The sequence below is a fragment of the Pelobates fuscus genome, chromosome 2 (genome assembly GCF_036172605.1).
Source record: "Pelobates fuscus isolate aPelFus1 chromosome 2, aPelFus1.pri, whole genome shotgun sequence".
NCBI lineage: Eukaryota > Metazoa > Chordata > Amphibia > Anura > Pelobatidae > Pelobates > Pelobates fuscus.
Genome location: NC_086318.1, coordinates 71429993 through 71718350, shown reverse-complemented (window position 1 = coordinate 71718350; position 288358 = coordinate 71429993). Strand labels below are relative to the sequence as shown.

The 288358-nt window shown below is 43.0% G+C and overlaps 1 protein-coding gene across 1 annotated transcript; it reads right to left on the bottom strand.

Moving 5' to 3' along the window:
- Positions 1-78056: 78056 nt before the first annotated feature.
- LOC134585486 (alpha-1,4-N-acetylglucosaminyltransferase-like) lies at positions 78057-259636 on the bottom strand. The gene is made up of 2 exons (XM_063440907.1): positions 259292-259636; positions 78057-79050 (listed from the first exon to the last, which is right to left on the bottom strand). The coding sequence occupies exons 1-2, from the start codon at positions 259442-259444 to the stop codon at positions 78430-78432; spliced, it is 774 nt and encodes a 257-aa protein (XP_063296977.1). The 5' UTR covers positions 259445-259636; the 3' UTR covers positions 78057-78429.
- Between the last annotated feature and the right edge of the window lie 28722 nt (positions 259637-288358).

Genomic DNA, 288358 nt, shown 5'->3' with positions numbered 1-288358 from the left:
TGTTCACATATAGCAAGGTTGTGAGTAAATGCTATCTTGGTCTTGTTTCAGGTTCAATGCCTTAACACGCTGCCGTACTGGGCCTTAATTTCATTCCCATTATATGTGGGCAGCCCAATATGATCAATATGGATAACCACATATGAGAAGAATCTGGGAATTGTTATAGACAACAAATTAGGCAGCAATATGCTATGTAAATCTGCAGTTGCTAAGGCCAGTAAGGTTTTGTCATGTATAAATAGGGGCATAAATTATCAGGATGAAAATATAATTTTGTCTCTTTATAAATCGCTGGTAAGACCACACCTTGAATATGCTGTGCACTTTTGTACACCTGTTCTAAAGAAGGATATCATGGCACTAAAAGTGCAGAGACGAGCTAAAAAAAATTGATAAAAGGAATGGAGCATTTCCGTTACGAAGAAAGGTTAAAAAAAAATAAATCTCTTTAGTTTGGAAAAACGGCACCTCAGAGGGGATATGATAACATTATGCAAATATATTCGGGGCCAGTACAAACCATTATCTGGAAAATATATTCATAACATAATATATATAATATATTCATAAAATATTCATAAAACAAGAAAGGAGATTTCATCTAAGGCAAAGAAAAGGTTTTTTACAGTAAGAGCAATAAGGATATGGAATTCTCTGCCTGAAGAGGTGGTTTTATCAGAGTTCATACAGATATTTAAACTGCAATTGGATAAATACTTGCAAAAACATAACATACAGGGATATAATTTCTAATTAGTAGGGGAAATAGCTGCTTTATCCAAAGAGACATCTGACTGCTATTTTGGGGTCAAGAAAAATGTATTTCCTAGTTTGTTGCAAAATTGGAAGCACTTTAGACTAGGTTTTTTGCCTTCTTTTGGATCAACAGCAAAAACATGTGAGGAAGGACGCAAGTCTCTTTTCAGCTATGTAACTATGTAACTATCTCACCTAGGCAAAAAATAATGGGGGTTTAGTTACATTATATGATAATATATTGCATAAGCCTGCCACAACGTCAATGTACCCAAGTCTTAGCAGATCCTACTAACATTAGGCTGCTAGAGTAGGACCTGCCAAGAATGGAGTACATTGACGTTGTGGTAGACTTATGCACTATATGATCATATAATGTAACTAAACCCCCATTATTTTTGCATAGGTGAGGTGTTTTAAAATAAAACTATTAAAATCTGTGAGATTTGAAATAATTGTTTAGTGAATAAGCGAGTGTACTAGAGTGTATATTTTAGGTAGGTAGGTAGATAGATAGATAGATAGATAGATAGTGTTTGGGTTTCCTTTCACACTACCAACACTTTACATGAACACCCCCCCAGCATTATCTTACTGTTCTGTCATATGTATCAACATTTTAAAATGCATTCCAATATGTTTATTCTATCAACATACAAAGTATTATGTATACACCTATGCTTTCCCATACTCTTATGCATGTATGCTTATATATGTGACTTTGTATTTATATTTGTGTATATGAGTTCATCTGCATGTATATGTGTCTGTGTGTGTATATATGCATGTATATGTGTACATATACATTTATATGGGTCTATGTATGTTTAGGCATATTTGTACATAAGTAGATACATGTATTGGTCCTTGTGTGTGGATGTATGTATAGGTGTGCATGTAACATAGTTACATAGCTGAAAAGAGACATGCGTCCTTTTCCTTTTATATGTCCTTAAATATTTTGTTTTTGCAAGTATGCATTTAGTTTCTGTAGGAACATCTGTGCGGACTCTGACAAAACCACTACTTCAGGCAGAGAATTCCACATCCTTATTGTTCTTACAGTAAAAAAATAAATACATTTTGCCTTAGACAATATTTTCTCTTTTCCAGTCTAAACACATGACCTTGTGTCCTATGTAATGTCAGGTTTGTGAATAGATTTCCACAGAATGGTTTGTATTGGCTCAAGATATATTTATATAATGGGATAATATCCCCTCTGAAATGACGTTTTTGTAAACTAAAGAGGTTTAAATCTGTTAACCTTTCTTCATAGCTGAACTGTTCCATTCCTTTTATTCATTTTGTAGTCCGCGTCTGCACTTTTTCTAGTGCCATTATATCCTTCTTTAGAACAGGTGCCCAAAATTGGATAACATATTCAAGATGTGGTCTTACCACTGATTTATAAAGAGGCAAAATTATATTCCCATCCCGAGAATTAATGTTTTTTTTTTTTTCACACATGACAATACCTTACTGGCCTTAGACACTGCTGATTGACATTGTACATTGTTGCATATAAAAATTCCCACCTCTATTTTGTGTGTTGTTATCCCTAATTTTCTTCCATTAATGGTATAAGTTGCTTGTGCATTCTTTTCACTGAAGTGCATAACTTTGCATTTTTCAACATTAAATGTCATCTGTCATTTGAGTGCCCAGTCCCCCAGTGTATCTAAATCCATCTGCAGCAAAGTAATATCTTGCTCACATTGTATTACTTTACAGAGTTTTGTATCATCAGCAAACACTGAAACATGACTTTCAATACTTTTTTCAAGATCATTTATAAATGTGTTAAATAGGAGTCCCAGAACAGAGTACTGAGGAACACCACTTGCCACCTCTGTCCAGCTTGAATTTTTAAGCCACTGTTCTACCCAAGAACAAGAACATTTTCATCTGTAGAACTGTATCAAATGCCTTGGCAAAAATCCAAACGGATCACATCCACTGCAACACCCGGATCTATACTTCCATTTACTTTTTCGTGGAATGCAATCAAGTTACTTTGACATGACCTGTGCGTCATAAAACCATGCTGATGTTTATTCTGATAACCACGTTCTTCTCAAGGAATTCTTGAATATTATCCCTTAATAACCTTTCAAATACTTTTCCAGCCACAGAAGTTAAGCTCACAGGTCTATAATATCCAGGCAAGGATTTTGAGCCCTTTTTGAATATTGGAACCACATCTGCCTTCCTCCAATCCTCCGGAACACTTGCTGAAATAAAATAATTTTGAAAGATTAAAAACAGAGGTTCACTTATTTCTACACCTAGTTCCTTAGGCACTTGTGGATGAATACCGTCAGGCCCTTTAGCTTTGTTTATATTAACTTTCTTTAGTTGCTGCAGCACCTTGTCTTGAGTTAGCTAATTACAATTTTTCTGCAAGTTTTTAGCAAAAATTGTTTGCCATGAGTTATTCCTTAATATATATATGGAGGAGAAATAGCTTATTTTTAAAAAAATGTTTTTGCATTTTCCTGGTTTTAGTGTACCTACACTTACATTTTTTTTTTTTTTTTTTTTTTTAGAATTTAGAAATTATTTGAGGTTGGTTTTGCTCAATTTGGCTATGATTTTTTCATTTTTAAGTTTAGCGAATCTAATCGCATTTTTGCATGCATTATTGGCTTCCTTATATCTTTTAAAGGATGCCTCTGATTTGTCAAATTTAAAGGCTTTGAATTCCCTTTTCTTATTTTTATTTTCTTTATTCATTTTCCCACTAAGCCACATTTGTTTCAAATTGTTTATTTTATATTTATTACTTAATGGTACATACTGAGAAATGTACCTTTCTAATATTTGTTTGAAATGTACCCTCAGTGGGTTTTTTTTGTTCCATTTACCCTCAGTGTTCTTTTCACTGAAGAGTTTATGCCAGTCAATATATTGTAAAGCTGCCCTTAACTAATAGAAATTGTCCTTTTTAAAATTATAGGTTTTAGTATACCCCATGTGCTTTTGTGTGGTTTTTTTTTAGTTTATTTCAAATGACACTATATTGTGATCACTATTTTCCAAGTGCTCAGCTACTTGAATGTTGGTCAAAAGATCAATGCTTGTTAGAACCAGGTCCAGACAAGAATCCTTTTTAGTCGGTGCTTGTACAAGTTGTGGCATGTAGGTGCCATTTAACAAGTTCAAAAACCTAATTTTGTTTGCTGAACTACTGTCACAGTTCTCACCCTCACCCCAGAGGTGCCCAACAGGGGATTTGAACCCTGTGTTCATGCCTCTGAGCCACTTCAGGTCTTGCTTTAGCCTGAAGCTTATCCTTGCCATGTCTCCAGCACTGGGGGCTGGACATAACCTGTGACTGCTGCTGTCCATCATGGTCCACCTGCAGATTATCACCTATTAGCAAGGTATAAGACACTGCCTCTCCCTGAGGGCAGTGTTAGTTCATTGATTCTGGTTCTGCTGTTTGGTTCCTGTTTTCGTATCCTGATCCAGTGTTCTTAAGATTGGTTCTGGCTTTCGACCTTGGCTTGTTTCTTGATTTCTCTGAACTCTGGCTTCCCCTGACTTTGGCTTTTCATGACAACTGTTCTGCGACTTTGAGTATATCCCTGCACAGACTCACAGGCCAGGTAAATTCTTACCTGACCACCTTGGTCTGTGTTTATTTGCAAGGGTGAGCATATACCTCTGCATACCGGACTCTAGATCAGGTAAGACCCTGACAACTACTATTCAAGCCTTATATTTGACACTGTAACTTTAAAAAAGACTATAAAACCTGTACATGAAGGTACATAGGGGGTACTGTTGTACTGTTACACTCGGGAGACTTTGCTGAACACAAATATTAGTGTATCAAAACAGTAAAACATATCAACAATATCATCAGTGAAAGTGGCATTTGTGTGTGAAAATATCAAAAAATTTCACTCTCACTGACGATATCATCTTTATCACCCTCCCATGTACAGGTTTTAGGGTGTCTTGGAAAGTTACAGGATTAAATAAAGTGCTAGCAAATTAAATTATCTGGACTTTCGACCTGGGTTGTCAGGCTGGTTGCCTAAATTGCAATCAATAAAATTACTTAATTATGTAAATATCCTTGGTTTTGCACCCCTCCCTGTCACAGGTGCCTCATTCTGGACCCTATTTAGCCTTGACTTGCAGAGAGTCCCAGTAAGGGAGTATTTCCAAAGTAAGTGGATTCATCTCATAAGAGCAAGCATTAGGCTGCTAGAGTAGGACCTGCCAAGAAGGGGGTGCATTGACATTGTGGCAGGCTTATGCAATATGATCATATAATGTAACTAAACCCCCATTATTTTTTGCCTAGGAGAGGTGTTATTAAATATAACTATTACAATCTCTAAGATTTGAAGTCATTGTTTAGTGAATAAGCGAGTGTGCTGGATTGTGTATTTTGTATATTTTAGCCACAGCAGCACCATATAGTGTGTGTATGTGTATATATATATATATATATATATATATATATATAAAATTATATTCTCTCTCTATATTTCTCAAAATACACTTACATAAAAAAAATTATATATATATATATTTGTGCTCGGAATTTATCTAATACGTAATGGAATGTAGAAGGAGAAGCAAAGTTGGTTGAGGTGTGTCGAAACCAATGTACGAGTAGGCCTGTAAAAGAGGGCCCACAAAGGTGAATTGTTCATATAGATGGGTGTAGGTGGGTGGGGACAAACAGCTTGCACAACAAAGGTAAGTAGGGGGCGTAGGGTTTATATAGGATCATAACTCCTCCCACAAATTCAGGCCAAATGGCCTTCCAACTTGTGCTCGGAATTTATCTAATACGTAATGGAATGTAGAAGGAGAAGCAAAGTTGGTTGAGGTTTGCCGAAACCAACGTACGAGTAGGCCTGTAAAAGAGGGCAAAAAGAGGATTCAAAGAAAACACACTTTATAGCAAGATTATACAGCTTGTGTACTGAAAGCTAGTAAGGAGCTTTTACTCTGATTGAGGTATATATGTAACTAAGCTGAGGATTACCTGTGGCCCCATCACCTAGTGATGTGGACTGGGTTGTAAGAGCTTGGAACCGCTGATGCAGCGCTTCTGCGAAAAAGAGAGACCAGCGAAGGAAGCCATGATCTAGCTTACCTTAATGGAATGTTTAGACATGAAGTAATGGCTTAGTACTGATAGTGTGTGGCTGACCTTGGATACGTAAAACGGAGTGACAGCATAGGAGGTATAAATAAGATGCTTGATATGTAGGTTTAGAGGAAAAGGCAAAAAGTACAATAGTTTTAAAAAGTCTTGAATCAAGCAAACTCTACTTGTGACATGGAACAATATACAAAGCCCTGGCGTGAGTGATAGAGTAGTCGTGAAACTGCATGAAGGGTGCGTATCTGTACAGGGGCGGACTGACCGGTCGGGCACTTTGGACGTGGTCCGAGGGCCCGGCCGGGTGGGGGGCCCGCCGCAGCCGTGCACATAATGTGCACGGCTGCAAAGTTATTTCAGTGTGGAGATCGGAGAGATCGGGGCCCGGGCCCGGTGCTGTAATATCCACTTACTGCTGTATCAGGAGGAGGAGGAGGGGCCCGGTCCTGTGCGCGGAGGCGCGTCGACGTCACTACATGACACGATGACGTCGACGGGCACCGCCTGCACGGGACTGGAATCCACATGGGTCGGCCATCTTCACATCCCAGGCCCAGCAACCAGCCAGGTAAGCCACAGACCCCCAGGCCCCCGGCCAGCCACAGACCCCCAGGCCCCCGTCCAGCCACAGACCCCCAGGCCCCCGTCCAGCCACAGACCCCCAGGCCCCCGGCCAGCCACAGACCCACAGGGCCCCAGGTCCCAGCCACAGGGCCCCAGGCCCCCAGCCACAGGGCCCCAGGCCAGCCAGCCACAGGGCCCCAGGCCAGCCAGCCAGCCACAGGGCCCCAGGCCAGCCAGCAAGCCACAGGCCCCAGGCCAGCCAGCAAGCCACAGGCCCCAGGCCAGCCAGAAAGCCACAGGCCCCAGGCCAGCCAGCAAGCCACAGGCCCCAGGCCAGCCAGCAAGCCACAGGCCCCAGGCCAGCCAGCAAGCCACAGGCCCCAGGCCAGCCAGCAAGCCACAGGCCCCAGGCCAGCCAGCAAGCCACAGGCCCCAGGCCAGCCAGCAAGCCACAGGCCCCAGGCCAGCCAGCAAGCCACAGGCCCAAGGTCAGCCAGCAAGCCCCAGGCCCCAGCCAGCAGACCCCAGGCCCCAGCCAGCAGGCCCCAGCCAGCAGGCCACAGGGCCCCAGGCCCCAGCCACAGGGCCCCAGGCCCCAGCCAGCAAGCCACAGGGCCCCAGGCCCCAGCCAGCAAGCCACAGGGCCCCAGGCCCCAGTCAGCAAGCCACAGGGCCCCAGGCCCCAGTCAGCAAGCCACAGGGCCCCAGTCAGCAAGCCACAGGGCCCCAGTCAGCAAGCCACAGGGCCCCAGTCAGCAAGCCACAGGGCCCCAGGCCCCAGTCAGCAAGCCACAGGGCCCCAGGCCCCAGTCAGCAAGCCACAGGGCCCCAGCCAGCAAGCCACAGGGCCCCAGCCAGCAAGCCACAGGGCCCCAGCCAGCAAGCCACAGGGCCCCAGCCAGCAGGCCCCAGCCAGCAGGCCACAGGGCCCCAGGCCCCAGCCAGCAAGCTACAGGGCCCCAGGCCCCAGCCAGCAAGCCACAGGGTCCCAGGCCCCAGCCAGCAAGCCACAGGGCCCCAGGCCCCAGCCAGCAAGCCACAGGGCCCCAGGCCCCAGCCAGCAAGCCACAGGGCCCCAGGCCCCAGCCAGCAAGCCACAGGGCCCCAGGCCCCAGCCAGCAAGCCACAGGGCCCCAGGCCCCAGCCAGCAAGCCACAGGCCCCAGCCAGCAAGCCACAGGCCCCAGCCAGCAAGCCACAGGCCCCAGGCCAGCCAGCAGGCCCCAGGTCAGCCAGCCCCAGACCCCAGGCCAACTAGCCGGCCAGCCAGCCACAGGCCCCAGGCCAGCCAGCCCCAGGCCAGCCAGCCACAGGCCCCAGGCCAACTACCCAGCCGGCGACAGGCCAGCAGCCGGCGACAGGTCGGCCACAGCAGCCAGCCACAACCCAGCAGCCGGCCATAGGCACCCACAGCCCTGCAGCTGGCCACCACAGGCCACCAGCCGGCCACCACAAGCCAGCTGGCCACCACAAGCCAGCCGGCCACCACAAGCCAGCCGGCAATCACAAGCCAGCCGGCCACAGGCCAGCAGCCGGCCACAGGCCAGCAGCCGGAAACTACAGGCTGCCAGCCAGCCTGCCTATAGCAAGCCCACCACCTGCCAGCAAGCAACAGGCCTACAGCCAGCAACAACACAGCCTGCCAGCCAAAGCCAGTAGGCACACAGCCTGCCAGGTGCAGCCTGCCAGCCGGAGCCAGCAAGCCAACAGCCTGCCAGCCGCAGCCAGCAAGCCCTCAGCCTGCCAGCCGCAGCCAGCAAGCCCTCAGCCTGCTAGCCGCAGCCAGCAAGCCCTCAGCCTGCCGGCAGTAGCCAGCAAGCCCACAGCCTGCCAGCAAGCCCACAGCCTGCCAGTCGCAGCCAGTAAGCCCACAGCCTTCCAGCAAGCCCACAGACTGCCAGCCAGCAACAGTAATTAAGGTAAGAGGAGACAACTTGGCCTAGGTATCAGCGAGCTATGTTGTGTTGCTATATTGTGAATAGGAACCAGAGTGTTGGAGAGACCCCCTCCATTGTAGTCTCTAATGGGACCTGGAGGAAATTCTTTCTAACACACTCTCTAAAGGACACTGAGATAGCCTCTGCTAGAATGCTCCCCCCCCTCCATGGTCCATTAGCCCTCAATTGTAGTCTCTACAGGGGCCTGGAGGCGACTGTTTCCAGCAGGGACACTGAGATGGCCTCTGTTAGAAAGACCCCCTTCCAAGCCTATTAGACTCCATTGTAGTCTCTAATAGGGCCTGGAGGAGATTCTTTCTAACACACTCTCTAAAGGACACTGAGATAGCCTCTGCTAGAAAGACCCCCTCCATGGCCCATTAGCCCTCAATTGTAGTCTCTACTGGGGCCTCGAAGGGATTATTGCACTTTTGTTCCTTGTGTCTAAAGATTGTGTAGGGTGTGGCTGGAGGCGGTGCATGGAGGCGGGACATGGGTGGCGCTTGCTGCGGAGTATGGGTGGGGCCTGTAAGGGGGCCCTTGATTTATTTTGCCCGGGGGCCCTGAGGGTTCTCAGTCCGCCCCTGTATCTGTATGAGGTGTAACTGTGTGCTTAGTCCAAGATTATCTCATGAAAAGGTTGTATCCTGGATGGTATGTAGTAGGTCGTAGGGAGACCTTAAACTGGGCGTGAAAGAGCTTCAGCGGCTGTGTTGTGGACACCAGGAATGTAAAAGCAGACTAATAAGAACTGAGAGGTTGCTGCCAGCCAAGTCAGCCTATTAAAATAGCCACAAAATGGTTAGCGAGGATGGCCGCCCGAACGTAGGCCAGGTGCCATGGTGAAGGGTGAATAGATAGTAGATTAAAGGCGTTGGACAAGTCTTACTACTTGTTAAGTGATAGCTTGTATGGCATGATTGATTTGCGTAGTGCAGTGAGAACTCCATAGCAGGAATGAGGGAGTTTGATGCTGGGAATGGATGTAGAGTGCGGTGCGGAAGAGGTGATCAGACGTATTATAGGGTATAGTGAATTTCTACATCGATGGGAATGGTACACCAAGATGAGAAGTGTGAAGACCGTAAGGAGGCGATCGTGAACCCAGCGTATGACTGCTGTGGACAGAAGGTGGTCCACCGTAAGAGGGTCAATGGGTGCAGATAATAGGTTAGGGCCTACGAGTGTACCTGTGGGAATGGCAATAAGGCCCGTGTGAACCCCTGTGAGAAACCCGGCACCAGAATCTACCAGATGCCTAGCTGGGTGTAAATGCAGATAGTATATTAGGATAACAAAGTTAACCTTAGTTGGGCTTATCTTAGGTGACAGATGGGCTGCGTATGTGGACTAGGTGTAGGTTCTGGAGCAGATGTGCAAATAGCATAGTGAATAGTGAAATAGCATACCCCAGTATTAAAGTCATAGAGCACCCGAGCCTTCCCCAAATATGAAGTGGTCAGCCCAGCTTGTCCCTCTGGCCGCCTCCCTGACTAGTGCGTGGGGTGAAGGGGTGGTGAGAAGTGGAAGTAGCTGTCTCTATGTGAGAGGTAATGATAAACAGAGGAATGGAAAGCTTTGTTAAGTCGTGGGTGTCACTCTTTGGAGTACTGAAATGTCGCCAAGGATATAAACTTTGTACTGTAGGGAGTCTTGTGAAGTTAAGTAGTGATGTTAGTTTAACGTCCTTTCCATCGAGAATTACTTTCTACATGGAAATTGGAACAGGGTGGGTTGGTGAGACGTATGGAGTAGTGATAGTGGTTGGTGGGGGACGGGGAGGGAAATGAGGGGTAAGCCAGACTGTATGACCGAGATTGCCAGGTGAGCGCCTTCCGGGCTTAATGAGACACCTGGTGTGGGTATAGCCGATTCCATTTATCAGCCTGTTAATCATTTGGAGGTTGGCCAGGATAGTGACTAGGGTCTCCTGATTGGAATCTGAGGAGTAAGCTGACGGCCCTTGTGAACTAGAACCGGGCCTGGGAACATTGGGCTGAGCCGTTGTGAGCCAGTGTAGTTCTGCCTTACTGGCAGTGGCTGGGGAGAGGATACCCCTGTGTCAGAGTTCTGCTGATATTTTCTTTTTTTTTTAGAATGTACCAGAATCCCAGGTAACTGAGGGTAGAAGGGGTGAGGGATTCCTATGGAGATCCTGGCCAGACTGGCGTGCTGGGTATTTCGTCCAACAGCAGACCGATTATCGGGATGGGTACTTAGAGGTATGGATGAGACCTTCTGAGAACTGGCCTGCTAGCTAGTGCTGAAGCGAAGAATTTACCTAGTACCAAGTGACAGGTGAGGCCCTGCTAGTGCCAAGTGGCGGAGAGAGGCTCTACCTATGATTTAGGCGGAGGGGATTTTGTGGCCACTTGAACGTGGTGGCAGGATATCGGCCTCTCGGTGACCGTAAGAGATTCAAAACGTGTGGCCGTGACATGGGAAGCTGTAACTGTAGCCCTAAAGAAGGGCGAGCGAGGTGGCTAACTATGATTTGGTCGTGGGGCTGAACCTCCATGTTGAGGTGGGGTGTAGACCTCACGGGACCGTAGTATTACTTAGGATAGCTAAGGCCAGCGCCTAACCCTCAATGCCAGTTCTCTAGTCTAATGGGGCTTGTCTCTTAGAATGGTGTGATATAGCGTATGTAGATACTTAACCTTGAGTGTTTGTCCTCTTTATTTGGGCAATGTGCCAGAAGATTACAATATATTCTTGCTTCTGCAGGGAACAGGCCCGGTCCAGGAAACCTTAGTGGGAAAAAGATGCTAGTGGGCCTGAGGCATGCCACTAATATAATGAGTGTAAAAATGTAGAACGTATGAGAAGGTGTGTATCAGAGATACTGTAACGTACGAACGTGGGTAAGCAGAGGGACCTGAACGTTGGTCCGTAAATTAGAGACAAGCCCCTGGGTTCCCATAAATGTGACATTTTTGAATGATACGAAGGCAAAGTGAGACCTTAAGGAGAAACATAATCGTAGTGAGTAAGATTACCAATACCTGATACTGCAATGCAGGGAACCAGGTAGACTGTAGGTTGTTGATGGCGTAGGACTTGGTGTCTAATTAATGATATGTAGAAATAAATGACAAAACATGTACCGATAAATATAGTAGTAATATGGTGGATTATGATTACGATATTGTTGTTGACATTTTGTGAGAAATCTTAGCCCAGGTACGTTTTGAAGTGCAGAGCCCACTTTGGAAAGGGGGGGTTGTATGAGGCCGTGGGGGCTCAATGAGGCCTCAAGGGAAAACGTAAAATGGTAAACCTTCTTACCTGTTACCGGAATGCAGGATACTGGGTACATCTTCTTGGAGCTCTGTTTGAAGAAAAGTACAAGTAGTAGCAAGGTGGTGTAGGTTTGTGTGATTGATGTTTTTAAACGCTGTGAGGAATCTCAGAACTGGCCTGTTGAATGTTTAGAACCCACTTTGGGAGGTGGGGAGGCTGAATGAGGCCTCGAGGGAAAAAGAGAACTGGTAAACCTACTTACCTGATACAGTAATACAGGGTACTGGGATACCGCTTCTTGAAGACTGATAAATGTAATAATGTCTGAGAAGCCTGTAGTACATCGAATGACCGATAGGGGTCAGTGTGTAGGTGGAAATGCAGTGGTTTGTTAGTTTGTACATGAAATGCAATAATGTCTAAGAAGCCTATAGTACACTGAATGACCGGTAGGGGTCAGTGTGTAGGCAAAAATGCAGTGGTTTGTTCGTTTGTACATGAAATGCAATAACGTCTGAGATGCCTGTAGTACACCGAATGACCGGTAGGGGTCAGTGTGTAGGCGAAAATGCAGTGGTTCGTTGGTTTGTACATGAAATGCAATAATGTCTGAGAAGCCTGTAGTACACCAAAAAAACGGTAGGGGTCAGTGTGTAGGCGAAAAATTGTATTTCGTTTGTAGTTTTAACCGAACAGATTTTTAACCAAAACGGCTTTTAAACAACAGATTTTACATGAACAGCTAGGTGAGTATAAGGTAATGAAATAGCCGTGCAAAACGAAAGTAAACCGTAAAGTGAGGACCCGTGCTGTGCTGAACGCCGTGGGAACTAATCCTGGCGCAACAGGTGGGTCAACTTACGGTTTGAGAGTCCCTGAGACACCAAATGTGATGCTGACCGGAGAGAAGGCCACTGGATTAACGGAAAGCCCTGCTGCAGGATTCCAGGACACAGCTTGGAGTAAGAGACCTCATGGAGCAAAGGTGAAACCAAAATGGTGTCTTGTATGACCTGGAAGTGGATCTCATGCAAATGCTGACCTTGAACAGTCTATTCGTCTGACCAACACACAGCTTGCACAACAAAGGTAAGTAGGCGGCGTAGGGTTTATATAGGATCATAACTCCTCCCACAAATTCAGGCCAAATGGCCTTCCAACTTGTGCTCGGAATTTATCTAATACGTAATGGAATGTAGAAGGAGAAGCAAAGTTGGTTGAGGTGTGCCGAAACCAACGTACGAGTAGGCCTGTAAAAGAGGGCAAAAAGAGGATTCAAAGAAAACACACTTTATTGCAAGATTATACAGCTTGTGTACTGAAAGCTAGTAAGGAGCTTTTACTCTGATTGAGGTATATATGTAACTAAGCTGAGGATTACCTGTGGCCCCATCACCTAGTGATGTGGACTGGGTTGTAAGAGCTTGGAACCGCTGATGCAGCGCTTCTGCGAAAAAGAGAGACCAGCGAAGGAAGCCATGATCTAGCTTACCTTAATGGAATGTTTAGACGTGAAGTAATGGCTTAGTACTGATAGTGTGTGGCTGACCTTGGATACGTAAAACGGAGTGACAGCATAGGAGGTATAAATAAGATGCTTGATATGTAGGTTTAGAGGAAAAGGCAAAAAGTACAATAGTTTTAAAAAGTCTTGAATCAAGCAAACTCTACTTGTGACATGGAACAATATACAAAGCCCTGGCGTGAGTGATAGAGTAGTCGTGAAACTGCATGAAGGGTGCGTATCTGTATGAGGTGAAACTGTGTGCTTAGTCCAAGATTATCTCATGAAAAGGTTGTATCCTGTATGGTATGTAGTCCCTGAGACACCAAATGTGATGCTGACCGGAGAGAAGGCCACTGGATTAACGGAAAGCCCTGCTGCAGGATTCCAGGACACAGCTTGGAGTAACAGACCTCATGGAGCAAAGGTGAAACCAAAATGGTGTCTTGTATGACCTTGAAGTGGATCTCATGCAAATGCTGAACTTGAACAGTCTATTCGTCTTACCAACACACAGCTTGCACAACAAAGGTAAGTAGGCGGCGTAGGGTTTATATAGGATCATAACTCCTCCCACAAATTCAGGCCAAATGGCCTTCCAACATATATATATATATATTATCAAAATACAGTCAGAATAAAATTAGATATAATATATATATATATATATATATATATATATTATTTTTAAAATGTAATTAATGTATGTGTGTGTGTGTCAGACAGTCCCCCCCAGATGGAGAAGAAGACCGATTGCCGGCAGGGGAACGGCAGTTATCGGGTAAGTGAATGGGAATGGACGGAGAAGAAGGGAAGGGGGAGGGCTAATAATATATATTTTATTCATCACGGAGTGCCTCGACCCCTCGAGGCACTCAGCACAGAGGCAGAGCATTGGAAGCCTGCCTGATGGCTTCCGATGCTCTGCCTCACTGCCGGGCACCACATGGAGCAACCCGGAAGTGATCGCTCACTGGAGGATTAATCCAGCACGTAGAATTTATATCACACTTAGGACTAAAAAGTAACATCTTACGGGGCCTTAGAACGGCCTGACTTAACGTACCAAAGAATAGTCAGGATTAGTGATGTCGCGAACACAAAATTTTCGTTTCGCAAACGGCGAACGGGAACTTCCGCAAACGTTCGCGAACCGGCGAACCGGGCGAACCTCCATTGACTTCAATGGGCAGGCGATTTTTAAAACCCACAGGGACTCTTTCTGGCCACAAAAGTGATGGAAAAGTTGTTTCAAGGGGACTAACACCTGGACTGTGGCATGCAGGAGGGGGATCCATGGCAAAACTCCCATGGAAAATTACACAGTTGATGCAGAGTCTGGTTTTAATCCATAAAGGGCAGAAATCACCTAACATTCCTAAATCACAATGGATATGGATTGACACCTGACATATGACATATTGACACCTTGACATATGGATTGACACCTGTCCTCAGAGCCCCTGATACACACTGACACAGAGCAGAATAGAGACTGTTCCCCCTACATAAGGTTACTTGGCAGATATGGATTGACACCTGTCCTCAGAGACCATGATACACACTGAAACAGAGCAGAATAGAGACTGTTCCCCCTACATAGGGTCACTTGGCAGATATGGCGTGGTCGTGTGAGGAGGAGGATGACTTTCACCTCTTCCCCTTTTAGATTCCCGTTGTGCTGTGACATCACCCTTATACGCTGTGTAAAGCATACTTTTTAATTTATTTTGTAAATGCTGCATCCTTTCCGACTTGTAATTCGGTAACATTTCCGCCACTGTCTGCTTATACCGGGGGTCTAGTAGCGTGGACACCTAGTACGGGTTGTTCTCCTTCAGCCTTTTTATACGAGGGTCACTCAACAGGCACGACAGCATGAAAGACGCCATTTGCACAAGGTTGGATGCCAAGCTACTCATTTCCCGTTCCTCCTGCTCACACAGAGCAGAATAGGGAATGTTCCCCCTACATAGGGTCACTTGGCACATATGGAGTGACACCTATCCTAAGGATCCCTGATACACACTGACACAGAGCAGAATAGAGACTGTTCCCCCTACATAGGGTCATTTGGCAGGTATGGATTGACACCTGTCCTCAGAGACCATGATACACACTGACACAGAGCAGAATAGGGACTGTCCCCCCTACATAGGGTCACTTGGCAGGTATGGATTGACACCTATCCTAAGGATCCCTGATACACACTGACACAGAGCAGAATAGAGACTGTTCCCCCTACATAGGGTCATTTGGCAGGTATGGATTGACACCTGTCCTCAGAGACCATGATACACACTAACACAGAGCAGAATAGAGACTGTTCCCCTACATAGGGTCACTTGGCAGATATGGATTGACACCTATCCTAAGGATCCCTGTTACACACTGACACAGAGCAGAATAGGGACTGTTCCCCCTACATAGAGTCACTTGGCAGGTATGGATTGACACCTGTTCTCAGAGACCATGATACACACTGACACAGAGCAGAATAGAGACTGTTCCCCCTACATAGGGTCACTTGGCAGATATGGATTGACACCTATCCTAAGGATCCCTGATACACACTGACACAGAGCAGAATAGAGACTGTTCCCCTACATAGGGTCACTTGGCAGATATGGATTGACACCTATCCTAAGGATCCCTGGTACACACTGATACAGAGCAGAATAGGTTTCCTCCTACATAGAAACATTTAAATACATAAAGGGAATCAACACAGTAAAGGAGGAGACTATATTTAAAAGAAGAAAAAACTACCACAACCAGAGGACATAGTCTTAAATTAGAGGGACAAAGGTTTAAAAATAATATCAGGAAGTATTACTTTACTGAGAGGGTAGTGGATGCATGGAATAGCCTTCCAGCTGAAGTGGTAGAGGTTAACACAGTAAGGGAGTTTAAGCATGCGTGGGATAGGCATAAGGCTATCCTAACTATAAGATAATGCCAGGGACTAATGAAAGTATTTAGAAAACTGGGCAGACTAGATGGGCCGAATGGTTCTTATCTGCCGTCACATTCTATGTTTCTATGTTTCTATGTTTCTACATAGGGTCACTTGGCAGAGGTATCAACCATTTTGATCGCATGCAATTTGGTCGCATGCATTTTGGTCGTGACAAATTGGTCGAATTACACTGTTTGTGCATTTTGATCGCATGCAATTTGATCGCATGCATTTTGGTCGTGACAAATTTGGGTAATATAAGGTGTCACTATCTTAGGGTAAGGGTTAGGGTTAGAGGGTTAGGGTTAGGGTTAGAGGGTTAGGGTTAGAGGGTTAGGGTTAGGGGGTTAGGGTTAGGGGGTTAGGGTTAGGGGGTTAGGGTTAGGGTTAGAGGGTTAGGGTTAGGGTTAGGGTTAGAGGGTTAGGGTTAGAGGGTTAGGGTTAGGGTTAGGGTTAGGGTTAGTGGGTTACGGGTTACGGGTTACAAAACCCGTTACAAAACTACTTCCCTAACTATATTCAACCTTAAAATATGTTCAAAACCAATACAAAAAAATATTTTTTGTTATGGTAAAAATGGCGACAAAAATCCATGCAATCACAATGCCATGCGACCAAAATGCATGGCGACCAGATTGCCTCGACCAAAATGCATGCAACCAAAATGCCCTAAACCCTTGGCAGATATGGATTGACACCTATCCTCAGAGCCCCTGATACACACTGACACAGAGCAGAATAGGGATGTGGAATAGTACCTGGGGAGCTGGGGGGGTACCGTTGATGTGGAGGTGATATACTGTCAGAGTACCTGTTGTCTCTACCTCAGAGGAGGTGAGACACTTAGACGTTCATCCTCTCAGAGGGGTTGACTCACTCGTTCCTCGCAGTTCTCTCGGCCGTTTACACGCCGGCCGCGAGGGACCCGCTTCCTTTTATGACGCGGCGCTCAGTAGCCGACGTCATGACGACAATCCGTTCCGACCTGTCAATCAAGTCCCGAGCACGAATCAGGACTCGTCGGGGGCGTGATTACCTATCTAGAACCAGGGTATAAAGCAGGGCTTTCTGCATTTGTTCATTGCCCTGTCGTGGTTCTAGCTTGTCTAGTCACTCAGTGCTCTTGTTATCTATTTGTCTCTTTGGTTTTGACCCGGCTTGTTTGTTCTACCCTGCTTACCTCTATTACCCTTTGACTCGGCTTGTCTCTCGCTTATCTGCTCTCTCGTTCCCTCGACCTCGGCTTGTCTCTAGACCATTCTTTGCTTACTCCTTACGTTAGTCCTGCCATTCTAAGGTCCGGTATACGTACCTAACCCCTGTTTGTACTTTGCGTGTTGGATCCCTGTCCCGATCCTGACATATACCTGCCCTGACCATGCTTTGCAGACCAGGTATCAGTGGTCAGATTGACCCTTGCCCCAACACTGTGTGCCAGACATGCCATTACTTCCTTTTGCACAATCGAGTACAGGTTGGGGATTGCCTTTTGTGAAAAGAAATTTCGTCCGGGTACCTTCCACTGCGGTGTCCCAATAGCTACAAATTTTTTGAACGCCTCAGACTACACCAGCTTGTATGGTAAAAGCTGGCGTGCTAGGGGGGCGTGTCCTAACTACTGAAGCGAGAAGTCGCCATGCGTACGCCAGGCATACCATACGCAACATGCAGGAGGCAGAGGGAATCCTTGGGCAACTGGGTCTCCCCCCGGACTCGCTACTCACATCGAAGCCTCCAACAAATTCCACGCTCCCTCCATATTGGGGCAACACTGAGGCTCCAACATTTGTCCCCAGAAACCTAGCCGGGACATCATATCCGCAGATATCCCGAGACTGACCCAATATATTACTGACCTAATGATCAGTGGACACCACTACACGTACTCACCCCCACAGAGGTGCAAGCATTGCAAATTCTAACCTCCGCAGACTCCAAAACAGCAGGATATCAGGCTGTCCTTCGAGCGGCATGTGCCACCGGTGTCTCCAAAGATGGAGCCTGCCTCAAGGTACGAGGTTGAAATCTTAGAGGACTCCCAGGAGGACGAGAAACCCCTTACCTCCCCCGGACAAAATGTGACTTCCCAAGAAGCTGACTCAGAGGATGATTTCTCACCCTCCACGAGGGGGGAAATAAAACGACTACTCCTAGATCTGCGTGCAATGTGGAAAGCAGACCTTCAGGAGACAGCAGGAGGTGGGAGTCCTCCAACAGAAACTCAGTGGAGTGGAGGAGAGGAACAGGCACGAGCTGATCAACTAAAACCACTGAAACCAAACTAGAGAGCCTTACCCAACAGGTGCAGAGAATACATTATACGGTGGCCTCGATGGAAGCTCGGCATAGGCGGCACAACATCTGCCTTAGAGGCATACCAGAAGAGGTAACTGCTACCCTATTTCCAAAAGCTGGTAGCCTTACTGGGCCTAAAGGGAAGATGGGACCCATCTATGATACTTACCGCCTTTCGGGTATGCAAAGCTGCCACGGCCCGGACTGACGCCCCCAGAGACACAATTATTGTCACCAAAGACATCACTGTGCACGCAGCAATAATGGGCCACTCCAGACTCCTGGGAGACAAAGTATGAGGGAACCTCAGTGTCACTCTTCAGCGACATCCTACTTGCTACACTGTTTGAGAAACGTAGACTGGCTCCTGTAGCCAAGATGCTGAGGGACCACTCGATCCATTACCGCTGGGGAGCTGACAGTGCCTTGCAAGTCCCACAAGAAGACAAGATTGTCACACTCTCTCTTCGGACGTTCCTGAGACGTTCCTGCAGAGTCTCAAATTGAAAGTCCAACATGCAGAAATGGAAACACCAAGGAGCACCCGAGACGAACTGCACAGAGACCCAAGGGAAGGCACTTTGCTGACCTAAAACAAGCCAGCAAAGAATGCTCTCTAAACGCTGATTCTGCTAGAGGGATACGCTTGTGGACACTACAAGAGACTAACTTTGTCATGAATTAACAAATGTCTTACCTATGTCCATAGACCTCGTCACGGGTTCTTGGAGGGGTCATACTTGCAAGCCTCTTGCCCTGTGACCCCTGTGTTAAACCCTATCTGAAAACACTATTTGTGCCTGTTGGGACTTATAATAGAAACAATTCGAACTTTTGAAGCGGCACTTCAAACTCCCGAAGCCATTTGAAGTGCCATTCGACCACCAGGTGGCGGCCATCTTGTTTGCATGGACGAAAACCGCAAATAGACTTCAGGGGGACTTAGCCGCAAATGCCCTGGAACTATTTTCGGCATGTAAACCTCGCAGTTTCCGGTCGCTCCTCCAGCAGCACTTAGCCGCGATTCTATGGAACTATTTTCGGCTATGGGCCATGCCTGCGGTCGGTAAAAACTATGACTTCAATAAAATTACTGAACTCCTGAACTGATCTGGGTGATTTTTGCAAGATCAGGGCTATAAAGTGATGTAACTTTTATGGAGATTTTATGTGTTTTAATGTATTTGGTTTTTTTTTTGTAAAAATGTGTGTTTTTGTGTTTGGAGATAATTGAGTTTAGTATAGTGCTTGCTCGATTATCTCCCAAGTAAAGGGGAATGCTTATTGTATTGTATGTGGGAGTGTCCTAAAATGTGTTATCATTGGCGTATAAGTCCCTGTACCCAACAAGGTCCATGTGGGCGTACACCTTGCTTGGGGACTTTCATAAAAGGCCAATGTGGCTACCATTAAACCATTTCTGCTTAACCCCCAACACGTAGCCTGGTCTTGCGATTGTAGGAAACCGCTATACCACTAGCTCTTATAAGAGCTAAACAGCTATACTCTCTTGGAGGAGAGGCCTTCACACTGAGTCCCTGGATCCAGGTGTTTGGTCCAGGAAGGGACGGGGAGACCCCACGGTTCATGGGGTCTACGGTGCTTATGGTCCTCAGCGTCAACTAGGAAGCATCGATTGGCGGAGGTACCCAGTCGGTGTGTCAGGTGGTCCATTACATTGGTGGCAGCATCCTGGAGTTTTGGATTATAAATGGAGGAATAAATGGAGGAAATAGAGCTATCTACCATGCAGCGTCCCTGTCTACAGCGATATGGAATCTGCTAGTTCTCAGATGGCGTTCCTATATGAGGAGGAGAATGACCCATACTGGAGGAATGCAACCCGGAAAGAGGTCTGGTATGAGGCCCTGGAGGGTGTACAGCGTCGGTGAGGTGAGTCTCTTCAGTAAAGAGCCACGGCGACAGAAGCAAGTGGCCCTGTGAATGCCTTTCCTGGGAGAGCAGCCCCTGGATGAGTGGGTAATGGAGCTCAAGAACCTGGTAGGGAAGGAGATTTGGCTGGAGAACGCCTACCAGGCCCTATGTTTGTACACGGTGCGACATACCCCCGGGTGGCTGAGCACGACAGGCCCAAGGGTGATGATTACGATGGCCCTGGTCCAATACGGTATGCCCTAGAGGAGGATATTGTTTTCGAGAACATGGAGTCTAGATTTTGGGACCTCTATGATTACAGGGAGGGCATGCATGTTTGGGCTGATGCCAACGAGGTGAGACAAGACCTGACCTTCCTGGTAACAATGGAGTGTGAACTGGAGCAAGACTATCAATGCCTGCTCAGCTCATTTTGGCCCCAATCTGCCACCCTACAGCTGGAGAGACATCATAGACTGATCCTGGGAAGACCCCCAGATGGCAGGTGGAGATGGGACCGAGGTCTTTCCACCGGCCCTACAGGGATGCTGTGCAGCTGGCCCAGATTCCCAGCTATAGCCAGAGTTACCGGAAGTGGGACAGTCATTCCTACTCCCCAGCAGCAGCTTACCTTGCAGGGAGAGGAGGCAACCGGTCTCTCTCCCAAGCAGCAGTGTATCCCACTAGGGGTGGACACAGTCAGTCTCACTCCCCAGCAACAGGGTGCCGTACAGGGAGCATAAGGTGTCATCCTTTCTCCCCAGCAGCAGAGAGATACCAGGTGTGGGGGCAGTTTGTGCTACTCCACAGTGGCAACTTACCTTACAGGGAGAGGAGACAACTGGTCTCACTCCCCAGCAGCAGGGTGCATTACAGGGAGAGGAGCATATCACCCTCCCTCCCCAGCAGAAGTGTACCTTGCAGCAAGAGGAGAAAAACGGTCTCTCACTCCAACAGCAGCCGGAGATAACGGGATCTCCAACCAATCCCGCAGAAATACCAGGAGGAGGTAAGCGATCTCTCCCCTCCACAGCCATTTCCCAACAGTGTCCTGCGGTTAGTGGATGGGACTACAATACCCACTGCCCCCTTCCAGCAGAAGCGCTGGCCACAGGGCAGAGCGCCGCTGGCCTCTGCCCCCCAAGTACCTCCCACTCTATGCCTGGGAACACAAGGGATATCAGCCTGTGACTTACAGGACAAAGCTGGGCAACAGAGATGTACAGGTCAAGTGCTTGGTTGTGGGTGGGCTGCCAGACTAACTTAGGTACCGACCGGCAGCAGGTCAGGTACCTGGTTAGTCTTCCCTTGGGGGGGAAAGATATGTGACGAACTTGGCCTCGTCATGGGTTCTTGGAGGGGCATACTTGTGTCCCCCAGTGTGTGTGTCCCCATGTCTCCCAGTGTCCCTATGTTACTGCGGGACACAGACACCAGGGACACTGACTGGGAGACTTGGGGACATTGTGTTGAGCACCAGGGTTTGTGCGGCCACATACCAGCTTCTACAGATCCCAGGTGCTAGATGATAATATGCAGACCTCCCAAGATCTGGATAGGGAGGCTCTGCAGCAGAAATGTATGCAGTACATTCCAGTAGATGATAATGTCAAAAGAATGGGTGTGGCAACAAAAAACATTTAAAGGAATCCAAGAGACTGGGAATTCCAGGAACGGAATAAAGAAATTAACCCAAAAAACCCAGCATAAAAAAAAACAGACATAGAATAGAAAACCAGAAAAACCAAGAAAAACTAAACAAGAATTGTAAAAAGAGTACTGGATATCAGAAGCCATGACAGAAAAGATGTGACATAACTCCACTCCTAAGGAGCGACCTCTGGGCGTGACTAGCAGCTCTAATGCAGAGACCAGGAAAGGAGTGAGGATCTTGCAACTAAGTCTTCTTGACTTTACTATAGGCAAGGATGCCCCAACTAAGCCTTAGATAAATAGCAGAAGAGAGTTCATGGCTAGCAATGCCTTCTATAACATCTCAAAATACTTTAAAGATGTCTCCTGCAAATGACCCACCAGCCAGGAATGAAGACCCACTTAGGAGCACTGCCACAAAACAGGAACAAGGAACCAGAACCAGCAGGAGCAAAGCATCACAAGGGAACGCCTGTATAGAACACCAAACCGCTTAGCAGATCGACCTCCTCTAAGACATGAACCAGACAGACTGAACAGGAATGAGGAATGAGGAAGTCATCTCCAGCAGACTGGTCCAGATACAGGATCTATAGAATGCAGAATCCCCAGGCAGAACAAGATACAAACAGAGCAGGTCAGGAAAGCTGCAGAGTCCGCTCCACGAACTCCAAGCAAGCCTACAGCCATGTCACGGGTGGAATCCAGAGACAGGGACCCCTGTATGCCTGATGATGAAGCCAGGAGTCAAAGTGTGGAAATGGACCATCAGGGCCTGGTGCAGGGTAACCACACGCTCTCTGGTGTTGAGCACCAGTGTGTTGAGCACACGCTCTCTGGTGTTGAGCACACGCTCTCTGGTGTTGAGCACCAGTGATGCAGCTTCTGCAGATCCCAGGTGCTAGATGATATTCTGCAGAGCCTCCCTATCCAGATCTTGGGAGGTCTGCATATTATCATCTAACACCTGGGATCTGCAGAAGCTGCATCAGGGCTCTGGTACGTGGCCACACAAACGCTGGTGCTCAACACCAGGGGGCATGTGGTTACTCTGCACCAGGCCCTGATAGTCCATTTCCATGCTGTGACTCCTATCTTTATCATCAGGCATACAGGGGTCCCTGTCTCTGGATTCCACCCGTGACATGGCTGTCGGCTTGCTTGGAGTTCGACAAAGGATATCAGTTCCTTGAGATTTTTAGGTAACTATCTGGCTGCAATATCCTCCTTAATAGCATCAGAGAGCCCATGTGAAAAGACAGCCACTAGAGTCTCATTGTTCCAGCCATCCTCTGCTGCTAGGGTACGGAATTCACTGGCATACTCTACAATCGTCCTTGTGCCCTATGCATTAGACAGTTGTTTGGCAGCAGAGGTGGAGCGAGCTGAAATATCAAATACCCTTTTAAAGGACGCAACAAATTCAGGGTAATTAAAAATAATGGGTCTCTCTCAGAGGATTTGCCCAAGCTAGGGCTTTATCAGACAGCAAAGAAATCATGAACCCGAACCATTTCAAGGTTTAAAAATTCTCTGCACGGAGGCTGATTGCCCCCAAAATACTGAGGGAGTGGGACAGACCCAGTCATCCCTTTGGCCGCAACAGGTTCGGAGGTTGCAACCAATGCTAGAACAGGAAGTGAGGCAGAGGCGGCCGTAATCACAGACTGGCTGGGTTCTGGATCCAGATGTGCAGTACGAATCAGGAGGGTCTGTGCACATTGGTCTAAACAGTGGTCCTGCTGGTCCCACCGAGTAAATAGGTGAGGTATATATGTGGATTGCTTGTACTATTTGTATTCATGTCCCTTGCATAATGTTAGGGACCAGGAACCAGAGAGAGACAGAATGTAGATGTAAACCACCTTTATTAATAAATAGCAAAAATGAAATAAACCAAAAGCAAAGTCCAGGAGGCAAGCAGGGGTCAGGCTCTAAAGCGGGTAGTCAAACGAGCCGGAAGAGGAGCGCAGGGGAGTCAGGAACAAAGTCAGGAACAAGGAATTCAAATGAAACAGTAAGTCTTCTTGGAAACAGGAAACCATGCAAGGGCAAGGAGGTACTGGGACTTGTTGTTTAAATATGCTGCACAGATTAGCAGCAGGGCTGGTTACTAACAATCAGATGTAACCATGGCAATATTAATGAAAGAGCTGATCGTTACAATCCGCTGAATAGCTCAGACACATGACAGGTGTATAGTCGCCATTTGGGCAGTCGGAATCCAGGACAAACCACCCCCATAACCTAACCCAATAACACACAGACACTAAGTATTATGGGGAAATTTGTCCACAGCTTTATTAACCAATAATTATAATAATAATAATAATAATAATAATAATAATAATAATAATAATAACAATAATAAATTAACATATTAAACATGGGTCATTGCCCCCCATACTCCGCCCCCTGGCATCCTGTTCCTTCGGCTACCATACAAAAGGCAATGACCCCCATATAATAACACCTATACATATTTATAACATATTTATCACATACACCAACATTCCAAAGTACCAACCAACCATTAACCACGGCAGGGGTATACCCGGATACCCCTGCCCCACCAGGTTCTGAGTCACCTCCAGGACTCGAAACCTCTCAACCACCGATGACCACAATCTGTTATTCCACCTCACGTTCATCCAGGGGAGCCTATTTTCTCTCCTTCGGCTCCCCGTCCCGCCGCTGTGAAAGAAACGGGTTAAATAAACACATAACAAACAAAGGGAGGGTGGGTGGGACAAACTCAACCGGGTAGAAAGTTAGAATGACTCACCTAAGATGGCTGCTCATTTAAATAGCCCATCCTACTTACCCATAATCCAACCCTTGCTTACTTCCTCCTAAGCCCGCCTCCTAACCCCTGTCAAGGCCTTTTTCCGCTTAGCTGCGCTCTGGCTACATGGGGCTACATGACAGGTGTATAGTCGCCATTTGGGCAGTCGGAATCCAGGACAAACCACCCCCATAACCTAACCCAATAACACACAGACACTAAGTATTATGGGGAAATTTGTCCACAGCTTTATTAACCAATAATTATAATAATAATAATAATAATAATAACAATAATAAATTAACATATTAAACATGGGTCATTGCCCCCCATACTCCGCCCCCTGGCATCCTGTTCCTTCGGCTACCATACAAAAGGCAATGACCCCCATATAATAACACCTATACATATTTATAACATATTTATCACATACACCAACATTCCAAAGTACCAACCAACCATTAACCACGGCAGGGGTATACCCGGATACCCCTGCCCCACCAGGTTCTGAGTCACCTCCAGGACTCGAAACCTCTCAACCACCGATGACCACAATCTGTTATTCCACCTCACGTTCATCCAGGGGAGCCTATTTTCTCTCCTTCGGCTCCCCGTCCCGCCACAAGCTCAGACCTTGACCCCTTAAGCTGTCTGAGCTCACCCCGAAGAAACAGAGCCATCCGGATACCATCCTGCCAACCCAAGTTGAGCAGGTCCAAACCAACCTCCGAGAGGTGAACACCATCCGAGCGGTAGTATCCTGGCAACCCTTCCTCCAGCTCAGAGTGCCTTACTACCACGCCCCCAACCTTCCGCACAAAGCTTGCCATCAAGCTATTCACCTTCTTCCTGCACCTATCCATAGCTAACGGATCCCGAGCGTGCCGCCACCGGCGCCTCGGGACAATCTCCGACCAAACCAACATGACCCCCGGAAGCAGGCCCCTCAACTTATTGATGTCCTGCTTCATCCACTTCACCAGCCGCCGTTGCGGCGTAAGACCCAGGTCATTACCCCCAATATGCAAGACCAGTAAGTCTGGCGCGTATCCCGCCGCCAGCATCCCAAACAGTTTACCACAAACATCCCCCCAGCAGAAACCCCGATACCCAAACCAGCGAACTGCCAACTGGCCCCTCGGAAAACCCAGCTGCTGGCCCTGCGCTCGAGCTGCGGCCCTCCTCTCGGCCCAGAAGACAAACGAATGGCCCACGATCCATGCCTCACGCCCTGGGGGGAAAAAACAAATGATGAGGGAAGTCCGACAGAGACCCCCACCCCAGCCCAAATAACACAGAGAACCGTTACAGTACAGCCAGGTACAAATCGCTCAACCCCAACATATATACAGTTTTTTTTTTTTTTTTTTTTTTGCATAAAACGGTCCCCAAATTTATTATTCCAACAGACCCAATCGGACATAGGAACGGAATCTTACTGATTCCCACCTCCCGATCCGTTTCACCACCTCGTCCCCCAATCCCAATCGAGCCGCCTCCGTGGCAGCCCCAATACGGAACGAGTGTGTTCCAAATCTTTCAGCATGAAGCCCTAACTTCCCCAAGCCCAACCGAAAAACTTTCGTGAACTGAAACCGGGAGAGGGAGGATCCGTCGGCATGCACCAACAGGGAACCCCCCATCACTGGCCTCCGCGCCAGGTACTCTGTCGTAGCAGCCAACGGGCACAAAGCCGAGCCCGGCAAGGCCCCCAGTGCCACGTCCCGGCCCACACCGCGGACATCCGTTTTGGACCTGCCAAGGTGCACCACCACCTTCCCATCTAAGACACGAACCCCTGAAAATTGCAAGCCCCCTTGCACCATCTTATTAGTGCTTACCAATTCCCCAATTCGAAATGCCCCAAAAAACGCCAAAATGAACGCCACCTTAAACAGAGAAGCCTCGAACCCATCGAAACAGAGTTCGGGCAACAAACCCACCAAATCCCCCAGTAGTCGGACTGACACCGGGCGCCTGGTATCCGGCGACCTGCGTCCCTTGCGATATCCCTTCAGGGCCTGCCTGATAATGAAGGTCTTAGTAAAGTCCTCCTTCCCATGCCATCTGAACCAAAACGCCATCGCCGCCATGGACCTGTCCACCATGGCAGGCGACGCCCTTTTCGCCAGCAACTGACAAGTATACCACAGGAAAGCATCCCGCAGGGCCTCCCCGCTGTCCATGGCCAGCCCGTCCAGCGACCGCTCCCACAGGCCCCAAACCTTACTGTACGAGGCCCAAGTGGCCGGTGCCAGAGAAGCCTTCACAAGTCCTCCAAGCAGGATGTTCCCAGCTGCCAAATCTCGTCCGGGCAAGCCTGCCCGTCCTTCGAAGCCCCCGGCGCCACCAGCCAGAATCGGGACCACTGAAAGCGAGACAGAGCGTCAGCCACCTCATTCAAATAACCGGGAACATGCCGCGCGCGAAAAACAACATTCCGAGACATACACAGCAACACCAATCGCCTAAGCAGCCTAACCACCGGCCTCGAGGCCGCAGACTGACGATTCACCGCGTGAACCACCGCCATGTTATCTGAGAAAAAGACCACTTTCCGATTACGCAGCTTGTCGCCCCATAGTGCCATCGCAACTACCAACGGGAATAACTCAAGGAAAGCCAAGTTGCGCATAAGAGGGCTCGAACCCCAAGAGTCCGGCCACCTCTCCGCACACCAACAGCCCCCAAAATATGCCCCGAAACCCACACTGCCCGAAGCATCCGTGAAAAGTTCAAGCTCGGCCGATGACTGGCCCTCCTGCCTGAACAACACCGTCCCATTAAAATCCTGCAAGAAGGCATCCCAAATGCCCAAATCCTCCTTCATGGCCGCCGACACCCTGATGAAATGGTGCGGAGACCGAACCCCCGCAGTAGCAGCCGACAGGCTGCGACTGAAAACCCGTCCCATCGGGATTACCCGACACGCAAAATTGAGCAGCCCAATCAAAGACTGGAGCTGCCGCAGAGTAACCTTGCGCGCCCCTGCTACAGCGGCCACCGCCCCTCGAAGCCTGTCCAGCTTATCTCGAGGCAGCCTGCATTCACCCAACCCAGAGTCAATCTCCAGACCCAGGAAACTCAGACACGTGGTCGGGCCTTCAGTTTTTTCCGCCGCCAGCGGAACCCCGAAGTGGCCCGCCACCCACTCAACCGTCCGCAGTAGGCGCAGGCATTCCAAGGAATCAGCCGGCCCCACGCACAGAAAATCATCTAAATAGTGAACAATAAAACGATTCCCTGCTTCCACCCTTACCACCCATTCGAGAAAAGTGCTAAATTTCTCAAAATAGGAGCACGAGATGGAACAACCCATGGGCAGGCACAAGTCCACGAAGTAGTCCCCTTCGAAGAAACACCCCAGCAGGTGATGACAGTCCCGGTGGACCGGCAGCAGTCGAAACGCGGCCTCAATATCCACCTTCGCCATCAGAGCCCCACGCCCGGCCCTCCGGACCAAATCGACCGCCCGGTCGAAAGACGCATAAGACACCGAGCACAAGTCCTTATGAATACCGTCATTCACCGACTCTCCCTTAGGGTACGAGAGATGATGAATGAGCCTAAATTTACCCGGCTCCTTTTTGGGAACCACCCCGAGTGGGGAAATCCGCAGGCCTCCCAGCGGAGGCACTGTGAATGGGCCCGCCATGCGGCCGAGCCCGACTTCCTTGCCCAGCTTCTCCCTAACCACGTCCGGGAAGTCAGCCACAGACTTCAGGTTGCGCAGCCTTCCCGATCCCCCCTCCCGCTCCTGAAACGGAATGAAAAACCCTTTCTCAAAACCCGCCCGGAGCACAGCGGCGTCCGCCCTGTTAACGTAGCGGCTTAGCCATGGCTCCATCGCGCTTAGTCTCACCGGGGTTAAGCCCAGGGGAAGCGGATGCTCCCCCTCCACCGGCCGCGGCCGCCGCACCGGCGCCACCAGACTTCCCTTTCTTGAAGCAGCGGTTGAGCCCATGAGCGCCTCCGCAGCCGGAGCACTCGTGCTTGAAGCGACAGGCGGTCCCCCATTTGCATTGGCCCTCATTATAGAGCCAACATAAGCCCTTTGGTAAGGCGGCCGACGAGGCGGACTGCCCCCTAGCGCCGTCCGAGTTCTGAAAGGGCTGCGCCTTTTGCGCCATCATTAACTTCATCCAGAGCGGCAGGTCCATTTGGTCCCACCGCATACCCGGGTTAGCCGCCAGCCGCTGCCTAAACTGCTCATCGTACCGCCACCACGCCAACCCTCCGTAAGTCCGGTACGCTTCCCAAATGCCATCCAAATAACAAAACAGCGAGGAGCATAACCCCGGCGATTTCTCGCCGAGCACGCTAGCCAGTACGCAAAAGGCCCTCAGCCAATTCCCGAAGGATTTCGGAATCTTGCGATACCGCTTCCTTTTCTCCTCCTCCTCCTTCTTCTCGTCCTTCCTATCCTCCTCCTTGAGGTCTATAAAGTCCTCCAAGGGGAGGAGGGAGAAGATCTCACAAAACTCCCCCTTCCATATTTTATCCTTTACTTCCTGCTTCAAATGGACCCCCAACGGGCCCGCAAATGACACATACGCGTGCTGTCTAGCCGCGTCGGGAATGCCCCCTGTCAACTCAGCCCTCTCGCTCCCAAGCTCCCCTACTTCCTGCGGAAACACCATATCCCCGCCCGAACTAGGCCCTGTGGAGTTCCCACCCCGAGAGCCCGCAGCCCCAACGCCCGGAGCCCACACCTGACCGATGCCGCTAGTGTCACCCCCCGCCCCCAATGAGTGGAGTAGTGCCTGAAGTGTAGTAATTAATGCGGTAGAGTGTAGTGACCCACTGGACTCACCGGCCAAGCCCCCCGAAACCGGGACGGCGGGGGCTGCATTGCAGATCGCCCGACATCCAGGAAGAGGAACTTCCGCCGCTGTCTCGCCGACCGGGGAGCCCACCCGGTGCCCAGCCTGCGAGGAGGCGGAACGGCTCCGAGACCTAGGACAAGGAGAAGAAGTCCTGGGTAGGGTGTAACGGACATCAATACCCCTCCCGTCACGACCCCGGGAGCGCCTGCTCTGCACCGAAGCCTCCCGCTGACCTCTACCACCACGTGGCACCCTGGACCCCCTGGGGCTACGACTCCTCCCGTCTCTACTAGTAGGCCGCCCCTGCCGACCATACCTAGGGGCTGCCGCACATTCCCCTGCCGAGCTGTCCGAGGGGGAGCAGTGCCGACCCGACCTCCCCCGCGCCTCCCGGGACCCCTGCGACCTAACGGGTGAAGGACTAACGCTACCACTCTCAGAATCCGGGCCCCCCCGCCGCCCGACCTCTACCGAGGATCCCGGTCCCCGACCTCCTGCCTTCTTCCGACTGGCCACCTCCGTAACCCCTTTTCCTACGCCTATTCCCCCCGCCCCTTTACCCCTACCCCCTTTCTGACTAGACCCCGACAGCCCGGACCTACCTGCCACCCTTACGGGGGACCCGCTATCTGACCCGGCCACCTCTCGAGACCCCCCCCCGCCCCTGGAACTCACACCTTTTGACCTACGTTTGCGCTTAGGGGCCCCGGGACCCTCCCCCCTTGGGACTAAGGCCTGGGCACCCCCCACTGGCCTACTCCCGCCTCTCTCCGTGGCAGAGCTCCCCTTAACAACCTTCCCGCCAAGAGGGCCCCGGCCGGAGCCCCCTGCACTTGCCTGCTGCCTCCCAGGCCGGTCATGCGGTCTCCCGGCTCCGGCCTCGTCATCCTCGGTACTCTCCGATGGGGGGGAAGCCCGCCCGGACCTCCCCTCCGTGGGTCTTGCAACGCCAGGGGGCCGCCCGGCCACTTCCGACCCGACAGCAGCAGCGCCCCCGTCCACGAAATCCTTCTGCCTCCGAGCGCTCGTCCGAGGCTCCGTCCGCACGCGGGGAGGCAAGGCCTCGACCACGCGGCTCCCGGGCCTGCTGCCGGTCGCAACCGGAACCCCACTGTTACCGGGGACAACTTCACCGGGCCCCATGCCCGGGCTCAGCCTCCTCGGGGGCCTCCGGGCCCTGACCGGTCTCCCGCCATCGCCGTCCCGATCCGCCGCCTCCGCCAGGGCAGGGCCGAGCTGTGCCCGTAGCCAGTCCGCACCCTGATGCCGTGCCGCCGACCTGATCCCCTCCAGCAATCGCTCTACGTCGTCCATTGGTCCTGCAGAGGAGACAAAGAAAATTTCAACCGAGCAAAGTCCGCGCACACCGAGGTGAACACAAACTCAACCGGGTAGAAAGTTAGAATGACTCACCTAAGATGGCTGCTCATTTAAATAGCCCATCCTACTTACCCATAATCCAACCCTTGCTTACTTCCTCCTAAGCCCGCCTCCTAACCCCTGTCAAGGCCTTTTTCCGCTTAGCTGCGCTCTGGCTACATGGGGCTACAGGGAAAGGAAAGGTTGATGTTTAAAACAGCAAAGAAACCCTGACAGTGTGTGTGTGAGTGTGTGTCTATCTATGCTGTATCTAGGCCTTCATGCATATCCTGTAACTCTTGGATGGGAATTCATGCATTCATAATATAAGTACTTATTTTGTATTTACTCTCCCCTTCTAGCACAATCTTTTGCACTGTTTTTTTTTTTTTTGTTTCTCTCTCCCATCACTCTGTGATCTTCACACAAGATATCGATGACCTTTTGAGAGAATGGTGTCTAGTCTTATCTGCACTTATGTCACTTTAACCCCTGTATCATGACTCTACTTTGAATTCTATATATTGCCTTTGCTCAGAAATGCTTTAGACTTGAGAAAGGGAGGTTCTCCTGAAAGCTTGTCATTAAAAAATTATGTTAGTCCAATAAAAAAGGTATTACAAGATACGAATTGTATCTATATTTTACAGATAGACAACAACTTAAATAAGCACAAAAATACCCAAGGGGAAGACTCCTTAACCGATATGAATAGGGTAGCCACAGGCTGCCAAACAAGAAAGGGTAAATTTAACCCCAGCAAGATCACCTGGGTAATAGCATGATAACTCTCTTAATTATTTTGTTTACTTCAGGAACACTTGTAAACATTCACATGTTATAACTATGAACAATATGCAAAAATGGAAAGGGTGCCCCACTGAAACATGTTAAAAGTTAAGTCCATGAGAAATGACAATAATGCAGCCTGCCAATACAGAGGAAGAGCCATCTGGTAACTACTTAAGCACCCCACAAAATGAAAAAAAATATTTAGTAAAATAATAATTGGACTCTGCAGGATCATTATTTGGCTCCAGTCTAAACCAAATAATGCAACCTTAATGTAGGAGAGATACTTAACGTATTGATGAACTATTTTTCTTTTAAAATTAAGAAGCAAAAAGACGGTGTCATTTTTACGCCAAGGTAAATCAGACAGAAACATTTGACAATGCAAAGTAAATATTTGGTGGTTCAAACAGAAGACTGAATGGGCAAAGCTTTTTTAATTCTACTATCTCAAAGGAAATTCTCAGCAAATGGTACCACTGAGGTTTAGAAATGTCCAACAAAGATACCAATTGCTCAACACCTTAATGGGTATGCAATGTGTTTTATAAAATATTCCATGTACTGATGCTCAGTGTTCCCTCAAATTGGTGAAGCCCAAATCTAATGAATTTATTGGACCCTACCCAGACAACACAATCCTTCAGATTGTAATGTTCTCATGGAGATTTAATTTGGATGAATACGTAAATGTGATACTGTCACTTTAAGCAAGTATAATTTATTTAAATAAAGTAATTTAACTTTGGCATTCTTCTGCAGCAATAACTTTTTGAAATAATAATGCATAAATGAAGGTAGTCTTGTTTCAGTTTGCTTCATAAGATTATAGCATGAAATATAAGTAAATGAGAAAAAGCTTAATTAGCAATATAGTCCACAAGACTTCAAATAAAGCAATGACAGAGGTGATTCCTGTTTTATAAAATAAACAGTCCTTTTAGCGTGAATATTGGAATTACAATGATTCTGGTATGAGAAGTGATTATAGTCCTTAGATCCAATAATAAATGATGGATAACATCAATGAACTATTTGCAAATGAGAGTTCTATAGCAGACACATGGAATCCCAGAGAGCAGACTTAGTATCCCTAATTCCAAAATAACTGTACATAAAATCAATTATTAACCCCATTAATCTGAGAATGTATTTTGCTTATTATTAACACCTGTCCTCAAAGCCCCTGATACACAATGACAAAAAGCAGAATAGAGACTGTTCCCCATCCTCAGAGACCCTGATACACACTCACACAGAGCAGAATAGGGACTGTTCCCCCTACATAGGGTCACTTGGCAGATATGGATTGACACCTGTCCTCAAAGCCCATGATACACACTGACACAGAGCAGAATAGAGACTGTTCCCCGTCCTCAGAGACCATAATACACACTGACACAGTGCAGAATAGGGACTCTTCCCCCTACCTAGGGTCACTTGGCAGATATGGATTGACACCTGTCCTCAAAGCCCATGATACACACTGACACAGAGCAGAATAGAGACTGTTCCCCGTTCTCAGAGACCATGATACACACTGACACAGAGCAGAATAGGGACTGTTCCCCCTACATAGGGTCACTTGGCAGATATAGATTGACACCTGTCCTCAGAGCCCCTGATACACACTGACACAGAGCACAATAGAGACTGTTCCCCCTACATAGGGTCACTTGGCAGGTATGGATTAACATCTGTCCTCAAAGCCCCTGATACACACTGACAAAAAGCAGAATAGAGATTGTTCCCCGTCCTCAGAGACCCTGATACACACTGACACAGAGCAGAATAGGGACTGCTCCCCCTACATAGGGTCACTTGGCAGATGTGGATTGACACCTGTCCTCAAAGCCCATGATACACACTGACAAAGAGCAGAATTGAGACTGTTCCCCGTCCACAGAGACCATGATACACACTGACACAGAGCAGAATAGAGACTGTTACCCCTACATAGGGTCACTTGGCAGATATGGATTGACACCTGTCCTCAAAGTCCCTGATACACACTGACAAAAAGCAGAATAGGGACTGTTCCCACTACATAGGGTCACTTGGCAGATATGGATTGACACCTGTCCTCAAAGCCCCTGATACACACTGACACAGAGCAGAATAGGGATTGTTCCCCCTAAATAGTGTCACTTGGCAGATATGGATTGACACCTGTCCTCAAAGCCCATGATAAACACTGACACAGAGCAGAATAGAGACTGTTCCCTGTCCTCAGAGACCATGATACACACTGACACAGAGCAGAATAGAGACTGTTCCCCCTACATAGGGTCACTTGGCAGGTATGGATTGACACCTGTCCTCAAAGCCCCTGATACACACTGACAAAGAGCAGAATAGGGACTGTTCCCCCTACATAGGGTCACTTAGCAGATATGGATTGACACCTGTCCTCAAAGCCCCTGATACACACTGACAAAGAGCAGAATTGAGACTGTTCCCCGTCATCAGAGACCCTGATACTGTCAGGATCGGGACAGGGATCCAACACGCAGAGTACAAACAGTAGAAAGGTACGTATACCGGGCCTTAGAATGGCCGGACTAACGTACATAGAGTAACAGAGAATAGTCAGAGACAAGCCGAGGTCGAGGGAACGAGAAGACAGGTAAGCGAGAGACAAGCCGGGTCAGAGGGAAAACAGAGATAAGCAGAATAGTACAACAAGCCGGGTCAAAACCAAAGAGAATACTAGAATACAAGAGCACTGAGTGACTAGACAAGCTAGAACCACGACAGGGCAACGAGCTGACGAGAGAAGCAAGCTTAAATACCCTGAGTCCGGAGAGTAGACACGCCTCAGCTGGGTGCTGATAGGATAAAGCCAATAGAGTGGCAGGTCGCTCGGGATAGCGTGAAGACGTCACGTATCGAGCGTCGTGTTAGAAAAGGAAGCGGATCCCTTGCGGCCAGCGTTAGAATGACTGGAAGGACCGCGAGGAACGGCAGATATGGCGTGTCTAGAGGGGTAAACAACTAAGTCTCTACCCTTCTCAAAGGTAGAGACCTCAGGTACCCTGACAGTACCCCCCCTCTCAGATACGCCCACCGGGCGGAAGGAACCGGGACGAGATGGGAAGCGGGAGTGAAACGCCCTGCGGAGACGAGGAGCATGAACGTCCTCCTGAGGTACCCAACTCCTCTCCTCGGGACCATATCCCTTCCAGTTGACCAGATACTGTAATCTACCCCGGGAAAATCGGGAATTGATAATGGAGTTGACCTCGTACTCCTCCTGACCGTCCACCTGAACCGAACGAGGTGAGGAAACCGTAGAGGAGAATCTGTTGCAAATCAGTGGTTTAAGCAAAGACACATGAAAGGAGTTGGGAATGCGTAAGGCCGACGGCAGAGCTAGGCGATACGCAACCGGGTTGATACGAGACAAAACCCTGTAAGGACCTATGTACCGAGGTGCAAATTTCATAGATGGAACTTTTAAACGAATGTTCTTAGTACTCAGCCATACTCTATCCCCAGGGACAAAAACTGGAGCCGCCCTTCTGTGTTTATCAGCGTGTTTTTTGAACAACATAGAATTATTCAGGAGAATTTGACGAGTCTGATCCCACAACTTCTTCAGATTGGCGACATGATCATCAACCGACGGTACTCCTTGGGAAGAAGAGACCGAAGGAAAAATGGAGGGATGAAAGCCATAGTTCATGAAGAAGGGGCTGGAACGAGTAGAATCACAAACGAGATTATTGTGTGCGAACTCTGCCCAAGGAATCAAACCGACCCAATCATCCTGGTGTTCGGAAACAAAGCAGCGCAGATATTGTTCAATCTTTTGATTAGTACGCTCAGCGGCTCCGTTAGACTGAGGGTGATATGCAGATGAAAAGTTCAACTTGATACCTAATTGAGAACAGAAGGACCTCCAGAATCGTGAGACAAATTGAGAGCCTCTATCAGAAACGATTTCAGAAGGTATCCCATGTAGGCGAAAAACTTCTCTCGCAAAAATCTCCGCCAATTCAGGAGACGTGGGGAGTTTAGGCAACGGCACAAAATGAGCCATCTTAGTGAATCTATCCACCACCGTGAGAATAACAGTCTGTTTCTTGGAAGCAGGTAAATCCACAATAAAGTCCATGGCCAAACAGGACCATGGTTTCTCAGGAATGTCCAAGGGGAGCAACAAACCACAAGGAGATGCGTGAGGCTGTTTAGTCCTGGTACAAGTCTCGCAAGCTCCGACGAACTCCTTAATATCCTTTCGTAAGGAAGGCCACCAGAAATCCTTGGAGATCAGGGAATAAGTCTTGCGAATGCCAGGATGACCAGCCACCTTGCTTTCGTGGAAACACTGTAAGAGCTCCAGTTGGAGTTCAGGAGGGACAAATTTTCTACCCTCAGGAGTCTGTCCAGGTGCCAGATGCTGTAAGTTCAAGATCTGGGCAAGCAACGGAGAATGGATTTTGAGAGTAGTGTTAGCAATAATATTGCATTGGGGTACTATAGAGGACAGAACCGGTTCAGAAGAAGCCAAAGGTTCATATTGGCGAGATAGAGCATCGGCTTTAGAATTCTTTGAACCAGGCCTATAAGTAAGAACGTAATTGAAATGGGTGAGGAATAACGACCAACGAGCTTGCCTAGAAGACAATCGCTTGGCCTCACCAATATAGGACAAGTTCTTGTGATCCGTTAGAATAGTAACAGGATGTAATGTCCCTTCCAATAAATGTCTCCATTCTTTTAAAGCCTTGATAACAGCTAGTAGTTCTCTGTCACCAATGTCATATCTGCTCTCAGCACCAGACAATTTTTTAGAGAAAAATCCACATGGATGTAATGGTTTATCCACACCTAGCCTTTGGGATAGGATAGCACCTACGCCAGTCTCCGAGGCATCAACCTCAAGTAGGAAAGGGAGAGTGGTATTAGGGTGAACTAAAATTGGGGCGGAAGCAAAAAGCTCCTTGAGAGTTTTGAAAGCAAGGAGAGCTTCCGTAGACCAATTCTTAGTATCAGCCCCCTGTTTGGTCATATTGGTGATGGGCGCAATAATAGAAGAGTAACCCTTAATAAAGCGCCTATAGTAATTGGAGAACCCAATAAATCTCTGAACGGCCTTGAGACCCTTGGGTAGAGGCCAATCCAGAATGGACTGGAGTTTATCCGGGTCCATCTTAAATCCCTCCCCAGAGATCACATAACCGAGGAAATTTACTTGGGATTGATCGAAACTACATTTCTCCAATTTGCAGTACAGACCATGTTGAAGAAGTTTGTGCAAAACCCTTCTGACCTGTTCGTGGTGAGTCTCAATCTCTCTAGAATGTATGAGTATATCGTCCAGGTATACAATAACACACTCCTGCTGAAATTCCCTAAGAACCTCATTTATCAGATCCTGGAATACAGCCGGTGCATTACATAACCCAAAAGGCATAACTGTATATTCATAGTGACCGTAGCGAGTATTGAATGCCGTCATCCACTCGTGTCCCTGCTGGACTCTCACCAAGTTATATGCCCCTCTGAGATCTAACTTGGTGAAAATGGTAGAACCCTTTAAACGATCAAAGAGTTCGGTAATCAAAGGAATGGGATAAGCATTCCTAATGGTTATCTTGTTTAAACCTCGATAATCAATACAAGTCCTAAGTGAACCATCCTTCTTTTTAACAAAAAAAAATCCAGCCCCGGCAGGGGAGGAGGATCTCCTAATGAATCCCTTGTCTAAATTCTCGTGAATATACTCCTCTAGAACTGAATTCTCTTTAGTAGATAACGGGTATACATGTCCCCTGGGAGGCATGGTACCAGGGAGTAGGTTAATCTTGCAATCAAAGGATCTGTGTGGAGGTAAGGTATCGGCTCTCCTTTTATCAAATACTGCCTTTAAATCCAGGTACTGAGGTGGTATTTGAGTCTCTGTAGGATTAGAGGAGTTAGCCGACGTGTTCGCCAGGCAAAGGGGCGAGACCCTCCGCAAACATTTCTCTTGACAATTCTGACCCCATGAAATTATCTCCCCTAACTCCCAATTAATGATAGGGTTGTGTCTCTTTAACCAGGAGTACCCCAGGACTATGGGAATAGAAGGAGAGGAAATGATCAACAGGGATAGGTCTTCCTCATGCAAGATACCAACAGTTAAATTAACAGGTATGGTCTCACGGAAAATAACAGGCTCAAGTAAAGGTCTACCATCTATGGCCTCAACGGCCAGAGGTGTCTCCCTTAACTGGGATGGGATAGTATGCTTGTTAACAAAAACTTGATCGATAAAGCTCTCAGCAGCTCCAGAATCAATCAAAGCCATGGTTTTTACTACTCCCTTCTCCCAAGTCAAAGAAACGGGTAGCAGAAGCCTGTGATCTTTATAATTGTGAACAGAGGACAAAATAGATACACCCAAGGCCTGTCCTCTAGAGAAACTTAGGTGCGAGCGTTTCCCGAACCATTGGGACAATTTAGGCGTAGATGACCTCTGTCTCCACAGTACATACATAAACCCTCCCTTCTCCTGTACTGTCTCTCCTCCTCTGTGAGGTGAGTATTACCTATCTGCATAGGCTCAGGAAAACGTGAGGTTTCGATCTCAGAATTTCGAAATGCAGGAGCTAGTTTAAAGAAGGGTCTACGAGTTCTATCTCGAGTGTTCTGCCTCTCTCTTAAGCGTTCATCAATGCGAGAGATAAAAGAAATTAGATCCTCCAAATTCTCAGGGAGCTCTCTAGTAGCAACCTCGTCAAGGATTACATCTGACAACCCATTTAAAAATACATCTATATAAGCCTGTTCGTTCCACTTAACCTCTGCCGCCAAGGATCTGAACTCTAGTGCATAATCCACAAGTGTTCGATTTTCCTGTCTAAGGCGCAACAGTAACCTAGCTGCATTGACCTTCCTACCAGGGGGGTCAAAAGTTATTTTAAAAGCAGCTACAAAGGCATTATAGTTATAGACTAACGGGTTATCATTCTCCCATAAAGGATTAGCCCATCGCAGAGCCTTCTCAATGAGTAACGTAACAATAAATCCAACCTTCGCTCTATCTGTAGGATAGGAGCGGGGTTGTAATTCGAAATGGATGCTGATCTGGTTCAAAAAGCCACGACACTTCTCAGGAGAACCGCCATAACGTACTGGTGGAGTAATACGAGAAGAAGCACCAACAGTAGCTACTTCTAGACCTGAACTTACAGGAGAGATCGAAGGAGTACGTGTCTCCTCTGGTGGGTTACTAGCACGAGACAATAGCGCCTGTAGTGCTAGGGCCATCTGATCCATCCTGTGTTCCATGGCGTCAAACCTGGGGTCGGAAGAACCAAGCTGACTGTTTGTACCTGCAGGATCCATTGGCCCTGTCGTAATGTCAGGATCGGGACAGGGATCCAACACGCAGAGTACAAACAGTAGAAAGGTACGTATACCGGGCCTTAGAATGGCCGGACTAACGTACATAGAGTAACAGAGAATAGTCAGAGACAAGCCGAGGTCGAGGGAACGAGAAGACAGGTAAGCGAGAGACAAGCCGGGTCAGAGGGAAAACAGAGATAAGCAGAATAGTACAACAAGCCGGGTCAAAACCAAAGAGAATACTAGAATACAAGAGCACTGAGTGACTAGACAAGCTAGAACCACGACAGGGCAATGAGCTGACGAGAGAAGCAAGCTTAAATACCCTGAGTCCGGAGAGTAGACACGCCTCAGCTGGGTGCTGATAGGATAAAGCCAATAGAGTGGCAGGTCGCTCGGGATAGCGTGAAGACGTCACGTATCGAGCGTCGTGTTAGAAAAGGAAGCGGATCCCTTGCGGCCAGCGTTAGAATGACTGGAAGGACCGCGAGGAACGGCAGATATGGCGTGTCTAGAGGGGTAAACAACTAAGTCTCTACCCTTCTCAAAGGTAGAGACCTCAGGTACCCTGACAGATACACACTGACACAGAGCAGAATAGGGACTGTTCCCCCTACATAGGATCACTTGGCAGATATGGATTGACACCTGTCCTCAAAGCCCCTGATACACACTGACAAAGAGCAGAATAGGGACTGTTCCCCCAAAATAGTGTCACTTGGCAGATATGGATTGACACCTGTCCTCAGAGCCCCTGATACACAGTGACACAGAGCAGAATAGAGACTGTTCCCCCTACATAGGGTCACTTGGCAGGTATGGATTAACACCTGTCCTCAAAGCCCCTGATACACACTGACAGAGAGCAGAATAGGGATTGTTCCCCCTAAATAGTGTCACTTGGCAGATATGGATTGACACCTGTCCTCAAAGCCCCTGATACACACTGACAAAGAGCAGAATAGGGACTGTTCCCCCTACATAGGGTCACTTGGCAGATATGGATTGACACCTGTCCTCAAAGCCCCTGATACACACTGACAAAGAGCAGAATTGAGACTGTTCCCCATCCTCAGAGACCCTAATACACACTGACACAGAGCAGAATAGGGATTGTTCCCCCTAAATAGTGTCACTTGGCAGATATGGATTGACACCTGTCCTCAAAGCCCATGATAAACACTGACACAGAGCAGAATATAGACTGTTCCCTGTCCTCAGAGACCATGATACACACTGACACAGAGCAGAATAGAGACTGTTCCCCCTACATAGGGTCACTTGGCAGGTATGGATTGACACCTGTCCTCAAAGCCCCTGATACACACTGACAAAGAGCAGAATAGGGACTGTTCCCCCTACATAGGGTCACTTAGCAGATATGGATTGACACCTGTCCTCAAAGCCCCTGATACACACTGACAAAGAGCAGAATTGAGACTGTTCCCCGTCATCAGAGACCCTGATACACACTGACACAGAGCAGAATAGGGACTGTTCCCCCTACATAGGATCACTTGGCAGATATGGATTGACACCTGTCCTCAAAGCCCCTGATACACACTGACAAAGAGCAGAATAGGGACTGTTCCCCCTACATAGGGTCACTTGGCAGATATGGATTGACACCTGTCCTCAAAGCCCCTGATACACACTGACACAGAGCAGAATAGGGATTGTTCCCCCTAAATAGTGTCACTTGGCAGATATGGATTGACACCTGTCCTCAGAGCCCCTGATACACAGTGACACAGAGCAGAATAGAGACTGTTCCCCCTACATAGGGTCACTTGGCAGGTATGGATTAACACCTGTCCTCAAAGCCCATGATACACACTGACACAGAGCAGAATTGAGACTGTTCCCCGTCATCAGAGACCCTGATACACACTGACACAGAGCAGAATAGGGACTGTTCCCCCTACATAGGATCACTTGGCAGATATGGATTGACACCTGTCCTCAAAGCCCCTGATACACACTGACAAAGAGCAGAATAGGGACTGTTCCCCCTACATAGGGTCACTTGGCAGATATGGATTGACACCTGTCCTCAAAGCCCCTGATACACACTGACACAGAGCAGAATAGGGATTGTTCCCCCAAAATAGTGTCACTTGGCAGATATGGATTGACACCTGTCCTCAGAGCCCCTGATACACAGTGACACAGAGCAGAATAGAGACTGTTACCCCTACATAGGGTCACTTGGCAGGTATGGATTAACACCTGTCCTCAAAGCCCCTGATATACACTGACAGAGAGCAGAATAGGGATTGTTCCCCCTAAATAGTGTCACTTGGCAGATATGGATTGACACCTGTCCTCAAAGCCCCTGATACACACTGACAAAGAGCAGAATAGGGACTGTTCCCCCTACATAGGGTCACTTGGCAGATATGGATTGACACCTGTCCTCAAAGCCCCTGATACACACTGACACAGAGCAGAATAGGGATTGTTCCCCCTAAATAGTGTCACTTGGCAGATATGGATTGACACCTGTCCTCAGAGCCCCTGATACACAGTGACACGGTGCAGAATAGAGACTGTTCCCCCTACATAGGGTCACTTGGCAGGTATGGATTAACACCTGTCCTCAAAGCCCATGATACACACTGACACAGAGCAGAATAGAGACTGTTCCCCGTCCACAGAGACCATGATACACACTGACACAGAGCAGAATAGAGACTGTTACCCCTACATAGGGTCACTTGGCAGATATGGCGTGGTCGTGGGAGGAGGAGGATGACTTTAACCTCTTCCCCTGTTAGATTCCCGTTGTGCTGTGACATCACTCTTATACGCTGTGTAAAGCATACTTTTTAATTTATTTTGCAAATGCTGCATCCTTTCCGACTTGTAATTCAGTAACATTTCCGCCACTGTCTGCTTATACCGGGGGTCTAGTAGCGTGGACACCCAGCACAGGTCGTTCTCCTTCAACCTTTTTATACGAGGGTCCCTCAACAGGCACGACAGTATGAAAGACCCCATTTGCACAAGGTTGGATGCCGAGTTACTCATTTTCCGTTCCTCCTCCTCACACAGAGCAGAATAGGGACTGTTCCCCCTACATAGGGTCACTTGGCAGATATGAATTGACTACTCTCCTCAAAGCCCCTGATACACACTGACAAAGAGCAGAATAGAGACTGTTCCCCCTACATAGGGTCACTTGGCAGGTATGGATTAACACCTGTCCTCAAAGCCCCTGATACACACTGACAAAAATCAGAATAGAGACTGTTCCCTGTCCGCAGAGACCCTGATACACACTGACACAGAGCAGAATAGGGACTCTTTCCCCTATATAGGGTCACTTGGCAGCTATGGATTGACACCTGTCCTCAAAGCCCCTGATACACACTGACAAAGAGCAGAATAGAGACTGTTCCCCGTCCTCAGAGACCCTGATACACGCTGACACAGAGCAGAATAGAGACTGTTACCCCTACATAGGGTCACTTGGCAGATATTGATTCACACCTGTCCTCAGAGCCCATGATAAACACTGACACAGAGCAGAATAGAGACTGTTACCCCTAACTAGGGTCACTTGGCAGATATGGATTGACACCTGTCCTCGGAGACCATGATACACACTGACACACAGCAGAATAGAGACTGTTCCCCAAACATAGGGTCACTTGGCAGGTATGGATTGACACCTGTCCTCAAAGCCCCTGATACACACTGACAAAGAGCAGAATAGGGACTGTTCCCCCTACATAGGGTCACTTGACAGATATGGATTCACACCTGTCCTCAGAGACCATGATACACACTGACACACAGCAGAATATGGATGAGGAATAGCACCTGGGGAGCTAGGGGGGTGCCGTTGATGTGGAGCAAGACGCAGCAGTAGAAGAGGACTCAGCCGAGGAGGTTATGGAAGAGGATGGAGTAGGAGGAGAAGAGGAGGTGGCAGCAGGCCGGCCTGCAAGTCGTGGCGGTGTCACCATCTCCTCTGCAGAGCCACGCATTCCATGCTTGTCAGCCGTCAGCAGGTTTACCCAATGCGCAGTGTAGGTGATATACCTGCCCTGACCATGCTTTGCAGACCAGGTATCAGTGGTCAGATGTACCCTTGCCCCAACACTGTGTGCCAGAGATGCCATTACTTCCTTTTGCACAATCGAGTACAAGTTGGGGATTGCCTTTTTTTAAAAGAAATTTCGGCCGGGTACCTTCCACTGCGGTGTCCCAATAGCTACAAATTTTTTGAACGCCTCAGACTCAACCAGCTTGTATGGTAAAAGCTGGCGGGCTAGGGGGGCGTGTGCTAACTACTGAAGCGAGAAGTCGCCATGCGTACGCCAGGCATACCGTACGCAACATGCAGGAGGCAGAGGGAATCCTGGGGCAACTGGGTCTGCCCCCGGACTCGCTACTCACATCGAAGCCTCCAACAAACTCCACGCTCCATCCATATTGGGGCAACACTGAGGCTCCAACATTTGTCCCTGGAAACCTAGCCGGGACATCATGCACAACTTGAATGGAAAACGGGACTAACAGGTCAACCCTGCTTACCGAGACTCTCAGGTCATTGATCGTGTCAAGAGGAGGGGAACAACTTCAAAAATAGATTCCTGGCAAATTCTTAAAAAAAACATGCAAACATGAATCCGGAAAGTACAGAAAGTACAGTGCTTAATCGTATTGGTGTACTAATTTCCAGTATATCTAAAAATGTTTCACATATTTTCTGATTTTAATTGCCATGTGTACCTTTCGTATGCCCATGTGAAACGTTTTACCATTTAGGGCCCGAGTGGGGTCATTTAAACAGATCATACCTCGAGTGCAGAGTGCGTTTAATCCGACTCGTTAATGTTAGTTATTCACTAAGCTTAGTGAAAACATAGTTGGCTTAAAGATGTTTTCGATTCAAGTTCGTGTGCCCCACAGTTCAAATTAACATTCAAATGACAATTCATGACAGATCACACAAGTGAATAGCCCTGCCAATGTCATCTCAGAATTTTCTTGTTATCTAAGAAGAAATAAAAATGCATATCAACGAAAAATGCTGGCGGGCTAATAGTTCGGACAAGCCAACTGTCACACGCTGGGCAAGGGGGTGACTTTGTGACATTGGCTTCTTACGCTCAAACATGTCCTTGACAGACACCTGACTGTGGGCAGATGGGCGGGAACTGCTCAAGGCGAGAGACGGAGTGGCGGATGGTTGAGAGGGGGCAAGGAAGACAGCAGTGGTTGACGTGGCTGAAGATGCTGGACCAGGAGGAGGATGGCGGCTTTGAGTTTGTGTGCTGCTTGTACTCATGTGTTGATCCCATAGGCGTTTGTGATGTGCAATCATGTGCCTACGCAAAACAGTTGTACCTAGGTGGGTGTTGGACTTCCCACGACTCAGTTTCTTTTGGCACAGGTTGCAAATGGCATCGCTGTTGTCAGAGGCAGACACACAAAAAAAATGCCACACTGCTGAGCTCTTCAATGACGGCATTCTGGTGGTGGACACAGCATGCGTTGATTGGCGTGCTGTCGGGCTGACCCCGGGTGCCGATGCATGCTGTCTGACTATGCCACTAGCTCCTTGCGACAACCTCCCGCTGCTTCCAACTCGTCTCCTCCTCCTCTCTGTCTCCCCATCTGAACTTTCCCCCTGTTCTTCTTCTCTTCTAGTGGGCACCCACGTGACATCCATGGACACATCGTCATCATCAACCGCTTCACTTGTATCTGACAACTCAGCAAAGAAAGCAGCAGCGGGTACAACATCATCATCATCACACCGTACGTCCATGTGTGTAATGCTGCCTGCCTGAGACATAGACCAGATATGAGTGGCACTGTGCAGTGGCAGAGGTTGGCAGAGTACACGCTGTAGGCCTGACACACCCGCTTGAAGACAACTAACTGCTATTCAATCTATAACAGTGAAAAAAGGTTTTTGGTTTTAAATGCACGCTATTGTGACACCAGATATGAGTGGCAATGTGCACTGGCAGAGGTCTGCAGAGCACACGCTGTAGGCCTGACACACCCACTTGAAGACAACTAACTGCTATTCAATCTATGACAGTGAAAAAATATTTTGGGTTTTAAATGCACGCTATTGTGACACCAGATATGAGTGGCAATGTGCACTGGCAGAGGTCTGCAGAGCACACGCTGTAGGCCTGACACACCCGCTTGAAGACAACTAACTGTAGTTCAATCTATAACAGTATAGAGACACCAGATATAAGTGGCAACTGTCAAAGTACACTGGCAGGGGTCTGCAGGGCACACGCTGAAGGCCTGACACACCCGCTTTAAGGACACTGACTGCTATTAGCTTACACTGGAAACTTTTTTTTTCTTTGTAAAAGCACGCTATAGAGACACCAGATATGAGTGGCAACTGTCAAAGTACACTAGCAGGGGTCTGCAGGGCACACGCTGAAGGCCTGACACACCCGCTTTAAGGACACTGACTGCTATTAGCTTACACTGGAAAACTTTTTTTCTTTGTAAAAGCACGCTATAGAGACACCAGATATGAGTGGTGGCACTGACTGGGCAAATGGGCACAGTATCCACTGTGAGTCTGACAGGCAACTAACTGCTATTCAATCTATTACAGTGAAAAAAAAAATTTCTTTTTATTTTTTTTATATATAATCTTTATTGAAAAGTTCCCCCTTCTTTTCTCCCCCCTTTTTTCTTTTTTTTACATGCATTATTACAAACAGATACGAAAACATAAATTAAACATTCAACATTTACACATTAAGAATAAAATGACATAGGGTATGTATAAATATTGTTACAGTTCAGTCATAGTTTGGCAATTTTCATTCCGAAGAGGATGAATTTAAATATATGTAATAAGTTCTAAGGGCCCTTTCCTTTTCTTTTCTCTTTCCTTCCTACTTCCTCTTCTCCCTTTTTCCCTCAATACCCCTTTACTCATTCCTCTAAATTTTAAATCCCTTCCTTATATATTTCTGCATTGCCCTGAAACTCCCATCTACCCTAGTCTTATGTTAACAAAACCTAGACATAGGAAAAAAAAAAAAAAGACACACTCTCGCCGAGGGTTGGTCCCGAGTCAATCTTAAGAACCCGAGAGGCAACACTCATCAGTCATTCTATCTACTAATCAGGTTCCATATAACCACGGATATCCTGAAAGTGAATGCCCAGGGTTCACCCCCCAACCACAGTTCCATAGCATAAACATCCTAGTGTAAATTAAGACTCATTTCTTCTATCTAGTTTTATAATCCATTTCTGCCATTGTTCAATGCGCGGATTAAAGTAGTGTTATTGCCTTAATATCCCTATTTCCATTTTACAATTATTCAAGACCTGCTGTTTTATCGGCTCCCAAATCGGGGAGTCTGGAATTTTCCAGAATCTTGCAAGAGTGGCTTTAGTTTCTATGAGAATATGGATTATTAATTCTTTTTTATCCTTTGGAATTGTAGGCCAGCCCAGATGTAATATCATAGAACTACAGGTATAATCAAGGTCTACCTCTATTGCTTCCCTGCAGAATTTCGCTACCTTTTGCCATAATGGAGATATAATCGGGCATGACCACCATATATGAACATAATCTGCTCTCAATGAGGCACATCGCCAGCAGGAATATTGGGATCCTGGATATATTTTTGTTAATTTAGCTGGGACGTAATGCCATCTATTGATAACTTTATAATGACTTTCCGTTAGATTTAGGCAGTGCGAGGCTTTCATTACTGCTTTATTGGCCTTAAGCCATTCATCTCTCGTAATTGTAATTTGTAAGTCTCTTTCCCATGCTTTTAAGGCTGGGAATTCAGGGATTGACTTATATTTACTAGAAATTTTTAAGCTTTTGGAAACTAAATTTTTGTTATGTCTGGTGTTTATCAAATTTAGGAAAGTTTGTAATTCCTCAGGAATCTCAGTTATTCTATGTCTCATTAGAAAATGTTTTATCCTTAAATACGCAAAACTTTCTCTATAGGAAAGCGAAAAAACTTGTTTAATCTCCTCAAAAGGTCTAATTTGTTGCTGTTGGAATAGCTGGTCTATTCTATTAATACCTTTGCTTAACCATGGATCTAGATTTAAATCCTCAATATTATTGGACAATACATGCAGGGGTAAATCCATAATAATTTTATCTTCAATTTTGAGTCTTTTTTTCCAAATTCTCCATTGACCCAGTAAATTAGCTAAAATTAAACCCATATCATCTCTCTCATACTTAACTATCCTCCAAAATAAAGTCGTCAAATCCGGAACTGCCGCTTTCCTAGCCTCAATTTTTTCCCATGATTCACCCCTAGAGCTCTCTTTCATAGAGGAAATAACATGCGCCAATGAACAAGCTTCATATATGTCCGTAATATCAGGGACTCCCATCCCTCCCAACTTAGGCTTTAAATTCAAATTTTTTTTATTAACCCTGGGTTTTTTCCCCAGCCATATATATTTATCTAAAGCAGATTGAATCATCATAAGCCATGGTTTAGGCATTTTCAATGGTAACATACGGAATATATAACTCCATCTGGGGATCAAATAAGACTTTACAATGTTAATTCTACCTGTCCATGATATCTCTGCTATTCTCAAGTCCTTCAGTTGTTTATTAATTTGCATCATTAGAGGTAAAACATTGTGTTCCAAAATCCTAAAATTTCTTTTTAAATGTCAAGCATAAGCTATTGTGAAAACAGATATGAGTGGTGGCACTGGGCAAATGGGCACAGTATCCACTGAGCCTGACACAGAAGCTGGCAGACAACTAACTGCTATTCAATTTATTATAGTGAAAAAAAAAATGATTTTTAAATGAGGCACAGGGTCAAAGTTTGCTCAATGATGACGAATAGGGGGCGGATCGAACCGCCCATGTGTTCGCCCGCGGCGGCGAACGCGAACACGCTATGTTCGCCGGGAACTATTCACCAGTGAACAGTTCGGTACATCACTATTAACAAGGACTGGGTCAGGAGGCTGTTGTTATCTCTTGGAAAAGGATCCAGAACAAAGGGTTTTAGAAGAGACACATGGAAAACAGTATGAAGTTTTATCGTGGAGGTTAAAGTTGATTTGACAACAACTTCAATAATTATTTCCCAATGAAAGGCCCAATGAATAACTAAGTTTTTTTTTTGAAGGCCTGTTTGTTTCAATATCTTTTGTAGGGAGCCAGACTTTATCTCCAACTTTATATTCAGAAGGAGGACTTTGCTTTTTGTCAGCAAATTTCTTTTGACTTGAGGAGGAAGATTTCAGATTGCTTTTTAGAGTTTTGAATACTTTTGACATTTGGAAATTTACAGAAGGATTGGAACTACAAATGAGATCAGGAGGAAGAAAAGTTGGATGAAACCCATAATTGGAGTAAAAAGGTGTCATCTTTGTGCTTGAATGTAGAGTTAGTATAAGCAAACTCAGCCAAAGATGGATACAGAAAGATCTAAGTTACTGTTCCAGAAATTGATTCACTTTCTGTTTGTTTGCCCATATGTCTGAGGGTGAGGAGTCTGAGGAGAATTTATTTACAAATCCAAGACTCTTACACAATTCTTTCCAGAACTTAGATGTGAACTTTTATCCTCGATCTGAGATAATTTCATCAGGTAACCCATGAAGACTTACAATGTTTGAGATAAACGATTTTGATAATTCGAGTGAAGAAGGAATTTTATAATTTGGAATAAAATTAGACATTTTAGTGTAACAATCCACAACCACAAAAATAGTGGTTTGTTTTTGAGACATGGGTAGATCAACAATGAAATCCATAGAGATGGATGATCAGGAACAGGCAGACTGATTAATAATCCATAAGGATGTTGAAGGACAGGTTTAGATCTTTGACAGGTATGGCATGAGTACACACAGGACGGAACTGTATTGACTAAATCAGGCCACCAAAAATGCCTGGTAGTTAGATTGATGGCTTTCTTTATTCCCATGTGTCCAGCAAGCGGAAGGTCATGGACCATTTCTAATACTTCAGTTCTCAAAGAAGGAGGAATATACAACGTATCACCTTTGAAGTAAACACCTTCTTGTTCAGTTAAACTGGAGTTGATAGGAATTTGAAGTTCGTCCTTATCAATTTGTTTTATCTTGCTTACAAATTGAGACGTTATTCCAATGTATTTAGAAAGTGATATGATTTATTTATTTATTTATAAAATATTTTACCAGGAAAGATACATTGAGATTTCTCTCGTTTTCAAGTATGTCCTGGGTCCACAAATCATTGCATTGTTACAGTTAGAGTACAATAAAATACAAATACAATATTAATATACAATATATACAAAATTTAACATAGAACAGGTAGGAAATATATAATCAACAATGACAGGTACATTCTGTTTTCAAGTATGTAGAGAGGGATCTCTTAAAGGACTTTAAGCTTAGGGAAGATTTTAATTTGTGCGGGAGGTCGTTCCACAAATGCGGTGCTCTGTAGGAGAAGGAGGATCGGGCTGCTTTCTTTTTATATTGAGGTAGACTCAGGACCGGCCTTAGGCATTTTGACGCCCTGTGCGAAAAATCTTCACAGCGCCCCCCCCTTCCCCCCCCCCGTCATCCATGTATGCTGTAATGTTTGTGTTGTCTGTGTATGTGATAGTAGGTGTGATGACTGTGTGTGATATGTATGCTATGTGTGATATTTGTAATGGGTGTATTAACAGTGTGTGATATGCGTGTATTGGTTGTATGTGACACACACACACACACAGAGTCAGACGTCCATACACACACACAGGAAGACATCCACACACACACACAGGCAGACAGTCATACACACACACACAGACACACAAAGGCAGACAGTCTCACACACACACACACAGACACACACAGGCAGACAGTCAGTCATACACACAGACACAGACAGTAATACACACAGACACACACAGAGGCAGACAGTAATACACACAGACACACACAGTCATACACACAGACACACACACACGCAGACAGTCATACACACAGACAAATGCGCAGACAGTCATACACACAGACACACACAGGCAGACAGCCATACACACAGACACACACAGGCAGACAGCCATACACACAGACACACAGAGGCAGACAGCCATACACACAGAGGCAGTCATACACACAATCACACACACAGAGGTAGACAGTCATACACACAGAGGCAGACAGTCATACACACAGAGGCAGACAGTCATACACACAGACACACACACAGAGGCAGACAGTAATACACACAGACACACAGTGGCAGACAGTCATATACACAGGGCTGCCATCAGAAATTTTGGGGCCCCTGACAAAGCACAAGGTCTGGGCCCCCCCCGCCCCCTCCCTCCCGGGCCCGCCCACGCCCTACCTAGTCCGCTGACAATGATGCGGGACTGAATGTGGTGTGTATAGTGGAAGTGAATTAGAATGTGTGTAATGAATGTAGTGTTTGTGTGTATTAGATACTGTTTGTGCAGTGAATGCAGAGTGTGTGTTTGTGTAGCGGATGCAGTGTGTATAGTGAACGCAAAGTGTGTTTGAGTAGTGGATGTAGTGTGTGTACAGTGATGTAGTGTGTGTTTGTGTAGTGGATGTAGTGTTTGTATGTACTAGATGAAATGTGTTTAGTGGATGCAGTGTCTGTAGTGGATGCAGTGTGTGTATTAGACGCAGTGTCTGTGTATAGTGAATGCAGAGTGTTTCAATTTGTGGTGGATGTAGTGTGTGTACTGTGAATACAGGATGTTTGTGTAGTGGATGCTGTGTGTACAGTTAATGCAGAGTGTGTGTCAGTATAGTGAATGCAGAGCGTGTGCATAGTTTAGTGAATGCAGAGTGTGTGCATAGTTTAGTGAATGCAGAGTGTGTGTTAGTGTGTAGTGAATGCAGAGTGTGTCAGTGTAATGCATTTAGTGCGTGTGTGTGTTAGTGCAGTGAATGCAGAGTGTGTGTAAATGTGTAGTGAATGCAGAGTGTGTGTAAATGTGTAGTGAATGCAGAGTGTGTGTTAATGTGTAGTGAATGCAGAGATTGTGTTAGTGTGTAGCGGATGCAGAGTGTGTGTTAGTGTGTAGCGGATGCAGTGTGTTAATGTGTAGTGAATGCAGAGAGTGTGTTAGTGTGTAGCGGATGCAGAGAGTGTGCTAGTGTAGTGAATGCAGAGTGTATTAATATGTAGCGAATGCAGAGTGTGTGTCAGTATAGTGGATGCAGTGAGTGGGTTAGTGTGTAGTGTATGCAGAGTGCATGTTGTATTAGTGAATACAGTGTGTGTATTGTATTATTGTATGCACTGTGTGTGTTAGTGTATGCAGTGTGTGTGTGTGTGTGTGTGTGTGTTGTGTTAGTGTATGCAGTATGTATGTTGTGTTAGTGTATGCAGTGTGTGTGTTAGTGTATGCAGTGTGTGTTGTATTAGTGTATGCAGTATTAGTGTATGCAGAGTGTGTGTTGTGTTAGTGTATGCAGTGTGTGTTGTGTTAGTGTATGCAGAGTGTGTGTTGTGTCAGTGTATGTAGTGTGTGTGTTGTGTCAGTATATGCAGTGTGTGTGTTGTGTCAGTGTATGTAGTGTGTGTGTGTTGTGTCAGTGTATGCAGTGTGTGTGTTGTGTCAGTGTATGCAGTGTGTGTGTGTTGTGTCAGTGTATGTAGTGTGTGTGTTGTGCCAGTGTAAGCAGTGTGTGTGTGTGTGTTGTGCCAGTGTAAGCAGTGTGTGTGTGTGTGTTGTGTTAGTGTATGTAGTGTGTGTGTGTTGTGTTAGTGTATATAGTGTGTGTGTGTGTGTTGTGTCAGTATATGCAGTGTGTGTGTGTTGTGTCAGTGTATGTAGTGTGTGTGTGTGTGTGTTGTCAGTGTATGCATTGTGTGTGTTGTGTCAGTGTATGTAGTGTGTGTGTTGTGTCAGTGTATGTAGTGTGTGTGTGTGTTGTGTCAGTGTGTCAGTGTGTGTGTTGTGTCAGTGTATGTAGTGTGTGTTTTGTCAGTGTATGTAGTGTGTGTGTGTGTTGTGTCAGTGTATGTAGTGTGTGTTGTGTTAGTGTATGTAGTGTGTGTGTTGTGTTAGTGTATATAGTGTGTGTGTGTGTGTGTTTGTGTGTGTGTTGTGTCAGTGTATGCAGTGTGTGTGTTGTGTCAGTGTATGCAGTGTGTGTGTTGTGTCAGTGTATGTAGTGTGTGTGTGTTGTGTTAGTGTATATAGTGTGTGTGTGTGTTTGTGTGTGTGTTGTGTCAGTGTATGCAGTGTGTGTGTGTTGTGTCAGTGTATGCAGTGTGTGTGTTGTGTCAGTGTATGTAGTGTGTGTGTGTTGTGTTAGTGTATATAGTGTGTGTGTTGTGTTAGTGTATGCAGTGTGTGTGTGTTGTGTCAGTGTATGTAGTGTGTGTGTGTGTGTTGTGTCAGTGTATGCAGTGTGTGTGTGTTGTATCAGTGTATGCAGTGTGTGTGTTGTGTCAGTGTATGCAGTGTGTGTGTTGTGTCAGTGTATGTAGTGTGTGTGTGTGTTGTGTCAGTGTATGCAGAGTGTGTTGTGTCAGTGTATGCAGTGTCAGTGTATGCAGTGTGTGTGTTGTGTCAGTGTATGCAGTGTGTGTTGTGTCAGTGTATGTAGTGTGTGTGTGTGTTGTGTCAGTGTATGCAGTGTGTGTGTTGTATCAGTGTATGCAGTGTGTGTGTTGTGTCAGTGTATGCAGTGTGTGTGTTGTGTCAGTGTATGTAGTGTGTGTGTGTGTTGTGTCAGTGTATGCAGAGTGTGTTATGTCAGTGTATGCAGTGTCAGTGTATGCAGTGTGTGTGTTGTGTCAGTGTATGCAGTGTGTGTGTTGTGTCAGTGTATGCAGTGTGTGTGTTGTGTCAGTGTATGCAGTGTGTGTTGTGTCAGTGTATGCAGTGTGTGTGTTGTGTCAGTGTATGCAGTGTGTGTGTTGTGTCAGTGTATGTAGTGTGTGTGTGTGTTGTGTCAGTGTATGCAGTGTGTGTGTTGTGTCAGTGTATGTGTTGTGTCAGTGTATGCAGTGTGTGTGTGTTGTGTCAGTGTATGCAGTGTGTGTGTTGTGTCAGTGTATGCAGTGTGTGTGTTGTGTCAGTGTATGCAGTGTGTGTGTTGTGTCAGTGTATGTGTGTAAATTTGCAATCTGGGGTGAGGGGGAGGAGGGGCATTTTAACATAATAATAAAAAAAATAAATTACATTTATTTAAATTGTTTCTCCCCCCTCCCTGCTTACCTGTGTCTAGGGAGGGGGGAGTTTCCATCCCTGGTGGTCCGGTGGCATGGTGGGGCCCCCCGGCTTCCCTGTTACCACAGAGGGGGCCCAGGCAGCACACAGCTTCTCCTCTTCTCTCTCCTCCAATAACTCTCGCGAGACCCGCGGAGCGTTGCCATGGCAACCGGGTCTCGCGAGAGTTATTAGCAGAAACGAGAGGAGAAGAGTCTGTGTGCTGCCTGGGCCCCCTCTGCGGTAACAGGGAAGCCGGGGGGCCCGCGGCTGCACACATAGATCGCGATATTCGCTATCTATGTGTGCAGGGAGGGAAAGTGGGGCCCAGGACTGCCAGAGCAGTCCGGGCCCCCCAAGGCCGCCGGGCCCGTGACAACCGTCATGGTTGTCACCCCCTGATGGCGGCCCTGCATATACACACACACACACACAGGCAGACAGTCTCACACACACAGACACACACAGGCAGACAGTCAGTCATACACACAGACACAGACAGTAATACACACAGACACACACAGAGGCAGACAGTAATACACACAGACACACACAGAGACAGACAGTCATACACACAGACACACACAGAGGCAGACAGTCATACACACACACAGACACACACAGGCAGACAGTCATACACAGACACACACACACAGGCAGACAGTCATACACACAGACACACACAGGCAGACAGTCATACACACACAGACAGTAATACACACAGGCAGAGAGTCACACTCACCTGACAATCCCACAGTTGCCTGTGAAGTTCATTGTGGAGGCAGTGCAGCTCCTGGTGACTGTTTGGTGGGGAAGCAGGGACTCCTTCCTGCTTCCCCTGCAGCAGTTTTCCGGCGCTTTTAGCTCCGCCCCCGCCGCACGGTAAGCTCCGCCCCCGCTGCAAATTTTTTTTTAAAAAAAATATATATATATATATTTTTTTTTTAATCCACGGCGCCCCCTGCTACATGGCGCCCTGTGCGGCCGCATAGCTCGCACACCCCTAAGGCCGGCCCTGGGTAGACTAAGTAAAGTGTTGGCACTGGATCGGAGGTTATAGGAAGTGGGAACAGCCGGGGAAAGCATTGCGTTCAGGTAGGGTGGGAGTTTCCCCGAAAAGCTCTTAAACACAAGGCTGGAAAGATGAAGGGTGCGTCTGGATTCCAGCGACAGCCAGTTTAGTTCTTTTAGCATGTCACAATGGTGCGTCCTGTAATTACATTGTAGCACAAATCGGCAGAACGAGTTATACAATGTGTTGAGTTTATTAATGTGGGATTGCGATGCAGATGCATATACTACATCCCCATAATCAATGATTGGCATCAGCATTTGCTGTACAATCTTTTCATTTACTGAAGGGCTTAGGCAGGATTTGTTTCTGTACAGGGCACCTAGTTTTGGATAAAGTTTAGATGCAAGCTTTTCTATGTGCAGGCCAAAAGATAGATTGGGGTCTAACATCATACCCAAGTATTTGAAAGAGTGGACTGCGGTCAGTGTGCCATTTGAAATGGTTTTGATGGATAGGTGGGAATTGTGTAATTTGTGTAATTTAGGTACTGTCCCAAAGATCATTGTGACAGTTTTGTCAGTGTTCAGGAAGAGTTTGTTTTTTGCGATCCACTTTTCTACCTGTGTAAACTGGTCTTGGAGCACAGCCTCAAGCTGCGGTAGATCGGAATTGTTTGCATAGATTACCGTGTCATCTGCGTACATGTGTATGTTTGAGGATTTGCAGACATTTGGCAGATCATTTATAAATAATGAAAATAGTAGGGGGCCGAGAATGGAACCTTGGGGAACACCACACGTGACTGGGAGAGGGAGGGAGTCGCTGTCAGAAATGGACACATATTGTGAGCGTTCCGATACATACGATCGAAACCAGTTTAGCGAATGATCACCAATACCTGACTTTTTTAGTTTGTGCAGTAGAATGTCGTGGTCTACTGTGTCAAAGGCCTTTGCAAAATCAAGGAAAATAGCTCCAGTTAGGTCTCCTTGTTCCATGCCAGTTTGGATGTCATTGCAAACTTTTAAGAGGGCAGTTGTAGTGGAGTGATTCTGGCGAAAGCCCGATTGATCAGGGGTCAGATAGTTTGATTGTTGGTAATACTCACATAGTTGCGTATGGACACATTTTTCTAAGATTTTTGACAATACCGGGAGCAATGATATAGGGCGATAGTTAGAAACCAAAGTAGTGTCACCACTTTTATGGATAGGCACTACTCTTGCAGTCTTCCAAAGTTTGGGTAAGTATCCAGACACCAAGGATTCATTAATTAGAGTTGCGACGGGTTTAGCAATTGCCGGTGCACTGAGCTTCAACAGCATTGCTGGGATTTGGTCAGGTCCGGACTGGTTTTTCATTTTTAGATTATTAAGATGTTTTTCAATGACACTAACAGGTACAGGTCTAAAAATGAACTTGTCTATATTGGGCGTTTGCAAATTTAGTGAGACCTGATCCACATTTGTAGTTTCAGGATGCGTGCCATTTATTAGCTTGGCAATCAGGGCAGTAGAGCATCCGACAAAATAATTGTTAAAGGCATTTGCTACATCTAACGGAAGTTGCAGGGTTTGGTTATCCACTTTGACAGTGGAGGGTTGGGAGTGGATTGGGGGAGTTTGTAGTTTATTTATGACTTTCCAAAAGTTTCTAGGGTTTGAGATGTTATTGTTCAGATTGTCATAGAAATATTGGGCCTTGGCCAATTTTGTTTGTTTTGTGCATATATTTCGCCATTGTCTATACACACAGTGATCATTCATAGAGCCAGTACGCTTAAACTTTGACCACAAAGAATCCCGAAACTGGTACATTTGGATGAGGTCAGCAGTGATCCAGTTCATATGTGCTCCTTTTACCCTCAACTTACGCAGCAGGGCATGCAGATTCCAAATTTGTAGGAGTTCAGACTGAAAGAATTCAACAGCACAGTCTAGATCTGGGATAATGTTTAATCTGTGCCATGGGAGGTTTTTGATGTCCTATAGAAAGGATTCAAGATTAAATTTTTTGAAGGACCTAGTTATTTTAACCTTGGGAGAGGATTTAATAGCCTTTATTTTGCGCACACAGTACACTAAACAGTGATCACTGAAAGTGTTTGGGAGAACACCGGCCTCCTGGATTCTATCAGGAGAAGTGGAGAGAATCCAATCTAGCAGAGTATGGTTATGGCTTTTAATGTTTATGCGAGTTGGGGAGGAGATTAATTGCGTTAGCTGCAAAGTCTTAAAAAGCGTGCAAGAACTATTATTTTTAGGATTCAGCCAATCAATATTAAAATCTCCAAAGACCAACAGTTCACTTTTAGGGTTTTGAGCAATGGTTTCACTAAGGAGATGGGCTATGTCAGAAAGGGAATGCACAGGGGAGCTAGGTGGGCGGTAGATTCCTGCAACAATGATTGATTTACTGCACGGGATCTCAATTGTGCCAGAAAGGAAATCAAAGGTGGCAGGAGGACTAAGGTTTTGTAAAGGGGTAAACTTTATGGAATTGTCAACATAAATAACAATGCCTCCTCCTCTCTTTGCTCTGTCATTTCTAAAACATGAATACCCCTGTATTGCAATGGCGGTGTCTGGTATTTTAGTCGTTAACCAAGATTCTGAGAGCACAATGATTTTTGGTTTGTAATGGGAACACCAGGCTTGCAGTGCATCCAGTTTAGGGAGTAAACTACGGATGTTGCAGTGCACAAAAGAGAGGCCTTTTTTAGTGGGGAGATTAGGACTAGAATTAGCTGAGGGACCAGGGTTAGACTCCACATCATTTGCAAGGGCAAGTAACATAAGGAATAGGAATTTGGACATCATTTTTGTTTGGGCATATATTGAATGGGATACTTTATAATTTTGTGAGGTGGGGGTAGGAGGGCTATCTTTTAGAACTCTCCACCAGCACTCAGCAGATAAGTTACAGGAACAAAGCATGCCATGGTGTATGATCATTTGTTTTCCAGTTTGAGGTGTGTGCTTATTCTGGTAGTGGTATGATCAAAGTAGGTTAATTTGTACTATCATCTTGAGGATGTATATGTGATAGAGAATCATCCTTTTTATTCTTTGAACCAAGTCTATATACTATGTGAAAATTTTACCTTTGAAAAAGCAGATTCCATCTGAGTTGACATGCTGACAATGTTTTAGTAGTCTGCAAAAATTCAAGTTTTTTATGATCAGTGTAGACAAGTATTGGATTTTTAGTTCACTCAAGTAAATGATGCCAGTTCTTATTCCTAATAATTCTTTTTCACCAATTGAATAAAAAATTTTTAGCGGGAGATAATGTGCGAGAAAAGGATGTAAAGGATTTTGAGGACTTATTTGTTAAGAAAGCACAGCACCTATTGCATTATCTGAAGCGTCCACTTCCAGGATGAAAGGAAAAGAGTTAGGCATCATGAGTATAGGTGTACAGATGTAAAACGTTGCTTGAGGAAATCAAATGTCTTTTAAGTGTCAGCAGTCCAGTTAAAAGGAATGTTCTTATGGGTAAGTTGCATAAGGGGTTGAATAATTTTGTAGAAGTTTTTTTTTTTTTTTTTTTATAAATTTACAATAGAAATTAGAAAATCCCAAGATACTTTGGACTTCTTTTACAATAGTAGGGATAGTCCAATCTGGGATACACTGAATTTTGGAATCATCCATCTTTATGCCTTGAGGTGAAATAATTTATCCTAAAAATTAGACTTCGGAAACTTCCCCCCAAAAATTCTGGTTTAGCATATAAACTGTTTGTACCTAACCTTGAAAGAACCCATTTTACATGTTTTCTATGATCTTGAAGGTTATTTGAATAAATGAATGTCATCAAGATAGATTATGACACATGTATCCAAGAGATCACAAAATATATAATTTATAAAATGCTGAAAAGTGGCAGGAGCGTTACAAAGTCCAAATTACAGTACTACCTATTCATATAATCCATACCTAGTACAAAAATCAGTTTTCCATTCATGTCCATCTTTTATTCTGAATAAGTTGCATGTTGCAAGGTCAATTTTTGTACAGATGGTTGCGATTTTCAGGCATTCAATCAGTTCAGCAATTAAAGGAAAAGGAAATCTGATGTGTCAGCAATTTCTGCTTTTATTATTTTATACCAAATAAATGTTTATTTTAACACTTCACCTTATCTGATTCCTGAGTTCCTGCTAAGAAAAACTTATTACAAACATCTAAGAGGAGGATCAGATCCAGTGTATCCCCTGGTGGATGAAATACCTTTATATATAGGGTCCACAGTTACTGTCTGTTGCTGAAAATAGGACCTATACAAGATTTTAAAGGTCAAATATTCCACTGTTTGTGCGGTTTCACATTTTTTTTTATTCTTATTTTTTCTGTTCACTATATCTATTTTTTATAGTTATTTTGTTTAACGCTCTGTAATCAATGATGGGACAAATAGTGTCATCCTTGTTTTTAACAAAGAATATAGCAGATGCAGCAGGGGAAGTAGATGGTCTGATGAATCCTTTGCGTAGATTTTCTTCAAGGTATTCTTTAAAAGTCTTTAACTCAGGGTCAGAAAGTGGATATATAGGTCCAAAGGGTATGGCAGCTACAGGAAGAAGATCAATAGGACCATCATATACCCTGTGGGGAGGTAAAGCTTCTGTTTTATTGAAGACATCCCTGAATTCATTACAATGTACAGGTATCTTAGTTTCTTCAGTAATTGTAAATAGAGGTAGGTGTGGATAACAATTTTCTTTACAGAATTTAGAATTGAGCTGGACCGAGATGGGTAGCCAATTCATTCCAAGTATGATGGGAAATAAAGGTAATTTCACAATATGAAATTTCAAGTGTTCCTTGTTATTCATTGCGGTAGTCAACTTTAGTGGAATGGTTTCATTTTTAATAGGACCACAAGGAATAGTAGATCCATCTACCCCTCTGAGGGAGACAAATATAGTCTTGTGAGTAAAAGGAATCTTGTTTTTTGAAACAAGAGTTAAATCAATAAATGTTCCAGCAGCACCTGAATCAATCATAGCTTCTGTTTGAATCAATTCTTGATTTCCACTGTATAATGATAGGGAGATGTATTCAAGATATTGTATTCAAGTTTCTTTTTTTCTCTTTTAGAATCGTTTTGTAGAGGACAAGTGTCCAATAGATGTTCTTTTGAAGCACAATACCTGCAGCGGTTAAGATTCCTTCTTCTGAGTAACTTCCATTGGTTCACTCTTTTGAAGAGGAGTAGGGAAGGTTGTAATGCGAGGGTGGTTGGAAGCAGGAGGTTTGCTGGTATTTGAGACAGAGTTTCTCTCTTTGCGTCTTTCTCGCAATCAGCAGTCCAATCTAATGGTTACATTAACCTCTTAGTGACTAGACCATTTTTTAATTTTCTTACCGTTAAGGACCAGGGCTGTTTTTACATTTTTGCAGTGTTTGTGTTTAGCTGTAATTGTCCTCTTACTCATTTATTGTACCCACACATATTATATACGGTTGTACTCTCCACTAAATGGTCATTCTAAAGACATCATTATTTTTATTATATCATATAATTTACTATAAAAAATTTATAAAATATGATGAAAATTTTTAACATTTAAATTTAAAAAATACACACCTTTTTCTAACTTTGACCCCCAAAATCTGTTACACATCTACAACCACCAAAAAACACCCATGCTAAATAGTTTCTAGATTTTGTCCTGAGTTTAGAAATACCCAATGATATATTTTTAAAATGTATCAATAGTGACATTGTAACACTGTTATCTGTCATAAATATTGGATTTACACCTCTCATGTACATGTTTTTTTAAAGTAGACAACCCAGAGTATTTAATATGAGGTATGTCCAGTCTTTTTTCATAGCCACTTAGTCACAAATACTGACCAAAGTAAGCACTTATATTTGCTTGTGTATTAAAAATAAAAAAAAAATTAAAAATAATGAACGCTAACTTTGGCCAGTGTTTGTGACTAAGTGGCTACTAAAAAGACTGAACATACCCCATTTGCAATACCTTGGGTTGTCTTCTTTTGTAAATGGTATGCCGTCAGGGGGGGTAATTCTCATTCCTGGGCAACCATAGCCTCTCAAAGGCAACATAACCAATCTGGCAAATTTCAATGTGAGAACTGAAAATCAAGCCTTATATTTGACGCTGTAACTTTCAAAAACACTATACAACCTGTACATGGGGGTACTGTTATACTCAGGAGACTTTGCTGAACACAAATATTAGTGTTTTAAAACAGTGAATCATATCACAGTAATTATATCATCTGTGAAAGTGCAGTTTGTGTGTGAAAAATGCCAAAAAGTCACTTTCACTGTGATATGTTTTACTGTTTTGAAACACTAATATTTGTATTCAGCGAAGTCTCCTGTACCCCTCATGTACATGTTTTAGGGTGTCATGGAAAGTTACAGGGTCAAACATAAGATTTGCCAATGTTTTTGTAAATTGCAATTTGTCAGATTAGCTATGTTGCCTTTGAGGCGGTATGGCAGCCCAGAAATGAAAATTAACCCCACTATGACATACCATTTGAAAAAGGAGAAAACCCTGGGTATTAAAAATGGGGTATGTACAGTCTTTTGTAGAAGCCACTTGGCCACAAACCCTTGCCAAATGTAGCGTTCATGTTTGATTTTTGCACACAAAAATTGCACTTTTACTGGGGATATCATTGTCGTGATAAGTTTTACTTTTTACAACACTCATATTTGTGTTTAGCGAAGTCCCCCAAGAATAACAATACCCCCCATGTACAGGTTTTCTGGTGTTTTGGAAAGTTACAGGGTCAATATAAGGCTTGCCCAATTCAATTTGCCAGATTTGTTTGCTGGGTCTATGTTGCCTTTTGAGACCATATGGTAGTCCAGGAATGTTAATTAAAGTCATCATACAATAAATACAGTATGAGAGACTTAAATTATTATTACAAGCTATAGTCACCTGGGTGCTAATTCTCACTGGTATTCCCTCAAATACCAATATAAATAGTAACCAAAAAGAGAGAGAGAATGCACACCAGAAATCCGAAGGAATAATCAACCAGGTTTAATAACCAATCTCAGGTTGAAATACAATGCAGAAAATACAATTAGACAATAATATGTAAAGTGATACAAAAATAGGCATAAAACATAAGAAATAAACAATAATAATATTCTAACTAAAGTCATCATGGCATACCATTTTCAAATGTAGACATCCCAGGGTATTCAAAATGGGTATTTCCAGTCTTTTGTAGTAGCCACTTAGTCACAAACGCTGGCCAAAGTTATAGTTTTTATTAGTTTTTTGCATATTTTTAAACAAAAACTGCACATTTACTGGTCATATCATCGTCATAAGTTTTACTTTTTAAAAAACTCATATTTGTGTTCAGTGAAGTCTCACAAGTATAACAATACCCCCCATGTAAAGGTTTTATTGTGTTTTGGAAAGTTACAGGGTTAAATATAGGGCCTGACCATTGAATTATCTGGACTGTCTACCTGGGTTGTCAGGAAGTTCCCTCAAATTATAATTAATAAAATCAAATAATTATCCAGTTCAAATCCCATTATGGAACGTGTCAGGCAAATCTCCCTCCAAAAACAGCACTATCCAGCTTATCCCCAGGTTAACTCTCTTACTCGAGAGTTATTGTACTTTTTTTTTTGGTTGTCTTTTTATTTATTTATTTTTTATGTTTTTTCTGTTTGTTTCTTTTTGTGGTGTATATATTTAGTATGAAAAGTTCCATGAAAAGGTTAATTATACTTATGAGAATATCTCTTATAATAGAGTAAGATGAGTAACTACTTATTGTGTTTATCGCTAAATGTTAATGGCCTTAATAGTCCAATAAAAAGACAGTTAGTTAAACAAGAACTAATTACATCAAAGGCATCAATAATATGCCTTCAAGAAACTCATTTACGAAGACAGAATCCGCAATATTTTGAGTTGGCTAGATATCCTCAAATTTTTCATGCATATTCACCCCATAAATCTAAAGGTGGGGGGCGGGGCCGGGCCGCCGAGCGAGATGGTCGCATGTCAGACCAGCTCCTGAAACTTCGGAAGAAATAAGCAAGAATATCTGACTTTTCAGCTTTAAAAAAAGTATCCAACGACGGTGAACCTCATCGGGTGAAGAGTACCGGACCCAGGGTGAAGCTGGCCCGACGGGTTGCAGTCCCCTGGTGGAAGCATCCTCACTGGCGCCAACGAGGCCTACTCCGGCGGTGAGTGGAGCAGACGGCCGCTGCTCCGCTATCCTGCCCATCGGTGCTCAGACAAGGGCCAGACCCGTGGGGACTCGGCCCCGCCCCCCCCCATATGGACCGGGGGGTGATCCCGGTCCTCACCCCCTCATGCCCCGACCACCCAGGGAGCAGCAGCAGGGCCGCCCTGATTCCACATCAAGGCGCACTAGTAAAGATGGCGGAGACCATAGGGGATGGCGCCAAAACTGGCAGTGAGGCCCAGAAGCGGCCCACACCGCTCCCCCTGAAAAGTATGTACCTGCGGGCCGATCCGGCAAGACACGACACCTTTACAAGTGAGTCCCACTGGAAACACCCTTGCGGCTGCGGCCTGGAAACACACAGTCGGGAGAGATCCACTCCACAGCTTACTCACCAACACAGACGCCGACCCCCGCTGAGACACCCAGGCCACACACTGCTCGACTGAGGGGACTCCGACTCACATCACGGCAGCACAGACCGGCACAGGGGGCTCCCACTCATCCCCTAAAAGGCATTGGCTGGCACTATGGAGACTGGGACATCGTGGGCTGAATGCTCGCAGCCGCGGAGGTTTTTCTGTTCTACCTGGACTCCCATGACTGTCTGCCGACATTGCTGCTTCCCTCTCGTTTTCCCTAGCCTGTTCACACGGGGGTTTGTGGGGAGAGATGTCACTGGTAGTTATTCTCATGTGTAATTGTAACGGACCGTTTCAGCATAAAAGGGGAAAAATCCGTTTAGGCGATAATCCCCTTTTCTCAGAAAGGCACAGCTACTGCAGAACACCACACTCCCGATCTGGATACGAAATAACACTCCGAACTGGAACAGCTGAACAAGAAAAGCATACAATCGGCTTACACTCTTGGCAGTCAGCTTACAATCCAATCCCCCCCAAGAACGAGACGACACTTCATTTTGAGGGTTAAGCAGGAACTCTAGACTGGGACACCCAGTCTGGCTTTTATTTCCAACTCACACATACAGGCCACACCCAGGGGGAGGCATAAAAGAACCAATGACATAGATGTTACCTCCCACACATCCCCTCCCCTTAGTGTGACACATAATCCCATTATGCATACAGAGTAAAATATACTTTTACACAACTTTCATAACTTTAAAACCATACATCACATTCACATAAAAATACATATTCACAATCAATCCATTCAGGGGAACAACATATTAACAAATGGCATGAATCCGACCAGGGGTTTAAAAGTTACTAAAAGTATCTTTTGGGCCTTGGCTTGCAGCATGGCACAATCTGGCCCAAACAGAAGTAAAACATCGAAGAGAAATGTACAGGCACTCTTCCATCTAACAGGTGCTGGATATCCGGGTAACCCACTCCTGGTACCTCCCAATGATATATGCAACAAAAAAGGATACCGCACTCTGTATAAATACTGTTTAGAAGCTAATTCTTGCAAAAATAGTTTTATTTAAATAATCAAAGCGAATAGAATATCATAAAGGTATACTTAATGACTAACAAAATATATCTACAATCCTACCAATGCACCTAAACAATAATTAATATATACAGAAAGCCCCCAATATAAACCGCAATAGATAATCAAGTAAAGTGCACAGAGGCACTATATGATAGAGAGCCCTCTATCTCTTATATACACTGTACAGAAAAAATTCATCAGTAATATAGAAAAAATTCATCAGTACTATAGAAAAAATATATGTGAAAAAATATATGTGAAAAAACATAGAGAATGTCCAAAAGAATAAAACAGTAAAAAGCAGAAAAAATAAGAAAAAATGAGAAAAAATGAAAAAAGTATTTACAGTCCAAATGTGTATACACTGATGATTATAAGTAGTTATTACTCCAAGTGTTAAATGGTTAGATCTCACCACAGTTGGAGGCCAGAAGATTCCCTGTATCATTTGTTGTTTGTGTCTGCGTCCAAGGGATTATCTCCGGTCTGTGTCAGGATAGAGGAACATGTAGCCAGTCCTCCTATGTGCAATGCGTCCTCCAGGCTCCTTCCTTGCTTGCTCGTTGTTTGTAGAGGGTCTCTTTATCTTTGATGAAATGCTGTAGCAGGCGGTGGGGTGCTGTAACGGGCTGCGCGCTCGGAATCCAATGATCCCTTCAATGGCCCTGTCGGGAATGAGTGTGAGAAGCTGCTTATATCTCTTATAGGTACTCTTTTTCATGGGGGCTTTCTGTATATATTAATTATTGTTTAGGTGCATTGGTAGGATTGTAGATATATTTTGTTAGTCATTAAGTATACCTTTATGATATTCTATTCGCTTTGATTATTTAAATAAAACTATTTTTGCAAGAATTAGCTTCTAAACAGTATTTATACAGAGTGCGGTATCCTTTTTTGTTGCAGAAGTAAAACATCCCCCACAATGCATCCCGGCTTCCTCCCTTCTGCCCTGGAGATAATTGGAGAAGTAATCCAATTATTTAGGACTAGAGTCAGACTCCATTAACCACATGGTTGCAAAAAGACAGTAAAAGACATAAAATTACATACTGATACATTTAACACATAAAACACACATTTCTACATATCCCCAGTTTAACTGAACACATAAATACCTACATAATATTTAAGACAGTATTACTGTGATATGTTACAAAGTCTTAAAGGGACATTAGTCCCAAAAGTCCCAATATGTCCATCGCTGATTTTAAAGGGCCAGTAGCAGCAATATAAATTATTACATGCCCAAATATAGTCTTTAAAGTGCAATATGTCCAGGGGCCATAGTCAGCGGGCAGGAGGCTAGCAGCCAGGCTTCTCCAGCCCACAGTGGCGAAGTTGGTTTCGCCACAATTCTCCCCTTTACCAATTAGACTAACAGGGTATCTGACCTCCTGCCGGTCAGTGCCCTGGTTAGTCCAGCAACCCACCCACAGAACAGAAGTAGTAGAGCAGCCCACCCATAATAAACAGTTACCACACCTGGGTGAGGAAGAATTTTGTCCAAGTTCAGGTGCCTCCCCACGGCTGGGTGAGAGACTGATAGGCTGCCTTGGTGGGTTGCTGAGGGGGCAGAGACCAGCGGTACTCTGTCCTGTTGCCAGCACTACCACGGGAGTAGCCTGGTGGGAGCCTGGCTGCTGGAGACCGACTGTCTCCCCATTAGATATATCGCTCTGTGGCTGGGGGACAGGACCGACTGTCCCTACCCCTGGGGCTGTAAGTGCAGAGACTACGGTCCCATCTGCACAGATGTGGGGCTTAACATCTCCCCTTGGTGGGTTAGGCTGCCGCTGGAGAGAGGGTGTAACAAGCTCCTCTCTCTGGACGGTAAACTGCCGCTGGGGAGGGGGGTTAGCAGGCTCCTCTCCCTGCCACTCTCTCTGCTGGTGGAAAGGGGGACCAGCTGTCTCCCCTTTCATTCTCTTGTCCGGCTGCTGGGGTGCGAGACTGACTGTCTCTGCTCCCTGCAGGACACACTGCCGCTGGAGAGGATGGACGACACCATCAGCTCCCTGGGATACACACTGCCGCTGGGGAGGAAGGGCGACACCTTCTGCTCCCTGGGACACACACTGCCGCTGGGGGGGAAGGACTGCACCTTCTGCTCCCTGGGATAGACACTGCCGCTGGGGAGGATGGACGACACCATCAGCTCCCTGGGGCACACACTGCCGCTGGGGAGGGAGGACGCTGCTCTCCTCTCCCTTCGCTTCACACTGCCTTCTTGGCATCTCACTTTGCTGCTGGGGGGCAGGAACAACAACCTCTGCCCCCTGTAACTCAGCCTGCCGCTGGGGAGGAAGGACTGCACCTTCGGCTCCCTTGGACACACACGGCTGCTGGGGAGGATGGACGACACCATCAGCTCCCTGGGCCACACATTGCCGCTGGGGAGGGAGGTCTGCAAACCCCCTGGCCCGCTCTGATTCCCGCGGCAAGTACTCTCGCACTGCTTTCTTCACCTGCTGTATTAGATCCTCTGAGAGGTTGGGTCCGCATAAAGCCAGCACCGCGGTGACCTCTCTGTCATACGCCTCTTGAGTGTAGCTGGGTGCCATGCTTGCTCTGCTGCAGTTGGTTCCTTGTAGATAGGGGCGCTGTACGGGTACTGGCGTTGCCCTCACTTTGTAATCCAGGAATGGTGTTGTCTGTAGCTGTCCCTCTGGTTGTAGGAACGATCCCACCGCTGCCACCAATTGTAACGGACCGTTTCAGCATAAAAGGGGGAAAATCCGTTTAGGCGATAATCCCCTTTTCTCAGAAAGGCACAGCTACTGCAGAACACCACACTCCCGATCTGGATACGAAATAACACTCCGAACTGGAACAGCTGAACAAGAAAAGCATACAATCGGCTTACACTCTTGGCAGTCAGCTTACAATCCAATCCCCCCCAAGAACGAGACGACACTTCATTTTGAGGGTTAAGCAGGAACTCTAGACTGGGACACCCAGTCTGGCTTTTATTTCCAACTCACACATACAGGCCACACCCAGGGGGAGGCATAAAAGAACCAATGACATAGATGTTACCTCCCACACATCCCCTCCCCTTAGTGTGACACATAATCCCATTATGCATACAGAGTAAAATATACTTTTACACAACTTTCATAACTTTAAAACCATACATCACATTCACATAAAAATACATATTCACAATCAATCCATTCAGGGGAACAACATATTAACAAATGGCATGAATCCGACCAGGGGTTTAAAAGTTACTAAAGGTATCTTTTGGGCCTTGGCTTGCAGCATGGCACAATCTGGCCCAAACAGAAGTAAAACATCCCCCACAATGCATCCCGGCTTCCTCCCTTCTGCCCTGGAGATAATTGGAGAAGTAATCCAATTATCTAGGACTAGAGTCAGACTCCATTAACCACATGGTTGCAAAAAGACAGTAAAAGACATAAAATTACATACTGATACATTTAACACATAAAACACACATTTCTACATATCCCCAGTTTAACTGAACACATAAATACCTACATAATATTTAAGACAGTATTACTGTGATATGTTACAAAGTCTTAAAGGGACATTAGTCCCAAAAGTCCCAATATGTCCATCGCTGATTTTAAAGGGCCAGTAGCAGCAATATAAATTATTACATGCCCAAATATAGTCTTTAAAGTGCAATATGTCCAGGGGCCATAGTCAGCGGGCAGGAGGCTAGCAGCCAGGCTTCTCCAGCCCACAGTGGCGAAGTTGGTTTCGCCACAATAATCTAATAAGCTATGTCCAGACTAGCTCAGGTTCAAGTGAGCTTAAACCTATTTGTGCCTTTGCTGTTTGCAACCTATGCTCCGTAACACACATGTCTATTTTAAGTTTGCATGATTATTTTACGTTAAAGAGTGTTATAATGCAGCTATGCACTCACAGCGCTACTAATTAAAAGAAAGGTACTCTCTTTGTTAGCCTTAGCATTCATCGATACACTGCTATAAGAACGTATTACTACATGCCAGGCAAACTTCAGTGAAACAAATTGTAACCCTGAGCATACCCATGCTCCAATTGTTAAAAACGTCAGTATTAGCAATGAAAATAGCGAGAACACCATACGCTTGAGCTCTTTACTCTACCACTATCGTTATAAAAACTGTGATACTCATTGACCATCATTAATATTATATAAAAATGTGCAGACCCTCTATGTGTCATATGTATAATGCATGTTGAAAATGCGCACGTGACTGCTATTGTGGCACCACGGCATACCTGTGAAACCTTGCACACAAAAAATAAAGAATTAAAAAAAAAAAATAATCTAAAGGTGTTGCAATTTTATTCCATTCAGATTGGCTATTTCAATTAGATAAAATTTATAGGGACGAAATGGGAAGACTTTGGATTGTTGTGGGATTGTTGAATGGGATACAGATTACAATAGCCTCAGTCTATGCTCCAAATAAAGATCAATATGCATTTTTGGAAAAAACTTTTGCATTAATTAATAAGTATCAGAGAGGCCATATAATGGTTTGTGGAGATTATAATTCTACATTAGATACTAAATTAGATATTAATAGGGTGCTTGGCAAAAAAACACTCTCTCAGGCTATTTCTTTAAGCAAAAAGTTTGCTTCATTATTATTTAAATACGACTTATATGATACTTGGCGGAACCTATACCCAACTGGTAAAAATGATACGTACTATTCGCATGCTCATCATACATATTCTCGAATAGATATGTGCTTAGTTGATAAACAAACATTACAAAATATTTATGAGGTAGAGATAGGGAGTAAAATCTGTTAAGATCATGCTAAGATCAATTACTAAGTTTAGGACTTTATATCCTGTAAGAGGCAGGAGTACATGGCGCTTAAATGAAACTCTTTTGGGTGAAGAATATTTGTTAAATTTATTTAGGATAAGGATTCAAGCATTTTATGATAAACATGTTCAGGATAAATCCCATATCACTATTAAGTGGCTGGCGTTTAAGGCAGTAATGAGGGGACTGTTTATACAGGTGGGTTCAAGAAAAAAGAAGCAAGAGTATGGAGATAAAGAACGACTTTTAGAAAAGCTTAAGGGGTTGGAGGAAGAAAATAAACGGAACCCATCAAAAATAATATCTTCTCAACTTAGAAAGGTTGAAATAAAAATTCAGGAATTAAATTTGAAACTTTTGGAAAGCCAAATGAGAAAACTAAAATTGACTCATTATACGCAGAGTAATAAAGTTGGGAAAAAGCTAGCTAGAATATTAAAAAATAAAGTCCAACAATCAAAAATACCATTTTTGTTAGCAGCAAATGAAGCAAAACTGTTTAATCCTCAAGATATTGTGGAAGAACTCTCCGCTTATCATAAAAAGTTATATAATCTAAAAAATGAGCATGATACATACCAGCCCACAAAAGAAGAAATTAGGTCTTTTTTAGCAGACATAGATCTGCCTACCCTATCAGAAATTCAAAGCCAGTCATTATTAAAACCTTTTGAGGAGGAGGAAGTATTGAAAGTGATTAATGATCTTCAGAAAAAAAGGCCCCTGGCCGGATGGGTTTTCAAATCTTTTTTATATAAGTTTTGCAAATTTATTTATTTCTCACCTTACGGATGTATTTAATTTTTTACAAAATTCTGGGACTATGCCGGCTGAAATGCAATTGGCCCATGTAATTACTCTGCCCAAACCAGGGAAGCCACCTACTGAAAGTGTAAATTTAAGACCAATTTCACTTTTAAATGTTGACACAAAAATGTATGCAAAATTATTAGCATTAAGAATAAAACCATTTTTGATTGAGTTGGTTTCTCATGAAAAAAACAGGTTTCGTTCCTTCAAGGCAACTAGGGGATAATACCCGCCATTGTTTGAATATATTGAACTGGGCCGATATTAATAAACAACAATTATTAATTTTAGCTTTAGATGCCGAGAAGGCCTTTGATCGCCTAAATTGGCAATATATGAAAGAAGTTTTGGTAAAGATGGCCTTCCCCTCAGCTTTTTTAGAGAACATTTTTGCCCTGTATACTTATCCATCAGCGAGAATACATAATACGGGTTTTTTATCATCGACGTTTCAGATCACAAATGGTACAAGGCAGGGGTGTCCTCTCTCCCCCTTGTTATTCATTTTAAGTTTAGAACCACTAATACGACACATTAAAAAACAAAACAATATTCGGGGTATTCTCACGCCCGCAGGAGAATTGAAAATAGAGCTGTTTGCGGATGATGTTTTGTTATTTTTAACAGATCCGCTAACATCACTTTCAAACTTGATGCAATTATTGAATAGTTATGGACAAGTGTCCTATTATAAGAATAATAAAAAAAAAACAAGCTATGCCAATTCATCTTCCGAAATATTTAGTAAAAGAATTGCAAGATTTATACCCATTTGACTGGCGCTTATCATCAATAAATTACTTAGGGGTTAAATTATCTAGCAATTCAGCCCAGTTAATAAAAGATAATCACATCCCATTGATTCATAAAATTAATAAACAACTTCAAGTATGGGAGGGGAGAGAAATATCCTGGCTTGGCCGTATTAACACGATAAAAATTATGATCCTGCCCCTTATTTTATTTAGAACTTTACCAATTGTGTTAACAAATGCTCTTCTAAAAAAGTTTCAAACAACTATTAATGCACATATTTGGAAAAGGAAACCACCGCGGATTGCACAGAATTGCCTTTGGAAACCATATATGAAAGGTGGTCTAAACATACCAAATATTGCATTTTATTATAGAGCAGATTTCCTTGCACAGGATATGTCTATTCTTGAGCAGGGCTTAGCCCCAATTTGGTTGGGGTTAGAGAATGCTTGTATTAAGGAGGGCTCAGTGGAACAGTTACTCTGGCTTGGCCCAGGGAAACAAGAAAAATTATGCAATATGTTGCCTGCTACAAAAGCATTGATAAAAATTTGGGGACAAGCTATCTGTAGGTTTAGAATATCTAAGGCGTTGGCATTGGAAGCTCCTATCAAAATGATGTCATTTTTGAGCCCTGATCTATTTTTAGATACATGGTTGGAGCGAGGGGTAAGACACATAGGTGATTTATATAATGCAAGTGGAATAAATCCATTTCCGGAGCTTCAGAAGCAATTTGCTCTGCCGTCACATGAATTATTTACTTTTTTACGTATTAAACATATTTTGAATAAAATAAGTGGTACTTTAACCCCTTAAGGACAAAACTTCTAGAATAAAAGGGAATCATGACGGAATATGTCCGTCATCTGTCCTTAAGGGGTTAAAAGATAGAATGAATAGTTCCCCTTTTTTAGGCAAATGTGTAGGGAAAATGCCAAATAAAAAAGCTCTCTCATTTTGCTATAGCCTTTTAGTTTCTACGGATGTGGATTCTATAGGTTATATGCAAAAATGGGAGAGAGATTTAGATAAGCAAATAACGCAGGAAAGTTGGTATAAGGCCTTAAAAATTACGAAACATGCTTCTAGAAGCTTATCACATTGGGAGGCATTCAGCAAATTAAATATGAGATGGTATATGGTACCCTCCAGAGTAGCTCAACTCTATCCAGGAACATCTACAGCTTGCTGGAGATGCCAAAAGAGCATAGGCAACTTGTTGCATATTTTTTGGGAGTGCCCATTGATAATACCACTTTGGCAAGAAGTGAAAACCTTTTTTAAAAGGGGATTAAAGGTAGATATTAAGTGGCAACCAGAAAGCTATTTGCTTCACATGTTTCAGATAACACCTAAGGAGGAAGCATTAACAATAATGATACACTGTTTATTAGCAACTAAAATAGCTATAGCTTATAGGTGGAAACAAATTCAGCCACCTTTGTTCAAAGAGGTTATGGTATGCTTAGACTCCTCAAGTTGCTATGAGAGAATGGCAAGTCGTTTGGCAGGAAGGGAAGGAAAATTCAAACTTTTGTGGCAAAAATGGTTTAATGTTAGGAATATGTATATATAGGAGCTAGGTTATGGTTAAGAAGGTAGTAGAGAAATTAAATTAATTTAAATAAAATAAGTTATTAGTTAGTGGCGTTATAAAAAGGTCTTAGGCGCGCAAATAAGCTTTATAGATTGGTTTATGCAATTTATAAAAGAATATATTAAAGTAGCAGTGTACTGGATGGGCGTAAGGGAAAGGAAAGGAAAAGGGGGAAAGGAAAGAGGAAAGGAAAGAGAAAGAAAAAGAGAGAAAAAAGAAAAGGGAAAAGAAAAAAAAAGGAGAAAAGAAAAGAAAGGGGAGAGGGGAAAGAAAAGAAGGAAAAAAAGAAAAGAAAGGGGAAAGGAAAGGGAAAAGAAAAAGAAAGGGAAAGGGGAAAGGGAAAAGAAGGGGATATGAAAAAATGTAAAATATGATAGCATTTTCTCCTTTTTTTTTATATATATATACTTATATGCAAGAATGGTTTAAGAATATAATAGAGATTGGAGTTAAACACCATTAAATAATGTTGATTAGTGATGTGATATGTTTTTGTGGTTTTTTTTTATTTTATTTTTATACAGGGAGTGCAGAATTATTAGGCAAGTTGTATTTTTGAGGATTAATTTTATTATTGAACAACAACCATGTTCTCAATGAACCCAAAAAACTCATTAATATCAAAGCTGAATATTTTTGGAAGTAGTTTTTAGTTTGTTTTTAGTTATAGCTATTTTAGGGGGATATCTGTGTGTGCAGGTGACTATTACTGTGCATAATTATTAGGCAACTTAACAAAAAACAAATATATACCCATTTCAATTATTTATTTTTACCAGTGAAACCAATATAACATCTCAACATTCACAAATATACATTTCTGACATTCAAAAACATAACAAAAACAAATCAGTGACCAATATAGCCACCTTTCTTTGCAAGGACACTCAAAAGCCTGCCATTCATGGATTCTGTCAGTGTTTTGATCTGTTCACCATCAACATTGCGTGCAGCAGCAACCACAGCCTCTCAGACACTGTTCAGAGAGGTGTACTGTTTTCCCTCCTTGTAAATCTCACATTTGATGATGGACCACAGGTTCTCAATGGGTTTTAGATCAGGTGAACAAGGAGGCCATGTCATTAGATTTTCTTCTTTTATACCCTTTCTTGCCAGCCACGCTGTGGAGTACTTGGACGCGTGTGATGGAGCATTGTCCTGCATGAAAATCATGTTTTCTTGAAGGATGCAGACTTCTTCCTGTACCACTGCTTGAAGAAGGTGTCTTCCAGAAACTGGCAGTAGGACTGGGAGTTGAGCTTGACTCCATCCTCAACCCGAAAAGGCCCCACAAGCTCATCTTTGATGATACCAGCCCAAACCAGTACTCCACCTCCACCTTGCTGGCGTCTGAGTCGGACTGGAGCTCTCTGCCCTTTACCAATCCATCCATCTGTCCCATCAAGACTCACTCTCATTTCATCAGTCCATAAAACCTTAGAAAAATCAGTCTTCAGATATTTCTTGGCCCAGTCTTGACGTTTCAGTTTGTGTGTCTTGTTCAGTGGTGGTCGTCTTTCAGCCTTTCTTACCTTGGCCATGTCTCTGAGTATTGCACACCTTGTGCTTTTGGGCACTCCAGTGATGTTGCAGCTCCGAAATATGGGCAAACTGGTGGCAAGTGGCATCTTGACAGCTGCACGCTTGACTTTTCTCAGTTCATGGGCAGTTATTTTGCGCCTTGGTTTCTCCACACGCTTCTTGCGACCCTGTTGACTATTTTGAATGAAACGCTTGATTGTTTGATGATCACGCTTCAGAAGCTTTGCAATTTTAAGAGTGCTGCATCCCTCTGCAAGATATCTCACTATTTTTGACTTTTCTGAGCCTGTCAAGTCCTTCTTTTGACCCATTTTGCCAAAGGAAAGGAAGTTGCCTAATAATTATGCACACCTGATATAGGGTGTTGATGTCATTAGACCACACCCCTTCTCATTACAGAGATGCACATCACCTAATATGCTTAATTGGTAGTAGGCTTTCAAGCCTATACAGCTTGGAGTAAGACAACATGCATAAAGAGGATGATGTGGTCAAAATACTAATTTGCCTAATAATTCTGCACTCCCTGTATTATATTGTGTTTTTTTTTTCTTCTTCTTGTGTTTTGTTTTTTGTTTTCTGTTTTTTGTCTATGTAATTATTGTAGTATGTATATATACTGAAATAAAAATAAATTACAAAAAAAAATCAAATAATTATGTAGTTAATAGTTAAATATATATGTATGGTGTTGGTGTCCCCCAAGGTTCAGTCCTTGGTCCCCTACTGTTCTCCATCTATACTGACTTCCTTGGTTAACTAATTAGCTCCTTTTGCTTCCAATATAATTTCTATGCAGATGACACGCAAATCTACCTGTCCTCTCCTGATCTCTCCCCGTCCCCCTTGACTAGTGTCTCTGACTGCCTCTCTGCTGTTTCTAACTGGATAGCTGCCTACTTCCTTAAACTAAACTTGACCAAAACTGAAATTCTGGTCTTTCCTCCCTCAAGTGTTGTTACTCCTGTGTCTGTCTCCCTCCAAGTCAACGGTGCTACCATCAGCTCCACCACGCAGGCTCGCTGCCTAGGTGTTCTCTTTGACTCTGACCTCTCCTTCAAGCCTCATGTTCAATATATCGCCAAATCCTGTCATTTTCACCTCAAAAACATTGCGTGCATCCGCCCCTACTTGGCCAGATGCGACTAAAGTGTTGGTCCATTCCACTGTCCTTTCTCGCCTTGACTACTGTAATCTGCTTCTCAGTGGTCTTATGTGCTCCCAACTTGCGCCGTTACAGTCCATAATGAATGCGGCCGCGAGGCTCATCTTCCTGTCCACCCGCACCTCCCATGCCTCACCCTTCTGTCAGTCCCTACATTGGCTTCCTATAAAATATAGAGCTCGATTTAAAATTCTAGTTCTTGCTTTCAAATCTCTACATAACGCTGCTCCCACCTATCTATCCTCCCTTATACACAAGTATGTCCCGTCTAGGCCCTTACGATCTGCTGAAGACTTACGTCTATCTTCTGTCCGTACTCCCACCTCTGATGCTCGCCTTCAAGATTTCTCGAGGGCTGCCCCGTTCCTGTGGAACTCGCTTCCCTCCTCCGTTAGATGCTCACCCAGTCTCCACTCCTTCAAAAAATCGTTAAAAACCCACTTCTTCATAAAAGAGTATCAATTAAACTGTTAATAGCTCTAAACTGGTTCCTCTTCTGCAACTGTCACTAGTCTAATACTATCCTTACCTTTTCTGTAATTTTACCCCACTCCCGCTAGCATGTAAGCTCATTGAGCAGGGCCCTCAACCCCTCTGTTCCTGTGTGTCTTGTAACTTGTCTGGTTACAACTACATGTCTGTTGTCCACCCATTGTAAAGCGCTGCGGAATTTGACGGTGCTCTATAAATATCATCATAATAATAATAATATAATAAATCAAATGTGTTTTTCTTATTTATATTATCATATATATGCATTATATATCATACAATGCTTTAATTAATTTATAATATATTATACATATATAATATATGTACAATATATTTATTTTATTATTTATTTATTTTTTACACATTTTAGCTGCCTGACAGCGCAGAAAGTCCCCCTGCTGGCAGTTCCATAGACCCCCATTTGCGGCCATGTGATCCTGGAGGGCTGGAGAGGTCTGATAACTTTGGCATTCTTCTGCAGCAATAACGTTTTGAAATAATAATGCATAACATAATGCATAAGTACTTGGCCAGTAGATATGAGAACTAGTCAATAGAGTAATGAATAGCTGTTTGAACACTTGCCATCTTTGAATTTTATTTCCAATATTCGAAATGTATAAAAATTTTTACTTTTTGAAGAAACCCTGAGCTAATTTGATTTAACCAGCCTCTGGGTGAAATTCAATTTCACTCCCAGTTTGTAATTTTTCTCCACTGAATTTATTCTGTACACCCAAGTAATGGAAATCCAGTACAGCTGCAACTCCTCCAAAAGTTATCACCTTCCTAAAATAAATTAAACAAATAGAACATAAGGCCACCTCAACAGTGCATTTACTCAAGGCCTGCAAAAACACATGGAAAAACATTCGTCAAAATATCTCTGCTCTTGGAAAAGCATCCTAGGTTGGGTAAGGCATCAGGAGAGGCACGGTATTAATGAGATCACGGGTGTCCGTGGCTACACAATGGTACCTACCTCATTGGAGTGCAGTACCTATATAATGCATATGTTGTATAACATTGAGTGAGCATTAATGCTCTATTATATTATTATTGTATTTTTTTCTATTCATTTTTATTTTTTTTCTCTTGTTTTAGTATAATTTCTTTGTATAGCACACTGAACTCAATTGTTAATATGCCAACTTGAAATGTATATTGGACCTGTTAAAATAAATACAAATCTAACTGATAACAACCAATAAACAGATTGTTTAAAAAAGGTGCAAAGTGGGCAGGTAACATTAAAGGGACTTTCCAGTGCCAGGAAAACATATGTTTTCTCCTTCCCACCCCCATCCCATGTTACTTATCTGAATCCAGTGCAGATGTCCCTCACAATGTCTGCCCATGCTCCTGACGTCAGCTGGGGAGACCTAATGTGCATGCGTGGCAATGGCTGCGCACGCGCGTTAGACCTCCCCATAGGAAAGCATTATTTAATGCTTTCCTATGCGGATTCCGGCGTTGCTGGAAATCCTCATGCATAGCGGGAGGACGTCCAGCATTGTTTAAATCACTTTTTGTGTTCTAAGAACACAGAAGTCCCTCTAATGGCTGTCTGCTAGACAGCCACTAGAGGAGGACTTAACTTTGAAAATTTAAGTATTGCACTTTATAAAAACTGCAATAATTGCACTTGCAGGGTTAAGGGTGGTGGGAATTGGCACCCAGACTACTCCAATGGGCAGAAGTGGTCTGGGTGCCTGAAGTGTCCCTTTAAACAATAATGTTAAAGCACCACTATAGGCACCCAGACCACTTAAGCTCAATTAAGCGGTCTGGGTGCCAGAACCCTCTAGTTTTAACCCTGCAGCTGAAAACATAGCAGTTTCAGAGAAACTGCTTTGTTTCACTGAGGGTTAATCCAGCCTCTAGTGGCTGTCTCATTGACAGCCGCTTGAGGAGCTTCCACGATTCTCACTGTGAAAATCGCAGTGAGAAGACACTGGATGTCCATAGGAAGGCATTGAGTAATGCTTTCCTATGGGCAGATTGAACATCAGCAGGGGGAGGAGAGGTCACCAGCGCCGAGGAAGCCCAGCACTGGAGAAAGGTAAGTGGCTGAAGGGGTTTTAACCCCTTCAGTTCAGCGGGACGGGGGCCTTGAGGGTGGGGGGGAGCTAATGACCCTATAGTGCCAGGAAAACAAGTTTGTTTTCCATGCACTATAGTGGTCCTTTAAGTATGTCTCCAAGGCATTTATTTTTCCGGCACAAATCAGCACCCATGAATGGTACATTTATATTTAAGATTTAATAATATGAAGTGCAACAATAATGAGCAATATCTCCAAAACCAACTTTAATTTTTGCAGTGCAAATCAGCAAAAACACAGCATTAACAAATGGTGTTTGTTTTTAAATTTAGTTACATAGGGTGTAAAGTGGGCATGTCTTGAGGTCACATAATCTAAAATATAATGTGCAATTTTAAGAGAACCAAACTGGTACAAACGAACATTGTTGTGGCACAATTCAGCACAAACGTAGCACAAATAAATGGTATATTTTTATTCATGTTTTAAAAATATGGGGTGAAAACTTCACCTAGCCATAGGAAAAAAATAAATAAATTATAAAAAAAAAAAATGTAAAACCTCAAATGCACATTTCATTTCATTACTGCACAATTTAGGAAGAAATGTTTTATATTTATACTGACTTTATTACTTTTCCAAGTTCCTTTTACTTGCCATTATTTCCCAAGCTGCTTGCTCACTGTGATATTTTCATTTTGTCGTTTTGTATGGTTATACTTTTTTTTTCATTTATTTCAAGAAAAATTGCAATACTTTGGTATACTTAAGCAAAATATACTTTACATCCAAGAATTGTTTTTAAAATACTTTTCTGGATCCTTGATATGATTTAATATTTTGCAATAATATTTAAAAAATCTAAACTATTTTATTTATTTGGGGCTCACCACCTATGATTAAATCATTGCAGCATTCTAGGAAAAAAAAACATGTTACTTAAAATATGTTGAATAATTATCTTATTGCAATGTACTAGATCAAAGAACACCTAGAGACATTATTTTCAAATTAGAAGCAGATATAAACCAAACTAACTGCATACATTATCCATTATAGCTAAAAGATCATTGCTTGTTTATTTTATTTTCACTTTAACCAACCACAATATTTAATAAACAGATCTCTACATATGAGCAGTAGGCAAGAAAGGGATGGTCCAGGTACTCAAAGTTAGGTAAGAAGCAGATTTATTGGAGAACCGCAGATGATGTGTTTTTATAATAAATCTGCTTGTTACCTAATCTTGAGTGCCTGAACCATCACTTTCTTTTGCCTGTTGCTTGACTGAGGATTTGCCCACTTTAAGACCGTTAAGCACTTGAGATTAAAGGAGAGTGTGGTTTTCTATGAAAAATTACATTATTTAATAGGGATGCATAGGTTGTTGGGCAGTAGCGCTGAAAAAGATGTTCCACAAGTGTGTTGCTTCCAACAACCACCATTTTTTCTTTTTTTCTATTCATATAATTCCAGAGATGCAAAGAATAGGAGTTATTAAAATATGGTAACTCTTCCCAAACCTCATAGTATCTTTCCCATTCTTCCCATGGAATAGGATAGAAACGTTGAGGGTTTAAGTAGGGGATATTACCACAAGTGACATCTTCTGTATTTTTAAATGGAGGCAGTACACACCACTGTTTCATTATACGTGTAAAGAGGGATGGTCCCTGATATCCCCATACTTCTCCCTTGTAGTTTTTTACAAAGTCTTCCATACATTTCCAGGTAAAGTTATGATGGCGATCAAGTCCAAAAACACTACTGCTGCAAACACTTAAAGTTTCTGCTGCAAGAAATTTCTCATGTGGAATGGGTCGCATTGAGATTACATCAGCATCGAGATATAAGCCGCCATATTTCCATATGGATGCAAATCTTAAACCATCGGAGTTTACATGAATCCAATATCTTTCCATCTTGGGATTAACCTAGAAGGGAAATTAAACAGGATATTAAATATTTTATGTTGATTTATAAATTAGAAACTAGAATTTATTTAAACACTAAACAATAAATGATTAGCAGATTCATGTCACAAGTATGTTAAAATTCAGCCATTCTAATCAAATTTAACCCATTCAATCATTAATAAGAAAAGAAAAATGGGCATCTAATCGTCTGCCTTTCTGTGGTTTTTAGAATGTATCAAATCTTTATATAACTTGACTGATTTTTCTTTATATAACTTGACTGATTACAAACACTTCACTCGGTTGAGCTATTTCCATCGATACAGAAAAATGAAACTGTACCTATAACACAAAACCTAGCAAAGTCTAAAGCTACTCATAACCTCATAACTTCACTTAACCATAGAACAATATTCCAACAAAAAGAAAATATTAGCTTTTTATTTATTAATTAATCCTTTGGATAGATATTGTGTTATAAATTATTATACATTAAATACATGTAAAATAGCATTAATAACAGAAAATAACAAAGACAGGTAGATGTTTGAAGATAACAAAACTTCCATTTAACAGTTAACTGCAATAGTACTGCCTGCCACAATGTCAATGTACCCCATTCTTGGCAGGTCCTACTCTAGTTGCCTAACACCTGCTCTCATGAGATTAATCCGCTGATGTTTTGGCAAGCTTATGCAATGCATGATCATTTACTGTAACTAAACCACCATTACTTTTTGCCTAGATGAGGTGTTTTTAAATAAAACTTACAATCTGTGAGACTTGAAATCTCTGTTTAGTGAATGAGCAAGTGCACTGGATTATGTATTTTGTATGGTGTGTGTGTGTGTGAGTGTGCATGTGTGCAGGGGCGGACTGAGAACCCTCAGGGCCCCCGGGCAAAATAAATCAAGGGCCCCCTTACAGGCCCCACCCATACTCCGCAGCAAGCGCCACCCATGTCCCGCCTCCATGCACCGCCTCCAGCCACACCCTACACAAGCTTTAGACACAAGGAACAAAAGTGCAATAATTCCTTCAAGGCCCCAGTAGAGACTACAATTGAGGGCTAATGGGCCATGGAGGGGGGTCTTTCTAGCAGAGGCTATCTCAGTGTCCTTTAGAGAGTGTGTTAGAAAGAATCCCCTCCAGGTCCTATTAGAGACTACAATGGAGTCTAATAGGCTTGGAAAGGGTTCTTTCTAACAGAGGCCATATCAGTGTCCCTGCTGGAAACAGTCGCCTCCAGGCCCCAGTAGAGACTACAATTGAGGGCTAATGGGCCATGGAGGGGGGAGTATTCTAGCAGAGGCTATCTCAGTGTCCTTTAGAGAGTTTGTTAGAAAGAATTTCCTCCAGGTCCCATTAGAGACTACAATGGAGGCTAATGGGGCCTGGAGGGGGGTCTCTCCAACACTCTGGTTCCTATTCACAATATAGCAACACAACATAGCTCGCTGATACCTAGGCCAAGTTGGCTCCTCTTACCTTAATTACTGTTGTTGGCTGGCAGTCTGTGGGCTTGCTGGAAGGCTGTGGGCTTACTGGCTGCGGATGGCAGGCTGTGGGCTTGCTGGCAGGCTGTGGGCTTGCTGGCTACTGCCGGCAGGCTGTGGGCTTGCTGGCTGCGGCTAGCAGGCTGTTGGCTTTCTGGCTGTGGCTTGCTGGCTGGCAGGCTGTGGTTTGCTGGCTGCGGTTGGCAGGCTGTGGGCTTGCTGGCTGTAAGCCTAACTGGTGGCCTGTGGGCTGGCTGGCTGGCTGACCGGCCTGTGGGCTGGCTGACTGGCCGGTGGGCTGGCTGGCTTGCTGGCTACTGGGGCACTTGGAGATTATTTAAATAAATAATCCATGCACAATAACCACTACTGCTCTGTGTAGTCGTTATGGTGCCAGGAGGGCCGGGCCCCCCTCCCAGAGTAAGTAGTCAAACCGTTTGACAACTTACATTTGAACAGTTTGACAACTTACCTGGGGTCTGCTGGGATATGAGGCTGTTGTAGGGTATAGGAGCAGTGGTGCAATGTGTAAGGGGTGCAGTGTGTGTGAAAGGTTCAGTGTGTGTGAGGGGGTGTAGTGTGTGTGAGGGGGTGTAGTGTGTGAATGTGTAGGGTGTGTGGGGCAATGTGTGTATGAGGGGGCTGTGTATGTGTGTGGCAATGTTAGTATGGGGGGCTGTGTGTGTATGGGTGGGCAGTGTATGTGTGTGTGTGTGAGGCAATGTGTGTAAATGTGTATGGTGTGTGTGGGGGCAGTGTGTGTGTATGGGGGCAGTGTGTGAATGTGTATGGTGTGTGGGGGTAGTGTGTTTATGGGGCTAGAGTTCACTCTCACCACTGCAACCACCAGGAATCCCTGGTGGTCACAGTGTTGAGAGTGAACTCTAGCCCGTAGCTCCAGGGCTAGAGTTTACTTTCACCAGAGCCGTAACGTTGGCGTGGTAACTGCGGCAACGATCCCAGAGGAGCTGCAGGCTGAGCTCCCGGGTCCTCTCTTCCTCCCTCCCCTGCCGGCTGCCCGCACGTTGCCTGCGGACAGGGGAGGGGGCAATTGCCCTCCTCTTACTCCCCCCTAGCGCTCTTCTTACCCCCCTCCCCTTCTTCTTACTCCCACCTCTTTTTACTCCTCCCTCTTCTTACTCCCCCCTCTTTTTACTCCCTCCTCCTCTTCTTACTCCCCCCTCCCCCTCTTCCTACCCCCTTCTTACTCCCGCCCCCTCTCTTCTTACCCCCTCCCCCCTCTTCTTACCCCCCTCCCCGCTTCTTACTCTTCCCTCCCCCTCTTCTTACTCCCCCCTTCCCCTCTTCTTACCCCCTTCTTACTCCCCCCTCCCCCTCTTCTTACCCCTTCTTACTCCCCCCTCCTCTCTTCTAACCCCCCTCTCTCTTCTTACTCCCCCTCCCTCTCTTTTTACCCCCCTCCCTTTCTTTTTACCCCCCTCTCTTCTTACCCCCTCTCTCTTCTTACCCCCTCCCTCTTCTTACCCCCCCTCCCCTTCTCTTTTTGCCCCCCCTCGCCTCCACTTTTTGCCCCCCCTCCCCTCCTCTTTTTGCCCCCCCTCCCCTTCTCTTTTTGCCCCCCTCCCCTTTTTGCCCCCCTCCCCTTCTCTTTTTGCCCCCCCCTCCCCTCCCCTTCTCTTTTTGCCCCCCTCCCCCCCTTCTTGCCCCCCCTCCCCTCCCCTTCTTGCCCCCCCCTCCACTCCCCTTCTTGCCCCCCTCCCCTTCTCTTTTTGCCCCCCCACACCCACCTGTAGCGTGGCCGAGCTGCACTCCGGTCCGCGGTGCCGGCCGGAGTGATAGGAAGGTGCACACTGAGTGTGCACCTTCCTGTCAGTCCGGCCGGGTACAGGAAACAGAAACTCCTGTTCCGCGCGGAACAGGAGTTTCTGTTTCCTGTACCCGGCCGGACTGACAGGAAGGTGCACACTCAGTGTGCACCTTCCTATCACTCCGGCCGGGCGCGCGGACCGCACAGCAGCTCGGCCACGCTACAGGGGAGGGGAGGTGAGAAGCTGCAGCCACCTGAGCGCTCTTAAGAGAGCGCTCAGGCGGCTGCAGCATTTAAAGGGGCGGGCGGGCCCCCTGATGGCGGGCCCCCCTCCCGGCCGGGCCCTCTGACCATGTCCGAAGTGCCCGACCGGTCAGTCCGCCCCTGTATGTGTGTGTATATATGTTGTGGATATGAAATATAATCCTAATTTTTAATCAGTAAAATGTCTATTTACTTTATATAATTTTTAATCAGCATTTATTAAACTTTGTGATTTGTCTAAAATGGCCACTAGGGCCAGGGAGTTTCCCTTAGTCATCAAATAACACCCTCACTAACAAGATGGCGCTGGAATCTGGGGGAGACCCGCAAGATGCCAGTGACATCACACCCGGTAGGACGAGCAATGAATCAACCACTTAACCCCTAACCAATTATTGATGTTTAAATACAATGTTATCTCTGACAATGCTTATGATGTAATTTTGCTTTATAAGGGGCATACCACCCCCTTCTAATAAACATTCCTCAAGTTTTTCATTAACCTGAAACTTGTGTCCGGTGTGAACTACTTCAGGGAGCGTGCACGCACTGTTTCTTTAATTTGGCCAGGGGCAGATACACAAAATAATCAATGTATTGATTGATTTCCACTTCATTATACATATATATATATATATATATATATATATATATATATTTGATCCTGATGAAAGTCCTGGGTATGGGACTGAAACGTTGATCGTGATTTTAAAAATTTGAAATTAAGTTTGGACTTTTTAAGACTGTGAGACTGCTGCTCCCTTTTTGGATATATATATATATGTACACATACTGTAAAAGTGAGATTTCTGTGGTAAAAGCAAGAATATAGCTTGCCTGGTGTGTGTATTTGTCTTTAACATTGCATTAACTATCCACTTATTTCGGGTGGAAGGGGTTTTCATCCACACTTTTTTCCCCACCACAACTTATTTGATATCTACTTAACAAGTAACGCCAAGCATGTATAGCAAGCCAGTAACCTGTCTCATGCTGATGACTTGAAATAACAATGAAACAGATGTCCATGAGTGGTTCACGGGCATTGCACCTCTTTCTGAGTTGTGTTTCAAAGCTGTTGTATGCAGCAGGCACATACTCCTAGGAATCCATGTATAACGTGGAATTATGAGGCAAACATGTGGTTCTTTGTTGAGCTAATTTGCATACACCTACCCAGAATCCCTTGCAGTAGTGAGAGCACTGTATATTTTAAAGAAAGGGAGGTCATTTAGTTACTCCAATGCCCATTGGAGGGACTGCCCGCCTGCCAATGTCAAAGCAGACCCCCCTAAGCGGGTCCTACACTGCTTCCTTGAGCTTCTGACAAAGATATTCTCGAATTAGAAAGAGAGGGGTATTTTTTTTCCCATCACTTCTGGGCTTCAGCAACGACCACAGTACGTGAGTGGTGGCACACCAGTGAGTGAGTTGTGGCACTGGGCAGGCCCTGAAACGCACACTAGTGAAGGAAACTGACTGATATTATATTACAGTCGAAAAAAGTTTTGTTTTTGTTAAATGAAAGCTATTGGGACACCAGTGAGTGAGTGGTGGCACTGGGCAAGTGGGCACAGTATACGCTGTGAGCCTGACACACACGCTGGCAGACAACTGACTGCTATTCAATCTATTACAGTCAAAAAAATTTTTTTTTTTAATGTACACTACTGATACACCAGATATGAGTTGCACTGGTGTGACACTGTGCCCTGGCAGGCCCTGAAATGCACACTAGTGAAGGAAACTGACTGCTATTATATTACAGTCCAAAAAGTTTTTTTTTGTTAAGTGCAAGCTATTGTGACACCAGATATGAGTGGTGGCACTGGGCAAGTGGGCACAGTATATGCTGTGAGCCTGACACACACGCTGGCAGACAACTAACTGCTATTCAATCTATTACAGTCAAAATTTAATTTTTTTTTTAAATGTACACTACTGTTACACCAGATATGAGTTGCACTGGTGTGACACTGTGCCCTGGCAGGCCCTGAAATGCACACTAGTGAAGGAAACTGACTGCTATTATATTAAAGTCCAAAAAGTTTTTTTGTTAAATGCATGCTATTGTGACACCAGATATGAGTGGTGGCAATGGGCAAGTGGGCACAGTATACGCTGTGAGCCTGACACACACGCTGGCAGACAACTAACTGCTATTCAATCTATTACAGTCAAAATGTTATTTTTTAAAAAAAAAATGTACACTACTGTTACACCAGATATGAGTTGCACTGGTGTGACACTGTGCCCTGGCAGGCCCTGAAATGCACACTAGTGAAGGAAACTGACTGCTATTATATTAAAGTCCAAAAAGTTTTTTTGTTAAATGCATGCTATTGTGACACCAGATATGAGTGGTGGCACTGGGCAAGTGGGCACAGTATGCACTGCGAGCCTCACACACACACTGGCAGACAACTAACTCCTATTCAATCTATTACAGTCAAAATTTTATTTTTATTTTATTTTTTAAATGTACACTATTGTTACACCAGATATGAGTTGCACTGGTGTGACACTGTGCCCTGGCAGGCCCTGAAACGCACACTCGTGAAGGAAACTGACTGCTATTTTATTACAGTCAAAAAGTTTTTGTTTTTTTTAAATGCAAGCTATTGTGACACCAGTGAGTGAGTGGTGGCACTGGGCACGCCCTGAAACGCACACTAGTGAAGGAAATTGACTGCTATTATACTACATTAAAAAAGTGTTTTTTTGTTTAAATGCAAGCTATTGTGACACCAGTGAGTAAGTGGTGGCACTGGGCAAGTGGGCACAGTATATGATGTGAGCCTGACACACAGGCTGGCTGGCAGACTGATGTTCTAGCCCTAAAAAGGGCTTTTTGGGGGTGCTGACCTTACAGCAGAGATCAGATGAGTCCTTCAGGACTGTAGTGGACACTGAATACACTAGCCTAGCTATCAATTTCCCTATCAAATCAGCAGCAGCTACACTGTCCCTACTCTCACTAAGAATGCAGCTTCACAATGAATGTAAAATGGATGCTGTCCAAGAGGTGGGAGAGTCTGGGAGGGAGGGTCTGCTGCTGAATGGCTGGAAGGTGTCTGCTGACTGTGAGGTACAGGCCAGGGTCAAAGTTTTACTCAATGATGACAAATAGGGGGCGGACCGAAAAGCGCATGTGTTCGCCATCCGTGGCGAACGCGAACAAGCGATGTTCGCCAGGAACTATTCGCCAGCGAACAGTTCGGGACATCACTAATGCTGTTGAATGAAACAAGAAAAACCCAGAAGAGGACAGAAAAGCCACCCATCTCACAGCTGCATGATCAGACAGACATTTACAATTGACATGGAAGAAATGGAAAATGAATCATCATTATCAGAAAAATGGACTGTACATAAATTATGGAATACAGGAAGAAAGAAATGCAAAGATGGAAGCAAATGGATACTGTAAGGGATTTCCTGGCACCCCAACTGGGTACCTCAGTTTGACGGATGCTCCTATTGCTTCCCGAGGGCTCCAAGCACTCCACTAGACACCATAACCACTGCAGACCCCACAAACTGCCACAGCTTGGTTGGGGTCTTGCCGTCTTCCACCCAATTTGGACCCAAGACCAGGACCCAGCTTCAGTAGGTAGACCTCTCCTATAATCCAGAGAGCAGGAACAGGAACAGCTCTTACAAGAGATTAATGATTGTACTCTGGGGAGTATAGTGATTATAGCAATCCCCAGAGTGTAGGTAGTTCTCAAATCCCCCCAAACATGAGCCAAGACTTCATGAAGGGTAGAGCAAGTCTGAGGCTTTATTGGTACAGATTTGCTTATATACAATTCCTCAGGCCAGAGGCACACCCCCTGGACCTGATGGAACACAGGGACACAAACCAATCAGAACAATACAACAATGTCCAACACTCCCACTTACAGCACACAATCCCTCCCCTCTGCCTGTGATATAATTAAAGAAGAAATTGGATTAACTCCCAAAAAGTACCCCAAAATGCAACATATCCCCACACATCCCCTGATAGCCCCGATCTGGGTGAACAACATATCCAAAAATCAGCCAGATCGGTTCAGGGGTTCAGGAATTTCCTGGAAGTCTTATTTTTGCCCCACCGTGCACATGGTCCCATGCCCAAAACAGTTCCATACACTCGACGACAAAACACCACTGGACAATTTAAGATGGCCGCCGCCACATGTTTGAATCTGTTCCAGTTTAAAGTCCAAGGGGCAGAACTTAGGTGCAAGCGTACCTGTTGCTATATGATTACAAATGTCTTTCCTGTATCCTACCTGATTTTCCCATTGTTGAAAAACATCCTTATTCTGCACTAGAATTTCTTTTAATTCTTGTTTATTTGATAATGAGGTGAAATTTAGTTGATGTTCTATTTGTGAATCAACATTAATTGGTACGTAATGTACGTTTTGAAACTGTATCTATAACATGTGAAAAATCTTTATATGCAATTAAGAATGGTACATCCAAACAAGGATGTTCAGCTAGTTGATGGAATGATTTCTGCTTGTGAATCACTTTTGCTAGTGTATCTAACAGTGTGGAAATTGTCACTTTGCCATAAGTCTTTTCATATATACTGACTATTACAATATTCCAGTTTTCAGCTTCTGCTTGTGTAATTGACAGTCCAGAGGGCAGCAATGCATTTACTAATCCCTGTCTCTGTACTGCAGTTGGAATCTGGTAAACTCCATCTAAAGCATGTGTTTTTTCATTAAGCCATAATGCTATTTCCTTAACCCCGTAAGGACCAAACTTCTGGAATAAAAGGGAATCATGACATGTCACACATGTTATGTGTCCTTAAGGGGTTAACAGATGTTGGTACTGTGCCAATAGTAGCTTTAATACTAGTCATAGTAATACCCTGTATTCCTGTCCCCACTGTGTGAACTATAGTACTACTAACAATTGGTCCTATTAACGCTTGTAATAAGTCTCTCATGAAAACAATTTCTAGCTTTAACCTCGCTCTTTCTGCTCATGCAGACTGTGCAGCTGCTGGTAGTTCATGGCTATGTACAGGAACATATAGCAATCCCTTATTAACACCCCACTGTCCTGGGACTAATCAACCATGCCTTGATGGAGTATTAGGTATATTATGGTGTTTACCGAATAGTTGTATGTATGCCTTTCTTGTCATAACAATTAAGGTCTGTGTACTTAAATCTGGTAAAGTATTACTTAGCTCCATAAATGTTGGCTGATCTATTTCCAAACTTTGAAAGCCCAATACTGCTGTAAGATAGTCTGCTACCCGCCCTCCCCTCACCACCCCACCCCATGCTCATTATTACATTTATAGATTGTCTGTCACACCTACATTTTAGATAAGTAAAAACAGGTGTACACACTGCCTCTTATTAGTGATGTACCGAACTGTTCGCTGGCGAATAGTTCCTGGCGAACATAGCGTGTTCGCGTTCGCAACCGCGGGCGAACACATGCGCGGTTCGATCCGCCCCCTATTCATCATCATTGAGCAAACTTTGACCCTGTGCCTCACGGTCAGCAGACACATTCCAGCAATTTAGCAGCAGACCCTCCCTTCCACACCCTCCCACCTCCCTCCCAGCATCCATTTTAGATTCATTCTGAAGCTGCATACTTAGTGAGAGGAAGGAAAGTGTAGCTGCTGCTGATTAGATAGGGAAATTGATAGCTAGGCTAGGGTATTCAGTGTCCACTACAGTCCTGAAGGACTCATCTGATCTCTGCTGTAAGAACAGCACCCCAAAAAGCCCTTTTTAGGGCTAGAACATCAGTATGCTTTTTTTTTTTTTCCTGTGTAATGTAATTGCAGTTGCCTGCCTGCCAGCTTCTGTGTCAGGCTCACAGTGCATACTGTGCCCATTTGCCCAGTGCCACCACTCACTCACTGGTGTCACAATAGCTTAAGCTTGACATTTAAAAAGCAATTTTTTTTTCACTGTAATAGATTCAATAGCAGTTAGTTGCCTGCTGTGACGGAACCATCCGTCTGTCCAGTACTCTTGTGGATTCGGCTATTTTGGGCCATCCGTATAAAGGACTGATTTGGGATGTTATAAAGTATGTTTTACCGTTCCAGCCTGTTTCCAGCCGTTCGCCTCGTTCCGTACGAACTCTCTGTCTAACATATGGGTGGCCGCCATTTCGGGACTGTTGCACGTGTTCGCGGCCATCTTGTGTACGAACAGCGGTGTTTGCCTGTGAGCGCGTGGAACTAAAAACGGATACCCAAACAGGCGAACACCACTGAGACCTCCATACACCCAGAAGTTCGTGTTGGAACAACCGAACGACGAGCCATTCGGTAGTTACGTATAATCAGCTATGGGGAATCCAGCGAACTCGGAGACAGTTGTGGATGATAAAGATTTCGGGTGATTTTAACCGGCGAACGGAGACCGACTGCAGGGCCGAAACTTGTGGAACTCTTTTCGGCTAGAAGATCCGTGCAGTCGGTCAAAACTTCAATCGTCCATAACTCCCGAACCCCTTAACCGAATGGGCTGAGATTTGGACAGAGTGTTCCCCTAACCAAGATCTTTCAAGCGGTGCTGGACTCAAGGGTGTACCCCCTGGTTTTGGGGTACATCCATAACTGGGGTGAATTATTGTACAGTTTAATTGTGTTATGTGATTATCTGAGGGGAGGAGAGGTGGGGGTGTTACCCTGTGTATCATTGGCTATTTTCATCCTCCCCCTGGGAGTGCCTTGTGTGTGCCTTTTTCTAATAAAAAGCAGGCTGGATGTTCCAGTCCTCAGATCTTGTTTTGACCCTCAACACGGAGCTTCAGTCTCGTTATTGGGGGGATTCTTATTTTACGCTCAAGGACTATTATTGGGAACTTATGCCGTTTGGTGGATATCGTTACTCGGGAGATTACTCCTTCCCCTGGTTGTGGTTCGTGGATGGCGTAGAATACGAACAAGGACTTGATACGGTGAGAGGGGAAGATAGACTAACCAGTGACTTACTTACTAAGACAAAAGGTGTCTTAACAATTGGTGGCAAGCGACGGGATGAATCCCACAACACAGAAGGAAAGAAATGCAGTATGAACAGTTAAGACGTGCTACTCTTAAGGACATAATAGAACGCCGAGGTCGATCAGCAAGCAATTTGAAGAAACGAGAAATTATTGCTTTGCTAAGGGAAATGGATGCAACACAGGGAACGGAGAACGCTAATGTGCCCAGCAGTTTGGATTTAACACCCGAGGAGATACAATTTAACCGGGCAGTGCAAATAAGGCTGGCACACTTTGGCCCCAACCCCTCAGCAGACATTGTGGAACGTGTGCAAGCTGCAGTAACAGCACACCAAGCACTCCAAGGAAGGGGAGCTGCAGCAGCAGAGGTACCCAACAACGATTCCGGAAGGAAAAAGGTACCATTTGCTGCATTCAAAAACTTTATTGAGAATGAAGGAGAGATCGATGGGTTTCTGGCCGATTTTGAAAGGCAGTGTGCCCTCCATCAAGTACCCACAGACCAATGGGTCACCATCCTCTCTGGGAAATTATCCGTCCGGGCTAGTGATGCATTTCGGGCCATCCCAGAGGAGGAGATCACCAGCTACCGGGCAGTGAAGGATGCGCTTCTAGCCAGGTATGCGGTGACCCCAGAAGTTTACAGACGGCGCTTCAGGGAAACCAACAAACAAAGTGGCGATTCGTATATGGAATGGGCCTGCAGAGTTCACCGTACTGCAACCCACTGGATGGCTGGATGCCAAGCAGTATCAGGGGAAGAGGTACTACAGGTATTCTTACTGGAACACTGTTTCGAGAAATTGCCTACCGGGGTTCGGGAGTGGGTCAGAGATAGAAAACCCTCGACCCTACCCGAGGCGGCCCGGTTGGCCGACGAATATACTGATGCTCGCAAACTGGACAGTACCGTGGTTAAAGTTCCGACCAGAGTGGAATACCGACCAGCAGCCCCTCCGATTTCAACAACCTACCAACCCCCAGTGCATCGCAGCCCAGTAGTACCACCGTCCAATAACTATGTACAGCCATCTAAATTTAATGCCCGGGATTATTCCCAACCCATCCGGTGCTTTCTGTGCAAACAGTTGGGACACAAACGCCCGGAGTGTCCGCTGAACCAAGCTAACCAAGCTCAGTCCTGGAGGAGAGCAGCCAACCCGAATCAGCGACCACCACAGCCTGCTGCTCACTGTGTAGAACAGGAGGAATTCTGGGGTATCTTGCACGAAGCCGACCCGGTGCAAGCCGCCCATCAGGACAATCGCCAGCAACACCGGCAGACTGTGAAACTAAATGGCCGAGTGGTAAATGGACTTAGAGACACAGGAGCCACCATGACACTGCTCCAAAAGAACTTGGTCTCAGAACACCAGCACACCGGAGACACAGTAGCCGTGAGGGTAGCAGGGGGAGCCGTATTCCGGTTACCTGTTGCCCGTGTTCATCTGGACTGGGGAGTGGGCGCTAGACACGTGGATGTTGGGGTTATGAAAGACTTGCCCGCTGATGTGCTTCTTGGTAATGATTTGGCCCCTTTGGTTTCGGCCTATGCCCCAATGGGTCCCTTGGACGTTAACCTAGTGACTACTTGCTCTCAGACCCGTGCCTCTGGAACCAGCCCACCTGCCGAGGAGACCCAGGTAAGACCCTTTTCCCCGACTGACACCCTAGCTCAGACCCCCTTACGTTGGGATTCCCCAGAGGAGTTTGGGAGGGAGACCCGGGCAGATCCTACCTTACAAAAGTACAGGGACCGAGCAGACGCTGGGGAAGAAGGGATAGACGGAGAGCGGTATAAGTGGGTGGGGGACAGGCTATACAGAATCCCGAAACCTTCCCAGAAAAAGATAGCCCCTCCGCAGAACCACCAGCTGGTAGTACCCGCGAAATACCGGCAGGAGCTTCTACGGATAGGGCACGATGTCCCTTTAGCAGGACATCTAGGGTCACGTCGTACAGCCTATAGGATCTCCCAGAATTTCTTTTGGCCCAACTTCAACCAGGCTGTACGGATCTATTGCAGTACTTGTGACACCTGTCAACGGGTAGGAAAACGGGGGGACCACCCTAAGGCTAAACTATCAGCGATGCCTATTATAGGGGAGCCCTTTTCCCGCATAGCTGTTGACATTGTGGGTCCACTGGCCAGGGCTAGTCCATCAGGCAAGAAGTATATCCTTACTGTAGTGGACTATGCCACTCGCTATCCAGAGGCAGTAGCGCTGTCGAACATAGAGGCAGAGACAGTTGCTGATGCCCTGGTGAGGGTTTTTACCCGGGTTGGGTTCCCTAAAGAGATCCTCTCCGACCAGGGAACCCAATTTACTGCGGTGCTCACCCAGCAGCTGTGGAAAGTATGTGGCATTAAACCCTTGCTTAGCTCGCCTTACCATCCACAGACTAACGGTCTCTGCGAGCGTTTTAACGGTACCCTCAAGCAGATGCTGAGGACCTTTACGGACACTTGCAGGGACTGGGAGAGATTCTTGCCGCACCTTCTGTTTTCATACCGGGAGGTGCCCCAGGAATCTACTGGGTTCTCCCCTTTTGAGTTACTGTATGGGAGACGGGTCCGCGGACCCCTAGATCTCATCCGGGGACACTGGGAAGGGGAGACCGAGCAAGAAGGGACCCCCATAGTGCCATACGTTCTGGAACTTCGGGACCGCATGGAGAAACTGTCCCTGATGGTAAGGGAGAATCTCCAGGCGGCCCAGGGGAAACAGAAGAGGTGGTACGATCAGGGTGCCCGACAGCGAGCCTTCCAGGTGGGGCAAAAAGTATTAGTGCTCAAACCTGTGAAGGCCAACAAAATGCAAGCCTCTTGGCAAGGCCCGTACAGGATAGTAGCGCAGATCTGCGATACTACCTATTTGATAGCCAGCTGTTCCGACGAAAGGGTCCAGAGATCCTTTCATGTAAACATGCTGAAAGAATATCAAGAACGACCTGAGAACGTTGCAGCGGTATGTGCCCCAGCTGCAGATGACCCGGAGAATTTGTCTCTCCCTGATCTATTAGAAAGGGACCCCCAGACTGACCTCACCTCCCTCGTACAGTTAGGAGACAGGTTAAACCCCACAGAAAAGACCCAAGCAAAACAGTTGTTATGGGAAAAACAAGCAACTTTTTCCCAGGAGCCAGGTTACACCCACCTCGCTATACACAAGGTAGAGACCCCCGGACAGACCCCCTTACGACAGCCGCCCTACCGTATTCCTGAAGCAGTCCGAGATGGAATGCGAAAGGAGATACAGGAAATGACCCAGCTTGGGGTCATCGAACCCTCTGACAGCCCTTGGGCTTCGCCTGTAGTCCTAGTACCGAAGAAAGATGGGACCACCCGGTTCTGTGTGGACTACAGGCGACTCAACGAGCGGACTACCACTGACGCCTACCCGATGCCCCGGGTAGACGAATTATTGGATCGTATTGCCAGGGGACGTTATCTGACCACCATAGACCTATGTAAGGGCTACTGGCAGATTCCCCTGGCCGAGGATGCTATCCCCAAGTCGGCCTTCGTCACCCCATTCGGCCTGTACCAATTTAGGGTCATGCCGTTTGGGATGAAGAATGCTCCGGCTACGTTCCAACGGATGGTGGATAGACTCCTGGATGGCTTCCAAGAATTTGCATGTGCATACTTGGATGACATAGCGATCTATAGTGGGTCCTGGGAGGAACACCTGGTACACATAGGGGTAGTGCTGGATAAGATCCGGGCCGCTGGCCTGACATTGAAGCCAGAAAAGTGCCATGTAGGCATGGCAGAGGTACAGTACCTAGGTCACCGAGTGGGATGTGGGAACCAGAGACCAGAGCCCGCCAAAGTAGAAGCGGTGGCTAACTGGCCCACACCCACTACTAAGACCCAGGTATTGGCCTTCTTAGGGACAGCGGGGTACTACCGACGTTTCGTACCTGACTACAGCTCTATTGCTAAGCCCCTGACAGATCTGACGAAAAAGAATTTGCCTAAGCAGGTCCTGTGGTCCCCGGCTTGTGAAGCTGCGTTCCAGGCACTGAAGCAAGCTCTCGTGAATGCCCCTATCTTGGCTGCCCCAGTCCCTAACAAACGCTTTCTCGTTCACACAGATGCTTCCATGTATGGACTGGGGGCTGTGTTAAGCCAAGTTGGGGAAGATGGAGGAGAGCATCCTGTCGCATACCTCAGCCGAAAATTACTACCCCGAGAAGTGAGTTATGCGGCAGTCGAAAAAGAATGTTTAGCCCTAGTCTGGGCATTGAAAAAGTTAAGTCCCTACTTGTATGGGCAAGAATTTTCCCTTGTAACAGACCATAACCCCCTCGTTTGGCTTAACCGGGTCTCAGGCGACAATGGGAGACTGCTGAGATGGAGCTTGGCATTACAACCGTACAATTTCACTATTAGCTACAGACCCGGTAAGCTGAACGGAAATGCGGATGGCTTATCACGACAGACCGACATATCCACCACCTCGTAAGTCCGGACATCCCCAAGTTGACCCGCCACAGGGTCAAGCCGGGTCTGCCGGAGTGTTCCACAAGGGGGGAGCCGTGTGACGGAACCATCCGTCTGTCCAGTACTCTTGTGGATTCGGCTATTTTGGGCCATCCGTATAAAGGACTGATTTGGGATGTTATAAAGTATGTTTTACCGTTCCAGCCTGTTTCCAGCCGTTCGCCTCGTTCCATACGAACTCTCTGTCTAACATATGGGTGGCCGCCATTTCGGGACTGTTGCACGTGTTCGCGGCCATCTTGTGTACGAACAGCGGTGTTTGCCTGTGAGCGCGTGGAACTAAAAACGGATACCCAAACAGGCGAACACCGCTGAGACCTCCATACACCCAGAAGTTCGTGTTGGAACAACCGAACGACGAGCCATTCGGTAGTTACGTATAATCAGCTATGGGGAATCCAGCGAACTCGGAGACAGTTGTGGATGATAAAGATTTCGGGTGATTTTAACCGGCGAATGGAGACCGACTGCAGGGCCGAAACTTGTGGAACTCTTTTCGGCTAGAAGATCCGTGCAGTCGGTCAAAACTTCAATCGTCCATAACTCCCGAACCCCTTAACCGAATGGGCTGAGATTTGGACAGAGTGTTCCCCTAACCAAGATCTTTCAAGCGGTGCTGGACTCAAGGGTGTACCCCCTGGTTTTGGGGTACATCCATAACTGGGGTGAATTATTGTACAGTTTAATTGTGTTATGTGATTATCTGAGGGGAGGAGAGGTGGGGGTGTTACCCTGTGTATCATTGGCTATTTTCATCCTCCCCCTGGGAGTGCCTTGTGTGTGCCTTTTTCTAATAAAAAGCAGGCTGGATGTTCCAGTCCTCAGATCTTGTTTTGACCCTCAACACGGAGCTTCAGTCTCGTTATTGGGGGGATTCTTATTTTACGCTCAAGGACTATTATTGGGAACTTATGCCGTTTGGTGGATATCGTTACTCGGGAGATTACTCCTTCCCCTGGTTGTGGTTCGTGGATGGCGTAGAATACGAACAAGGACTTGATACGGTGAGAGGGGAAGATAGACTAACCAGTGACTTACTTACTAAGACAAAAGGTGTCTTAACACCTGCCATCTTCTGTGTCAGGCTCACAGTGGATACTGTGCCCATTTGACCAGTCAGTGCCACCACTCATATCTGGTGTCTCTATAGTGTGCTTTTACAAAGAAAAAAGTTTTCCAGTGTAAGCTAATAGCAGTCAGTGTCCTTAAAGCGGGTGTGTCAAGCCTTCCTTCAGCGTGTGCCCTTCAGACCCCTGCCAGTGTACCTTGACAGTTGCCACTCATATCTGGTGTCTGTATAGCGTGCTTTTACAAAGAAAAAAAGTTTTCCAGTGAAAGCTAATAGCAGTCAGTGTCCTTAAAGCGGGTGTGTCAGGCCTTCCTTCAGCGTGTGCTCTGCAGACCTCTGCCAATGCACATTGCCACTCATATCTGGTGTCAAAATAGCGTGCGTTTAAAACCAAAAAACTTTCTTCACTGTTATAGATTGAATAGCAGTTAGTTGTCTTCAAGCGGGTGTCAGGCCTACAGCGTGTACTCTGCCAACCTCTGCCAGTGCACATTGCCACTTATTTTTGGTGTCACAATAGCGTGCATGTAAAAACAAAAAACTTTTTTCACTGTTATAGATTCAACAGCAGTTAGTTGTCTTCAAGCGGGTGTGTCAGGCCTATTGCATGTTCTCTGCATACCTCTGCCAATGCACATTGACACTCATATCTGGTCTTACAGTAGCTTGCACGCATAGTACCACTAATCCCCCAAAAAATGACAGGCAGAGGCAGGCCACCCGCAGGGGCCGTCGTGGTCGTGGTGCTAGATTAATGCCCAGTTTTCAGAGGCCACGTACCCTGAACTTGAAAAGTTCTAAGGACATAGTTGACTGGCTAACACAGGACACCCAATCTTCTACAGCTTCCGCTCGGAACCTTGACGCACCATCCTCCTCCAGCTTAGCTTCAGGCACCTCTCAAGATACCACTCACCCGCCTGCCGCCACCACCAAAACTAGCACCACAGCCGCTTTACTTGGTATGTCAGAGGAGTTATTCACACATCCGTTTGAAGAAATGAGTGATGCGCAATCATTATTGCCAGAGGATGTAGATAACAGGGATATGTCTCAGGCAGGCAGCATTACACACATGGACGTATGGTGTGATGATAATGATGTTGTACCCGCTGCTGCTTCCTTTGCTGAGTTGTCAGATACAAGTGATTGATGATGACGGTTGATGATGACGATGCGTCCATGGATGTCAATTGGTGCCCGCTCGGCAAGAAGAAGAACAGGGTGAAAGTTCAGATGGGGAGACAGAGAGGAGGGGGAGGAGACGAGTTGGAAGCATGCATCGGCACCCGGGGTCAGCCCGACAGCACGCCAGTCAACGCATGCTGTGTCCACCACCAGAATGCCGTCTTTGCAGAGCTCAGCAGTGTGGAATCTTTTTTGTGTGTCTGCCTCTGACAACAGCGATGTCATTTGCAACCTGTGCCAAAAGAAACTGAGTCGTGGGAAGTCCAACACCCACCTAGGTACAACTGCTTTGCGTAGGCACATGATCTCACATCACAAACGCCTATGGGATCAACACATGAGTTCAAGCAGCACGCCTACTCTAAGCCGCCATCCTCCTCCTGGTCCAGCATCTTCAGCCACGTCAACCACTGCTGTCCTCCTTGCCCCCTCTTAACCATCCGCTACTCTGTCTCCCGCCTTGAGCAGTTCCCGCTCATCTGCCCACAGTCATGTGTCTGTCAAGGACATGATTGAGCCTAAGAAGCCAATGTCAGAAAGTCACCCCCTTGCCCAGCGTCTGACAGCTGGCTTGTCCGAACTATTAGCCCGCCAGCTTTTACCATACAAGCTGGTGGAGTCTGAGGCGTTCAAAAAATTTGTAGCTATTGGGACACCGCAGTGGAAGGTACCAGGCCGAAATTTCTTTTCACAAAAGGCAATCCCCAACCTGTACTTGATTGTGCAAAAGGAAGTAATGGCATGTCTGGCACACAGTGTTAGGGCAAGGGTCCATCTGACCACTGATACCTGGTCTGCAAAGCATGGTCAGGGCAGGTATATCACCTACACTGCGCATTGGGTAAACCTGCTGACGGCTGCCAAGCATGGAATGCGTGGCTCTGCAGAGGAGTTGGTGACACTGCCACGACTTGCAGGCAGTCCTGCTGCCACCTCCTCTACTCCTTCTACTCCATCCTCTTCCATAACCTCCTCGGCTGAGTCCTCTTCTGCTGCAGCGTCTTGCTCCACATCAATGGCACCCCCCCCAGCTCCCCAGGTACTATTCCACATCCCGGATACGGCAGTGTCACGCCGTCTTGGGTTTGACTTGCTCACACCGGACAAGCACTCCTGTCCGCCCTGAACGCACAGGTGGAAAAGTGGCTGACTCCGCAGCAACTGGATATCGGCAAAGTGGTTTGTGACAACAGAAAAAATTTGTTAGCGGCATTGAAGTTGGGCAAGTTGACACATGTGCCGTGCATGGCACATGTGTGTAATCTGATCATACAACGCTTTGTGCATAAGTACACATGCTTACAGGATTTTCTGAAGCAGGCCAGGAAGGTGTGTGGCCATTTCAGGCGTTCCTACACGGCCATGGCTCACTTTGCCGATATCCAGCGGCAAAACAACATGCCAGTGAGGCGCTTGATTTGCGACAGCCCGACACGTTGGAATTCAACACTCCTATTATTCGACCGCCTGCTCCAACAAGAAAAAGCTGTTAATGAATATTTGTATGACCGGGGTGCTAGGACAGCCTCTGGGGGGCTGGGATTTTTTTTGCCACGTTACTGGACGCTCATGCACAATGCCTGTAGGCTCATGTGTCCTTTTGAGGAGGTGACAAACCTAGTCAGTCGCACCGAAGGCACCATCAGCAACATCATACCATTTGTTTTCTTCCTGGAGCGTGCCCTGCGAAGAGTGCTGGAAGAGGAAGAGGAAGAGTTGTGGTCACCATCACCACCAGAAACAGCTTTATCAGCATCGCTTGCTGGACCTGCGGCAACACTGGAAGAGGATTGTGAGGAAGAGGAGTCAGAAGAGGAATGTGGCTTTGAGGAGGAAGAGGAAGACCAACCACAACAGGCATCCCAGGGTGCTCGTTGTCACCTATCTGGTACCCGTGGTGTTGTACGTGGCTGGGGGGAAGAACCTTTATTGACATCAGTGAGGAGGAGGAATGGGAAATGAGTAGCTCGGCATCCAACCTTGTGCAAATAGGGTCTTTCATGCCTGTTGAGGGACCCTCGTATAAAAAGGCTGAAGGAGAACGACCTGTACTGGGTGTCCACGCTACTAGACCCCCGGTATAAGCAGAAAGTGGTGGAAATGTTACCGAATTACAACAAGTCGGAAAGGATGCAGCATTTGCAAAATAAATTAAAAAGTATGCTTTACACAGCGTATAAGGGTGATGTCACAGCACAACGGGAATCTAACAGGGGGAGAGGTGGAAGTCATCCTCCTCCTCCCACGACCACGCCGGCAAGGACAGGACGCTTTAAAGACGTGTTGTTGATGGAGGACATGCGGAGCTTTTTAAGTCCTATGCATCGCCACAGCCCTTTGGGATCCACCCTCAGAGAACGACTCGACCGACAGGTAGCAGACTACCTCGCCTTAACTGCAGATATCGACACTCTGAGGAGCGATGAACCCCTTGACTACTGGGTGTGCAGGCTTGACCTGTGGCTTGAGCTATCCCAATTTGTGATAGAACTTCTGGCCTGCCCCGCTTCAAGTGTCCTGTCAGAAAGGACCTTCAGTGCAGCAGGAGGTATTGACACTGAGAAGAGAAGTCGCCTAGGTCAAAAAAGTCTAGATTACCTCACCTTTATTAAGATGAATGAGGGATGGATCCCGAAGGGACTGACACTGGGCGATACATTCGATTAAAAAAGGCCTGATGAGATGAGCTGCCTTGGGCTAAAAATGGTCCACACGTTGCTGTATTTTAGCTCTGAATGCCGGTTGACTTGCGTGACTTATCCGCCACCAACTAGGGTTCAAGCTGCCATGTTTTAGGGCACTTTCTGCCTGGGAGACAAACATCAATTTTTCTGGCCGCTGCTACAGCAGCGGCTGCAACAATGCCTAATTTTTAGGCCCTCTGGTGCTGCACTGTGGCTTCAAAAATCAAACCAAAAAAAAAGGCACATAGTGACCCTATGTAGGGGGAACAGTCACTATTCTGCTCTGTGTCAGTGTGTATCAGGGATTTGACTATCTTTATTCAGATTAAAAAATTACAATTCCATGAAAAATTTACAAACATTTACAAGAACTTGTTATGCACATCATAGAAACAACGTGAACCTCAAAAAAGCCACAAACTTAAGACAAAAAATACGTACACACAATGTGTAAGGGTTTGAAAAAAAAATCTGAATCCTTACATGTTTACTTTATCGTTTGTTTGATTTTTGTGAACCATATATAAACTACAAGCAGCGTGAAAACTATAAAAACTCAAGTGGCCATGCTGATCAAATTCAATAGTATGCTTTACACAGCGTATAAGGGTGATGTCACAGCACAACGGGAATCTAACAGGGGAAGAGGTGAAAGTCATCCTCCTCCCACGACCACGCCATATCTGCCAAGTGACCCTATATAGGGGGAACAGTCTCTATTCTGCTCTGTGTCAATGTGTATCATGGGCTCTGAGGACGGGGAACAGTCTCTATTCTGCTCTGTGTCAGTGTGTATCAGGGTCTTTGAGGACAGGTGTCAATCCATATCTGCCAAGTGACCCTATGTAGGAGGAACAGTCTCTATTCTGCTCTGTGTCAGTGTGTATCATGGTCTCTGAGGACGGGGAACAGTTTCTATTCTGCTCTGTGTCAGTGTGTATCATGGGCCTTGAGGACAGGTGTCAATCAATACCTGCCAAGTGACCCTATGTAGGGGGAACAGTCTCTATTCTGCTCTGTGTCAGTGTGTATCATGGGCTCTGAGGACGGGGAACAGTCTCTATTCTGCTCTGTGTCAGTGTGTATCAGGGGCTTTGAGGACAGGTGTCAATCCATACCTGCCAAGTGACCCTATGTAAGGGGAACAGTCCCTATTCTGCTCTGTGTCAGTATGTATCAGGGTCTCTGAGGACAGGTGTCAATCCATATGTTAAGATGTCAATATGTCATATGTCAGGTGTCAATCCATATCCATTGCGATTTAGGAATGTTAGGTGATTTCTGCCCTTTATGGATTAAAACCAGACTGCATCAACTGAGTAATTTTCCATGGGAGTTTTGCCATGGATCCCCCTCCGGCATGCCACAGTCAAGGTGTTAGTCCCCTTGAAACAACTTTTCCATCACTTTTGTGGCCAGAAACAGTCCCTGTGGGTTTTAAAATTCGCCTGCCCATTGAAGTCAATGGCGGTTCGCCCGGTTCGCCGGTTCGCGAACATTTGCGGAAGTTCCCGTTTGCCGTTCGCGAACCGAAAATGTCGTGGTCGCGACATCACTACCTCTTATTAATACACTCCTTCATTTTCTTAACCCATAAACTGTCATATTTATCCTACCTTCACCTGCTCTTGATTTTCCAATTATTTCCAATTTACTTTTTCACAGTTTAGCAATGGTCTGTCTTCTCATCCTCTTTATTTCCTTCTTCTCCCTCAGTATAAAAATCTCTCCTTACACCCGCTTCACTCATCCCCCCAACCACTTTTACATATGCCCCTCTCTGCTACACTCCCCCCTTCTCTCATCTCATGCCTTACACTCATTTTTCTACTCTCTCACTCCGACCCACAATCGATCTCATCCTAGACCCCATGCATACAAAACCCATTCACACCTCCTGTCACTTTCTCTCCTCCTGCTTTTAGCAGCTGGTAATGTCTCTCCCAATCCAGGGCCATTCACCTTCTCTGCACACACTAAGAAAACCAGAAACCCCACAAACCTCATCAGAATACCCTGCCCTTTACCCTCACTTACCAACATTCAGTGTGCACTCTGGAATGCCCGCTCCATCTGCAGTAATTTAAAATCCACAGCCATACACTACTTTTTCATCTCAAACTCACTCACTCTACTTGCATTTACAGAGACCTGGCTGTCCGCCTCTGATAGTGCTACTCCTGCCTCTTTATGTTTTGGTGCGTTACAATTCTCTCACACTCCCAGACTCAACTATAAAGGAGGTGGTGTAGGCATCCTTCTTTTCCCTTAATGTACCTTTCAACCAATCATAACTCCCTGTGCCCTATCCTTTTCTTCTTTTGAAGTTTACACTGTCTGCCTATTTAAACCCACTCCTTTAAGAATTGTTATGATCTACCGCACCCCCGGTTATCCTAGGCTATTCAGTGAGCACTTTTCTTCCTGGCTTACCCACTTCCTCTCATCTAGCACTCCTTCCCTTATACTTGGGGATTTCAATATCCCAATCAGCAACCCCAATTGCACTGATGCCTCTCGTCTGCTCTCTGTAACCTCCTCCTTTGACCTTATGCAATGGTCCAATTTAGCAACCCATACAGCGGAAAACACTCTTGATCTCGCCTTCACCAATCTCTGTACCGCCTCTAATCTTTCCAATATTCCTTTTCCTCTATCTGACCACCATCTCCTGACTTTTGACACTGGCATACCTAAGATCCAATTGACACCACCGTCTGAACATCACTCTCACAGAAACCTCCAATGTCTTGACCTAGAGCATTTCTCCACTAATCTCCAAACTCTCCTTTTACCTATCTCAAACCTCACCTGTCCTAGCTCTGCAACCTCCTTCTACAATTCCACCCTCTCCTCTCAACTAGACATTGTGGCACCTCCTACATTTAAATGCCGCAGGAGCCTGCAACAACAACCTTGGAACACCAAGCTAACTCGATACCTCTCCTGGTGGAGAGCCAGGCCCGTCCGAGGGAGTCTCCAACTATGGGTCCATCAAGCACTCGCTGCTAGCTATCCAAGGACCCCATATTTTTTCAAACTTTTTTGTTGTTCCTCTAACCCAGGCTGTTAAATAATCCATCAGGTAATTATCTTGAATTTTTTGTATCACCGCAGAGAGGTCAGGGGCCTCCCTCTGCAGCCATACCTGTGCCAAAGCTCTCCTAGCAGCCAGATTCACCCTATGTAATAGGGTTTGTTCTGTTTTTGTCCAATTTTCTATATATCTGGCCAGTAGGAATACCCATGGGTCTAGCTTAACCTCTTTCTCAAATACTTCTCGCAGCAGCTGTGCAATTTGTTGCCAATAATCTTGTGTTATTGGGCATTCCCACCACATGTTCCCTTTAGGCCGCAACCCCGCCAGCATAGGTCTGTTGAAATGTTGTTAATTCGGTATCATTTTACCGGTGTAACAAACCATCGAAATAGCGTCTTATATGATTGTTCCTGCAGCGAGACACACATAGAGGACTGTGCGGCCGCCTCCCACACATCCTGCCACTCTATACCCTCCAATGTCTCTCCCAAGTCTGCCTCCCATTGGTCTACGTATGTAATTCCTCCCCATTCTAGTGTGTTGTTGCACAGATTTGTGTACAGATATGAAATCAAACCGCTCGGAACATTTTCCTTTGCGCACATCCTTTCGAAGAATGTCATCTGTGTCCCTGCGGCTTTCTTAACCTGGTGGTCTTGGGCATAGTCTCTAACCTGGACATATCTAAAAAGGTCAAATGGTCTCAGAGGGGTTTTTATCTTGGCAGGTAAACAGTATGTTTGGACAAGATTACCGCAAGGTTTTATTAACTCTCCAGTATTATTTACAGTAGATAAAGTTTCACTGTTAACAGAAAAAAAAAAAAATCACAGCTAGCAATAAATACAGTAAACTATCTAGGGTTTTAAATTTCGAATCAAGGTCGTGGTTTAACTACGTGCTACAAATATAAGATATCTAATATGTTTTACTCCAAAAAGCTTAAAACAGCTGAGGAGTATAGTTGGCCTTCTAAATTATGCAATGTTTTTTTATTCCGAACTTTAAAGAACTGATAGTCTCATTAAACTCACCCATCTCAAGAGAAATTAAGAATAAACGCAATACAATTGCTTTTCAATGGACAACAGAAAAGGATACAGCATTAAAAGCTTTTATTAATCCTGTGAATAACACATCATATCTTGCCCAACAAAACTGTGATACAAAGCTCATAGCTATAATCACATGTTCTCCACATGTAGCATATGAACTTTTATATAATTAAAATGACGTGATTCCTTTATATTTACCATCTTGTGTCTTTACCAAAAATTAAAATATACCCTTCTGGAGAAGGTTTTAACAGCTATTTCAATTACCATATTGAAATCAAGAGACATAGCTTAACCCCTTAACCCCTTAAGGACCAAACTTCTGGAATAAAAGGGAATCATGACATGTCACACATGTCATGTGTCCTTAAGGGGTTAAGGACACATGACATGTGTGACACGTCATGATTCCCTTTTATTCCAGAAGTTTGGTCCTTAAGGGGTTAAGGACAACAGATTGTGTTATGTACACCTATTGCTTCACTAAATGCTTTGCAAAATCAAACAATTACAGAAAGGAAGGCATTAAAAAGGCGTTGGCTCAAACGGTATGCTCTAATAGAGTTTCCACAATAAACTTTTATTCATGATAAAACAATACCAACATTAGATGATGTGCCAACCTCATTAGATTTTGAAAGTAAATGGGAAAAGCAGACACACCCTAATGGTTTCTATAAAGCCATATTTTATACAGATGGGTCGGCTGTTAACTCCTTATCTGAAAACAAAAATAAATCTGCAGGTTGTGGTATAGTAAAATGTGTGCCAGGCAGGGCCGGTGCAAGGATTTTTGCCGCCCTAGGCAAAAGTAAAGTTTGCCGCTCCCCCCCCCCATATGACATCACAATGCCCCATGTTAACTAACGCAAGTGCTGCAGTGCCGCCGTGTTTACATTAAAAGGCCTGCAGGGACAGGCTATAGACACCAGAACCACTACATTAAGCTGCAGTGGTTCTGGGGACTAAAGTGTCCCTTTAATGTGAGGTAAATTAGAGATTAGTGCCACGAATAATATACTAGATTGCCTACTTACAATCAGATGAGGATGGTGATGGGCTCTAGCTGCAGTCTGGCTCCACTCGTCTGGTGTAGAACAGGCTCTCTGGAGGCTGTTTGTGTTCTGGGAGAACAGAAAGCAGCTCCATTTTTTTTAAAGGCCCTTTACACAGCTCATGGTCTGGACCCCAGGGTCCACCTTCATGTTCCACCAAATAGTTTGTTCACAGGAGTAGGGGATGTCCTGATATGTGTGTAAGGAATGCATTGTGTGAATCTGTGTTTGTATGTGTAAGGGCTGCAATGTGTGTTTCTGTGTATGTACGGGATGCAGTGTGTGCGTCTGTAAGGGGTGCATTGAGTGTGTGTAAGGAATGCATTGTGTGTTTCTGTGTGTGTAAGGGATGCATTGTATGTAAGGGTTGAATTGCTTGTGTGTGTGTCTGTGTGTGTAATGCATTGTGTGTTTTTCTGTGTGCAAGGGGTGCATTGTGTGTGTGTGATAGATGTCAATCTCTCCCTCCTCCCTTGTCACTCTCTTCTCCCCCTCTCCCTCCCTCGTCACTCTCTTCTCCCCCCCCTCGTCACTCTCTTCTCTCCCCCCCTCATCACTCTCTTCTCTCCCCCCCTCGTCACTCTCTTCTCTCCCCCCCTTGTCCCTCTCTTATCTCCCCCTTGTCCCTCTCTTATCTCCCCCTTGTCCCTCTCTTCTCCCCCCCCTTGTACCTCTCTTCTCCCCCCCTTGTCCCTCTCTTCTCCCCCCTCTTGTCCCTCTCTTCTCCCCCCTCCCTTGTCACTCTCTTCTCCCCTCCACACTCTCATTCCCCCTCCTAACCCCGTCAATTCCACTCCCTGTCAATTACTTCCCCCCCACCTTGTCAATTTATTTCCCCCCTTTCAATTTATTCCCCCCCTCCCTGTCCATTTATTCCACCCCCCTCCCTGTCCATTTATTTCTCCCCCCCTCCCTGTCCATTTATTTCTCCCCCCCTCCCTCTCCATTTATTTCTCCTCCCCCTCCCTCTCCATTTATTTCTCCTTCCCCTCCCTCTCCATTTATCCCCCCTCCTCCCTCCCTCTCCATTTATTTCTCCTGCCCTCCAATCCCTCCCTCTCCATTTATTTCTGCCCCCCCTCCCTCCCTCTCCATTTATTCCCCCCCCCTCCCTCCCCCTCCATTTATTTCTCCCCCCTCCCTCCCCCTCCATTTATTTCTCCCCCTCCATCTCCATTTATTTCTCCCCCCCTCCCTCCCTCTCCATTTATTTCTCCCCCCTCCCTCCCTCTCCATTTATTTCTCCCCCCCTCCCTCCCTCTCCATTTATTTCTCCCCCCTCCCTCCCTCTCCATTTATTTCTCCCCCCCTCCCTCCCTCTCCATTTATTTCCCCCCCTCCCTCCCTCTCCATTTATTTATCCTGCCCTCCCCTCCCTCTCCATTTATTTCTCCCCCCTCCTCCCTCCCTCTCCATTTATTTCTCCCCCCCTCCCTCCCTCTCCATTTATTTCTCCCCCCCCTCCCTCCCTCTCCATTTATTTCTCCCTCCCCTCCCTCCCTCCCTCTCCATTTATTTCTCCCCCCCTTCCTCCCTCTCCATTTATTTCTCCCCCCCTCCCTTTATTCCCCCCCCCTCCCTTTATTCCCCCCACCCTCCCCTACCTAAGTTGTAGCGTGGCCGAGCTCTGTACTGTCCGCGGGTACAGGGAGCTTGTATTTCCTGTACCCGGCCGGACTAAAAGGAAGTGAACACTCAGTGTTCACTTCCTGTTAGTCCGTCCGGGTACAGGAGACAAATGCTCCCTGTACCGGCGGACAGTACAGAGCTCGGCCACGCTACAGTGAAGGAGTGACAGGAGGGAGCGTTGAGCGCTTTCCTCCTGTCAGCTCCTCTCTTCATGCTGCGCCCGGGCGGTACGCCCTCATGGACGCACCAGCCCGGGCGAAGCTGCAGCCGCCTGAGGCGCTCTACAGAGTGCTCGGGCTGGCTGCAGCATTAGGGGGGCCGGCGCTCCTGGTCTGCCTAGTCCGCCTTAATGGTAGCGCCGGCCCTGGTGCCAGGACAGGCAGATCAGAGTTTGTTAATAACCATTGAGCACAGTATGCCGAAATATGTGCATACACACATGCCTTAAAGGGAAGTTTGTCAATAAAGGGATTCGTTTTGATAGTGACAGACTCAGCACATATCACTGTACAAGATCTCTCAGTCTGGTGCTCAAATGGTTTTCTTAAGGTACAATGTAAACCACTGAAGTATATCTCTTTGTGGAAACAGATTAATGCATATTGCATATTCTATATTTGCAATAGAAACATGACATTGAAATTGTGTATGAACCTGCACATAGGAAGTTAGATTCTTCACCACATACAGTTGGTAATCAGCTAGCAGATGCTTTGGTGTAAAATGTCAGTGTAACGGCTACCCAGATAGAGAGAGGGTTTCTGCCGTTGAGGACGTCCTTTTCCCTGCAAGCTGCTGTGGAGAAGTAGGCTGATGTAATCCCATACACGATATCCAGAGTGAGAGGCAGGTTCAGCTGTAAACAGGAGCAGAATAATATTCCCAAATAATCCCCTTCCAAGAACGAGACGAGGCTACGTTTTGAAGGGTCAAGATGAACTGAGGACTGGAACACCCAGCCTGCTTTTTATTAGAAATAGATACACACAGAACACTCCCAGGGGGAGGATGAAAACAACCAATAATACAGATGGTAACACCCCCACGTCTCCTCCCCTCAGATAACTACATAACCCAATTAAAATGTCCACATTTTTCCACCAGTTCTGGATGTACCCCAAAAACAGGGGGTACAGCTTTAAATCCAGTAGCGCTGGATAGCTCTCCTTCAGGGGGACAATATATCCAAAAATCACCCCATTCGGATGTACCGTTCGGGAGATACAACGTTCCAAAGTTTTGACCGACCGCACAGACCAACTAGCCGAAATTAGTTCCATGAGTTTTGGCCTTGCGGTCGGTCTCCGTTCGCACGGTAAAAAGGTATGATATTCTTGCCATCCATGCGAATCGCGGGGTTCGCTGGAATCCCCATAGATGATTGCATATAACTACCGAACGAGGGGACGTTCGGTTGTTTCCGTACGAACTTGTGGAGGTCTGGAGGATTCAGCGGTGTTCGCCTGTTTGCGTATCCGTTTTCAGTTCCATGCGGTTACAGGCAAACACCGCTGTTCGCACACAAGATGGCCGCGAACACGTGCAAAGTCCCGAAATGGCGGCCACCTCTGTATTACACGTGAAATTCGCACGGAACCAGACGAACAGAGGAATGGAACGAATGGATGTGTAGGTTGTAATTCCCTTGTTTGTTTCACATCCACCAGAGGTTGGTAGGGATCTGTTACACTGCTCCCCTTTTGTGGAACACTCCGGCAGACCCGGATTGATCCTTTTCGGGTCAACTTGGGGCTGTCCGGTCCTTTGTTAGGGCAATAGTTCTGTTTGTCTGGACAGACCGTCCGCGTTCCCATTAAACTTGCCAGGGCGGTATTGGATGGAGAAATTGTATGGCTGTAGTGCGAGACTCCATCTCAGTAAGCGTCCATTATCTCCAGCTACTCTGTTCAGCCATACAAGGGGGTTATGATCAGTAATTAAGGTGAATTCTTGACCATACAGATATGGGGTTAATTTCTTTAGGGCCCAGACCAGGGCTAAGCACTCTTTTTCCACTGCCGCGTAACTCACTTCTCTAGGTAACAGTTTTCTGCTGAGATACGCGACAGGGTGTTCGCCCCCGTCTTCGCCGACCTGGCTTAGCACTGCCCCCAGTCCGTACATGGACGCATCTGTGTGGACGACAAATCTTTTGTTAGGGACGGGGGCAGATAAAACAGGTGCATTGGTCAAGGCTTGTTTCAAGGTTTGGAATGCTGTTTCACAGGCGGGAGACCACAGGACTACTCTAGGTAAATTCTTCTTTGTTAAATCTGTCAAGGGTTTGGCGATGGCGCTGTAGTCAGGGACAAATCTCCTGTAGTACCCTGCTGTCCCTAAAAATGCTAACACTTGTGTCTTAGTGTGGGGTGTGGGCCAATTGGCTACGGCCTCTACTTTAGCGGGTTCTGGTCGTTGTTTCCCACACCCCACCCTGTGTCCCAAATACTGGACTTCCGCCATGCCAAAGTTACACTTCTCCGGCTTCAGAGTTAGGCCGGCGGCCCTAATCTGATCCAACACAGTCTCTATGTGTTGTAGATGTTCCCCCCAAGTCTCGCTATAGATCGCGATGTCATCCAGGTATGCGCAAGCGAAGCCCTGGAAGCCATCAAGGAGGCGGTCCACTAAGCGCTGAAAAGTAGCTGGGGCGTTTTTCATCCCGAAAGGCATGACCTTAAACTGGTACAGGCCAAACGGGGTGACAAACGCCGACTTAGGGATAGCGTCCTTGGCCAGGGGAATCTGCCAGTACCCCTTGCACAAGTCAATGGTGGTCAGATAGCGTCCCCTGGCAATGCGATCCAATAGCTCGTCTACTCGGGGCATGGGGTATGCGTCTGTCACAGTTCGGTCGTTGAGGCGTCGGTAATCGACACAGAACCGGGTCGTCCCGTCCTTTTTGGGGACTAGGACGACGGGAGATGCCCAGGGACTGTCGGATGGCTCTATAACCCCTAGTTTTAACATCTCCTGAATCTCCTTCCTCATCTCTTCTTTTACAGCCTCGGGAATTCTATAGGGAGTTTGTCGTAGCGGGGCTTGTCCTGGGGTTTCTACGTAATGGGTCGCTACAGGTGTGTAACCTGGCTCCTGGGAAAAGGTTAATCTCTTTTCAACTAGTAGTTGCTGGAGTTGTTCTCGTTCTGTGGGAGTTAATCGCTCCCCTAGCTGTACTATATTAAGCAAAGTTTTGGGCTCGGGGTTGGTTAACAGATCAGGGATGGGGAGACTGTCAGGGTCCTCAGTGGCGGGGATGCATATGGCGGCTATGTCTTCGGGCCGTTCTTGGTATTCCTTTAATAGGTTTATATGAAAGGACTTCTGTATCTTTTCGTCCTTGCTACTGGCAATGATATAGGTGGTGTCACAGACCTGTGCTACTACTTTGTAGGGGCCTTGCCAGGAGGTCTGCAATTTATTTCCTCGAACGGGTTTAAGTACTAGAACTTTCTGTCCTACCTGGAATGTTCTCAGCCTAGCGTTCCGGTCGTACCAATGTTTCTGCCGACCCTGGGCCGCATGGAGATGATCCCGGGCCATCCGGGCTAACTGTTCCATACGGTCCCGCATTTCTAGCACATATGGTACGATGGGGACACCTTCGTGTTCCGTCTCTCCCTCCCAGTGCTCTCGGATGAGGTCGAGGGGGCCTCGCACCCTCCGTCCATAGAGCAGTTCAAAGGAAGAGAACCCGGTGGACTCCTGCGGTACCTCCCGGTAAGCAAACAGGAGGTGTGGCAAAAATCGCTCCCAGTCTCTGTATTCCGCCGTAAAGGTCCGTAGCAATTGCTTTAGGGTACCATTAAAGCGTTCACAGAGACCGTTAGTCTGGGGGTGGTACGGTGAACTAAGCAGGGGCTTAATACCACAGACCTTCCACAACTGCTGGGTTAAGTCTGCGGTAAACTGGGTCCCTCTGTCCGACAAGATTTCCTGGGGAAATCCTACTCTGGTGAATATCCCGACTAGAGCACTGGCGACAGTGTCAGCCTGGATATTCGTCAGAGCGACGACTTCTGGGTAGCGGGTGGCATAGTCCACCACGGTAAGAATGTATTTCTTACCAGAGGGACTGGGGTTAGGTAGGGGTCCTACTAGATCGACTGCCACCCTGCTAAATGGTTCCTCGATCACCGGCATAGGGGACAGTCGAGCTTTCGGATGATCCCCTCTCTTCCCCACCCTCTGGCATACATCACAAGTGCTACAGTAACGGCGCACGTCTTTCGAGATTCCTGGCCAAAAGAAGGTCTGAGTGATTCTGTAGGTTGTGCGGTTACCCCCTAGATGTCCTGCTAACGGAATGTCGTGGCCAATTCGGAGAAGCTCCAATCGGTACTTTCTGGGTACCACTAATTGGCGCTTCTGCGAAGGAGCACAGCCTCTCTTCCTGCCTTCGGTTAATCTGTATAATCGGTCCCCCTCCCACATAAAACGTTCCCGCTCATCCCCTCTATTGTCAGCTAGTTCTCGGTACTTTCGGAGGGTGGGGCCCTGTCTAGTTTCCCTCCCAAACTCCTCTGGGGTGTCCCAAGCTAGCGGTCTCTCTGTAGGGTTATTACTAGGTGTCTGTCGGTGGCTTACCTGGGTCTCCCGACCTGTTGGCAGATCGTCCTCGATACGGGTCTGTGAGCGGGTGGTCACGGGGCAAGCCGCAGCAGTAGTGGGTAAAAAGGCTGAGGCTAGAGGACCAATATCATTGCCCAACACGACCTCAGCAGGTAGGTTGTCCATAATGCCCACCGTGGTCTTTCCTGACCCGACTCCCCAATCCAAGTGTACCCGGGCGGTGGGTAAGCGAAAGACAGCCCCCCCTGCGACCCGAACAGCAACAGTACGATTAGATACCAGTTCTGGTTTCACCAGATGCTTTTGTATTAAAGTGATGGTAGCGCCAGTGTCCCTTAGGCCTTGTGCTATCTGTCCATTTACACGCACCTCCTGACGGTGGTGCTGGCGATTATCCGGGGAAGCCGCTTGTATGGGGTTGGCCTCATATAATATTCCCAGGCATTCCTCAGGGCTCCCTTCAATTTCCAGGCAGTGAGCAGCAGCGGGGCGTGAAGATGGGCTTTCGGTGTTAGATGTGCGCCTCCAGTTATTATTGGCTGATCCCAACGGGCAAACACCGGCAATATGTCCCAGGTTGCCGCAGCGATGACACGTCACTTTGTAGGATTCCCGGGGCTGGTTGTTAGACCCCTGAGGACGTGGAGGTCCTGGGGGTACTGGGGCCCGGAATTCTGTGCGTGCAGCGTAGGTTGGGGTGCGGGCCTCTGTTCTAGGTGCTGGTCGTGTAGTACCTTGGCTCACTTTTCTCGTTTCCACATATTCGTCCGCTAGTCGTGCTGCCTCATTTAAGTTGGCTGGGCGGCGATCTCTCACCCAATCCTGTGTATCCGCCGCCAAATCTTGGAAGAAATGTTCCATCAAGAACAACTGTAGCACTTCTTCTCCGGTGTTAGCATTGCACCCTTGCATCCAATGTGATGCCACCCTTTGTAGCTTGTTTGCCCATTCCATGTGGGAGTCCGCTGCCTTCTTTTTGGACTCCCGGAAGCGACGGCGATATGCCTCTGGGGTGACTGCGTATCGGGTGAGTAGTGCGGCTTTCACCCGCTGATATTGTGTGATATCCTCGGCCGTGAGTGCCCGAAAAGCCTCATTTGCTTTTCCTGAAAGTTTTCCAGCCAGAATAGTAACCCATTGGTCTGGGGGTATCTGGTGCAGTGAGCACTGCCGCTCAAAATCTGCCAAATATCCATCAATTTCTTCCTCATTTTCTGCAAACGCTTTAAATGCAGTAAATGGTATTTTCCTCCCTGCAGCAACGGGAGGAGGAGTAGGAACTATATGTGTACTAGCTTGTTGAGCCAATACATGTTCCGTGTCTTGCCTCCTCTTAGTCTCGATCTCCTCTTTTGCGTTCTTGAACAGTCTGTCTATTAGCTCCGTGGTCTTTTCTGGATATAATGCTAATCTTCGCTGTACAATAGCAGTGAGTACATCGTTCTCGCTGACCGGTGCAATAGGTTCAGTTACCTCCATGGATCTATCCATTTCGTCCAGCTCCAGTAGGTCAGCTATCAGCTCTCTCCTTGGTCTGTTACTGGCACTCCTACCACGATTCTCCAATAGATCTTTCAGTGTGGGTCTTTTCAGCTTGGCATACTGAGACTCCATTCAGCACTTGCCCCTTGGGTAAAAGAACCATCCCACCGCTGCCAACCAATGTAACGGCTACCCAGATAGAGAGAGGGTTTCTGCCGTTGAGGACGTCCTTTTCCCTGCAAGCTGCTGTGGAGAAGTAGGCTGATGTAATCCCATACACGATATCCAGAGTGAGAGGCAGGTTCAGCTGTAAACAGGAGCAGAATAATATTCCCAAATAATCCCCTTCCAAGAACGAGACGAGGCTACGTTTTGAAGGGTCAAGATGAACTGAGGACTGGAACACCCAGCCTGCTTTTTATTAGAAATAGATACACACAGAACACTCCCAGGGGGAGGATGAAAACAACCAATAATACAGATGGTAACACCCCCACGTCTCCTCCCCTCAGATAACTACATAACCCAATTAAAATGTCCACATTTTTCCACCAGTTCTGGATGTACCCCAAAAACAGGGGGTACAGCTTTAAATCTGGATAGCTCTCCTTCAGGGGGACAATATATCCAAAAATCACCCCATTCGGATGTACCGTTCGGGAGATACAACGTTCCAAAGTTTTGACCGACCGCACAGACCAACTAGCCGAAATTAGTTCCATGAGTTTTGGCCTTGCGGTCGGTCTCCGTTCGCACGGTAAAAAGGTATGATATTCTTGCCATCCATGCGAATCGCGGGGTTCGCTGGAATCCCCATAGATGATTGCATATAACTACCGAACGAGGGGACGTTCGGTAGTTTCCGTACGAACTTGTGGAGGTCTGGAGGATTCAGCGGTGTTCGCCTGTTTGCGTATCCGTTTTCAGTTCCATGCGGTTACAGGCAAACACCGCTGTTCGCACACAAGATGGCCGCGAACACGTGCAAAGTCCCGAAATGGCGGCCACCTCTGTATTACACGTGAAATTCGCACGGAACCAGACGAACAGAGGAATGGAACGAATGGATGTGTAGGTTGTAATTCCCTTGTTTGTTTCACATCCACCAGAGGTTGGTAGGGATCTGTTACAGTCAGTAACAGCTATTCTGTTAACGTGGTTACTAGATCACAGAAACATACCCTTTCTCTCAAATTTGATGCAGAGTTAAAAGCTTGCCTGGATAAGACCAGACCTAATCCACCTGGCTATGCAAACAATAGTTCTATTAATTAGGAAGGGTTAATTGTATAGTAACCATTGATGGTAATGACTTGATTGTTCTTCCTGTAAAGGAAAGGGAGAGACTTGCCCTAGAAACTTATTCAGGATTGGCAAGCTCATTTGGGTAGAGATAAAGTACTTACTACTCTGAAAAAGAAATACAGGTGGCCCAATATAAGAGAGACTGTTGTTCGTGTTATTGGTAATTGTAAACAATGGTTATTGGTGAATGGACCCATTCAATCAGATCATTTATTGAAACATCCATACCCAATGTACCTTTTGAATTACTATACATTGATCGTATTGGACCATTGCCACGATCTCAAGGTTATAAATATGTTTTAGTATGTGTTGATGCATGTACCAGGTTTACTTGGTTATACCCTGTGCGAAGTGCATCCTCTAATACCACGATTGCTAGTCTCACCTCCTTTGTATGCATTGGTAAACCTAGAACTATCCACTCTGATGGTGGTCCTGCATTTACTGCAAAGGAAATCCAAAACGGGACAACCACATTTGGATTACTTTGGGAAATCAGACCCTAAAGTAGAGTGGTTGTGGAACGGAAAAATGCTGACGTAGATAGATTATTAACTAAGTTGCTCGCCCCACACACATCCACTTATTCCTATAGTACAATTGTGTGTTAACAACATACCGAATAAGACTAATGGTAAAACCCCATATGAAATGTTGTATGGTGTACCTTGTAACACAACTTTCACGAAACATATTTCTGAACAAGGGAGATTAGAACAGCTGGTTCTGTTAGAGGAAATTAGAGAATTGTTTTAGCGACCCACCACCTGCTGCTTGGGTACCTACTGTTGGCCAGTTTGTCCTGGAGAAGGTGCATACAGTATGCCCTCTGCTACCTCACTGGAAAAATCTTGTGAAAATTGTGACAATTTTAAATCCAAGAACTTTTATTACAGAGAACCAACAGGGCCAACAGAGAACAGTAAGCATTGATAATGGAAGAAATGGAAAATGAATCATCATTATCAGAAAAACAGACTGTACATAAATTATGGAATACAGTAAGAAAGAAATGCAAAGATGGAAGCAAATGGATACTGTAACGGATCACCTGGCACCCCAACTGGGTACCTCAGTTTGACGGATGCTCCTAGTGTTTCCCGAGGGCTCCAGGCACTCCACTAGACACCATAACCACTGCAGACCCCCACGAACCGCCGCAGCTTGGTTGGGGTCTTGCCGTCTTCCACCCATTCTGGACCCAAGACCAGGATACAGCTTCCGGTAGGTAGACCTATCTTATTATCCAGAGAGCAGGAACAGGAACAGCTCTTACAAGAGCATAATGATTATACTCTGGGAAGTATAGTGATTATAGCAATCCCCAGAGTGTAGGTAGTTCTCAAATCCCCCCAAACATGAGCCAAGACTTCATGAAGGGTAGAACAAGTCTGAGGCTTTATTGGTACAGGTTTGCTTATATACAATTCCTCAGGCCAGAGGCACACGCCATGGACCTGATGGAACACAGGGACACAAACCAATCAGAACAATACAACAATGACAAAACTCCCACTTACAGCACGCAATCCCTTCCCTCTGCATGTCTATAATTAAAGAAGACAATTGACTAACTCAATTAACTCTAAGCAGAAAAAAAACACACCCATTTTTAAAAAAACAAAAAAACTAAAGTACCCCAAAATACAACATCACCCCCTGATAGACCCGATCTGGGTGAACAACATATCCAAAAATCACCCAGATCGGTTCAGGGGTTCAGGAATTTCCTGGAAGTCTTATTTTTGCTCCAAACAGTTCCATACACTCAACGACAAAGCACCGCTGGACAATTTAAGATGGCCACCGCCACATGTTTTAATCTGTTCCAGTCCAAGGGGCAGAACTTAGGTGCAAGCGTACCTGTTGCTATATGATGACAAATGTCTTTCCTGTATTCTACCTGATTTTCCCATTGTTGAAAAACATCCTTATTCTGCACTAGAATTTATTTTAATCCTTGTTTATTTAATAATGAGGTGTAATTTAGTTGATGTTCAATTTGCGAATCAACATTAATTAATTCATTAGATATGGAAATTGATAGCTAGGCTAGGGTATACAGTGTCCACTACAGTCCTGAAGGACTCATCTGATCTCTGCTGTAAGAACAGCACCCCAAAAAGCCCTTTTTAGGGCTAGAACATCAGTCTGCTTTTTTTTTTGTGTGTAATGTAATTGCAGTTGCCTGCCTGCCAGCTTCTGTGTCAGGCTCACAGTGGATACTGTGCCCATTTGCGCAGTGCCACCACTCATATCTGGTGTCACAATAGCTTAAGCTTTACATTTAAAAAGAAAACATTTTTTTTCACTGTAATAGATTGAAGAGCAGTTAGTTGCTTGCCAGCTTCTGTGTCAGGCTCAGTGGATACTGTGCCCATTTGCCCAGTGCCACCACTCATATCTGGTGTCACAATAGCTTAAGCTTGACATTTAAAAAGAAAACATTTTTTTTTCACTGTAATAGTTGAAGAGCAGTTAGTTGTCTGCCATCTTCTGTGTCAGGCTCAGTGGATACTGTGCCCATTATCCCAGTGCCACCACTCATATCTGGTGTCACAATAGCTTAAGCTTGACATTTAAAAAGAAAACATATTTTTTTCACTGTAATCGATTGAAGAGCATTTAGTTGCCTGCCCGCTTCTGTGTCAGGCTCACAGTGGATACTGTGCCCATTTGCCCAGTGCAACCACTCATATCTGGTGTGACTATAGCGTGCCTTTAAAAACAAAAAAGTGTTTCACTGTAAGCTAATAGTAGTTAGTTGTCTGCAAGCATCTGGGTGTCAGGCCTTCAGCGTTTGCTCTGCCAACCTCAGCTAGTGTAATTTGCCCCTCATATCTGATGTCTGTATAGCGTGCTTTTACAAAGAAAAAAAGTTTTTCACTGTAAGCTAATAGCAGTCAGTGTCCTTAAAGCGGGTGTCAGGCCTTCAGCGTGTGCTCTGCCAACCTCAGCAAGTGTAATTTGCCTCTCATATCTGGTGTCTGTATAGCGTGCCTTTACAAAGAAAAAACTTTTTTCACTGTTATAGATTGAATAGCAGTTAGTTGTCTTCAAGCGGGTGTCAGGCCTACAGCATGTACTCTGCAGACCTCTGCCAGTGCACATTGCCACTCATATCTGGTGTCACAATAGCGTGCATTTAAAACCAAAAAACTGTTTTCACTGTTATAGATTGAATAGCAGTTACTTGTCTTCAAGCGGGTGTGTCAGGCCTACAGCGTGTACTCTGCAGACCTCTGCCAGTGCAAATTGCCACTCATATCTGGTGTCACAATAGCGTGCATTTAAAACCCAAAAACTTTTTTAACTGTTATAGATTGAATAGCAGTTAGTTGTCTTCAATCGGGTGTGTCAGGCCTACAGCGTGTACTCTGCAGACCTCTGCCATTGCACATTGCCACTCATATCTGGTGTCACAATAACATGCATTTAAAACCAGAAAAACTTTTTTTCACTGTTATAGATTGAATAGCAGTTACTTGTCTTCAAGCGGGTGTGTCAGGCCTACAGCGTGTACTCTGCAGACCTCTGCAAGTGCACATTGCCACTCATATCTGGTGTCACAATAGCATGCATTTAAAACCAAAAAACTTTTTTCACTGTTGTAGATTGAATAGCAGTTAGTTGTCTTCAAGCGGGTGTCAGGCCTACAGCATGTACTCTGCAGACCTCTGCCAGTGCACATTGCCACTCATATCTGGTGTCACAATAGCGTGCATTTAAAACCAAAAAACGGTTTTCACTGTTATAGATTGAATAGCAGTTAGTTGTCTTCAAGCGGGTGTGTCAGGCCTACAGCGTGTACTCTGCAGACCTCTGCCATTGAACATTGCCACTCATATCTGGTGTCACAATAGCGTGCATTTAAAACCAAAAAACTTTTTTCACTGTTAATGATTGAATAGCAGTTACTTGTCTTCAAGCGGGTGTGTCAGGCCTACAGCGTGTACTCAGGGCTCCGGGGCGCAAGATTTCAGTGACCGGCAGGAGGGAAGCTCTCCCTCCTGCCGGCCACCATCTCCGCCCCCAGTGCGGCAGTGCTGCGAACAGGCGCGGCGAGGGAGCTCTAACCTCTCTGCTCTGCTCCCTCGCGCGCTGTCTAGTGATACCGCGGGAGCCGGAATATGACGTCATATTCCGGCTCCCGCGGTATCACTAGACAGCGCGCGAGGGAGCAGAGCAGAGAGGTTAGAGCTCCCTCGCCGCGCCTGATCACAGCACTGCTGCCCATCAGCCCCACTGGACCCCAGGGAATGATCCACACCAGCTCTCCAGGTAGGGAGGCTGGGTGGATATTATTTTTTTATTAAAATAATTTGTGAATGTATGTGATGTGTCTGTGTATGAGAGTGTCTGTGTGTGAGTGTCTGTGTGTCTGTGAGTGAGTGTGTGTGAGTGTCTGTGTGAGTGAGTGTGTGAGTGTCTGTGTGTGAGTGTCTGTGTGAGTGTGTGTGTGAGTGAGTGTGTGTGTGTCTGTGAGTGAGTATGTGTCTCTGTGTGAGTGAGTGTCTGTGTGTCTGTGAGTGAGTATGTTTCTCTGTGTGAGTGAGTGTCTGTGTGTCTGTGAGTGACTTGTGTGAGTGTGTGCGTGAGTGTATGTGTGTCTGTGAGTGACTGTGAGTGTGTGCGTGAGTGAGTGTATGTGTGTCTGTGAGTGATTGTATGAGTGTTGCATGTGAGTGTATGAGTGTGTCAGTGTATGTGTGTGTCTGTCAGTGTGTGTTTGTGAGTGTTTGTCAAATCAGAGGGAGTATCTTTGTCATTGAGTCTGTGTGTGACTATCAGTGTGTCTGTCAATGAGTGTCAATCAGTGTGTGTGTCAGATCAGTGAGTCTCTGTGTTTGTCATTGAGTGTGTGTGACTGTCAGAAGAACACTAAGGGACAGGGAAGGGAGGGGACCAATAATGGGCGGGGAGAGGGGCTGGTTAAGAGGCACATAGGTGAAGATGTTATTTTTGAATGGGGGGGGGGGCGGAAAAATACATCTTCGCCTATGTACCCAAAAATACTTGCACCGGCCCTGCGTGTACTCTGCAGACCTCTGCCATTGCACATTGCCACTCATATCTGGTGTCACAATAGCGTGCATTTAAAACCAAAAAACTTTTTTCACTGTTATAGATTGAATAGCAGTTACTTGTCTTCAAGCGGTTGTGTCAGGCCTACAGTGTGTACTCTGCAGACCTCTGCCAGTGCACATTGCCACTCATATCTGGTGTATAGCTTGGTTGCTTCATCTAAGTGTTGCTTCTAAGTGTGTGGTTGGAGATAGTCTGGAGAGTTTTACAGAAGCTTCAACTGTCTAAGAGTTGTGCTAAGAGTTTTCTTTTTTACTGTTACAGGTAAGATTCATCTGTAGGAAAAGGTTACTGATTGCACAAGGTGTGATTTGCTGTTTGTAATTATAAGTCAATTGATTTGATTAGGTAGCTACTTCCTATTGATTGCTGTTGAAATTAGCTATTGTCTGCAAATAAGCAGAGGCCTACCCAGGTGTTAAACATTCCTAGTGGGAGGTGATTTTAGGAGTATATAAGAGTTGTTGTCATTGGCTTGGCTAATATAGCTTGGTTGCTTCATCTAATTGTTGCTTCTAAGTGTGTGTGGTTGGAGATATTCTGGAGAGTTTTACAAAAGCTTCAACTGTATAAGAGTTGTGCTAAGAGTTTTCTTTTTTACTGTTACAGGTAAGATTCATCTGTAGGAAAAGGTTACTGATTGCACAAGGTGTGATTTGCTGTTGGTAATTATAAGGCATTTGATTTGATTAGGTAGCTACTTGCTATTGATTGCTCTTTAACCCCTTAAGGACGGAGGACGGTTCAGGACCGTCATCGGCATTTTTGCGTTGCCGACCGGTGACGGTCCTGAACCGTCCTAACCGTCCAATGTACTTACCCGATCGCCGTCGTTCCCCCCGGCGGCGATCGGCGGTGCTCCCGGTGTGGGGAGACTGCCTGCAGCCCAGACAGTCTCCCCATGGCGGTTTAGGACCCCTGTGGCCATGTGATCGCCCAACAGGGCGACCACATGGTCACAATAGGTGTCCTAGTCTCTGCCTGCAGGGGGACTGTCTGTGCTGACAGGCAGTCTCCCTGCAACTGTAAAATCCAAAAAAAATTTAAAGTGAAAGTAAATAAAAAAAAAATATTATTATATATGTGTATATATATGATATATAGACATATATTATACCTATATAATATATGTCTATATATCATATATATAATGTCATGCTAAGTGTATTTTTATATTAATATGTACATATATTAATATAAAAATACACTTATAATTAATTTACACACGTATATATATAATATATATAATAACTATATATATTGTATATATATATTATTATAAAATACGAATAATAAATAATTTAAATTAAATTAAAAAAATTAAAAATAATAATAAAAATTAAAAAAATTATATATCTATACGAAATTTTATTCTAACTGTATTTTGATATTAATATATATATATATTTATATCAAAATACACTTAGAATGAAATTGTATATATATCTATGTATATATAAATAAATAAAAAGAATGCGAACTATTCATATGTCCATATAAAAAATTACATAAATAATTATATAAATATACACGTAGACTTCAAATATATAAATATGCATATATATTTAAATTCTACGTGCGTATTTATGTAATATTTTTACATAATTAAGTTATTTTATTGATTGCAATTTAAGGGACCTGCCTGACAACCCAGGCCCAAAGTCTAGAGAATTTAATTTGCTATCACTGTATTTTACCCTGTAACGTTCTACGACACCCTAAAACCTGTACATGGGGGGTACTGTTTTACTCGGGAGACTTCGCTGAACACAAATATTAATGATTCAAAACAGTAAAACATATCACAGCGATGATATTGTCAATGAAAGTGATTTTTTTTGCATTTTTCACACACAAACAGCACTTTTACTGATGATATAATTGTTGTGATACATTTTCCAGTTTTGAAACACTAATATTTGTGTTCAGCAAAGTCTCCTGAGTAGAACAGGACCCCCCATGTACAGGTTTTATAGCGTTTTTGAAAGTTACAGGGTCAAATATATGGGTCAAATATTTTTGCATTGAAAATGGCCAGGTTGGTTACGTTGCCTTTGAGAGCGTATGGTAGCCCAGGAATGAGAATTACCCCCATGATGACATACCATTTGCAAAAGAAGACAACCCAAGGTATTGCAAATGGGGTATGTCCAGTCTTTTTTAGTAACCACTTAGTCACAAACACTGGCCAAAATTAGCGTTCAATTTAGTTTTTTACTTCTTTCACACACAAACAAATATGAACGCTAACTTTGGCCAGTGTTTGCGACTAAGTGGCTACTAAAAAAGTCTGGACATACCCCATATTGAATACCCTGGGTTGTCTACTTTTAAAAAAATATGTACATGTCGGGTGTTATTTAGCAATTTATGACCGATAATAGTGTTACAATGTCACTATTGATACATTTTAAAAATGTATGTTTTGAAACCGCAATATCCTACTTGTACTTATAGCCCTATAACATGCAAAAAAATAGCAAAAAGCATGTAAACACTGGGTATTTTTGAACTCAGGACAACATTTTGAATCTATTTAGCAGTTTTTTTCATTCGCTTTTGTAGATGAGTAAAAGATTTTTCACATAAAATTCAAAAAACGTGTATTTTTTTCAATTTTTCATCATATTTTTTCATTTTTTTAAAATTAAATTACATGAGATTATATAAATAATGGTATGTAAAGAAAGCCCCTTTTGTCCTGAAAAAAACAATATATAATTTGTATGGGAACAGTAAATGAGAGAGTGGAAAATTACAGCTAACACAAACACCACAAAAGTGTCAAAAAGATGCCTGGTCGCAAATGTACAACATCGCAAAAAAAGTCCGCTCCTTAAGGGGTTAAATTAGCTATTGTTTGCAAATAAGCAGAGGCCTACCCAGGTGTTAAACATTCCTAGTGGGAGGTGATTTTAGGAGTATATAAGAGTTGTTGTCACTAGGTTGGCTGCTTCATCTAAGTGTTGCTTCTAAGTGTGTGGTTGGAGATATTCTGGAGATAAACTGGAGGTAATTTGAGGTACTCAGGAGGATAAATAAAAAGTTAAAATTCCTTTCATTTAAATTATTTACCTCATTGGAATGGCAGACTTAGTTCAATGTAATAGTTGCTATGCATTTGTTTTGCGTTCCACTTTTTGGAGGTTTGGTTGTTGTCTAATCTGTAGACAGTTTTCTATCTTGCGGCAGGAGATTGTATTTTTGAAGTCTGAGATTTGTAAATTATCTGGTAAACAAACTCAGGCTGGAACTGCTGTAAAGCCACTGCCGCAGAGACATACTAGGAATGGCAGATGGATTACTGTAGGATCTGGTAGACTTAGAGTTGTGGATAAAAGGCATATTGCACAGTCTGTTGCTCTACATAATTCATTTTCTGCACTTTCAGAGTGTAATGGTGTCATGGAGACAGGCACTGAGGGTAGTGGTGTTGTGGAGAGAGGCACTGAGGGTAGTGGTGTTGTGGAGAGAGGCACTGAGGCTAGTGGTGTTGTGCAGAGAGGCACGGAGGCTAGTGGTGTTGTTGAGAGAAGCATTGAGGCTAGTGGTGTTGTGGAGAGAGGCACTGAGGCTAGTGGTGTTGTGCAGAGAGGCACTGAGGCTAGTGGTGTTGTGCAGAGAGGCACTGAGGCTAGTGGTGTTGTTGAGAGAAGCATTGAGGCTAGTGATGTTGTGCAGAGAGGCACTGAGTCTATTGGTGTTGTGCAGAGAGGCACTGAGGCTAGTGGTGTTGTGCAGAGAGGCACTGAGGCTAGTGGTGTTGTGCAGAGAGGCACTCTGGCTAGTGGTGTTGTTGAGAGAAGCATTGAGGCTAGTGGTGTGGTGCAGAGAGGCACTGAGGCTAGTGGTGTTGTGCAGAGAGGCATTGAGGCTAGTGGTGTTGTGCAGAGAGGAATTGAGGCTAGTGGTGTTGTGCAGAGAGGCATTGAGGCTAGTGGTGTTGTGCAGAGAGGCATTGAGGCTAGTGGTGTTGTGCAGAGAGGCATTGAGGCTAATGGTGTTGTGCAGAGAGGCACTGAGGCTAGAGGTGTTGTGGAGAGAGGCACTGAGGCTAGTGGTGTTGTGGAGAGAGGCACTGAGGCTAGTGGTGTTGTGGAGAGAGGCACTGAGGCTAGTGGTGTTGTGCAGAGAGGCTTGAAGACTATGGTGAGGCCTAATAGAAAGCAGTTGTTGTTGGGGGATTCCATCATAAGAGGTGTGGAGGTGGACAATGGTGGTCTTGTGAGGTGTCTTCCTGGAGCTACTGCTCACAGAGACAGGAGACGTAGATGTAATATTGTGAAGCAAGCAAAGCAGGAAGGGGAATTGGATGTACTTTTCCATTTAGGGACAAATGACTTGGCTTGCAATGAGGTTTCAGAGGTTAAGGAAGTTTTTAGTGTTTTTGCAAATGATATACGGCAGGTTGCTTCCACACTGTCATTCTCTGAAGTTCTGCCTGTGCATAACACTCAGAATGACAGGCTGATGCGTATTAGGGACTTTAACTTGTGGCTTGGTGAATGGTGTCGGGAGCAAGGATTTGGCTTTATTGCTCATGGTAGCTCTGTTTGGAATAGAAATAAACTGTACAAAAAAGATGGTTTGCATCTTTCTCAAAAGGGAACAAATGTTCTCAGTGAGCAGTTCAGAGGTTTTGCTAGGATGTATTTAAACTAGGAGGGGGGGTTGGGCAAAAGGGTGATAAAACATCAATCCAATTGTCCCCCAAAACAAGGACAGAAGGTGCCTGTAGCAAGTGTGTTAAAAAATGATAAGCTTAGAGTCATGTCTACAAATGCTCGCAGTTTAGGGAATAAGATCCATGAACTTGTGGCAATAATGGCAACTGTAGATTTAGTCGCTGTTACTGAGACATGGTATAATGAGAAAAATGACTGGGACATAACAATACCAGGGTACTCTTTATATAGAAAAGACAGGGAAGGCAAGAAAGGGGGAGGGGTGGCCCTGTATGTGAAGGATAGCATGAAATCTAGCCTAATAAAGGTTAGTGAGGCGAACATAGAGTCTGTTTGGGTTACGTTAGAATTTGGTCATCACACAGTAACTTGTGTAGGTGTGATTTATAGGCCCCCAGGACAAATTGAAGAGTTAGATAATCTACTAGTTGAGTAAATAGCTAAAATGACAATGAAGGGGGAAGTTATCATCATGGGTGACTTTAATCTTCCTGATGTGAATTGGAAAACAAAAATAGCTACTTGTGCCAGGAGCACACATATTCTAAACTCCCTACTGGGATTGTCTCTAAAACAAGTCGTTGAGGAGCCAACTCGTAAAGAGGCCATACTAGATTTAGTGTTAACAAATGGAGATTTGGTATCAGATATTACTGTAGGTGAAAGTTTAGGATCCAGTGATCATCAGTCAGTGTGGTTTAATATAAGAACAGTGACTGAGTCACACCACACAAAAACAAAAGTTTTAGACTTTAGAAAAACAGACTTTTCTAAAATTAGAATATGTGTAAAGGAGTCATTATCAGACTGGAGCAATTTAAATGGAGTCCAAAAGAAATGGGATTATTTAAAAGTTGCACTACTGAAGGCAACAGAAAATTGCATTAGGCTTGTCAGTAAAAGCAAAAAATTCAAGAAACCACTGTGGTACTCCGCAGATGTGGCCAAAATAGTAAAAAACAAAAAGTTAGCATTTATTAATTATAAAAAAAAACAGTGAGGAAGACAGAATGACCTATAAGATTAGGCAGAAAGAGGCTAAGCAAGTTATAAGAGCTTCCAAATCACACACAGAAGAGAAAATAGCACAGTCAGTAAAAAATTGGGGACACAACTTTTTTTAGATACATAAATGAGAAAAGAAAAGTAAAACAAGGATTATTTAGATTAAAAACAAAAGAAGGAAGGTATGTAGATGAGGATAAAGGTCTAACTGACTGCCTCAATGAATATTTTTGTTCGGTATTTACAGATGAAAATGAAGGAAAGGGACCTCAGTTAAGAAAAAGGATAAATGAGTCATTTATTACACGTGAATTTACAGAGGAAGAGGTTCTATTTCAACTGTCAAAAGTAAAGACAAATAAGTCAATGGGACCTGATGGAATACACCCAAAGCTATTAAAAGAGCTCAGTGGTGTACTAGCAAAACCATTAACAGATTTATTTAACCAATCATTGTTAACAGGAGTAGTCCCAGAAGATTGGAAGTTAGCGAATGTTGTGCCCATTCACAAGAAAGGTAATAGGGAGGAGTCGGGCAACTATAGGCCAGTAAGCCTTACTTCAGTATTGGGGAAAGTGATGGAAACCATGTTAAAGGATAGGATTGTTGAACATCTAAAAACACATGGATTTCAAGATCAGAGACAACATGGGTTTACTTCAGGGAGATCATGCCAAACTAATCTTATTGCCTTTTTTGATTGGGTAACTAAAATTATAGATCAGGGTGGTGCAGTAGACATTGCTTACCTAGATTTCAGTAAGGCTTTTGACACTGTTGCACATAGAAGGCTTATCAATAAACTACAATCTTTGAGTTTGGATTCCAATATTGTTGAATGGGTAAGGCAGTGGCTGAGTGACAGGCAACAGAGGGTTGTAGTCAATGTAGTATATTCGAAGCTTGGGCTTGTCACCAGTGGGGTACCTCAGGGATCTGTACTTGGACCCATTCTCTTTAATATTTTTATTAGTGATATTGCAGAAGGTCTTGATGGTAAGGTGTGTCTTTTTGCAGATGATACTAAGATATGTAACAGGGTTGATGTTCCAGGAGGGATAAGCCAAATGGCAAATGATTTAGGTAAACTAGAAAAATGGTCAGAGTTGTGGCAACTGACATTTAATGTGGAAAGTGCAAGATAATGCATCTTGGACGTAAAACCCAAGGGCAGAGTACAGAATATTTGATAGACTCCTAACCTCAACATCTGAGGAAAGGGATTTAGGGGTGATTATTTCTGATGACTTAAAGGTAGGCAGACAATGTAATAGAGCAGCAGGAAATGCTAGCAGAATGCATGGTTGTATAGGGAGAGGTATTAGCAGTAGAAAGAGGGAAGTGCTCATGCCATTGTACAGAACACTGTTGAGACCTAACTTGGAGTACTGTACACAGTACTGGAGACCATATCTTCAGAATGATATTGATACCTTAGAGAGAGTTCAAAGAAGGGCTACTAAACTGGTTCATGGATTGCAGGATAAAACTTACCAGGAAAGGTTAAAGGATCTTAACATGTATAGCTTAGAGGAAAGACGAGACAGGGGGGATATGATAGAAACATTTAAATACATAAAGGGAATCAACACAGTAAAGGAGAAGACTATATTTAACAGAAGAAAAACTACCGCAACAAGAGGACATAGTCTTAAATTAGAGGGGCAAAGGTTTAAAAATAATACCAGGAAGTATTATTTTACTGAGAGGGTAGTGAATGCATGGAATAGCCTTCCATCTGAAGTGGTAGAGGTTAACACCGTAAAGGAGTTTAAGCATGCGTGGGATAGGCATAAGGCTATCCTAACTATAAGATAAGGCCAGGGACTAATGAAAGTATTTAGAAAACTGGGCAGACTAGATGGTCCGAATGGTTCTTATCTGCCGTCACATTCTATGTTTCTATGTCACAATAGCGTGCATTTAAAACCCAAAATATTTTTTCACTGTTATAGATTGAATAGCAGTTAGTTGTCTTCAAGCGGGTGTGTCAGGCCTACAGCGTGTACTCTGCAGACCTTTGCCAGTGCACATTGCCACTCATATCTGGTGTCACAATAGCGTGCATTTAAAACCAAAAAACGATTTCACTGTTACAGATTGAATAGCAGTTAGTTGTCTTCAAGCGGGTGTGTCAGGCCTACAGCGTGTACTCTGCAGACCTCTGAGATTGAACATTGCCACTCATATCTGGTGTCACAATAGCGTGCATTTAAAACCAAAAAACTTTTTTCACTGTTTTAGATTGAATAGCAGTTACTTGTCTTCAAGCGGGTGTGTCAGGCCTACAGCGTGTACTCTGCAGACCTCTGCCATTGCACATTGCCACTCATGCCTGGTGTCACAATAGCGTGCATTTAAAACCCCAATTTTTTTTTCACTGTTATAGATTGAATAGCAGTTACTTGTCTTCAAGCGGGTGTGTCAGGCCTACAGCGTGTACTCTGCAGACCTCTGCCATTGCACGTTGCCACTCATATCTGGTGTCACAATAGCGTGCATTTAAAACCCAAAAACTTTTTTCACTGTTATAGATTGAATAGCAGTTACTTGTCTTCAAGCGGGTGTGTCAGGCCTACAGCGTGTACTCTGCAGACCTCTGCAGTGCACATTGCCACTCATATCTGGTGTCACAATAGCGTGCCTTTACAAAGAAAAAACTTTTTTCACTGTTATAGATTGAATAGCATTTAGTTGTCTTCAAGCGGGTGTGTCAGGCCTACAGCTTGTACTCTGCAGACCTCTGCCAGTGCACATTGCCACTCATATCTGGTGTCACAATAGCGTGCATTTAAAACCAAAAAACTGTTTTCACTGTTATAGATTGAATAGCAGTTAGTTGTCTTCAAGCGGGTGTGTCAGGCCTACAGCGTGTACTCTGCAGACCTCTGCCATTGCACATTGCCACTCATATCTGGTGTCACAATAGCATGCATTTACAAAGAAAAAACTTCTTTCACTGTTATAGATTGAATAGCAGTTAGTTGTCTTCAAGCGGGTGTCAGGCCTACAGCGTGTACTCTGCAGACCTCTGCCATTGCACATTGCCACTCATATCTGGTGTCACAATAGCGTGCATTTAAAACCCCAAAACTTTTTTCACTGTTATAGATTGAATAGCAGTTACTTGTCTTCAAGCAGGTGTGTCAGGCCTACAGTGTGTACTCTGCAGACCTCTGCCATTGCACATTGCCACTCATATCTGGTGTCACAATAGCGTGCATTTAAAACCCAAAAACTCTTTTCACTGTTATAGATTGAATAGCAGTTACTTGTCTTCAAGCAGGTTTGTCAGGCCTGCAGCGTGTACTCTGCAGACCTCTGCCATTGCACATTGCCACTCATGTCTGGTGTCACAATAGCGTGCATTTAAAACCAAAAAACTTTTTTCACTGTTATAGATTGAATAGCAGTTAATTGTCTTCATGCGGGTGTGTCAGGCCTACAGCGTCTACTCTGCAGACCTCTGCCAGTGCACATTGCCACTCATATCTGGTGTCACAATAGCATGCCTTTACAAAGAAAAAACTTTTTTCACTGTTATAGATTGAATAGCAGTTAGTTGTCTTCAAGCGGGTGTCAGGCCTACAGCGTGTACTCTGCAGACCTCTGCCATTGCACATTGTCACTCATATCTGGTGTCACAATAGCGTGCATTTAAAACCCAAAAACTTTTTTCACTGTTATAGATTGAATAGCAGTTAGTTGTCTTCAAGCGGGTGTCAGGCCTACAGCGTGTACTCTTCAGACCTCTGCCCATTGCCACCACAATAGCGTGCAAAACTTTTTTTCACTGTTATAGATTGGAAAGGAGTTAGTTGTCTGCAAGCTTCAGAAACTCACCCCCTTGCCTGGCGTCTGACACCTGGCTTGTCTGAACTATTAGCCCGCCAGCTTTTACCATACAAGCTGGTGGAGTCTGACGCGTTCAAAAAATTTGTTTCTATTGGGACACCGCAGTGGAAGGTACCCGGCCGAAATTTCTTAGCACAAAAGGCAATCCCCAACCTGTACTCGACTGTGCAAAAGGAAGTAATGGCATGTCTGGCACACAGTGTTGGGGCAAGGGTCCATCTGACCACTGATACCTGGTCTGCAAAGCATGGTCAGGGCAGGTATATCACCTACACTGCGCATTGGGTAAACCTGCTGACGGCTGCCAAGCATGGAATGCGTGGCTCTGCAGAGGAGTTGGTGACACCGCCACGACTTGCAGGCAGGCCTGCTGTCACCTCCTCTATTCCTCCTACTCCATCCTCTTCCATAACCTCCTCGGCTGAGTCCTCTTCTGCTGCTGCGTCTTGCTCCACATCAACGGCACACCCCCAGCTCCCCAGTTGCTATTCCACATCCCTATTCTGCTCTGTGTCAGTGTGTATCATGGTCTCTGAGGCAGGTGTTAATCCATATCTGCCAAGTGACCCTATGTAGCGGGAACAGTCTCTATTCTGCTCTGTGTCAGTGTGTATCAGGGATCCTCAGGACAGATGTCAATCCATATCTGCCAAGTGACCCTATGTAGGGGGAACAGTCCCTATTCTGCTCTGTGTCAGTGTGTATCAGGGATCCTTAGGATAGGTGTCAATCCATATCTGCCAAGTGACCCTATGTAGGAGGAACAGTCCCTATTCTGCTCTGTGTCAGTGTGTATCAGGGTCCCTGAGGACAGGTGTCAATCCATATCTGCCAAGTGACCCTATGTAGGGAGAACAGTCTCTATTCTGCTCTGTGTCAATGTGTATCATGGTCTCTGAGGATAGGTGTTAATCCATATCTGCCAAGTGACGTTATGTAGGGAGAACAGTCTCTATCCTGCTCTGTTTCAGTGTGTATCACGGTCTCTGAGGACAGGTGTCAATCCATAACTGCCAAGTGACCCTATGTTGGGGGGGCAGTCCCTATTCTGCTTTTTGTCAGTGTGTATCAGGGGTCCTTAGGATAGGTGTCAATACATATCTGCCAAGTGACCCTATGTAGGGGGAACAGTCTCTATTCTGCTCTGTGTCAGTGTGTATCAGGGATCCTTAGGATAGGTGTAAATCCATATCTGCCAAGTGACCCTATGTAGGGGTAACAGTCTATATTCTGGTCTGTGTCAGTGTGTATCATGGTCTCTGAGGACAGGTGTCACTCCATATCTGCCAAGTGACCCTATGTAGGGGGAACAGTCTCTATTCTGCTCTGTGTCAGTGTGTATCAGGGTCCCTGAGGACAGGTGTCAATCAATATCTGCCAAGTGACCCTATGTAGGGGTAACAGTCTCTATTCTGCTCTGTGTCAGTGTGTATCATGGTCTCTGAGGACAGGTGTCAATCCATACCTGCCAAGTGACCCTATGTAGGGGGAACAGTCTCTATTCTGCTCTTTGTCAGTGTGTATCAGGGGCTTTGAGGACAGGTGTCAATCCATATCTGCCAAGTGACCCTATGTAGGGGGAACAGTCCCTATTCTGCTCTGTGTGAGGAGGAGGAACGGGAAATGAGTAGTTCGGCATCCAACCTTGTGCAAATGGGGTCTTTCATGCTGTCGTGCCTGTTGAGGGACCCTCGTATAAAAAGGCTGAAGGAGAACGACCTGTGCTGGGTGTCCACGCTTCTAGACTCCCGGTATAAGCAGACAGTGGCAGAAATTTTACCGAATTACAAGTCGGAAAGGATGCAGCATTTGCAAAATAAATTAAAAAGTATGCTTTACCCAGCGTATAAGGGTGATGTCACAGCACAATGGGAATCTAACAGGGGAAGAGGTGAAAGTCATCCTCCTCCTCCCACGACCACGCCATATCTGCCAAGTGACCCTATGTAGGGGGAACAGTCTCTATTCTGCTCTGTGTCAGTGTGTATCATGGTCTCTGAGGACAGGTGTCAATCCATACCTGCCAAGTGACCCTATGTAGGGTGAACAGTCCCTATTCTGTTCTGTGTCAGTGTGTATCAGGGTCTCTGAGGACAGGTGTCAATCCGTATGTCAAGGTGTCAATATGTCATATGTCAGGTGTCAATCCATATCTATTGCGATTTAGGAATGTTAGGTGATTTCTGCCCTTTATGGATTAAAACCAGACTCTGCATCAACTGTGTAATTTCCCATGGCAGTTTTGCCATGGATCCCCCTCCGGCATGCCACAGTCAAGGTGTTAGTCCCCTTGAAACTACTTTTCCATCACTTTTGTGGCCAGAAAGAGTCGCTGTGGGTTTTAAAATTCACCTGCCCATTGAATTCAATGGCGGTTCGCCCGGTTCGCCGGTTCGCGAAAGTTTGCGGAAGTTCCCGTTCGCCATTCGCGAACCGAAAATTTCGTGTTCGCGACATCACTAGCAATTAAGAATGGAACATCCAAACCAGGATGTCCAGCTAGTTGATGGAATGGTTTCTGCTTGTGAATCTAAGTTCAAATTCACTTTTTCTAGTGTATTTAACAGTGTGGAAATTGTCACTTTGCCATAAGTCTTTTCATATATAGTGGCTATTCCAATCTTCCAGTTTTTAGCTTCTGCTTGTGTAATTGACAGTCCAGAGGGCAGCAATGCATTTACTAATCCCTGTCTCTGTACTACAGTTGGAATCTGGTAAACCCCATCTAAAGCATGTGTTTTTTCATTAAGCCATAATGCTATTTCCTTAACAAATGTTGGTACTGTGCCAATAGTAGCTTTAATAATAGTCATAGTAATACCCTGTATTCCTGTCCCCACTGTGTGAACTATAGTACTACTAACAATTGATCATATTAACGGTTGTAATAAGTCTCTCATGAAAACAATGTCTAGCTTTAACCTCGCTCTTTCTGCTTGTGCATACTGCAAAGCTGCTGGTAGTTCATGGCTATGTACAGGAACATATAGCAATCCCTTATTAACACCCCACTGTCCTGGGACTAATCAACCATGCCAAGATGGAGTATTAGGTATATTATGGTGTTTACCGAATAGTTGTATGTATGCCTCTCTTGTCATATTAATTAAGGTCTGTGTACTTGTTACGGTTGCCTCCAGGCTGGCTGGAAGTTGGACCGTAGAAAAGGATGCTCCTAGCGCTCACCAAAGGACCATCAGCACCGTAGACACTATAACTACTGCGTAGCCACCATAAGTACTGCAGACTCCACAAACCAGCGCTGCTGGGCTGGTATCTTGCCATCTGCTCTGCGCCCTGGACCTACGACAAGGTTCCAGGTTCCAGTAGGTGAACCTCTTCCTTCTGTAGAGCGAAGCAGGATCAAAACAAGAGCTCTTACAAGAGCTCAGTAGCTAAGGGAGTATGAAGAGCATAGCAATCCCTGTAGTGATTATAGCTGTCCCCTACAAACATCAAGGCTGCAAGTTAGAGGGTCAAGTCATTCTGTTTTATTGGCACCAAAATAACCTTCTTTTATGCAGGTTTCCCTTAGATAGGACCACCCACAGGGTGTTACAAAACAACCAATCATACACGTACATTACCGAAAACACTCCCAGCAATTACACACAAAATCCTCCCCTCTGCCTGTGATATAATTATGTTACACAAGAGGTTAACGTAATTATCACAGAAAGTAAAAATACAGTTTTTACACATACCCTGTAACTTTAAAACCATACATCCAATCTCCATAAATTACATATTTGAACTCAGCATACTTTAAACATAAACACTCTCAAAAATCATACCAATCCCTCCAGTGGATAAAAAGATAGACGGAAGTCCTTTATGACCGACCGCAAGCACATTTTCCTGCCCAAAACAGTTCCATAGATTTGGGCTGTGCGGTCGGTCAATTTCATGCAGAAAAACGACTAAGTCCCATTCGAATGTGCGTTCGAATCTTCGAACAGGACTTAGTCTCTGCAGCTGAAAGTTTAGTGTAGGAGAAGGTATGGGTCAGCGGTGTTCGCGGAAATGTATAGCTGATTTTAGTTCCATGAATTTGGCTACACACACCGCTGACCACATTCGAATGAACAAAGATGGCTGCCTAGATACATACCCCCCTCCTTCAGCTTTATTGCAAGCCTATCTGACCCTCACATATCTTTATTCAACAGTCTGATTTCCAAACTTTGAAAGCCCAATACTGCTGTAAGATAGTCTGCTACCTCCCCTCCCCTCACCACCCCACCCCACCCCACCCCATGCTCATTATTACATTTATAGATTGTCTGTCACACCCACATTTTAGATAAGTAACACAGGTGTACACACTGCCTCTTATTAATACACTACTTCACTTTCTTAACCCCTAAAACTTAATATTTATCCTACCTTCACCTGCTCTTATTATTCCAATTATTTCCAATTTACTTTTTCACAGTTTAGCAATGATCTGTCTTCTCATCCTCTTTATTTTCTTCTTCTCCCTCAATATAAAAATCTCTCCTTACACCCGCTTCACTCATCCCCCCAACCACTTTTACATATGCCCCTCTCTGCTACACTCCCCCCTTCTCTCATCTCATGCCTTACACTCATTTTTCTACTCTCTCACTCTGACCCACAATCGATCTCATCCTAGACCCCATGCATACAAAACCCATTCACACCTCCTGTCACTTTCTCTCCTCCTGCTTTTTGCAGCTGGTAATGTCTCTCCCAATCCAGGGCCCTTCACCTTCTCTACATACACTAAGAAATCCAGAAACCCCACAAACCTCATCACAATACCCTGCCCTTTACCCTCACTTACCAACATTCAGTGTGCACTCTGGAATGCCCGCTCCATCTGCAGTAATTTAAAATCCACAGCCATACACTACTTTTTCATCTCAAACTCACTCACACTACTTGCACTTACAGAGACCTGGCTGTCCCCCTCTCATAGTGCCACTCCTGCCTCTTTATGTTTTGGTGGGTTACAATTCTCTTACACTCCCAGACTCAACTATAAAGGAGGTGGTGTAGGCATCCTTCTTTCCCCTCAATGTACCTTTCAACCAATCATAACTCCCCGTGCCCTATTCTTTTCTTCTTTTGAAGTTCAAACTGTCCGCCTATTTAAAACCACTCCTTTATGAATTGTTATGATCTACCGCACCCCTGGTTATCCTAGGCTATTCATTGAGCAAGTAATGAAGATACAAAAAAGATATGTTTACTATATAATACACTAGAGAAACACACCCCGAAAAAAGTGTACCTCACACACTATATAAAATACGCACAGAAACGTGTATATGACCCCCAAGGGTAGTATACACAGGGTGGTACAGAAGAATACAACCTGTATATGGCTGATAGTGAACGTAGAATCTACAAAATGACAAAATACATGATATATTACATAATATATTATAATGTGTGTAATAGATAGATACTAACCCTTATCTCTATTTTATAGATGGATATTGAATCAAGTTCATTCTACATTTGTATGTTGTTCAATTATATTTAAATTCTTGTTGTTGTTTTTTTTTTGCATGTTTTGTAATATATACAGGGAGTGCAGAATTATTAGGCAAATTAGTATTTTGACCACATCATCCTCTGTATGCATGTTGTCTTACTCCAAGCTGTATAGGTTCGAAAGCCTACTACCAATTAAGCATATTAGGTGATGTGCATCTCTGTAATGAGAAGGGGTGTGGTCTAATGACATCAACACCCTATATCAGGTGTGCATAATTATTAGGCAACTTCCTTTCCTTTGGCAAAATGGGTCAAAAGAAGGACTTGACAGGCTCAGAAAAGTCAAAAATAGTGAGATATCTTGCAGAGGGATGCAGCACTCTTAAAATTGCAAAGCTTCTGAAGCGTGATCATCGAACAATCAAGTGTTTCATTCAAAATAGTCAACAGGGTCGCAAGAGGAGAAACCAAGGCGCAAAATAACTGCCCATGAACTGAGAAAAGTCAAGCGTGCAGCTGCCAAGATGCCACTTGCCACCAGTTTGGCCATATTTCAGAGCTGCAACATCACTGGAGTGCCCAAAAGCACAAGGTGTGCAATACTCAGAGACATGGCCAAGGTAAGAAAGGCTGAAAGACGACCACCACTGAACAAGACACACAAGCTGAAACGTCAAGACTGGGCCAAGAAATATCTCAAGACTGATTTTTCTAAGGTTTTATGGACTGATGAAATGAGAGTGAGTCTTGATGGGACAGATGGATGGGCCCATGGCTGGATTGGTAAAGGGCAGAGAGCTCCAGTCCGACTCAGACGCCAGCAAGGTGGAGGTGGAGTACTGGTTTGGGCTGGTATCATCAAAGATGAGCTTGTGGGGCCTTTTCGGGTTGAGGATGGAGTCAAGCTCAACTCCCAGTCCTACTGCCAGTTTCTGGAAGACACCTTCTTCAAGCAGTGGTACAGGAAGAAGTCTGCATCCTTCAAGAAAAACATGATTTTCATGCAGGACAATGCTCCATCACACGCGTCCAAGTACTCCACAGCGTGGCTGGCAAGAAAGGGTATAAAAGAAGAAAATCTAATGACATGGCCTCCTTGTTCACCTGATCTGAACCCCATTGAGAACCTGTGGTCCATCATCAAATGTGAGATTTACAAGGAGGGAAAACAGTACACCTCTCTTAACAGTGTCTGGGAGGCTGTGGTTGCTGCTGCACGCAATGTTGATGGTGAACAGATCAAAACACTGACAGAATCCATGGATGGCAGGCTTTTGAGTGTCCTTGCAAAGAAAGGTGGCTATATTGGTCACTGATTTGTTTTTGTTATGTTTTTGAATATCAGAAATGTATATTTGTGAATGTTGAGATGTTATATTGGTTTCACTGGTAAAAATAAATAATTGAAATGGGTATATATTTGTTTTTTGTTAAGTTGCCTAATAATTATGCACAGTAATAGTCACCTGCACACACAGATATCCCCCTAAAATAGCTATAACTAAAAACAAACTAAAAACTACTTCCAAAAATATTCAGAGTTTTTTGGGTTCATTGAGAACATGGTTGTTGTTCAATAATAAAATGAATCCTCAAAAATACAACTTGCCTAATATATCTGCACTCCCTGTATATGTATACCGTATTTTTCGCTCCATAAGACGCACCTCACCATAAGACGCACCTAGTTTTTAGAGGAAGAAACACAGAAAAAAAATATTCTGAACAAACTGTCCCATAGTGTTTCTTACTATGTAACAGTTTGTTCAGAATATTTTTTTCTCCCATATCCCATAGTGTCCCCCCTCCCATAGTCTTCTCCTCTCTCCCATAGTCTTCTCCCCCCCTCCCATAGTCTTCTCCTCTCTCCCATAGTCTTCATCCCCCCTCCCCATAGTCTTCACCCCCCCTCCCCATAGTCTTCACCCCCCCTCCCCATAGTCTTCATCCCCCCCTCCCCATAGTCTTCATCCACCCCCTCCCCATAGTCTTCATCCCCCTCGCTCCCCATAGACTTCATCCTCTCCCCATAGTCTTCTCTTCTATCCCATATTCTCCTCTCCCATACTGCCCCCCTCCCCTTGTCCCATAATTACTTACCTGTCTTGTAGCGTTGGCCGGCAAGCACAGGGCGCAGCGCGGTACTGGAACTTCAATTTCAGGTTCCGGTTTCCGGCGGGACTGAAAGGAAGTGTGCACACTGAGCTGAATGCGCACTTCCTTTCAGTCCCGCCAGAAACCGGAACCTGAAATTGAAGTTCCAGTACCGCGGTGCGCCCTGTGCTGCCGGCCAACGCTACAAGACAGGTAAGTAAAGCTTCATATTCGCTCCATAAGATGCACAGACATTTCCCCTTACTTTTGAGGGGAAAAAAAGTGCGTCTTATGGAGCGAAAAATACGGTAATCCTTTGATATATATCATTATTAAATATTTGTTTGTGCTGTTCCCATTATACATTGTGGGTCAGAATTTGAATCGTATGCTCATTTTTTATTACATTTTTTTTAATTATTAATTTTATTTTTATTATTTTTTGGCTTCATATTTATAAAATCTCTTGAAGCTATGTATTTTGATATTACAGATTATACACTGCACTTGGGAAGAATGCAATAATATAATCATTTTTATTAATTAAAAAATTCCCTATGGTGTTAAGCATGTCAGATATTTGATATGATGTGCATTATATTAGATCATATTCTAGTATATCCAATAAGTCCATTCAGTGGATATTTATTTTCATCTTAACATAGGTCTTTAGTGTTCCATGATTACCATATTTTATGGGCAGATAATTATCTTCTTTTTTTGCCCCATGGATTCATTTTTAAATGATTCTACTTCCCATATTTGTATGGTGGGAACCTATTTTTTATTTTATTTTTTGTTTTAGAGGGGAAGCTTTTTCTGCTACACTACTATTAGTGCTAGCAGAAGAGCGCTCCTCTCAATTAGATTTTCTATACCCGAAACAGGAAGTAATGTCATGCGTTCCAAGGTGGAACGGAGGAAGTTGAACGGACGAAAACCGGAAGTAACACGTGACTGGAGAAATTTCCCCGCAAATTTGAAAATTGGCATGATATATAAACCAGGAAGATTACAACACAATTATATCCCTGAGGAAGTCACTGCAGTGACGAAACGCGTTGGATACTACACCTTGGACTTTTTATACTTATTGCTATTTTAGTCCATTGTTATTATAGTCCATTTTTTATTTTATTTTTGCATCTCTACTCTGGGATCTCTTTCTACTTCCAGCTGGAGACATGGTCATCACTCTATTGTGGAGACATGCTGTTTTACTACTGATTTATTGTAAGTGCAATCTGTTGGAATAGATTCTGTTATTTTATACCATCTGCACTATCTTTCTTTTCCTTTTATCCCTGAGCCTAAGAAAAAGTTACATTGCCATATAAACGAACGAGCTTGGAACTTCCCTTTTCTACATACTGTGGGATATACATCTGCTTCCACTGCCATCCAGTTCCTATTTTATATACCCGATCTCTGATTCGGACAGTACCCCTGACAGGGTGACAGGCGTGATTACTACTTCTCTCTTGTAAGTTCTCTACCACGTGCACAATTTGTCTTTGCCTTATTTACTTCACCATATTTAGTATTTTGTCATTTTGTAGATTCTACGTTCGCTATCAGCCATATACAGGTTGTATTGTTCTGTACCACCCTCTACCTGTGTATACTACCCTTGGGGTCATATACACGTTTTTGTGCGTATTCATTGAGCACTTTTCTTCCTGGCTTACCCACTTCCTCTCATCTAGCACTCCTTCCCTTATACTTGGGGATTTCAATATCCTAATCGACAACCTCAACTGCACTGATGCCTCTCGTCTGCTCTCTGTAACCTCCTCCTTTGACCTTATGCAATGGTCCAATTTAGCAACCCATACAGCGGAAAACACTCTTGATCTCGCCTTCATCAATTTCTGTACCGCCTCAAATCTTTCCAATATTCCTTTTCCTCTATCTGACCACCATCTGCTGACTATTGGCATTGGCATACCTAAGATCCAATTGACACCACTGTCTGAACATCAATCTCACAGAAACCGCCAATCTCTTGACCTAGAGCATTTCTCCACTAATCTCCAAACTCTGCTTTTACCTATCTCAAACCTCACCTGTCCTAGCTCTGCAACCTCCTTCTACAATTCCACCCTCTCCTCTCAACTAGACATCGTGGCACCTCCTACATTTAAACGCCGCAGGCGCCCGCAACAACAACCTTGGAGCACCAAGCTGACTCGATACCTCCAAAAATGCTCCAGAACTGCTGAACGCTGTTGGAGAAAGCCCCACTGTGCTTCTGACTTTCTCCACTATAAACTTATGCTGAGCTCATACAGCTTGTTTCTTTCCTATTCATTTGAGGCGTGGGGGGAGTCAAGCGAACCTACATTTGTCTGATCCAGGCCCGTCCGAGGGAGCATCTAACTATGGGTCCATCAAGCACTCGCTGCTAGCTATCCAAGGACCCCATATTTTTTCAAACTTTTTTGTCGTTCCTCTAACCTGGGTTGTTAGATCATCAATCAGGTAATTATCTTTAATTTTTTGTATCACCGCAGAGAAGTCGGGTGCCTCCCTCTGCAGCCATACCTGTGCCAAAGCTCTCCTAGCGGCCAGATTCACCCTATGTAATAGGGTTTGTTCTGTTTTTGTCCAATTTTCTATAGATCTGGCAAGTAGGAATACCCATGGGTCTAGCTTAACCTCTTTCTCAAACACTTCTCGCAGCAGCTGTGCAATTTGTTGCCAATAATCTTGTGCTATTGGGCATTCCCACCACATGTTCCCTTTAGGCCGCAACCCCGCCAGCATAGGTCTGTTGAAATTGTGTTCATTTGGCATCATTTTACCGGTGTAGCATACCATCGAAATAGCGTCTTATATGATTGTTCCTGCAGCGAGACACACATAGAGGACTGTGCGGCCACCTCCCACATTTCCTGCCACTCTATACCCTCCAATGTCTCTCCCAAGTTTGCCTCCCATTGGTCTATGTATGTAATTCCTCCCCATTCTAGTGTGTTGTTGCACAGATGTGTGTACAGATATGAAATCAAACCGCTCTGAAAATTTTCCTTTGCGCACATCCTTCAATATCCAATATCTTCAGTGAATTTAAGATTGCTGGGCAGGTCACGCTAATGTTTGGCCTGTGTTCCTTAGGAGTCCACATAAAAAACTGAGGCCTATCCATCCCAATAAGGGAGGATTCCAGATCCACCCATCTTTGTTCCTCTGGGGGAGAGTGCCACAGCTCCACCTGGGCTAGTTGGGCTGCCTCATAATAAAAGTATAAGTGCTGAAGGCTCAAGCCCCCTCTGTCCTTAGCGCGATAGAGGATGTTGCGTGAGACTCTGTTTCTTGTTCTGCCATATAAATTTGCCAATAGTTTGTTGGAGTGGTCCCAGATCAGATCTAGTCAGTCTAATCTGGAGTGCCTGAAACAAGAACAGTATTCGAGGTAGCACATTCATTTTCAGCCCTCCATGTCTGTCATCAATGTCCTAATCAACGGGGTGTAATTCTGTTGGTCTACTTTAGATGGGTCTGCAGTCAGTCGTATGCCTAAATATGTAATGTGGTCTCTTGTTATTTGCAATTGATGTGTCTTCCCTATATAAGTTATGTCCGTCTCTGACATGCCTATGGGAAGTACACTGGACTTGTTCATATTTACCCTATATCCGGCCAGTTCCCCAAACCTCATCAAAACATCTGTTAGTGCTGCCATGGATTCCCTCGGGTCCGTCAGAGTCAATAAGACATCGTCTGCGAATCCCGACACTATGTATCGTCGCCCTCCTACTTCTACCCCTTTAATGTCTGGGGCCTTGCGTATCGCCTGTAGGAGTGGCTCTAAAGAAGGAGCAAACAAAAAGGGTGATAAAGGGCATCCCTGTCTAGTGCCATTGCTAAGGCTGAACGGAGTTATCCTTGCTCCTGAGATGAGAATCTGCGCCCTAACGTTAGTATACATGGCGCGAATCGCCGTTGTAAACCGGGATGGGATGCTGCAGTGTTCCAGTACTGTGAATAGGTAAGGCCATTTAACCCTGTCGAACGCCTTCTCGGCGTCCAATGATAGTATCATCGTCAGTATTTTCCTGGTGGCTTGTCTCCATATGAGATCTACATTATGTCTGGTATTTTCGAATAGTTGCCTACCCGGTATGAATCCCACCTGGTCTGGGTGGACCAGCCGAGTCAGCACCGGGTTTATCCTGGCTGGTGTGATGAAACCAATCTCGCCAAATTGTATTGGAGGAGCCTGGTTGCCCGCCTGCTGCCTTTGGATTATGGACCGGCAGCTAAAGGGTTAATTTTACTGTGCAGGAGGATTTATTTCCCCCTTTCTGCACAGCAGTTCGGTAGATTTCATATACCGAACAAACAGCCGTTCACCAACCTCCCCAGAGCCGTGGGAAGCCGGCAGGCGTTGTTAATTGGCCACCCAGAAGCTGGAGTGTGCCTCCTATTTACCTCCCTGAAGCTGCGGTTAACCGCAGCTTAATTGCTTGTTAACTTTGTGCCTGCTGTTACACTTTGAGGCCGCTAGGTGGCGGTGTTCTGGAGCTCCCCGGGCAGCCAGCGCTTTTCTGCCCGGCTTTGATGCACCAAAATCGGACACTTTTACGTGCAGGCACCGCTGAACCTCCAGCCCCTGGTTCTCATTCGTATGGATTTGGTGAATGCAGGGAAATTCGGTATTTTATGTTTTATGTGAATGCTTTAACCCAGATAGCAATGCCATGGAGCCTGTTCGTATAATTAAAGACTTTAGCTCCATGGCACTTAAACTGTATTCGGGTGGTCTGGGTGCCATTCACCTAATAATGTGCACCAAGCCTTGAGCTATCTGGGGATATGTTACATGTCTGTGTTTTATGTATAAAATGTGTCTGTATGTATTTTAAAGTGATATACTGTTTCTGTGTCACCACGTGCATAATGGAGTCTGGCCTTTGTCCTGGGAGATAATTGAATTACTTCATTAACTAGAAAAGCTACAATTTCTGGGGAAATTGTGTGAAGTGTTCTTGCCTCCACCAGTAGTCTACAACTGGAGTGGGCGGAGTAACTGTTATCATTTATATAGCACATTTAATTGCAACGTTGTTGCACAGTTACATTAAAACATACATTTATAAAAACATTAGCAGGTGTGAAAAAGGCTTTGTCTATGACATCACTTGCTACTGCATCCTGGCACAGGTCAGAGTATTTTGGCGGTTGCCATCTTCAAATGGTCGTATTTTAAAAACTATAAATCCTACAGTGAAGAGCTTTATATTGTGAGAATCACAAGACCCATACCTACATTTTGATGCATAGTATGTCTCTGAGATATTACAAATGAAGGCACAGTCGCAGTTTAGAAATTGCCCTTCAAATGTGAGCTTTGCAGAGTGAAGTTTCAATGAATGTCAATGGAAGGCGTGTGTTGCAAACAAATGGTCATATCTTGAAAACTATAAGGACTATGGCTTAGCTGTGGACATTTTTAGTGGCAGCAGGGATAGCTGAACATTTTGATATAAGATTTGTGTAGGTGGGCCTGAAAATGAGGGAGTGGTGGCAGTTTAGAAATCATGTCCTGATTTTTCAGCTTTTGCCAGCTCCCACTCTAGCTTTGCCATTCATTCCTTTGGGACAAATTTCGCCACAAGAACGACGATATTCCGTGAACTATTCAGCGAAACGTTCCACAAAGTAGTAGCAATCCGATCGGGAACAATCTGCACGTTTTGGTATATTTTTGTCTATGTAGTGTCAAAACTGTGCGAGGAGTTAGGGTGGCAAATTTGGCTATAATAATAATAATAACTAGAAAAGCTACAATTTCTGGGTAAATTGTGTGAAGTGTTCTTGCCTCCACCAGTAGTCTACAACTGGAGTGGGCGGAGTAACTGTTATTATTTATTTATATAGCACATTAAATTGCAACGTTGTTGCCCAAAGTGCTTCACAGTAACATTAAAACATACAGTTATAAAAAGATTAGCAGGTGCAAATGGCCCTGTCTATGACATCACTTGCTGCTGCAGCCTTGCACAGGTCAGAGTATTTTTGCAGTTGCCATCTTCAAACGGTCGTATTTTAAAAACTATAAATCCTACAGTGAAGAGCTTTATATTGTGAGAATCACAAGACCCAGACCTACATTTTGATGTATAGTATGTCTCTGAGATATTAACAATGAAGGCACAGTCGCAGTTTAGAAATTGCCCTTCAAATGTGAGCTTTGCAGAGTGGAGTTTCAATGAATGTCAATGGACTGCGTGAGTTGCAAACAAATGGTCATATTGTGAAAACTATCAGGACTATGGCTTAGCCGTGGACATTTTTAGTGGCAGCAGGGATAGCTGAACGTTTTGATATAAGATTTGTGTAGGTGGGCCTGAAAATGAGGGAGTGGTGGCAGTTTAGAAATCACATCCTGATTTTTCAGCTTTTGCCAGCTCCCACTCTAGCTTTGCCATTAATTCCTATGGGACAAATTTCGCCACAAGAACGACGATATTCCGTGAACCATTCGGCGAAACGTTCCACAAAGTAATAGCAATCCGATCGGGAACAATCTGCACGTTTTGGTATATTTTTGTCTATGTAGTGTAAAAACTGTGGGAGGAGTTAGGGTGGCAAATTTGGCTGGCAATATATATGTGAGATAACATTAAGTGGTCTTGCTATGCAAGAACACTTAACTAGAAAAGCTACAATTTCTGGGGAAATTGTGAAGTGTTCTTGCCTCCACCAGTAGTATACAACTGGAGTGGGCGGAGTAACTGTTATTATTTATTTATATAGCACATTTAATTGCAACGTTGTTGCACAGTTACATTAAAACATACAGTTATAAAAACATTAGCAGGTGCAAAAGGCCCTGTCTATGACATCACTTGCTGCTGCAGCCTGGCACAGGTCAGAGTATTTTTGCGGTTGCCATCTTCAAATGGTCGTATTTTAAAAACTATAAATCCTACAGCAAAGAGCTTTATATTGTGAGAATCACAAGACCCAGACCTACATTTTGATGTGTAGTATGTCTCTGAGATATTAACAATGAAGGCACAGTCGCAGTTTAGAAATTGCCCTTCAAATGTGAGCTTTGCAGAGTGGAGTTTCAATGAATGCCAATGGACGGTGTGAGTTGCAAACAAATGGTCATATTGTGAAAACTATCAGGACTATGGCTTAGCCGTGGACATTTCTAGTGGCAGCAGGGATAGCAGAACGTTTTGATATAATATTTGTGTAGGTGGGCCTGAAAATGAGGGAGTGGTGGCAGTTTAGAAATCATGTCCTGATTTTTCAGCTTTTGCCAGCTCCCACTCTAGCATTACCATTCATTCCTATGGGACAAATTTCGCCACAAGAACGACGATATTCCGAGAACCATTCGTTGAAACGTTCCACAAAGTAATAGCAATCCGATCGGGAACAATCTGCACGTTTTGGTATATTTTTGTCTATGTAGTGTAAAAACTGTGGGAGGAGTTAGGGTGGCAAATTTGGCTATAATAAGAATAAGAATAAGAATAATAACTAGAAAAGCTGCAATTTCTGGGGAAATTGTGTGAAGTGTTCTTGCCTCCACCAGTAGTCTACAACTGGAGTGGGCGGAGTAACTGTTATTATTTATTTATATAGCACATTTAATTGCAACGTTGTTGCCCAAAGTGCTTCACAGTTACATTAAAACATACAGTTATAAAAACATTAGCAGGTGCAAATGGCCCTGTCTATGACATCACTTGCTGCTGCAGCCTTGCACAGGTCAGAGTATTTTTGTGGTTGCCATCTTCAAACAGTCGTATTTTAAAAACTATAAATCCTACAGCAAAGAGCTTTATATTGTGAGAATCACAAGACCCAGACCTACATTTTGATGTATAGTATGTCTCTGAAGTATTACAAATGAAGGCACAGTCGCAGTTTAGAAATTGCCCTTCAAATGTGAGCTTTGCAGAGTGGAGTTTCAATGAATGTCAATGGACGGCGTGAGTTGCAAACAAATGGTCATATTGCGAAAACTATCAGGACTATGGCTTAGCTGTGGACATTTTTAGTGGCAGCAGGGATAGCTGAACGTTTTGATATAAGATTTGTGTAGGTGGGCTTGAAAATGAGGGAGTGGTGGCAGTTTAGAAATCATGTCCTGATTTTTTAGCTTTTGCCAGCTCCCACTCTAGCTTTGCCATTCATTCCTATGGGACAAATTTCGCCAAAAGAACGACGATATTCTGAGAACCATTCAGCGAAATGTTCCACAAAGTAATAGCAACGCAATCGGGAACAATCTGCACGTTTTGGTCATTTTTTGTCTATGTAGTGTAAAAACTGTGGGAGGAGTTAGGGTGGCAAATTTGGCTATAATAAGAATAAGAATAATAATAATAACTAGAAAAGCTACAATTTCTGGGGAAATTGTGTGAAGTGTTCTTGCCTCCATCAGTAGTCTACAACTAGAGTGGGCGGAGTAACTGTTAGCATTTATTTATATAGCACATTTAATTGCAATGTTGTTGCCCAAAGTGCTTCACAGTTACATTAAAACATACGGTTATAAAAAATTAGCAGGTGTAAAAGGCTTTGTCTATGACATCACTTGCTGCTGCAGCCTTGCACAGGTCAGAGTATTTTGGCGGTTGCCATCTTCAAACGGTCGTATTTTAAAAACTATAATTCCTACAGTGAAGAGCTTTATATTGTGAGAATCACAAGACCCAGACCTACATTTTGATGTATAGTATGTCTCTGAGATATTAACAATGAAGGCACAGTCGCAGTTTAGAAATTGCCCTTCAAATGTGAGCTTTGCAGAGTGGAGTTTCAATGAATGTCAATGGAAGGCGTGAGTTGCAAACAAATGTTCATATTGTGAAAACTATCAGGACTATGGCTTAGCCGTGGACATTTCTAGTGGCAGCAGGGATAGCTGAACGTTTTGATATAAGATTTGTGTAGGTGGGCCTGAAAATGAGGGAGTGGTGGCAGTTTAGAAATCATGTCCTGATTTTTCAGCTTTTGCCAGCTCCCACTCTAGCTTTGCCATTCATTCCTATGGGACAAATTTCGCCACAAGAACGACGATATTCCGTGAACCATTCGGCAAAACGTTCCACAAAGTAATAGCAATCCGATCGGGAACAATCTGCACGTTTTGGTATATTTTTGTCTATGTAGTGTAAAAACTGTGGGAGGAGTTAGGATGGCAAATTTGGCTATAATAAGAATAATAAGAATAATAATAATAACTAGAAAAACTACAATTTCTGGGGAAATTGTGTGAAGTGTTCTTGCCTCCACCAGTAGTCTACAACTCGAGTGAGCGGAGTAACTGTTATCATTTATATAGCACATTTAATTGCAATGTTGTTGCACAGTTACATTAAAACATACATGTATAAAAATATTAGCAGGTGTAGAAAAGGCTTTGTCTATGACATCACTTGCTGCTGCAGCCTTGCACAGGTCAGAGTATTTTGGCGGTTGCCATCTTCAAACGGTCGTATTTTAAAAACTATAAATCCTACAGTGAATAGCTTTATATTGTGAGAGTCACAAGACCCAGACCTACATTTTGATGTATAGTATGTCTCTGCACTATTAACAATGAAGGCACAGTCGCAGTTTAGAAATTGCCCTTCAAATTTGAGCTTTGCAGAGTGGAGTTTCAATGAATGTCAATGGACTGCGTGAGTTGCAAACAAATGGTCATATTGCGAAAACAATCAGGACTATGGCTTAGCCGTGGACATTTTTAGTGGCAGCAGGGATAGCTGAACGTTTTGATATAAGATTTGTGTAGGTGGGCCTGAAAATGAGGGAGTGGTGGCAGTTTAGAAATCATGTCCTGATTTTTCAGCTTTTGCCAGCTCCCACTCTAGCTTTGCCATTCATTCCTATGGGACAAATTTCGCCACAAGAACGACGATATTCCGTGAACCATTCGGCGAAACGTTCCACAAAGTAATAGCAATCCGATCGGGAACAATCTGCACGTTTTGGTAAATTTTTGTCTATGTAGTGTAAAAACTGTGGGAGGAGTTAGGGTGGCAAATTTGGCTATAATAAGAATAATAATAACTAGAAAAGCTACAATTTCTGGGGAAATTGTGTGAAGTGTTCTTGCCTCCACCTGTAGTCTACAACTGGAGTGGGCGGAGTAACTGTTATTATTTATTTATATAGCACATTTAATTGCAATGTTGTTGCCCAAAGTGCTTCACAGTTACATTAAAACATACAGTTATAAAAACATTAGCAGGTGTAAAAGGCTTTGTCTATGACATCACTTGCTGCTGCAGCCTGGCACAGGTCAGAGTATTTTTGCGGTTGCCATCTTCAAACGGTCATATTTTAAAAACTATAAATACTACAGCGAAGAGCTTTATATTGTGAGAATCACAAGACCCAGACCTACATTTTGATGTATAGTATGTCTCTGAGATATTAACAATGAAGGCACAGTCGCAGTTTAGAAATTGCCCTTCAAATGTGAGCTTTGCAGAGTGGAGTTTCAATGAATGTCAATGGACGGCATGAGTTGCAACAAATGGTCATATTGTGAAAACTATTCGGACTATGGCTTAGCCGTGGACATTTTTAGTGACACCGCGGATAGCTGAACGTTTTGATATAAGATTTGTGTAGATGGGCCTGAAAATGAGGGAGTGGTGGCAGTTTAGAAATCATGTCCTGATTTTTCAGCTTTTGCCAGCTCCCACTCTAGCTTTGCCATTCATTCCTATGGGACAAATTTCGCCACAAGAACGACGATATTCCGTGAACCATTCGGCGAAACGTTCCACAAAGTAATAGCAATCCGATCGGGCACAATCTGCACGTTTTGGTAAATTTTGGTCTATGTAGTGTAAAAACTGTGGGAGGAGTTAGGGTGGCAAATTTGGCTATAATAAGAATAATAAGAATAACTAGAAAAGCTACAATTTCTGGGGAAATTGTGTGAAGTGTTCTTGCCTCCAGCAGTAGTATACAACTGGAGTGGGCGGAGTAACTGTTATTTATTTATATAGCACATTTAATTGCAACGTTGTTGCACAGTTACATTAAAACATACAGTTATAAAAACATTAGCAGGTGCAAATGGCCCTGTCTATGACATCACTTGCTGCTGCAGCCTTGCACAGGTCAGAGTATTTTTGCGGTTGCCATGTTCAAACGGTCGTATTTTAAAAACTATAAATCCTACAGTGAAGAGCTTTATATTGTGAGAATCACAAGACCCAGACCTACATTTTGATGTATAGTATGTCTCTGAGATATTAACAAGGAAGGCACAGTCGCAGTTTAGAAATTGCCCTTCAAATGTGAGCTTTGCAGAGTGGCGTTTCAATGAATGTCAATGGAAGGCGTGAGTTGCAAACAAATGGTTATATTGTGAAAACTATCAGGACTATGGCTTAGCCGTGGACATTTCTAGTGGCAGCAGGGATAGCTGAACGTTTTGATATAAGATTTGTGTAGGTGGGCCTGAAAATGAGGGAGTGGTGGCAGTTTAGAAATCATGTCCTGATTTTTCAGCTTTTGACAGCTCCCACTCTAGCTTTGCCATTCATTCCTATGGGACAAATTTCGCCAGAAGAACGACGATATTCCGTGAACCATTCGGCGAAACGTTCCACAAAGTAATAGCAATCCGATCGGGAACAATCTGCACGTTTTGGTATATTTTTGTCTATGTAGTGTAAAAACTGTGGGAGGAGTTAGGGTGGCAAATTTGGCTATAATAAGAATAATAAGAATAATAATAATAATATATATGTGAGATAACATTAAGTGGTCTTGCTATGCAAGAACACTTAATAATAATAATATATATGTGAGATAACATTAAGTGGTCTTGCTATGCAAGAACACTTAACTAGAAAAGCTACAATTTCTGGGGAAATTGTGTGAAGTGTTCTTGCCTCCATCAGTAGTCTACAACTAGAGTGGGCGGAGTAACTGTTAGTATTTATTTATATAGCACATTTAATTGCAATGTTGTTGCCCAAAGTGCTTCACAGTTACATTAAAACATACAGTTATAAAAAATTAGCAGGTGTAAAAGGCTTTGTCTATGACATCACTTGCTGCTGCAGCCTTGCACAGGTCAGAGTATTTTGGCGGTTGCCATCTTCAAACGGTCGTATTTTAAAAACTATAATTCCTACAGTGAAGAGCTTTATATTGTGAGAATCACAAGACCCAGACCTACATTTTGATGTATAGTATGTCTCTGAGATATTAACAATGAAGGCACAGTCGCAGTTTAGAAATTGCCCTTCAAATGTGAGCTTTGCAGAGTGGAGTTTCAATGAATGTCAATGGAAGGCGTGAGTTGCAAACAAATGGTTATATTGTGAAAACTATCAGGATTATGGCTTAGCTGTGGACATTTCTAGTGGCAGCAGGGATAGCTGAACGTTTTGATATAAGATTTGTGTAGGTGGGCCTGAAAATGAGGGAGTGGTGGCAGTTTAGAAATCATGTCCTGATTTTTCAGCTTTTGCCAGCTCCCACTCTAGCTTTGCCATTCATTCCTATGGGACAAATTTCACCACAAGAACGACGATATTCCGTGAACCATTCGGCGAAACGTTCCACAAAGTAATAGCAATCCGATCGGGAACAATCTGCATGTTTTGGTATATTTTTGTCTATGTAGTGTAAAAACTGTGGGAGGAGTTAGGGTGGCAAATTTGGCTATAATAAGAATAATAAGAATAATAATAATAATATATATGTGAGATAACATTAAGTGGTCTTGCTTTGCAAGAACACTTAATAATATATATGTGAGTTAACATTAAGTGGTCTTGCTATGCAAGAACACTTAACTAGAAAAGCTACAATTTCTGGGGAAATTGTGAAGTGTTCTTGCCTCCACCAGTAGTCTACAACTGGAGTGGGCGGAGTAACTTATTATTTATTTATATAGCACATTTAATTGCAATGTTGTTGCCCAAAGTGCTTCACAGTTCCATTAAAACATACAGTTATAAAAACATTAGCAGGTGTAAAAGGCTTTGTCTATGACATCACTTGCTGCTGCAGCCTGGCACAGGTCAGAGTATTTTTGCGGTTGCCATCTTCAAACGGTCATATTTTTAAAACTATACATCCTACAGCGAAGAGCTTTATATTGTGAGAATCACAAGACCCAGACCTACATTGTGATGTATAGTATGTCTCTGAGATATTAACAATGAAGGCACAGTCGCAGTTTAGAAATTGCCCTTCAAATGTGAGCTTTGCAGAGTGGAGTTTCAATGAATGTCAATGGACTGCGTGAGTTGCAAACAAATGGTCATATTGTGAAAACTATCAGGACTATGGCTTAGCCGTGGACATTTTTAGTGGCAGCAGGGATAGCTGAACGTTTTGATATAAGATTTGTGTAGGTGGGCCTGAAAATGAGGGAGTGGTGGCAGTTTAGAAATCACATCCTGATTTTTCAGCTTTTGCCAGCTCCCACTCTAGCTTTGCCATTAATTCCTATGGGACAAATTTCGCCACAAGAACGACGATATTCCGTGAACCATTCGGCGAAACGTTCCACAAAGTAATAGCAATCCGATCGGGAACAATCTGCACGTTTTGGTATATTTTTGTCTATGTAGTGTAAAAACTGTGGGAGGAGTTAGGGTGGCAAATTTGGCTATAATAAGAATAATAAGAATAATAATAATAATATATATGTGAGATAACATTAAGTGGTCTTGCTATGCAAGAACACTTAACTAGAAAAGCTACAATTTCTGGGGAAATTGTGAAGTGTTCTTGCCTCCACCAGTAGTATACAACTGGAGTGGGCGGAGTAACTGTTATTATTTATTTATATAGCACATTTAATTGCAACGTTGTTGCACAGTTACATTAAAACATACAGTTATAAAAACATTAGCAGGTGCAAAAGGCCCTGTCTATGACATCACTTGCTGCTGCAGCCTGGCACAGGTCAGAGTATTTTTGCGGTTGCCATCTTCAAATGGTCGTATTTTAAAAACTATAAATCCTACAGCAAAGAGCTTTATATTGTGAGAATCACAAGACCCAGACCTACATTTTGATGTGTAGTATGTCTCTGAGATATTAACAATGAAGGCACAGTCGCAGTTTAGAAATTGCCCTTCAAATGTGAGCTTTGCAGAGTGGAGTTTCAATGAATGCCAATGGACGGTGTGAGTTGCAAACAAATGGTCATATTGTGAAAACTATCAGGACTATGGCTTAGCCGTGGACATTTCTAGTGGCAGCAGGGATAGCAGAACGTTTTGATATTAGATTTGTGTAGGTGGGCCTGAAAATGAGGGAGTGGTGGCAGTTTAGAAATCATGTCCTGATTTTTCAGCTTTTGCCAGCTCCCACTCTAGCTTTGCCATTCATTCCTATGGGACAAATTTCGCCACAAGAACGACGATATTCCGTGAACCATTCGGCGAAACGTTCCACAAAGTAATAGCAATCCGATCGGGAACAATCTGCACGTTTTGGTATATTTTTGTCTATGTAGTGTAAAAACTGTGGGAGGAGTTAGGGTGGCAAATTTGGCTATAATAAGAATAATAAGAATAATAATAACTAGAAAAGCTACAATTTCTGGGGAAATTGTGTGAAGTGTTCTTGCCTCCATCAGTAGTCTACAACTAGAGTGGGCGGAGTAACTGTTAGTATTTATTTATATAGCACATTTAATTGCAATGTTGTTGCCCAAAGTGCTTCACAGTTACATTAAAACATACAGTTATAAAAAATTAGCAGGTGTAAAAGGCTTTGTCTATGACATCACTTGCTGCTGCAGCCTTGCACAGGTCAGAGTATTTTGGCGGTTGCCATCTTCAAACGGTCGTATTTTAAAAACTATAAATCCTACAGTGAAGAGCTTTATATTGTGAGAATCACAAGACCCAGACCTACATTTTGATGTATAGTATGTCTCTGAGATATTAACAATGAAGGCACAGTCGCAGTTTAGAAATTGCCCTTCAAATGTGAGCTTTGCAGAGTGGAGTTTCAATGAATGTCAATGGAAGGTGTGAGTTGCAAACAAATGGTCATATTGTGAAAACTATCAGGACTATGGCTTAGCTGTGGACATTTCTAGTGGCAGCAGGGATAGCTGAACGTTTTGATATAAGATTTGTGTAGGTGGGTCTGAAAATGAGGGAGTGGTGGCAGTTTAGAAATCATGTCCTGATTTTTCAGCTTTTGCCAGCTCCCACTCTAGCTTTGCCATTCATTCCTATGGGACAAATTTCGCCACAAGAACGACGATATTCCGTGAACCATTCGGCGAAACGTTCCACAAAGTAATAGCAATCCGATCGGGAACAATCTGCACGTTTTGGTATATTTTTGTCTATGTAGTGTAAAAACTGTGGGAGGAGTTAGGGTGGCAAATTTGGCTATAATAATAATAATAATAACTAGAAAAGCTACAATTTCTGGGGAAATTGTGTTAAGTGTTCTTGCCACCACCAGTAGTCTACAAATGGAGTGGGCGGAGTAACTGTTATTATTTATATAGCACATTTAATTGCAATGTTGTTGCACAGTTACATTAAACCATACATTTATATCAGCAGGAGCAAAAGCCCCTGTCTATGACATCACTTGCTGCTGCAGCCTTGCACAGGTCAGAGTATTTTTGCGGTTGCCATCTTTAAACGGTCGTATTTTAAAAACTATAAATCCTACAGCAAAGAGCTTTATATTGTGAGAATCACAAGGCCCAGACCTACATTTCGATGCATAGTATGTCTCTGAAATATTAACAATGAAGGCACAGTCGCAATTTAGAAATTGCCCTTCAAATGTGAGCTTTGCAGAGTGGAGTTTCAATGAATGTCAATGGACTCCGTGAGTTGCAAACAAATGGTCATATTGTGAAAACTATCAGGACTATGGCTTAGCCGTGGACATTTTTAGTGGCAGCAGGGATAGCTGAACGTTTTGATATAAGATTTGTGTAGGTGGGCCTGAAAATGAGGGAGTGGTGGCAGTTTAGAAATCACATCCTGATTTTTCAGCTTTTGCCAGCTCCCACTCTAGCTTTGCCATTAATTCCTATGGGACAAATTTCACCACAAGAACGACAATATTCCGTGAACCATTCGGCGAAACGTTCCACAAAGTAATAGCAATCCGATCGGGAACAATCTGCACGTTTTGGTAAATTTTTGTCTATGTAGTGTAAAAACTGTGGGAGGAGTTAGGGTGGCAAATTTGGCTATAATAAGAATAAGAATAATAACTAGAAAAGCTGCAATTTCTGGGGAAATTGTGTGAAGTGTTCTTGCCTCCACCAGTAGTCTACAACTGGAGTGGGCGGAGTAACTGTTATTATTTATTTATATAGCACATTTAATTGCAACGTTGTTGCCCAAAGTGCTTCACAGTTACATTAAAACATACAGTTATAAAAACATTAGCAGGTGCAAATGGCCCTGTCTATGACATCACTTGCTGCTGCAGCCTTGCACAGGTCAGAGTATTTTTGTGGTTGCCATCTTCAAACAGTCGTATTTTAAAAACTATAAATCCTACAGCAAAGAGCTTTATATTGTGAGAATCACAAGACCCAGACCTACATTTTGATGTATAGTATGTCTCTGAAGTATTACAAATGAAGGCACAGTCGCAGTTTAGAAATTGCCCTTCAAATGTGAGCTTTGCAGAGTGGAGTTTCAATGAATGTCAATGGACGGCGTGAGTTGCAAACAAATGGTCATATTGCGAAAACTATCAGGACTATGGCTTAGCTGTGGACATTTTTAGTGGCAGCAGGGATAGCTGAACGTTTTGATATAAGATTTGTGTAGGTGGGCTTGAAAATGAGGGAGTGGTGGCAGTTTAGAAATCATGTCCTGATTTTTTAGCTTTTGCCAGCTCCCACTCTAGCTTTGCCATTCATTCCTATGGGACAAATTTCGCCAAAAGAACGACGATATTCTGAGAACCATTCAGCGAAATGTTCCACAAAGTAATAGCAACGCAATCGGGAACAATCTGCACGTTTTGGTCATTTTTTGTCTATGTAGTGTAAAAACTGTGGGAGGAGTTAGGGTGGCAAATTTGGCTATAATAAGAATAAGAATAATAATAATAACTAGAAAAGCTACAATTTCTGGGGAAATTGTGTGAAGTGTTCTTGCCTCCATCAGTAGTCTACAACTAGAGTGGGCGGAGTAACTGTTAGTATTTATTTATATAGCACATTTAATTGCAATGTTGTTGCCCAAAGTGCTTCACAGTTACATTAAAACATACGGTTATAAAAAATTAGCAGGTGTAAAAGGCTTTGTCTATGACATCACTTGCTGCTGCAGCCTTGCACAGGTCAGAGTATTTTGGCGGTTGCCATCTTCAAACGGTCGTATTTTAAAAACTATAATTCCTACAGTGAAGAGCTTTATATTGTGAGAATCACAAGACCCAGACCTACATTTTGATGTATAGTATGTCTCTGAGATATTAACAATGAAGGCACAGTCGCAGTTTAGAAATTGCCCTTCAAATGTGAGCTTTGCAGAGTGGAGTTTCAATGAATGTCAATGGAAGGCGTGAGTTGCAAACAAATGTTCATATTGTGAAAACTATCAGGACTATGGCTTAGCCGTGGACATTTCTAGTGGCAGCAGGGATAGCTGAACGTTTTGATATAAGATTTGTGTAGGTGGGCCTGAAAATGAGGGAGTGGTGGCAGTTTAGAAATCATGTCCTGATTTTTCAGCTTTTGCCAGCTCCCACTCTAGCTTTGCCATTCATTCCTATGGGACAAATTTCGCCACAAGAACGACGATATTCCGTGAACCATTCGGCAAAACGTTCCACAAAGTAATAGCAATCCGATCGGGAACAATCTGCACGTTTTGGTATATTTTTGTCTATGTAGTGTAAAAACTGTGGGAGGAGTTAGGGTGGCAAATTTGGCTATAATAAGAATAATAAGAATAATAATAATAACTAGAAAAACTACAATTTCTGGGGAAATTGTGTGAAGTGTTCTTGCCTCCACCAGTAGTCTACAACTCGAGTGAGCGGAGTAACTGTTATCATTTATATAGCACATTTAATTGCAATGTTGTTGCACAGTTACATTAAAACATACATGTATAAAAATATTAGCAGGTGTAGAAAAGGCTTTGTCTATGACATCACTTGCTGCTGCAGCCTTGCACAGGTCAGAGTATTTTGGCGGTTGCCATCTTCAAACGGTCGTATTTTAAAAACTATAAATCCTACAGTGAATAGCTTTATATTGTGAGAGTCACAAGACCCAGACCTACATTTTGATGTATAGTATGTCTCTGCACTATTAACAATGAAGGCACAGTCGCAGTTTAGAAATTGCCCTTCAAATTTGAGCTTTGCAGAGTGGAGTTTCAATGAATGTCAATGGACTGCGTGAGTTGCAAACAAATGGTCATATTGCGAAAACAATCAGGACTATGGCTTAGCCGTGGACATTTTTAGTGGCAGCAGGGATAGCTGAACGTTTTGATATAAGATTTGTGTAGGTGGGCCTGAAAATGAGGGAGTGGTGGCAGTTTAGAAATCATGTCCTGATTTTTCAGCTTTTGCCAGCTCCCACTCTAGCTTTGCCATTCATTCCTATGGGACAAATTTCGCCACAAGAACGACGATATTCCATGAACCATTCGGCGAAACGTTCCACAAAGTAATAGCAATCCGATCGGGAACAATCTGCATGTTTTGGTATATTTTTGTCTATGTAGTGTAAAAACTGTGGGAGGAGTTAGGGTGGCAAATTTGGCTATAATAAGAATAATAAGAATAATAATAATAATATATATGTGAGATAACATTAAGTGGTCTTGCTTTGCAAGAACACTTAATAATATATATGTGAGATAACATTAAGTGGTCTTGCTATGCAAGAACACTTAACTAGAAAAGCTACAATTTCTGGGGAAATTGTGAAGTGTTCTTGCCTCCACCAGTAGTCTACAACTGGAGTGGGCGGAGTAACTTATTATTTATTTATATAGCACATTTAATTGCAATGTTGTTGCCCAAAGTGCTTCACAGTTCCATTAAAACATACAGTTATAAAAACATTAGCAGGTGTAAAAGGCTTTGTCTATGACATCACTTGCTGCTGCAGCCTGGCACAGGTCAGAGTATTTTTGCGGTTGCCATCTTCAAACGGTCATATTTTTAAAACTATACATCCTACAGCGAAGAGCTTTATATTGTGAGAATCACAAGACCCAGACCTACATTGTGATGTATAGTATGTCTCTGAGATATTAACAATGAAGGCACAGTCGCAGTTTAGAAATTGCCCTTCAAATGTGAGCTTTGCAGAGTGGAGTTTCAATGAATGTCAATGGACTGCGTGAGTTGCAAACAAATGGTCATATTGTGAAAACTATCAGGACTATGGCTTAGCCGTGGACATTTTTAGTGGCAGCAGGGATAGCTGAACGTTTTGATATAAGATTTGTGTAGGTGGGCCTGAAAATGAGGGAGTGGTGGCAGTTTAGAAATCACATCCTGATTTTTCAGCTTTTGCCAGCTCCCACTCTAGCTTTGCCATTAATTCCTATGGGACAAATTTCGCCACAAGAACGACGATATTCCGTGAACCATTCGGCGAAACGTTCCACAAAGTAATAGCAATCCGATCGGGAACAATCTGCACGTTTTGGTATATTTTTGTCTATGTAGTGTAAAAACTGTGGGAGGAGTTAGGGTGGCAAATTTGGCTATAATAAGAATAATAAGAATAATAATAATAATATATATGTGAGATAACATTAAGTGGTCTTGCTATGCAAGAACACTTAACTAGAAAAGCTACAATTTCTGGGGAAATTGTGAAGTGTTCTTGCCTCCACCAGTAGTATACAACTGGAGTGGGCGGAGTAACTGTTATTATTTATTTATATAGCACATTTAATTGCAACGTTGTTGCACAGTTACATTAAAACATACAGTTATAAAAACATTAGCAGGTGCAAAAGGCCCTGTCTATGACATCACTTGCTGCTGCAGCCTGGCACAGGTCAGAGTATTTTTGCGGTTGCCATCTTCAAATGGTCGTATTTTAAAAACTATAAATCCTACAGCAAAGAGCTTTATATTGTGAGAATCACAAGACCCAGACCTACATTTTGATGTGTAGTATGTCTCTGAGATATTAACAATGAAGGCACAGTCGCAGTTTAGAAATTGCCCTTCAAATGTGAGCTTTGCAGAGTGGAGTTTCAATGAATGCCAATGGACGGTGTGAGTTGCAAACAAATGGTCATATTGTGAAAACTATCAGGACTATGGCTTAGCCGTGGACATTTCTAGTGGCAGCAGGGATAGCAGAACGTTTTGATATAATATTTGTGTAGGTGGGCCTGAAAATGAGGGAGTGGTGGCAGTTTAGAAATCATGTCCTGATTTTTCAGCTTTTGCCAGCTCCCACTCTAGCATTACCATTCATTCCTATGGGACAAATTTCGCCACAAGAACGACGATATTCCGAGAACCATTCGTTGAAACGTTCCACAAAGTAATAGCAATCCGATCTGGAACAATCTGCACGTTTTGGTATATTTTTGTCTATGTAGTGTAAAAACTGTGGGAGGAGTTAGGGTGGCAAATTTGGCTATAATAATAATAATAATAACTAGAAAAGCTACAATTTCTGGGGAAATTGTGTTAAGTGTTCTTGCCACCACCAGTAGTCTACAAATGGAGTGGGCGGAGTAACTGTTATTATTTATATAGCACATTTAATTGCAATGTTGTTGCACAGTTACATTAAACCATACATTTATATCAGCAGGAGCAAAAGCCCCTGTCTATGACATCACTTGCTGCTGCAGCCTTGCACAGGTCAGAGTATTTTTGCGGTTGCCATCTTTAAACGGTCGTATTTTAAAAACTATAAATCCTACAGCGAAGAGCTTTATATTGTGAGAATCACAAGGCCCAGACCTACATTTCGATGCATAGTATGTCTCTGAAATATTAACAATGAAGGCACAGTCGCAATTTAGAAATTGCCCTTCAAATGTGAGCTTTGCAGAGTGGAGTTTCAATGAATGTCAATGGACTCCGTGAGTTGCAAACAAATGGTCATATTGTGAAAACTATCAGGACTATGGCTTAGCCGTGGACATTTTTAGTGGCAGCAGGGATAGCTGAACGTTTTGATATAAGATTTGTGTAGGTGGGCCTGAAAATGAGGGAGTGGTGGCAGTTTAGAAATCACATCCTGATTTTTCAGCTTTTGCCAGCTCCCACTCTAGCTTTGCCATTAATTCCTATGGGACAAATTTCACCACAAGAACGACAATATTCCGTGAACCATTCGGCGAAACGTTCCACAAAGTAATAGCAATCCGATCGGGAACAATCTGCACGTTTTGGTAAATTTTTGTCTATGTAGTGTAAAAACTGTGGGAGGAGTTAGGGTGGCAAATTTGGCTATAATAAGAATAAGAATAAGAATAATAACTAGAAAAGCTGCAATTTCTGGGGAAATTGTGTGAAGTGTTCTTGCCTCCACCAGTAGTCTACAACTGGAGTGGGCGGAGTAACTGTTATTATTTATTTATATAGCACATTTAATTGCAACGTTGTTGCCCAAAGTGCTTCACAGTTACATTAAAACATACAGTTATAAAAACATTAGCAGGTGCAAATGGCCCTGTCTATGACATCACTTGCTGCTGCAGCCTTGCACAGGTCAGAGTATTTTTGTGGTTGCCATCTTCAAACAGTCGTATTTTAAAAACTATAAATCCTACAGCAAAGAGCTTTATATTGTGAGAATCACAAGACCCAGACCTACATTTTGATGTATAGTATGTCTCTGAAGTATTACAAATAAAGGCACAGTCGCAGTTTAGAAATTGCCCTTCAAATGTGAGCTTTGCAGAGTGGAGTTTCAATGAATGTCAATGGACGGCGTGAGTTGCAAACAAATGGTCATATTGCGAAAACTATCAGGACTATGGCTTAGCTGTGGACATTTTTAGTGGCAGCAGGGATAGCTGAACGTTTTGATATAAGATTTGTGTAGGTGGGCTTGAAAATGAGGGAGTGGTGGCAGTTTAGAAATCATGTCCTGATTTTTTAGCTTTTGCCAGCTCCCACTCTAGCTTTGCCATTCATTCCTATGGGACAAATTTCGCCAAAAGAACGACGATATTCTGAGAACCATTCAGCGAAATGTTCCACAAAGTAATAGCAACGCAATCGGGAACAATCTGCACGTTTTGGTCATTTTTTGTCTATGTAGTGTAAAAACTGTGGGAGGAGTTAGGGTGGCAAATTTGGCTATAATAAGAATAAGAATAATAATAATAACTAGAAAAGCTACAATTTCTGGGGAAATTGTGTGAAGTGTTCTTGCCTCCATCAGTAGTCTACAACTAGAGTGGGCGGAGTAACTGTTAGTATTTATTTATATAGCACATTTAATTGCAATGTTGTTGCCCAAAGTGCTTCACAGTTACATTAAAACATACGGTTATAAAAAATTAGCAGGTGTAAAAGGCTTTGTCTATGACATCACTTGCTGCTGCAGCCTTGCACAGGTCAGAGTATTTTGGCGGTTGCCATCTTCAAACGGTCGTATTTTAAAAACTATAATTCCTACAGTGAAGAGCTTTATATTGTGAGAATCACAAGACCCAGACCTACATTTTGATGTATAGTATGTCTCTGAGATATTAACAATGAAGGCACAGTCGCAGTTTAGAAATTGCCCTTCAAATGTGAGCTTTGCAGAGTGGAGTTTCAATGAATGTCAATGGAAGGCGTGAGTTGCAAACAAATGTTCATATTGTGAAAACTATCAGGACTATGGCTTAGCCGTGGACATTTCTAGTGGCAGCAGGGATAGCTGAACGTTTTGATATAAGATTTGTGTAGGTGGGCCTGAAAATGAGGGAGTGGTGGCAGTTTAGAAATCATGTCCTGATTTTTCAGCTTTTGCCAGCTCCCACTCTAGCTTTGCCATTCATTCCTATGGGACAAATTTCGCCACAAGAACGACGATATTCCGTGAACCATTCGGCAAAACGTTCCACAAAGTAATAGCAATCCGATCGGGAACAATCTGCACGTTTTGGTATATTTTTGTCTATGTAGTGTAAAAACTGTGGGAGGAGTTAGGGTGGCAAATTTGGCTATAATAAGAATAATAAGAATAATAATAATAACTAGAAAAACTACAATTTCTGGGGAAATTGTGTGAAGTGTTCTTGCCTCCACCAGTAGTCTACAACTCGAGTGAGCGGAGTAACTGTTATCATTTATATAGCACATTTAATTGCAATGTTGTTGCACAGTTACATTAAAACATACATGTATAAAAATATTAGCAGGTGTAGAAAAGGCTTTGTCTATGACATCACTTGCTGCTGCAGCCTTGCACAGGTCAGAGTATTTTGGCGGTTGCCATCTTCAAACGGTCGTATTTTAAAAACTATAAATCCTACAGTGAATAGCTTTATATTGTGAGAGTCACAAGACCCAGACCTACATTTTGATGTATAGTATGTCTCTGCACTATTAACAATGAAGGCACAGTCGCAGTTTAGAAATTGCCCTTCAAATTTGAGCTTTGCAGAGTGGAGTTTCAATGAATGTCAATGGACTGCGTGAGTTGCAAACAAATGGTCATATTGCGAAAACAATCAGGACTATGGCTTAGCCGTGGACATTTTTAGTGGCAGCAGGGATAGCTGAACGTTTTGATATAAGATTTGTGTAGGTGGGCCTGAAAATGAGGGAGTGGTGGCAGTTTAGAAATCATGTCCTGATTTTTCAGCTTTTGCCAGCTCCCACTCTAGCTTTGCCATTCATTCCTATGGGACAAATTTCGCCACAAGAACGACGATATTCCATGAACCATTCGGCGAAACGTTCCACAAAGTAATAGCAATCCGATCGGGAACAATCTGCATGTTTTGGTATATTTTTGTCTATGTAGTGTAAAAACTGTGGGAGGAGTTAGGGTGGCAAATTTGGCTATAATAAGAATAATAAGAATAATAATAATAATATATATGTGAGATAACATTAAGTGGTCTTGCTTTGCAAGAACACTTAATAATATATATGTGAGATAACATTAAGTGGTCTTGCTATGCAAGAACACTTAACTAGAAAAGCTACAATTTCTGGGGAAATTGTGAAGTGTTCTTGCCTCCACCAGTAGTCTACAACTGGAGTGGGCGGAGTAACTTATTATTTATTTATATAGCACATTTAATTGCAATGTTGTTGCCCAAAGTGCTTCACAGTTCCATTAAAACATACAGTTATAAAAACATTAGCAGGTGTAAAAGGCTTTGTCTATGACATCACTTGCTGCTGCAGCCTGGCACAGGTCAGAGTATTTTTGCGGTTGCCATCTTCAAACGGTCATATTTTTAAAACTATACATCCTACAGCGAAGAGCTTTATATTGTGAGAATCACAAGACCCAGACCTACATTGTGATGTATAGTATGTCTCTGAGATATTAACAATGAAGGCACAGTCGCAGTTTAGAAATTGCCCTTCAAATGTGAGCTTTGCAGAGTGGAGTTTCAATGAATGTCAATGGACTGCGTGAGTTGCAAACAAATGGTCATATTGTGAAAACTATCAGGACTATGGCTTAGCCGTGGACATTTTTAGTGGCAGCAGGGATAGCTGAACGTTTTGATATAAGATTTGTGTAGGTGGGCCTGAAAATGAGGGAGTGGTGGCAGTTTAGAAATCACATCCTGATTTTTCAGCTTTTGCCAGCTCCCACTCTAGCTTTGCCATTAATTCCTATGGGACAAATTTCGCCACAAGAACGACGATATTCCGTGAACCATTCGGCGAAACGTTCCACAAAGTAATAGCAATCCGATCGGGAACAATCTGCACGTTTTGGTATATTTTTGTCTATGTAGTGTAAAAACTGTGGGAGGAGTTAGGGTGGCAAATTTGGCTATAATAAGAATAATAAGAATAATAATAATAATATATATGTGAGATAACATTAAGTGGTCTTGCTATGCAAGAACACTTAACTAGAAAAGCTACAATTTCTGGGGAAATTGTGAAGTGTTCTTGCCTCCACCAGTAGTATACAACTGGAGTGGGCGGAGTAACTGTTATTATTTATTTATATAGCACATTTAATTGCAACGTTGTTGCACAGTTACATTAAAACATACAGTTATAAAAACATTAGCAGGTGCAAAAGGCCCTGTCTATGACATCACTTGCTGCTGCAGCCTGGCACAGGTCAGAGTATTTTTGCGGTTGCCATCTTCAAATGGTCGTATTTTAAAAACTATAAATCCTACAGCAAAGAGCTTTATATTGTGAGAATCACAAGACCCAGACCTACATTTTGATGTGTAGTATGTCTCTGAGATATTAACAATGAAGGCACAGTCGCAGTTTAGAAATTGCCCTTCAAATGTGAGCTTTGCAGAGTGGAGTTTCAATGAATGCCAATGGACGGTGTGAGTTGCAAACAAATGGTCATATTGTGAAAACTATCAGGACTATGGCTTAGCCGTGGACATTTCTAGTGGCAGCAGGGATAGCAGAACGTTTTGATATAATATTTGTGTAGGTGGGCCTGAAAATGAGGGAGTGGTGGCAGTTTAGAAATCATGTCCTGATTTTTCAGCTTTTGCCAGCTCCCACTCTAGCATTACCATTCATTCCTATGGGACAAATTTCGCCACAAGAACGACGATATTCCGAGAACCATTCGTTGAAACGTTCCACAAAGTAATAGCAATCCGATCTGGAACAATCTGCACGTTTTGGTATATTTTTGTCTATGTAGTGTAAAAACTGTGGGAGGAGTTAGGGTGGCAAATTTGGCTATAATAATAATAATAATAACTAGAAAAGCTACAATTTCTGGGGAAATTGTGTTAAGTGTTCTTGCCACCACCAGTAGTCTACAAATGGAGTGGGCGGAGTAACTGTTATTATTTATATAGCACATTTAATTGCAATGTTGTTGCACAGTTACATTAAACCATACATTTATATCAGCAGGAGCAAAAGCCCCTGTCTATGACATCACTTGCTGCTGCAGCCTTGCACAGGTCAGAGTATTTTTGCGGTTGCCATCTTTAAACGGTCGTATTTTAAAAACTATAAATCCTACAGCGAAGAGCTTTATATTGTGAGAATCACAAGGCCCAGACCTACATTTCGATGCATAGTATGTCTCTGAAATATTAACAATGAAGGCACAGTCGCAATTTAGAAATTGCCCTTCAAATGTGAGCTTTGCAGAGTGGAGTTTCAATGAATGTCAATGGACTCCGTGAGTTGCAAACAAATGGTCATATTGTGAAAACTATCAGGACTATGGCTTAGCCGTGGACATTTTTAGTGGCAGCAGGGATAGCTGAACGTTTTGATATAAGATTTGTGTAGGTGGGCCTGAAAATGAGGGAGTGGTGGCAGTTTAGAAATCACATCCTGATTTTTCAGCTTTTGCCAGCTCCCACTCTAGCTTTGCCATTAATTCCTATGGGACAAATTTCACCACAAGAACGACAATATTCCGTGAACCATTCGGCGAAACGTTCCACAAAGTAATAGCAATCCGATCGGGAACAATCTGCACGTTTTGGTAAATTTTTGTCTATGTAGTGTAAAAACTGTGGGAGGAGTTAGGGTGGCAAATTTGGCTATAATAAGAATAAGAATAAGAATAATAACTAGAAAAGCTGCAATTTCTGGGGAAATTGTGTGAAGTGTTCTTGCCTCCACCAGTAGTCTACAACTGGAGTGGGCGGAGTAACTGTTATTATTTATTTATATAGCACATTTAATTGCAACGTTGTTGCCCAAAGTGCTTCACAGTTACATTAAAACATACAGTTATAAAAACATTAGCAGGTGCAAATGGCCCTGTCTATGACATCACTTGCTGCTGCAGCCTTGCACAGGTCAGAGTATTTTTGTGGTTGCCATCTTCAAACAGTCGTATTTTAAAAACTATAAATCCTACAGCAAAGAGCTTTATATTGTGAGAATCACAAGACCCAGACCTACATTTTGATGTATAGTATGTCTCTGAAGTATTACAAATGAAGGCACAGTCGCAGTTTAGAAATTGCCCTTCAAATGTGAGCTTTGCAGAGTGGAGTTTCAATGAATGTCAATGGACGGCGTGAGTTGCAAACAAATGGTCATATTGCGAAAACTATCAGGACTATGGCTTAGCTGTGGACATTTTTAGTGGCAGCAGGGATAGCTGAACGTTTTGATATAAGATTTGTGTAGGTGGGCTTGAAAATGAGGGAGTGGTGGCAGTTTAGAAATCATGTCCTGATTTTTTAGCTTTTGCCAGCTCCCACTCTAGCTTTGCCATTCATTCCTATGGGACAAATTTCGCCAAAAGAACGACGATATTCTGAGAACCATTCAGCGAAATGTTCCACAAAGTAATAGCAACGCAATCGGGAACAATCTGCACGTTTTGGTCATTTTTTGTCTATGTAGTGTAAAAACTGTGGGAGGAGTTAGGGTGGCAAATTTGGCTATAATAAGAATAAGAATAATAATAATAACTAGAAAAGCTACAATTTCTGGGGAAATTGTGTGAAGTGTTCTTGCCTCCATCAGTAGTCTACAACTAGAGTGGGCGGAGTAACTGTTAGTATTTATTTATATAGCACATTTAATTGCAATGTTGTTGCCCAAAGTGCTTCACAGTTACATTAAAACATACGGTTATAAAAAATTAGCAGGTGTAAAAGGCTTTGTCTATGACATCACTTGCTGCTGCAGCCTTGCACAGGTCAGAGTATTTTGGCGGTTGCCATCTTCAAACGGTCGTATTTTAAAAACTATAATTCCTACAGTGAAGAGCTTTATATTGTGAGAATCACAAGACCCAGACCTACATTTTGATGTATAGTATGTCTCTGAGATATTAACAATGAAGGCACAGTCGCAGTTTAGAAATTGCCCTTCAAATGTGAGCTTTGCAGAGTGGAGTTTCAATGAATGTCAATGGAAGGCGTGAGTTGCAAACAAATGTTCATATTGTGAAAACTATCAGGACTATGGCTTAGCCGTGGACATTTCTAGTGGCAGCAGGGATAGCTGAACGTTTTGATATAAGATTTGTGTAGGTGGGCCTGAAAATGAGGGAGTGGTGGCAGTTTAGAAATCATGTCCTGATTTTTCAGCTTTTGCCAGCTCCCACTCTAGCTTTGCCATTCATTCCTATGGGACAAATTTCGCCACAAGAACGACGATATTCCGTGAACCATTCGGCAAAACGTTCCACAAAGTAATAGCAATCCGATCGGGAACAATCTGCACGTTTTGGTATATTTTTGTCTATGTAGTGTAAAAACTGTGGGAGGAGTTAGGGTGGCAAATTTGGCTATAATAAGAATAATAAGAATAATAATAATAACTAGAAAAACTACAATTTCTGGGGAAATTGTGTGAAGTGTTCTTGCCTCCACCAGTAGTCTACAACTCGAGTGAGCGGAGTAACTGTTATCATTTATATAGCACATTTAATTGCAATGTTGTTGCACAGTTACATTAAAACATACATGTATAAAAATATTAGCAGGTGTAGAAAAGGCTTTGTCTATGACATCACTTGCAGCTGCAGCCTTGCACAGGTCAGAGTATTTTGGCGGTTGCCATCTTCAAACGGTCGTATTTTAAAAACTATAAATCCTACAGTGAATAGCTTTATATTGTGAGAGTCACAAGACCCAGACCTACATTTTGATGTATAGTATGTCTCTGCACTATTAACAATGAAGGCACAGTCGCAGTTTAGAAATTGCCCTTCAAATTTGAGCTTTGCAGAGTGGAGTTTCAATGAATGTCAATGGACTGCGTGAGTTGCAAACAAATGGTCATATTGCGAAAACAATCAGGACTATGGCTTAGCCGTGGACATTTTTAGTGGCAGCAGGGATAGCTGAACGTTTTGATATAAGATTTGTGTAGGTGGGCCTGAAAATGAGGGAGTGGTGGCAGTTTAGAAATCATGTCCTGATTTTTCAGCTTTTGCCAGCTCCCACTCTAGCTTTGCCATTCATTCCTATGGGACAAATTTCGCCACAAGAACGACGATATTCCGTGAACCATTCGGCGAAACGTTCCACAAAGTAATAGCAATCCGATCGGGAACAATCTGCACGTTTTGGTAAATTTTTGTCTATGTAGTGTAAAAACTGTGGGAGGAGTTAGGGTGGCAAATTTGGCTATAATAAGAATAATAATAACTAGAAAAGCTACAATTTCTGGGGAAATTGTGTGAAGTGTTCTTGCCTCCACCTGTAGTCTACAACTGGAGTGGGCGGAGTAACTGTTATTATTTATTTATATAGCACATTTAATTGCAATGTTGTTGCCCAAAGTGCTTCACAGTTACATTAAAACATACAGTTATAAAAACATTAGCAGGTGTAAAAGGCTTTGTCTATGACATCACTTGCTGCTGCAGCCTGGCACAGGTCAGAGTATTTTTGCGGTTGCCATCTTCAAACGGTCATATTTTAAAAACTATAAATACTACAGCGAAGAGCTTTATATTGTGAGAATCACAAGACCCAGACCTACATTTTGATGTATAGTATGTCTCTGAGATATTAACAATGAAGGCACAGTCGCAGTTTAGAAATTGCCCTTCAAATGTGAGCTTTGCAGAGTGGAGTTTCAATGAATGTCAATGGACGGCATGAGTTGCAACAAATGGTCATATTGTGAAAACTATTCGGACTATGGCTTAGCCGTGGACATTTTTAGTGACACCGCGGATAGCTGAACGTTTTGATATAAGATTTGTGTAGGTGGGCCTGAAAATGAGGGAGTGGTGGCAGTTTAGAAATCATGTCCTGATTTTTCAGCTTTTGCCAGCTCCCACTCTAGCTTTGCCATTCATTCCTATGGGACAAATTTCGCCACAAGAACGACGATATTCCGTGAACCATTCGGCGAAACGTTCCACAAAGTAATAGCAATCCGATCGGGAACAATCTGCACGTTTTGGTAAATTTTTGTCTATGTAGTGTAAAAACTGTGGGAGGAGTTAGGGTGGCAAATTTGGCTATAATAAGAATAATAATAACTAGAAAAGCTACAATTTCTGGGGAAATTGTGTGAAGTGTTCTTGCCTCCACCTGTAGTCTACAACTGGAGTGGGCGGAGTAACTGTTATTATTTATTTATATAGCACATTTAATTGCAATGTTGTTGCCCAAAGTGCTTCACAGTTACATTAAAACATACAGTTATAAAAACATTAGCAGGTGTAAAAGGCTTTGTCTATGACATCACTTGCTGCTGCAGCCTGGCACAGGTCAGAGTATTTTTGCGGTTGCCATCTTCAAACGGTCATATTTTAAAAACTATAAATACTACAGCGAAGAGCTTTATATTGTGAGAATCACAAGACCCAGACCTACATTTTGATGTATAGTATGTCTCTGAGATATTAACAATGAAGGCACAGTCGCAGTTTAGAAATTGCCCTTCAAATGTGAGCTTTGCAGAGTGGAGTTTCAATGAATGTCAATGGACGGCATGAGTTGCAACAAATGGTCATATTGTGAAAACTATTCGGACTATGGCTTAGCCGTGGACATTTTTAGTGACACCGCGGATAGCTGAACGTTTTGATATAAGATTTGTGTAGGTGGGCCTGAAAATGAGGGAGTGGTGGCAGTTTAGAAATCATGTCCTGATTTTTCAGCTTTTGCCAGCTCCCACTCTAGCTTTGCCATTCATTCCTATGGGACAAATTTCGCCACAAGAACGACGATATTCCGTGAACCATTCGGCGAAACGTTCCACAAAGTAATAGCAATCCGATCGGGCACAATCTGCACGTTTTGGTAAATTTTGGTCTATGTAGTGTAAAAACTGTGGGAGGAGTTAGGGTGGCAAATTTGGCTATAATAAGAATAAGAATAAGAACTACAATTTCTGGGGAAATTGTGTGAAGTGTTCTTGCCTCCACCAGTAGTCTACAACTGGAGTGGGCGGAGTAACTGTTAGTATTTATTTATATAGCACATTTAATTGCAATGTTGCCCAAAGTGCTTCACAGTTACTTTAAAACATACAGTTATAAAAAATTAGCAGGTGTAAAAGGCTTTGTCTATGACATCACTTGCTGCTGCAGCCTTGTAACTGTTATTATTTATTTATATAGCACATTTAATTGCAACGTTGTTGCACAGTTACATTAAAACATACAGTTATAAAAACATTAGCAGGTGCAAAAGGCCCTGTCTATGACATCACTTGCTGCTGCAGCCTGGCACAGGTCAGAGTATTTTTGCGGTTGCCATCTTCAAATGGTCGTATTTTAAAAACTATAAATCCTACAGCAAAGAGCTTTATATTGTGAGAATCACAAGACCCAGACCTACATTTTGATGTGTAGTATGTCTCTGAGATATTAACAATGAAGGCACAGTCGCAGTTTAGAAATTGCCCTTCAAATGTGAGCTTTGCAGAGTGGAGTTTCAATGAATGCCAATGGACGGTGTGAGTTGCAAACAAATGGTCATATTGTGAAAACTATCAGGACTATGGCTTAGCCGTGGACATTTCTAGTGGCAGCAGGGATAGCAGAACGTTTTGATATAATATTTGTGTAGGTGGGCCTGAAAATGAGGGAGTGGTGGCAGTTTAGAAATCATGTCCTGATTTTTCAGCTTTTGCCAGCTCCCACTCTAGCATTACCATTCATTCCTATGGGACAAATTTCGCCACAAGAACGACGATATTCCGAGAACCATTCGTTGAAACGTTCCACAAAGTAATAGCAATCCGATCGGGAACAATCTGCACGTTTTGGTATATTTTTGTCTATGTAGTGTAAAAACTGTGGGAGGAGTTAGGGTGGCAAATTTGGCTATAATAATAATAATAATAACTAGAAAAGCTACAATTTCTGGGGAAATTGTGTTAAGTGTTCTTGCCACCACCAGTAGTCTACAAATGGAGTGGGCGGAGTAACTGTTATTATTTATATAGCACATTTAATTGCAATGTTGTTGCACAGTTACATTAAACCATACATTTATATCAGCAGGAGCAAAAGCCCCTGTCTATGACATCACTTGCTGCTGCAGCCTTGCACAGGTCAGAGTATTTTTGCGGTTGCCATCTTTAAACGGTCGTATTTTAAAAACTATAAATCCTACAGCGAAGAGCTTTATATTGTGAGAATCACAAGGCCCAGACCTACATTTCGATGCATAGTATGTCTCTGAAATATTAACAATGAAGGCACAGTCGCAATTTAGAAATTGCCCTTCAAATGTGAGCTTTGCAGAGTGGAGTTTCAATGAATGTCAATGGACTCCGTGAGTTGCAAACAAATGGTCATATTGTGAAAACTATCAGGACTATGGCTTAGCCGTGGACATTTTTAGTGGCAGCAGGGATAGCTGAACGTTTTGATATAAGATTTGTGTAGGTGGGCCTGAAAATGAGGGAGTGGTGGCAGTTTAGAAATCACATCCTGATTTTTCAGCTTTTGCCAGCTCCCACTCTAGCTTTGCCATTAATTCCTATGGGACAAATTTCACCACAAGAACGACAATATTCCGTGAACCATTCGGCGAAACGTTCCACAAAGTAATAGCAATCCGATCGGGAACAATCTGCACGTTTTGGTAAATTTTTGTCTATGTAGTGTAAAAACTGTGGGAGGAGTTAGGGTGGCAAATTTGGCTATAATAAGAATAAGAATAAGAATAATAACTAGAAAAGCTGCAATTTCTGGGGAAATTGTGTGAAGTGTTCTTGCCTGCACCAGTAGTCTACAACTGGAGTGGGCGGAGTAACTGTTATTATTTATTTATATAGCACATTTAATTGCAACGTTGTTGCCCAAAGTGCTTCACAGTTACATTAAAACATACAGTTATAAAAACATTAGCAGGTGCAAATGGCCCTGTCTATGACATCACTTGCTGCTGCAGCCTTGCACAGGTCAGAGTATTTTTGTGGTTGCCATCTTCAAACAGTCGTATTTTAAAAACTATAAATCCTACAGCAAAGAGCTTTATATTGTGAGAATCACAAGACCCAGACCTACATTTTGATGTATAGTATGTCTCTGAAGTATTACAAATGAAGGCACAGTCGCAGTTTAGAAATTGCCCTTCAAATGTGAGCTTTGCAGAGTGGAGTTTCAATGAATGTCAATGGACGGCGTGAGTTGCAAACAAATGGTCATATTGCGAAAACTATCAGGACTATGGCTTAGCTGTGGACATTTTTAGTGGCAGCAGGGATAGCTGAACGTTTTGATATAAGATTTGTGTAGGTGGGCTTGAAAATGAGGGAGTGGTGGCAGTTTAGAAATCATGTCCTGATTTTTTAGCTTTTGCCAGCTCCCACTCTAGCTTTGCCATTCATTCCTATGGGACAAATTTCGCCAAAAGAACGACGATATTCTGAGAACCATTCAGCGAAATGTTCCACAAAGTAATAGCAACGCAATCGGGAACAATCTGCACGTTTTGGTCATTTTTTGTCTATGTAGTGTAAAAACTGTGGGAGGAGTTAGGGTGGCAAATTTGGCTATAATAAGAATAAGAATAATAATAATAACTAGAAAAGCTACAATTTCTGGGGAAATTGTGTGAAGTGTTCTTGCCTCCATCAGTAGTCTACAACTAGAGTGGGCGGAGTAACTGTTAGTATTTATTTATATAGCACATTTAATTGCAATGTTGTTGCCCAAAGTGCTTCACAGTTACATTAAAACATACGGTTATAAAAAATTAGCAGGTGTAAAAGGCTTTGTCTATGACATCACTTGCTGCTGCAGCCTTGCACAGGTCAGAGTATTTTGGCGGTTGCCATCTTCAAACGGTCGTATTTTAAAAACTATAATTCCTACAGTGAAGAGCTTTATATTGTGAGAATCACAAGACCCAGACCTACATTTTGATGTATAGTATGTCTCTGAGATATTAACAATGAAGGCACAGTCGCAGTTTAGAAATTGCCCTTCAAATGTGAGCTTTGCAGAGTGGAGTTTCAATGAATGTCAATGGAAGGCGTGAGTTGCAAACAAATGTTCATATTGTGAAAACTATCAGGACTATGGCTTAGCCGTGGACATTTCTAGTGGCAGCAGGGATAGCTGAACGTTTTGATATAAGATTTGTGTAGGTGGGCCTGAAAATGAGGGAGTGGTGGCAGTTTAGAAATCATGTCCTGATTTTTCAGCTTTTGCCAGCTCCCACTCTAGCTTTGCCATTCATTCCTATGGGACAAATTTCGCCACAAGAACGACGATATTCCGTGAACCATTCGGCAAAACGTTCCACAAAGTAATAGCAATCCGATCGGGAACAATCTGCACGTTTTGGTATATTTTTGTCTATGTAGTGTAAAAACTGTGGGAGGAGTTAGGGTGGCAAATTTGGCTATAATAAGAATAATAAGAATAATAATAATAACTAGAAAAACTACAATTTCTGGGGAAATTGTGTGAAGTGTTCTTGCCTCCACCAGTAGTCTACAACTCGAGTGAGCGGAGTAACTGTTATCATTTATATAGCACATTTAATTGCAATGTTGTTGCACAGTTACATTAAAACATACATGTATAAAAATATTAGCAGGTGTAGAAAAGGCTTTGTCTATGACATCACTTGCTGCTGCAGCCTTGCACAGGTCAGAGTATTTTGGCGGTTGCCATCTTCAAACGGTCGTATTTTAAAAACTATAAATCCTACAGTGAATAGCTTTATATTGTGAGAGTCACAAGACCCAGACCTACATTTTGATGTATAGTATGTCTCTGCACTATTAACAATGAAGGCACAGTCGCAGTTTAGAAATTGCCCTTCAAATTTGAGCTTTGCAGAGTGGAGTTTCAATGAATGTCAATGGACTGCGTGAGTTGCAAACAAATGGTCATATTGCGAAAACAATAAGGACTATGGCTTAGCCGTGGACATTTTTAGTGGCAGCAGGGATAGCTGAACGTTTTGATATAAGATTTGTGTAGGTGGGCCTGAAAATGAGGGAGTGGTGGCAGTTTAGAAATCATGTCCTGATTTTTCAGCTTTTGCCAGCTCCCACTCTAGCTTTGCCATTCATTCCTATGGGACAAATTTCGCCACAAGAACGACGATATTCCGTGAACCATTCGGCGAAATGTTCCACAAAGTAATAGCAATCCGATCGGGAACAATCTGCACGTTTTGGTAAATTTTTGTCTATGTAGTGTAAAAACTGTGGGAGGAGTTAGGGTGGCAAATTTGGCTATAATAAGAATAATAATAACTAGAAAAGCTACAATTTCTGGGGAAATTGTGTGAAGTGTTCTTGCCTCCACCTGTAGTCTACAACTGGAGTGGGCGGAGTAACTGTTATTATTTATTTATATAGCACATTTAATTGCAATGTTGTTGCCCAAAGTGCTTCACAGTTACATTAAAACATACAGTTATAAAAACATTAGCAGGTGTAAAAGGCTTTGTCTATGACATCACTTGCTGCTGCAGCCTGGCACAGGTCAGAGTATTTTTGCGGTTGCCATCTTCAAACGGTCATATTTTAAAAACTATAAATACTACAGCGAAGAGCTTTATATTGTGAGAATCACAAGACCCAGACCTACATTTTGATGTATAGTATGTCTCTGAGATATTAACAATGAAGGCACAGTCGCAGTTTAGAAATTGCCCTTCAAATGTGAGCTTTGCAGAGTGGAGTTTCAATGAATGTCAATGGACGGCATGAGTTGCAACAAATGGTCATATTGTGAAAACTATTCGGACTATGGCTTAGCCGTGGACATTTTTAGTGACACCGCGGATAGCTGAACGTTTTGATATAAGATTTGTGTAGGTGGGCCTGAAAATGAGGGAGTGGTGGCAGTTTAGAAATCATGTCCTGATTTTTCAGCTTTTGCCAGCTCCCACTCTAGCTTTGCCATTCATTCCTATGGGACAAATTTCGCCACAAGAACGACGATATTCCGTGAACCATTCGGCGAAACGTTCCACAAAGTAATAGCAATCCGATCGGGCACAATCTGCACGTTTTGGTAAATTTTGGTCTATGTAGTGTAAAAACTGTGGGAGGAGTTAGGGTGGCAAATTTGGCTATAATAAGAATAAGAATAAGAACTACAATTTCTGGGGAAATTGTGTGAAGTGTTCTTGCCTCCACCAGTAGTCTACAACTGGAGTGGGCGGAGTAACTGTTAGTATTTATTTATATAGCACATTTAATTGCAATGTTGCCCAAAGTGCTTCACAGTTACTTTAAAACATACAGTTATAAAAAATTAGCAGGTGTAAAAGGCTTTGTCTATGACATCACTTGCTGCTGCAGCCTTGCACAGGTCAGAGTATTTTGGCGGTTGCCATCTTCAAACGGTCGTATTTTAAAAACTATAAATCCTACAGTGAAGAGCTTTATATTGTGAGAATCACAAGACCCAGACCTACATTTTGATGTATAGTATGTCTCTGAGATATTAACAATGAAGGCACAGTCGCAGTTTAGAAATTGCCCTTCAAATGTGAGCTTTGCAGAGTGGAGTTTCAATGAATGTCAATGGACGGCGTGAGTTGCAAACAAATGGTCATATTGTGAAAACTATCAGGACTATGGCTTAGCCGTGGACATTTCTAGTGGCAGCAGGGATAGCTGAACGTTTTGATATAAGATTTGTGTAGGTGGGCCTGAAAATGAGCAAGTGGTGGCAGTTTAGAAATCATGTCCTGATTTTTCATCTTTTGCCAGCTCCCACTCTAGCTTTGCCATTCATTCCTATGGGACAAATTTCGCCACAAGAACGACGATATTCCGTGAACCATTCGGCGAAACGTTCCACAAAGTAATAGCAATCCGATCGGGAACAATCTGCACGTTTTGGTATATTTTTGTCTATGTAGTGTAAAAACTGTGGGAGGAGTTAGGGTGGCAAATTTGGCTATAATAAGAATAATAAGAATAATAATAATAATATATATGTGAGATAACATTAAGTGGTCTTGCTATGCAAGAACACTTAACTAGAAAAGCTACAATTTCTGGGGAAATTGTGTGAAGTGTTCTTGCCTCCATCAGTAGTCTACAACTAGAGTGGGCGGAGTAACTGTTAGTATTTATTTATATAGCACATTTAATTGCAATGTTGTTGCCCAAAGTGCTTCACAGTTACATTAAAACATACAGTTATAAAAAATTAGCAGGTGTAAAAGGCTTTGTCTATGACATCACTTGCTGCTGCAGCCTTGCACAGGTCAGAGTATTTTGGCGGTTGCCATCTTCAAACGGTCGTATTTTAAAAACTATAATTCCTACAGTGAAGAGCTTTATATTGTGAGAATCACAAGACCCAGACCTACATTTTGATGTATAGTATGTCTCTGAGATATTAACAATGAAGGCACAGTCGCAGTTTAGAAATTGCCCTTCAAATGTGAGCTTTGCAGAGTGGAGTTTCAATGAATGTCAATGGAAGGCGTGAGTTGCAAACAAATGGTTATATTGTGAAAACTATCAGGATTATGGCTTAGCTGTGGACATTTCTAGTGGCAGCAGGGATAGCTGAACGTTTTGATATAAGATTTGTGTAGGTGGGCCTGAAAATGAGGGAGTGGTGGCAGTTTAGAAATCATGTCCTGATTTTTCAGCTTTTGCCAGCTCCCACTCTAGCTTTGCCATTCATTCCTATGGGACAAATTTCACCACAAGAACGACGATATTCCGTGAACCATTCGGCGAAACGTTCCACAAAGTAATAGCAATCCGATCGGGAACAATCTGCATGTTTTGGTATATTTTTGTCTATGTAGTGTAAAAACTGTGGGAGGAGTTAGGGTGGCAAATTTGGCTATAATAAGAATAATAAGAACTAGAAAAGCTACAATTTCTGGGGAAATTGTGTGAAGTGTTCTTGCCTCCATCAGTAGTCTACAACTAGAGTGGGCGGAGTAACTGTTAGTATTTATTTATATAGCACATTTAATTGCAATGTTGTTGCCCAAAGTGCTTCACAGTTACATTAAAACATACAGTTATAAAAAATTAGCAGTTGTAAAAGGCTTTGTCTATGACATCACTTGCTGCTGCAGCCTTGCACAGGTCAGAGTATTTTGGCGGTTGCCATCTTCAAACGGTCGTATTTTAAAAACTATAATTCCTACAGTGAAGAGCTTTATATTGTGAGAATCACAAGACCCAGACCTACATTTTGATGTATAGTATGTCTCTGAGATATTAACAATGAAGGCACAGTCGCAGTTTAGAAATTGCCCTTCAAATGTGAGCTTTGCAGAGTGGAGTTTCAATGAATGTCAATGGAAGGCGTGAGTTGCAAACAAATGGTCATATTGTGAAAACTATCAGGACTATGGCTTAGCCGTGGACATTTCTAGTGGCAGCAGGGATAGCTGAACGTTTTGATATAAGATTTGTGTAGGTGGGCCTGAAAATGAGGGAGTGGTGGTAGTTTAGAAATCATGTCCTGATTTTTCAGCTTTTGCCAGCTCCCACTCTAGCTTTGCCATTCATTCCTATGGGACAAATTTCGCCACAAGAACGACGATATTCCGTGAACCATTCGGCGAAACGTTCCACAAAGTAATAGCAATCCGATCGGGAACAATCTGCACGTTTTGGTATATTTTTGTCTATGTAGTGTAAAAACTGTGGGAGGAGTTAGGGTGGCAAATTTGGCTATAATAAGAATAATAAGAATAATAATAATAATATATATGTGAGATAACATTAAGTGGTCTTGCTATGCAAGAACACTTAATAATAATAATAATATATATGTGAGATAACATTAAGTGGTCTTGCTTTGCAAGAACACTTAATAATATATATGTGAGATAACATTAAGTGGTCTTGCTATGCAAGAACACTTAACTAGAAAAGCTACAATTTCTGGGGAAATTGTGAAGTGTTCTTGCCTCCACCAGTAGTCTACAACTGGAGTGGGCGGAGTAACTTATTATTTATTTATATAGCACATTTAATTGCAATGTTGTTGCCCAAAGTGCTTCACAGTTCCAATAAAACATACAGTTATAAAAACATTAGCAGGTGTAAAAGGCTTTGTCTATGACATCACTTGCTGCTGCAGCCTGGCACAGGTCAGAGTATTTTTGCGGTTGCCATCTTCAAACGGTCATATTTTTAAAACTATACATCCTACAGCGAAGAGCTTTATATTGTGAGAATCACAAGACCCAGACCTACATTGTGATGTATAGTATGTCTCTGAGATATTAACAATGAAGGCACAGTCGCAGTTTAGAAATTGCCCTTTAAATGTGAGCTTTGCAGAGTGGAGTTTCAATGAATGTCAATGGAAGGCGTGAGTTGCAAACAAATGGTCATATTGTGAAAACTATAAGGACTATGGCTTAGCTGTGGACATTTTTAGTGGCAGCAGGGATAGCTGAACGTTTTGATATAAGATTGTGTAGGTGGGCCTGAAAATGAGGGAGTGGTGGCAGTTTAGAAATCATGTCCTGATTTTTCAGCTTTTGCCAGCTCCCACTCTAGCTTTGCCATTCATTCCTATGGGGCAAATTTCGCCACAAGAACGACAATATTCCGAGAACCATTCGCCGAAACGTTCCACAAAGTAATAGCAATCCGATCGGGAACAATCTGCACGTTTTGATATATTTTTGTCTATGTAGTGTAAAAACTGTGGGAGGAGTTAGGGTGGCAAATTTGGCTATAATAATAATAATAATATATATGTGAGATAACAGTAAGTGGTCTTGCTATGCAAGAACACTTAATACTAGAAAAGCTACAATTTCTGGGGAAATTGCGTGAAGTGTTCTTGCATCCACCAGTAGTCTACAACTGGAGTGGGCGGAGTAACTGTTATTTATTTATATAGCACATTTAATTGCAACGTTGTTGCACAGTTACATTAAAACATACAGTTATAAAAACATTAGCAGGTGCAAATGGCCCTGTCTATGACATCACTTGCTGCTGCAGCCTTGCACAGGTCAGAGTATTTTTGCGGTTGCCATCTTCAAACGGTCGTATTTTAAAAACTATAAATCCTACAGTGAAGAGCTTTATATTGTGAGAATCACAAGACCCAGACCTACATTTTGATGTATAGTATGTCTCTGAGATATTAACAAGGAAGGCACAGTCGCAGTTTAGAAATTGCCCTTCAAATGTGAGCTTTGCAGAGTGGAGTTTCAATGAATGTCAATGGACGGCGTGAGTTGCAAACAAATGGTCATATTGCGAAAACTATCAGGACTATGGCTTAGCTGTGGACATTTTTAGTGGCAGCAGGGATAGCTGAACGTTTTGATATAAGATTTGTGTAGGTGGGCTTGAAAATGAGGGAGTGGTGGCAGTTTAGAAATCATGTCCTGATTTTTTAGCTTTTGCCAGCTCCCACTCTAGCTTTGCCATTCATTCCTATGGGACAAATTTCGCCAAAAGAACGACGATATTCTGAGAACCATTCAGCGAAATGTTCCACAAAGTAATAGCAACGCAATCGGGAACAATCTGCACGTTTTGGTCATTTTTTGTCTATGTAGTGTAAAAACTGTGGGAGGAGTTAGGGTGGCAAATTTGGCTATAATAAGAATAAGAATAATAATAATAACTAGAAAAGCTACAATTTCTGGGGAAATTGTGTGAAGTGTTCTTGCCTCCATCAGTAGTCTACAACTAGAGTGGGCGGAGTAACTGTTAGTATTTATTTATATAGCACATTTAATTGCAATGTTGTTGCCCAAAGTGCTTCACAGTTACATTAAAACATACGGTTATAAAAAATTAGCAGGTGTAAAAGGCTTTGTCTATGACATCACTTGCTGCTGCAGCCTTGCACAGGTCAGAGTATTTTGGCGGTTGCCATCTTCAAACGGTCGTATTTTAAAAACTATAATTCCTACAGTGAAGAGCTTTATATTGTGAGAATCACAAGACCCAGACCTACATTTTGATGTATAGTATGTCTCTGAGATATTAACAATGAAGGCACAGTCGCAGTTTAGAAATTGCCCTTCAAATGTGAGCTTTGCAGAGTGGAGTTTCAATGAATGTCAATGGAAGGCGTGAGTTGCAAACAAATGTTCATATTGTGAAAACTATCAGGACTATGGCTTAGCCGTGGACATTTCTAGTGGCAGCAGGGATAGCTGAACGTTTTGATATAAGATTTGTGTAGGTGGGCCTGAAAATGAGGGAGTGGTGGCAGTTTAGAAATCATGTCCTGATTTTTCAGCTTTTGCCAGCTCCCACTCTAGCTTTGCCATTCATTCCTATGGGACAAATTTCGCCACAAGAACGACGATATTCCGTGAACCATTCGGCAAAACGTTCCACAAAGTAATAGCAATCCGATCGGGAACAATCTGCACGTTTTGGTATATTTTTGTCTATGTAGTGTAAAAACTGTGGGAGGAGTTAGGGTGGCAAATTTGGCTATAATAAGAATAATAAGAATAATAATAATAACTAGAAAAACTACAATTTCTGGGGAAATTGTGTGAAGTGTTCTTGCCTCCACCAGTAGTCTACAACTCGAGTGAGCGGAGTAACTGTTATCATTTATATAGCACATTTAATTGCAATGTTGTTGCACAGTTACATTAAAACATACATGTATAAAAATATTAGCAGGTGTAGAAAAGGCTTTGTCTATGACATCACTTGCTGCTGCAGCCTTGCACAGGTCAGAGTATTTTGGCGGTTGCCATCTTCAAACGGTCGTATTTTAAAAACTATAAATCCTACAGTGAATAGCTTTATATTGTGAGAGTCACAAGACCCAGACCTACATTTTGATGTATAGTATGTCTCTGCACTATTAACAATGAAGGCACAGTCGCAGTTTAGAAATTGCCCTTCAAATTTGAGCTTTGCAGAGTGGAGTTTCAATGAATGTCAATGGACTGCGTGAGTTGCAAACAAATGGTCATATTGCGAAAACAATCAGGACTATGGCTTAGCCGTGGACATTTTTAGTGGCAGCAGGGATAGCTGAACGTTTTGATATAAGATTTGTGTAGGTGGGCCTGAAAATGAGGGAGTGGTGGCAGTTTAGAAATCATGTCCTGATTTTTCAGCTTTTGCCAGCTCCCACTCTAGCTTTGCCATTCATTCCTATGGGACAAATTTCGCCACAAGAACGACGATATTCCGTGAACCATTCGGCGAAACGTTCCACAAAGTAATAGCAATCCGATCGGGAACAATCTGCACGTTTTGGTAAATTTTTGTCTATGTAGTGTAAAAACTGTGGGAGGAGTTAGGGTGGCAAATTTGGCTATAATAAGAATAATAATAACTAGAAAAGCTACAATTTCTGGGGAAATTGTGTGAAGTGTTCTTGCCTCCACCTGTAGTCTACAACTGGAGTGGGCGGAGTAACTGTTATTATTTATTTATATAGCACATTTAATTGCAATGTTGTTGCCCAAAGTGCTTCACAGTTACATTAAAACATACAGTTATAAAAACATTAGCAGGTGTAAAAGGCTTTGTCTATGACATCACTTGCTGCTGCAGCCTGGCACAGGTCAGAGTATTTTTGCGGTTGCCATCTTCAAACGGTCATATTTTAAAAACTATAAATACTACAGCGAAGAGCTTTATATTGTGAGAATCACAAGACCCAGACCTACATTTTGATGTATAGTATGTCTCTGAGATATTAACAATGAAGGCACAGTCGCAGTTTAGAAATTGCCCTTCAAATGTGAGCTTTGCAGAGTGGAGTTTCAATGAATGTCAATGGACGGCATGAGTTGCAACAAATGGTCATATTGTGAAAACTATTCGGACTATGGCTTAGCCGTGGACATTTTTAGTGACACCGCGGATAGCTGAACGTTTTGATATAAGATTTGTGTAGGTGGGCCTGAAAATGAGGGAGTGGTGGCAGTTTAGAAATCATGTCCTGATTTTTCAGCTTTTGCCAGCTCCCACTCTAGCTTTGCCATTCATTCCTATGGGACAAATTTCGCCACAAGAACGACGATATTCCGTGAACCATTCGGCGAAACGTTCCACAAAGTAATAGCAATCCGATCGGGCACAATCTGCACGTTTTGGTAAATTTTGGTCTATGTAGTGTAAAAACTGTGGGAGGAGTTAGGGTGGCAAATTTGGCTATAATAAGAATAAGAATAAGAACTACAATTTCTGGGGAAATTGTGTGAAGTGTTCTTGCCTCCACCAGTAGTCTACAACTGGAGTGGGCGGAGTAACTGTTAGTATTTATTTATATAGCACATTTAATTGCAATGTTGCCCAAAGTGCTTCACAGTTACTTTAAAACATACAGTTATAAAAAATTAGCAGGTGTAAAAGGCTTTGTCTATGACATCACTTGCTGCTGCAGCCTTGCACAGGTCAGAGTATTTTGGCGGTTGCCATCTTCAAACGGTCGTATTTTAAAAACTATAATTCCTACAGTGAAGAGCTTTATATTGTGAGAATCACAAGACCCAGACCTACATTTTGATGTATAGTATGTCTCTGAGATATTAACAATGAAGGCACAGTCGCAGTTTAGAAATTGCCCTTCAAATGTGAGCTTTGCAGAGTGGAGTTTCAATGAATGTCAATGGAAGGCGTGAGTTGCAAACAAATGTTCATATTGTGAAAACTATCAGGACTATGGCTTAGCCGTGGACATTTCTAGTGGCAGCAGGGATAGCTGAACGTTTTGATATAAGATTTGTGTAGGTGGGCCTGAAAATGAGGGAGTGGTGGCAGTTTAGAAATCATGTCCTGATTTTTCAGCTTTTGCCAGCTCCCACTCTAGCTTTGCCATTCATTCCTATGGGACAAATTTCGCCACAAGAACGACGATATTCCGTGAACCATTCGGCGAAACGTTCCACAAAGTAATAGCAATCCGATCGGGAACAATCTGCACGTTTTGGTATATTTTTGTCTATGTAGTGTAAAAACTGTGGGAGGAGTTAGGGTGGCAAATTTGGCTATAATAAGAATAATAAGAATAATAATAATAATATATATGTGAGATAACATTAAGTGGTCTTGCTATGCAAGAACACTTAACTAGAAAAGCTACAATTTCTGGGGAAATTGTGTGAAGTGTTCTTGCCTCCATCAGTAGTCTACAACTAGAGTGGGCGGAGTAACTGTTAGTATTTATTTATATAGCACATTTAATTGCAATGTTGTTGCCCAAAGTGCTTCACAGTTACATTAAAACATACAGTTATAAAAAATTAGCAGGTGTAAAAGGCTTTGTCTATGACATCACTTGCTGCTGCAGCCTTGCACAGGTCAGAGTATTTTGGCGGTTGCCATCTTCAAACGGTCGTATTTTAAAAACTATAATTCCTACAGTGAAGAGCTTTATATTGTGAGAATCACAAGACCCAGACCTACATTTTGATGTATAGTATGTCTCTGAGATATTAACAATGAAGGCACAGTCGCAGTTTAGAAATTGCCCTTCAAATGTGAGCTTTGCAGAGTGGAGTTTCAATGAATGTCAATGGAAGGCGTGAGTTGCAAACAAATGGTTATATTGTGAAAACTATCAGGATTATGGCTTAGCTGTGGACATTTCTAGTGGCAGCAGGGATAGCTGAACGTTTTGATATAAGATTTGTGTAGGTGGGCCTGAAAATGAGGGAGTGGTGGCAGTTTAGAAATCATGTCCTGATTTTTCAGCTTTTGCCAGCTCCCACTCTAGCTTTGCCATTCATTCCTATGGGACAAATTTCACCACAAGAACGACGATATTCCGTGAACCATTCGGCGAAACGTTCCACAAAGTAATAGCAATCCGATCGGGAACAATCTGCATGTTTTGGTATATTTTTGTCTATGTAGTGTAAAAACTGTGGGAGGAGTTAGGGTGGCAAATTTGGCTATAATAAGAATAATAAGAATAATAATAATAATATATATGTGAGATAACATTAAGTGGTCTTGCTTTGCAAGAACACTTAATAATATATATGTGAGATAACATTAAGTGGTCTTGCTATGCAAGAACACTTAACTAGAAAAGCTACAATTTCTGGGGAAATTGTGAAGTGTTCTTGCCTCCACCAGTAGTCTACAACTGGAGTGGGCGGAGTAACTTATTATTTATTTATATAGCACATTTAATTGCAATGTTGTTGCCCAAAGTGCTTCACAGTTCCATTAAAACATACAGTTATAAAAACATTAGCAGGTGTAAAAGGCTTTGTCTATGACATCACTTGCTGCTGCAGCCTGGCACAGGTCAGAGTATTTTTGCGGTTGCCATCTTCAAACGGTCATATTTTTAAAACTATACATCCTACAGCGAAGAGCTTTATATTGTGAGAATCACAAGACCCAGACCTACATTGTGATGTATAGTATGTCTCTGAGATATTAACAATGAAGGCACAGTCGCAGTTTAGAAATTGCCCTTTAAATGTGAGCTTTGCAGAGTGGAGTTTCAATGAATGTCAATGGAAGGCGTGAGTTGCAAACAAATGGTCATATTGTGAAAACTATAAGGACTATGGCTTAGCTGTGGACATTTTTAGTGGCAGCAGGGATAGCTGAACGTTTTGATATAAGATTGTGTAGGTGGGCCTGAAAATGAGGGAGTGGTGGCAGTTTAGAAATCATGTCCTGATTTTTCAGCTTTTGCCAGCTCCCACTCTAGCTTTGCCATTCATTCCTATGGGGCAAATTTCGCCACAAGAACGACAATATTCCGAGAACCATTCGCCGAAACGTTCCACAAAGTAATAGCAATCCGATCGGGAACAATCTGCACGTTTTGATATATTTTTGTCTATGTAGTGTAAAAACTGTGGGAGGAGTTAGGGTGGCAAATTTGGCTATAATAATAATAATAATATATATGTGAGATAACAGTAAGTGGTCTTGCTATGCAAGAACACTTAATACTAGAAAAGCTACAATTTCTGGGGAAATTGCGTGAAGTGTTCTTGCATCCACCAGTAGTCTACAACTGGAGTGGGCGGAGTAACTGTTATTTATTTATATAGCACATTTAATTGCAACGTTGTTGCACAGTTACATTAAAACATACAGTTATAAAAACATTAGCAGGTGCAAATGGCCCTGTCTATGACATCACTTGCTGCTGCAGCCTTGCACAGGTCAGAGTATTTTTGCGGTTGCCATCTTCAAACGGTCGTATTTTAAAAACTATAAATCCTACAGTGAAGAGCTTTATATTGTGAGAATCACAAGACCCAGACCTACATTTTGATGTATAGTATGTCTCTGAGATATTAACAAGGAAGGCACAGTCGCAGTTTAGAAAATGCCCTTCAAATGTGAGCTTTGCAGAGTGGCGTTTCAATGAATGTCAATGGACTGCGTGAGTTGCAAACAAATGGTCATATTGCGAAAACAATCAGGACTATGGCTTAGCCGTGGACATTTTTAGTGGCAGCAGGGATAGCTGAACGTTTTGATATAAGATTTGTGTAGGTGGGCTTGAAAATGAGGGAGTAGTGGCAGTTTAGAAATCATGTCCTGATTTTTCAGCTTTTGCCAGCTCCCACTCTAGCTTTGCCATTCATTCCTATGGGACAAATTTCGCCACAAGAACGACGATATTCCGAGAACCATTCAGCGAAATGTTCCACAAAGTAATAGCAACGCGATCGGGAACAATCTGCACGTTTTGGTAAATTTTTGTCTATGTAGTGTAAAAACTGTGGGAGGAGTTAGGGTGGCAAATTTGGCTATAATAAGAATAAGAATAATAACTAGAAAAGCTACAATTTCTGGGGAAATTGTGTGAAGTGTTCTTGCCTCCATCAGTAGTCTACAACTGGAGTGGGCGGAGTAACTGTTATTATTTATTTATATAGCACATTTAATTGCAATGTTGTTGCCCAAAGTGCTTCACAGTTACATTAAAACATACATTTATAAAAACATTAGCAGGCCCTGTCTATGACATCACTTGCTGCTGCAGCCTTGCACAGGCCAGAAATTTTTCGCGGTTGCCATCTTCAAACGGTTGTATTTTAAAAACTATCAATTCTACAGCGAAGAGCTTTATATTGTGAGAATCACAAGACCCAGACCTACATTTTGATGTATAGTATGTCTCTGAGATATTAACAATGAAGGCACAGTCGCAGTTTAGAAATTGCCCTTCAAATGTGAGCTTTGCAGAGTGGAGTTTCAATGAATGTCAATGGACGGCGTGAGTTGCAAACAAATGGTCATATCTTGAAAACTATAAGGACTATGGCTTAGTCGTGGGTATTTTTAGTGGCAGCAGGGATAGCTGAACGTTTTGATATAAGTTTTGTGTAGGTGGGCCTGAAAATGAGGGAGTGGTGGCAGTTTAGAAATCATGTCCTGATTTTTCAGCTTTTGCCAGCTCCCACTCTAGCATTACCATTCATTCCTATGGGACAAATTTCGCCACAAGAACGACGATATTCCGAGAACCATTCGTTGAAACGTTCCACAAAGTAATAGCAATCCGATCGGGAACAATCTGCACGTTTTGGTATATTTTTGTCTATGTAGTGTAAAAACTGTGGGAGGAGTTAGGGTGGCAAATTTGGCTATAATAATAATAATAATAATAACTAGAAAAGCTACAATTTCTGGGGAAATTGTGTTAAGTGTTCTTGCCTCCACCAGTAGTCTACAAATGGAGTGGGCGGAGTAACTGTTATTATTTATATAGCACATGTAATTGCAATGTTGTTGCACAGTTACATTAAACCATACATTTATATCAGCAGGAGCAAAAGGCCCTGTCTATGACATCACTTGCTGCTGCAGCCTTGCACAGGTCAGAGTATTTTTGCGGTTGCCATCTTCAAACGGTCGTATTTTAAAAACTATAAATCCTACAGCGAAGAGCTTTATATTGTGAGAATCACAAGGCCCAGACCTACATTTCGATGCATAGTATGTCTCTGAAATATTAACAATGAAGGCACAGTCGCAATTTAGAAATTGCCCTTCAAATGTGAGCTTTGCAGAGTGGAGTTTCAATGAATGTCAATGGACTCCGTGAGTTGCAAACAAATGGTCATATTGTGAAAACTATAAGGACTATGGCTTAGCTGTGGACATTTTTAGTGGCAGCAGGGATAGCTGAACGTTTTGATATAAGATTTGTGTAGGTGGGCCTGAAAATGAGGGAGTGGTGGCAGTTTAGAAATTATGTCCTGATTTTTCAGCTTTTGCCAGCTCCCACTCTAGCTTTGCCATTCATTCCTATGGGACAAATTGTAGATTATGCTAGCTTTAGTGTACCTATAATCTTAATTTTATTAATGACAGGAGGCGAGTATTTGCTTAAGTCTCTCTTTACTAGAACTCCACAGCAGCACAGAAAAAACAACCAATCAGAAAGAAGTTAGGTACTATAAAACTCCCCTCCCCATGCATCATTTCCTCTTTCAAGCTGCGACAAAACAGAATAAAAGGCAGAAAACATAATGGGGAAGAAACGAAGTCCTAGATACGATGAATACAACGATGTCCACTACCCGAGAAGAACTGTCAAACCAGATAGTGATGGACTGTAAGCTGAAACGAGAGAAAAAACAGAATCGACAGGTTGATTATCCAATGAAAGGTACTCTGAATAAACATGTGTGCACCCAATGTAGCAACCAAAATTACCTAAAATGAAGATATCCCAACCCTACTTATGAAAGAAAAGACATAAGAGCATGCAACAGGTAGCAGAGACAACAAGCAGAGTTGCATACGTACCTGATTAAACCAAACTATAAACATAGAACAAGGGAGGGATAAAAATGGGTGGGAAATACTCGCCTCCTGTCATTAATAAAATTAAGATTATAGGTACACTAAAGCTAGCATAATCTACAATTTTATAACATGACAGGAGGCTTCGTATTTGCTGTTTCAACGCTCAGATCACCAATCCAACGCTGGTTGTGTCGCTGGTACCTATTCTAGGAAATAGCAGAGTAATCCTAATTGTACTTACCAACTGCGAAAAAGCGACAGTAGACGAATCAATGAAGATGTCAGCCGATGAAGCATCTCAACACACAGAAAAAACACCATCTGCTGATAGATCCAACAAACTTGTGTTGTCACCTGCTTCCTAGCGGTTGGTACCTGAGCTTGCAAACTGACCTATCAGCTATTTTCCTGTAGTTGTAAAATAACGAAGGCCTTTTGCGTATGCAAGGCCGCGAGAAGAAAACTGCCACCAAGACGCAATATAACCGAGTATGATCCTTCATTCTCTCCTGGTCTACCTGGTGAGATGTCTCATCCGAGGATAAATCTGTAGTGCCTGCGGGAGTGTTGTCAACTAGCCGTATCCTAAGTGATTCCGGCATTCCAAATGGACTGTGTAATCCTCGGACTCTGTAGAGAAAAGATTCCAAAAGGACGTCTAGTCATGGTTCCGAACTGAACTCATGTGGAGGAACAGTGGTCGACTATTTTCTGGAATAGTGAATCCCAGAAATATTCAAAGGGATGGAGAGTGCAAACCGGAGTGCCGATTTTCATCCAGGTATGTCCTCGCCTAAGAGTGAAAGGTGTCTGTGTAGGAGTCGGGGTACCCCAGGTACTCTCGCAAGGTCTCGTAGGTCTCCTCGACGGTAGTTGAAGAGTAGGTTAGCGTGAATCAAAAAAGCAGAATGGCTCCCGCGAGGGGTAAATAGCTAATAGACGGAGGACCCACCAACTCCGAATCCTGTTCACCAGGTATGCGTTCCGAGGAGATGGGGCCGTCCTGCCCCCTTCTCCCGAGATCGTAATGAGCAGGGAACTCAAGCCAACCGGGATGTCCGGTCTTACCATGTGAACCATGTGTACGGTTACCCAGAGACCGGATAACTGGCCCTCCTTAATCTTGGTACCCGAGCAAGGCAGTGTCCTTTCGCTCCATGAAGGTTCCCGTAGCTCCTGTCATCTTGATATGGGAGAAACGGTCTGTGCGGTTGGTCCGCAATAGCCTGGATATCCAAAACAGAAAGCAGATTTACGATTTATAAGGTGTAGAGAAAACCAAACACCTGCACTCTCGTAATACCTGAAGCCATCCGTTAGCCGTACTATCTTCAGTAGTGTGTGTACCTAAGTGATCCGGACCCAGTAGAGCCCTCACCGGAGATAGAATAGAGGGATCCAGACTAAAGATTATATCTTGTATGACTAGGCAGTCCTCTATAACGAAATCAGTAGTACGGGCGTCAGATCCAATTGAATGCAGGAGGGACGCCCCTCTATGTAGTCACCGATGTCTTGCGCAGGTACAAGCCTGTGTGGTGAGCGAATGGCCGGCCCTGTAGAGTGACGAGCGTATGAGAGAGCCGCGTTCTCATCTAATGTGATCGACTAACGTGACCGCGTCCGGCCGATAGCCTGAGCGGGCCGCGCCTGTTAACAACCAAACAGTAGGGTTTACATCCGTGATCGGTTCCTTCTATGAGAACGTGTCCTCCAAACATGTACTCTGTATCCAGCCCAGTATTCGGCCGAGGTTGAGGGAGGGCTGTGTCCCTCAATAACAAATCAGTGTCCGTCCTGTATCTGAGAGGGTTCGCTCTCTGTTCCTGAAAATAAAGTATTCTTGAATCGGGATGATGGAGGGCCGCACCCTCCTGTGGTCCAAACTAGAGTCCCTAGAGACTCAGGGTGACCAATTGCAGGGTACACCCAATACCAATATCAGTATCAGGCTGATGGAAATCCACGGAAGAAAACGACAATGGAAAAGAAAAAACTACCAACTGTCCGCCCGGATCCCGTGCGCGCGCGCGGGGTCCAGGACGACCGTTGGTAGCCGGAGGAAAGCTGGAGACGTTCTCCGCAATCCACAAGCGCCCGGGAGGTCGGGGGAGGTCAAGTCAGGCCTCTCGACGACCCGAGCGAAAGGAAAAGGAAGTTACGAAAACGAAAAATTTAATGTAGATAAGAGAAAATACATAAATTCTAGAACAGATAGAAGGGAAAATAGCAGGCCGGAAGGTAAGACCCACTGAACCGAGCCAGGAGCTAACCTAACGTGGGAAGTAACTACCGATACCTCTAAGGATACCGGGGAGCAGATACGGAGGTAGATGTAAAGGCAAGGAAAAAAACACTGCGTTCTCCTTAGGTGTCTGAGCACCGATCCTTGCCTGTGCGAAGTCTTCCTTGGAGATGTATGACCGGGTGCCTTATAAAAAACCTTGCCCTTCAGGCATGAGGTTCAGGGCCTTCACCCTACCCACCATATTCAGATGGCCGTATACTGGTTTCCTCTTGGATAGATTGGCAAAGGTGCCTGTCTGGACACCTGCCTATTTCCATGTCACTGGTGGGCACCGGCATTACCCCAGTGATATTCCCCCAGGTCTGCGGCCTAGCAGGGGTTCGGCACCCAGACATAACAGGCCGTCTTAATAGGTACCGACATTCTTAATAGACACAGACATAGCCGGCCGCACTTGCATAGCAGGTCGTACTTATGGGCACAGACATAGCAGGCCGATCTTATGGGCACAGACATAGCAGGCCGGTCTTAAGGGCCCAGACAAAAGCAGGCCGTTCTTATGGGCACAGACAATAGCAGGCCGTTCTTATGGGCACAGACAATAGCAGGCCGTTCTTATGGGCACAGATAATAGCAGGCCGTTCTTATGGGCACAGACAATAGCAGGCCGATCTTATGGGCACAGACAATAGCAGGCCGTTCTTATGGGCACAGACAATAGCAGGCCGTTCTTATGGGCACAGACAATAGCAGGCCGTTCTTATGGGCACAGACAATAGCAGGCCGTTCTTATGGGCACAGACATAGCAGGCCGTTCTTATGGGCACAGACATAGCAGGCCATTCTTATGGGTACAGACATAGCAGGCCGTTCTTGTGGGCACAGACATAGCAGGCCGTTCTTATGGGCACAGACATAGCAGGCCGGTCTTATGGGCACAGACATAGCAGGCCATTCTTATGGGCACAGACATAGCAGGCCATTCTTATGGGCACAGACATAGCAGGCCGTTCTTATGGGCACAGACATAGCAGGCCGTTCTTATGGGCACAGACATAGCAGGCCGATCCTGGTTGTGTATTATTGTTATATTATGATAACATGTTATTCAAAATAGCGCCCTCCGATTCCGTAGCGCGTTACAATGGGTATTGAATGAGTAATGGGGACCTCCTAGTTCCAGTGGAGGTCCCTAAGAATAGCAGATTCTGAGAGCATCCTGACATAGGAACTCTAGACTCCAACCCATTAGGCAGTGTAATGCCGTGTGAATAAACCTGAACCGGGACTGGCAGTTCCTAGATGCCCAGCAGGCAAATAGTGGTATTCAGTCTGTATAGGGTATAAGTGGAAGTTGTTCCAGAGGCTATCATGTCCATGAATGTAAGATACACTGAGCAATACTCTCCTTAAACTGTGAATTGGTATGCCCGTGTTCACACAGATCTGTTGGAAATTCCTTATCGTATAATAGACTACCCTCATCATACCACCTGAAGGGTATTGTAACCATGGGCACTTCCAGGAGTAGGGCCAACGATAGCCAACCCAATGAATTCCCCCGGGAATCTGATAAAAATGTATGGCATCAGCGTAGACTGGTCTCCCTTACTAGTTTGAGTCAGAGCCAGGTCTGTAAGTGAGAGATATATGCCATGGACAGAGAAATCATACCAGAGTAGTCTCAAGAGACCTCCAGCCGGACAGAAAAAATATATATACTGAGAAGGAGATGAATCCTAGAGCTAACTGGCACTGTAAACACCCTGTACAGAATCTGTGTAACAGAGTTCATATACCTGTAACTCACAATAACCTGCAATATATCCCATCAGGCACTCACAAAACCTGTTAATATACACTGACAGTAAAAAACTCACAGCGATCCGTGACATACACTGCCAGCAAAACTCACATCAACCTGCGATATACACAGTCAACAGAAACACGCAGCAATCTGTGATATACACTGACAACAAAAACCCACAGTAAACCACGATACACACTGTCGGCAAAAACTCACAGAATCTGTGGTATCACAGTCAGCAAGGCAAACCAACATGTCATGTACACTGTCAGTAGAACAAATATGTGATATACACAGTCAGTAAAACTAATGTGTGCTATACACTGTCAGAAGACTAATATGTGTTACACACTGTCAGTAAAACTAATATGAGTTATACACTGTCAGTAAAACTAATGTGCTATACACTGTCAGTAAAATTAATATGTGTTATACACTGTCAGAAAACTAATATGTGTTATACACTGTCAGTAAAACTAATATGTGTTATACACTGTCTATGTGATGTACACTGTGGGAAAACTAATTATGGGATACACATAGTCAGTGAAAAAACCACAGCAAGAACAGAATCTGTGTCAATAAACTTCACAGCAGATATGAAAATTATATATCACTAAAAAGGCTCAGACTACTATATATCCGACATGAAAATGCCCTAAGACACACAGAAGCTGTGGGATACACGCTGGAAATAAATAGCACATAGGAAAAGGGGATAGTACACTGCCTTCCGGCAAAACTGAAGGGGATCCGCCGGGGAAAAGGCAGGGCAACAATAGCCGCGATCCGACCACCGTGGGTGGAGGAGGGGTCGCGAGTAAGAGCGTTCTCCTCCACCCGGTCGGCCGCCTGCGGCTCTGTGAAGAAGTTGAGCGCGGCGGTCGACCACGTGGCGGACGGGGCGGCCACGAGAGTGAGCGGAGCGGCCGCCGGGTACTCGCGTCCGACCGCGAGTACCTCGGTTGCCGGTATGAAACTAGGGGTCGGGAAATCAGGAGGCAGCCAGAGGCTAGTCTCCTGAAACCCCTATACCGCGCAGGCAGCCCGCGGAAAATGGCGGGCAAAGAGAGTGGGCAGCAAGGGGAGGGGGGGGGGGGAAGGCATGGCGAAACAGAGAAAAAAAAACCAAGACTCCCCTAAAACTACCCCCTGAAAGGGAAAGAATCCCTGAGAAGACAGGGGAAGCAAATGCAAGGCAAGTAGTAAAAAGGTATAAGCAAAAGTAACACGAAATATAACCAAAAATATAGGAGTACAGAACACCAGATACTAGATAAAGGTACAAATAACAAATAAGAAAATATACTGAGATATCAAAATAAATCCCAATAAGTCATAAAACAACCCAAAACCACCCACTATAAGCAGGAGGTAGTGGTACTCTGACCTGTACTGGTGCGGAGCAGCAAAGAAAGAGGAAATGATGCATGGGGAGGGGAGTTTTATAGTACCTAACTTCTTTCTGATTGGTTGTTTTTTCTGTGCTGCTGTGGAGTTCTAGTAAAGAGAGACTTAAGCAAATACGAAGCCTCCTGTCATGTTATAAAATTTCGCCACAAGAACGACGATATTCCGAGAACCATTCGCCGAAACGTTCCACAAAGTAATAGCAATCCGATCGGGAACAATCTGCACGTTTTGGTATATTTTTGTCTATGTAGTTTAAAAACTGTGGGAGGAGTTAGGGTGGCAAATTTGGCTATAATAAGAATAAGAATAATAACTAGAAAAGCTACAATTTCTGGGGAAATTGTGTGAAGTGTTCTTGCCTCCATCAGTAGTCTACAACTGGAGTGGGCGGAGTAACTGTTATTATTTATTTATATAGCACATTTAATTGCAATGTTGTTGCCCAAAGTGCTTCACAGTTACATTAAAACATACATTTATAAAAACATTAGCAGGCCCTGTCTATGACATCACTTGCTGCTGCAGCCTTGCACAGGCCAGAGTTTTTTCGCGGTTTCCATCTTCAAACGGTTGTATTTTAAAAACTATCAATTCTACAGCGAAGAGCTTTATATTGTGAGAATCACAAGACCCAGACCTACATTTTGATGCATAGTATGTCTCTGAGATATTAATAATGAAGGCACAGTCGCAGTTTAGAAATTGCCCTTCAAATGTGAGCTTTGCAGAGTGGAGTTTCAATGAATGTCAATGGACGGCGTGAGTTGCAAACAAATGGTCATATCTTGAAAACTATAAGGACTATGGCTTAGTCGTGGGTATTTTTAGTGGCAGCAGGGATAGCTGAACGTTTTGATATAAGATTTGTGTAGGTGGGCCTGAAAATGAGGGAGTGGTGGCAGTTTAGAAATCATGTCCTGATTTTTCAGCTTTTGCCAGCTCCCACTCTAGCTTTGCCATTCATTCCTATGGGACAAATTTCGCCACAAGAACAACGATATTCCGTAAACCATTCGGCGAAACGTTCCACAAAGTAATAGCAACGCGATCGGGAATAATCTGCACGTTTTGGTAAATTTTGGTCTATGTAGTGTAAAAACTGTGGGAGGAGTTAGGGTGGCAAATTTGGCTATAATAAGAATAATAAGAACTAGAAAAGCTACAATTTCTGGGGAAATTGTGTGAAGTGTTCTTGCCTCCATCAGTAGTCTACAACTAGAGTGGGCGGAGTAACTGTTATTATTTATTTATATAGCACATTTAATTGCAATGTTGTTGCCCAAAGTGCTTCACAGTTACATTAAAACATACATTTATAAAAACATTAGCAGGCCCTGTCTATGACATCACTTGCTGCTGCAGCCTTGCACAGGCCAGAGTTTTTTCGCGGTTTCCATCTTCAAACGGTTGTATTTTAAAAACTATCAATTCTACAGCGAAGAGCTTTATATTGTGAGAATCACAAGACCCAGACCTACATTTTGATGCATAGTATGTCTCTGAGATATTAATAATGAAGGCACAGTCGCAGTTTAGAAATTGCCCTTCAAATGTGAGCTTTGCAGAGTGGAGTTTCAATGAATGTCAATGGACGGCGTGAGTTGCAAACAAATGGTCATATCTTGAAAACTATAAGGACTATGGCTTAGTCGTGGGTATTTTTAGTGGCAGCAGGGATAGCTGAACGTTTTGATATAAGATTTGTGTAGGTGGGCCTGAAAATGAGGGAGTGGTGGCAGTTTAGAAATCATGTCCTGATTTTTCAGCTTTTGCCAGCTCCCACTCTAGCTTTGCCATTCATTCCTATGGGACAAATTTCGCCACAAGAACAACGATATTCCGTAAACCATTCGGCGAAACGTTCCACAAAGTAATAGCAACGCGATCGGGAATAATCTGCACGTTTTGGTAAATTTTGGTCTATGTAGTGTAAAAACTGTGGGAGGAGTTAGGGTGGCAAATTTGGCTATAATAAGAATAATAAGAACTAGAAAAGCTACAATTTCTGGGGAAATTGTGTGAAGTGTTCTTGCCTCCATCAGTAGTCTACAACTAGAGTGGGCGGAGTAACTGTTAGTATTTATTTATATAGCACATTTAATTGCAATGTTGTTGCCCAAAGTGCTTCACAGTTACATTAAAACATACATTTATAAAAAATTAGCAGGTGTAAAAGGCTTTGTCTATGACATCACTTGCTGCTGCAGCCTTGCACAGGTCAGAGTATTTTGGCGGTTGCCATCTTCAAACGGTCGTATTTTAAAAACTATAAATCCTACAGTGAAGAGCTTTATATTGTGAGAATCACAAGACCCAGACCTACATTTTGATGTATAGTATGTCTCTGAGATATTAACAATGAAGGCACAGTCGCAGTTTAGAAATTACCCTTCAAATGTGAGCTTTGCATAGTGGAGTTTCAATGAATGTCAATGGAAGGCGTGAGTTGCAAACAAATGGTCATATTGTGAAAACTATCAGGACTATGGCTTAGCCGTGGACATTTCTAGTGGCAGCAGGGATAGCTGAACGTTTTGATATACGATTTGTGTAGGTGGGCCTGAAAATGAGGGAGTGGTGGCAGTTTAGAAATCATGTCCTGATTTTTCAGCTTTTGCCAGCTCCCACTCTAGCTTTGCCATTCATTCCTATGGGACAAATTTCGCCACAAGAACGACGATATTCTGTGAACCATTCGGCGAAACGTTCCACAAAGTAATAGCAATCCGATCGGGAACAATCTGCACGTTTTGGTATATTTTTGTCTATGTAGTGTAAAAACTGTGGGAGGAGTTAGGGTGGCAAATTTGGCTATAATAAGAATAATAATAATAACTAGAAAAGCTACAATTTCTGGGGAAATTGTGTGAAGTGTTCTTGCCTCCACCAGTAGTCTACAACTGGAGTGGGCGGAGTAACTGTTATCATATATATAGCACATTTAATTGCAACGTTGTTGCCCAAAGTGCTTCACAGTTACATTAAAACATACAGTTATACAAACCTTAGCAGGTGCAAATGGCCCTGTCTATGACATCACTTGCTGCAGCAGCCTTGCACAGGTCAGAGTATTTTTGCGGTTGCCATCTTCAAACGGTCGTATTTTAAAAACTATAAATCCTACAGCGAAGAGCTTTATATTGTGAGAATCACAAGACCCAGACCTACATTTTGATGTATAGTATGTCTCTGAGATATTAACAATGAAGGCACAGTCGCAGTTTAGAAATTGCCCTTCAAATGTGAGCTTTGCAGAGTGGAGTTTCAATGAATGTCAATGGACTGCGTGAGTAGCAAACAAATGCTCATATTGCGAAAACAATCAGGACTATGGCTTAGCCGTGGACATTTTTAGTGGCAGCAGGGATAGCTGAACGTTTTGATATAAGATTTGTGTAGGTGGGCCTGAAAATGAGGGAGTGGTGGCAGTTTAGAAATCATGTCCTGATTTTTCAGCTTATGCCAGCTCCCACTCTAGCTTTGCCATTCATTCCTATGGGACAAATTTCGCCACAAGAACAACGATATTCCGTGAACCATTCGGCGAAACGTTCCACAAAGTAATAGCAATCCGATCGGGAACAATCTGCACGTTTTGGTAAATTTTTGTCTATGTAGTGTAAAAACTGTGGGAGGAGTTAGGGTGGCAAATTTGGCTATAATAAGAATAATAATAACTAGAAAAGCTACAATTTCTGGGGAAATTGTGAAGTGTTCTTGCCTCCACCAGTAGTCTACAACTGGAGTGGGCGGAGTAACTGTTATTATTTATTTATATAGCACATTTAATTGCAATGTTGTTGCCCAAAGTGCTTCACAGTTACATTAAAACATACATTTATAAAAACATTAGCAGGCCCTGTCTATGACATCACTTGCTGCTGCAGCCTTGCACAGGCCAGAGTTTTTTCGCGGTTGCCATCTTCAAACGGTTGTATTTTAAAAACTATAAATTCTACAGCGAAGAGCTTTATAGTGTGAGAATCACAAGACCCAGACCTACATTTTGATGCATAGTATGTCTCTGAGATATTAATAATGAAGGCACAGTCGCAGTTTAGAAATTGCCCTTCAAATGTGATCTTTGCAGAGTGGAGTTTCAATGAATGTCAATGGACGGCGTGAGTTGCAAACAAATGGTCATATCTTGAAAACTATAATGACTATGGCTTAGCTGTGGGCATTTTTAGTGGCAGCAGGGATAGCTGAACGTTTTGATATAAGATTTGTGTAGGTGGGCCTGAAAATGAGGGAGTGGTGGCAGTTTAGAAATCATGTCCTGATTTTTCAGCTTATGCCAGCTCCCACTCTAGCTTTGCCATTCATTCCTATGGGACAAATTTCGCCACAAGAACAACGATATTCCGTGAACCATTCGGCGAAACGTTCCACAAAGTAATAGCAATCCGATCGGGAACAATCTGCACGTTTTGGTAAATTTTTGTCTATGTAGTGTAAAAACTGTGGGAGGAGTTAGGGTGGCAAATTTGGCTATAATAAGAATAATAATAACTAGAAAAGCTACAATTTCTGGGGAAATTGTGAAGTGTTCTTGCCTCCACCAGTAGTATACAACTGGAGTGGGCGGAGTAACTGTTATTATTTATTTATATAGCACATTTAATTGCAACGTTGTTGCACAGTTACATTAAAACATACAGTTATAAAAACATTAGCAGGTGCAAATGGCCCTGTCTATGACATCACTTGCTGCTGCAGCCTTGCACAGGTCAGAGTATTTTTGCGGTTGCCATCTTCAAACGGTCGTATTTTAAAAACTATAAATCCTACAGTGAAGAGCTTTATATTGTGAGAATCACAAGACCCAGACCTACATTTTGATGTATAGTATGTCTCTGAGATATTAACAAGGAAGGCACAGTCGCAGTTTAGAAATTGCCCTTCAAATGTGAGCTTTGCAGAGTGGCGTTTCAATGAATGTCAATGGACTGCGTGAGTTGCAAACAAATGGTCATATTGCGAAAACAATCAGGACTATGGCTTAGCCGTGGACATTTTTAGTGGCAGCAGGGATAGCTGAACGTTTTGATATAAGATTTGTGTAGGTGGGCTTGAAAATGAGGGAGTAGTGGCAGTTTAGAAATCATGTCCTGATTTTTCAGCTTTTGCCAGCTCCCACTCTAGCTTTGCCATTCATTCCTATGGGACAAATTTCGCCACAAGAACGACGATATTCCGAGAACCATTCAGCGAAACGTTCCACAAAGTAATAGCAACGCGATCGGGAACAATCTGCACGTTTTGGTAAATTTTTGTCTATGTAGTGTAAAAACTGTGGAAGGAGTTAGGGTGGCAAATTTGGCTATAATAAGAATAATAATAATAATATATATGTGAGATAACATTAAGTGGTCTTGCTATGCAAGAACACTTAACTAGAAAAGCTACAATTTCTGGGGAAATTGTGAAGTGTTCTTGCCTCCACCAGTAGTCTACAACTGGAGTGGGCGGAGTAACTGTTATTATTTATTTATATAGCACATTTAATTGCAACGTTGTTGCCCAAAGTGCTTCACAGTTACATTAAAACATACAGTTATAGAAACCATTAGCAGGTGCATGTCTATGACATCACTTGCTGCTGCAGCCTTGCACAGGTCAGAGTATTTTTGCGGTTGCCATCTTCAAACGGGCGTATTTTAAAAACTATAAATCCTACAGTGAAGAGCTTTATATTGTGAGAATCACAAGACCCAGACCTACATTTTGATGTATAGTATGTCTCTGAGATATTAACAAGGAAGGCACAGTCGCAGTTTAGAAATTGCCCTTCAAATGTGAGCTTTGCAGAGTGGAGTTTCAATGAATGTCAATGGACTGCGTGAGTTGCAAACAAATGGTCATATTGTGAAAACTATAAGGAATACGACTTAGCTGTGGACATTTTTAGTGGCAGCAGGGATAGCTGAACGTTTTGATATAAGATTTGTGTAGGTGGGCCTGAAAATGAGGGAGTGGTGGCAGTTTAGAAATCATGTCCTGATTTTTCAGCTTTTGCCAGCTCCCACTCTAGCTTTGCCATTCATTCCTATGGGACAAATTTCGCCACAAGAACGACGATATTCTGTGAACCATTCGGCGAAACGTTCCACAAAGTAATAGCAATCCGATCGGGAACAATCTGCACGTTTTGGTATATTTTTGTCTATGTAGTGTAAAAACTGTGGGAGGAGTTAGGGTGGCAAATTTGGCTATAATAAGAATAATAATAATAACTAGAAAAGCTACAATTTCTGGGGAAATTGTGTGAAGTGTTCTTGCCTCCACCAGTAGTCTACAACTGGAGTGGGCGGAGTAACTGTTATCATATATATAGCACATTTAATTGCAACGTTGTTGCCCAAAGTGCTTCACAGTTACATTAAAACATACAGTTATACAAACCTTAGCAGGTGCAAATGGCCCTGTCTATGACATCACTTGCTGCAGCAGCCTTGCACAGGTCAGAGTATTTTTGCGGTTGCCATCTTCAAACGGTCGTATTTTAAAAACTATAAATCCTACAGCGAAGAGCTTTATATTGTGAGAATCACAAGACCCAGACCTACATTTTGATGTATAGTATGTCTCTGAGATATTAACAATGAAGGCACAGTCGCAGTTTAGAAATTGCCCTTAAAATGTGAGCTTTGCAGAGTGGAGTTTCAATGAATGTCAATGGACTGCGTGAGTAGCAAACAAATGCTCATATTGCGAAAACAATCAGGACTATGGCTTAGCCGTGGACATTTTTAGTGGCAGCAGGGATAGCTGAACGTTTTGATATAAGATTTGTGTAGGTGGGCCTGAAAATGAGGGAGTGGTGGCAGTTTAGAAATCATGTCCTGATTTTTCAGCTTATGCCAGCTCCCACTCTAGCTTTGCCATTCATTCCTATGGGACAAATTTCGCCACAAGAACAACGATATTCCGTGAACCATTCGGCGAAACGTTCCACAAAGTAATAGCAATCCGATCGGGAACAATCTGCACGTTTTGGTAAATTTTTGTCTATGTAGTGTAAAAACTGTGGGAGGAGTTAGGGTGGCAAATTTGGCTATAATAAGAATAATAATAACTAGAAAAGCTACAATTTCTGGGGAAATTGTGAAGTGTTCTTGCCTCCACCAGTAGTCTACAACTGGAGTGGGCGGAGTAACTGTTATTATTTATTTATATAGCACATTTAATTGCAATGTTGTTGCCCAAAGTGCTTCACAGTTACATTAAAACATACATTTATAAAAACATTAGCAGGCCCTGTCTATGACATCACTTGCTGCTGCAGCCTTGCACAGGCCAGAGTTTTTTCGCGGTTGCCATCTTCAAACGGTTGTATTTTAAAAACTATAAATTCTACAGCGAAGAGCTTTATAGTGTGAGAATCACAAGACCCAGACCTGCATTTTGATGTATAGTATGTCTCTGAGATATTAACAATGAAGGCACAGTCGCAGTTTAGAAATTGCCCTTCAAATGTGATCTTTGCAGAGTGGAGTTTCAATGAATGTCAATGGACGGCGTGAGTTGCAAACAAATGGTCATATCTTGAAAACTATAATGACTATGGCTTAGCTGTGGGCATTTTTAGTGGCAGCAGGGATAGCTGAACGTTTTGATATAAGATTTGTGTAGGTGGGCCTGAAAATGAGGGAGTGGTGGCAGTTTAGAAATCATGTCCTGATTTTTCAGCTTATGCCAGCTCCCACTCTAGCTTTGCCATTCATTCCTATGGGACAAATTTCGCCACAAGAACAACGATATTCCGTGAACCATTCGGCGAAACGTTCCACAAAGTAATAGCAATCCGATCGGGAACAATCTGCACGTTTTGGTAAATTTTTGTCTATGTAGTGTAAAAACTGTGGGAGGAGTTAGGGTGGCAAATTTGGCTATAATAAGAATAATAATAACTAGAAAAGCTACAATTTCTGGGGAAATTGTGAAGTGTTCTTGCCTCCACCAGTAGTATACAACTGGAGTGGGCGGAGTAACTGTTATTATTTATTTATATAGCACATTTAATTGCAACGTTGTTGCACAGTTACATTAAAACATACAGTTATAAAAACATTAGCAGGTGCAAATGGCCCTGTCTATGACATCACTTGCTGCTGCAGCCTTGCACAGGTCAGAGTATTTTTGCGGTTGCCATCTTCAAACGGTCGTATTTTAAAAACTATAAATCCTACAGTGAAGAGCTTTATATTGTGAGAATCACAAGACCCAGACCTACATTTTGATGTATAGTATGTCTCTGAGATATTAACAAGGAAGGCACAGTCGCAGTTTAGAAATTGCCCTTCAAATGTGAGCTTTGCAGAGTGGCGTTTCAATGAATGTCAATGGACTGCGTGAGTTGCAAACAAATGGTCATATTGCGAAAACAATCAGGACTATGGCTTAGCCGTGGACATTTTTAGTGGCAGCAGGGATAGCTGAACGTTTTGATATAAGATTTGTGTAGGTGGGCTTGAAAATGAGGGAGTAGTGGCAGTTTAGAAATCATGTCCTGATTTTTCAGCTTTTGCCAGCTCCCACTCTAGCTTTGCCATTCATTCCTATGGGACAAATTTCGCCACAAGAACGACGATATTCCGAGAACCATTCAGCGAAACGTTCCACAAAGTAATAGCAACGCGATCGGGAACAATCTGCACGTTTTGGTAAATTTTTGTCTATGTAGTGTAAAAACTGTGGAAGGAGTTAGGGTGGCAAATTTGGCTATAATAAGAATAATAATAATAATAATATATATGTGAGATAACATTAAGTGGTCTTGCTATGCAAGAACACTTAACTAGAAAAGCTACAATTTCTGGGGAAATTGTGAAGTGTTCTTGCCTCCACCAGTAGTCTACAACTGGAGTGGGCGGAGTAACTGTTATTATTTATTTATATAGCACATTTAATTGCAACGTTGTTGCCCAAAGTGCTTCACAGTTACATTAAAACATACAGTTATAGAAACCATTAGCAGGTGCATGTCTATGACATCACTTGCTGCTGCAGCCTTGCACAGGTCAGAGTATTTTTGCGGTTGCCATCTTCAAACGGGCGTATTTTAAAAACTATAAATCCTACAGTGAAGAGCTTTATATTGTGAGAATCACAAGACCCAGACCTACATTTTGATGTATAGTATGTCTCTGAGATATTAACAAGGAAGGCACAGTCGCAGTTTAGAAATTGCCCTTCAAATGTGAGCTTTGCAGAGTGGAGTTTCAATGAATGTCAATGGACTGCGTGAGTTGCAAACAAATGGTCATATTGTGAAAACTATAAGGAATACGACTTAGCTGTGGACATTTTTAGTGGCAGCAGGGATAGCTGAACGTTTTGATATAAGATTTGTGTAGGTGGGCCTGAAAATGAGGGAGTGGTGGCAGTTTAGAAATCATGTCCTGATTTTTCAGCTTTTGCCAGCTCCCACTCTAGCTTTGCCATTCATTCCTATGGGACAAATTTCGCCACAAGAACGACGATATTCTGTGAACCATTCGGCGAAACGTTCCACAAAGTAATAGCAATCCGATCGGGAACAATCTGCACGTTTTGGTATATTTTTGTCTATGTAGTGTAAAAACTGTGGGAGGAGTTAGGGTGGCAAATTTGGCTATAATAAGAATAATAATAATAACTAGAAAAGCTACAATTTCTGGGGAAATTGTGTGAAGTGTTCTTGCCTCCACCAGTAGTCTACAACTGGAGTGGGCGGAGTAACTGTTATCATATATATAGCACATTTAATTGCAACGTTGTTGCCCAAAGTGCTTCACAGTTACATTAAAACATACAGTTATACAAACCTTAGCAGGTGCAAATGGCCCTGTCTATGACATCACTTGCTGCAGCAGCCTTGCACAGGTCAGAGTATTTTTGCGGTTGCCATCTTCAAACGGTCGTATTTTAAAAACTATAAATCCTACAGCGAAGAGCTTTATATTGTGAGAATCACAAGACCCAGACCTACATTTTGATGTATAGTATGTCTCTGAGATATTAACAATGAAGGCACAGTCGCAGTTTAGAAATTGCCCTTAAAATGTGAGCTTTGCAGAGTGGAGTTTCAATGAATGTCAATGGACTGCGTGAGTAGCAAACAAATGCTCATATTGCGAAAACAATCAGGACTATGGCTTAGCCGTGGACATTTTTAGTGGCAGCAGGGATAGCTGAACGTTTTGATATAAGATTTGTGTAGGTGGGCCTGAAAATGAGGGAGTGGTGGCAGTTTAGAAATCATGTCCTGATTTTTCAGCTTATGCCAGCTCCCACTCTAGCTTTGCCATTCATTCCTATGGGACAAATTTCGCCACAAGAACAACGATATTCCGTGAACCATTCGGCGAAACGTTCCACAAAGTAATAGCAATCCGATCGGGAACAATCTGCACGTTTTGGTAAATTTTTGTCTATGTAGTGTAAAAACTGTGGGAGGAGTTAGGGTGGCAAATTTGGCTATAATAAGAATAATAATAACTAGAAAAGCTACAATTTCTGGGGAAATTGTGAAGTGTTCTTGCCTCCACCAGTAGTCTACAACTGGAGTGGGCGGAGTAACTGTTATTATTTATTTATATAGCACATTTAATTGCAATGTTGTTGCCCAAAGTGCTTCACAGTTACATTAAAACATACATTTATAAAAACATTAGCAGGCCCTGTCTATGACATCACTTGCTGCTGCAGCCTTGCACAGGCCAGAGTTTTTTCGCGGTTGCCATCTTCAAACGGTTGTATTTTAAAAACTATAAATTCTACAGCGAAGAGCTTTATAGTGTGAGAATCACAAGACCCAGACCTACATTTTGATGTATAGTATGTCTCTGAGATATTAACAATGAAGGCACAGTCGCAGTTTAGAAATTGCCCTTCAAATGTGATCTTTGCAGAGTGGAGTTTCAATGAATGTCAATGGACGGCGTGAGTTGCAAACAAATGGTCATATCTTGAAAACTATAATGACTATGGCTTAGCTGTGGGCATTTTTAGTGGCAGCAGGGATAGCTGAACGTTTTGATATAAGATTTGTGTAGGTGGGCCTGAAAATGAGGGAGTGGTGGCAGTTTAGAAATCATGTCCTGATTTTTCAGCTTATGCCAGCTCCCACTCTAGCTTTGCCATTCATTCCTATGGGACAAATTTCGCCACAAGAACAACGATATTCCGTGAACCATTCGGCGAAACGTTCCACAAAGTAATAGCAATCCGATCGGGAACAATCTGCACGTTTTGGTAAATTTTTGTGTATGTAGTGTAAAAACTGTGGGAGGAGTTAGGGTGGCAAATTTGGCTATAATAAGAATAATAATAACTAGAAAAGCTACAATTTCTGGGGAAATTGTGAAGTGTTCTTGCCTCCACCAGTAGTATACAACTGGAGTGGGCGGAGTAACTGTTATTATTTATTTATATAGCACATTTAATTGCAACGTTGTTGCACAGTTACATTAAAACATACAGTTATAAAAACATTAGCAGGTGCAAATGGCCCTGTCTATGACATCACTTGCTGCTGCAGCCTTGCACAGGTCAGAGTATTTTTGCGGTTGCCATCTTCAAACGGTCGTATTTTAAAAACTATAAATCCTACAGTGAAGAGCTTTATATTGTGAGAATCACAAGACCCAGACCTACATTTTGATGTATAGTATGTCTCTGAGATATTAACAAGGAAGGCACAGTCGCAGTTTAGAAATTGCCCTTCAAATGTGAGCTTTGCAGAGTGGCGTTTCAATGAATGTCAATGGACTGCGTGAGTTGCAAACAAATGGTCATATTGCGAAAACAATCAGGACTATGGCTTAGCCGTGGACATTTTTAGTGGCAGCAGGGATAGCTGAACGTTTTGATATAAGATTTGTGTAGGTGGGCTTGAAAATGAGGGAGTAGTGGCAGTTTAGAAATCATGTCCTGATTTTTCAGCTTTTGCCAGCTCCCACTCTAGCTTTGCCATTCATTCCTATGGGACAAATTTCGCCACAAGAACGACGATATTCCGAGAACCATTCAGCGAAACGTTCCACAAAGTAATAGCAACGCGATCGGGAACAATCTGCACGTTTTGGTAAATTTTTGTCTATGTAGTGTAAAAACTGTGGAAGGAGTTAGGGTGGCAAATTTGGCTATAATAAGAATAATAATAATAATATATATGTGAGATAACATTAAGTGGTCTTGCTATGCAAGAACACTTAACTAGAAAAGCTACAATTTCTGGGGAAATTGTGAAGTGTTCTTGCCTCCACCAGTAGTCTACAACTGGAGTGGGCGGAGTAACTGTTATTATTTATTTATATAGCACATTTAATTGCAACGTTGTTGCCCAAAGTGCTTCACAGTTACATTAAAACATACAGTTATAGAAACCATTAGCAGGTGCATGTCTATGACATCACTTGCTGCTGCAGCCTTGCACAGGTCAGAGTATTTTTGCGGTTGCCATCTTCAAACGGGCGTATTTTAAAAACTATAAATCCTACAGTGAAGAGCTTTATATTGTGAGAATCACAAGACCCAGACCTACATTTTGATGTATAGTATGTCTCTGAGATATTAACAAGGAAGGCACAGTCGCAGTTTAGAAATTGCCCTTCAAATGTGAGCTTTGCAGAGTGGCGTTTCAATGAATGTCAATGGACTGCGTGAGTTGCAAACAAATGGTCATATTGCGAAAACAATCAGGACTATGGCTTAGCCGTGGACATTTTTAGTGGCAGCAGGGATAGCTGAACGTTTTGATATAAGATTTGTGTAGGTGGGCTTGAAAATGAGGGAGTAGTGGCAGTTTAGAAATCATGTCCTGATTTTTCAGCTTTTGCCAGCTCCCACTCTAGCTTTGCCATTCATTCCTATGGGACAAATTTCGCCACAAGAACGACGATATTCCGAGAACCATTCAGCGAAACGTTCCACAAAGTAATAGCAACGCGATCGGGAACAATCTGCACGTTTTGGTAAATTTTTGTCTATGTAGTGTAAAAACTGTGGAAGGAGTTAGGGTGGCAAATTTGGCTATAATAAGAATAATAATAATAATATATATGTGAGATAACATTAAGTGGTCTTGCTATGCAAGAACACTTAACTAGAAAAGCTACAATTTCTGGGGAAATTGTGAAGTGTTCTTGCCTCCACCAGTAGTCTACAACTGGAGTGGGCGGAGTAACTGTTATTATTTATTTATATAGCACATTTAATTGCAACGTTGTTGCCCAAAGTGCTTCACAGTTACATTAAAACATACAGTTATAGAAACCATTAGCAGGTGCATGTCTATGACATCACTTGCTGCTGCAGCCTTGCACAGGTCAGAGTATTTTTGCGGTTGCCATCTTCAAACGGGCGTATTTTAAAAACTATAAATCCTACAGTGAAGAGCTTTATATTGTGAGAATCACAAGACCCAGACCTACATTTTGATGTATAGTATGTCTCTGAGATATTAACAAGGAAGGCACAGTCGCAGTTTAGAAATTGCCCTTCAAATGTGAGCTTTGCAGAGTGGAGTTTCAATGAATGTCAATGGACTGCGTGAGTTGCAAACAAATGGTCATATTGTGAAAACTATAAGGAATACGACTTAGCTGTGGACATTTTTAGTGGCAGCAGGGATAGCTGAACGTTTTGATATAAGATTTGTGTAGGTGGGCCTGAAAATGAGGGAGTGGTGGCAGTTTAGAAATCATGTCCTGATTTTTCAGCTTTTGCCAGCTCCCACTCTAGCTTTGCCATTCATTCCTATGGGACAAATTTCGCCACAAAAACGACGATATTCTGTGAACCATTCGGCGAAACGTTCCACAAAGTAATAGCAATCCGATCGGGAACAATCTGCACGTTTTGGTATATTTTTGTCTATGTAGTGTAAAAACTGTGGGAGGAGTTAGGGTGGCAAATTTGGCTATAATAAGAATAATAATAATAACTAGAAAAGCTACAATTTCTGGGGAAATTGTGTGAAGTGTTCTTGCCTCCACCAGTAGTCTACAACTGGAGTGGGCGGAGTAACTGTTATCATATATATAGCACATTTAATTGCAACGTTGTTGCCCAAAGTGCTTCACAGTTACATTAAAACATACAGTTATACAAACCTTAGCAGGTGCAAATGGCCCTGTCTATGACATCACTTGCTGCAGCAGCCTTGCACAGGTCAGAGTATTTTTGCGGTTGCCATCTTCAAATGGTCGTATTTTAAAAACTATAAATCCTACAGCGAAGAGCTTTATATTGTGAGAATCACAAGACCCAGACCTACATTTTGATGTATAGTATGTCTCTGAGATATTAACAATGAAGGCACAGTCGCAGTTTAGAAATTGCCCTTCAAATGTGAGCTTTGCAGAGTGGAGTTTCAATGAATGTCAATGGACTGCGTGAGTAGCAAACAAATGCTCATATTGCGAAAACAATCAGGACTATGGCTTAGCCGTGGACATTTTTAGTGGCAGCAGGGATAGCTGAACGTTTTGATATAAGATTTGTGTAGGTGGGCCTGAAAATGAGGGAGTGGTGGCAGTTTAGAAATCATGTCCTGATTTTTCAGCTTATGCCAGCTCCCACTCTAGCTTTGCCATTCATTCCTATGGGACAAATTTCGCCACAAGAACAACGATATTCCGTGAACCATTCGGCGAAACGTTCCACAAAGTAATAGCAATCCGATCGGGAACAATCTGCACGTTTTGGTAAATTTTTGTCTATGTAGTGTAAAAACTGTGGGAGGAGTTAGGGTGGCAAATTTGGCTATAATAAGAATAATAATAACTAGAAAAGCTACAATTTCTGGGGAAATTGTGAAGTGTTCTTGCCTCCACCAGTAGTCTACAACTGGAGTGGGCGGAGTAACTGTTATTATTTATTTATATAGCACATTTAATTGCAATGTTGTTGCCCAAAGTGCTTCACAGTTACATTAAAACATACATTTATAAAAACATTAGCAGGCCCTGTCTATGACATCACTTGCTGCTGCAGCCTTGCACAGGCCAGAGTTTTTTCGCGGTTGCCATCTTCAAACGGTTGTATTTTAAAAACTATAAATTCTACAGCGAAGAGCTTTATAGTGTGAGAATCACAAGACCCAGACCTACATTTTGATGTATAGTATGTCTCTGAGATATTAACAATGAAGGCACAGTCGCAGTTTAGAAATTGCCCTTCAAATGTGATCTTTGCAGAGTGGAGTTTCAATGAATGTCAATGGACGGCGTGAGTTGCAAACAAATGGTCATATCTTGAAAACTATAATGACTATGGCTTAGCTGTGGGCATTTTTAGTGGCAGCAGGGATAGCTGAACGTTTTGATATAAGATTTGTGTAGGTGGGCCTGAAAATGAGGGAGTGGTGGCAGTTTAGAAATCATGTCCTGATTTTTCAGCTTATGCCAGCTCCCACTCTAGCTTTGCCATTCATTCCTATGGGACAAATTTCGCCACAAGAACAACGATATTCCGTGAACCATTCGGCGAAACGTTCCACAAAGTAATAGCAATCCGATCGGGAACAATCTGCACGTTTTGGTAAATTTTTGTCTATGTAGTGTAAAAACTGTGGGAGGAGTTAGGGTGGCAAATTTGGCTATAATAAGAATAATAATAACTAGAAAAGCTAAAATTTCTGGGGAAATTGTGAAGTGTTCTTGCCTCCACCAGTAGTATACAACTGGAGTGGGCGGAGTAACTGTTATTATTTATTTATATAGCACATTTAATTGCAACGTTGTTGCACAGTTACATTAAAACATACAGTTATAAAAACATTAGCAGGTGCAAATGGCCCTGTCTATGACATCACTTGCTGCTGCAGCCTTGCACAGGCCAGAGTTTTTTCGCGGTTGCCATCTTCAAACGGTTGTATTTTAAAAACTATAAATTCTACAGCGAAGAGCTTTATAGTGTGAGAATCACAAGACCCAGACCTACATTTTGATGTATAGTATGTCTCTGAGATATTAACAATGAAGGCACAGTCGCAGTTTAGAAATTGCCCTTCAAATGTGATCTTTGCAGAGTGGAGTTTCAATGAATGTCAATGGACTGCCTGAGTAGCAAACAAATGCTCATATTGCGAAAACAATCAGGACTATGGCTTAGCCGTGGACATTTTTAGTGGCAGCAGGGATAGCTGAACGTTTTGATATAAGATTTGTGTAGGTGGGCCTGAAAATGAGGGAGTGGTGGCAGTTTAGAAATCATGTCCTGATTTTTCAGCTTATGCCAGCTCCCACTCTAGCTTTGCCATTCATTCCTATGGGACAAATTTCGCCACAAGAACAACGATATTCCGTGAACCATTCGGCGAAACGTTCCACAAAGTAATAGCAATCCGATCGGGAACAATCTGCACGTTTTGGTAAATTTTTGTCTATGTAGTGTAAAAACTGTGGGAGGAGTTAGGGTGGCAAATTTGGCTATAATAAGAATAATAATAACTAGAAAAGCTAAAATTTCTGGGGAAATTGTGAAGTGTTCTTGCCTCCACCAGTAGTATACAACTGGAGTGGGCGGAGTAACTGTTATTATTTATTTATATAGCACATTTAATTGCAACGTTGTTGCACAGTTACATTAAAACATACAGTTATAAAAACATTAGCAGGTGCAAATGGCCCTGTCTATGACATCACTTGCTGCTGCAGCCTTGCACAGGTCAGAGTATTTTTGCGGTTGCCATCTTCAAACGGTCGTATTTTAAAAACTATAAATCCTACAGTGAAGAGCTTTATATTGTGAGAATCACAAGACCCAGACCTACATTTTGATGTATAGTATGTCTCTGAGATATTAACAATGAAGGCACAGTCGCAGTTTAGAAATTGCCCTTCAAATGTGAGCTTTGCAGAGTGGAGTTTCAATGAATGTCAATGGACTGCCTGAGTAGCAAACAAATGCTCATATTGCGAAAACAATCAGGACTATGGCTTAGCCGTGGACATTTTTAGTGGCAGCAGGGATAGCTGAACGTTTTGATATAAGATTTGTGTAGGTGGGCCTGAAAATGAGGGAGTGGTGGCAGTTTAGAAATCATGTCCTGATTTTTCAGCTTATGCCAGCTCCCACTCTAGCTTTGCCATTCATTCCTATGGGACAAATTTCGCCACAAGAACAACGATATTCCGTGAACCATTCGGCGAAACGTTCCACAAAGTAATAGCAATCCGATCGGGAACAATCTGCACGTTTTGGTAAATTTTTGTCTATGTAGTGTAAAAACTGTGGGAGGAGTTAGGGTGGCAAATTTGGCTATAATAAGAATAATAATAACTAGAAAAGCTAAAATTTCTGGGGAAATTGTGAAGTGTTCTTGCCTCCACCAGTAGTATACAACTGGAGTGGGCGGAGTAACTGTTATTATTTATTTATATAGCACATTTAATTGCAACGTTGTTGCACAGTTACATTAAAACATACAGTTATAAAAACATTAGCAGGTGCAAATGGCCCTGTCTATGACATCACTTGCTGCTGCAGCCTTGCACAGGTCAGAGTATTTTTGCGGTTGCCATCTTCAAACGGTCGTATTTTAAAAACTATAAATCCTACAGTGAAGAGCTTTATATTGTGAGAATCACAAGACCCAGACCTACATTTTGATGTATAGTATGTCTCTGAGATATTAACAATGAAGGCACAGTCGCAGTTTAGAAATTGCCCTTCAAATGTGAGCTTTGCAGAGTGGAGTTTCAATGAATGTCAATGGACTGCGTGAGTAGCAAACAAATGCTCATATTGCGAAAACAATCAGGACTATGGCTTAGCCGTGGACATTTTTAGTGGCAGCAGGGATAGCTGAACGTTTTGATATAAGATTTGTGTAGGTGGGCCTGAAAATGAGGGAGTGGTGGCAGTTTAGAAATCATGTCCTGATTTTTCAGCTTATGCCAGCTCCCACTCTAGCTTTGCCATTCATTCCTATGGGACAAATTTCGCCACAAGAACAACGATATTCCGTGAACCATTCGGCGAAACGTTCCACAAAGTAATAGCAATCCGATCGGGAACAATCTGCACGTTTTGGTAAATTTTTGTCTATGTAGTGTAAAAACTGTGGGAGGAGTTAGGGTGGCAAATTTGGCTATAATAAGAATAATAATAACTAGAAAAGCTACAATTTCTGGGGAAATTGTGAAGTGTTCTTGCCTCCACCAGTAGTCTACAACTGGAGTGGGCGGAGTAACTGTTATTATTTATTTATATAGCACATTTAATTGCAATGTTGTTGCCCAAAGTGCTTCACAGTTACATTAAAACATACATTTATAAAAACATTAGCAGGCCCTGTCTATGACATCACTTGCTGCTGCAGCCTTGCACAGGCCAGAGTTTTTTCGCGGTTGCCATCTTCAAACGGTTGTATTTTAAAAACTATAAATTCTACAGCGAAGAGCTTTATAGTGTGAGAATCACAAGACCCAGACCTACATTTTGATGTATAGTATGTCTCTGAGATATTAACAATGAAGGCACAGTCGCAGTTTAGAAATTGCCCTTCAAATGTGATCTTTGCAGAGTGGAGTTTCAATGAATGTCAATGGACGGCGTGAGTTGCAAACAAATGGTCATATCTTGAAAACTATAATGACTATGGCTTAGCTGTGGGCATTTTTAGTGGCAGCAGGGATAGCTGAACGTTTTGATATAAGATTTGTGTAGGTGGGCCTGAAAATGAGGGAGTGGTGGCAGTTTAGAAATCATGTCCTGATTTTTCAGCTTATGCCAGCTCCCACTCTAGCTTTGCCATTCATTCCTATGGGACAAATTTCGCCACAAGAACAACGATATTCCGTGAACCATTCGGCGAAACGTTCCACAAAGTAATAGCAATCCGATCGGGAACAATCTGCACGTTTTGGTAAATTTTTGTCTATGTAGTGTAAAAACTGTGGGAGGAGTTAGGGTGGCAAATTTGGCTATAATAAGAATAATAATAACTAGAAAAGCTACAATTTCTGGGGAAATTGTGAAGTGTTCTTGCCTCCACCAGTAGTATACAACTGGAGTGGGCGGAGTAACTGTTATTATTTATTTATATAGCACATTTAATTGCAACGTTGTTGCACAGTTACATTAAAACATACAGTTATAAAAACATTAGCAGGTGCAAATGGCCCTGTCTATGACATCACTTGCTGCTGCAGCCTTGCACAGGTCAGAGTATTTTTGCGGTTGCCATCTTCAAACGGTCGTATTTTAAAAACTATAAATCCTACAGTGAAGAGCTTTATATTGTGAGAATCACAAGACCCAGACCTACATTTTGATGTATAGTATGTCTCTGAGATATTAACAAGGAAGGCACAGTCGCAGTTTAGAAATTGCCCTTCAAATGTGAGCTTTGCAGAGTGGCGTTTCAATGAATGTCAATGGACTGCGTGAGTTGCAAACAAATGGTCATATTGCGAAAACAATCAGGACTATGGCTTAGCCGTGGACATTTTTAGTGGCAGCAGGGATAGCTGAACGTTTTGATATAAGATTTGTGTAGGTGGGCTTGAAAATGAGGGAGTAGTGGCAGTTTAGAAATCATGTCCTGATTTTTCAGCTTTTGCCAGCTCCCACTCTAGCTTTGCCATTCATTCCTATGGGACAAATTTCGCCACAAGAACGACGATATTCCGAGAACCATTCAGCGAAACGTTCCACAAAGTAATAGCAACGCGATCGGGAACAATCTGCACGTTTTGGTAAATTTTTGTCTATGTAGTGTAAAAACTGTGGAAGGAGTTAGGGTGGCAAATTTGGCTATAATAAGAATAATAATAATAATATATATGTGAGATAACATTAAGTGGTCTTGCTATGCAAGAACACTTAACTAGAAAAGCTACAATTTCTGGGGAAATTGTGAAGTGTTCTTGCCTCCACCAGTAGTCTACAACTGGAGTGGGCGGAGTAACTGTTATTATTTATTTATATAGCACATTTAATTGCAACGTTGTTGCCCAAAGTGCTTCACAGTTACATTAAAACATACAGTTATAGAAACCATTAGCAGGTGCATGTCTATGACATCACTTGCTGCTGCAGCCTTGCACAGGTCAGAGTATTTTTGCGGTTGCCATCTTCAAACGGGCGTATTTTAAAAACTATAAATCCTACAGTGAAGAGCTTTATATTGTGAGAATCACAAGACCCAGACCTACATTTTGATGTATAGTATGTCTCTGAGATATTAACAAGGAAGGCACAGTCGCAGTTTAGAAATTGCCCTTCAAATGTGAGCTTTGCAGAGTGGAGTTTCAATGAATGTCAATGGACTGCGTGAGTTGCAAACAAATGGTCATATTGTGAAAACTATAAGGAATACGACTTAGCTGTGGACATTTTTAGTGGCAGCAGGGATAGCTGAACGTTTTGATATAAGATTTGTGTAGGTGGGCCTGAAAATGAGGGAGTGGTGGCAGTTTAGAAATCATGTCCTGATTTTTCAGCTTTTGCCAGCTCCCACTCTAGCTTTGCCATTCATTCTTATGGGACAAATTTTGCCACAAGAACGACGATATTCCGAGAACCATTCAGCGAAACGTTCCACAAAGTAATAGCAACGCGATCGGGAACAATCTGCACGTTTTGGTAAATTTTCGGCTATGTAGTGTAAAAACTGTGGGAGGAGTTAGGGTGGCAAATTTGGCTATAATAAGAATAATAATAATAATATATATGTGAGATAACATTAAGTGGTCTTGCTATGCAAGAACACTTAATAACTAGAAAAGCTACAATTTCTGGGGAAATTGTGTGAAGTGTTCTTGCCTCCACCAGTAGTCTACAACTGGAGTGGGCGGAGTAACTGTTATCATTTATATAGCACATTTAATTGCAACGTTGTTTCCCAAAGTGCTTCACAGTTACATTAAAACATACAGTTATACAAACCTTAGCAGGTGCAAATGGCCCGGTCTATGACATCACTTGCTGCAGCAGCCTTGCACAGGTCAGAGTATTTTTGCGGTTGCCATCTTTAAACGGTCGTATTTTAAAAACTATAAATCCTACAGCGAAGAGCTTTATATTGTGAGAATCACAAGACCCAGACCTACATTTTGATGTATAGTATGTCTCTGAGATATTAACAATGAAGGCACAGTCGCAGTTTAGAAATTGCCCTTCAAATGTGAGCTTTGCAGAGTGGAGTTTCAATGAATGTCAATGGACTGCGTGAGTAGCAAACAAATGCTCATATTGCGAAAACAATCAGGACTATGGCTTAGCCGTGGACATTTTTAGTGGCAGCAGGGATAGCTGAACGTTTTGATATAAGATTTGTGTAGGTGGGCCTGAAAATGAGGGAGTGGTGGCAGTTTAGAAATCATGTCCTGATTTTTCAGCTTATGCCAGCTCCCACTCTAGCTTTGCCATTCATTCCTATGGGACAAATTTCGCCACAAGAATGACGATATTCCGTGAACCATTCGGCGAAACGTTCCACAAAGTAATAGCAATCCGATCGGGAACAATCTGCACGTTTTGGTAAATTTTTGTCTATGTAGTGTAAAAACTGTGGGAGGAGTTAGGGTGGCAAATTTGGCTATAATAAGAATAATAATAACTAGAAAAGCTACAATTTCTGGGGAAATTGTGAAGTGTTCTTGCCTCCACCAGTAGTCTACAACTGGAGTGGGCGGAGTAACTGTTATTATTTATTTATATAGCACATTTAATTGCAATGTTGTTGCCCAAAGTGCTTCACAGTTACATTAAAACATACATTTATAAAAACATTAGCAGGCCCTGTCTATGACATCACTTGCTGCTGCAGCCTTGCACAGGCCAGAGTTTTTTCGCGGTTGCCATCTTCAAACGGTTGTATTTTAAAAACTATAAATTCTACAGCGAAGAGCTTTATAGTGTGAGAATCACAAGACCCAGACCTACATTTTGATGCATAGTATGTCTCTGAGATATTAATAATGAAGGCACAGTCGCAGTTTAGAAATTGCCCTTCAAATGTGATCTTTGCAGAGTGGAGTTTCAATGAATGTCAATGGACGGCGTGAGTTGCAAACAAATGGTCATATCTTGAAAACTATAATGACTATGGCTTAGCTGTGGGCATTTTTAGTGGCAGCAGGGATAGCTGAACGTTTTGATATAAGATTTGTGTAGGTGGGCCTGAAAATGAGGGAGTGGTGGCAGTTTAGAAATCATGTCCTGATTTTTCAGCTTTTGCCAGCTCCCACTCTAGCTTTGCCATTCATTCCTATGGGACAAATTTCGCCACAAGAATGACGATATTCCGTGAACCATTCGGCGAAACGTTCCACAAAGTAATAGCAATCCGATCGGGAAAAATCTGCACGTTTTGGTATATTTTTGTCTATGTAGTGTAAAAACTGTGGGAGGAGTTAGGGTGGCAAATTTGGCTATAATAAGAATAATAAGAACTAGAAAAGCTACAATTTCTGGGGAAATTGTGAAGTGTTCTTGCCTCCACCAGTAGTCTACAACTGGAGTGGGCGGAGTAACTGTTATTATTTATTTATATAGCACATTTAATTGCAACGTTGTTGCCCAAAGTGCTTCACAGTTACATTAAAACATACAGTTATAGAAACCATTAGCAGGTGCATGTCTATGACATCACTTGCTGCTGCAGCCTTGCACAGGTCAGAGTATTTTTGCGGTTGCCATCTTCAAACGGGCGTATTTTAAAAACTATAAATCCTACAGTGAAGAGCTTTATATTGTGAGAATCACAAGACCCAGACCTACATTTTAGACCTACAGTTTAGAAATTGCCCTTCAAATGTGAGCTTTGCAGAGTGGAGTTTCAATGAATGTCAATGGACTGCGTGAGTTGCAAACAAATGGTCATATTGTGAAAACTATAAGGAATATGACTTAGCTGTGGACATTTTTAGTGGCAGCAGGGATAGCTGAACGTTTTGATATAAGATTTGTGTAGGTGGGCCTGAAAATGAGGGAGTGGTGGCAGTTTAGAAATCATGTCCTGATTTTTCAGCTTTTGCCAGCTCCCACTCTAGCTTTGCCATTCATTCCTATGGGACAAATTTTGCCACAAGAACGACGATATTCCGTGAACCATTCGGCGAAATGTTCTACAAAGTAATAGCAATCCGATCGGGAACAATCTGCACGTTTTGGTAAATTTTCGGCTATGTAGTGTAAAAACTGTGGGAGGAGTTAGGGTGGCAAATTTGGCTATAATAAGAATAATAATAACTAGAAAAGCTACAATTTCTGGGGAAATTGTGTGAAGTGTTCTTGCCTCCATCAGTAGTCTACAACTAGAGTGGGCGGAGTAACTGTTAGTATTTATTTATATAGCACATTTAATTGCAATGTTGTTGCCCAAAGTGCTTCACAGTTACATTAAAACATACAGTTATAAAAAAATTAGCAGGTGTAAAAGGCTTTGTCTATGACATCACTTGCTGCTGCAGCCTTGCACAGGTCAGAGTATTTTGGCGGTTGCCATCTTCAAACGGTCGTATTTTAAAAACTATAATTCCTACAGTGAAGAGCTTTATATTGTGAGAATCACAAGACCCAGACCTACATTTTGATGTATAGTATGTCTCTGAGATATTAACAATGAAGGCACAGTCGCAGTTTAGAAATTGCCCTTCAAATGTGAGCTTTGCAGAGTGGAGTTTCAATGAATGTCAATGGAAGGCGTGAGTTGCAAACAAATGGTCATATTGTGAAAACTATAAGGACTATGGCTTAGCCGTGGACATTTCTAGTGGCAGCAGGGATAGCTGAACGTTTTGATATAAGATTTGTGTAGGTGGGCCTGAAAATGAGGGAGTGGTGGCAGTTTAGAAATCATGTCCTGATTTTTCAGCTTTTGCCAGCTCCCACTCTAGCTTTGCCATTCATTCCTATGGGACAAATTTCGCCACAAGAACGACGATATTCCGTGAACCATTTGGCGAAACGTTCCACAAAGTAATAGCAATCCGATCGGGAACAATCTGCACGTTTTGGTATATTTTTGTCTATGTAGTGTAAAAACTGTGGGAGGAGTTAGGGTGGCAAATTTGGCTATAATAAGAATAATAAGAATAATAATAATAATATATATGTGAGATAACATTAAGTGGTCTTGCTATGCAAGAACACTTAATAATATATATGTGAGATAACATTAAGTGGTCTTGCTATGCAAGAACACTTAATAACTAGAAAAGCTACAATTTCTGGGGAAATTGTGTGAAGTGTTCTTGCCTCCACCAGTAGTCTACAACTGGAGTGGGCGGAGTAACTGTTATCATTTATATAGCACATTTAATTGCAACGTTGTTGCCCAAAGTGCTTCACAGTTACATTAAAACATACAGTTATACAAACCTTAGCAGGTGCAAATGGCCTGGTCTATGACATCACTTGCTGCAGCAGCCTTGCACAGGTCAGAGTATTTTTGCGGTTGCCATCTTCAAACGGTCGTATTTTAAAAACTATAAATCCTACAGCGAAGAGCTTTATATTGTGAGAATCACAAGACCCAGACCTACATTTTGATGTATAGTATGTCTCTGAGATATTAACAATGAAGGCACAGTCGCAGTTTAGAAATTGCCCTTCAAATGTGAGCTTTGCAGAGTGGAGTTTCAATGAATGTCAATGGACTGCGTGAGTAGCAAACAAATGCTCATATTGCGAAAACAATCAGGACTATGGCTTAGCCGTGGACATTTTTAGTGGCAGCAGGGATAGCTGAACGTTTTGATATAAGATTTGTGTAGGTGGGCCTGAAAATGAGGGAGTGGTGGCAGTTTAGAAATCATGTCCTGATTTTTCAGCTTATGCCAGCTCCCACTCTAGCTTTGCCATTCATTCCTATGGGACAAATTTCGGCACAAGAACAACGATATTCCGTGAACCATTCGGCGAAACGTTCCACAAAGTAATAGCAATCCGATCGGGAACAATCTGCACGTTTTGGTAAATTTTTGTCTATGTAGTGTAAAAACTGTGGGAGGAGTTAGGGTGGCAAATTTGGCTATAATAAGAATAATAATAACTAGAAAAGCTACAATTTCTGGGGAAATTGTGAAGTGTTCTTGCCTCCACCAGTAGTCTACAACTGGAGTGGGCGGAGTAACTGTTATTATTTATTTATATAGCACATTTAATTGCAATGTTGTTGCCCAAAGTGCTTCACAGTTACATTAAAACATACATTTATAAAAACATTAGCAGGCCCTGTCTATGACATCACTTGCTGCTGCAGCCTTGCACAGGCCAGAGTTTTTTCGCGGTTGCCATCTTCAAACGGTTGTATTTTAAAAACTATAAATTCTACAGCGAAGAGCTTTATAGTGTGAGAATCACAAGACCCAGACCTACATTTTGATGCATAGTATGTCTCTGAGATATTAATAATGAAGGCACAGTCGCAGTTTAGAAATTGCCCTTCAAATGTGATCTTTGCAGGGTGGAGTTTCAATGAATGTCAATGGACGGCGTGAGTTGCAAACAAATGGTCATATCTTGAAAACTATAATGCCTATGGCTTAGCTGTGGGCATTTTTAGTGGCAGCAGGGATAGCTGAACGTTTTGATATAAGATTTGTGTAGGTGGGCCTGAAAATGAGGGAGTGGTGGCAGTTTAGAAATCATGTCCTGATTTTTCAGCTTTTGCCAGCTCCCACTCTAGCTTTGCCATTCATTCCTATGGGACAAATTTCGCCACAAGAATGACGATATTCCGTGAACCATTCGGCGAAACGTTCCACAAAGTAATAGCAATCCGATCGGGAACAATCTGCACGTTTTGGTATATTTTTGTCTATGTAGTGTAAAAACTGTGGGAGGAGTTAGGGTGGCAAATTTGGCTATAATAAGAATAATAAGAACTAGAAAAGCTACAATTTCTGGGGAAATTGTGTGAAGTGTTCTTGCCTCCATCAGTAGTCTACAACTAGAGTGGGCGGAGTAACTGTTAGTATTTATTTATATAGCACATTTAATTGCAATGTTGTTGCCCAAAGTGCTTCACAGTTACATTAAAACATACAGTTATAAAAAATTAGCAGGTGTAAAAGGCTTTGTCTATGACATCACTTGCTGCTGCAGCCTTGCACAGGTCAGAGTATTTTGGCGGTTGCCATCTTCAAACGGTCGTATTTTAAAAACTATAATTCCTACAGTGAAGAGCTTTATATTGTGAGAATCACAAGACCCAGACCTACATTTTGATGTATAGTATGTCTCTGAGATATTAACAATGAAGGCACAGTCGCAGTTTAGAAATTGCCCTTCAAATGTGAGCTTTGCAGAGTGGAGTTTCAATGAATGTCAATGGAAGGCGTGAGTTGCAAACAAATGGTTATATTGTGAAAACTATCAGGATTATGGCTTAGCTGTGGACATTTCTAGTGGCAGCAGGGATAGCTGAACGTTTTGATATAAGATTTGTGTAGGTGGGCCTGAAAATGAGGGAGTGGTGGCAGTTTAGAAATCATGTCCTGATTTTTCAGCTTTTGCCAGCTCCCACTCTAGCTTTGCCATTCATTCCTATGGGACAAATTTCGCCACAAGAACGACGATATTCCGTGAACCATTCGGCGAAACGTTCCACAAAGTAATAGCAATCCGATCGGGAACAATCTGCATGTTTTGGTATATTTTTGTCTATGTAGTGTAAAAACTGTGGGAGGAGTTAGGGTGGCAAATTTGGCTATAATAAGAATAATAAGAATAACTAGAAAAGCTACAATTTCTGGGGAAATTGTGTGAAGTGTTCTTGCCTCCATCAGTAGTCTACAACTAGAGTGGGCGGAGTAACAGTATTTATTTATATAGCACATTTAATTGCAATGTTGTTGCCCAAAGTGCTTCACAGTTACATTAAAACATACAGTTATAAAAAATTAGCAGGTGTAAAAGGCTTTGTCTATGACATCACTTGCTGCTGCAGCCTTGCACAGGTCAGAGTATTTTGGCGGTTGCCATATTCAAACGGTCGTATTTTAAAAACTATAAATCCTACAGTGAAGAGCTTTATATTGTGAGAATCACAAGACCCAGACCTACATTTTGATGTATAGTATGTCTCTGAGATATTAACAATGAAGGCACAGTCGCAGTTTCGATATTGCCCTTCAAATGTGAGCTTTGCAGAGTGGAGTTTCAATGAATGTCAATGGAAGGCGTGAGTTGCAAACAAATGGTCATATTGTGAAAACTATAAGGACTATGGCTTAGCCGTGGACATTTCTAGTGGCAGCAGGGATAGCTGAACGTTTTGATATAAGATTTGTGTAGGTGGGCCTGAAAATGAGGGAGTGGTGGCAGTTTAGAAATCATGTCCTGATTTTTCAGCTTTTGCCAGCTCCCACTCTAGCTTTGCCATGCATTCCTATGGGACAAATTTCGCCACAAGAACGACGATATTCCGTGAACCATTCGGCGAAACGTTCCACAAAGTAATAGCAATCCGATCGGGAACAATCTGCACGTTTTGGTATATTTTTGTCTATGTAGTGTAAAAACTGTGGGAGGAGTTAGGGTGGCAAATTTGGCTATAATAAGAATAATAAGAATAATAATAATAATATATATGTGAGATAACATTAAGTGGTCTTGCTATGCAAGAACACTTAACTAGAAAAGCTACAATTTCTGGGGAAATTGTGAAGTGTTCTTGCCTCCACCAGTAGTCTACAACTGGAGTGGGCGGAGTAACTGTTATTATTTATTTATATAGCACATTTAATTGCAACGTTGTTGCCCAAAGTGCTTCACAGTTACATTAAAACATACAGTTATAGAAACCATTAGCAGGTGCATGTCTATGACATCACTTGCTGCTGCAGCCTTGCACAGGTCAGAGTATTTTTGCGGTTGCCATCTTCAAACGGGCGTATTTTAAAAACTATAAATCCTACAGTGAAGAGCTTTATATTGTGAGAATCACAAGACCCAGACCTACATTTTGATGTATAGTATGTCTCTGAGATATTAACAATAAAGGCACAGTCGCAGTTTAGAAATTGCCCTTCAAATGTGAGCTTTGCAGAGTGGAGTTTCAATGAATGTCAATGGACTGCGTGAGTTGCAAACAAATGGTCATATTGTGAAAACTATAAGGAATACGACTTAGCTGTGGACATTTTTAGTGGCAGCAGGGATAGCTGAACGTTTTGATATAAGATTTGTGTAGGTGGGCCTGAAAATGAGGGAGTGGTGGCAGTTTAGAAATCATGTCCTGATTTTTCAGCTTTTGCCAGCTCCCACTCTAGCTTTGCCATTCATTCCTATGGGACAAATTTTGCCACAAGAACGACGATATTCCGTGAACCATTCGGCGAAATGTTCTACAAAGTAATAGCAATCCGATCGGGAACAATCTGCACGTTTTGGTAAATTTTCGGCTATGTAGTGTAAAAACTGTGGGAGGAGTTAGGGTGGCAAATTTGGCTATAATAAGAATAATAATAATAACTAGAAAAGCTACAATTTCTGGGGAAATTGTGAAGTGTTCTTGCCTCCACCAGTAGTCTACAACTGGAGTGGGCGGAGTAACTGTTATTATTTATTTATATAGCACATTTAATTGCAATGTTGTTGCCCAAAGTGCTTCACAGTTACATTAAAACATACATTTATAAAAACATTAGCAGGCCCTGTCTATGACATCACTTGCTGCTGCAGCCTTGCACAGGCCAGAGTTTTTTCGCGGTTGCCATCTTCAGACGGTTGTATTTTAAAAACTATAAATTCTACAGCGAAGAGCTTTATAGTGTGAGAATCACAAGACCCAGACCTACATTTTGATGCATAGTATGTCTCTGAGATATTAATAATGAAGGCACAGTCGCAGTTTAGAAATTGCCCTTCAAATGTGATCTTTGCAGAGTGGAGTTTCAATGAATGTCAATGGACGGCGTGAGTTGCAAACAAATGGTCATATCTTGAAAACTATAATGACTATGGCTTATCTGTGGGCATTTTTAGTGGCAGCAGGGATAGCTGAACGTTTTGATATAAGATTTGTGTAGGTGGGCCTGAAAATGAGGGAGTGGTGGCAGTTTAGAAATCATGTCCTGATTTTTCAGCTTTTGCCAGCTCCCACTCTACCTTTGCCATTCATTCCTATGGGACAAATTTCGCCACAAGAACAACGATATTCCGTGAACCATTCGGCGAAACGTTCCACAAAGTAATAGCAACGCGATCGGGAACAATCTGCACGTTTTGGTAAATTTTGGTCTATGTAGTGTAAAAACTGTGGGAGGAGTTAGGGTGGTAAATTTGGCTATAATAAGAATAATAATAATAATATATATGTGAGATAACATTAAGTGGTCTTGCTTTGCAAGAACACTTAATAATATATATGTGAGATAACATTAAGTGGTCTTGCTATGCAAGAACACTTAATAACTAGAAAAGCTACAATTTCTGGGGAAATTGTGTGAAGTGTTCTTGCCTCCACCAGTAGTCTACAACTGGAGTGGGCGCAGTAACTGTTATCATTTATATAGCACATTTAATTGCAACTTTGTTGCACAGTTACATTAAACCATACATTTATAAAAACTCTAGCAGGTGTACAAAAGGCTTTGTCTATGACATCACTTGCTGCTGCAGCCTTGCACAGGTCAGAGTTTTTTGGCGGTTGCCATCTTCAAACGGACGTATTTTAAAAACTATAAACCCTACAGTGAAGAGCTTTATATTGTGAGAATCACAAGACCCAGACCTACATTTTGATGTATAGTATGTCTCTGAGATATTAACAAGGAAGGCACAGTCGCAGTTTAGAAATTGCCCTTCAAATGTGAGCTTTGCAGAGTGGAGTTTCAATGAATGTCAATGGACGGCGTGAGTTGCAAACAAATGGTCATATTGTGAAAACTATCAGGACTATGGCTTAGCTGTTGACGTTTTTAGTGGCAGCGGGGATAGCTGAACGTTTTGATATAAGATTTGAGAAGTTGGGCCTGAAAATTAGGGAGTGGTGGCAGTTTAGAAATCATGTCCTGATTTTTCAACTTTTGCCAGCTCCCACTCTAGCTTTGCCATTCATTCCTATGGGACAAATTTCGCCACAAGAATGACGATATTCCGAGAACCATTCGGTGAAACATTCCACAAAGTAATAGCAATCCGATCGGGAACAATCTGCACGTTTTGGTAATTTTTTGTCTATGTAGTGTAAAAACTGTGGGAGGAGTTAGGGTGGCAAATTTGGCTATAATAAGAATAAGAATAAGAATAATATATATGTGAGATAACATTAAGTGGTCTTGCTATGCAAGAACACTTAATAATATATATATGTGAGATCACATTAAGTGGTCTTGCTATGCAAGAACACTTAATAATAATAACTAGAAAAGCTACAATTTCTGGGGAAATTGTGTGAAGTGATCTTGCCTCCACCAGTAGTCTACAACTGGAGTGGGCGCAGTAACTGTTATCATTTATATAGCACATTTAATTGCAACTTTGTTGCACAGTTACATTAAACCATACATTTATAAAAACTCTAGCAGGTGTACAAAAGGCTTTGTCTATGACATCACTTGCTGCTGCAGCCTTGCACAGGTCAGAGTTTTTTGGCGGTTGCCATCTTCAAACGGACGTATTTTAAAAACTATAAACCCTACAGTGAAGAGATTTATATTGTGAGAATCACAAGACCCAGACCTACATTTTGATGTATAGTATGTCTCTGAGATATTAACAAGGAAGGCACAGTCGCAGTTTAGAAATTGCCCTTCAAATGTGAGCTTTGCAGAGTGGAGTTTCAATGAATGTCAATGGACGGCGTGAGTTGCAAACAAATGGTCATATTGTGAAAACTATAAGGACTATGGCTTAGCTGTGGACATTTCTAGTGGCAGCAGGGATAGCTGAACATTTTGATATAAGATTTGTGTAGGTGGGCTTGAAAATGAGGGAGTAGTGGCAGTTTAGAAATCATGTCCTGATTTTTCAGCTTTTGCCAGCTCCCACTCTAGCTTTGCCATTCATTCCTATGGGACAAATTTCGCCACAAGAACGACGATATTCCGAGAACCATTCAGCGAAATGTTCCACAAAGTAATAGCAACGCAATCGGGAACAATCTGCACGTTTTGGTAATTTTTTGTCTATGTAGTGTAAAAACTGTGGGAGGAGTTAGGGTGGCAAATTTGGCTAAAATAAGAATAAGAATAACTAGAAAAGCTACAATTTCTGTGGAAAATGTGTGAAGTGTTCTTGCCTCCACCAGTAGTCTACAACTGGAGTGGGTGGAGTAACTGTTATTATTTATTTATATAGCACATTTAATTGCAATGTTGTTGCCCAAAGTGCTTCACAGTTACATTAAAACATACATTTATAAAAACATTAGCAGGCCCTGTCTATGACATCACTTGCTGCTGCAGCCTTGCACAGGCCAGAGTTTTTTCGCGGTTGCCATCTTCAAACGGTTGTATTTTAAAAACTATCAATTCTCCAGCGAAGAGCTTTATATTGTGAGAATCACAAGACCCAGACCTACATTTTGATGTATAGTATGTCTCTGAGATATTAACAATGAAGGCACAGTCGCAGTTTAGAAATTGCCCTTCAAATGTGAGCTTTGCAGAGTGGAGTTTCAATGAATGTCAATGGACGGCGTGAGTTGCAAACAAATGGTCATATCTTGAAAACTATAAGGACTATGGCTTAGTCGTGGGTATTTTTTGTGGCAGCAGGGATAGCTGAACGTTTTGATATAAGATTTGTGTAGGTGGGCCTTAAAATGAGGGAGTGGTGGCAGTTTAGAAATCATGTCCTGATTTTTCAGCTTTTGCCAGCTCCCACTCTAGCTTTGCCATTCATTCCTATGGGACAAATTTCGCCACAAGAACGACGATATTCCGTGAACCATTCGGCGAAACGTTCCACAAAGTAATAGCAATCCGATCGGGAACAATCTGCACGTTTTGGTATATTTTTGTCTATGTAGTGTAAAAACTGTGGGAGGAGTTAGGGTGGCAAATTTGGCTATAATAAGAATAATAAGAATAATAATAACTAGAAAAGCTACAATTTCTGGGGAAATTGTGTGAAGTGTTCTTGCCTCCATCAGTAGTCTACAACTAGAGTGGGCGGAGTAACTGTTAGTATTTATTTATATAGCACATTTAATTGCAATGTTGTTGCCCAAAGTGCTTCACAGTTACATTAAAACATACAGTTATAAAAAATTAGCAGGTGTAAAAGGCTTTGTCTATGACATCACTTGCTGCTGCAGCCTTGCACAGGTCAGAGTATTTTGGCGGTTGCCATCTTCAAACGGTCGTATTTTAAAAACTATAAATCCTACAGTGAAGAGCTTTATATTGTGAGAATCACAAGACCCAGACCTACATTTTGATGTATAGTATGTCTCTGAGATATTAACAATGAAGGCACAATCGCAGTTTAGAAATTGCCCTTCAAATGTGAGCTTTGCAGAGTGGAGTTTCAATGAATGTCAATGGAAGGTGTGAGTTGCAAACAAATGGTCATATTGTGAAAACTATCAGGACTATGGCTTAGCTGTGGACATTTCTAGTGGCAGCAGGGATAGCTGAACGTTTTGATATAAGATTTGTGTAGGTGGGCCTGAAAATGAGGGAGTGGTGGCAGTTTAGAAATCATGTCCTGATTTTTCAGCTTTTGCCAGCTCCCACTCTAGCTTTGCCATGCATTCCTATGGGACAAATTTCGCCACAAGAACGACGATATTCCGTGAACCATTCGGCGAAACGTTCCACAAAGTAATAGCAATCCGATCGGGAACAATCTGCACGTTTTGGTATATTTTTGTCTATGTAGTGTAAAAACTGTGGGAGGAGTTAGGGTGGCAAATTTGGCTATAATAAGAATAATAAGAATAATAATAATAATATATATGTGAGATAACATTAAGTGGTCTTGCTATGCAAGAACACTTAACTAGAAAAGCTACAATTTCTGGGGAAATTGTGAAGTGTTCTTGCCTCCACCAGTAGTCTACAACTGGAGTGGGCGGAGTAACTGTTATTATTTATTTATATAGCACATTTAATTGCAATGTTGTTGCCCAAAGTGCTTCACAGTTACATTAAAACATACATTTATAAAAACATTAGCAGGCCCTGTCTATGACATCACTTGCTGCTGCAGCCTTGCACAGGCCAGAGTTTTTTCGCGGTTGCCATCTTCAGACGGTTGTATTTTAAAAACTATAAATTCTACAGCGAAGAGCTTTATAGTGTGAGAATCACAAGACCCAGACCTACATTTTGATGCATAGTATGTCTCTGAGATATTAATAATGAAGGCACAGTCGCAGTTTAGAAATTGCCCTTCAAATGTGATCTTTGCAGAGTGGAGTTTCAATGAATGTCAATGGACGGCGTGAGTTGCAAACAAATGGTCATATCTTGAAAACTATAATGACTATGGCTTATCTGTGGGCATTTTTAGTGGCAGCAGGGATAGCTGAACGTTTTGATATAAGATTTGTGTAGGTGGGCCTGAAAATGAGGGAGTGGTGGCAGTTTAGAAATCATGTCCTGATTTTTCAGCTTTTGCCAGCTCCCACTCTACCTTTGCCATTCATTCCTATGGGACAAATTTCGCCACAAGAACAACGATATTCCGTGAACCATTCGGCGAAACGTTCCACAAAGTAATAGCAACGCGATCGGGAACAATCTGCACGTTTTGGTAAATTTTGGTCTATGTAGTGTAAAAACTGTGGGAGGAGTTAGGGTGGTAAATTTGGCTATAATAAGAATAATAATAATAATATATATGTGAGATAACATTAAGTGGTCTTGCTTTGCAAGAACACTTAATAATATATATGTGAGATAACATTAAGTGGTCTTGCTATGCAAGAACACTTAATAACTAGAAAAGCTACAATTTCTGGGGAAATTGTGTGAAGTGTTCTTGCCTCCACCAGTAGTCTACAACTGGAGTGGGCGCAGTAACTGTTATCATTTATATAGCACATTTAATTGCAACTTTGTTGCACAGTTACATTAAACCATACATTTATAAAAACTCTAGCAGGTGTACAAAAGGCTTTGTCTATGACATCACTTGCTGCTGCAGCCTTGCACAGGTCAGAGTTTTTTGGCGGTTGCCATCTTCAAACGGACGTATTTTAAAAACTATAAACCCTACAGTGAAGAGCTTTATATTGTGAGAATCACAAGACCCAGACCTACATTTTGATGTATAGTATGTCTCTGAGATATTAACAAGGAAGGCACAGTCGCAGTTTAGAAATTGCCCTTCAAATGTGAGCTTTGCAGAGTGGAGTTTCAATGAATGTCAATGGACGGCGTGAGTTGCAAACAAATGGTCATATTGTGAAAACTATCAGGACTATGGCTTAGCTGTTGACGTTTTTAGTGGCAGCGGGGATAGCTGAACGTTTTGATATAAGATTTGAGAAGTTGGGCCTGAAAATTAGGGAGTGGTGGCAGTTTAGAAATCATGTCCTGATTTTTCAACTTTTGCCAGCTCCCACTCTAGCTTTGCCATTCATTCCTATGGGACAAATTTCGCCACAAGAATGACGATATTCCGAGAACCATTCGGTGAAACATTCCACAAAGTAATAGCAATCCGATCGGGAACAATCTGCACGTTTTGGTAATTTTTTGTCTATGTAGTGTAAAAACTGTGGGAGGAGTTAGGGTGGCAAATTTGGCTATAATAAGAATAAGAATAAGAATAATATATATGTGAGATAACATTAAGTGGTCTTGCTATGCAAGAACACTTAATAATATATATATGTGAGATCACATTAAGTGGTCTTGCTATGCAAGAACACTTAATAATAATAACTAGAAAAGCTACAATTTCTGGGGAAATTGTGTGAAGTGTTCTTGCCTCCACCAGTAGTCTACAACTGGAGTGGGCGCAGTAACTGTTATCATTTATATAGCACATTTAATTGCAACTTTGTTGCACAGTTACATTAAACCATACATTTATAAAAACTCTAGCAGGTGTACAAAAGGCTTTGTCTATGACATCACTTGCTGCTGCAGCCTTGCACAGGTCAGAGTTTTTTGGCGGTTGCCATCTTCAAACGGACGTATTTTAAAAACTATAAACCCTACAGTGAAGAGATTTATATTGTGAGAATCACAAGACCCAGACCTACATTTTGATGTATAGTATGTCTCTGAGATATTAACAAGGAAGGCACAGTCGCAGTTTAGAAATTGCCCTTCAAATGTGAGCTTTGCAGAGTGGAGTTTCAATGAATGTCAATGGACGGCGTGAGTTGCAAACAAATGGTCATATTGTGAAAACTATAAGGACTATGGCTTAGCTGTGGACATTTCTAGTGGCAGCAGGGATAGCTGAACATTTTGATATAAGATTTGTGTAGGTGGGCTTGAAAATGAGGGAGTAGTGGCAGTTTAGAAATCATGTCCTGATTTTTCAGCTTTTGCCAGCTCCCACTCTAGCTTTGCCATTCATTCCTATGGGACAAATTTCGCCACAAGAACGACGATATTCCGAGAACCATTCAGCGAAATGTTCCACAAAGTAATAGCAACGCAATCGGGAACAATCTGCACGTTTTGGTAATTTTTTGTCTATGTAGTGTAAAAACTGTGGGAGGAGTTAGGGTGGCAAATTTGGCTAAAATAAGAATAAGAATAACTAGAAAAGCTACAATTTCTGTGGAAAATGTGTGAAGTGTTCTTGCCTCCACCAGTAGTCTACAACTGGAGTGGGTGGAGTAACTGTTATTATTTATTTATATAGCACATTTAATTGCAATGTTGTTGCCCAAAGTGCTTCACAGTTACATTAAAACATACATTTATAAAAACATTAGCAGGCCCTGTCTATGACATCACTTGCTGCTGCAGCCTTGCACAGGCCAGAGTTTTTTCGCGGTTGCCATCTTCAAACGGTTGTATTTTAAAAACTATCAATTCTCCAGCGAAGAGCTTTATATTGTGAGAATCACAAGACCCAGACCTACATTTTGATGTATAGTATGTCTCTGAGATATTAACAATGAAGGCACAGTCGCAGTTTAGAAATTGCCCTTCAAATGTGAGCTTTGCAGAGTGGAGTTTCAATGAATGTCAATGGACGGCGTGAGTTGCAAACAAATGGTCATATCTTGAAAACTATAAGGACTATGGCTTAGTCGTGGGTATTTTTTGTGGCAGCAGGGATAGCTGAACGTTTTGATATAAGATTTGTGTAGGTGGGCCTTAAAATGAGGGAGTGGTGGCAGTTTAGAAATCATGTCCTGATTTTTCAGCTTTTGCCAGCTCCCACTCTAGCTTTGCCATTCATTCCTATGGGACAAATTTCGCCACAAGAACGACGATATTCCGTGAACCATTCGGCGAAACGTTCCACAAAGTAATAGCAATCCGATCGGGAACAATCTGCACGTTTTGGTATATTTTTGTCTATGTAGTGTAAAAACTGTGGGAGGAGTTAGGGTGGCAAATTTGGCTATAATAAGAATAATAAGAATAATAATAACTAGAAAAGCTACAATTTCTGGGGAAATTGTGTGAAGTGTTCTTGCCTCCATCAGTAGTCTACAACTAGAGTGGGCGGAGTAACTGTTAGTATTTATTTATATAGCACATTTAATTGCAATGTTGTTGCCCAAAGTGCTTCACAGTTACATTAAAACATACAGTTATAAAAAATTAGCAGGTGTAAAAGGCTTTGTCTATGACATCACTTGCTGCTGCAGCCTTGCACAGGTCAGAGTATTTTGGCGGTTGCCATCTTCAAACGGTCGTATTTTAAAAACTATAAATCCTACAGTGAAGAGCTTTATATTGTGAGAATCACAAGACCCAGACCTACATTTTGATGTATAGTATGTCTCTGAGATATTAACAATGAAGGCACAATCGCAGTTTAGAAATTGCCCTTCAAATGTGAGCTTTGCAGAGTGGAGTTTCAATGAATGTCAATGGAAGGTGTGAGTTGCAAACAAATGGTCATATTGTGAAAACTATCAGGACTATGGCTTAGCTGTGGACATTTCTAGTGGCAGCAGGGATAGCTGAACGTTTTGATATAAGATTTGTGTAGGTGGGTCTGAAAATGAGGGAGTGGTGGCAGTTTAGAAATCATGTCCTGATTTTTCAGCTTTTGCCAGCTCCCACTCTAGCTTTGCCATTCATTCCTATGGGACAAATTTCGCCACAAGAACGACGATATTCCGTGAACCATTCGGCGAAACGTTCCACAAAGTAATAGCAATCCGATCGGGAACAATCTGCACGTTTTGGTATATTTTTGGCTATGTAGTGTAAAAACTGTGGGAGGAGTTAGGGTGGCAAATTTGGCTATATTAAGAATAATAATAATAACTAGAAAAGCTACAATTTCTGGGGAAATTGTGTGAAGTGTTCTTGCCTCCATCAGTAGTCTACAACTAGAGTGGGCGGAGTAACTGTTAGTATTTATTTATATAGCACATTTAATTGCAATGTTGTTGCCCAAAGTGCTTCACAGTTACATTAAAACATACAGTTATAAAAAATTAGCAGGTGTAAAAGGCTTTGTCTATGACATCACTTGCTGCTGCAGCCTTGCACAGGTCAGAGTATTTTGGCGGTTGCCATCTTCAAACGGTCGTATTTTAAAAACTATAAATCCTACAGTGAAGAGCTTTATATTGTGAGAATCACAAGACCCAGACCTACATTTTGATGTATAGTATGTCTCTGAGATATTAACAATGAAGGCACAGTCGCAGTTTAGAAATTGCCCTTCAAATGTGAGCTTTGCAGAGTGGAGTTTCAATGAATGTCAATGGAAGGCGTGAGTTGCAAACAAATGGTCATATTGTGAAAACTATCAGGACTATGGCTTAGCCGTGGACATTTCTAGTGGCAGCAGGGATAGCTGAACGTTTTGATATTAGATTTGTGTAGGTGGGCCTGAAAATGAGGGAGTGGTGGCAGTTTAGAAATCATGTCCTGATTTTTCAGCTTTTGCCAGCTCCCACTCTAGCTTTGCCATTCATTCCTATGGGACAAATTTCGCCACAAGAACGACGATATTCCGTGAACCATTCGGCGAAACGTTCCACAAAGTAATAGCAATCCGATCGGGAACAATCTGCACGTTTTGGTATATTTTTGTCTATGTAGTGTAAAAACTGTGGGAGGAGTTAGGGTGGCAAATTTGGCTATAATAAGAATAATAAGAATAATAATAACTAGAAAAGCTACAATTTCTGGGGAAATTGTGTGAAGTGTTCTTGCCTCCATCAGTAGTCTACAACTAGAGTGGGCGGAGTAACTGTTAGTATTTATTTATATAGCACATTTAATTGCAATGTTGTTGCCCAAAGTGCTTCACAGTTACATTAAAACATACAGTTATAAAAAATTAGCAGGTGTAAAAGGCTTTGTCTATGACATCACTTGCTGCTGCAGCCTTGCACAGGTCAGAGTATTTTGGCGGTTGCCATCTTCAAACGGTCGTATTTTAAAAACTATAAATCCTACAGTGAAGAGCTTTATATTGTGAGAATCACAAGACCCAGACCTACATTTTGATGTATAGTATGTCTCTGAGATATTAACAATGAAGGCACAGTCGCAGTTTAGAAATTGCCCTTCAAATGTGAGCTTTGCAGAGTGGAGTTTCAATGAATGTCAATGGACGGCGTGAGTTGCAAACAAATGGTCATATCTTGAAAACTATAAGGACTATGGCTTAGTCGTGGGTATTTTTTGTGGCAGCAGGGATAGCTGAACGTTTTGATATAAGATTTGTGTAGGTGGGCCTGAAAATGAGGGAGTGGTGGCAGTTTAGAAATCATGTCCTGATTTTTCAGCTTTTGCCAGCTCCCACTCTAGCTTTGCCATTCATTCCTATGGGACAAATTTCGCCACAAGAACGACGATATTCCGTGAACCATTCGGCGAAACGTTCCACAAAGTAATAGCAATCCGATCGGGAACAATCTGCACGTTTTGGTATATTTTTGTCTATGTAGTGTAAAAACTGTGGGAGGAGTTAGGGTGGCAAATTTGGCTATAATAAGAATAATAAGAATAATAATAACTAGAAAAGCTACAATTTCTGGGGAAATTGTGTGAAGTGTTCTTGCCTCCATCAGTAGTCTACAACTAGAGTGGGCGGAGTAACTGTTAGTATTTATTTATATAGCACATTTAATTGCAATGTTGTTGCCCAAAGTGCTTCACAGTTACATTAAAACATACAGTTATAAAAAATTAGCAGGTGTAAAAGGCTTTGTCTATGACATCACTTGCTGCTGCAGCCTTGCACAGGTCAGAGTATTTTGGCGGTTGCCATCTTCAAACGGTCGTATTTTAAAAACTATAAATCCTACAGTGAAGAGCTTTATATTGTGAGAATCACAAGACCCAGACCTACATTTTGATGTATAGTATGTCTCTGAGATATTAACAATGAAGGCACAGTCGCAGTTTAGAAATTGCCCTTCAAATGTGAGCTTTGCAGAGTGGAGTTTCAATGAATGTCAATGGAAGGTGTGAGTTGCAAACAAATGGTCATATTGTGAAAACTATCAGGACTATGGCTTAGCTGTGGACATTTCTAGTGGCAGCAGGGATAGCTGAACGTTTTGATATAAGATTTGTGTAGGTGGGTCTGAAAATGAGGGAGTGGTGGCAGTTTAGAAATCATGTCCTGATTTTTCAGCTTTTGCCAGCTCCCACTCTAGCTTTGCCATTCATTCCTATGGGACAAATTTCGCCACAAGAACGACGATATTCCGTGAACCATTCGGCGAAACGTTCCACAAAGTAATAGCAATCCGATCGGGAACAATCTGCACGTTTTGGTATATTTTTGGCTATGTAGTGTAAAAACTGTGGGAGGAGTTAGGGTGGCAAATTTGGCTATAATAAGAATAATAATAATAACTAGAAAAGCTACAATTTCTGGGGAAATTGTGTGAAGTGTTCTTGCCTCCATCAGTAGTCTACAACTAGAGTGGGCGGAGTAACTGTTAGTATTTATTTATATAGCACATTTAATTGCAATGTTGTTGCCCAAAGTGCTTCACAGTTACATTAAAACATACAGTTATAAAAAATTAGCAGGTGTAAAAGGCTTTGTCTATGACATCACTTGCTGCTGCAGCCTTGCACAGGTCAGAGTATTTTGGCGGTTGCCATCTTCAAACGGTCGTATTTTAAAAACTATAAATCCTACAGTGAAGAGCTTTATATTGTGAGAATCACAAGACCCAGACCTACATTTTGATGTATAGTATGTCTCTGAGATATTAACAATGAAGGCACAGTCGCAGTTTAGAAATTGCCCTTCAAATGTGAGCTTTGCAGAGTGGAGTTTCAATGAATGTCAATGGAAGGCGTGAGTTGCAAACAAATGGTCATATTGTGAAAACTATCAGGACTATGGCTTAGCCGTGGACATTTCTAGTGGCAGCAGGGATAGCTGAACGTTTTGATATTAGATTTGTGTAGGTGGGCCTGAAAATGAGGGAGTGGTGGCAGTTTAGAAATCATGTCCTGATTTTTCAGCTTTTGCCAGCTCCCACTCTAGCTTTGCCATTCATTCCTATGGGACAAATTTCGCCACAAGAACGACGATATTCCGTGAACCATTCGGCGAAACGTTCCACAAAGTAATAGCAATCCGATCGGGAACAATCTGCACGTTTTGGTATATTTTTGTCTATGTAGTGTAAAAACTGTGGGAGGAGTTAGGGTGGCAAATTTGGCTATAATAAGAATAATAAGAATAATAATAACTAGAAAAGCTACAATTTCTGGGGAAATTGTGTGAAGTGTTCTTGCCTCCATCAGTAGTCTACAACTAGAGTGGGCGGAGTAACTGTTAGTATTTATTTATATAGCACATTTAATTGCAATGTTGTTGCCCAAAGTGCTTCACAGTTACATTAAAACATACAGTTATAAAAAATTAGCAGGTGTAAAAGGCTTTGTCTATGACATCACTTGCTGCTGCAGCCTTGCACAGGTCAGAGTATTTTGGCGGTTGCCATCTTCAAACGGTCGTATTTTAAAAACTATAAATCCTACAGTGAAGAGCTTTATATTGTGAGAATCACAAGACCCAGACCTACATTTTGATGTATAGTATGTCTCTGAGATATTAACAATGAAGGCACAGTCGCAGTTTAGAAATTGCCCTTCAAATGTGAGCTTTGCAGAGTGGAGTTTCAATGAATGTCAATGGAAGGCGTGAGTTGCAAACAAATGGTCATATTGTGAAAACTATCAGGACTATGGCTTAGCCGTGGACATTTCTAGTGGCAGCAGGGATAGCTGAACGTTTTGATATTAGATTTGTGTAGGTGGGCCTGAAAATGAGGGAGTGGTGGCAGTTTAGAAATCATGTCCTGATTTTTCAGCTTTTGCCAGCTCCCACTCTAGCTTTGCCATTCATTCCTATGGGACAAATTTCGCCACAAGAACGACGATATTCCGTGAACCATTCGGCGAAACGTTCCACAAAGTAATAGCAATCCGATCGGGAACAATCTGCACGTTTTGGTATATTTTTGTCTATGTAGTGTAAAAACTGTGGGAGGAGTTAGGGTGGCAAATTTGGCTATAATAAGAATAATAAGAATAATAATAACTAGAAAAGCTACAATTTCTGGGGAAATTGTGTGAAGTGTTCTTGCCTCCATCAGTAGTCTACAACTAGAGTGGGCGGAGTAACTGTTAGTATTTATTTATATAGCACATTTAATTGCAATGTTGTTGCCCAAAGTGCTTCACAGTTACATTAAAACATACAGTTATAAAAAATTAGCAGGTGTAAAAGGCTTTGTCTATGACATCACTTGCTGCTGCAGCCTTGCACAGGTCAGAGTATTTTGGCGGTTGCCATCTTCAAACGGTCGTATTTTAAAAACTATAAATCCTACAGTGAAGAGCTTTATATTGTGAGAATCACAAGACCCAGACCTACATTTTGATGTATAGTATGTCTCTGAGATATTAACAATGAAGGCACAGTCGCAGTTTAGAAATTGCCCTTCAAATGTGAGCTTTGCAGAGTGGAGTTTCAATGAATGTCAATGGAAGGTGTGAGTTGCAAACAAATGGTCATATTGTGAAAACTATCAGGACTATGGCTTAGCTGTGGACATTTCTAGTGGCAGCAGGGATAGCTGAACGTTTTGATATAAGATTTGTGTAGGTGGGTCTGAAAATGAGGGAGTGGTGGCAGTTTAGAAATCATGTCCTGATTTTTCAGCTTTTGCCAGCTCCCACTCTAGCTTTGCCATTCATTCCTATGGGACAAATTTCGCCACAAGAACGACGATATTCCGTGAACCATTCGGCGAAACGTTCCACAAAGTAATAGCAATCCGATCGGGAACAATCTGCACGTTTTGGTATATTTTTGGCTATGTAGTGTAAAAACTGTGGGAGGAGTTAGGGTGGCAAATTTGGCTATAATAAGAATAATAATAATAACTAGAAAAGCTACAATTTCTGGGGAAATTGTGTGAAGTGTTCTTGCCTCCATCAGTAGTCTACAACTAGAGTGGGCGGAGTAACTGTTAGTATTTATTTATATAGCACATTTAATTGCAATGTTGTTGCCCAAAGTGCTTCACAGTTACATTAAAACATACAGTTATAAAAAATTAGCAGGTGTAAAAGGCTTTGTCTATGACATCACTTGCTGCTGCAGCCTTGCACAGGTCAGAGTATTTTGGCGGTTGCCATCTTCAAACGGTCGTATTTTAAAAACTATAAATCCTACAGTGAAGAGCTTTATATTGTGAGAATCACAAGACCCAGACCTACATTTTGATGTATAGTATGTCTCTGAGATATTAACAATGAAGGCACAGTCGCAGTTTAGAAATTGCCCTTCAAATGTGAGCTTTGCAGAGTGGAGTTTCAATGAATGTCAATGGACGGCGTGAGTTGCAAACAAATGGTCATATCTTGAAAACTATAAGGACTATGGCTTAGTCGTGGGTATTTTTTGTGGCAGCAGGGATAGCTGAACGTTTTGATATAAGATTTGTGTAGGTGGGCCTGAAAATGAGGGAGTGGTGGCAGTTTAGAAATCATGTCCTGATTTTTCAGCTTTTGCCAGCTCCCACTCTAGCTTTGCCATTCATTCCTATGGGACAAATTTCGCCACAAGAACGACGATATTCCGTGAACCATTCGGCGAAACGTTCCACAAAGTAATAGCAATCCGATCGGGAACAATCTGCACGTTTTGGTATATTTTTGTCTATGTAGTGTAAAAACTGTGGGAGGAGTTAGGGTGGCAAATTTGGCTATAATAAGAATAATAAGAATAATAATAACTAGAAAAGCTACAATTTCTGGGGAAATTGTGTGAAGTGTTCTTGCCTCCATCAGTAGTCTACAACTAGAGTGGGCGGAGTAACTGTTAGTATTTATTTATATAGCACATTTAATTGCAATGTTGTTGCCCAAAGTGCTTCACAGTTACATTAAAACATACAGTTATAAAAAATTAGCAGGTGTAAAAGGCTTTGTCTATGACATCACTTGCTGCTGCAGCCTTGCACAGGTCAGAGTATTTTGGCGGTTGCCATCTTCAAACGGTCGTATTTTAAAAACTATAAATCCTACAGTGAAGAGCTTTATATTGTGAGAATCACAAGACCCAGACCTACATTTTGATGTATAGTATGTCTCTGAGATATTAACAATGAAGGCACAATCGCAGTTTAGAAATTGCCCTTCAAATGTGAGCTTTGCAGAGTGGAGTTTCAATGAATGTCAATGGACTGCGTGAGTTGCAAACAAATGGTCATATTGTGAAAACTATAAGGAATACGACTTAGCTGTGGACATTTTTAGTGGCAGCAGGGATAGCTGAACGTTTTGATATAAGATTTGTGTAGGTGGGCCTGAAAATGAGGGAGTGGTGGCAGTTTAGAAATCATGTCCTGATTTTTCAGCTTTTGCCAGCTCCCACTCTAGCTTTGCCATTCATTCCTATGGGACAAATTTTGCCACAAGAACGACGATATTCCGTGAACCATTCGGCGAAATGTTCTACAAAGTAATAGCAATCCGATCGGGAACAATCTGCACGTTTTGGTAAATTTTCGGCTATGTAGTGTAAAAACTGTGGGAGGAGTTAGGGTGGCAAATTTGGCTATAATAAGAATAATAATAATAACTAGAAAAGCTACAATTTCTGGGGAAATTGTGAAGTGTTCTTGCCTCCACCAGTAGTCTACAACTGGAGTGGGCGGAGTAACTGTTATTATTTATTTATATAGCACATTTAATTGCAATGTTGTTGCCCAAAGTGCTTCACAGTTACATTAAAACATACATTTATAAAAACATTAGCAGGCCCTGTCTATGACATCACTTGCTGCTGCAGCCTTGCACAGGCCAGAGTTTTTTCGCGGTTGCCATCTTCAGACGGTTGTATTTTAAAAACTATAAATTCTACAGCGAAGAGCTTTATAGTGTGAGAATCACAAGACCCAGACCTACATTTTGATGCATAGTATGTCTCTGAGATATTAATAATGAAGGCACAGTCGCAGTTTAGAAATTGCCCTTCAAATGTGATCTTTGCAGAGTGGAGTTTCAATGAATGTCAATGGACGGCGTGAGTTGCAAACAAATGGTCATATCTTGAAAACTATAATGACTATGGCTTATCTGTGGGCATTTTTAGTGGCAGCAGGGATAGCTGAACGTTTTGATATAAGATTTGTGTAGGTGGGCCTGAAAATGAGGGAGTGGTGGCAGTTTAGAAATCATGTCCTGATTTTTCAGCTTTTGCCAGCTCCCACTCTACCTTTGCCATTCATTCCTATGGGACAAATTTCGCCACAAGAACAACGATATTCCGTGAACCATTCGGCGAAACGTTCCACAAAGTAATAGCAACGCGATCGGGAACAATCTGCACGTTTTGGTAAATTTTGGTCTATGTAGTGTAAAAACTGTGGGAGGAGTTAGGGTGGTAAATTTGGCTATAATAAGAATAATAATAATAATATATATGTGAGATAACATTAAGTGGTCTTGCTTTGCAAGAACACTTAATAATATATATGTGAGATAACATTAAGTGGTCTTGCTATGCAAGAACACTTAATAACTAGAAAAGCTACAATTTCTGGGGAAATTGTGTGAAGTGTTCTTGCCTCCACCAGTAGTCTACAACTGGAGTGGGCGCAGTAACTGTTATCATTTATATAGCACATTTAATTGCAACTTTGTTGCACAGTTACATTAAACCATACATTTATAAAAACTCTAGCAGGTGTACAAAAGGCTTTGTCTATGACATCACTTGCTGCTGCAGCCTTGCACAAGTCAGAGTTTTTTGGCGGTTGCCATCTTCAAACGGACGTATTTTAAAAACTATAAACCCTACAGTGAAGAGCTTTATATTGTGAGAATCACAAGACCCAGACCTACATTTTGATGTATAGTATGTCTCTGAGATATTAACAAGGAAGGCACAGTCGCAGTTTAGAAATTGCCCTTCAAATGTGAGCTTTGCAGAGTGGAGTTTCAATGAATGTCAATGGACGGCGTGAGTTGCAAACAAATGGTCATATTGTGAAAACTATCAGGACTATGGCTTAGCTGTTGACGTTTTTAGTGGCAGCGGGGATAGCTGAACGTTTTGATATAAGATTTGAGAAGTTGGGCCTGAAAATTAGGGAGTGGTGGCAGTTTAGAAATCATGTCCTGATTTTTCAACTTTTGCCAGCTCCCACTCTAGCTTTGCCATTCATTCCTATGGGACAAATTTCGCCACAAGAATGACGATATTCCGAGAACCATTCGGTGAAACATTCCACAAAGTAATAGCAATCCGATCGGGAACAATCTGCACGTTTTGGTAATTTTTTGTCTATGTAGTGTAAAAACTGTGGGAGGAGTTAGGGTGGCAAATTTGGCTATAATAAGAATAAGAATAAGAATAATATATATGTGAGATAACATTAAGTGGTCTTGCTATGCAAGAACACTTAATAATATATATATGTGAGATAACATTAAGTGGTCTTGCTATGCAAGAACACTTAATAATAATAACTAGAAAAGCTACAATTTCTGGGGAAATTGTGTGAAGTGTTCTTGCCTCCACCAGTAGTCTACAACTGGAGTGGGCGCAGTAACTGTTATCATTTATATAGCACATTTAATTGCAACTTTGTTGCACAGTTACATTAAACCATACATTTATAAAAACTCTAGCAGGTGTACAAAAGGCTTTGTCTATGACATCACTTGCTGCTGCAGCCTTGCACAGGTCAGAGTTTTTTGGCGGTTGCCATCTTCAAACGGACGTATTTTAAAAACTATAAACCCTACAGTGAAGAGCTTTATATTGTGAGAATCACAAGACCCAGACCTACATTTTGATGTATAGTATGTCTCTGAGATATTAACAAGGAAGGCACAGTCGCAGTTTAGAAATTGCCCTTCAAATGTGAGCTTTGCAGAGTGGAGTTTCAATGAATGTCAATGGACGGCGTGAGTTGCAAACAAATGGTCATATTGTGAAAACTATCAGGACTATGGCTTAGCTGTTGACGTTTTTAGTGGCAGCGGGGATAGCTGAACGTTTTGATATAAGATTTGAGAAGTTGGGCCTGAAAATTAGGGAGTGGTGGCAGTTTAGAAATCATGTCCTGATTTTTCAACTTTTGCCAGCTCCCACTCTAGCTTTGCCATTCATTCCTATGGGACAAATTTCGCCACAAGAATGACGATATTCCGAGAACCATTCGGTGAAACATTCCACAAAGTAATAGCAATCCGATCGGGAACAATCTGCACGTTTTGGTAATTTTTTGTCTATGTAGTGTAAAAACTGTGGGAGGAGTTAGGGTGGCAAATTTGGCTATAATAAGAATAAGAATAAGAATAATATATATGTGAGATAACATTAAGTGGTCTTGCTATGCAAGAACACTTAATAATATATATATGTGAGATAACATTAAGTGGTCTTGCTATGCAAGAACACTTAATAATAATAACTAGAAAAGCTACAATTTCTGGGGAAATTGTGTGAAGTGTTCTTGCCTCCACCAGTAGTCTACAACTGGAGTGGGCGCAGTAACTGTTATCATTTATATAGCACATTTAATTGCAACTTTGTTGCACAGTTACATTAAACCATACATTTATAAAAACTCTAGCAGGTGTACAAAAGGCTTTGTCTATGACATCACTTGCTGCTGCAGCCTTGCACAGGTAAGAGTTTTTTGGCGGTTGCCATCTTCAAACGGACGTATTTTAAAAACTATAAACCCTACAGTGAAGAGATTTATATTGTGAGAATCACAAGACCCAGACCTACATTTTGATGTATAGTATGTCTCTGAGATATTAACAAGGAAGGCACAGTCGCAGTTTAGAAATTGCCCTTCAAATGTGAGCTTTGCAGAGTGGAGTTTCAATGAATGTCAATGGACGGCGTGAGTTGCAAACAAATGGTCATATTGTGAAAACTATAAGGACTATGGCTTAGCTGTGGACATTTCTAGTGGCAGCAGGGATAGCTGAACATTTTGATATAAGATTTGTGTAGGTGGGCTTGAAAATGAGGGAGTAGTGGCAGTTTAGAAATCATGTCCTGATTTTTCAGCTTTTGCCAGCTCCCACTCTAGCTTTGCCATTCATTCCTATGGGACAAATTTCGCCACAAGAACGACGATATTCCGAGAACCATTCAGCGAAATGTTCCACAAAGTAATAGCAACGCAATCGGGAACAATCTGCACGTTTTGGTAATTTTTTGTCTATGTAGTGTAAAAACTGTGGGAGGAGTTAGGGTGGCAAATTTGGCTAAAATAAGAATAAGAATAACTAGAAAAGCTACAATTTCTGTGGAAAATGTGTGAAGTGTTCTTGCCTCCACCAGTAGTCTACAACTGGAGTGGGTGGAGTAACTGTTATTATTTATTTATATAGCACATTTAATTGCAATGTTGTTGCCCAAAGTGCTTCACAGTTACATTAAAACATACAGTTATAAAAACATTAGCAGGCCCTGTCTATGACATCACTTGCTGCTGCAGCCTTGCACAGGCCAGAGTTTTTTCGCGGTTGCCATCTTCAAACGGTTGTATTTTAAAAACTATCAATTCTCCAGCGAAGAGCTTTATATTGTGAGAATCACAAGACCCAGACCTACATTTTGATGTATAGTATGTCTCTGAGATATTAACAATGAAGGCACAGTCGCAGTTTAGAAATTGCCCTTCAAATGTGAGCTTTGCAGAGTGGAGTTTCAATGAATGTCAATGGACGGCGTGAGTTGCAAACAAATGGTCATATCTTGAAAACTATAAGGACTATGGCTTAGTCGTGGGTATTTTTTGTGGCAGCAGGGATAGCTGAACGTTTTGATATAAGATTTGTGTAGGTGGGCCTTAAAATGAGGGAGTGGTGGCAGTTTAGAAATCATGTCCTGATTTTTCAGCTTTTGCCAGCTCCCACTCTAGCTTTGCCATTCATTCCTATGGGACAAATTTCGCCACAAGAACGACGATATTCCGTGAACCATTCGGCGAAACGTTCCACAAAGTAATAGCAATCCGATCGGGAACAATCTGCACGTTTTGGTATATTTTTGTCTATGTAGTGTAAAAACTGTGGGAGGAGTTAGGGTGGCAAATTTGGCTATAATAAGAATAATAAGAATAATAATAACTAGAAAAGCTACAATTTCTGGGGAAATTGTGTGAAGTGTTCTTGCCTCCATCAGTAGTCTACAACTAGAGTGGGCGGAGTAACTGTTAGTATTTATTTATATAGCACATTTAATTGCAATGTTGTTGCCCAAAGTGCTTCACAGTTACATTAAAACATACAGTTATAAAAAATTAGCAGGTGTAAAAGGCTTTGTCTATGACATCACTTGCTGCTGCAGCCTTGCACAGGTCAGAGTATTTTGGCGGTTGCCATCTTCAAACGGTCGTATTTTAAAAACTATAAATCCTACAGTGAAGAGCTTTATATTGTGAGAATCACAAGACCCAGACCTACATTTTGATGTATAGTATGTCTCTGAGATATTAACAATGAAGGCACAGTCGCAGTTTAGAAATTGCCCTTCAAATGTGAGCTTTGCAGAGTGGAGTTTCAATGAATGTCAATGGACGGCGTGAGTTGCAAACAAATGGTCATATCTTGAAAACTATAAGGACTATGGCTTAGTCGTGGGTATTTTTTGTGGCAGCAGGGATAGCTGAACGTTTTGATATAAGATTTGTGTAGGTGGGCCTGAAAATGAGGGAGTGGTGGCAGTTTAGAAATCATGTCCTGATTTTTCAGCTTTTGCCAGCTCCCACTCTAGCTTTGCCATTCATTCCTATGGGACAAATTTCGCCACAAGAACGACGATATTCCGTGAACCATTCGGCGAAACGTTCCACAAAGTAATAGCAATCCGATCGGGAACAATCTGCACGTTTTGGTATATTTTTGTCTATGTAGTGTAAAAACTGTGGGAGGAGTTAGGGTGGCAAATTTGGCTATAATAAGAATAATAAGAATAATAATAACTAGAAAAGCTACAATTTCTGGGGAAATTGTGTGAAGTGTTCTTGCCTCCATCAGTAGTCTACAACTAGAGTGGGCGGAGTAACTGTTAGTATTTATTTATATAGCACATTTAATTGCAATGTTGTTGCCCAAAGTGCTTCACAGTTACATTAAAACATACAGTTATAAAAAATTAGCAGGTGTAAAAGGCTTTGTCTATGACATCACTTGCTGCTGCAGCCTTGCACAGGTCAGAGTATTTTGGCGGTTGCCATCTTCAAACGGTCGTATTTTAAAAACTATAAATCCTACAGTGAAGAGCTTTATATTGTGAGAATCACAAGACCCAGACCTACATTTTGATGTATAGTATGTCTCTGAGATATTAACAATGAAGGCACAGTCGCAGTTTAGAAATTGCCCTTCAAATGTGAGCTTTGCAGAGTGGAGTTTCAATGAATGTCAATGGAAGGTGTGAGTTGCAAACAAATGGTCATATTGTGAAAACTATCAGGACTATGGCTTAGCTGTGGACATTTCTAGTGGCAGCAGGGATAGCTGAACGTTTTGATATAAGATTTGTGTAGGTGGGTCTGAAAATGAGGGAGTGGTGGCAGTTTAGAAATCATGTCCTGATTTTTCAGCTTTTGCCAGCTCCCACTCTAGCTTTGCCATTCATTCCTATGGGACAAATTTCGCCACAAGAACGACGATATTCCGTGAACCATTCGGCGAAACGTTCCACAAAGTAATAGCAATCCGATCGGGAACAATCTGCACGTTTTGGTATATTTTTGGCTATGTAGTGTAAAAACTGTGGGAGGAGTTAGGGTGGCAAATTTGGCTATAATAAGAATAATAATAATAACTAGAAAAGCTACAATTTCTGGGGAAATTGTGTGAAGTGTTCTTGCCTCCATCAGTAGTCTACAACTAGAGTGGGCGGAGTAACTGTTAGTATTTATTTATATAGCACATTTAATTGCAATGTTGTTGCCCAAAGTGCTTCACAGTTACATTAAAACATACAGTTATAAAAAATTAGCAGGTGTAAAAGGCTTTGTCTATGACATCACTTGCTGCTGCAGCCTTGCACAGGTCAGAGTATTTTGGCGGTTGCCATCTTCAAACGGTCGTATTTTAAAAACTATAAATCCTACAGTGAAGAGCTTTATATTGTGAGAATCACAAGACCCAGACCTACATTTTGATGTATAGTATGTCTCTGAGATATTAACAATGAAGGCACAGTCGCAGTTTAGAAATTGCCCTTCAAATGTGAGCTTTGCAGAGTGGAGTTTCAATGAATGTCAATGGACGGCGTGAGTTGCAAACAAATGGTCATATCTTGAAAACTATAAGGACTATGGCTTAGTCGTGGGTATTTTTTGTGGCAGCAGGGATAGCTGAACGTTTTGATATAAGATTTGTGTAGGTGGGCCTGAAAATGAGGGAGTGGTGGCAGTTTAGAAATCATGTCCTGATTTTTCAGCTTTTGCCAGCTCCCACTCTAGCTTTGCCATTCATTCCTATGGGACAAATTTCGCCACAAGAACGACGATATTCCGTGAACCATTCGGCGAAACGTTCCACAAAGTAATAGCAATCCGATCGGGAACAATCTGCACGTTTTGGTATATTTTTGTCTATGTAGTGTAAAAACTGTGGGAGGAGTTAGGGTGGCAAATTTGGCTATAATAAGAATAATAAGAATAATAATAACTAGAAAAGCTACAATTTCTGGGGAAATTGTGTGAAGTGTTCTTGCCTCCATCAGTAGTCTACAACTAGAGTGGGCGGAGTAACTGTTAGTATTTATTTATATAGCACATTTAATTGCAATGTTGTTGCCCAAAGTGCTTCACAGTTACATTAAAACATACAGTTATAAAAAATTAGCAGGTGTAAAAGGCTTTGTCTATGACATCACTTGCTGCTGCAGCCTTGCACAGGTCAGAGTATTTTGGCGGTTGCCATCTTCAAACGGTCGTATTTTAAAAACTATAAATCCTACAGTGAAGAGCTTTATATTGTGAGAATCACAAGACCCAGACCTACATTTTGATGTATAGTATGTCTCTGAGATATTAACAATGAAGGCACAATCGCAGTTTAGAAATTGCCCTTCAAATGTGAGCTTTGCAGAGTGGAGTTTCAATGAATGTCAATGGAAGGTGTGAGTTGCAAACAAATGGTCATATTGTGAAAACTATCAGGACTATGGCTTAGCTGTGGACATTTCTAGTGGCAGCAGGGATAGCTGAACGTTTTGATATAAGATTTGTGTAGGTGGGTCTGAAAATGAGGGAGTGGTGGCAGTTTAGAAATCATGTCCTGATTTTTCAGCTTTTGCCAGCTCCCACTCTAGCTTTGCCATTCATTCCTATGGGACAAATTTCGCCACAAGAACGACGATATTCCGTGAACCATTCGGCGAAACGTTCCACAAAGTAATAGCAATCCGATCGGGAACAATCTGCACGTTTTGGTATATTTTTGGCTATGTAGTGTAAAAACTGTGGGAGGAGTTAGGGTGGCAAATTTGGCTATAATAAGAATAATAATAATAACTAGAAAAGCTACAATTTCTGGGGAAATTGTGTGAAGTGTTCTTGCCTCCATCAGTAGTCTACAACTAGAGTGGGCGGAGTAACTGTTAGTATTTATTTATATAGCACATTTAATTGCAATGTTGTTGCCCAAAGTGCTTCACAGTTACATTAAAACATACAGTTATAAAAAATTAGCAGGTGTAAAAGGCTTTGTCTATGACATCACTTGCTGCTGCAGCCTTGCACAGGTCAGAGTATTTTGGCGGTTGCCATCTTCAAACGGTCGTATTTTAAAAACTATAAATCCTACAGTGAAGAGCTTTATATTGTGAGAATCACAAGACCCAGACCTACATTTTGATGTATAGTATGTCTCTGAGATATTAACAATGAAGGCACAGTCGCAGTTTAGAAATTGCCCTTCAAATGTGAGCTTTGCAGAGTGGAGTTTCAATGAATGTCAATGGAAGGCGTGAGTTGCAAACAAATGGTCATATTGTGAAAACTATCAGGACTATGGCTTAGCCGTGGACATTTCTAGTGGCAGCAGGGATAGCTGAACGTTTTGATATTAGATTTGTGTAGGTGGGCCTGAAAATGAGGGAGTGGTGGCAGTTTAGAAATCATGTCCTGATTTTTCAGCTTTTGCCAGCTCCCACTCTAGCTTTGCCATTCATTCCTATGGGACAAATTTCGCCACAAGAACGACGATATTCCGTGAACCATTCGGCGAAACGTTCCACAAAGTAATAGCAATCCGATCGGGAACAATCTGCACGTTTTGGTATATTTTTGTCTATGTAGTGTAAAAACTGTGGGAGGAGTTAGGGTGGCAAATTTGGCTATAATAAGAATAATAAGAATAATAATAATAATATATATGTGAGATAACATTAAGTGGTCTTGCTATGCAAGAACACTTAATAATATATATGTGAGATAACATTAAGTGGTCTTGCTATGCAAGAACACTTAATAATAATAATAACTAGAAAAGCTACAATTTCTGGGGAAATTGTGTGAAGTGTTCTTGCCTCCATCAGTAGTCTACAAATGGAGTGGGCGGAGTAACTGTTATTATTTATTTATATAGCACATTTAATTGCAATGTTGTTGCCCAAAGTGCTTCACAGTTACATTAAAACATACATTTATAAAAACATTAGCAGGCCCTGTCTATGACATCACTTGCTGCTGCAGCCTTGCACAGGCCAGAGTTTTTTCGCGATTGCCATCTTCAAACGGTTGTATTTTAAAAACTATCAATTCTCCAGCGAAGAGCTTTATATTGTGAGAATCACAAGACCCAGACCTACATTTTGATGTATAGTATGTCTCTGAGATATTAACAATGAAGGCACAGTCGCAGTTTAGAAATTGCCCTTCAAATGTGAGCTTTGCAGAGTGGAGTTTCAATGAATGTCAATGGACGGCGTGAGTTGCAAACAAATGGTCATATCTTGAAAACTATAAGGACTATGGCTTAGTCGTGGGTATTTTTTGTGGCAGCAGGGATAGCTGAACGTTTTGATATAAGATTTGTGTAGGTGGGCCTGAAAATGAGGGAGTGGTGGCAGTTTAGAAATCATGTCCTGATTTTTCAGCTTTTGCCAGCTCCCACTCTAGCTTTGCCATTCATTCCTATGGGACAAATTTCGCCACAAGAACAACGATATTCCGTAAACCATTCGGCGAAACGTTCCACAAAGTAATAGCAACGCGATCGGGAATAATCTGCACGTTTTGGTAAATTTTGGTCTATGTAGTGTAAAAACTGTGGGAGGAGTTAGGGTGGCAAATTTGGCTATAATAAGAATAATAAGAATAACTAGAAAACCTACAATTTCTGGGGAAATTGTGTGAAGTGTTCTTGCCTCCACCAGTAGTCTACAATTGGAGTGGGCGGAGTAACTGTTAATTATTTATATAGCACATTTAATTGCAACGTTGTTGCCCAAAGTGCTTCACAGTTTCATTAAAACATACAGTTATAAAAACATTAGCAGGTGCAAAAGGCCCTGTCTATGACATCACTTGCTGCTTCAGCCTGGCACATTTCAGATTATTTCGGCGAATGCCATCTTCAAACGGTCGTATTTTAAAAACTATACATCCTACAGCGAAGAGCTTTATATTGTGAGAATCACAAGACCCAGACCTACATTTTGATGTATAGTATGTCTCTGAGATATAAACAATGAAGGCACAGTCGCAGTTTAGAAATTGCCCTTCAAATGTGAGCTTTGCAGAGTGGGGTTTCAATGAATGTCAATGGACTGCGTGAGTTGCAAACAAATGGTCATATTGTGAAATCTATAAGGACTATGACTTAGCTGTGGACATTTTTAGTGGCAGCAGGGGAAGCTGAATGTTTTGATATAAGATTTGTGTAGGTGGACCTGAAAATGAGGGAGTGGTGGCAGTTTAGAAATCATGTCCTGATTTTTCAGCTTTTGCCAGCTCCCACTCTAGCTTTGCCATTCATTCCTATGGGACAAATTTCGCCACAAGAACAACGATATTCCGTGAACCATTTGGCGAAACGTTCCAAAAAGTAATAGCAATCCGATCGGGAACAATCTGCACGTTTTGGTAATTTTTTGTCTATGTAGTGTAAAAACTGTGGGAGGAGTTAGGGTGGCAAATTTGGCTATAATAAGAATAAGAATAAGAATAATATATATGTGAGATAACATTAAGTGGTCTTGCTATGCAAGAACACTTAATAATAATATATATGTGAGATAACATTAAGTGGTCTTGCTATGCAAGAACACTTAATAATAATAACTAGAAAAGCTACAATTTCTGGGGAAATTGTGTGAAGTGTTCTTGCCTCCACCAGTAGTCTACAACTGGAGTGGGCGCAGTAACTGTTATCATTTATATAGCACATTTAATTGCAACTTTGTTGCACAGTTACATTAAACCATACATTTATAAAAACTCTAGCAGGTGTACAAAAGGCTTTGTCTATGACATCACTTGCTGCTGCAGCCTTGCACAGGTCAGAGTTTTTTGGCGGTTGCCATCTTCAAACGGACGTATTTTAAAAACTATAAACCCTACAGTGAAGAGCTTTATATTGTGAGAATCACAAGACCCAGACCTACATTTTGATGTATAGTATGTCTCTGAGATATTAACAAGGAAGGCACAGTCGCAGTTTAGAAATTGCCCTTCAAATGTGAGCTTTGCAGAGTGGAGTTTCAATGAATGTCAATGGACGGCGTGAGTTGCAAACAAATGGTCATATTGTTAAAACTATCAGGACTATGGCTTAGCCGTGGACATTTCTAGTGGCAGCAGGGATAGCTGAACGTTTTGATATAAGATTTGTATAGGTGGGCCTGAAAATGAGGGAGTGGTGGCAGTTTAGAAATCATGTCCTGATTTTTCAGCTTTTGCCAGCTCCCACTCTAGCTTTGCCATTCATTCCTATGGGACAAATTTCGCCACAAGAACGACGATATTCCGTGAACCATTCGGCGAAACGTTCCACAAAGTAATAGCAATCCGATCGGGAACAATCTGCGCGTTTTGGTATATTTTTGTCTATGTAGTGTAAAAACTGTGGGAGGAGTTAGGGTGGCAAATTTGGCTATAATAAGAATAATAAGAATAATAATAACTAGAAAAGCTACAATTTCTGGGGAAATTGTGTGAAGTGTTCTTGCCTCCATCAGTAGTCTACAACTAGAGTGGGCGGAGTAACTGTTAGTATTTATTTATATAGCACATTTAATTGCAATGTTGTTGCCCAAAGTGCTTCACAGTTACATTAAAACATACAGTTATAAAAAATTAGCAGGTGTAAAAGGCTTTGTCTATGACATCACTTGCTGCTGCAGCCTTGCACAGGTCAGAGTATTTTGGCGGTTGCCATCTTCAAACGGTCGTATTTTAAAAACTATAAATCCTACAGTGAAGAGCTTTATATTGTGAGAATCACAAGACCCAGACCTACATTTTGATGTATAGTATGTCTCTGAGATATTAACAATGAAGGCACAGTCGCAGTTTAGAAATTGCCCTTCAAATGTGAGCTTTGCAGAGTGGAGTTTCAATGAATGTCAATGGAAGGCGTGAGTTGCAAACAAATGGTCATATTGTGAAAACTATCAGGACTATGGCTTAGCCGTGGACATTTCTAGTGGCAGCAGGGATAGCTGAACGTTTGATATAAGATTTGTGTAGGTGGGCCTGAAAATGAGGGAGTGGTGGCAGTTTAGAAATCATGTCCTGATTTTTCAGCTTTTGCCAGCTCCCACTCTAGCTTTGCCATTCATTCCTATGGGACAAATTTCGCCAGAAGAACGACGATATTCCGAGAACCATTCGGTGAAACGTTCCACAAAGTAATAGCAATCCGATCGGGAACAATCTGCACGTTTTGGTATATTTTTGTCTATGTAGTGTAAAAACTGTGGGAGGAGTTAGGGTGGCAAATTTGGCTATAATAAGAATATTAATAACTAGAAAAGCTACAATTTCTGGGGAAATTGTGTGAAGTGTTCTTGCCTCCACCAGTAGTCTACAACTGGAGTGGGCGGAGTAACTGTTATCATATATATAGCACATTTAATTGCAACGTTGTTGCCCAAAGTGCTTCACAGTTACATTAAAACATACAGTTATACAAACCTTAGCAGGTGCAAATGGCCCTGTCTATGACATCACTTGCTGCAGCAGCCTTGCACAGGTCAGAGTATTTTTGAGGTTGCCATCTTCAAACGGTCGTATTTTAAAAACTATAAATCCTACAGCGAAGAGCTTTATATTGTGAGAATCACAAGACCCAGACCTACATTTTGATGTATAGTATGTCTCTGAGATACTAACAATGAAGGCACAGTCGCAGTTTAGAAATTGCCCTTCAAATGTGAGCTTTGCAGAGTGGAGTTTCAATGAATGTCAATGGACTGCGTGAGTAGCAAACAAATGCTCATATTGCGAAAACAATCAGGACTATGGCTTAGCCGTGGACATTTTTAGTGGCAGCAGGGATAGCTGAACGTTTTGATATAAGATTTGTGTAGGTGGGCCTGAAAATGAGGGAGTGGTGGCAGTTTAGAAATCATGTCCTGATTTTTCAGCTTTTGCCAGCTCCCACTCTAGCTTTGCCATTCATTCCTATGGGACAAATTTCGCCACAAGAACGACGATATTCCGTGAACCATTCGGCGAAACGTTCCACAAAGTAATAGCAATCCGATCGGGAACAATCTGCACGTTTTGGTAAATTTTTGTCTATGTAGTGTAAAAACTGTGGGAGGAGTTAGGGTGGCAAATTTGGCTATAATAAGAATAATAATAATAATATATATGTGAGATAACATTAAGTGGTCTTGCTATGCAAGAACACTTAATAATAATATATATGTGAGATAACATTAAGTGGTCTTGCTATGCAAGAACACTTAATAACTAGAAAAGCTACAATTTCTGGGGAAATTGTGTGAAGTGTTCTTGCCTCCACCAGTAGTCTACAACTGGAGTGGGCGGAGTAACTGTTATTATTTATTTATATAGCACATTTAATTGAAACGTTGTTGCCCAAAGTGCTTCACAGTTACATTAAAACATACAGTTATAAAAACATTAGCAGGTGTAAAAGGCTTTGTCTATGACATCACTTGCTGCTGCAGCCTTGCACAGGTCAGAGTTTTTTGGCGGTTGCCATCTTCAAACGGACGTATTTTAAAAACTATAAACCCTACAGTGAAGAGCTTTATATTGTGAGAATCACAAGACCCAGACCTACATTTTGATGTATAGTATGTCTCTGAGATATTAACAAGGAAGGCACAGTCGCAGTTTAGAAATTGCCCTTCAAATGTGAGCTTTGCAGAGTGGAGTTTCAATGAATGTCAATGGACGGCGTGAGTTGCAAACAAATGGTCATATTGTGAAAACTATCAGGACTATGGCTTAGCCGTGGACATTTCTAGTGGCAGCAGGGATAGCTGAACGTTTTGATATAAGATTTGTGTAGGTGGGCCTGAAAATGAGGGAGTGGTGGCAGTTTAGAAATCATGTCCTGATTTTTCAGCTTTTGCCAGCTCCCACTCTAGCTTTGCCATTCATTCCTATGGGACAAATTTCGCCACAAGAACGACGATATTCCGTGAACCATTTGGCGAAACGTTCCAAAAAGTAATAGCAATCCGATCGGGAACAATCTGCACGTTTTGGTAATTTTTTGTCTATGTAGTGTAAAAACTGTGGGAGGAGTTAGGGTGGCAAATTTGGCTATAATAAGAATAAGAATAAGAATAATATATATGTGAGATAACATTAAGTGGTCTTGCTATGCAAGAACACTTAATAATAATATATATGTGAGATAACATTAAGTGGTCTTGCTATGCAAGAACACTTAATAACTAGAAAAGCTACAATTTCTGGGGAAATTGTGTGAAGTGTTCTTGCCTCCACCAGTAGTCTACAACTGGAGTGGGCGGAGTAACTGTTATTATTTATTTATATAGCACATTTAATTGAAACGTTGTTGCCCAAAGTGCTTCACAGTTACATTAAAACATACAGTTATAAAAACATTAGCAGGTGTAAAAGGCTTTGTCTATGACATCACTTGCTGCTGCAGCCTTGCACAGGTCAGAGTTTTTTGGCGGTTGCCATCTTCAAACGGACGTATTTTAAAAACTATAAACCCTACAGTGAAGAGCTTTGTATTGTGAGAATCACAAGACCCAGACCTACATTTTGATGTATAGTATGTCTCTGAGATATCAACAAGGAAGGCACAGTCGCAGTTTAGAAATTGCCCTTCAAATGTGAGCTTTGCAGAGTGGAGTTTCAATGAATGTCAATGGACGGCGTGAGTTGCAAACAAATGGTCATATTGTGAAAACTATCAGGACTATGGCTTAGCCGTGGACATTTCTAGTGGCAGCAGGGATAGCTGAACGTTTTGATATAATATTTGTGTAGGTGGGCCTGAAAATGAGGGAGTGGTGGCAGTTTAGAAATCATGTCCTGATTTTTCAGCTTTTGCCAGCTCCCACTCTAGCTTTGCCATTCATTCCTATGGGACAAATTTCGCCACAAGAACGACGATATTCCGTGAACCATTTGGCGAAACGTTCCAAAAAGTAATAGCAATCCGATCGGGAACAATCTGCACGTTTTGGTAATTTTTTGTCTATGTAGTGTAAAAACTGTGGGAGGAGTTAGGGTGGCAAATTTGGCTATAATAAGAATAAGAATAAGAACTAGAAAAGCTACAATTTCTGGGGAAATTGTGAAGTGTTCTTGCCTCCACCAGTAGTCTACAACTGGAGTGGGCGGAGTAACTGTTATTATTTATTTATATAGCACATTTAATTGCAATGTTGTTGCCCAAAGTGCTTCACAGTTACATTAAAACATACATTTATAAAAACATTAGCAGGCCCTGTCTATGACATCACTTGCTGCTGCAGCCTTGCACAGGCCAGAGTTTTTTCGCGGTTGCCATCTTCAAACGGTTGTATTTTAAAAACTATAAATTCTACAGCGAAGAGCTTTATAGTGTGAGAATCACAAGACCCAGACCTACATTTTGATGCATAGTATGTCTCTGAGATATTAATAATAAAGGCACAGTCGCAGTTTAGAAATTGCCCTTCAAATGTGATCTTTGCAGAGTGGAGTTTCAATGAATGTCAATGGACGGCGTGAGTTGCAAACAAATGGTCATAACTTGAAAACTATAATGACTATGGCTTAGCTGTGGGCATTTTTAGTGGCAGCAGGGATAGTTGAACGTTTTGATATAAGATTTGTGTAGGTAGGCCTGAAAATGAGGGAGTGGTGGCAGTTTAGAAATCATGTCCTGATTTTTCAGCTTTTGCCAGCTCCCACTCTAGCTTTGCCATTCATTCCTATGGGACTAATTTCGCCACAAGAACAACGATATTCCGTGAACCATTCGGCGAAACGTTCCACAAAGTAATAGCAACGCGATCGGGAACAATCTGCACGTTTTGGTAAATTTTGGTCTATGTAGTGTAAAAACTGTGGGAGGAGTTAGGGTGGTAAATTTGGCTATAATAAGAATAATAATAACTAGAAAAGCTACAATTTCTGGGGAAATTGTGTGAAGTGTTCTTGCCTCCATCAGTAGTCTACAACTAGAGTGGGCGGAGTAACTGTTAGTATTTATTTATATAGCACATTTAATTGCAATGTTGTTGCCCAAAGTGCTTCACAGTTACATTAAAACATACAGTTATAAAAAATTAGCAGGTGTAAAAGGCTTTGTCTATGACATCACTTGCTGCTGCAGCCTTGCACAGGTCAGAGTATTTTTGCGGTTGCCATCTTCAAACGGTCGTATTTTAAAAACTATAAATCCTACAGTGAAGAGCTTTATATTGTGAGAATCACAAGACCCAGACCTACATTTTGATGTATAGTATGTCTCTGAGATATTAACAAGGAAGGCACAGTCGCAGTTTAGAAATTGCCCTTCAAATGTGAGCTTTGCAGAGTGGCGTTTCAATGAATGTCAATGGACTGCGTGAGTTGCAAACAAATGGTCATATTGCGAAAACAATCAGGACTATGGCTTAGCCGTGGACATTTTTAGTGGCAGCGGGGATAGCTGAACGTTTTGATATAAGATTTGTGTAGGTGGGCTTGAAAATGAGGGAGTAGTGGCAGTTTAGAAATCATGTCCTGATTTTTCAGCTTTTGCCAGCTCCCACTCTAGCTTTGCCATTCATTCCAATGGGACAAATTTCGCCACAAGAATGACGATATTCCGAGAACCATTCAGCGAAACGTTCCACAAAGTAATAGCAATGCGATCGGGAACAATCTGCACGTTTTGGTATATTTTTGTCTATGTAGTGTAAAAACTGTGGGAGGAGTTAGGGTGGCAAATTTGGCTATAATAAGAATAATAATAACTAGAAAAGCTACAATTTCTGGGGAAATTGTGTGAAGTGTTCTTGCCTCCATCAGTAGTCTACAACTAGAGTGGGCGGAGTAACTGTTAGTATTTATTTATATAGCACATTTAATTGCAATGTTGTTGCCCAAAGTGCTTCACAGTTACATTAAAACATACAGTTATAAAAAATTAGCAGGTGTAAAAGGCTTTGTCTATGACATCACTTGCTGCTGCAGCCTTGCACAGGTCAGAGTATTTTGGCGGTTGCCATCTTCAAACGGTCGTATTTTAAAAACTATAAATCCTACAGTGAAGAGCTTTATATTGTGAGAATCACAAGACCCAGACCTACATTTTGATGTATAGTATGTCTCTGAGATATTAACAATGAAGGCACAGTCGCAGTTTAGAAATTGCCCTTCAAATGTGAGCTTTGCAGAGTGGAGTTTCAATGAATGTCAATGGAAGGCGTGAGTTGCAAACAAATGGTCATATTGTGAAAACTATCAGGACTATGGCTTAGCTGTGGACATTTCTAGTGGCAGCAGGGATAGCTGAACGTTTTGATATAAGATTTGTGTAGGTGGGCCTGAAAATGAGGGAGTGGTGGCAGTTCAGAAATCATGTCCTGATTTTTCAGCTTTTGCCAGCTCCCACTCTAGCTTTGCCATTCATTCCTATGGGACAAATTTCGCCACAAGAACGACGATATTCCGTGAACCATTCGGCGAAACGTTCCACAAAGTAATAGCAATCCGATCGGGAACAATCTGCACGTTTTGGTAAATTTTTGTCTATGTAGTGTAAAAACTGTGGGAGGAGTTAGGGTGGCAAATTTGGCTATAATAAGAATAATAATAATAATATATATGTGAGATAACATTAAGTGGTCTTGCTATGCAAGAACACTTAATACTAGAAAAGCTACAATTTCTGGGGAAATTGTGTGAAGTGTTCTTGCCTCCATCAGTAGTCTACAACTAGAGTGGGCGGAGTAACTGTTAGTATTTATTTATATAGCACATTTAATTGCAATGTTGTTGCCCAAAGTGCTTCACAGTTACATTAAAACATACAGTTATAAAAAATTAGCAGGTGTAAAAGGCTTTGTCTATGACATCACTTGCTGCTGCAGCCTTGCACAGGTCACAGTATTTTGGCGGTTGCCATCTTCAAACGGTCGTATTTTAAAAACTATAATTCCTACAGTGAAGAGCTTTATATTGTGAGAATCACAAGACCCAGACCTACATTTTGATGTATAGTATGTCTCTGAGATATTAACAATGAAGGCACAGTCGCAGTTTAGAAATTGCCCTTCAAATGTGAGCTTTGCAGAGTGGAGTTTCAATGAATGTCAATGGAAGGCGTGAGTTGCAAACAAATGGTCATATTGTGAAAACTATCAGGACTATGGCTTAGCCGTGGACATTTCTAGTGGCAGCAGGGATAGCTGAACGTTTTGATATAAGATTTGTGTAGGTGGGCCTGAAAATGAGGGAGTGGTGGCAGTTTAGAAATCATGTCCTGATTTTTCAGCTTTTGCCAGCTCCCACTCTAGCTTTGCCATTCATTCCTATGGGACAAATTTCGCCACAAGAACGACGATATTCCGTGAACCATTCGGCGAAACGTTCCACAAAGTAATAGCAATCCGATCGGGAACAATCTGCACGTTTTGGTATATTTTTGTCTATGTAGTGTAAAAACTGTGGGAGGAGTTAGGGTGGCAAATTTGGCTATAATAAGAATAATAAGAATAATAATAATAATATATATGTGAGATAACATTAAGTGGTCTTGCTATGCAAGAACACTTAATAATATATATGTGAGATAACATTAAGTGGTCTTGCTTTGCAAGAACACTTAATAATATATATGTGAGATAACATTAAGTGGTCTTGCTATGCAAGAACACTTAATAATAATATATATGTGAGATAACATTAAGTGGTCTTGCTATGCAAGAACACTTAATAATAATATATATGTGAGATAACATTAAGTGGTCTTGCTATGCAAGAACACTTAATAATATATATGTGAGATAACATTAAGTGGTCTTGCTATGCAAGAACACTTAATAATGTATATGTGGGATAACATTAAGTGGTCTTGCTATGCAAGAACACTTAACTAGAAAAGCTACAATTTCTGGGGAAATTGTGTGAAGTGTTCTTGCCTCCACCAGTAGTCTACAACTGGAGTGGGCGGAGTAACTGTTATTATTTATTTATATAGCACATTTAATTGCAACGTTGTTGCCCAAAGTGCTTCACAGTTACATTAAAACATACAGTTATAAAAACATTAGCAGGTGCAAATGTCCCTGTCTATGACAGGGACCAGGCACTGGGTATGGTGGAATACCAGCAGGACGGGAGATTCCCCAAGGAAGAGCAGCGGTTGCAGAAGCGAGTAGCCCTGCGGATGCCCTTCCTGGGAGAGCAGCCCCTGGAGAAATGGGTGAGGGAATTGGAACACCTAGTATGGCAGGAAATGTGGCTGGAGGATGCCTACCAGGCGCTCTGGTGGTATGAAGCTCAGTACCTACCCCGGACAGCCGAGCATGACAAGCCAGAGGGAGACGAGTTTGATGGTCCTGGCTTGTTATGGGAGACTTTTGCAGAGACTGAGTTTGGGAGCGCTACACAAGCCCGGTTCCAGGATCTCTTTGAGTGGAGGGAGAGCAGGTATGACTGGGACGACACTCATAAGATTGAGCAAGACCTGGTCCACCTGGTGACCCGGGATATGGAGCTGGAACAGGGCTACCAAAATCTGTTCCACTCCAGTGAGAAGGCTCAGCAGGGAAGCGCAGACCCAGATCCAGACCCCTTCAGCTGGGAAGATATTGTACAGTTTTACTGGGAAGAACCCCAGGTGGCCAGTGGAGATGGGACCAAGGTCTCTCCACCGGTCCTGCAGGGAATTGGGAGCCCAGTCTCCATTCCCCAGCGGCAGTGTGAAGTGCAGGGAGAGGAGAGCAGCGTCCTCCCTCCCCAGCGGCAGGCTGAGTTACAGGGGGCAGAGGTAGTTGTTCCTGCCCCCCAGCAGCAGAGTGATATGCCAGGAAGGCAGTGTGAAGTGCAGGGAGATGAGAGCAGCGTCCTCCCTCCCCAGCGGCAGGCTGAGTTACAGGGGGCAGAGGTTGTTGTTCCTGCCCCCCAGCAGCAGAGTGATATGCCAGGAGGGCAATGTGAAGTGCAGGGAGAGGAGAGCAGCGTCCTCCCTCCCCAGCGGCAGGCTGAGTTACAGGGGGCAGAGGTAGTTGTTCCTGCCCCCCAGCAGCAGAGTGATATGCCAGGAGGGCAATGTGAAGTGCAGGGAGAGGAGAGCAGCGTCCTCCCTCCCCAGCGGCAGGCTGAGTTACATGGGGCAGAGGTAGTTGTTTCTGCCCCCCAGCAGCAGAGTGGTATGCCAGGAAGGCAGTGGGAAATACAGGGAGAGGAGAGCAGTGTCCTCCCTCCCCAGCGGCAGCGTGATTTTTCGGGAATTGGGAGCCCAGTCTCCATTCTCCAGCGGCAGTGTTATTTGCCGGGAATTGGGAGCCCAGTCTCCAGTCCCCAGCGGCAGAGTATCCAGCAGGGAATAGAGAGCCCAGTCTCCTTTCCCCAGCAGCAGGACTCTGTATTGGGAGGAGAGACAGTCGGTCTCCCTCCGCAAAGACTGGAAGTATGTATGGGAGAGGAGCTTGTTACCACCTCTCCCCAGCGGCGGATCATTAATGGGCAGAGTGTTATATCGGGAGAGGAGCTTGTTACACCCTCTCCCCAGCGGCAGCTTAATGTACCAGGGGGAGACTGTAAACCCCCCACCGGTGCAGATGGGACCGTGGTCTCTGCACTCACCACACAGGGGGTAGGGACGGTCGGTCCTACCCCCCCACGACAGAGCTGTGTATCCAAGGGGGAGACAGTCCGTCTCCAGCAACCAGGCTCCAACCAGACTACTCCGGTGGTAGTGCTGGCACCAGGACAGAGTACCGCTGGTCTCTGCCCACTCAGCAACCCACCTACCGGTCCCCCACACAGCCGTGGTGAGGCACCTGGACATGGACAAGATTCTCCTCTACCCAGGTGTAGTAACCATTTTCTGCTTTGTGGGTGGGCTGCTGGACTAACAAGGGCACTGACCGGCAGGAGGTCAGGTACCCTGTTAGTCTTTTTGGAAAGGGGGAGAGATGTGACGAAACCAATCTCGCCACATTGTATTGGAGGAGCCTGGTTGCCCGCCTGCTGCCTTTGGATTATGGACCGGCAGCTAAAGGGTTAATTTTACTGTGCAGGAGGATTTATTTCCCCCTTTCTGCACAGCAGTTCGGTAGATTTCATATACCGAACAAACAGCCGTTCACCAACCTCCCCAGAGCCGTGGGAAGCCGGCAGGCTTTGTGAATTGGCCACCCAGAAGCTGGAGTGTGCCTCCTATTTACCTCCCTGAAGCTGCGGTTAACCGCAGCTTAATTGCTTGTTAACTTTGTGCCTGCTGTTACACTTTGAGGCCGCTAGGTGGCGGTGTTCTGGAGCTCCCCGGGCAGCCAGCGCTTTTCTGCCCGGCTTTGATGCACCAAAATCGGACACTTTTACGTGCAGGCACCGCTGAACCTCCAGCCCCTGGTTCTCATTCGTATGGATTTGGTGAATGCAGGGAAATTGGGTATTTTATGTTTTATGTGAATGCTTTAACCCAGATAGCAATGCCATGGAGCCTGTTCGTATAATTAAAGACTTTAGCTCCATGGCACTTAAACTGTATTCGGGTGGTCTGCTTGCCATTCACCTAATAATGTGCACCCAGACCTGAGCTATCTGGGGATATGTTACATGTCTGTGTTTTATGTATAACATGTGTCTGTATGTATTTTAAAGTGATATACTGTTTCTGTGTCACCACGTGCATAATGGAGTCTGGCCTTTGTCCTGGGAGATAATTGAATTACTTCATTAATTATCTCCAGGACAGAGAGGAGGAAACCAAGATGCATTGTGGGAAAGTATTGTGGCTGTGTGTACGAAAATGATACATGTCTGTCTGCTGTTTCAGCCTTCCATCTGGTCCCCTAGGGGAGTGTCCACCAGGTGGGAGACCTGCATAAATACAGGGGCAGGTAGCCCTGAATAAACAGACCACTGCTTGACCCTCAACACGGAGCCTTGTCTCGTTCTTGGGGGGATTCACTGTATGCTGCTGGAAGATTGATTGCTAGGATTGTAAGCTGATGTCTGCTTTTCCTGTTCGTCTGCTAGCAGCTATTCGTGAGGTTCCAGATTGGAGTGCTATCTTATTCCCTGGTATGCAGTTCGGGAGTTCGATGTATTCACGTATATCCAAATTCGTGAGTTTTGGTGCTTTTACAGTAGCTGTGCCTTTTTGTGAAAAGGGGATTATCGCCTAAACGGATTTTTCCCCTTTTATGCTGAAAGGGTCCGTTACAGCTAGTATTTTTGAATCATGGTTGATCAGGGATATCGGGCGGAAGTTTTCTGAGACTGATAGATCTCGTTCCGGCTTCGGCAATAGGACGATGTCAGCAAAAGAATTAACGCCTTATACAGATAAATCATGAATGCTCTTCACTGCATCTTCATCAGGGTCCTATTATGACCTGTGACATTTGTTGGTTGGATAAAGATTAAAGAGTAGTAAGATAAAAATATTTGCTAAGCAAAGCATAGACAACCCATAAACAATATTTCTCAAAAAAAAGAACAACAATATATTAACTGTAATATGCAGATCTTGCGAGGAAAGAATGTACAACAAATATGCAATTTACACTTTTAATTTTTTTGGTTGCCTTTTAGCTTTACAAAAACAAAACTGGAGTGTAAGCCAAGGACAAGTGTCCAGGGAACACTAGTGAGATACTGATCTGAGTTGTTAGTCACTTAAAATAAAAAATCATTTAATTGGTATACAAAACCATGAACTTAAAGTAAATGAAAAAAGGAGAGAAAGAATATAAAAGGTGAAAAATAAATAATAATAAGTGCACTCTTATTAGTGCAATTGAATCTGAACATTGATACCTTTAAGGTTAAACCTAGACATAACCTCACAAGAAGTGAATGGAAAGCAATAACCGATTTAAGGGACAATGAACAGGTTATTATCACCTGGGTTGGTGGGAAAAACATATTGTCTATTCAGAGCGCTTAAAACATTATATGGACTGTGTCCATCTTTGGAAACGCTATATAGATGATATTCTGGTCATATGGACAGGAACCCAAGAATTATTCATAGAATTTGTGGAAGTTTTGAACACTAATGACCTGAATCTACGTCTGACCATGGAAATTGGGTTATCATCTTTGAATTTCCTAGACTGCACATTTACTATTACTGAACAACTCACGATTCAGACCACTCTATATCGCAAGCCTACATCCACTAACAATATGCTCAACTGGCGTAGTCACCACCCTAACCCACTAAAGAGGGGTATTCCAGTGGGACAGTACTTGCGCCTTAAAAGGAATTGCTCATCTGTGGAAGACTTTATAGAGAAAGCAGCCGTACTAAAGGCAAGATTTAAAGCCAAAGGGTATCCCAATAGATGCCTGAAACAGGCATACCAAAGAGCACTTTTAAGTGAACGTGAGGATCTCTTGGACAACCGTCCCAAACCATGCCCCCCTAAAACAATTAGATGTGTGGCTAAGTTTGATACAGGATGGGACCCAGCGAAAAAGATTTTGGCTAGGTTTTGGCCATTACTCACTCAGGATAGACACCTTAAAGATGTGATCCCTCCACATGTCTCAATAACAGCTAAAAGAGGTAAAAACCTCAAGGACATGCTAGTACCCAGCCACTTTTCGAAATATGAGTAAGGAAAATTGGTTAAATGTGTACGGCACTTACCAATGTGGACGCTGTGTAGCCTGTCGCTACATAGATAAAGACTCCAAATCCATCACAGACTCCTCAGGCACACTAACAATTCCTATCAAACAATTTTTCAACTGCAACTCCACAGGACTAGTCTACCTACTCACATGTAAATGTGGTAAAAAATATGTAGGAAAAACTATACGCCCCTTCAAGAGGCGTATGATGGAACATATCCACTCAGTTCCATCGGATAGGGATACCCCCGTGGCCAGACATGCTAGAGGACACCATAGTGAAACATTTAGATGCTTCAAATTTGCAGGGGTTGAAAAGGTTATGGTGGGGAAAAGAGGGGGTGATCTGGATCTGATCTTGAGGCAGAAAGAATGCTTTTGGATCCAGACACTGAACACCCTATCCCCTTGTGGCCTCAATGAAGGCTTCACATTCACCCCTTTTATTGCATCATAATCCTTCATATGATATATATTAGTTGCTTGTCACCTATCCATACAAGTATCATTATACTAATATGTCACTTTCATGAACTGTTGTGAAATGAACAACGGCAACTATATATGTTTAGTGTTAATAGCCACCTTGTGATAAGCTGTGTCTCAATATGTTTTCTATTTCACTTTATATGTAACCTATTCAATACATTGTTGCCTTAAATCCGGGAAACCCTCCCCCCCCTCTCCCCCCCCCCCATGTGCCATCTATTTATTGCCATACCATGAAGAATGGGATTATTGTCTCTCCCGAGCCCCTAAGATTTATATTTGGCAATACCACACTGTATGAATACGTTTACGTGATAGAGAACGAGACTGGTACACGAGCAGGTACCCATGGTAACACATTACACATGAGTTCCAGATTCGGCACCTAGCTCCGCCCCTCCGTTCCTGATTGGGGCTTCACCATCTGATTGACAGACTGGCGAACCACTCGCAAACGGCTATTGCGGCTGAATAGAACGCCGCCCACACTCATCACTGATTGGCTCATTTTTTTCAGTAAAACATACTTAATACGAGCCCGGAGTCAGTTCTCCGTTGATAGCCTTTGAGAAAGGCGCTCTCTTTAGCGCCGAAACGCGTTAGGCAGAATATAATGATTTTTTAAAGCACAGCACTTATTTCTTCACCATTGTTTGGGGTGTTTGACTAGGGCAAGGAGGTTTGGTAGCCGGTTTGGAGCGGTATTCAGGGTTCAACATGAGTTTATACCTAAGATATGGCACTAGTCCTTGAGGATGCACTGTATCTTAGCAGCTAGTGTTAAGTCATTTGTAACACGGTTCTAGGACTCTATCCTCTTATGTAGCCCATTACTGGGGGTTTACTAACCGGTTTTTGTACACTCCAAGGACTTATTTGATTTCCATAGCATGTGTGAAATACTCTAGATCACACGGATTTTTACAGTATCCTGGAGTTAACCCGTTCGTGTACTTTGTTGCTCTGGGTATTGGAGTGTTTCTCACAGTAGCCCCTATAGCTTTTGTCCATTTCTATAGAGAGCAGTTAACTCTTACATAGGACCATTATATAGCTGTATACTACTCCTACCTCCTTTTACCCATTGCCTAAGCTCATCCCTGAGCTCCCTGAGCTACCTTCCTACCCTCCTCCCTGTTAGAGTGCACTTATTATTATTTATTATTATTTATTATTTATTTTTCACCTTTTATATTCTTTCTCTCCTTTTTTCATTTACTTTAAGTTCATGGTTTTGTATACCAATTAAATGATTTTTTATTTTAAGTGACTAACAACTCAGATCAGTATCTCACTAGTGTTCCCTGGACACTTGTCCTTGGCTTACACTCCAGTTTTGTTTTTGTATTGCATTATAAGGGTTATCCCCTACAGAGATACGACCTGGACACACTGAATTTATCTCTGTTCTCAGGGATTTATTCTTCATTTCATTGCCTTTTAGCTTTGCCAATGCTTTACAAGTTATTGCTTAGAAAATAAACCTAAAGAATTTAGGGATAAATAAAGCTTCTATAAATTACATCATGCATACCTTTTTATACCACTTGAGAAGAGGAGTGCCTGCATTCAATTCATCCAGTCTAAGAGGGAAGAAGTAGATATTTTCATAAGGTGAGAGAGATGGAAATTTTCTGCGTGCTTGTGTTTGATAATCTGTTGAATTAATGCCAGGCAGACCCTTCATGAAAAAAGCCACTGGTCATTCAGGATATACACGAGCAGCTGACTCAAGCGAACACAGCACCAAAGGAGGAAGAGTCATCCTTTCAGTTATCTCCAATAATATTACACCATTTCCTTCACTCAGGACATGCTCAGGAATTAAAACATTTAAGGTTTTATCTTCTGTAAATATGAAATGTCCAATGCAATCTTTTGTGTGCATGAAGTAAATCCAGCAAATAAACCCAAGACAAGTCTCTATCGGGAGGGCCCCCGTCCATAAGTTCGTTGAGCCAAGATTCCATATGTGGAATAAGTTCTTCCCAGAAGGTTTTATAATAGTTACCATCAAAGCCATCCGGGCCCAGTGCCTTGTTGCTCTTCAATGCAGATATCGCTATGTCTATTTCTTCCGCCGAGATCTGCTTCCGCTCCACTTAGTTTAGGCAGTTCCAGCCTGGCAAGGAAAGCTCGTATTTTCTCTATTCACTTTGCTAATCACTTTGTTCTGTAGAATGATTATGTAGTTTAGCAAAGTATTCCTTGAATACTATTGCTATGTCTATCAGGTACGTTTGATATTGACAGGAAGCATCTTTAATTTTAGTACTGTGGGTTCCGCGCTACCTAGGTCGAATTTATTTCGTCAGAAGGGTGTCCATCTTGTTGGCTTTTTCAAAATAAGTCAGTTTAGAACCTACAATAGTCCTTGCCGTATCGTCTAGTAGCGTTTCTCTAATTGAGGCACTCAAGTTCTGGACCGCCAGTAGGTTAGTGGGTGAAGAGTCAGTCAGGGATGATAGCAAGAGAGACTTGAGTTTTTTTCTTTAGTGATGCTTCTCGAATTAATATGCCCCTGATCACTGCTTTATGAGCCATCCATACCGTCGCCGTCGACAGGTCAGATTCGGCTTCTCTGGTAAAATAGTCAGTCAGTTCCTTCCGTACCATGTCGACTATCGCCGGATCACGAAGTAGAGATGTATTTCAAATTCCATGACCAGGGGGACGCCACGCATAGTTTATCCAGGGTCAGGGAGATGTCCGCATGATCCAACCAAGTGATTGGTGACAGTCGATTCCAATACTTTAGGTACCGATGAGGGGTTTACCAAGAACAAGTCTATCCTTGAATAGGTATCGTGGGGGGCCGAATAGAACGTAAAATCACTATCATCCGGGTGAAGCACTCTCCAGATATCTATGAGGCCTGTGTTTTGCATGAAGGAATGTTATAGTTTGGACTGTCCGCCCCTTCTATGCGATCTGGGGAGATCTCTGCTAGAACCTCTATCTCTCACTGGGCATGAAGCGGCATTAAAATCGCCCCCTTATATTACCATGTGGTAACGCATTAACTGTTAATTCTGTCCAGAAATCCTTAGATGGGTCATTTGGGCCATAACAATTAAGAATGTGTATACTATGGGCAGTGGCGTACTAAGGGGGGGGTGGGGGGGGGCGGTCCGCCCCGGGTGCCACCAGTTAGGAGGGTGCCACCAAGTAAGGGGGGGTGCCTCCAGGGCTTGTGACTCTGTGAGCTGTGTGGCTGCACAGGGCGCCGGGAGCCACACAGCTCACACACGCAGGGGCTGGGAATTCAGCAGTACAGTGTACTGCACGGAGAATTGGGGGCGGAGCCAAACCGGATGCAGGGGCGGAGCTACAGCCAGCCTCCATTTGCTGCCTTTCACTGCAGCACACTGAGGGGAAGCAGGCAGGAGGCCCTGCTCCCCCAACTCCAACACACCAGGGACTCACTGACTCCACTCCTCCACCAGTAAGTAAGAGAGAGAGAGAGAGAGAGAGAGAGACAGAGAGTGTGTGTGTGTGTGTGTGTGTGAAACTGCTTGTGACTGTGTGTGTGAATCCCTGCCTTTGACTGTCTGTGACTGTGTGTGAAACCGCTTGTGACTGTCTGTGTGTGTGAATCCCTGCCTTTGACTGTCTGTAACTGTGTGTGTGTGAATGTCTGCCTGTGACTGTGTGTGAATGTCTGCCTGTGACTATCTGTGACTGTGTGTGAATGTCTGCCTGTGACCAGTGGCGTACACACACTCCATGGGGCCCCGGTGCGAATCTGATCCGTGCCCCCCCCCCCTACCCTGACCCTCTCCCCCCTGACTGTGGGTCCTTCCCCCCCGACACATACAGACACAAACACATTCACACACCCCCGACAGACACATACATACAGAGACACAGACATACACAGCCATACATACAGATACACACATACAGAGACAGATACACACATACAGAGACACACACATACACACATACAGAGACACAGACATACAATCATACACACATACAGAGACACAGACACAAATATACACAAACCATACACACACACACATACAGAGACAAAGACACATACACACATACACACAGAGACACACACATACATACAAACACAGAGTCACAGACATACATACGGATAGACACACACCCGACAGACACATACATACACACATGCAGACACATACATACAGAGACACAGATACACACATACATACACAGCCATACATACAGATACACACATACAGAGACAGACACACACATACACACATACAGAGACACACACATACAGAGACACAGACATACAATCATACACACATACAGAGACGCAGACACAAACATACATAAACACATACACACACACACACATACAGAGACAAAGACACAGACAAACACACACACACATACAGAGACAAAGACACAGACAAACATACACACAGAGACACACACATACATACAAACACAGAGTCACAGACATACATACGGATACACACACACAGAGACAGACACACATACACACACAGACATACATACGGATACACACACAGAGAGACAGACACACATACAGAGACACACACATACACACATACAGAGACACACACATACAGAGACACAGACATACAATCATACACACATACAGAGACACAGACACAAACATACATAAACACATACACACACACACACACATACAGAGACAAAGACACATACAAACATACACACAGAGACACACACATACATACAAACACAGAGTCACAGACATACATACGGATACACACACACACACAGAGACAGACACACATACAGAGACACAGACACACATACACACACACAGACATACATACGGATACACACACACAGACATACATATGGATACACACACACACAGACATACATACGGATACACACACACAGAGAGACAGACACACATACATACACACACAGAGACACACACATACACACATACAGAAACACACACATACAGAGACACAGACATACAATCAAACACACATACAGAGACACAGACACAAACATACATAAACACATACACACACACACACAGACAAAGACACAGACAAACATACACACAGAGACACACACATACATACAAACACAGAGTCACAGACATACATACGGATACACACACACACAGAGACAGACACACATACAGAGACACAGACACACATACACACACACAGACATACATACGGATACACACACACACAGACATACATACGGATACACACACAGACATACATACGGATACACACACACAGAGAGACAGACACACATACATACATACATACATACAGAGACACAAAATGTTTCCTACCATGTGTGACTTCCCTGGGGTCCAGTGGTGGCTCAGCCTGATGGGAGTCAGAGTTCTCACTCTGACTCCCTCCTCCTTTCTGTTTCCTCCCGTGCGGGCTTTCAGTATGCTGGGAGGAGTGACGTGCAGTCACTTCCTCCCAGCGTGTGATGATCTCATCACAGGGGGTCCGGTTGCGCTCTTAAAGCGCTCAGCGCAGACCGGGCCCCCTTACAATCCATGTCCATCGGGTGGCCCTGACAGCATGGGCCACCCGATGGACCCCTTAACAGGCGGCCCCGGCGGTTTGCCGCGCGGGCCGGGGCCGCAAAGCATGGCAGCTGCTACCCGGTCGCGGGGGGCCGCAGGGCGGCCGGGCCCCCTGGAGTGCCGGGCCCGGTCGCAGCTGCGACCGCGGTACGTACGCCACTGCCTGTGACTATCTGTGACTGTGTGTGAATGTCTGCCTGTGACTATCTGTGACTGTGTGTGAATGTCTGCCTGTGACTATCTGTGACTGTGTGTGAATCCCTGCCTTTGACTGTCTGTGACTGTGTGTGAATGTCTGCCTGTGACTGTCTGTGACTGTGTGTGAATGTCTGCCTGTGACTGTGTCTGTGAATGTGTGTGAATGTCTGCCTGTGACTGTGTCTGTGAATGTCTGCCTGTGACTATCTGTGACTGTGTGTGTGAATGTCTTCCTATGACTATCTGTGACTGTGTGTGCATGTCTGCCTGTGACTATCTGTGACTGTGTGTGTGTGAATGTCTGCCTGTGACTATCTGTGACTGTGTGTGAATGTCTGCCTTTGACTATCTGTGACTGTGTGTGAATGTCTGCCTGTGACTATCTGTGACTGTGTGTGAATGTCTGCCTGTGGCTATCTGTGACTGTGTGTGAATGTCTGCCTGTGGCTATCTGTGACTGTGTGTGAATGTCTGCCTGTGGCTGTCTACCTGTGACTGCGTCTGTGACTGTCTGCCTGTGCCTGTATGTATGAATGTCTGCCTGTGATTGTCTACCTGGGACTGTCTGCATGTCACTGAGTGTGTGTGACTGTGTGCTGCCTGTAACTATGTTACAGTCTGCCTGTAATTGTGTGTGTGTGTGTGTGTGTGTGTGAGACTGTGTGTGTGTGACTGTCGGTCTGTAACTGTGTGTGTTACTGTCTGCCTGCAGCTGTGCGTTTGACAGTGTGCAAGTGACTATGTGTTTGGTATGGTGTGCATGTGGCTGTATTTGACAGTATATGCGTATAACTGTGTACATCTGACTGTATCTGACTGTCTTCGCCCTGCAGTGAGTCGGCACATAACATCATCCAAGCATCGGCGTCATATTACAGGATGTGCAAGGGACGTGTGCATGAAGAGCACAGAGATCCCAGCAGCAACCACTGACTACCAGGGACTGAGGATCCACTCTAGCCCTCCCAGAGCAAGGTAGGGAGGCTGGGTGGACCTCTTAATTATTAAATGTGTGCATGTATGTGATGTTTGTGTGTGTATATCTAATTATGTGTGTCTGTGTATGTCTGTGTTTATGTGTGTGGTTGTGTGTGTATCTCTGTAGTTAAGTGTGTGTGTATATATATATATATACATACACACACACACACACACACACACACTTAACTACAGAGATACACATACAACCACACACATAAACACAGACATACACAATCACAGACCCACACACATACAATTACAAACACACATAATTAGATATACACACGCAAACATCACATACATACACACGTGTATATATATACATACACACACACACACACACACACACAATCACAGATATACACACACAGACATACACCTATTGTGTTATTGTGTGTGTATAAAAATGTGTATGTGTTTGGTACATAGCTCCCTTATTTGGTGTCCTTAAATATTGCAATCCCACATAAGGATAACAAATAAGGGCGTTATCTACTAAACAACTGAAATTAGGAAAAGTTTTTTTTTTTTTTAAATTCATCTTTTAGCTGTTTAGTTGATAATTCTCTAAATTGGTGTCCTTATGTGAGATTTCCATATTTAAAGATACCAAATTAGGGTTCTGTTTAGCAGATAGCTCCCTTATCCTTATTTGGTGTCCCTAAATATGGCAATCTCACATAAGGATAGCAAATAAGGGAGTTATCTGATAAACAAAGATCGACTTTAAGAGGTGTCAGCTAGCCCACGAACAAGAAATCTGGGTGGCTAATGTGAATTATATGCAAATTTGTTGACTGATGCCAACGTGCACTGCATGCTGCCAATGGCAGCACATTACCCCATCCCTTAGTGAAAAGTTTTAGTGCCTCCCCCCCCCAGTTTGGATTGTGGTATCTTACCCCCTATATATTGTTCCTATGTGTCTATGTATCTGCATGTGTGTCAGTGTGTATTTAGGTGTGTGTATGTGTATATGTGCATACATCTCAGAATCTCGCCAACACTAAACGCAAATACACCCCTGCATTTCAACGTCACCATTATATATAACCACACCACTGCCTTCAAAAACCACACTACATAAAAATGCATGCCTGCATTCAAATGCCAACACCACATACAGACACACATCCTACATTCACGCAAACATACTCCATACAAAAACATGCTTACATTTAAAAGCATAAACACTGCTTAGTGCTAAATACATTAAAAAAAAAAAATTGTGGTTGCTTTTTACATTTTAAAGTTGGGGGATGGAGGGGGGGATGCCAAAAATAGGACCCGCCCCGGGTGCCAAATGCTCTAGGTACGCCCCTGACTATGGGAGTACAGCATCCCTGACAGGAGTGCAAAGTGGCCTCCCGAGTCTGTGTGAAGCCTAGTAACATTGAGTGGGCACCTGCGGTGAATCAAAATAGCCACCCCATTCCTCTTATTGAGGGCTCTAGATTCATACGTGGTGTGGTACGTATGGTCCTTAAGAGCAAATTTTGCCGATGCCGGTATGTGAGCCTCCTGCAGGAAGGCTATATCGGGGTTTAATCTCTTGAGTTCCCTAAACATGAGGCGTTGCTTTTAACTTTTAATGATAATTAAGGCCTTTAACATTTAGCATAAGGCCTTTAATGTTTAATGACAATATTTTCACAGGCATGAACCTGCCATATGGGGGCTATTTCACACATTTAACTCTCTTCTTCGCCCTATTGTTCCTCCTCCACCTACTTACTTGACCGCTTCAGACTTTGCAACTCACTTCACTGACAAGATCTCTACAATCAGGGAAGCAATCTCTCATCTTTCTTCTTCCCCTTACAATACTTCCCCTAACTTCACTCCCTCTGCTGTTCTATGTTCATTTGCACCCGCTACATTGGAAGAGGTTTCTGCCCTGTTCCAGTCCTCCCTAGATCCAATTCCCTTGCATCTCATCCGTACTCTGTCTTCTCTTTCTCCACCTCTCACTAAAATTCTCAATCTCTCTCTCTCCTCTGGCATATTTCCATCGCCCTTCAAATATGCAACTGTAACCCCTATTCTAAAGAAGCCCAACCTTGACCCTAACTCCCCATCCAACTACCGTCCTATCTCGCTACTGCCTTTTGCATCCAAGATCCTTGAAAGAGTTGTGTATCCGACATTGACAGACTTCCTTGAGTCTAACTCTCTGCTAGACCCGCTTCAGTCTGGTTTCCGCGCTAAGCACTCTGTAGAAACGGCACTGACCAAAGTATCCATTGACCTACTCACTGCAAAAATCTCGAGGTCACTACTCTATCCTAATTCTCCTTGACCTGTCTGAAGCTTTTGACACAGATCATCAACAGCTTCTTCTCATCCTCTGCAATATCGGTCTACAGGATATTGCTCTCTTCTGGTGCTCCTCCTACCTCTACCTTCCTCGCCTTCACTACTATAATCCACTTCTCAGTGGTCTTACATGCTCCCAACTTGCGCCACTACAGTCCATAATGAATGTGGCAGTGAGGTTCATCTTCCTGTCCGCCCACGCCTCACCCTTCTGTCAGTCCCTACATTGGCTTCCTGTAAGATATAGGGCTCAATTTAAAATTCTGGTTCTTGCTTTCAAATCTCTACATAATGCTGCTCCCACCTATCTAGCCTCCCCAATACAAAAGTATGTCCCGTCTAGGCCCTATATATATTTTCTTTTGTGTGTGTGTGTGTGTGTGTGTGTATGTATATATACATATGGAAGGCAGGGCCTGAAGTTGTGGGAGGGGCTTGAGTCCCCTTCTTAAGGAGCTCCAGCCCTTCACCTGCTACCGGCTCAGGTCTTGAGATTTGCATAACCGAACTTCCGGTCCGTGCAAATCTCCTCTGCTACAGGCTGATCTTCGAGGAATCACTTACCTGTTCCTGTTGCTCCGTTGTCAGCTTGCTAGAGCTTCCCTGACGCCCAGGCGTTCCAGTATTCTGCTTACCCAGTAAGCGTTCGGCGGCTGTTTCCGTTTTGCAGCAAAACCGTCAGTCACGGCTGCCGTCGGGCGGCTGTCGCGGTCGATCCGCGTCATCCTGGGACACCACTATCCATGTACGAAAACTGATCGTTACGTCACATAGTTTGAAATTTTGGCGGGAATTCTTGCATATACACTGGGCAATTCGTTTCTATGCCGGATTTTGTTTTAAGCATATCACTTTTTCGAACTTATATTCCGTTTACATTAATTTGTGCTCATAGCATGAAAAATACTAATTTTCAATTTCTTTTACAATACATTTGGGATATTCATGTTGCACTCTAGCTGGGTTATGTCGGCCCCTTGCGGGCAATCGTTATTACTACATATCATACAAATTACATATTGTACAATTCTATGACTTTGTGTTACATGTTTTATATTAGGTTAAATCAGACTATAATGACTAGCCTTTACACCAGCATTCTGCCAAATTATCTGTGTTCTAGGCACTACAAGCAATCAAGATGAGTGTAACGGATCCACTGGCACCCCGACTGGGTACCTCCGTTGAAAGATGCTCCTAGCGCTTCCAGAGGACTCCAAGCACTCCACCAGACACCATAAGCACCGCAGGCTGCAGCTATCTCCCTTCAGAACGAAGCAGGAACAAGCTCTTACAAGAGCTCAGTGATTATAGCAAGGGAATATGCCTAGCATAGCAATCCCTTGTAGCAGATTCCCCCAATAAGAGACAGGACTCAAGTTGAGGGTAAAACAGGAACTCTGGACTGGCTCATCCAGCCTGGCTTTTATTTCCATCTCACACATACAGGCCACACCCAGGGGGAGGCATAAAATAACCAATCCGAGATATGGTACAACCCACACATCCCCTCCCCTTAGCCTGAGAGATAATCCACTTATTATACAGTTTAAAACATAACTTTTACACAATATCTGTAACTTCAAAACCATACATCACATTCACATAAAAATACATATCCACAATCAATCCATTCAGGGGAACAACATATTAAAAAATGGCATGGATCAGACCAGGGGTTCAAAAGTTAGTAAAAGTATATTTTGTTCCCCCTGGCTCAAACAGTAAAAGTAAAACATCCCCACAATGCATCCTGGCTTCCTCCCTTCTGCCCTGGAGATAATTGGAGAAGGAATCTAATTATCTCCAAAGACAGAGCCAAACTCCATTACCCACATGGCAGACAAAAAGACAGTAAAAGACATAAAATTACATACTGATACATTTAGTACATAAAACACACATTTCTACATATCCCCAGATAGCTTTGATCTGACTGCACATTATTAGATGAATGGCACTCAGATCACACGAATAAGCCTTTCTGCAGGGAAAATAAACAGTTTAACCTGCAGGGCCATAGTCCAAAGGCAAGAGGCGGGCAAGCAGCCCCCTCCAAGGACACGTGGCGAGGTCGGTTTCGCCACAATGAGTTTTTTTTTATTTTTATGTGATACATTGAATTTTATAACATGACAGGAGGCTTCGTATTTGCTTAAGTCTCTCTTTATTAGAACTCCACAGCAGCACAGAAAACAACCAATCAGAAAAAAGTTAGGTACTATAAAACTCCCCTCCCCATGCATCATTTCCTCTTTCTTTGCTGCTCCGCATCAGTACAGGTCAGAGTACCACTGCCTCCTGCTAACATTAGTGGGTGGCTTTGGGATTTTAATTATATTTTCAGTGTTTCACTTATTTTTATTTGGGGACTTCTTTGTGTGTTTCACTTTATTCACCCCTGCCTATTGCTCTGGGGTTTGTGGGGAGTTTGTCTTTATTTGTTCTCTCCTCATCTTCCTGGGATGTTTATCCTTCTCTGTCCCCTTTAATTTTGCCTTCTCTGTCCCCCTGGACCTCATTCCTCCGGTCGCGGGGTACTCTGTTTTTTCTCACACCCGCCGGCCGGAGGCTTTTCACGTGGCCGCCTGCCGCCGGCTTTACCCGCGGACCGCATGTCCGCAGGGGGAAGAGGGAGCATTACGCTGCCCCACCTGTGTTTTCTTCTCCTCCGGTCGTGGTGTTCTGAATACCGCCGATCGGAGGCTTTACACGTGGCCGTCCGCTTACCCGCGGACCGCATGCCCGCCGGGGGAGGAGGGAGCATTACGCTGCCCCTCCCGTGGTTTGCTTCTCCTCCGGTCGCGGTATTATGATACCGCCGACCGGAGGCTTTACCCGCGGACCTCATGCCCGCCGGGGGAGGAGGGAGCAATTCGCTGCCCCTCCTGTGGTTTGCTTCACCTCTGGTCCCGCCGACCGGAGCCTCTACACGTGGCTGCCTACCTCGGCCGGCTCAATCCACGGACTGCATGTGTCCGCCGGGGGAGGGGAGGGCAATTGCTCCCGCTCGCCCCCCCGACCCCTCTCCTCACTGTCATGCCAGTTCTCTCATCTTCTCTGATTGCCAGCTCTCCTTTATGTATATGTTCAGATTACTGCGTTTAGGTAACATGGGCTTTTTGGCATATTCTACCTGAGATTGATGGGTGTTTGGCACATATACATAGTTTTGCTCTGTGGGTTTTCTTGCTGACAGTGTATTTCTCAGATCGCTGTATGTTTTACTGACAGCGTATGTCTAGATTTAGTTTTTCTTCCATATATGTGCAGTTTTGCTGTGTGTCTGACTGACGCTGTTTATCACAGATTTCGTTTTACTAACAGTGTGTATGACAGATGTTTTGAGCTTTGCCGACAGTGCACTTCACAGACTGCTGTGTTTTTCTGACAGTGTATTTCAGGATTTAGTCTTTTCTGACAGTGTATGTCGCAGTTGGCTGTGCGTTTCACTGACAATGTATTTCTAGATTTCGTTTTCCTGACCGCGTATGTCACTGTTGCTGTGTGTTGGCTGTCAGTGCGAATCACAGATCACTGTGTGTTTTGCTGGCAGCGTCTTTCTCAGATAGCTGAGAGTTTTGCAGTCTGTACATATTGCTATTTTCTACGCGTATCACAGATTTCCGTGAGTTTCAGGTGTGTATGTACTCAGGTACAGGCTCTGTACAAAGGTAGATAGTGCCAGTTAGCTCTCAGATTCTTATGCTTCTGAGTAGGAATCTGTTGGCGCTACATAAATGGCAATATGACAATAATATATTTGTCTGGTCCAGCTATGAGGTCTCAGATGGGACTGCTCTGGTATGAATTATCTGTCCACGGCAGGTATATGGCTATCAGACCTGGCTCTGTCTCAAACTGGTATGGGAAACCAGTCTGCGCTGATGCGAGACAATTTTGTCAGGTTCTCGGGGGAATTCATTAATCTGGCTATGGTTTAACCCTTCTCCTCGCAGTGTCCATGGTTTCACATCCCCTGCAGGTGGTATGATGATGGTAATCCATAATACGCTAGGATTCCTAACGGATCGGTGAGAGCATATGCTTCCCTATTCACAGTTCAAGGACAGTTTCGCTCAGTGCATCTTACATTCATGGGCATGATGGTCACTGGAATACTTCCGCCTATACCCAATACGGCTGGAATACCACTATTTCCCTGCTGGGCACTTGGGGGACAGCCAGTCCCGGTTCAGGTTATTCACACGGCATTACGCTGTCTAAAAGGGTTGGGGTCTAGGGGTCCTACGTCACAGGATGCTCTGAGGATCTACTAATTTTTAGGGGCCTCTATCCAACTCAGAGGTCCCCACTCTCACTCAGTACCCCTCGTAAGCGCTACGGAATTGGATGGCGCTATATAAATAACGTGTTATAATAATATAACAATAATACACGACCCAGGATTGGCCTGCTATGTCTGTGCCCCATTGATTGGCCTGCTATGTCTGTGCCCCATTGATTGGCCTGCTATGTCTGTGCCCATAAGATTGGCCTGCTATGTCTGTGCCCATAAGATTGGCCTGCTATGTCTGTGCCCATAAGATTGGCCTGCTATGTCTGTGCCCATAAGATTGGCCTGCTATGTCTGTGCCCATAAGATTGGCCTGCTATGTCAGTGCCCATAAGTTCGGCCTGCTATGTCTGTGCCCATAAGAACGGCCTGCTATGTCTGTGCCCATAAGAACGGCCTGCTAGGTCTGTGCCCATAAGCACGGCCCGCTATGTCGGTGCCTATTTGTATGGCCTACTATGTCGGTGCCTATTTGCTTGCCCAACTATCCTGCGTCCATTAGTTTGGCCTGCTGGGCCCGCTCTATTGGTGCCGAACCCCCTTTTTGGCCGCGGGCCTGGGGGAATATCACTGAGGAGAAGCCAGTGCCCACCAGTGACACGGAAATAGGCAGGTGTCCGGACAAGCACCATTGCCATACTATCCAAGAGGACACCAATGTACGGCCATCTGGATAAGGTAGGTAGGGTGAAGGCCCTAAACCTCAGACCTGAAGGGCAAGTTTTTCTTACGAAGACCCCGGACACACATCCGCGGTTTGCGCCAGTCCGGCGACGGCACATCCCCAAGGAGAACTTTGCACAGGCAAGGACCGGTACTCAGTCACCTACAGGAGAACGCGGTTTTTCCTTGTCTTTATCAACTACTCCGTATCTGCCTCCCGGTATCCATATAGCTATCGGTAGTTATTCCTCCGTAAGGTTAGCTCCTGGCCCTGTGCAGTGGGGTTTACTTGTCTTGCCTTCCGGCCTGCTATTTGCCTTCTAGCTGAGATAGAGTTTGCGTTTTTTACTCATACCTACGTTATTGTTGTCTTTTTCGTTTCTCGTGACTTCCTTTTCCTTTCGCTCGGGTCGTCGAGAGGCCTGACTTGACCTCCTCCGACCTCCCGGGTGCTCGTGGATTGCGGAGAACGTCTCCTGCTTTCCTCAGACTACCGACGGTCCGCCTGGAACCCGCGCGCGCGCACGGGATCCGGACGGTCAGTTGATAGTTTTTCCATCGTTTTCCCGTGGATTACCCTCAGCCTTATGCTAATACTCGTATTTGGTGTACCCTATAGTTGGTCACCCTGAGTCTCTAGGGACTCTAGCTTGGATCACAGGAGGGTGCGGCCCTCCATCACTTCGATCCGAGGACATTTTATCTTCTGGAGCAGAGAGCGAACCCCTCTCAGATACGGAACCGGACACTGAGTTGTTCTTTGAGGGCGCACCCCTCCCTCAACCTCGGCCAGAGACTGAGCTGGATACAGGGGTCATGTTTGGAGGAAACATTCTCATAGAGAGGAACGGTCACGGATGCAGACTCTACTGTTTGGTTATTTACGGGTACGGCCCGCTCAGACTATCAGCCGGACGTTAGCACGTTATTTGACCACATTAGTAGAGAGCGCGGCTCTCTCATGCACTCGGCGCTCTACGGTGCCATCCATTTGTTCATCACACAGGCTTGTACCTGTGCTAGACATCGATGACTACATGGAGGGGCGTCCCTCCTGCATTCAAGTGGATCTGACGTCCGTGCTACTGATTCCAATATAGAGGACTGCCTGGTCATGCAAGATATCCATATTTAGACTGGATTCCTCTAGTCTATCTCCTGCAACGGAGGGATATTCTCACAGAGGTATAACGAGGGGTGACCCCCACTTATTTATACACATTCCTGGAGATGGTTCGGCTATCGGATGGAACTCAGGTATTAGGTGAGTTCAGGTTTGGGTATATTCGGCACCATAGAAAGCAGAGGATTGCTTTCTGCTTTTGGATATCCAGACCATTGTAACAACTGCTCAGACAGTTTTCTCCCATATTTAGGTGGCGGAAGATACGGGGACCTACATGGAGCAAACGGGCTCTGCCTTGCTCGGGTAACACGATTAAGGAGGACCTATTACCCGCTCTGAAGGTACAAACCGTACATATGGTTCACATGGTAAGACCGGGAAACCCGGTTTGTCTTGACCTCCCCGGTCATCAGATCTTGGGATAAGATGGCAGGACTGCCCCGTCTCCTCGAAACGCATACCGGGTGATCAGGGTTCGGAGATGGAGGACTCTCCGTCTATACTCTAGTATTCCTCACGGGAGCCGTTTTTGTTGGATTCGCGCTACCCTACTCTTCAACTATCGTCGAGGAGACCTACGAGACCTTATGGTGGTACCTGGTATACCCCGACTCCTACACAGTCATCTTTCACTCTTGGACGGGGGCATTTCTGGATGGGAATCTGCGTTCCTGTTTGCACTTCCCATTCCTTTGAAGATTCCTGGGATTTCCTATTCCCAGAATAGTCGACCACCGTTCCTCCACTCAAGTTCAGTTCGGAACCCTGAATGGACGTCCTTTGGAGCCTTTCCCCTACGGCGTCCGAAGTTTACACAGTCCGTTTGGAATATTGGAATCACCTAGTATGCAGCTGTTTTGGCCATACTATCGCCTGCATTATGAATTTATGCTCGGATGAGACACCCCACCGGGTGGGGCAGGAAGGTACGGAAGATCCTCCTCGATTACTTTTGCGATTTTGGTGGTGGTCTTCGGTGCATTCCTTGAGATTGGAGATCTCCCTGCAAGGCCGCATCGCCGAATGGCCCTGGCATGATCGGAGGAGCCGCCTTACGGGTCATGAGTTGAGACTTGGTGTCAGTTTTTCTCCTCGCGACCCTAAGTCCTAGATCGGATTTCGAAGTTATACAACTACAGGAATGTGGCTAATAGGTCAGCCTACCAGCTCATGGACCGACTTCTAGGAAACAGGTTGCTACATCACGTACAATGGCTTTACCGGCGGAGGGTGTTTTCTTTCCGTATCTGAGATACTTCGTCGGTTGGCATCTTCTTTGACCCGTCGGCTGTCATTTCTCGTATTTGGAATGTCCAATTAGGATTACTCTGATATTTCCTGGAATAATTACCAGCGACACAAACAGCGTTGGATTGGTGAACTGAGCGTTGAAACAGCAAATACGAAGCCTCCTGTCATGTTATAAAATTGTAGATTATGCTAGCTTTAGTGTACCTATAATCTTAATTTTATTAATGACAGGAGGCGAGTATTTCCCACCCATTCTTGTCCCTCCCTTGTTTAAGGTTATAGTTTAGATTATCAGGTAAGTATGCAACTCTGTTTGTTGTCTATGCTACCTGTCGCTTGTTTCCTATGTCTGTGTTTTTTTCCATAAGTAGGGTTGGGATATTTACATATTAGGTTAATTTGGTTGCTACGTTGGGTACCTCATGTTTATTCAGAGTACATTTCATTGGATAATCAACCTGTTCGATTCTGTTTTTCTCTCGTTTCAGTTTACAGTCCATCTACACTATCTAGTTTGACGGTTACACTTGGATGGTGGACATCGTTATATTCATCGTATCTAGGACTTTGTTTCTTCCCCATGATGTTCTCTGCCTTTTATTCTGTTTTGTCGCAGCTTGAAAGAGGAAATGATGCATGGGGAGGGGAGTTTTATAGTACCTAACTTTTTTCTGATTGGTTGTTTTCTGTGCTGCTGTGGAGTTCTAGTAAAGAGAGACTTAAGCAAATACTCGCCTCCTGTCATTAATAAAATTAAGATTATAGGTACACTAAAGCTAGCATAATCTACAATTTTATATTATAAAAAAAAAAAAAAGTTTAGCAGTTCAGTTTTCTTATTTAAATAGCTACTGCGGATTTGCATAGCCTTATTCTTACGTGTTATTTCTACATTTATAGGCTAGTCCTTCCAAGCAGCAATTTTGTGTTTGGGTTCAAAGTTCCAGTTTAGGATTTTTGCTACCTGGTAGGTATCTTGGGTAAAGGGGGGGATTTTAGGTACATAGCAATAATCATTTAATAGCTATTAAATTTAAATTTATTTATAAACTCACTATTTTGTAGGACCTACAGTTTACCTGTATTCTGTATTCCCTTACCCGACCAATACGCGTCTCAACAGGTACGTCCCTTTGCTTCGATTCAACACGTTTCCCTTCCCCGTCTTTATCATAGGCTAGTGATACACTGGCACTAAAAGCATAGGAGCCGCTAGGTACGTTCTTCTTGGCCTTCTACGCCTTTGTTAGTGGTCCCGCGAGGCCAACACCCATCCTCAAACGGAGGTACGACATCCCCTCGGGCCAAATCATAGTTAGCCGCCTCGCACGGTTGCATAGAGAGGGCCTCACCTGTCACTCCCATTCTGTCTTTTTCTGGTTATTGTCACAGAGGGGCCAACTTCCCGCCATAATGTCAATGACCTCATACCCCAATCGGGCCAAATCATAGATAGAGCCTCTCACAGCCGCTTGGCAACTAGTAGGGCCTCACCTGTCACCTATCGTCTTAATTGTTTCGCCACTTGGCACTAGTTAAAACAGCCAGTGAAAAGATTTTACACTAGGTAAAACCTCTACAATTTATTTTTTAGCATGTCACAACTACCAGAAGGCGGGGAAGATTTGTCTATCCCTAGCACACCTGCTAGATCGGTCACTCCATCTCAAGGAGGCGACATTGCAAGTCCTGCATCGCTACGCTCCTGGACGGTTCCTCGGATCACTGCCGAATTGAGGAGAAGGAACATACCATACCCAGCTACGGCCAGGAAAGCCGAATTATATAGACTTTTAAACACGCAAACTGATAATGCGGGGGCTGGTGAAGGGTCTAGTAGCGGTCAGCCTTCTGACCTGCATACAATATTGTCCTCGGTCTTTTCCTCTTTAGGTCGCATTACTGATAAACTGGACAAAATGGATACAGAGAGCCGACAGCAGTCGCAAACGGCTCTGGGAAATAGTGACACGGCGGTTGTCCCCAGCACTTCTACTGGTAATATTCCGGTGGGTATAAAAAATCTGCATGTTATTAACCCAGCACATATGGTGCCAGCTAACTTGAGAAAGGACATCTTGGAGGGGAAAGAGGTGAATTTGGTATCACTTCTCATTGCCTCCCAAGATGTCCTGGAAAATAAAACGTATGCTTACGGTGACATATCAGTGGTTCTTAAGTCTAGGGACCCCAGACTAAACCGTAAGCTGTCTATTCCGGAATTTGTTCTGGCTTTTGGAACCTACAGGGATGTTGTTTGCTCAGTGCATCCCCATAGGAGGGAGGAATTGGATCTGTACCTACACAAGCTGGTGGATTTGGGGCATAAGTACGGTGGTACGGCATTCTATGACTACCACCGTGCTTTCGCCTCAAAGGCATCGGCGGCTCTGTCCCAGTTTAGCTTTCAAGTTGACTGGAGTATGCTGGATACGGAGCTTTTTTGTCGGCACTTTGCGGGCCTCAAGACACCAGCTTGTGCCATTTGTGCCTCTAACTCACATACGGCAAATTTATGCCCCAATACCCCAGAGGTAAATAATTTCTACCTCCCTCCCAATGTTGCACCGACTGGAAGACCAGCCAAGGTCCTTAAAGACAAATTGGGCCGCGATATAATCTTTTTGGGGAAGTCGCAAATTTGCAATAATTTCAATACAGGCACGTGCGGGATCAGTGCATGTAGGTTGCTTCATGTGTGTTCCTTATGTTTACGGGCCCACTCTAAAGCAATGTGCCCAAATAAACTATACCCCAAACAGTATTTATCGTCTGTTGATGTCTCACTACTGAGAAAGTTATTACGTGATCATCCATCCCAACACTTAGTGGAATTTTTGGTGTCAGGTTTCTCGGCGGGTTTTCACACGGGTATCATCCACATGCCTACTGGGGTCTTAGAATGCAAGAACTTGCAATCAGCCATGACAGATCCTGACGCTATTGACCTACTGATACAGAAAGAGGTTGACCAAGGGTTTGTGATTGGGCCCTTTGATAATCCACCGTTTGCAGTATGGAGAACCAACCCCATAGGTCTGGTCACTGGTAAGTCCTCAAACAAGCAAAGGTTGATTCTTGACCTCTCTGCTCCCCATGCATCGGCCACACCAAGTCTAAACTCACTTATTCCATCTGAAGAGTTTTCACTGCAATACGCTACTATAGACAATGCCATCACGGCCATCCTCTCAGCAGGTATAGGCGCTTGGCTTAGTAAGACTGATATAGTGAATGCTTTTAAACTGCTCCCAATACATCCATCCCTGTGGCATCTACATGGTGTTAAATGGCGAGAGCTATATTATTTCTTCACGCGTCTCACCTTCGGTTCTAAGAGCAGCCCACGTATTTTCGATATGTTTGCTAAGACGTTGTGTTGGATATTACTTAACACCTGTAGATGCCCCACTATTATTCACTATCTGGATGACTTTCTCTCCATAGAAAGCAACCTCTTGCCTCCCAGTAGTCTTCAGGCTACAACACGCCTTTTTACACAGCTAGGAGTCCCGATTTCACCGACTAAGACAGAAGGTCCTGACACGGTCATAAATTTCCTGGGGGTGGTGCTGGATTCAGTGAACATGCAGGCTAGTCTCCCCAGGGAAAAGATTGATCGCATACTGACCGCCATTGACTTTTACTTAACCGAACAGTCCTGCAGCAAAAAAGAGTTGCAATCCCTGTTAGGTTCTCTTAATTTTGCAATGAAGATTATTCCCCAAGGACGGGCTTTTATATCCCGACTACTCAGTCTGTTCCCTAGGTTTCAGACCGACTCCTCCCGCATAAGGTTAGATGTGCATGCCACTGCTGATTTACGCATGTGGAGGGAGTTTTTACGAAACTGGAATGGGAAAAGCTTGTTCATACCAGTGTTATCGGATGAATCTGTCTCTATTTGGACAGATGCTGCGGCCACTTCCGGTTTCGCCGCAATTTTTGGCAATGAATGGATGTGGGGCAACTGGCCAAATGAAATTGCGGAGATACCAGAGTTCAAGGAAACGTCTGCTTTGTTTGAACTGTATCCCATTGTTGCAGCAGCGGTGAAATGGGGAGCTATCTGGTCAGGGAAGTCGGTGCGGTGTTTCTCGGACTACATGGCAACATGCCATATTGTTAACAAGGGACGTTCCGCTTCACTGACCATCATGCGGTTCGTTAGGAATCTCACATGGCAAGCAGCAAAATACAGTTTTTTCCTGAATTGCGTACATGTCCCTGGGATTCTAAATGTTGCCGCTGACCATTTATCCCGATCTCGTTTTCAGGAGTTCCAGCGGCCCTACCCACAGCGGCCTTAACACCCACTCCCGTACCACAGTGGCAGGAGATGATATTGGACTAACCAGATTACTTGCTCATGGATATCATCTCTCACAATTAGGACTGTCTGTAAATACTAAAAAAGTTTATGATAGGGCTTTTGTGTTGTTTAATAAATTTGTGATGGAACACAAAATTTCTGACAAATTTGCTATGAGTACCATGATTGCGTTTATTTCTTTTTGCCACCTTCACTTAAAACTATCCTTTAACACTATTAAACTGTACATCACGGGTATTCAACACCACATCCTCACTACATGGCCGGATAAACAACGGTTCCTCTCCTCTTACCAAGTAAAGTCTATTCTGAAAGGTATCAAGGACTCCACCCCGGCACCTACACCTTCCAGATTACCCATACATGACATTCTTTTCCAGTCACTATCAAATCTGTTAGACACTTCACCGTTTGAGACTCGCACAAATCAGGTCATCAAAACAGCCATATACTTGGCATTCTATGGGTTCCTTCGGCCAAAGGAATTTACCACTACTAATTACAACACCCCAAACTTCATCACTAGAGCTGACCTAGTCAAAACACACGACCACTATACACTGCTCCTACACCATACGAAAACTAGTATGAAAGGCCAGACGGTCACCATACCCTACTACCCTACTGACAACAAATGGTGTCCCGTGGTAGTCTTCGACCAGTATCTTTTATCCATGCCAATGACACCACATCAACCACTACTAGCCTTGTACGGTAAAACACTCTCTATTAGTAAGTTCATGCTTTACGTAAGAACACTGTTAATACGTTTGGGGCTAAACCCGTCCAAATATTCTGGTCATTCATTTCGCATAGGAGCCGCGACTACCGCTTCTAAAAAGAATATCCCTGCACATATCATTAACCCCTTAAGGACACATGACATGTGTGACATGTCATGATTCCCTTTTATTCCAGAAGTTTGGTCCTTAAGGGGTTAAGGTCATGGGCCGCTGGAAGTCCACAGCTTATACACGATACATCCCCCAGCCAGTGCAGGAAGTACGTTTAGCATTTAAGAACATGATTGTGTGATAATCTTATATGTATTGTAGGCTGAATAAACTGGTTTCATCTTTTTGCCCTCTTTTATTTCAGGCCTACTACATCGTCAGTTACGGCACACCACAACTGACTTTTCATATCTTATTGTTTTAAGTTACTAACTCTACGGCTTTATGCCTTGACCACAAATGGAAGGCAGGGCCTGAAGTTGTGGGAGGGGCTTGAGTCCCCTTCTTAAGGAGCTCCAGCCCTTCACCTGCTACCGGCTCAGGTCTTGAGATTTGCCCCACCCACCTCTCCTCCTTTAAAGCAATTCTAGAGGTAGGCCCTCTTTTATTTCAGGCCTACTACATCGTCAGTTACGGCACACCACAACTGACTTTTCATATCTTATTGTTTTAAGTTACTAACTCTACGGCTTTATGCCTTGACCACAAATATATATATATATATATATATATATATATATATATATATATACACACACACACACACACACACGTATAAAGCAAAAGATATATACAGTTTGATATCTTGGTATTTCCTTTATCCATTCCAACCAAATAGTAACAGAGATATTTAATATATCTAAACAGAGCTTCAGCAAACAAAGCTCAACTATATTAATTTGACCTGATAACAGACTTACATTTTTTTTAGTCACCTATATTCCCACACAGACCAATGTATATTTCACAATATACATTACTATCCCAGAGAGAAATAAGAGCAAGCATAAAAAATAAACTCTTACGGTGGGGGCGTGTCTGGCTTCCGGCGAGTGCAGTCGCATGGAGTAGGAGCTCCGCTGTAATCCCGACCGCGAGCGACTATTTTAGCAACTGATCGAAAATATATCGATATCTTTTATTCCCAAAGTGCTAAGGGAACATATTATGCCTGCGCCCAAACAGTTGAAACTGTCAGACATGCCGAGAACAAAAAAATCGGAGCGTCGTAGAGAACTTCAAGATGGCGACGACATGTCTCATCTGTCCGACGGATTGTCTGATCCGGAATCAGGTTCGGCAAAATACTCCGACTTGCCGGTTACTGAACGTAGCCTCCATAGAATGCTACAGGAGTTGAGGGCAACAATAACGGCCGACTTTCACAAGATAGATGGTGAATTAAGGAAAGAACTGTCTGATATCGGCGACAGGACCAACCTTCTGGAAAATAAGACCGACGAACTTTGTGTGGCGCACAACGAAATGGTAGACAAAGTTCAGAAGCTATCAGAAGACAACGCTATACTAAAAGATAAACTTGCTGATATGGAGGATAGATCTCGTAGGCCGAATGTGCGTTTTAGAGGGATACCGGACGAGATCACCCGAGAAGCACTACCGGCCCATATCCTATCTATATGTAAAGCCCTGGTCCCAGACCTACCAGACTCCGCTTGGGCCTATGACCGCATGCACAGGCTTCCGCGGCCTGCTCGCCTGGCGGCTGATGTCCCTAAGGACGTTATAGTGCGATTCCACTACTTTGCACACAAAGAGAGCCTGAGGGCAGCAGCGAGGAAAGTTCAATCGATCCCGGAACCCCATCAAAAGGTCGCGCTTTTTGCAGACCTGTCGGCGGCTACAATGGAGAAGAGGAGAAGTTTTATTTCGATAACCAAAACCTTACGGAACCACAACGTAGCATACAAATGGGGCTACCCTACTAAACTCATCATTTGGCGGCAAGGCCGGAATTATATTGCTACGAATCCATCAGAAGGCATGAAGCTGATCTCCGCTTGGGGCCTGTGGACCGGAGCGCCCAACCACCACACGACATCAACTAACGAGTCCCCGAAACGACTACAGGTGGAATGGCAAATGGCGAACTCACCAACTGGACATCCGTGATTCCCTCTGGATATATCTTTTCACCCCTGGGACAATTTGAATGTGATAAGTATTATGTATAAATGGGGGCCGTAGCAGGGCCGCAGACCCTACCTCTCCGAGCGCCCTAATATTAGCTAACTATACCACTTAACCTACCTTGATATGAGATACTGGTGTATTATGTCATGTATACAGCTAATATCATTACTGTAATTGTAAATAATTCATCGTAACCACATATATTATATAATGTTAGCATGAAGAGGGTTACCCTTTATGCATGCCCCTTCCTTTGATTAATTTACTTTAGTTTCAACCATAGCATCACCGTTGGATAGCACCCCATCACATAGGAGGCTTAAATCATAACAGAGGCGGTGTACGCGGAGGGAGGGACCCATACACCTGGAGACGTGTGCTCGTAGTATGGACGACACAGGCGAATTGGCTCCACTTTACTCTTAATGGGTGATATTGTTTAAGAGCCCCATATATGTGTTGTATAAAGGGCACTCGGAAGTAGGTGGGTAAAAACTGGGCTGGGTGTAGACATTTGGGTGTGTAACTCCCTACATGTTAACGGCTGCGCTCTACCCCTTTCATATTAAGCAGTGTATTCAATGTAGTGTCATGCGCATAAGAAATATATTTCCACCGGTAATTTCCCATCCAGACACGTTTTTGCCTGGTAAGAGGCTATGTATCACCTCTAGAGGCTCACCCAATTAGCCGAATGCACTGTATAATACCCACACTAGGGAGCACCCTAGTTCCTAATACCACCGTTGCGGAATGTATGACGCATGTGTTTCCCTGGGTTTTCATCTTGGAGTTTGCACTCCCTTCCGCAGGGAACGGGATACACAGTATACTCATGGGACATACAGAGTGTATAGCTGTCACTAGCGACCATATTATGCCTTTCCACCCCTCGCCATCCGGCATTTAAGATGCACGTACTAATAATGGATAGGCATGAAACGCGGTGTTTACGTTCCCAAAAGAATTAACCTTGTTTTAGCAGCGCTTTCCCGCTGACGTACATTTTATTTTTATTTTTTTTATTTTTTTTTGTTGTGTTATTCATCCTTTTTTGAGAGATCTCACATGATCGTCCCGTTTAAAACAAGGCATGCATGACCGACCCAGTAGGCCTCCATTAATGACTATATGGGTCACATTATTCTAATACCCTTAGGAAGCTCCAAAAATATATCTAGTCGTCCCCCTTAGGCTTACTATGATATTACGATATGTTGGGACAAAGGTCGGGAGGAGCCCCACAATCCTCCCTAAGTCGTCTAGGGTTATGTGTTTCCCTACCCCTAGGATGGCTGTTTATGTGAACCTTGGCCAAGGTTCCTTTTGTATATACCTACGTTACTGTTATTGTTTTTATTTACCCTTTATGTTCCCTTGTACCTCTCCCCCTGGTGATCCCGTTCTCCTCTCACATCTACTCATGGAACTCAAGGATATCAATCCACAAAAATGCCCAGTAGGTTCGATGCTTCCGGCCACACAGGTGCTAATATGGCACACTAGAGAGCCCTTTCAGACACGAGCCCAGGCTCGAGACAATATACGCCCAGAAGTACAAAACCTAAGCATTGTACTTAACACTGCAATGCTTACGCAGTTATCCCACTAAATTAGTTTAATGACACCTCACACACTACAAATCCTTTCTCTAAACGTTAAGGGCCTCAATAGTCCCTACAAACGTAGGCAGTTACTGAAAGATATGCATAAAGTGGAAGCCGCTATTGTATGTGTGCAGGAGACCCATTTTGCGACACACAACCCTCCTCAGATTCGTTCTGTAAAGTACCCAGTTGCATACCACGCATACTCCCCAAATAAATCTAGAGGTGTTGCAATTTTCTTTCACAAAGATTGGGTTTTTACGGTAGTGACGCGATATGCCGATTCGGCTGGTAGGTTACTCATACTAGTGGGTGATCTAAATGGCATACAAATGACAATAGTGTCACTCTATGCACCTAATGAAGCTCAATTTTCTTTTCTCAACAAATCGATCAAAAAAATAAATTCCATTAAAAAAGGTCATGTAATAATTTGCGGAGATTGTAATTGCACTCTTACACCATCTTTGGACATCAAACGAGCTAGTAATAAATATCCCAGCAAACTCTCCATTCACAATGGCAAAATGTTTTCCAAGCTCCTTCATGAACAAGACCTTTATGACACATGGAGGAACTTATTCCCTAAAGCACAAGACTATACCTACTTCTCACATGTCCACATGACTTACTCGCGCATTGACCTTTGCTTGGTTGACAAGAAAACTCTTCCTCACCTCAAAGACCAATCTATTGGTCTCCGGACTTGGTCTGATCATGCCCCTATTATAATCACGCTTACCGTACCCTATCCCACAACTGGGAGGGGCAAATGGCGTTTGAATGAGTCTCTTCTTGAGAATTCTTCTAACATTCAACATATATCTACGGAGATCGACAATTATTTTAATACCAATATGACGGACGATACTACTGTAGAAACTCAATGGTTAGCACATAAAGCAGTGCTTAGGGGCCAATTTATTAAATTAGGTTCAATAGCGAAACAAAATTTTACCTCTAAAGAATCCTCACTTCAGGCTACACTCAAAACATTAGAAGACTCAAACAAACACTCCCCGTCCAAATCACTCTCCCGACAGATCACCAAGATACAAAATGACATCCATATGATCCATATGCAAAAATACACTCTCCAAGCACGCAATACCCGACAGACCTACTACATTTCGGGAAACAAGGCTGGCAAATTATTGGCAGCTCAGCTCAGGACAAAATATTTACAAACCAAAATTCCATATATATACTCCAAGGACAATGTCAAAATTTTCAATCCGACTAACATAGTGGATGAATTAGCCCACTTTTATGAAGGACTGTATAACCTCCGCGATAATGTAAACACGACTAATCCAACTCATTCTGACATAGACCAATATCTTTCTCAAATTTCGCTTCCCCAAATTTCGGCTCATAATAACAACCTTTTAGACGCTCCCTTCACAGAACAAGAAGTAGCCTCTACAATCAACTCCCTGCCCAAACATAAAGCACCTGGGCCTGATGGCCTATCAAACTACTACTATATAAAAATGGCTCCACGTCTAATCCCACATCTCACAAAACTGTTTAATAAGATTAAAATAACTGGTAAATTCCCTCGAGAAATGCTAGAAGCGTATATTATAACATTGCCAAAACCAAATAAAGCACCAACACTTTGTGGAAACCTAAGGCCGATATCACTACTCAATGCCGATGTCAAATTATACGCCAAATTACTTGCTAATAGACTCCGTCCCCTGTTGGCTGAACTAGTCTCGGAAGAACAGGCGGGTTTCATTCCCGGCAAACAAGTTGGGGATAACACCAGATATTGTATGGATATGATTGATTGGGCTAAAGCGAACGACAAATCGGGCGTCCTGGTGGCGTTAGACGCGGAAAAGGCCTTTGATCGCCTGAACTGGGAATATATGTCTGGTACCCTATCGGCCTTTGGTTTCACAAAAACCTTTATAACTAGCATCTTAGCCCTATACTCCGCCCCCTCAGCTAAAGTGTTCAGCTCGGGTTTCACTTCTAGGAGCTTCAGCATCACTAATGGAACAAGGCAAGGGTGCCCCTTATCACCCTTGATCTTTATTTTATGTTTAGAGCCCCTAGTTAGGACGATAAAACTGGACACACAATTACCTGGTCTAATTACTCCGGCGGGAGAAAAAAAGATTGCTCTCTTTGCTGATGACATTATCCTCTTTTTAGCCGATCCTTCCAGATCCATTCCTCACCTCATACACACATTAACCACGTATGGAGAGGTCTCCTATTACAGGAATAATATAAGTAAAACCCAGATCCTCCCCATACGGCTCAATAAGAAACTAATACAGGACTTGGAGAAGACATACCCATTTGCATGGCAAATGAAAGCAATCTCTTATCTAGGGATCAAACTGACGCTTTCAAAACCCCAAACCATTAAAGCCAATCATATAGCAGTCTTATCCAAACTTTCTCGGCAGATGGAGACATGGGACAAACTCTTTACATCTTGGTTTGGCCGTATCAGCACAATTAAGATGATGATTTTGCCGCACATACTCTATCTGTTCAGAACACTACCTATTGAATTACCGATATCTCTCCTCAACCGTTTTCAGAGAATCATTAACGCCCATATATGGAAAAAAAAACCTCCAAGAGTTTCCTTTTGCACCTTATGGCAACCATTCAAAAGAGGGGGTCTCAGTGTTCCCAATATTCTCTTCTATTATAGGGCCACCCTACTGTCGCAGAGCTTGAATCTCCTGGCAGGACCACACAAACCGGTCTGGGTTGACCTAGAATCAGCCTGTGGAGGTACGCAATCTCTGTCAGGAACCCTTTGGGCGTCCCTCACCTTAACCTTGCCTTCCACTCTCCCAACTTCCCGGTTCCTAACGAAATCATGGGCGTCCTGGAGCAAGGTTTTATGGTCTAGGCCGGAAGCGTTATATCTCGCTCCTGTATCAGCCCTCTCCACCATATCTCCTAATCTCCAAACATCCCATTGGGCGTCCATGGGAGTAACTCATGTCCACAAACTATTTAATAGGGATGGCATACTTCCGTTTCCTATATTGCAGAAAGAATACGATTTGCCCCCTAGGGATGTGTTCTTGTACCTACGCATCAAACACATTCTACTCACTCAGAAAGTTAAGTACATGGACCCGTTATCTTTTAGTTATTTAGGCACGCAATGGTATTCTGCGAAGCTACTTAGTCCCTCATGTAAATCTCTATCCTTCTGTTATTCGAAACTGATGGACTATCAGGAACCCTCCAAGTTACCGTATATGTTGAAATGGGAAAATTCGTTAGGGATAACCCCGTCTCTGGAGGATTGGGAAGTTTCCCTCAGGTATACTAAAAAGTCTTCAAAATGTGTCACACTATGGGAAGCTTACTTTAAGATGATAGCAAGATGGTATTTAGTACCTAGCAGAATTCACAAAATATACCCAGCTTCCCCCCCTATGTGTTGGAGATGTAAGGCAGAAGTGGGCTCCTTGGAGCATATATTCTGGTACTGTCCTAACCTAACAAATTTTTGTCAACATATCCAGAAATGTATCCAGGAGCTTTGTAAGACTACATTACCGGTACGCCCGGAAATCTATCTTCTCCACATCATCCCAAATCTACGTGAGTTACCATCCAGAGATGCATTACTAAATATCCTGGTAGCAGCAAAATTAAGTATAGCTTCTTATTGGAAAAGCACTACAATCCCCTCATTAATAGAGGTTTTGCGCAGAGTGGACTTGACATACCACCATGAATTCGAATGGGCGAAGGGTGGAGGCACAAAGGTTTTCCTGACCCGGTGGCAGAACTGGACTTCACTCATGGAATCCTACTCTGCAACGGGGTAGGAATTATTCACTGTTCACTATTCTTTACCCAATGTTCATAATTTAACGCATACATCCTACAAATCCCGCAAGCCATAAAGTGGCATTGTATAACACCATCACACCCGGAGAGTATCTAGCTCAGTAGATCTGAACTAACCTGAGTTCCTATGTCGAAAGTAGTCTTCCTACTTGTTCAGATGATCATCAAGTCCCCAACCCACCTTTCCCCCCCCCTTCCCCTTTTATGTTATGTTGTGTTATAAATCTAATTGCTTGGTACATATGTATGCATGTTTACATTTTGTTACGTATCTTTCTCTTTACGGTGACTTTGTGGTCAATGTAAAACCACACACTACAAGGCACTGGGAAGGTGGGAAATGGCATGAATCAGCATCCAAATTGTGGGCACACAAAAGCTGCTCCTTAACATCTCTACACTCTCCATACAATCCTGACAATGAGCGAAAACAAAGGTCATAGCAGACGTGGATATACAAAACGGTAAATGGAAATTCAGGAGTACTATATCATGAACTCCCCACTAGATCTACCGCTAAACCTACCTCGAATAGCATAACGCCCCAAACACATGGTTGAGCGTCAATGCTGTAGTAAAAAATAGATGCACCATCATGCACATATAAAGACAACAGTGGCAGTAGCAGTAATGACCGTCCGCTGGGCATGCCGCTTTACACCCTATTCACCACTAAACACGATAGTACATCATGCGATCACCGCCCGGTGCCTTGTACAAGTCAGCAACTGTCAGGTTACTGTAATTTCTGTGGGTTCTACATCTATGCAACAGAGTTAAAGTCCTCACCGGAATATATATTGTAAGACTGCGCCAATCATAATCTTCTCCAATATCTTACTACTTTATGTGCACGGTTGCACGCCATTGTACAAGAAGGTTGTACCGTAACGCTCAACACTTGACATGAATGTAACAGGAAAGTTTTCTATGTGATGTAATATGTATGTACGCTGTATGATTTATATGTTTGATACTCACCTAAATTTCAATAAAAATCTATATATTGAAAAAAAAAATAAATAAATAAACTCTTACCTAGGACCGTCCAGTATCTCAGAGTTTGAGCCCATATGTTTCTGAAATAGTAAGGCGCCTTGGGAAATGAGTTTTAAAACTCACAGTACGCATGTATCGCTACACTTCAACATCCTCTCCATGTATCGTGTTACACATACATTATATAGTCAGTATTTGAGATGTCATACAAAATTAAAGATCACTATAGTGTCAGGAAAACAAACTCGTTTTCCTGACACTATAGCATACTTGGGATCCCCCCATGCTCAGGGTCCCCCTCCCGTGGCGCTGAAGGGGTTAAAACCCCTTCAGTTACCTACATTAATCCAGCACTGGGCTCCCTCAGTGCTGGTGACCTCTCCTCCCCCAACGACGTCAGCTTCCGAGTGGAGCGGAATGCGTATGCACAGCAAGAGCTGCGCGCAAATTCAAACAGTCCATAGGAAAGCATATCTCAATGCTTTCCTATGGACGTTCTGCACACTGGATGCGAATTTCACATTCAGCATCGCAGAAGAGCCTCTAGCGGCTAT

Coding starts and splice junctions, on each gene's coding strand:
- LOC134585486 (XM_063440907.1), bottom strand. CDS start 259,444: ATGAAGGGTCTGCCTGGCATTAATTCAACAGATTATCAAACACAAGCA. Junction 79,051..259,291: donor TTCTCAAGTGGTATAAAAAG/GTATGCATGATG, acceptor TTTCCCTTCTAG/GTTAATCCCAAGATGGAAAG.